The 288358-nt window shown below is 39.5% G+C and overlaps 16 protein-coding genes and 2 long non-coding RNA genes across 26 annotated transcripts in view; 12 read left to right on the top strand and 6 right to left on the bottom strand.

Moving 5' to 3' along the window:
- The window catches only part of greb1 (growth regulating estrogen receptor binding 1), a 19401-nt gene extending 431 nt beyond the window's left edge, over nt 1-18970 (top strand). Inside the window, exons 2-33 of the mRNA XM_029277161.2 lie at nt 1-4; nt 137-313; nt 530-712; nt 2103-2201; nt 2397-2537; nt 4306-4467; nt 4605-4727; nt 5567-5752; nt 5989-6125; nt 6378-6654; nt 6771-6899; nt 6999-7211; nt 7492-7689; nt 7850-8033; nt 8210-8393; nt 8484-8620; nt 8721-9072; nt 9703-9818; nt 10204-10409; nt 10554-11148; nt 11661-11817; nt 11921-12023; nt 12284-12439; nt 12607-12743; nt 12853-13014; nt 14185-14389; nt 14521-14683; nt 14804-14922; nt 15236-15468; nt 15800-16000; nt 16238-16376; nt 16724-18970. The exon at nt 1-4 is cut by the window's left edge and continues 104 nt beyond it. Of these exons, the coding sequence (XP_029132994.2) occupies nt 1-4; nt 137-313; nt 530-712; nt 2103-2201; nt 2397-2537; nt 4306-4467; nt 4605-4727; nt 5567-5752; nt 5989-6125; nt 6378-6654; nt 6771-6899; nt 6999-7211; nt 7492-7689; nt 7850-8033; nt 8210-8393; nt 8484-8620; nt 8721-9072; nt 9703-9818; nt 10204-10409; nt 10554-11148; nt 11661-11817; nt 11921-12023; nt 12284-12439; nt 12607-12743; nt 12853-13014; nt 14185-14389; nt 14521-14683; nt 14804-14922; nt 15236-15468; nt 15800-16000; nt 16238-16376; nt 16724-16887 (5742 nt within the window). The 3' untranslated portion in view covers nt 16888-18970. The remainder of the gene's footprint in view (nt 5-136; nt 314-529; nt 713-2102; nt 2202-2396; nt 2538-4305; nt 4468-4604; nt 4728-5566; nt 5753-5988; nt 6126-6377; nt 6655-6770; nt 6900-6998; nt 7212-7491; nt 7690-7849; nt 8034-8209; nt 8394-8483; nt 8621-8720; nt 9073-9702; nt 9819-10203; nt 10410-10553; nt 11149-11660; nt 11818-11920; nt 12024-12283; nt 12440-12606; nt 12744-12852; nt 13015-14184; nt 14390-14520; nt 14684-14803; nt 14923-15235; nt 15469-15799; nt 16001-16237; nt 16377-16723) is intronic.
- Nucleotides 18971-19354: 384 nt separating this feature from the next.
- Nucleotides 19355-42950, top strand: lpin1a (lipin 1a). Of its 4 annotated transcripts, none has more exons than XM_065953093.1 (24): nt 19355-19581; nt 27696-27896; nt 28318-28413; nt 31217-31313; nt 31429-31651; nt 32502-32576; nt 32808-32900; nt 33165-33279; nt 33432-33687; nt 33792-33944; nt 34324-34417; nt 34762-34961; nt 35107-35200; nt 35578-35647; nt 36741-36827; nt 37205-37297; nt 37416-37474; nt 37579-37717; nt 38100-38248; nt 38424-38510; nt 38684-38836; nt 39155-39269; nt 39462-39565; nt 39706-42950. In XM_065953093.1, the coding sequence occupies exons 1-24, from the start codon at nt 19492-19494 to the stop codon at nt 39848-39850; spliced, it is 2988 nt and encodes a 995-aa protein (XP_065809165.1). In that variant the 5' UTR covers nt 19355-19491; the 3' UTR covers nt 39851-42950. The 4 variants fall into 4 exon arrangements, with proteins under 4 accessions (XP_065809165.1, XP_065809166.1, XP_065809167.1 ...); XM_065953095.1 differs by lacking the exon at nt 19355-19581 and adding an exon at nt 24755-24905; XM_065953094.1 differs by lacking the exon at nt 36741-36827.
- A 3041-nt stretch (nt 42951-45991) lies between these two features.
- On the top strand, nt 45992-53804 carry LOC109996339 (uncharacterized). Of its 2 annotated transcripts, none has more exons than XM_065953092.1 (7): nt 45992-46104; nt 47907-48052; nt 48191-48313; nt 49016-49072; nt 51289-51446; nt 51915-52029; nt 52198-53804. In XM_065953092.1, the coding sequence occupies exons 2-7, from the start codon at nt 47939-47941 to the stop codon at nt 52288-52290; spliced, it is 660 nt and encodes a 219-aa protein (XP_065809164.1). In that variant the 5' UTR covers nt 45992-46104; nt 47907-47938; the 3' UTR covers nt 52291-53804. The 2 variants fall into 2 exon arrangements, with proteins under 2 accessions (XP_065809164.1, XP_020506105.2); XM_020650449.3 differs by having other exon boundaries at nt 51289-51450; nt 51916-52029.
- LOC136178601 (uncharacterized) lies at nt 53786-57856 on the bottom strand. Its single transcript, XR_010665982.1, has 2 exons — nt 57298-57856; nt 53786-57166 (listed from the first exon to the last, which is right to left on the bottom strand). It is a non-coding gene; the product is annotated as an uncharacterized lncRNA (long non-coding RNA).
- A 3968-nt stretch (nt 57857-61824) lies between these two features.
- ddias (DNA damage-induced apoptosis suppressor) lies at nt 61825-65640 on the bottom strand. The gene is made up of 5 exons (XM_020644586.3): nt 65302-65640; nt 65018-65179; nt 64738-64846; nt 64339-64649; nt 61825-64238 (listed from the first exon to the last, which is right to left on the bottom strand). The coding sequence occupies exons 1-5, from the start codon at nt 65421-65423 to the stop codon at nt 62411-62413; spliced, it is 2532 nt and encodes an 843-aa protein (XP_020500242.2). The 5' UTR covers nt 65424-65640; the 3' UTR covers nt 61825-62410.
- Nucleotides 65641-65945: 305 nt separating this feature from the next.
- On the top strand, nt 65946-86778 carry LOC109997947 (interferon regulatory factor 1). The gene is made up of 9 exons (XM_065953091.1): nt 65946-66495; nt 79021-79442; nt 80608-81118; nt 81224-81323; nt 84138-84317; nt 84428-84589; nt 84685-84737; nt 85270-85360; nt 85537-86778. The coding sequence occupies exons 3-9, from the start codon at nt 81029-81031 to the stop codon at nt 85653-85655; spliced, it is 795 nt and encodes a 264-aa protein (XP_065809163.1). The 5' UTR covers nt 65946-66495; nt 79021-79442; nt 80608-81028; the 3' UTR covers nt 85656-86778.
- On the top strand, nt 68137-70357 carry LOC109981193 (uncharacterized). Its single transcript, XM_020629915.3, has 6 exons — nt 68137-68306; nt 68390-68460; nt 68554-68662; nt 69201-69352; nt 69457-69605; nt 69759-70357. Exons 1-6 carry the CDS (start codon nt 68278-68280, stop codon nt 69927-69929), a joined length of 681 nt encoding a protein of 226 aa, XP_020485571.1. The 5' UTR covers nt 68137-68277; the 3' UTR covers nt 69930-70357.
- Nucleotides 74415-78738, top strand: LOC109981021 (uncharacterized). Of its 2 annotated transcripts, none has more exons than XM_065953089.1 (10): nt 74415-74595; nt 74679-74749; nt 74843-74945; nt 75490-75641; nt 75746-75894; nt 76048-76210; nt 76652-76745; nt 76877-76955; nt 77048-77118; nt 77206-78738. In XM_065953089.1, the coding sequence occupies exons 1-10, from the start codon at nt 74567-74569 to the stop codon at nt 78185-78187; spliced, it is 1893 nt and encodes a 630-aa protein (XP_065809161.1). In that variant the 5' UTR covers nt 74415-74566; the 3' UTR covers nt 78188-78738. The 2 variants fall into 2 exon arrangements, with proteins under 2 accessions (XP_065809161.1, XP_029134570.2); XM_029278737.2 differs by having other exon boundaries at nt 74417-74595; nt 74843-74951.
- A 989-nt stretch (nt 86779-87767) lies between the features above and the next one.
- On the bottom strand, nt 87768-93982 carry LOC109997071 (CDC42 small effector protein 2). The gene is made up of 5 exons (XM_020651476.3): nt 93875-93982; nt 91843-92096; nt 91198-91299; nt 91030-91108; nt 87768-90220 (listed from the first exon to the last, which is right to left on the bottom strand). The coding sequence occupies exons 2-4, from the start codon at nt 91894-91896 to the stop codon at nt 91034-91036; spliced, it is 231 nt and encodes a 76-aa protein (XP_020507132.1). The 5' UTR covers nt 91897-92096; nt 93875-93982; the 3' UTR covers nt 87768-90220; nt 91030-91033.
- Nucleotides 93982-96224, top strand: nip7 (NIP7 nucleolar pre-rRNA processing protein). The gene is made up of 5 exons (XM_020658021.3): nt 93982-94142; nt 94259-94345; nt 94430-94568; nt 95421-95561; nt 95807-96224. The coding sequence occupies exons 1-5, from the start codon at nt 94087-94089 to the stop codon at nt 95924-95926; spliced, it is 543 nt and encodes a 180-aa protein (XP_020513677.1). The 5' UTR covers nt 93982-94086; the 3' UTR covers nt 95927-96224.
- A 55-nt stretch (nt 96225-96279) lies between these two features.
- terfa (telomeric repeat binding factor a) lies at nt 96280-104309 on the bottom strand. Of its 2 annotated transcripts, XM_065953090.1 has the most exons (14): nt 104161-104309; nt 103856-104027; nt 102874-102969; nt 102348-102478; nt 102154-102240; nt 101496-101636; nt 101041-101165; nt 99628-100119; nt 99040-99117; nt 98667-98777; nt 98447-98584; nt 97276-97358; nt 97136-97182; nt 96280-96834 (listed from the first exon to the last, which is right to left on the bottom strand). In XM_065953090.1, the coding sequence occupies exons 2-14, from the start codon at nt 104004-104006 to the stop codon at nt 96676-96678; spliced, it is 1839 nt and encodes a 612-aa protein (XP_065809162.1). In that variant the 5' UTR covers nt 104007-104027; nt 104161-104309; the 3' UTR covers nt 96280-96675. The 2 variants fall into 2 exon arrangements, with proteins under 2 accessions (XP_065809162.1, XP_029134605.2); XM_029278772.2 differs by having other exon boundaries at nt 103856-104279.
- Nucleotides 104310-105285: 976 nt separating this feature from the next.
- On the bottom strand, nt 105286-118215 carry zdhhc7 (zinc finger DHHC-type palmitoyltransferase 7). The gene is made up of 8 exons (XM_020651135.3): nt 118062-118215; nt 116794-116892; nt 111904-112251; nt 110703-110827; nt 110473-110569; nt 109663-109744; nt 108844-108974; nt 105286-108585 (listed from the first exon to the last, which is right to left on the bottom strand). Exons 3-8 carry the CDS (start codon nt 112243-112245, stop codon nt 108403-108405), a joined length of 960 nt encoding a protein of 319 aa, XP_020506791.1. The 5' UTR covers nt 112246-112251; nt 116794-116892; nt 118062-118215; the 3' UTR covers nt 105286-108402.
- An 11176-nt stretch (nt 118216-129391) lies between these two features.
- si:ch73-167i17.6 (regulator of G protein signaling 9 binding protein) lies at nt 129392-130952 on the top strand. The gene has a single exon (XM_020647673.3). It carries the CDS (start codon nt 129967-129969, stop codon nt 130705-130707), a length of 741 nt encoding a protein of 246 aa, XP_020503329.1. The 5' UTR covers nt 129392-129966; the 3' UTR covers nt 130708-130952.
- A 3185-nt stretch (nt 130953-134137) lies between these two features.
- On the bottom strand, nt 134138-140315 carry nudt19 (nudix (nucleoside diphosphate linked moiety X)-type motif 19). Its single transcript, XM_020647565.3, has 3 exons — nt 139198-140315; nt 136841-137048; nt 134138-136115 (listed from the first exon to the last, which is right to left on the bottom strand). Exons 1-3 carry the CDS (start codon nt 140014-140016, stop codon nt 135898-135900), a joined length of 1245 nt encoding a protein of 414 aa, XP_020503221.1. The 5' UTR covers nt 140017-140315; the 3' UTR covers nt 134138-135897.
- Nucleotides 140316-141933: 1618 nt separating this feature from the next.
- Nucleotides 141934-156663, top strand: slc7a9 (solute carrier family 7 member 9). The gene is made up of 13 exons (XM_029278915.2): nt 141934-142064; nt 145631-145750; nt 146665-146812; nt 149371-149613; nt 150722-150847; nt 150939-151038; nt 151776-151820; nt 152019-152142; nt 152376-152479; nt 152705-152801; nt 152929-153078; nt 154154-154328; nt 154457-156663. The coding sequence occupies exons 1-13, from the start codon at nt 141960-141962 to the stop codon at nt 154507-154509; spliced, it is 1590 nt and encodes a 529-aa protein (XP_029134748.1). The 5' UTR covers nt 141934-141959; the 3' UTR covers nt 154510-156663.
- LOC136178600 (uncharacterized) lies at nt 146819-148799 on the top strand. Its single transcript, XR_010665979.1, has 2 exons — nt 146819-148051; nt 148163-148799. It is a non-coding gene; the product is annotated as an uncharacterized lncRNA (long non-coding RNA).
- A 9793-nt stretch (nt 156664-166456) lies between the features above and the next one.
- Nucleotides 166457-179726, top strand: zfand3 (zinc finger, AN1-type domain 3). The gene is made up of 6 exons (XM_020649444.3): nt 166457-166816; nt 171613-171653; nt 172322-172510; nt 173979-174044; nt 175415-175639; nt 177648-179726. The coding sequence occupies exons 1-6, from the start codon at nt 166734-166736 to the stop codon at nt 177800-177802; spliced, it is 759 nt and encodes a 252-aa protein (XP_020505100.1). The 5' UTR covers nt 166457-166733; the 3' UTR covers nt 177803-179726.
- A 26293-nt stretch (nt 179727-206019) lies between these two features.
- LOC109996603 (MAM domain-containing glycosylphosphatidylinositol anchor protein 1) overlaps nt 206020-288358 on the top strand; it is a 175243-nt gene continuing 92904 nt past the window's right edge. For 2 of the 3 annotated variants that reach the window (XM_065953088.1, XM_065953086.1), the window contains exons 1-4: nt 206020-206737; nt 207952-208041; nt 254703-254842; nt 274586-274760. In XM_065953088.1, the coding sequence (XP_065809160.1) occupies nt 206731-206737; nt 207952-208041; nt 254703-254842; nt 274586-274760 (412 nt within the window). In that variant the 5' untranslated portion in view covers nt 206020-206730. The remainder of the gene's footprint in view (nt 206738-207951; nt 208042-254702; nt 254843-274585; nt 274761-288358) is intronic. The other variant, XM_020651018.2, reaches the window with a different exon arrangement.

Genomic DNA, 288358 nt, shown 5'->3' with positions numbered 1-288358 from the left:
GATGGTTTGTTCATGAACACATATAAAAGCTCTCAAAATCTTTCATGCGTTTAGTGGTCAGGTTTAAAAGAGGATGCTGCAACCAATGATCACATGTGAAATACAGTGTTTTATCCTCTCTTTGCTTCCCCCACAGGCTTCTGTCAGGCAGGCCGAGACCTGCGCCTGTCTACACTGGCATCAGATCCCTTTGATGTGCCCACTGGGTTCATGTTGGTTGGGGTGAAGTCCCCCTCCCTCCCTGAGAGCCTGCTGGTCTGTGCCGTGGATCACCGCTTCCTGCCAGATGAACGTGGTCACAATGCACTGCTGGGTGAGAGGCTGTAGACTTGAAGGAGCACACACATGTCATTAGTGTTTGTTAAAAAGTGAAAAACTTTCAAAATGACAATTTAGGCCTCTTTCAAAGAATAAGCCTTGAAAGTTGTTCTCATTTGTGTCTTGAGTAGACATGAGTTAGGACATGATAAGCCAAGCTAGGCATCAAGACAGGAGGTGAAAATATATCTTCTGTATGTGCTCCCTCCAGGTTTTTCAGGGAATTGCATGGGCTGTGGAGAGAAAGGCTTTCGTTATTTCACAGAGTTCTCCAACCACATAAATCTGAAGCTCAGCACGCAGCCCAAAAAACAAAAGCACTTGAAGTACCTTCTCTACAGAAACAACCAGGGCCTGCTGGTCCAAGGAGCTCCCGTCTTCTGGAGGGGACACGGTAAGAGATGTACATGTATTGTATTTGGCAACTGAGGTCACACTTCAATTTAAATCTGGGCCCAATTTTGTTCTGAAAGCATTTTAGTATAACTGAGAAACATGTGGCCTAGAGTTTCAATTGTTGTCCAGTTGTTCTTCATCTCAAGCATCCAGTTGATTGTTGAGTAAGTGAAGGCATACGCTGAGGATCTGCTTTTGGTTATCGCTCTTTTGAATTGCATTTTGCATGGAAACAGCTGGACTAGTAGTGAATCCTTAAGGGCATGTGAAAGGTGACACGACAGAGTGTACAAAGACGCCACAGCTTTGCGGCAACACATCAAATGAAAATAATGTGCAATGATTTTCCTGAGTAAAAGGTCTGGTAGATGTAGCGTTCTATCTAAGCTGGTCTCTCAAGGTCCTGTTGTTCCTGTTGTTCCTGTTGTTCGTGAGGGAAAGCTATGGGAGAACTATGGGAATATCAGTGTTAGACACTAATGTACCTCTAAGGTAATCCCTTTAGATTTGAAGTGTGAAAATGTTTTTTTAAGGTTTTATTCACATGTTTACAAAGTTAAGTCATTTCCCTGGGTTGTGCCATGCAGCAATAACAAATTATTTGCAAACCCTGTGCTTAATAGAATCTTAAATCCTTCTGTAGTCAGGATGTACTGACGCTGATATTGGTCCAATACTAACCACAATAGTTAGAGATGTAATGACAACGGGGGCTTTCCTGAGCCGAGTAATTCTATTAAATGCTATAGCTTCTTTCATGTTTATGATCATTTTGCTCTGAGGAATAATGAGGGAGCTTCTTCATCTACTTTGAGAGATAGAGTTTAAGCTTTGTGGAATTTGAAGTGACTTGTAATCTACCTTTTTAATATATATATATCCCTAACCGGCATATTGTTCTCCTCTGATGTAGTTGTTGTGTTTTATTCTGGCATTTTACCTCATGCTATTGTTGCTGCATTTAACGGTATACACCTGAATGATGATTCTTGATACTGACCTACTGTAGTTGCTGTTGCAGGGGTATTTCTTGTTTTGATTAGAACAATCTGTACATTTGTTTTATATATTTGTTATATTTTATGTGTCAGTTATTCAAATAATTCAAAGCCTGGCAGTCAGAGCAGATTTAGTTTGTTTCTAGAAACAGCTTTACTGAGTTATTTGTATAACTTTGTTTAACAGGTTCTACGACTCAGTAAACCAGGTAGTTCATTTATTATTCAGAGTGGCCTCTCTCATTTCTCCAGAGCCCACACATATGAGGTCATATGAATGCCCACACACAGACACGTACACAACAAAAACTTATAACAATAACTGAGCCACTGTGAACTACATCACAGTGTATCAGATTAGTTATTTTTGTGTGAATGTTTGGGTTTCAGAATGCAGGATTAGACGGATTGCATCCACCCTTGCAGAAGGTCATGTGACATCGGATGGACAGCCACCAAACATTAACCCGACTCACCCATCACACACAGGTAACACACCAAACAGATATATGGAGACGGTTGAAGATGACATCTCAGTGGTCAAGATGAAACCTTTATTACTCTCATTGTCAATTGTTGTCGTGTTGGTTTTTTGTTTTCTCATTCTTACAGCGCAAAAATGATTAAATGATGTCTGGTTGTAATGTAGTTGTATTTATTCATTTTTTTCTTTTTTGTAAACAGCAGGAGCACATGTGGACCCACCCGTTCTGCCACAAATAGCTGACGTTCCCCCCTCGCCGGCAAATGGCAATCATGCTGTTCCCTCCGCCATCACACAGCCACCTTTAAATCAGTCAGGGCCGGGAAGACCCTCAGCTACAGGTACACCCTACAGTACACACTATCATCCTCCTCATATATGGACAACACAGGAATTGTCTTTTTTCAGATTGAAACATTTTGAAGTTACTTCTTTTAAGTTGTGCTTAAATTCTTATCACAACACCAATGTGTGTGACACAACCTTGAGGAAGGTATTTACTGTACATGTTGATATGTACAATTGATTATTTATTGAGTAATCTTCTTGAACTGTCAATGAATACAATTTGAATGTTGACTGACATAGCTAATACTTGTGTTAACTATTCAAAAAGTAAATTAACAGTTTTTGACTCAAACTAAATGTTGTAAATTCTTGTTAATTTTGCGAAGCGTCCTCATTGCAAAAAATTCAAATTTGAAACTTGAGCCTCTTTTTGAACAGTTTTCACATTTTTTTTTAATCAAACTATATATATGAAGCTATTTTATATCTACGTTTGTAGCTTTTGTAAGTGTTACATATTATCTAACACATTTTTAATTAAATTTTTTGCTGTAACCTCCTTTCTGACCATTAGCTGGCTTCTTGAGTTCATGCTAACGTGGTCAGTTTGTGTCTGTTGTCAATAAGCCCCTCCCCTGGGTGTCTTCACACCTCTGAAAGGGAGAACTCCTACCGCAAGTAGCCCAGTGTGTGTGTGTGTGTATGTGTGTGTGTGTGTGTGTGTGTGTGTGTGTGTGTGTGTGTGTGTGTGTGTGCGCGCGCGTGTGTGTTATTCATCCCTGCTGCAAGAGCCTGCCAGCTGCATTGTGGGTTGGGGGTTGTCCTTTGTCTTTCTGTCTCTCTCCCTCCCTTTTCTCTTGTCTGTCACCTTTATTAAACTGGGTTGTAAAATGCTCTCTCTGTCTCGTCTTTTTCCCTGTCTTCTCACAGGATGAAAAGCTTCCTTCCTGTTAATGTTGTTTTTTTCATGGCCCTATTAACAAGTGGACCTTTTATGTGTCTCCTTATGAGCGCACTTTAACACAGCATTGAGGGGAAAAGGAAGAGTCGGGTTAATGTGTGACCTAAAAACACAGCTGCCTTCCAATAATGTTTTACCAGAAGTCCATCATAAAACATGTAGTGTAGCTTCTGTTGATTTTGGGGTTCTTAAAACTCGATTATAATTCAAAGAAATGAATTGTAGAAAAGTGCTGTAACTAAGCTCAGCCATCATCACGTCTTTGTATATTGATATTGATTCTGCGATGGGGCAATATTAGTTTCCCAGTCTGTGAATACACTTTGCATTTCGGTATTGTGGAAGCACGGCATAGTGGGAGCTCCATATACTCACACAGTCAGACATGCTCCTCCACACAGTGCTGGACTCCAGCCTGGCACAGCTGATCCCATCTTGCCTCTGTAACGCCTCTGTTACTACCTCTAAAGACGGTACAGAGCGGGGATCACTTAGTCCCCCTAATACGCCTCTGCAACATTTAGATTGAACATGAAACGTCACGTATTTCATTTTGAAACACCTGTCTGAATACACCGTTGTAAATACATCAGTCTGAATACACCAAGTGAAACTACTATAGTTAAAATCAACAAAATGAACAGCAGTGATTCATTTAAGAGAATCTCTTAACTGGGAAAAAGCCGGCAAATCATCACATAGTAGCAGTGTTTATAGATAAAATATTAGTGTACCAATGATTTACCATTATTTTTCAAATGTATTTATTCGTATTACTAGTGGTTCGAGGGATGAGAGGGTGTCTGGGCAAAATGCATTTCATTGCTGACTTACTTCTAATCTTATTTTCTATTCTGCAGGTCCACCTGCAAATGCTGGACCTCCAAAAAAGAGGCACAAGGGCTGGTCCCCTGAGTCCTCTGCCAACAGTCTGCCAGAGAGCGCTGTGAAGACACCTCCATCTTCATCCACCTCAACAACAATACCAGTTTCTTCTGTTATAAGTAGTGGAGCCAGGCCAGGTACAAAGGGGGGAATAAGAGTAATCATGTTGTTAAAGTTATTTATTCAGTGTAACATGTTTACACAAGACAGTAGAGTTACCTGAAGAGTACTGTTTTTACTTTTAAACGTAAATATGTTCATGTGCTTTCTCCAGAGACAGCCGTTCCACTGAGCTCACCGCAGGGTTCCTCAACCCCAATTTCTCCCCCAGAGCTGTCTGTAACCATCCCTGATCAGCTGCTACACACCTGCAGACTGCAACCTGTCATCTTTAAAGGTCAGCTCTATCATCATTCTATCAGTTATTTATGTTGATAGAATACACCTCCAAGTTTCTCAAGCTTATTCATGCTCTTGACAGGGTTGGGTAACATTTTGAAACCCTCTACCAAGCAGGTGAACAGATAGAGTTTTCAGTAACCACCTACCAGATGGTCAATTAGCTCCCTATTTCTCTCAGGTTAGAGGTCAGCCAACACCCCAGTCTGTTTCTCAGCCTGTTTGCCTTCCGTCATCCCCTCCACCCTTTCAATCCTTTGTATCACCTGTCAAGTCGTCCACCTTTCCTCCCACACCTCTTAGCCCTGAAACACTTCCTATGTTCGTTGTTGTGTTCATTTTCATTACCTCACATGTTTGGTGCCGCCATCCAATAAACATATTACAAGCAATGAGCTCAAACACAGGTTATTAGCAAATATATGAATAATTTGCATCTAATGAAAGAGGAGCTGATAGTCTTAAAGACTCAGACTATGATGTCTGTGTTCTTTTTCTTTTTTGTTGTTTTTAAAGGCTACATTTAACATGTACATCTATTTTAAATTGTTCTGCTCCATCATTTTTTTTGAGTGTAAAACCATTTTGCCATCTAGCCATCAGTAAGGCAAGCACCTTTTCCAACCCTTTATTACCTGATATTATTTGGCACATCCTATGTCCCAAAGATGAAGTGATAGAACTTGGATTCAAGTTTCTTAACCATGTATAACGGAAATAAAAATATGTGGAAAGGATGTGGGGATTTGCAAAGAATCCATAATGAAAATGGCTGAAAGTAATCTTAGCCACCTCTCCATGTTCATCCTTGTTTCTGCCTGCCTCCCACTGACACAGGTCACGGCCCTCTCCCTCAGTTAACTGGCAATGTCAGTGAAGTGCTCGTCAGTTCTTTGCTCCAGAGCTGTTATCTGAGCTCCCAGACGCTCCCCAGAGTCTACCAGCACTACGGACCATCACCCATCCAGCCGTTGTCAACTGAGATGCAGATTCTACTCACGGTGTACTACCTCGTTCAGCTAGGTCAGTGAAAATCCTTTTTCCAAAATACATGCTGTGATTACACACAGTTCAGTGGGACTGAAATTCAGTTAATATTAATTTTCTTTCCACGATACTATTGCTATGCCTTATAATGGCCACCAGGTGGCAGAAAAGAAACAAACATCAAGTTCCTTTGAATTGAGTTTTAGTGACTTTCTTTTTTTGTTTTACATATTTCATATCATTTCTTTATCCTCCCAATAAAACCATCCAAGGTCCAGACCAGGTGCCCCTCATTGAGGACTTGGAGCAGATTTTCATGAGGTCATGGAGGGAGTCCCACCTCAGCGAGATCAGACAGTACCAGCAGCCTCAAACAGCTGCCACCCAAGGGAGACTATATGGCATAGAGGTGAGACAGGGTGCCTCACAGGTGTCTTACAGTCTTGTAGGTATTTCTTCTAAGGGAATAAAAGAACTAAAGAAATAATTTTTTTGAAAAGTTTAATATTTAGATTCAATGCTCTAAACTTTCCCAATTTTTTTCTTTTTTTCCATGTCCTTTTGTATCCATCTTATAATGCTATCCTTTACCTGTACTCTATGCATACGGTAATTCACAATTAATGAAAAAGCTGCTCTTCTTTTTCTACCATTTTACCAGACCCTGTCCACCCTGCCTGGCTTCCCACAGCATCTCTCATTACCGCCCCAGAGCCAGCAACCTCTGACCCCTAGCCAGCTCCCTTGGCTGGCCCAGCTGGCTGCGTCATCCTGTGGAGAAGGCGTGGTGGTTGTAGGCGAGCAGGTTGGATCTTTGGCTCAAGGCATCCAGCAAACGTTCAGCAGGCTGAAGGAAGGACGGCTCGAAAACACCAACTATGTAGTAATTATTGTCACTGCACCAGGACAGGAAACACAATCCTGTGTGATTGTCACAGGTAGGGGTTGTGTTTTTTATTTCCTTTTGTATGCGAATGTAATAAAGTTTCTTGAAAATGAATCTAGAAGCATATATGCAATTTTATTGGTGTGTTTTTTGATGTACATTTTGCAGGTAAACACCAGTGTCGGGCTTTGGCAGAGAGCATGTACTCTCCCAGTGAGGGACTCAAAGAAATAAACCAGCAACTTTCCACTGGTGTTGCCCAGGAACTCATCCACTACTGCAACTGCCTCGGACAAGGTTTGTCTGACTGTCTGCTTTCAATTACACGCTGAAAGGCTGCTAATGTGTATATTTATAATAATTTACCAACATAAAGTGCATCTTTCTGTTTATCAGATGGTGATTTGGACTCCCTGCTGGACAGTGCCACCGTGGACAGTAACGAGCAGTCTCCCATGTCCAGTAGTCAGGAGTCAGCTGAAGATAAGAGTCTAAAATCCAGGCACAGTCCAAAAGATGTTCAGAGACCAAAAGAGTCACAAACACAGGGTTCAAAAGACTCACCGAGCACTAAAGAGGGAGCTTCAAGTCCCAAAGACACCTGTTCAGGTGAGACACAGTGTGAAAGTGATCTTTGAAAAAGTGTGTGTCTGACATGATTGACTGTAGCTCAGGCTGGGATTTGGTTTTTAATAACTTTTGTCTTCTTATAGACTCACAGAGAGCCATTGATTTTCTGTTGATCATGGAAAAACTGTTAAGATTCCACTAAGAATGTGTTTTCATATGCCCTCCTTCTTTTGCCAGCAAGTGTGCACTCTTTATACTAGCTCCATTATAGTATTTTTTTAAGAGTTTGTTGATATGAATTTGTGGCTTGTGTGTGTAGAATACTCTGTAGATTGGCGTGAGGTTCGTCCCATCCAGCTTGCAGTTGCCAGAAAGCTCCTGTCCCATGTTTGTGCGATAGCCGACTCCAGCACTCAGAACCTGGACCTCGGCTCGTTTGACAGGGTCAGCTTCCTCATCCTAGTCCCGCCCTCTGAGGTCACATTTCAGCAGACAGTTCTTCACCTCTGGAGCTCTGGTTTGTAGTATGACTCGTTTCTTGTCAGCAATTGTTTCTATCCATTATTGTCTTTAATGAAGAGTGATTAGAAACATATTTGGTTTTATGTTTGCACCTCTTACATGATCTGTTTTTATATTAAATTGTACAACAATTGTTTTTTCTTTGTTTAACTCAGGTGTCCTTCAGGAGCGGGGGGGTTTAGACCAGGAGTGTTTGTCTCAACAGGAGGCTGAGCGTTATGTGGTCAAGATGGATCAGAGCGCTCAGACACGAATTGACAACCTCATTCAGGAAGCACATAGGAACTCCTACACGCTTTACATCCTGGTCCATGACCATGCCCACCGGGACATTAACATGTGTGTGTGAGAAAAAGAAAGAGGAAAAAGAAATCAAATGTGATGCAAAATAATTAGTGTGTTCACTTTGTATGTTACACCAGTGAAATATTGTGGTCTAATGAGAGCAGTGGCAGAGAAGTAAAGTGTGTTTGATCTTTCTTTCTACTTTGTCTTTATCTGTTTCTCTCATTCAGTGAATCCTGCAGTAGCTCAGACAGTAGTTTGGGTCTGGTGGACCAGTTGTTAAACTCCAGACAGGTCCGAGATGCTCCAAACATCCTTATCCTCCACGTCACTTCTTTCCCCTTCGCCCTGCAGACGCAGTATACTCGCATCAGCCCTTACAACGAGATCCACTGGCCCTCTGCGTTCAGTAATGTAAGACCGTACACACTTTGTATTAAACTTACACTCATTGCTATTGAAATGAAGTTCACACTCGATTCAATTGCTTGTATCTGTGTGTAGGATGTGGACTTGTACCATGAGAGGACGAGGTACTTTGGTGTGTCAGAGCTTTTAGAGTCAACGCGTTCAGGCAGCAGCCTGCCTCTGATGCGTTGTGATTCCTCCTTTGAAAGTATGGCATCTGCTCTGGAAGAGAGGTAACTCTAATGCACACATGCTTAATCCTTGCTTCTAAATCAAGTTTGCATTTTTTGCAAGCTTACAGAGAAATGAGAGCTGCATATCTCTTTCCCCCAGGTTCCCAAAGCTGCACAGTGCTGTGATCCGGACTACAGTATTGATCCAACACTACTGTGTAGCTCTGATGGCTGTATCTGGCAGAATCAGCGGCTCCCACAATCTCCACAAACACACGTCTGTAGAGACCCTAGAGATTGTACAATCACTGCTCACTGCTGCCCAGCAATGTCCCGCCCACCATGGCCACATGGTCCTGCTGCGGATCCCCTCGCTGGCTCTGGCAGCGTGGGCCCACAGACGGCTGTCCAGGGTTAGGAGGCAGCTTGGTCTGGAGGAGAGTTTTGAAATCATCATGGGGAATCCAAACCAAGCTCTGACTATTGGACAGAACTTCACTGACCAGATCAAGGTGGGATAGAGGTGTATTCTAGCATGGAGTACTGGATAGACATAGATAGACTGTGTGTATGAAATAGATGTATGCGTCATGACATTGCCCATTAGTAAACCCCTTTTTTGAAGCCTTGATTTTAGTATTTTTCTGCCACCCTCTTGGTTTTTGCTTGAGGTGACCATATTATGATGGCAGAGTGGATATGCATTGTTGTCAATTTCATCTTGCCATGCCCTATAATAAACATGACTTTTTGCTAGTTTCATTTGGAAAAGGACCATTATTTATAAAATAAAGAATGCTGTATTGAGGAAGATTTAACCCTAGCAAATCACAGACTCACAAGTTTTTTTTAACAAGCTTATGAATCAGATAAGAAGCAGGATCATTATCTCATCGGTTTTCTTACTATCCTACTTCCTTTTCCAACCAGGGAGTCTTCCCCTGCTGGATATTAGAAAGAATGCGGGTCTTTTGCATTTCTGCATATATTTCTCTATTGGAACCAAGAGGCTCAGTCCAATTTGTGCTTATAGTTTGTGAGGATACATTGTTTTTAAGATAGATGCGCTAACAAGTAGATGACAATAATGACAGTGAAAACTTTGGGGTTTCTGAGCTTGCGTTTGTGTTTATATCCTGCAGACATGGCTGAAGATCCAGGAGGCTGACTGGGTTCCTCGGACCTACCTAGAACTGGAGGCCCTCCCCTGCATACTTATCTTGTCAGGAGCTGAGCCTCTGGGAGAATCCCTGCCCAGGTACACACAGTAGCCCCTTTTATATTGCCTGTCCAAGATGGCACTGTTACACCTCTGTTACCCCTCGCCATCAATATAAATACCACAGAGATGAAGTGGGGGGACAAAATAAGTAGTTCACTAATCTGGCATCAGAGGTAGTAGCAGAGGTGTAAAAAAATGAAAAAACTGTGTCACTTTAAAAATATTTGGGCTGGCAGAACAGCTCTGTGTCTGTGTGCGTGTGTGTATCTGATTATTATTTGTTACCAACATCTGTGTACTCTCGTTTTATAACCAATTGTTAACCCCTGATATGTGAAAACAGGTTTGATGTGTAGCAACAGTGAATTCAAAAGAATAATATTATTTTTTCTTCATTTTTTCTAATCCATTGTGTTAACAGATCACTGAAGTACTGTGATCTCAGAGTGATAAGCTGCTCCTACCTCCAGAGGACCACACTTGAACAAGAGCTAGGACTGGCTGCTTATCTAGTGAAGGCAGAGTCCCGACCTCCACACAACCCAGGACCAGGAAGTGACCAGCTGGAGAGTGATGCAGAGAAACTCAGCAGTACTGACAATGAGGAGGAGGAGGGACAAGAGAATGGTGAAGTTATATGCAATTTAACTTTTTTATGTGCTTATGAAATGTAATGTAATATTTAGTATTGCAATTTAGATTGATATCTCAACTAATTTGGAACCTAATTAATTGTTTTTTTTGTTTGTTTTTTCCTCCTGCCTTATCTAGGGGACTCCCCTCTGTCATCCAGTCAGCAGCTTCGGTCAGGCCCAGACAGTGGAGGTTCAGATCCCTTCCCTGCACAAAGCACCAGCTCTCCAAATGTTCAGAAAAGGACCCCTGATACCATAAAGTCTCCCTCACCATCACAGACTCAAAATCAACCCCAGCCCCTGTCTCAATCTCTTCTGTGTCCTCAACCTGCGCTACACCACCAAACCCTCCCTCAAGTGCAGGGTCACTCCCAGCCCCAATTTCAGAGTCAAAATCAGTCACTATCTCAACCAAATTCCCAACATTACAATCAAACATCTTCCCAGCACCAGTCGCTCTCCAACATGCAAGTACCTCATACTCAGCCACAAATACTTCCCCCTGCACAGTCTCGCCGCCAACACTCCAAGTCCACCTCCTCTGGCTCCTTGTCCCCCCGAGCCTCCTCTCCTCATCTGAGCTGCTCCTGGGCTCGAGGAGTGAGTCGACCGCCCTCTGTGCTCCTCCCTCGTGCCCTCTACGATATCATCACAGCTAGCGACAGCAGCGGGCTTCCACGATGTACTACATTCCTGCCACACATGTCCGTCGCATGGGCCAGCAGCTTTAGGTAAAATATGACTCTTACTCTTTTTTTACACACCACTACTTTAAGACTGATGGTACTGATACAAAAGCTGAGTAATCATAAACCAAGCACTACTCTATCTGTGGGACGTTATCACTGTTATGAACTTTGATGAACTGCTGGTTACCATAATTTGAAAAATAACGGTAAGTATAATCAGTAAAGGTAGATCCGCCCTTTTTGATCATTCTAATACAAACTTATATGTCTACAAACATGACGGTCTGATGGCCTCCTTCATCTACATTTAAGGCAAATAAGGCAGTCCAACATTGTGATATATCTTAAGTTAAAAAATGTTTCATTGGCTTATTTAGTTACTTTTTTTTATAGGAAATTACTTCATTACTCCTTCATTGTCAAAATGAGTTTTGAGTCTTGTTTTGAAGATATGTTACAAATGTGTAGAAAGCATAGTTATATAAAGGTTTGTATGTGAATGTTACAGGTCTCACTTGGAGAAATCCAGCTGTTCACTTTTCTTCTGTGTGCAGGCCCTTGCTGAGTAAGATGATGACGTGCACAGAGCAGTCACTGTACTATCGCCAGTGGACCGTGCCTCGCTCCTACCACATGGACTGCAGCAACCGCACTGAAGGACGAAGTGACAACTTTCACCCTCGCAGACTGCTGCTCAGTGGACCTCCACAGGTACCTGCTGACCTATTTTATTTCCTTTGTTCAAACTAAAGCTCATTCTTTGCTGTTCATTTTCATGTACTTTTCATGTTCTTTTGTATTTTCCGTGGGTCAGGTGGGTAAGACAGGAGCGTACCTACACTTCTTAGGTACTTTGTCTCGGATGCTGATCAGGCTGATGGAGGTGGATATCTACGATGAAGAAGACATCAACTACAGTGAGTATACTCCCAGTATTAGTCACCAATTACCTCCTACATTAGAGTAATAATGGTGGCTAGCCTTATCGCACAACTTCTGCTCACTTTTGATTTTTTTCCAGTTTTCCTTACCTTTTCTATATTTCAATGCAATGCTTTTGCTAAGATCATATGATTGTTTCTATGATTTGCTGGGTCAATCCAGTTTTAATTTTGACTATCAATATTTTTAGTACTTGTATGTAATGCACACATTTTTAAATGTGTTGTGTGTCTAGGTGCTCAGGCAGAGGGAGTGCAGTACCACCTACCCAACTCTCGCTGGCCCAACCCAGATATCATGAAGACTATACACTTCAACTACACCATCCATGATCCCAAATATGATGACATCAGCTCTGTCTATTGCCCTGAATACAAACCCAGTGCTAAGGGTAGGTGCGCGCACACACACACACACACACAGACAATATCAGTATAAAAGCACTATATTGACACAACATTCATCTTTATGTCTGCTGCTTTTAAAAACAAATTCTCAGAAGCTACCTGTAAATGTGCTATTCTCCTAATCCATCCTCGCTCCTGTTGTCTTTTCAAGGAAACCCGATGCGCCAGGAGGATGTGTACATTAGACGGCGGACATCTAGGATCAAGCTGTCTAAATATGCAGCCTACAACACCTACCACCACTGTGAACAGTGTCACCAGTACCTGGGCTTCAATCCAAGATACCAGGTCAGCAGAACACAACAACACAACATGAAAAGTGACACTCTCACTTCTTTTGAATGATAAATGTCAACATGTACAGTATGTTGCATCTCTTTTCCATTCTTATATCCAGATGTATGAGTCAACACTGCATGCCTTCACATTCACCCATCTACTGCTCGGGGAAGAGATCCAACTCTACTTCATCATCCCAAAGTCTAAAGAGCACTACTTCAGCTTCAGCAATCCTGGAGGCCAGCTGGAGAGCATGAGGCTGCCTCTCACCTCTGACTGGGTAAGTCCCTTCTTTGTTGAAGCTTAGCTATGAACCCTGAAATATTAGCGTTTCCTTTTTTTGCCAGATATGTGCAGAGTAAAAACAACAACTGGAAAAATTGTATGAAAAATGTATGCCGTACACATGTAGTTCGATTGGTACTGTGCACAACAGCCTCTAGCGAGGACTTGAAAATGTCTTGTCGGTGATAAACTTGTTTGTACATTTTAGATTACTTAAACAAAGGGGGAAAATAAAAGATCTTTCAAGAGAACTAAACGCACAGCTACATTTCTTAACCCCACACAAACGGCTTACTGCTTGAAACTGTTTTATTATCCAACATTCACTTTCAGTGAAGTCTAATGGTAGCTTAGACTGAAGATCATTGCCAACAGTTTGAATGTCAGCTGTTTGTGAGGGTTATTTACAACACAATGAAAGTGAATGTGCCGAGCTGTCCTGTTTAAAACTTGGTCAAAGTCGGAGTTGTAGCAAATCCTTTTCAAGTAAATGCACTTATCTCAACACGTTACCCTTGCCTTTAAATATATATGCAGATCAATGCAGCATGCTTGCACTCCACTAGGTGGTGCTACATGTTAGACTATGGCTAAGAGGCCACTAGTGGAGATCCAGGTCTTGCCTGTTACTGGGTTGAAGTTAAAGCTTAAAAAATCCCTTTTGGTGGTACTCAGATGGCCTAGTGGTTAGTTTGTGTGCCTTGTGTACAGAGACTTCAGTCCTCAAAAGCTGGATACTCAGGTTTGAATCCAACCTGTGGCTCCTCTACAGCCTGTCAATACCCACTAAGTAAGAGGGAGGACATTTTGTTAATCGAGTGCTTTTAAACACCTTTTTTTACAACTTCTGACCAGAAAATGTATGAATCTATCTTTATTCTCTGGTTAACTTTTTTTCATACTGATCATTAGAGACCAACACGTCCCAAGATCCCTCATCCAGTACACAGATCATAGCATCTAGAAATTAACAACTCATGAGATATTGTGATTGCAGTAGAAATGAGTATTCAGTTTGTAATGTAAAAACTGAATGACAGTAATATCTTACTTTTTACTCTCTGCCTGTTTCAGATTCTCTTTTATTCTCTTATGTATGTAAGATATTTGACACATTTTGTCAGGGGTTAAACTTAAAAGTATGTTTTCTTTTATACTTTTCCAGAGCCCAGACTGCATCAAGAGTCCAATCTTCACCCCGACCACTGGCCGTCATGAGCATGGGCTCTTTAACCTGTACCATGCTATGGACGGAGCCTCTCATCTACACATCCTGGTGGTCAAAGAATACGAGATGGCTGTGTATAAGAAATACTGGCCCAACCACATCATGCTGGTCCTGCCCACTGTCTTCAATGGAGCTGGAATAGGTATGTCATTACTGCTGTTAAATATGTAGAGAATCCTTAATTTCATACATTTTTAATAAAGGCAAATTAAGCAATTACTAAAATGTGATTGTCTGTTTACTACTAGATAACTCATTCTCTTTCTACTTCAGGTGCTGCTCATTTCCTGATTAAAGAGCTCTCATATCACAACTTAGAGCTGGAGCGCAGTCGACGTTTGGAGGGAGGGGGCCCAGCAGGTGATGTCTGGCCTTTCATCATACTGGCTGATGACTCCTGTGTTATGTGGAACGCAGTGGATCTGGACACTCGAAGGTACATACAGGCATGTTGTTTAAACGAGTAATCGTGTTGGACAATAAATCTGTTGTTTCTCGTGAAACTAAAATGTTTTGATATAATTGTTTATGAGTTGCTGCTGTTTGTTGTTGTTAGTGGTGCAGTGGAGCAGGCTGTGTCACTGAAGCAGGTCCTACAGCACATGGAGGCATGTCCAGACCTGGTCCAATATGGACTCTGCGGGATCAGGAAGTGGAGCAGCCGTGGACTCACAGGTTAGAGTCATGATGTCACATACCTTTAAAAAACGGCAAATATTTGGACAAAATTGCAATATTTTCAAATAATATACACATTTACTTGATGTATTTTCTCCCAAGAGTCAAAAGTAAATTCTTATGGCAATTCTCATCCTTAAGAATTACAATTAATTACAAATAAATAAATGAACATGTAACTCTATGAACTTCACTATTAGAAGGATGCACAGGACACCTCTAGAAAATGACCAGCATCAATTTAAGGCGTATCAGGGTTCTTTTCTTAAGTGAATTAAAAAGTTGAAATATATGTTTTTTTTTAATCCAGGCAATCCAAGGAGAGAGCCGTTCTCCAGGGGTCACCTTCACGACTTCCTCCTACTCAATGTCGACCGCAGTCAGAACGTGCAGTACGACCAGAACCGCTTCACCTGTCACGATGTAGACTTCACCCTGAGGCTGCACAGTGCAGGACTGCTCGTCTGCCGGTTCAATAGCTTCAGCGTCATGAAGAAGCAGATCGCCATCGGAGGATACAGGACATTCATCATCAAGACCAAGGTAGAAGCTCAACACACATAAAGACAAAACCAAATGTTACTCAGGAGCAGAGCAGAGAAACAGATTTAACTTCAATAAGACAAAAAGCAATGCAGTTGTTTTCGTGCCAGGCTAAAAAAAAAGTGCAAATATTAATCAAAAAGAAAATATGTCGACCAGATGTTGTCAGAGAGCACATAATTGTATCTTTTAACCTGATTGCTTTTGGATTAGAAATCCGTCAGTTAACATGATTTGAATCTGTGTTTGCATGTAATGGTAAGTCATCAATATTAAGTTACAAAATCACATGTTGGTAACATTTATTAACGTCAATTTGAAATTTCTCCAGATGACAGATGTTCCCACCTCAGTTGGGCCATCGCAGTACGTTTGTGCCCCAGACAGCAAGCACCTTTTCTTGGCTACACCTGCTCAGTTGCTCCTGGAGAAATACCTCCAACACACCAGCCAGAAGCTGTTTCCCCTCAGCACCAAGAACTACGCACACCCTGTACTGTCTGTGGACTGCTACCTCAACCTGGGGCCTGAGGTAGACAGCACACACACACACACACACACACACACACACACACACACACACACACACACACACACACACACACACACACACACACACACACACACACACACACACACACACACACACAATGACACACATGGAAACATACATTTCGCCCTTAATAAGGACATTAATAAAAACATAAAGAGATGGACATTGTGAAGTTTTGCCTATAAATAAAGGTCTTACTCTTCTCTCCTCTTGCAGGTGACGGTGTGTTTTGTGAGTTCCAGACCTCACTCTGTCAACATCAGCACTGCAGGGCTACTTTTCAGCGGCCTCCTCCTCTGTTTTGCTGACTCCTTTGTGACTGCTGGGTTCCTCAAGAAGTTCACCTTCCTCCAAGGTAATAAGGCAGATACAGGGTAGCGTTGGCCCAGATGCAATGACGCATTTTTGGGTAGCGGTACTTTATTGAGAGCCTACAAGTTGTAAATGGCCTCTTTGATTTCATTTGAAAACTTATCTGTGCTTCATGTCAGACGATTAAAATAATAAAAAACATGGCCACATGGGGGGGAAGAGCACGCACAGCACACATTAGCCCAAAGTTTCTGCTTGACTTCCAGCTGGGGATCTTTGTTCCATAGCATACCCCCTTAAAGTGTCATTAATACATGAGGTTGAAAGAGGTTGATTTCCACAGCATATTTAAAGTCTGTGTCCCTCTTCCTCCTGTTTGCTTCCCTGTAGGTGCGACTCTGTGTGTCATTGGTGCAGATCGTAGCTCCTTGAGGCAAACGGTGGGCAGGCTGGAGCTAGAGGAGGAGTGGAGGTTCAGGCTCAGTGACGAATTCCAGACTGCCAACGCCAAAGAGGACCGACCACTCTTCTTTTTGACTGGAAAACATATATGACTGAAACACTAATAAAAAGTTGACTACAAAGAATTGGATAAGGACTGATATCAGTTCAACTACCAAAGAAGAAATGTACCAGAGTGTTTTTTCGAGCATGACAGTAGGCACTGACCCTACACTTAACGTTCACCTGTTTCTGTGCAGAAACTCTGTTCAGAGTGGAGTCCACAGCGTCGACCAAAAACTCAGTAGAGGGATGTTGTGTCTTATCTAGGATGGGATTGCTCTGGGATCTGCCAGGAGGAACTGAAAAACATTTCTCTAGAGAGGCATGACTGGAAATTCTTGATGCCACAGCAACCGAGCCCTGGATAAGTTGAAGACAGACAAAGGATTGACCCGTGAGACTCACTTGAAAAGGAGTGTTTTGGAAATAAAACTTTATGATTATTGAATGCACTAACACCAACACACAAAAAGGATTTGGAGGGATGAGGTCCTCTTCTTGGCTGCAAACGTAAAGACTGACAGCTGTGTCCAGTGAGGTCATGGTCTTCAAAAATATGAACATGTTTTTGCCAAGAAATCAAGAGGTAATCATTTTGTGTCATGTGTTTTTCTTTGACTTTTATTAGGCCATGTGAGTTAGGAGAATAATGTACAGGAAACATCGAAACATTTCAGAAGAAATTGTTATTTACCTTGAGGGTCGTCCATAAATCATCCAATATGTCATGACCACGATAGCTTTGTAAGAGAATATTTTTTGATTGAATAGAATTGTTACTTATTCCTCTATAACAAACAAAGAAATTGTACTGTGTTGATAAAGTTGATTCAAATTATTTTGATAGATACATACACTATCTTTAATAATAATAATAACACTATATTTAAAGGAATAGGGAAATTATCCTATCAAACAGGCTCGCTCGACTTAGTTATTTTAAGCTTCTACTTTTCTATTTCTCATCTTTTCTTTGCATGTTAACCTATGTGGAAGTTTTACAGCAGTGTAACAGGGTTTTGAACACTTTATGATGCACACGATATGAGAAGCTTTATTAAAGAGTGGATACAATCATCTATGCTATGGTAGCCATTTTTTTTTGGCTGTTAGTGTGTTTTTCGTGTCATTTTTTTTAAATGAGTATTATCTTGAATATATTTTCTCCTATTTGCATAATGTTAAAGTTATTAAATGTGTGAATTAGAGGAAAAAGGATTGTACGTAGAATGGTTTAGTGTTATGCTCTGTAGTTTGTACGAGGTAGGTTGTATTTGTAACTCTTCAAGAAACAGGAGTCCACTGCATGTTGGCAGTATTTACACTTTTGTATGCCTTTAATTGTGTATATAAATGTACATATTTTTTTTTACATTTGTTTTGTATGTTCCTTTAATGATTCAATCATATTCATTCTCAATACCCAGATTAAACATTTTTACTTTACAGTTTATAGTCTAGCATGGATCTTTTTTGCACACTTGTTGTCAATCACTTCAAATAAAAAACATGGCAGAAGCACATATTTATTTGCTAATCTTTAAGATCTTATGTTTACCTCACTCAGACTGCCAGGTATAGCCTGTTTACTTCACTTTGTATGACTTACATATGCAATATAAAAAAACACTACATTTCTTAATTGCCAAAGCTTCTTCAGTCTGCGCCATAAAAAAATGTAGACTGGATGAAACAATCTGAAAGGTACACAAAAAAAATATTGTCCCCATATTTCCTGCAGTACCTGTACTAGTTTTCAGTAGATATCTGACATTCAAGTGGAGCAAACAAAGTCTAAATGGCTGTTAGCACGAGTATCACAGGGGGAGAAAGTCAAGTGGCAAACATTACGCTTCGATGACAGAACACGCTGCTGCTCTCAGATGCACCCTGTGTCCTCACGTGGAGGTTCAGTGAGTGCATTTGTGTGTTGGGCAAGGTGATTTCAAAACTTGTGGGTTACATACAACTTTTTTTTCTTTTTACTTTTTTTCCCAACAATCTGCCAGAAAAACGTATAGGTCATTCAAAATGTTACAGCGTGTTGAAAGTAATTAATTTGCATAGAGAATGTATGTCTCCTGGACTGTGTGTGTGTGTGTGTGTGTGTGTGTGTGTGTATGTGTATGTATGTGTGTTTATGGGTGTGTGTGTGTGTGGGGGGACTGCAGTTTCAAGCAGTGGGTACAGTTCAGCCACTCTGGACCCTCTCACATTTCCTCTAAGAAGTCCATTCCCAGAACGTGATAAATTTAGTTTAAACCGTTCACTCAAACAGTCTCACTGATTGAAGAGTCAAAGGACTCAACCAGAACCACCAAAAGCTTTCACACCATCTTGAACAGATGCTTATTTAAATTAGTAGTGTACGCTCTCAGAGTTAGGCACAGTGCATTTAACAAGAAAAGATCTCAAACTGTGTTGAACTAAAATATCAAGATTTGAGAGAAAGCTGACCAGGGAAGAAGTGACAGGAACAGATTTTTGACATCCACCTCGAGTACTGACCACCTCCTGTTTCAGTCTTGACTGCTGCAACTTTTTTTTTTAAATATATCTACTTGGACAAGTAAGAAGGACCCCCACAGATTATCCTGCAATGTTCTGAAACTTTTCACAACAAGAGTCTGCTCAGCAGCTCAGGATTGTGAACAATGCGAGATGAAGCGACCCACGTGGAGGATGGAGAGCAAGACTTCAGCAGCCACAGTGAAGATGACAGTCCCAATTACAGCTGGTCCTTGGTAACAATTTTTTAAATATATTGTTTTTTTAAATATAAGCAAATAAGAAAAAGTTGTCTTTAAAAAAAAAGTCTTTAAAGCAGCAGTTATTCACAGTAGAGAAGCTGACCAGCTTTCTCAATACTTTGCATTTAGCTTTTTGTCTGTTGTAAACATTCAGGACAAACTTCTCATTCCTGGTCTTTATCGTTAAGCTACATAGAAAGTAGACCAGTGGGTCCAACACTAACATTTAACTTTTGAATTAAACAAGTTAAAACAAGTTAAAACAAGAATGAAAACAAAAAAAAAACAGTTTTAGGTACTGAAATAAAATATATATTTAGGAAGTGTTGCTATTACCAATTAACAGAATCATGGGCGATGAAGTGAGGCGTGAGGAAAGAGGGACCACTTGGCCAGTCAGAAGAGAGCTTGTGTCTTTAAAAACACAATGATCAGCTAACTTGCTCATCCTGTGTCCTTTTGTTCTATGACCATGCACATGTTCTCAGTGTTGATGCAGGTTTCTGCAGTCAGAGCATGTGAGCTTTTTTCTGTTAGTGTGCAGTGCAACCATGTGCTCTATCAACAGCTCATATCGCCACGCATGACCTCAAGCCCACTCAGGTACTTATAAAGGCATATTACACCACAGTCAGTGCACCTATTACATAATAGCCCAACCATGCAGAGGCCTGTGAGTGGCTATGTGGGCTCAGGCAGCACCTCCACATTCCCTCTTCCTCCTTTAGATCATATCGGACTGAAGTTTATCTTTAGCTGAGGTTCAGTAGACATTATTTGTCTTGCTGTTTACTCTCTGTGAATGTTGGTGTGTATGCTCCTTTCATATTCAGATCTTTAAAGCATTTATAGTCCTGATTTTCTCCTATTCAATACATTTACCTAAGATCCTCTAACACACATTCTGATGTTCATACATCATGCTTCATCCTTTATGCTGCCATCAATAACTTTATCTATTAAGGGACGAAATACCAGAGTACTAAAAGTCCCCAAGTCCAGTCTTCAAATGTAAAATTGTTAAAAGACATTTTAACAGAATGCGTTAAAAGAATCAAGTTTGTATCAATACAAACATGCATAGTTTGGAAGCCTTTCGGGTTCACAGCCTCTGTTAAATGCCACCCTATCTTGAAAATTCCAGTCTGTTGTATCTTACAAAACATTACCCCTATAGGCAATATGCATGGCATGCACAAAAAGAGTATGATGCTAATAAACCATGGAACCTGACAGTGACTGCTCATTATCTAAGAGAGGCTTTGCTAGTTCTGCCCTCTCCTCTAAGTCAGCCTGTGGTCGCACTGACTGCATTCTCTGAAGGTGAATTTGTTGGTTTGGTTTGTCCTGATGGAACACTTGGGGTTTAGTGGTAGCAGTAAGAAAATCTATTATTGGTCATACCTGGTCCTTGGAAGCAAACTAATCAGATATTTCTAAAGCCAAGCAGCATGTCTGCTATAGGACACAGGGGCGGGTTGAACAATACAGTTGAAATGTGCTCAGGCAACCCTCTGATTGGCTCGTGAAGCCCATCCCCCCAAAACACCCCTGTCGCCGTGGTGATGAAATGAATGTATTCTTGACCTCAGAGAGAGTTCCTGGGAGAGATCAGGCTTTCCCTGTCCCTGCAAATCACATCTTCCTCTCTCTCTCTCTCTCTCTCTCTCTCTTCTCACATGTTTGCTATAAAGCAACACCTCAGGCTGATAGTTGGAGAGATAGAGAGCAGTTTACAGCCAGCACATACACACACACACACACACACACACATATATATATTGTACACATACTGCTCATGCATGCAGAGAGCAAACATTAACCCACTCACATAAACAAACAGAGCACATGGTCACATGTACTGTAGTGAATGACATTCCTGAAATTACACACAACCTAAGCCTGTGTTTACAGTTTCATTTTCTTCACACTTGAACACGCTTCTGGTAAATTTAATGATAACTCTGTTAAATCCAACAGAGAACAAATAATTTGAAATTTGAGGAACAGTCCTTTGGGCTTTCTTGCCAAAAGCAACAAGAGAAAATTTACTCCGCTGTCTGTTGGTTTTCTAGCTACGGCATGTTAGCTTAACTTAGCCTAAATACTAAAACGAGGGAAACAGTTTCCCTTACTTAAATTGTTTACAGGTGAGCTTTGGTAGGTAGACTTTGTTACTTTTGGAAAGGGCAAGAGTGCTGTTTTCTTTTTACTCTTAATGCTAAGCTAACTGTTTGCTTAGCTTAGCTTCATTTTAACTTCAACATACACATTACAGTAGTATCAATCTCTGGAAATAAACTCAAATACATTTCAGTTTCTGAAAATAAAAAGTGAAGAGTAAAAGGCATAAACCAAAGCCTGAGTAAATCCACCTAATCAAACAATCTTCCTGCACAGTGGAGTAAATAAACCAGTTCTTCTCCTCTGTTGCCCTTCAAACTTAAAGGAACGTTATTATTCTGCACACTCCCTCGCCTACTTTTCAATCTCCATATTCTCTCTGTCTGTCACGCCCCTCTCCCCTCTCCCTTCCCTCCCCCCTCCCCCCTCCCCTCGTTGGCTTCTTGTTGCTCCCTGATGAATGACTCAGTTCTTGGAAGTCCCAACACGTGTTTCTCTGTTCCCTGTCCCGCTGCCTAGTGCTGATAGTGTGTCTGAGAGTGTGTGTTTCTATCAGAAACTATGAGGAAGTGAGTAATCACATGGTACTGAGTTACACAGCACAATTATGTGCACATGCTGATTAACAGCAGAATGATTGACATGTTTTGGTGGAAGTGTTATGCATACAAACACAAGAAAACACATTCTCTTGCTCTCTGTATGCTAATATTCCTTGAGAGACGCCTTTTCTATTCCTCTTTCATTGCTCATGTGTTGAGAAAACCTAATTTACACTCTGTGGGTCCCAGTGTTGTATCACAACTTTCTAATAAAGCAGCAACAGTTGGATATGAGTGTGACTCGGAGGTCCAGTTCTTAGAAACATTGAGTAACAACAAAAGCCATGAGACCCTGGTCAGGGGAGACTCTGCGGGGAGGCAACTTTTGTGTTTGTTTCTTTAAAGTGGGAACTCTGTGTCCAGACTTGACTCTGAGGTCAGCCAATATCTCCTTATATAACCTTGCTATAATCTGATTACAGACATAAGGAACACACTGCAGTTAGGAAAAACAATCAAATGGGTATCATCATTTTCTGCCATGGTCAGCCGCAATTCTTTCGTTTCTTAAATTAGGAAAATGCCTTTTTTTTCCTTGCTTGTAACTGTTATGTTATTCTCATCCTGAGGATAATTTGATAAGTAGTCTTGCGTTTGATCTATAAATAGAAGTAGGCTAGTAGTAGAAAAAAATAACATACTTCTTGAAACATTCTTTACAGCAAATATGTATTTGAACATTTACACATTTCACCGAGCAGCTGTCAGCATCTGGAAGTGTTAGGCCTGAAATGCCATCACTGTTTTTATTCAACTTTACAATCAAAAGCTAAAGTCAGCAAGCAGCTAGCTTAAATGATTGTATGGTAACCTCAGAATCAAGAAAATACTTTTTACACTCACTGCTTCTGTGCAATGCCATACTGATGTACACATTATACTACAGTTACTAATTGGTGAGCTTCAGAGGTGGTCGTATGCAGATTTGGGTATTTACAGACAATACAAAACAATACAAAGCAAGCTGTTCATCCCTGCTTGCAGTCATCATGCTAAGCTTAGCTAGCTTCCATTATCAATACAGGCACAAGAATGGCATTAAATCTTCTCATGCAACACTTTGCAAAGGGAACATTTTTCGCTATTATCTTAACAAAGATCAGTTAGTGTTGCAGTTTAATGCTTTTCAACATCAGAACAGTTCAATGTGACAGTTTTACATTGCTATGGTTTGTATAATATTAAGTAGGTCCTTTTGGAATCAAAATGCACCAAAGAAAATGAATACACTGACAATGTCTTGGTCTGGCATTGAGTGTCAGAGCAGGTGGGTAGATTTACATTCTGAAAACTGAGAAGCATGGCACAAATGCAGAGGCCTTGGAGCCTCCTGAATGTCACTGCTATTCCTGTCTGCTCAGCTCCATATTACACATGTATTTCTTGGGAATATGAACCTGTTTACTCGTGCTCTTCTGTCATGCAGGAGAAATATATGCCAAAACCTTTGCTGTTCTGTATTCAGTTGTGTTAAATCGCCAACATCAAGTGAATTTATCCATTCAAGTAATTACGTTTGTTGGTTCCACACATTATTTTTTTTACTCATACAATGACAACAGATAGGAAGGCATTTTCAGACCATTCACATTTATTGGAATGTGATGATTTAATTAAAACTTCTCAGTAGAACACTTCAGTAAACCTCAATCACAGGCAAATTTCCTACTGGGACAATAAAGTGAATCTTATCTTATCTTTAAATGAAACATCAGAGAAGCTGTTTAACCTGCAGCTATATACCTGCATCATACATAAATAAATCCAGAGCCACTTTTACTAAACATGACCTATATAATCCTTGAAGGATTACAAGTCGATCATAAAAACTTTAGTGTGAAAAGTTTCAAGTTGTTTAGGGAAATCAAAGTTTTTGAACAAGCAGTTAAAGCATTGTATCATTACTGCTGATACCATTTAAAACATTCATTTAAATCAATATATTTTTAATATTCAAATTTGGTCAAGATGCCCTGCAGCTCGTATTCCCCCCAGAAGGTCAGAGGTCGAATAGTCAATTTTAAGGGGTTGTTCTGGTAAGTTTAAACTTATTCAAAAAAGAAGATAAGTTTCATTCTTAATGAGCATAAACAGAGAAGACATTACATGCAGCCAAAAGTGTTCACTGTAGGGTCCATGTATGATTTAAAAAGCTACTATAGAAGACTTTATAATAGGCTAATTAGGCTATTTGATGGAGCCATTAATTACCATACACATCATTACAAAAGGCTTTATAACCTAGGTCGAAGTGATAGTAAAAGCACGGAGCCACGAAAGTACAATCATAAACAAAACTCACTTTTAAGTGGGAAGATTTCAGTCAACAGTGTGACGTCAGCGCTGACTCAGCCAATCGGGTGTCTCTCTCCCTGCAGTCCGGTGGTGGTGGGAGGAATAATTCAACCGTGGTTTAAATAACGAAGCACCCTTCAGAGGATTCAAGATCAGATGTGAGGAATCTACCGACAATGTCTGAATTGAGGATTTGACACTTAGAGGACTTAACTGTACACAGGACGGTTGGTGTGAAAACAAAAAAAATTGGATGGCGGAAAAATCCCGGAGGGAAAAGCGAAATCAATAAATAATGTAAGTAGGAAGGCTGGATTGTGCAGTGACCTACTGTTGGCTAAATATAACAGATCCCAACATAGCCTACTGCAACATTCAAGTAATATTATGTTGATATTGAGGCTTCTTCCTTCATGCTTGTTGTTGCGTGTTGTGGTTTGCGGCTGTTTGAATGAAGGCAGAGCTGCGGCGCACACCGCAGAGCCTCACCCCGTGTGCAGATGTTTACACACAGGCCACGCAGAATACTACGAGCAAATCAACAACCTCACATTGTTTTTATTTCACATTACCTTTCGTATTTATTAAGTCCTATTTCCTATCCAGCATTGACATAGATTTAGATGTTTCTCATTTATAAATAATATGGTAATAGACGATAGCCTATTAAAAATATAGTTTTAATGTTAATCAGAATAAGATAGGCTACTGAAAATGAGCTATGTCCTTGTAACCATACAGCTGTATCGGTCAATAATCACAGAGTGTCAGACTGCTGCTTTTGTCACATAAAGTTTAATTGGATAATCCTTCACATCATCATCTGTCTAGTCTGTTAACCCCTCAACCTGCCCCTCACCTCTGTCTGCCTCTCTGTTTGTATCTTCGGGTCTCACTTTATGTGCTGCACTGAGAATGAAATTGAAGGTTTATTTTCACTGAGTTTTACTAAAGAAGCATCTGTGGAATTTGCTGGTTCTCGCCATAGACTCCAGGATTCACACTTGACTCTGGCTCAGTGTTGCTGACAATGAAACAGCATTTTTTTTTCTTTTTAAAGAATAAGCGTCCTTTAACATCATCGTGTTGTTTATTTAGCTATCATTTGCAGCATTGGCGTTGAATGACAATGAATGACCCAGAGTCGACCCAGGATTCAGGGTCGGTTATATTACATAATGGAGACATTGTGATTGGCTGTTAAACTGAAGTTTCTCAGAAGAGTGGGCAAGGCTTTGTGAGTGCATGAAATGGTCCTCTCTGTTTGCACGTGGTCTGTGTTGACAATGCGGTCAGGTCAGTAATAAGTGGAGAATGAGTGCATGAGTTTGTTTGTGAGAAGAAGAAAAAAAAACAGGAGGTAAGTTAAACTAAAGGGTCAAATAATGATGTAAGTATGTAAATTAGCAGTCAACTCAGAGGTTAAAATGTAATTTCAACCAAATGACATTAATATGTTCTAACATCAGCAGTGTTCAGTTAGACATAACTTTTTATATCCTTTCACTCAGGTTTTGAGGTGTCTTGGTTTCCACAAGTCAAATACTCTTTCACTTGAAACAATGTCATTTAAAACACTCTGCTATGTTGTAATTAGACATATAGGAGTTTGTCCTCAGCAAAGTTTTATCAATTTGATGTATGACTTTACTTAGAAAACCGATATATTGTCGTTTGACTGATTGACTTGTAAAACACAGTCCAATGTATCAGGCACCACTGTTAGTTTAATGCACATGTGACATTTTGTGTAAACATGATTTAAGCAGTGGTATCAGGTGGGCAGTCTGGACACAATGACACTGTTGTTGTTGTTGCCGTTGTTGTTGCGTACTGTGTTGGTGTAGATGACCGGTTAGAACAAGTCTCACATGGGTGTGATGCCGGGTCATTAGAGCGGAGGCACCTGAATTCTTGCTTCATCATCTTCTACTTTAGAGGTTCTTTTGTGCCCTGCCTAAAAATGAAGCCATCTGTTTGGCAGGCTGTGTGCGTGTGTGTGTGTGTGTGTGTGTGTATGTGTATGCGTGCATGTTTGTGTACCAATATCTGAGTCAGCCGAAAACAGGTGGAGATGTTATAGGACATTTTGTGTCGCAGACAGGGCAGTCGTTTCTCATATTTCGTGTTTCCTGTTATCTGCGTCCTTTATATCTTTTGTCTCATCATCAGTTTCTCCCCTGATATTCTGTTCTTTCCTTTACCTTTGAATGGGTTTCAATCCTAGTGCAAGACAAATTCCAAATCCCCTCTCTATTGTCAAATCCAGTAGTTTGTAAAGTATATTATCACACATGTTTGGTGTTTTAGGGTACATAGAGAGAAAGATGGAGTACCTGTGTATCACATACTCTGACTGATGCTGCAGTTGCTTCAATGAGAAAGGCATCTCTAGGGGCTCTGAGGCCAGTAGCCTTCTCATATAGTCTATGTTCTTTTATTTGCATAAAACCATTAAATATCAACTATTCTTTATCAAGAAGTTGTTATGAATTCATTTTCCCATTCTGTCTCTCTGCCCATGGAATCAAATCACCATTATGCACATCAGTAAATGTTTAGAGGCTGTTTGTATCAGAGAGACTGGCAGAGCATCACATGATTACTCTCATCTCTACTCCTATGGGATGGATTTGCTTTACAAAGGGGAAAAATCACCTTTGGGTATCTCATTTGATTTTTGATATCTTCATACAACATAAGCAACAAAACTAACTGATTAACAGCCATAAACACACCCAATGCTCAGCACACCTCATACTCAGAGAAGATCTAATAGTGCCACTTTTATGATTTCAAAAACCTGCTTGTTGTCTGAGATGGCAAAGTTGTGGGCACCTATTGATTTCAGTGAATTGATATTGTGGTTTAAAAATGAAAGAAAGACAGCATGGCCTTGCTTTTAAACAAACTGTCTCATTTGTAAGTAGGTAGGTTCATCAAATGTGATTTTCCTCCTTGTGTGTGATGTTCTGTACATAGGAAAATCCTACTAGAAAAAAACAAAAAGAACAAAAAACAAAAAGTTAGATGTTTAGGAGTAAGTAATAAACAACTGTCCTCCTCTCCTCTCCTGTGTGTTTCCAGTTACAGACCATGAACTATGTGGGTCAGCTGGCGGGTCAGGTGTTTGTGCAGGTCAAGGAGCTGTACAGGGGACTCAACCCTGCAACACTGTCTGGATGTATAGATGTCATTGTGGTACGGCAGCCCGATGGCTCCCTGCAGTGCTCCCCCTTCCACGTCCGCTTTGGCAAGATGGGTGTCCTGCGGTCCCGTGAGAAAGTGGTGAGATTATAGGGTGTCACAGTCCCCATACATTCACTCTTTTTATTGCTCTATAATCCCTGTCATGAGTTTTTGTATGAAGGTGATTTGACAGTTTAGAGAATGCTGCTCACTGACAACAGCAGAAAACCAAAGGCAAAGTCATGATGAAGTGAGATGATGCTAAAAATCATTGATAGTAGAGGTGGAAAGAGTAGCTGTTCAAAAATGTTCAAAAAAGAGACTTTGACAAGTGAAAAATTTGCATTCAAATTTTTTATAAATATTTTTCCCCTTTGAGGTTAAATTTCAATACAAAATGACACACAAAAATACTTTCACAGACATTCCTGCCCATTTTTTATTTTAAATCCGTATGTTTATATTTGTTGAAGGACAATCCATGTTTAACTTGTTAAAAAATCTGAATTGTGTGCTTCAGGTGGACATAGAGATTAATGGAGAGCCGGTGAGATTGCACATGAAGCTTGGGGAAAATGGTGAAGCCTTTTTCGTTGAAGAGACTGAGAACACTCTGGTGAGTAAGGAGTCATTACTCAGAGTTTGTGAACACTCGCAAATATAGGACAGAACTTACACGAAGGTCATGCAGGACCAATGAATCCTCATGTCAGCGAGTGCTTGATGTGTGCACATTTCATTTTTGCCACCTTGAATCGTTCTGAAAGATTTCACCAGTCTCTACAAATATGTGACGTTATAATAGTTTTCATGCTGAGACAAGCCCAGAGGATACAGAAACGTGCCCCTCTTCAATGGTAGTCTAAAATGCAACATGAGACTAACACGATCAAGTTCTGCTGGAGGAGCCTGCTGTAAAATCTTTTGACAGTTAATTGCCTGTTATTACAGTACAGTAACAGTGTGACGCTTGGCAACATTCAAAAATATGGTGATCCTAAAAAAACAACCTTTTCTATGAAGTCAATTAGTCTACATTCAAGTTATAGACAAGTGATGTCAGACAGATAGCATCGGATATTTGTTTGTAAATTAGATGTTATTATTTAGGTCTGACGTTAATTTGAGAAGATGACATTTGAAACAGAAAATTCAGTTTGAAAGATCATAAAAATAAATATAGGCTGGAGATTGCAACTCTGTAGTAGTAAAAATGACTCGTACTACAAATAGATACAACAACACTTAAATATTTCCCAGAATCTGTATGCTTAGACTATATGTATGCATTTGCTGTAACACAAGGCATTCTGAATAAGTATCTGTCATGTGATTTTTATTTTTTAGTTCTTTGAGATGTGCATCCAGCAAACTGCAGAACAGAAAAGAAAAAAAAAAGGACATCATTTAGGCAAATTTTGCCCAGTGAATGAAACTCCAAAAAATGAAGTGCAGAGAGGCAGTATGATTAATCCCACGGCTTTATTCTGGAGTCTTATTGTGACACTGTCATGTCAATGTAAATAGTACTTTAGTTATGTATGAGCTGATAGGAGTTGGAATAAAGTACTTCATACCATTCAATCTGCTCCTGTAGAAGCTATCTTCCAAATGTGAAGAGTCATTTGCTGTTTAAAAAAGTATGGAAGTCCTGCTTAAAGATCTTGTAATACTGGATCATGTCACATGGAAGTTGTTCAGCACAAAGGCAAAGAGCAGAAAATGATCTGACCTGGGAACATTTTCTGTTGTTTTGACTACAGATTCTGAAATGTGATAGCTATGATTTCATGGGAAGTTAGAGGAGTGATAGAGGGGGACGAGGGAAGTTTGCTTAGGAGAACGACAAGAATGAGTGGCAGATGGATTAAGAGTTGATTTTGTTTCCAAGTCAGGAATTAAGAGGGAATATCCTAATTTTACTCATTACTCTAAATCCTAATCTGAAGGATTACATTGGGCTATTTTTGCTTTCATTATTCAACCTCTGTCTTCCTCAGTTTTGGGAACCTTTTCAGATCAAAAGCTTGCCTGTCCTCTTTAGAGCAGATCCTAAAACAATATGTTTATGGGAAATAAATAATTCGGAAAGGCTTAATCAAGTTCAAACAAAAACTCTGATTCTGTTTTACTCATGACTGTCTTTTATGCCTTGTTTCAAATCTTCTCCTTGACCTAACTGTTCCTCTGCAGAGTGGAAGACCACCACGGGGCTATTTATAGCTCTGCCAAATTCATCTTCATCTACAGTCTGTCGCACACAGGCTGCAAACAGAAATTGGCTGGCACTGTGTGCTGCCTGTACAGACATGAACATAGAAAGATGGTCACACAGACGTACATGGTGAAGGAGGAGTAGGACCAGTAAAGCATACAGACAGATAGACAAAAAGCTAGACACTTAGTTTACAGCAGTAAAGCCCAGCGTGGGTTCCTCACAAATAAACACATAAAATGATGAAACAACAGATACTGTAGCTTGAGGATTGACATACAGTGGTCTGTTTAGTTTGAAGATTGTTTCTCTTCCCTAAGGGTTTTTTTTATGCCACATTGATGTGATTGTAGAAAAAGATTAACAACAGCGTTTTAAGTCAGTATTTGGCACTGAGCCAGGTCTTCTGTGCCTCTCTTAGCCTTTTTTTTCTCTCCTGCACTGTTCTCATGGCTGTAATGTTAAATATGAGGATTGGTTGGGACTTGCTTGGAGGGATATAATATGCAAATGCAACATTGAGGAATTGACAAAGCAGAAAATAACCTGCAGGCCATAAAAGAACAGGAATTTCTGAAGTGTGGTTAGATAAAAAACAAACATGGTGTAATTCATTTTAATGTGGTTATGATGAAGTGCTTTCTAAGAAGAAAAAAAACAGCAACATAAGATTCCTGGTTTATCTCATCTTTTGCTAAAAATAATTTTCAGTTTAGGGTTTAGCTGTGAGTAGATAAGCAGTGACCTGCCAGTGTGAGCTCTGTCCCCTTCTCTACCTGTAAGATGAATGGGGCTGTGTTGGATTGTGTAAGGACATGCGCAGTGCGTGTACTCTTAAAATCATCTCTTCATCTTCTTTCTGTCTCTGTGTGTTTCTCTCTGCAATATTTCTCCTTCTGAGTCTTCATACAGAGACTGACAGGCTGATCTGTGTGATTTTGCTAATCTGATTTCAAGCCTAAATTCTCACCAGATTAAACACACACACACACACACACACACACACACACACACACACACACACACACACACACACACACACACACACACACACACACACACAGTTTAGTTGGAAGTTAATGACAGATTTTGAACGTTTGTTTTTGTAATTGCACTCTTGACATCATTGAAAATTATTTTTCAAAGTTACAGTAAATAAAAGTTGAGGACCTCACATGATCATGCCATGTTCCTCCCCTGACAGGAAGTAGTTCCGTCCTACCTCGCCACCTCTCCCATCATGTCCATCGGGGAGCAGTTAATGGAGTCCCAGCTGGGCCGGGGCAGTGCTCGTCACCATGGTAGGACCTGTTGTAAAAATGTATTTTGGAAATGTTGCGTGTGTACTTTTTTTTTTTTTTTTTTTTTTTTTTTTTTTTACAAACTGTTGTCATACTATTCTCTCTCATCACATAGACACAATCCCATGCAGCTCACTCCCTGTCCTGAACTTGGGACCACAGCAAAGTGACAGTGGCATTTCCAAGAAGAGGAGGAGGAGGAGGAGGAAGGCACGGCAAGATGCAGGAGGTGGAGGAGGAGGGAGAAGAGAGGAGAGCGGGGAAGAGTTCTCAGATGAAGAAGATATGTTTACTATCGACTTGAGCTCAGATGAGGAGAAAGAGGGGGACGGCAGCAGGTGTGTGCCAGATTGATTGTTTAATTTTGTGTATCAGATTGAAATTAGATTTTTGCTTTCAGAAATGAAGGAATAAGTAAAAATACCTGAGTAAATATTGGTTCTGCAAAATGAATTTCCCTCCCACTAGCCTCACTTGTACCGTCTTTTGCCCCAAGTATCAAACATTAGGATACCAACTTGCAGAATGTAATGTTAACATGCTGAACACTGTATATATTGTATGTAGCATCCACTTTGAGATCATGTCAGCATGTCTACTTAGAAAGCCCTGAACACCATCACCGAGCATCTAGCATGGCTATAGATGAACTTTGTTCTGTTTTTTTTGCTTTGGTTATAATATGGTAAGGATTAGGCTTGTAGAGTTCAGGAAATCATTCAATCAAGTTCTTTAAAAGCAAATCTGTTTTTGGGACACTCTCCAGGGATATGTCCTATTCCCACAGTGTTCCCTCACTTTAAAAATAATAGCTCACAGTGCATCCTTACTGCAGGAGTTCAGAGCCTCCTTTAGGAAGTATGCCCACATGGCCGAGTGGGAAAATTCCTTAAACCCTGAAAGACAGGGAAGAATGTGTGTCTGCCTTAGGTCAAGCTGCTGTGCTTATTTATAGGATGGTTATGACGTGTGGTTACAGTCAAACAGGCTGCAAAGGTCTCGTAAGGGTTTTATTCAACGTAAGGTGGAGATCAACAGACTGTCATTGGTTTATTTAAAGCACTTGAGAACATTTTTATGAGAATGAATAAATCACCTACAGAGAATTTAATATGGTATGTGCACACAGTTTGAGAAATAATTAGTCTGTGTTCATGACTTTTTTTCTTGCATGTGTGTGTTTAACAGACCTGTATTTGGGGATCAGGGGTCCACAGCCAACCCTCACGCCCGCCCCGGCACTGATTGGATCCATTCACAGAGGTATTATTTTGATATAGAGATAAATCTGCTAGGATGAACTAGTTTTCTACTTATTGAAATGTCTTGTAAACTCTTCTTATCCTCCATTCAGTTCTGTTTTATTCTGTTCAAATTGTGCTTTGCATTTTATCTTATGATAACTAGATAATAATCACATTCACCGACTCTCTCCATTTGCCTCTCCACCCCTCCTGCTTAATGTCTTTTCTGTGTCTTTTTCTCTTCCTGTAGTAAAGGGATTCAGGAGACTCTCTCCATCCCTCCACAGTGTGGTCTGTCCTTCTCTTGTCCTCAGCAGACCTCTCACTTCTCTTCCCATGTTAGGTATTACCTTCAATTTGAGCATCTCTGAATCACTGAAAAATGCAACTATTTGAAGGAATCAGTCGCAATATCTGAAATGATTAGAATGTTTTTATTGTGATTTCAGCTCCATGCGTTTAGACTTCATGTTGTTGTTAAGCCTTTTCTCATGTTCTTATTCCATTACGTTCAAGTGTATTGTAGATATGTAAAACTAATTTGTGGTATTTGGGTGTTGAATATGGATTACTAACTTATCTAAATCAAGATTCTGTCACATCCCAGCATTCCTGATGAGTCACGGTCATCAACTCCGAAGAGCGACTCAGAGCTAAACAATCAGAACAAAGATAACCCTGAGATGCTTTGGACCTGGGGGGAACTGCCACAGGCTGCCCAGGTAGGTTATAAACACAAACGTGTTACATATTGTAGCATAAGCAGGGTAGTGGAATTTAGAGTTGTATTAAGAAGTGAATGATTGTAAGTCTTTCTGACAACAACACAAAAAACAACTGAAAGAGCTGATCTCTGTCTGCTTCTTTATTACAGCCAGCCTTCCTCACTTCCCATCTAAAGCAGGACCCTGTCACAGCAGTCTCCATCCCGGTGTCTGCCTGCACTCACTTCAGAGCCATTAATGACACTGGACCTCCCTCCCTCAATCTCTATGCTACTGAGTCAGGAGAGACGGCTGCTCACAGTGAGGACAAGGACAGTATGACCGGGGACAGGGTCGGAGGAGAGCAAGGTAGTCACATTGAGGACAGATCAACAAATCAACAGCCTTATCAGAGTGGTGACTATAGTAAGTGTAGTATTGCAGAATCCTTGAAGAAAGTCTAAAGTGAACCTAATATGTATCCTATTGACCCATGACTTTGTTTTTATCATAATCGATTTAATCTGTAGGAAGAGCAGTGGAAAGTGTTGGACCATTGTGTGCAGAGATGGAGGGGTTAACAGCCAGTTTAGCATCTCCTAGGATGCTCCTTGATCATCTTGATGAGGGGGGTAACAGAGGAAGCCCCAACAGAAGAACAGATTCACCATCCAAAAAGAAAGGTATCATTGCTTTACCTCAATGTAAAGGCTTTTTCTTGAATTAGTTTATGTATGCCCTGTGATTGTATTTGAATAATATTCTTTACATTGTGTTTTTTTTCCAACTGGGGTGATTTGCATGTTTGACCACACCCACCATCATAATAAGATCTATGCCTATTAGTGTGTAAATCTATTTTTAGATGCGTGGCCCCCATTTTACAAAACTATCACATGACTGGGATCATTTGGTCGAAACATTTTGGTTATTAAAACTTTTTTGGCACTAAGTAAGTGTGCGGGCATGTCCTTCTTTTCTTGCTGCTGTTATTTAAAAGATCTGTACCTGTGTGATGTGCATATAACCACCCCCTATCTGCATGATTTTGTCTCTCTTTAGAAAAGAGAAGCCAACACTTGGGTGCTGATGGCATGTACCTGGATGATATAACAGAGCTGGAGCCTGAAGTTGCTGCTCTCTACTTCCCTAAAAGGTTCATTATAGAACATATACACTACATATGCCAAACATGATTGTGTATGCCTTTACATGAGAGTACAATAGAGGGCTTTTATTGGCTGTAATTTACTGTGTGGTGGCGATCACGGAGGCCCCTCAGAATAATTGAACAGAATTGAAGACACTTTCATTGTAATATTTTGCCCACACTTTGTTCATGTGAAAATGTTAGATTTTCCATATTAGCTGCTACTTCTGAGATTATTTGGACATTTTAGACTTGCATTTCTTTGATGATATCATAAAACTGTCCAACATCATCACAACAGTGGTTCATTTCTGTGATGGGGTCTCTCTCTCTCTCTCTCTCTCTCTCAGTGATGGAGGCAGCAGCTCTATGAAGATGGACTCAGAGATGATGATGATGGGAGTGCGGAGTGCTAACCAATCCCCACAGTCAGTAGGCAGCAGTGGGATGGACAGTGGTGTAGACAGTTTGTCCGACCAAATGGGGGACCTGGCTCATGTTGCTATCTCTTTGTGCGGAGGACTCTCAGACAACAAAGAGATCACAAGAGGTAGGAGCAGGACAGTAAACAACAAAGGGACTAATATGATCAAATGAAACAAGTTTGAAACACGCATGAGAAATTATGTTTTAATACTACTTTCTGAATCTGTGTGTCACTGTTTTTTTTTACTTGTGCTTGTTTCATGCAACAGAAGAGTTCCAGGAAAAGGCAATTTCATACCAGCAGTTTTCTGAAAACCCTTCAATGATCGATGACCCTAACCTGGTTGTCAAGATAGGAAACAAGTATGTACTGCCAAACTTTATTCATTATGTTTGATACACATTTAGAGAAACTTGAGAAAGCGTTCTCTTACAATAAAATTCTAAGCTAGTTTTTCTTCTACTGCCTGAAAACATGAAGACACAATCTTTTGTTTACAGTTTTTTGGTTTATCTGTATTAAGAATTTTAGCAAATCATCTTCAGATGTATGCTGTGCTATATCTCAAAGGTATATTAACATCTCAGACAGTAATGATCTGATCATTTAATCTAACCTACAGCAGAAAACAAACAAGTGTCCTAGCTGTCTTAAGAATCAAATAGCTCAGCTGTGTTGTGTGAGACAGAAGTGTGAGGTGTAGAGAAGTGCTTATAGCGCCCTCTGTCATCTGTTGTAGGTACTACAACTGGAATACAGCAGCTCCAGTCATGTTGGCCATGCAGGTCTACCAGAAACCTCTGCCGCAGGTAAGACCACCACAGTGATAAACAAAAGTATAATCTCATTTGTTGTCAGTTTATTGTAAGGTTTACACATCTGCATGAGCAGGTGACTAATACAAATCTTGAATCTTTATGTTTTTTTCCCTAACATCAGTGGTGGAAAAGGGCTCTGATTTATTAAAGCTAAAACAGCCAGTGCTAATTGGCAAAGTGTCTTCAAAGTACGGAAAGTTAAACAGAGTGGCCCCTCATAGTTTGATGTTATAATGTATCATATAACCAAATAAATATTATCAATGCTATGTGGGCAGCATTTCATAATATAATTTAATAACCTTTTTTATGTTTGTATCAAAAATCCCAATCATCAGAAAGTGTATCTGACAGTGTCAGGTAAAAGCAGTAAAATGTACAATTCTTGTCTCTGAAAGAACACGGAGTAGTCTGTAATATGATACATTTTGTAGTATTGTTGAGATACACTATATCATAAGACTGTCGTTTTTAAATAATATGTTCAATGCTCAGTATCATTAGAGTCATTTTGTGTGGTGGCACACCTAGCCTTAAATAAAGTAGCAAATTGAAAACAACATTATGATTCAGAAGTATGTTTCGTTGTAGAAATCATAATAGCTTTATCATGATTTGACATGACTTTCATTTGAGTATGTTTTAAATATATATTTGTTAGGTGGTGTTTTCTGTCTGTTAGTGTTCTGCTGTACCCCTGCATCACTTTCTCCTGTGCACTCCCAGAAAATGACTGACTTTGATCTGATGTTTCACTCTGGTTTAGTGTTCATCATGAGAGTCCTCCGAATAATTCATTAAAAATAATACAAGATAATGTGTGTTTAAATATTTTTGTGACACTCTTGTCATTGATATCCCCCCAAAAAACGGCATACAATAAACATTTTTTTGACAGCATTGTCACTGATGCTCAGTGACAGATATGTTTGTGAACATGGAGAAACTCTTTGGTCTTAGACCACAGTGAAATATGGCTTTACATCTCTTTTCCTAACACTTTAATAATGTCTTTATCCCCCTCCTTATTGTTTCCTTTACACTTTCTCCTCCCTACATCCATTCCATGTTTGCGTGTACTAAGTGTTGGTGTTTGAGTTATGTGTTTTCTGCTTTTGGCCTCTTCTCATACTGCCTCCCTGGTCTTTTCGGCTCCAACCCTGCCCAGCCTGTATGACATTTTAATGCTTTTCTTGGACATTGCTCACCTGGCATGTCTGTCATTTCGTTGTGGTGTGTCTTTTTACAAATGTCCCACAGTTTTCATACTACTATCCTGTCTATGTATTCGAAAGGCTCTTCCTTTTAGTTTTTCTTTTTTTTATCTTTTGCTCTTTCATATCTTGCCATTACACTTTCACTTGAGTCCTTGTAATTCAGCGTGGTGTGAATGTGCCCTGTTATGTTTTGCCTTTTGTATTCTTATTTTTCTGTTCATTTCTCACTTTTATACTTGCGTTCCCTACCTCAATTTGATTTGAGTTTATTTCATCAGCTTTGAGTTACATTTCAGTCAGTTTTGAGTTGTATGTGAATGGTTGTCTCCAGGCCTCAGTGGAGAACATCATGAAGGAAAAGATGCCAAAGAAAGGAGGACGCTGGTGGTTCTCATGGAGGAGCAGGAACAGCGACTCCAAATCAGTAAGTGCAAAGAAATGCACATTTCTGTTGATTTTTAATTTAAATAAACATTATTATCTTCTTCGATTATAAGTGATGCTCTGTTTATTGACGTGACCCCTAACCTTGTACACAACAGGAATCAGTGGAGGCCGGAGACAGAGAAGAAAGCTCAATCCCCATGCCTTCAGTGAACAGGTAACTTTAGACCAACATCTGCCTTTATTTATATGTCACAGCCCTTCAGTCATATGCCATCATATACTTCTCCTGAACCAAACTGTTTGTCTTTGATTAACCAGAGTGAAAGATGAATCATCCTCAAGTGATGAGGATCACAGATCGTCCAATCAGGCGTCAGGGTCCTGCCTGGCTGATCCCCTCACGAGTTCAAGCAGTGTTTATTATAAGAAGACTCTTCGGCTCACCTCAGAGCAGCTGGTACGTGTATCTACCGCTTTATTCCCCTTAATGGGAATAGACACTTTTGGAGTATCCAAAGCCCAGTGCCCACATATTGCACATAAGGTTGCTTATTGCAACATGAATACATTGGGTTCCCTTCGGCCAGACTCAGGCTATATATATTCTTAAATAATAATCAACAATAGAAACATGTGGTGTTATGGATTATATTCTCTGTTACTGCAGAAAACACAGAGATAAAAGATGATTGGCAAGATTAAATGTATCTTTATTAAATGCATCTCTGAAAGCTATGTATAATGAACTTCATTTTGCTTCATGTTACAAATGTTAGGCTACATTTTGCTACAGTAGAGGAATAGCCCTTAAAATGTTGTGTGTGTGGTCGTGTTTGCAGGCCAGTCTGCAGCTAAAGGAGGGTCCTAATGAGGTGGTGTTCAGTGTGACCACGCAGTATCAGGGCACCTGCCGTTGCAATGGCACTATCTATTTTTGGAGCTGGGATGACAAGATTGTGATCTCAGATATAGATGGGACAATCACCAGGTATGACAAAAGCAAAGTCTTCCTTTCACGTCTATAAGCCAATAGGTGAAATTTCCCTGCAACGACAAAGCAGCTCATGATAGAGAGCAGTATATATTTTCACCACTAGGTGTCAGAGTTTACCTTCAGTGTAAAGATAAAATCCATCTGTACTGACTGTGGGGTGTTCCTCCAGGTCAGACACACTGGGTCACATCCTTCCAACTCTGGGCAAAGACTGGACACACCAGGGTATCGCACGTCTCTACCACAAAGTCAGCCAGTAAGTGCTATTCTGTTCAGGATACAGATGTAAAGCAGCTCTCATAGTCCAAACTTAACATTATTTTGTTTTCTTCACTGTTTGATTTTCTTTTTGAAGTTGGGTCATTATTCTAAACCTTTCTTGTTTAAACCAGTGTGCATGACTAAGTTGAAGCTCTCTTTCTGTCATAGAAATGGATATAAATTCATGTACTGCTCAGCAAGGGCTATAGGCATGGCTGATATGACGCGAGGCTACCTGCACTGGGTCAATGAGAGAGGAACCATGCTGCCAATGGGCCCTGTGCTGCTCAGCCCCAGCAGCCTTTTCTCTGCCTTGCACAGGTCGGACACACAACATTTACTGAAGTGCCTCATTTTAATAATAGGAATTCAAAAACAGTCATCATAACTAAACTAGAAACATTTCACAATCCTGAATAACAGTATTCATGAATGTTAGTCATTCACATCTGCCCAGCAGCTGACAAATATAATGAATCACAGTTTTTTATGGCATTATTGACCTTTTATGTCGTTGCACTGTGAAAGAAATCTCTAAACATGTTGATTTTTTCTTTTGTAAATATTAGAACTATACTTTGAGGGAGCCTGGGAACAGATAGCAAAAAAAAAAATCATTAAAACTGTGATGTTTTGTAGGGAGGTGATTGAGAAGAAACCAGAGAAGTTCAAGATCCAGTGTCTCACAGACATAAAGAACCTTTTCTACCCGAACACTGAACCTTTCTACGCTGCTTTTGGCAACAGAGCGACGGTGAGACTTCCGCAACAAACACGCATGTTCTTATTCAGTAACAAATGGCCTTGTACTGTGATATGTGATGTGATAAAGAGTCATTATCTGCATACATTTTGTGAAATAATATCTTCTGTCAGTATTGTCATGATTGTATAATATTGTTCATCTTGTTTTTGTTGGTAACGCTGAGTGTGATTGTGATTTCAGGATGTGTATTCCTATAAGGAGGTGGGCGTCCCTCTGAACAGGATTTTCACTGTCAATCCCAAGGGGGAGCTGACCCAGGAGCACGCCAAAACCAACATCTCCTCGTAAGCTTTATTCTGGGTTTCACATGCTTTTGATTGATGTAGTCTGACTCTGGACACAGCTGTATAAAGATGTTTGATTGTCTTAATTCCTTTTTGTGCAGTTCAATTCAATTATCTTTGTTTCTTTGTGTCCCTCTTAGCTTTGGTGGTCTGTGCGAGGTGGTCGATCATGTTTTCCCTGTCCTCCCCCGTGCTTACACCTTTGATCAATGCAACTATTGGAGCGACCAGCTTCCTGATGGCACCAGCCGGGATGAAGATCCACAGCCTCTCGAAACAAGCTGAAGAAAAGCCCATCAGATCCAGCACTGAGGACGCAGCTTTTCTCCACAACGCAGTCAGGCACGATGCGGTGGTCAGTGGTTTTGTGATACACTGGTACGCCTGGTGCCCAGATCAAGACTAAATATGCTGATTATTTCACATTTAAAAACTAACACTAGAGATCTGTCGGAAACAGCCATCAAGCCAACCTTTACTCTTTACTATGGAGCTTTGGGGCTCATCCAAGTTTTAGAGATGTCATTTAAGATTAGTTTTTGAGACTACTGAATCAAAGAAAACAAATGTGTTTCAGTGTCTCACCTTCACATCATGCCATCATTCAATAGTTACATCACAAGCAGCAGATATGGGGGTCACTGAAAATAGAGCTGCTGGATCAGAAAAATCTTTTTTACAGAGAAATCTCAGATGAATCTCAGCAGCAGCTGCTTCAGGTCGAGCAACAGGGATTTTACTGACACAAACACATAGACACAAGGTATTCCATAAAAAGTACACCACAAGAATAATTTGCCTCGCTTCATGCTTTTCACCTTCCCAAGAGATCTTTCAACCACATCATTTATTGTTTACTTGTGGATAGAAAGCTTGCATACAAAATGCACAAGGAGTGAAAAATCATTTTCATTCTTACACCACTATGACTTTAAGATACTGGTGTACCGATATGGGTTTATACCCACTGTTCACCTGTTACCTTTATTTGTCTTTATTATTATTTCAGACATGCCTGTCTTTAAATGATCCACTAACCTACGTTGAGGTTAGCATCAAGGGAAGTTCATGAAAACATCAAGCCTAATAGGTGAATGAACTAAGGAATGATTTACTTAACAAGTCAAAGTCTCATTTCAAATCAGCCTGTTGTTTCATCATGTATCTTTATCTTTTTTTTCTGTTACAAGCAGTACTTTCAGCTAATAGTAGAGACTCTTGGTTAAGGTGTTAGCAGACACAGGGATGTTTCTGTTGTATTCTTCAGGTACAGCAGATACAGCACAAAACTGTTATAACAGAAGCATCACTTCACATCACATTGCACCTAAACCATTCAGAACTTGCAAAAATAGCACAGAAAATGTATCCAGTCATCCTCTGTGCCCAATGTGTGGGGTCCTCTGACCGTGCTACTGTGAAAAAATGTGACCCTTGCACATTTTCTTACCAGGGTACAGTGACAATACTCAAGGTAAATGCAGTACAATGCAATTAACTTCTATGTTCAGTCTGTTTTTTTTTAATTAACTCCAGTGATATGCGAATGTAGTGTATAAATCACTCAGTGTTTGTTGTTTTAATGACTAATGCTCATCAATGCAATAACTGTATAGCTCTTACAGGACATACAGTCATTTCTTTTCTGTTTTGGCATGTGGTGTCCACACACAGAAATATACTTTTACAGCACTTATCAGTTCTGCCTTGGACACTTGCGTGCATTCAGACAAAAGAAATCTCTACACAAACAGTTTTATGGTTGTTGTTTGTATATATTTTTCATTATCAGTTATCTCATGTTTTTTATAAATTTAAAATCTACTGTACTGCATTTCTGTGAGATGGAAACCTGTTTATTTTAACCACATGTATCACTTTTAATAGGGAAACCACTATAAATAATAATTCACATCCTGTTTTTTTTTAAACCATATGAAGTCAACTTAAAAAAAAAAAAACTCCGCTCATCTTCTGAGGGGTTTCCAGTATTTAAAAAAACAATGTTACTGGTGCTCATTCTAATGCACTTAAACCAGCGGCCTCCTATCTTACTTTGAAGTGGCAGTTCCACAACTTGACCACTAAAGCAGGAGGTAAAGTTGCAGTGATTTAGAGAAGCCAGAGGATGGATTACCTATTATCAACCCTTGCATTTTGTTGAATTCCTTTCGAAGTGGTATGTTTGATGACACTTGTAACTCTTGCAACAAACAGACAGTGAATGAACGCACATGTTCATCTAAATGCAAAAGTAAATCATCGTGAGCAACTTTGAATACAAGACTGTTTCAGGAAAAGGAACAAAAACTACAAGAAAAAATGAAACAAACAACATGTTTAAGTAAATCACATGAGTTCAGTAAGAATGTATGAGAATAATTGAACTCTGATATGAATATATCCCATATTGATCAAATCAGAAAAGCTGAATACTTTAAATGCGCCTTCTAATTGGTTGTGACTGAGTCTGTTCTACTGTTATATACTCTTTGTGCATAGGATAGATATGTCTGAATCTGTTCTGTGATATACTTTGCCTAAAGGAAAAACAATAGTTTTAAATGCAAATCAGGTTGATTCCTGATTTGCATTTAAAACTATTGACGCGAACAAGCTTTGAGTGAGTCTAATGTAGTGAGGAAAAATACAACGGACGCATGCTGTTGTAATGTGCAGGTGCAGATTAATGTGGATGTTATGATCACTGTCCAGTCACTACATCTGTGTAAGGAAGAACCTCCCTTTAACAAAGGAGAAAAAAAAGGAGATTTAAGAAACAATGGCTTCCAAATTTCACATAAAAAGAATAATTTCCCAACATTAGGAGATGAATCTGTCATTCTGACTTCATAGCCTTGGCCTCATTTCTTGGTATTTTAAGTATATCATATAGCACATGTTGGAATATTTCAGTCCAAAAGCACATTTTGATCTGTGTGAAGACAGTACAGAGTTCAAGAAGATCTTTTGAACTATAAAATATGGAAGTCAAAAGTAAGATGCATTCTCCTTTTAATGAACACCATACTCATCTGATTATTTTGTGTAATCATCTTTTAGATGTTTAGCTCCTAATTCTTTCTATGAAAGATTTATTTAAGCTCTGGACCAGTTATCCAGTCTGTCTGTGGGTTGTCATGGATGTGGAGCCTTCCCTCCCATGTAAAGCAGCAGCCTACAGAACAGTGTGCAGTGTAAGCTATTATGAACAACATGGTGTGAATGAAATTGTACATTGGACACATTTTTCAATAAACTCAAAGATGATTGCTACTTGTTACCTCAGACTCTTCTTCAGCCATTGTTGTTTGTGTCTTGCACCCACCATTTCACACATACAGACGTATCTGAACAGAAATAAAATGTGGTCCTATGTTGCTGTCTTCTCATTTTTAATTTGTATTCATGGTCTCATTTTACTCTCTGAGGTTAGGGAAAAGTTTATCACTGCAGAACTAACCAACTCCTAACCATTGCATAATTTAATCCAATTTACTTTTATTGGCATGAGAGAGAGAACTGTATTTTACTGTGTTTGTGTACCACAATATTTAAAGCTCCTGTGATTAGTTTTAAGTGACATACAAAAGCAAAACAAGCCTGCTGTATGACTGATGATTTAAAAAAAAAAAAAAAAAAAAAATTCAGGGGAGCCTATAGCCTAGCAGTTAGTGGGCGCGCCCCCATGTACTTTACAGAGGCTGGAGGAGGAAGCCCTCGAGAGCAAGTGGCCTGAGTTCAAATATGACCTGTGGCTCTCTCTCTTCCAGGTCTCTGACTCTATCCACTGTCCTATCTCTAAAACAAAGGCATAAATAGCCCCAAAATAAATCTTGTAAAACATAACCAGGCCTCCATGTAGGTTTTAGACGAAGTGAGTTGTTTCAAACCACTTTTTTTACATTTCCACAGTATAGATTCAAACTGAGTGATACGTTTGAGTGTTGGAAAACAACCTACATGTACAAGATAACACCAGTAAAGAAGATAGAGGTATTGCCTCATCCATAGTGGGCGCTAAACTTGATACAAACCAAAGGTTCCCTACAAGATCTTTAAATATATATAAATTTAAACAATCCAACTGTGTGTATGTGTGAGTGTGATAGAGTGGGTGTGTGTGTGTCTACGGAGGGGACATTAACAGTACTGGATAGTCATTGTTCATAGAACAATTTTTCTTCTTGCCCAGTGGCGGGTCAAGTTTTCCTGTGAGCTCTATGTCCACCTTTGGCTCTCCGGATTCCAGAAACACCTCAACAGACATCTTTACATGCAGAGTGGAGGCTCTTTATAAAGTTCCCTCCAGATTTCTCTTTACCCTATTTCTTGCCCTCTGTGTCAGCTCTCTCTTTACAAGGATGGTTCGGTACAACACGTGCAATATTGTCGATGGCCCATGTTACCCTCACTTTGGAACAATACCAAGGGAAGGACTTCACTTCCCTAAATTGAAGCAGAAAGTCACTCACCAACCGGAGGAAGTTACCCAACAAAGAACCATTGCCTCAGACTTAGAAGTGCTGACTTTTATCCCCATTGCCTCACACTCAGCTGCCTCCAGCCCCCAGTGTCTGACTTTTTTCCCCCTTTTTTTATGTAAGATTTAACATGATTGAGAATGATACACTGACCACTTACAACATTAAAGTAGAAGAGTACGACATCAAATATCCTGAGAGTCATTCTTGATATTATATGCATTTGCACTACTGTACAACTGTATGTTGTTTTGTGATTACTTTTTAACACTTATAAGGACATTCAGTTGTATTCAAGCATTTTCAGACTGTTGTCTGGCCCCTCGTATACTTAAGTAAAGGATCTGAATACTTGTCCCTGCCTGGGAGAAGTAGTGCCTGAATGCTATGTTGTTGTTTCAACCAGAATGCATTTGACTCTGCTTGTCTATTCACTTGAAGATAGAATATATAGGTAGGCCATGTCATATTGTCAATTTGTATTTTTAGATCTTTCCTTCTTTGAAAAGTCGCTAGTGAAAACGACTCAAACTAAAAGAAAAGGGGAGTACATATCCATTATTGTGGGGGTCATCCATACCCTGTGAACAAGGAGAAGGATTTTATGTTACACTTCTGGACACAACAGGGAGGGGGAAATGGAGTCTACCCTTTACTGTTTTGTTTAAATTATAGCAGCTGTTTCATATTTAACAGCTAAGCCCAACCTTTCTTCATCTGTTTCTGCTGTCTTCTTTCCCTCTTGTCCACTTTCTTCTCACGCTCCTTTTCTTTTTTTCTCTGCCCTTTTAATGTCAGCTCTTGATGGCGCAACACAGAACCATGCTACTCTAAGGCAAGCCAATACAATTGTCAGTGATCCACCACATGTTCTACATACAGACTATGAGTTTCTGCCCTCTGGTTAGAGGTTCAGAGTTCCCCTTGTGGACCGAACAGGTTTAAAAATGTATTCATCCCTGTGTCTCTAAGGCTTTTGAATAGTGACAAATAAGACAGGATAGGCACTGGACTATAACTGTCTTCTGTGTTTTTGCACTGGTATTCTAAGAACCTGATGCAATTTATGTTCTTGTTTTTTATTCTGGACATTATTTAATTATGTTTCCTGTTTTTTGTTTAATGTGAATGAATATCAATGGTTGTCTTTTTATGGCTGCAGCATGGGTGAGGAGGCCAAGAAAAAGACTCTAACTTTGTAGGACAATAAAACTAATCTTGAATCTTGACTCTTGAACACAAAAGCACACAGCTGTGTCAATTTTGGTTGAAACAGGAACTCTTACCTCTCTCTCTCAAAATATTTCATCACATTCCTTCTACTTCTCCATTTCACCCACCCCTTGCAACCCTGTGTGCATGGAACTAGCTCACCACATACACTCACACATATACACTCATACTCCCTCCTCCCCTCCACTGTTTTTTTTTTTGCTAGAGTGAAGGAAAGTTTGACTCTCCTTTAAGAGTCCACCATTTTGGACAGTTAAATCCAGAATGTGTGTTATTGGCTCTTTGTTTTTTTAAAAGAGCTTCATGGCTAATTTGGACTATTATGTAAAGCTTCTTTTAATCCAACATCTGAGCCTAATGTAACAATCACAGATATGAACTCCTTTGAGGAATAGATGTAAACATTCATCGGAATAGGAGACAAAAGCTATAGACAACTAATAGGACAGACATGTTGAATACGTCCCTTAACTTGTAGTTAATGATTCTGCCAGGCTCATCAATTACTAACAGTCAGTTTTTGGACAGTAACTTTTACATCAATAGACTACAAGTCATTTAACATTTTTGATATACTAAGAGAAAAAAGAGGGAAATTTAGTAGGCCTAAAGAAAATAAAAAACAAAAATAAAATGTCCTAATGTCTAGTGGGATCATTGAACAATTAATACTTGCTCTCAAGAGTTATCCTGCTTACATCATAACCGGGTTTAAGTTGTGTTTCAAATGAACTGATCGTCCACAAATCGCCCTTCAGGCTGTTCCAGATGTTGCCCGTGATGTCAGTCATTTCAAAAGGAAACACTACAGGACTACACAAGGTCTGCCCCTCCTTTTGTTTTCTTAAATGTATTACTTTTGAATAGTTCTGAAGAAAATAAGCCTTTATTATAATTACATGACAGCAGTCATTTGAAAATCATCGTGTTACTTCTCAGCAGTGTTTTTTTTTATTTACTTTAGCGGAGTGGAGAAAAAAAACAAGTGTCTCAAAAAATAAGCGAGAGTCATCTTTTGATTCTTCTCTGGTGATGATTTACATGATTTGATCGACATAGCCTCATAGCCTAATCTAATGTCGGACTTTTAAAGTCCCAAATCGTCTGAAGTTGCTTGTCTGTGATGTTACGTTTGTAAATCCGTTTTTTCACACTAATTCTTAGAGTAGGCTATCACATTTTGACCTTGTTTCAACAAATAGTAGGCTATATTTTCCTGCAAACTACTGTGAACAGTTAGCCTACATTTAAATGAAGTGTTATGAAGTGAAGAATAACTATTAGTGTGTTAACACAGAGCTACGTCTGTTGATGTCTCAGCCATTGGCTCGCTGCCAGGACTAACTGTACAGTAAGGTTTTAACCCTGTAATGTAGGCTACAAGTGACCAGTGCGATATTGATGTTACTTTATATCTTTGCAGGTTTTGCTATTTTTTTATTTATTTTTACTAAATATTGTAATCATTTCTCTATTCTGTTGTTGTTAACAACGCATCCTATTAAGATTTTTGCACAAAAACCAAGAGAAATAATTGAATGTAAAAAGCGTCCAAAATGACAATTAAAGCATTCTCAATTAATTGTTGTGAAATTTATGATTTACACGTCATTCAGAAAAAATATCAACATCATGTTCTAGACATCATTCTGTACATTTGTATGCTGAAATATAGTGGTTACATAGATACCAACAAGGCATGTCTAAAAGTGTAAAAGCTGCCTTCTGGTGGCCTACACATCCACCTCATGACCTGCTGGTGTGAGTATGATTTTCCACACTGGGTTTTCAAGCTACAGCTACATAAATCTGTTCAGAAGTCATGCAAGGCAACTATCACTCTCACACCCCTTTTGATAATTGGCTTGAACATTTCAACTGCTGTCCTTTGGGCCCATGACCAATAATATCATCAAACTCTTGTACTTGTCTGTGGATCATTTTTCAAAGGTATGGTGGGCAACTCTTACACACTAGGTTTCTCATTGGAAACATTGGGCCATTATAGAGTGCATTGTGTTACATTATGTTTGAATGGTCAGATTTCCCTCTAAAGCTATTAGTTTAAATCAAGTACGGTTATGAATAATCTTTGTTAAAAAGAAGAAAATGTTCTTTTGAATTTTATTCTGAAGAGTCATATAGATGTATATAGATATACATGTCTCATGACATCCCTCACACTGATTAACACTATAGTGAATCTATATTGAAAATGAATACGGGTCAGTTTTAACCCATATTGAGCATGAATAGGTTTTGAATGTTGTGTATCAGAGGGTTCGGATAATCAGTTAGGACCTTTCATCATTACATTTAGGGGATTCCTGCTCTTTCATCTATTTGAGGTTTTATGTTTTAAATCCCTATAGTAGTCAACAAAGGCAACGACCTGTCACAGCAAAAAACAACATACATTAGGAAGAACAACAACAAAATTAATTAAAAAAAAAAAAGCAAATTCACAAACAATGCAATTCAATAGCACATGCAAAAGTAGAATTCAATAAAAACATGAATCCATTTGCAGGATTAGAGTACAGGTATAATAGGTATAAAAATGACTTGTAGCTTGAATTTCTTCATTGAAACATGCAAGTGAATGTCTCTGTTTGATATTTTAGGTCTCCTTCTGTCCTGTCTGTTCGCCCTTAAGATGTCTGTTGCGCTTTACTCTGCGAGTGGGAATAATGCAAGTCTTCACGGCACCACAGTGGGGGGAAGCAAACCTTTACATCGCTTCATCAAGGGACAACCCAAGATAATTGGCGTGAGACAGAAACACACACACACACACACACACACACACACACACATATTCAGTTATATGTATTATGGTATTTTCCAAGGTCACAAATAAGGGGCCTATTTCCAACCACATCAAATACTTTCATTTTTTTTCTCTTAGGTCATAGTGCTGATCCTGGGCTCATCTAACTTCATCCTTTCCTTTTCCACATCGCTCACCAACTCTCCTCATTTTAATCACATCTGGGGGGTCATCCCGCCCGGCATTGTGATTGGATTTCTGGTTAGTAGCACGACGAGGCAGTTAATAATCTAAAATATGCAGTGGAATATAAATTTTTGCTTTTGATTTGTATATATTAAATTGACAAATTAAAACTGAGAAACCTCCATTATTCAAAATTTCACTAGCAAGGAACACGCCACAACAATACGTGTTAGATATTTAATGATAGATCATGTGAATGATGAGCCAGATGAATGAATGTTAAGATGGGGATTATAATGGAAGAGGATGTTGTCAGTTGGCTGGTCTGGGAGGATGGACTGATGGGGCAGGACAGAGGGAGACTCTTGATGGGGGTTCCCTCTCGTGCATAATTCTAGCCCGAGCTGATCACGGCCCAGACTGTTCCCAGAATTAAACAAACAAGTGGATGGGATAAGGAAGGAGGGTGAATGGATGAGAGGAAGGGAAGGGAGGTTGGGTCGAAGAACTGAGACAAACTGGGTGGAGTGGGATGGCTCGATATAATTAGGCTTGTCAGGTGATTGAAGGTTTGGTTTGTCCTGCTCCCAAACCTGAGTTCATTTATTAACGTTATGTGTTAAGGGCTGATTACAATGTGTGCTTTTAGTAAATAATCACTTTAAAAAGTCTGTGTTTCTGCTGTCTTGGTGTTTGTTTCAGTGTTATTCAGCAAAGTGTTCACAAAACATCCACAGAGAGTAATAATTTAACATCTTCCTCCTCTTTCTCTTGTAGTTTAACACAACTGGGATTCTGTTTATTTTGACTGAACACAATCCAACCAAGAAAACAGTAAGTTCTGTTATAATGTTTTGTAGCAAAAGTGGTCACTTTTCCAAGAACTATTGTTATTTCTGAGGACCAAGAAAGCCATGCACATTAAATATTTTTATTTAAGCCCCACCCAGAAACATGTTTCAAAGTAACAGTTTGTGTGTTGTGTTTTTTCCCAACCTGAACTCCAATAAAAAATGTAACTTGAACAAGGTGTTGATTAAGCCATCCTTTACAATAAACACAAATATTGTCAGTATAAGATAAGATAAGATAAACTTTATTGATCCCCCGTGGGGGAAATTTTTGCATTACAGCAGCTCAAGAAAACAAGGGACGGGAATATAATTATTAAAAATAAAAATAGAAGTTAAAAATCAAACATATTTACATCAGTTAAATAAAAAAAAATACAATAATGTAAAATTACACAGTAACTAAGAGATTGTTTCTAGAAAAACACACACAGTGTGTAGCATGAGGTGGTGATGCTGTTAAAGAGTCTGATTAAACAGTCTGATGGCAGATGGGATGAACGACCTGCGGTAGCGCTCTGTCTTGCAGGGTGGGTGTCTCAGTCTGCTGCTGAAGGAGCTGCTCAGGGCCCCCACAGTGTCATGTAGGGAGTGAGAGGGGTTGTCCATGATGGATGTCAGCTTCACTAACATCCTCCTCTCACCCACCTCCTCTACAGAGTGCAGAGGACAGTCCAAGACAGAACTGGCCCTCCTGACCAGTCTGTTCAGTCTCTTCCTGTCTCTCTCTGTGCTCCCTCCTCCCCAGCAGACCACTGCATAGAAAAGTGCAGACGCCACCACCGTGTCAAAAAAGTCCGTAGCAGAGTCCTGCACACTCCAAAGGACCTCAGTCGTCTCAGCAGGTGAAGTCGACATTGACCCTTCTTGTACAGAATGTCGGTGTTGTGTGACCAGTCCAGTTTATTGTTGAGGTGAACACCCAGATATTTGTACGTCTCCACCCTCTCGATGTCCAAGCCCTCGATGTTCACCGGTGCAGTCCTGCGCAAGTCAATCACCATCTCCTTTGTCTTGCTGGCGTTGAGCTGAAGGTGGTTGAGCTCACTCCAGTCGACAAAGTCCATGATGACCTGCCTGTACTCCTGTTCGCTCCCCTTAGACACACACCCCACGATGGCTGTGTCAACGGAGAACTTCTGCAGGTGGCAGCTCCCAGAGTTGTAGCAGAAGTCCGGGGTGTACAGGGTGAAGAGAAAAGGGGAGAGAATTGTCCCCTGCGGAGCCCCTGTACTGCAGACCACTATGTCAGACTCACAGTCCTGAAGCCTCACGTACTGTGGTCTGTTGGTGAGGTAGTCCATTGTCCATGCAGCCAGGTGACAGTCTACTCCCGCCCTTTCTAGCTTCCCCCAGAGCTGGTCTGCACAGTCCTTCAGGAGTCTGGAGCTGATGCCGTCGGGACCTGTGGCCTTCCTTGCCTTGACCTTCCTCAGCTGACTTCTCACCTGATCAGCTGTTATGGAGAGGCCGTCGGTTGAGGAGGAAGAGGAGGAGGAGAGGGTTGTTGAGGGGGCGTCTGAGATGTTATTCAGTTCTCTCCAGACTCATCTTTGCCCGGCTGCTGGCTTTCCCCTCCTTGATTTTTTTTCTTGTGCTCCTTCTGCACCCTCCTCAGCTCCTCTCTATCTCCAGCTCTAAAAACCCTCTTCTTTTCTTTAAGCAGGGTTTTCAGCTCAGGGGTCACCCAGGGTTGGTGGTGGAGAAACACTGTACTTTTTTGGTGGGTACAGTGTTCTCAACACAAAAGTTTATGTAGTCTGTGATGCAGTAGGTTAAGCCGTCGATGTCCTCCCCATGTGGGCTGCACAGCACCTCCCAGTCAGTGGTGTTGAAGCAGTCCTGCAGCGCCTCAGTGGCCTCCTTAGACCACTTCTTCACATACCTGGTTGTGGGGGGTTGTTTTTTCACCATAGGTATGTAAATGGGCTGCAGTCTCACCATGTTGGGGTCTGAGCGCCCCAGTGGGGGAGGGGTGATGATCTGTATGCATCCTTGGTATTTGCATACAGTAAGTCCAAAGTTTTATTTTCCCTGGTATGGCAGTCAACATAGTGAGTGAAAGTAGGGAGAGTGGCAGACAGGGAAGCGTGGTTAAAGTCTTCTGAGATGAGAATAAGAGATATATAGTAAGGAGTTGACTTTAGTAAGGTTCTTTCTGTGTTTACATGATCTGTGTCTGTCTGTGCCTGCATGTAGGTAACCATTTCACTGGCTCTGAGTATTGTGACTGTACTTGGGATATGTTGGACTGTCCTGCACATCATCCCGAACTTAACACAGTACCATTACTACGTAGATGAATACAATGTAGATAATACCACAGATGAGGAGGAGGCTAAATGGACACCATATAACGAGGTAATTTATTTTCTTACTTTTATTTTCTTAGTTATTTTCAGTGTCATGTATAATATTTATTTAAAAAAACCATTTGTAGGTAATTATGAAGGTATTTATAAAAAGAAAGCTGTATGTAGAAAATTGAGTGAGTGATAAGAAGAGTCTTTATTTATCCCACAAGGGAGACCATTCTTGTGTTTACTGCAGCAAAGAAACAAACAAAGAACGAAGAATAACTCTCAGTGCACAAATACACATTAAATAGTTACCAAACTGTAATTGATGCCTGTGCATTGTTGCACATTCACGGAAAAATATTGACAGAAAATGATAATGCACACACAAAAATGTTTTTGTTTTTTTAACGTTATTGCACATGTACATGACAGTATGTGTATGTTAAAATGTCATAGATATCACTGGTTTCTTTGTTTGTTTTTCATGTGTTTTTTTGTTATATATGTGTGAACATGTGTTTTCCAGGCCATGGAACGATCATTTGAAGCGATCTTCTTGCTCTACACCTTGATGGGTGGAATTATTTTTGTTGTAATGTCAGTTATGGCTGGGGCTGCCCTACGTTCAACAAAGAGCCAGGTAAAAGACATCAAAACTCTCCCCAATGCTTTACAAACTGTTCTGAGAGCTGTACATGGTCCAGGAGCTCAGACATTGTCTCACAGTATCTGCTCCGCTTGAATTAAAGTGACATTTTAGTAAGGAGCTAACAAAGATTTGAACGGCTCTTTGTTCTCTTCTCTTTAGACCATGATAGTGATGACCACTCCAACAAGTGAAACACAAGTTGACCAACGAGGACAAGAGGACGGTCTAAATTGTGAAAGAATGAGCAACTAGAAGTAAACAGAACCATTCAATGAAATGTAAAAATGATTCCCAAGTATTAACTCCTTCTCACTATTTCTCACTTTTTAAGCATTACCACCAAAACCACTTAATATGTACTTAAATGCCACTTACTGTGTGCTAACTGTGCACACATGATGTTTACACTACTGCATCAGGGACAAAGGTTGGTGTAGAACAAATGCCTTCTGAGATAGTTGAAAATAAAGAGTACATATCTCAAAACCCAACAAATTTTTTTTTTTTTTTTGTTGTGCCATTTTTCATTTAGGAACCATGTGGAATAAAATGTATATGATTTACATTTAAAGGTAATTGACAAGACATGATTTTGGGTTGCGACTGTTACCATGCCAACATGATTATTGACTTCCTTTTTTCTAGCTCATATTTGATAGAAATCTCCAAATGAACTTTGACCAGCTTGGTATCAAATTGTTGTCAGTGTGTACATATAACGTTTTTCCAGCAAGTCAAATATTGCATTTTAAAAAAAAAGAAAAAGAAGAAGCAGTCTGCTCAATCAGATTTGACCACTCATCCATTGCAATGTTATATAGGATGTGCTGTAGAATTTTCTGGACCACAATTGATCAATGAGATGACCAGTGTGCTGACAGAAGAGAAGTTGTTTGTTTATTAAAACTATTAAACATTAACCATCTCTGATATAATCGCAGCTAAAACTCTCAAAGAGTAACAAAAATAATGCTCATTGTGAGTATTTATTGTTTGAATGTAGAGTTGCATTATTACCAACAGGATACAAAAAGCCATGTCAGATATAAAATGTTTTATGAGGAGAGAGAGAGTTGTTTCTATTTAAAAACATCTGTTAGATGTTACATTCAGAATGTTGTTTTAACAAGTCCAACCATGAACAGTTTAACTGGTCTCTCGATATGATATGATTTATTTTCCTTTTTGTCCCGTCCAGAATTCTATCAGAACAAAACAGAACATGCACAAAGTCTTGTGGCTGCCCTTGATACTTTTTTTTCTTGTCATGGCAGCTCAAGTTTCAGCTGCAGGAATATGAAGTACACACTCTAGGGCTCACAAAGTGCTGCCAACATACAGAGGACAGCATATAATGTTCTCGGTCTGAGAGAACATACACTGAAATGTTAAACACCATGGCATGGCAGTTCCCTTGTGAAACCACAATCATAAAGTTTGCAGTTTTAGTTAAGAAATGTTATAAATCAACTGAACAATTGAACATGTCAGTCCTAAATGTAACGAGGGACAGGGGAAGGAACATTTTTAGATAATTTTCAATCTAAACATCAATGAAATACACATGAAGTTTATGCTTTTTTCCGTTGATTCAGACTATAATTATCAACAAAATGTTGCTTGCCTTTTAAGTAATTAAAGAATATATCAATATGTATAATATTGACAAGTGTTGTCAAGAAGATAAAAAAAACAAAAAATGTGTCTAAATCCATGAAAGAAGAAACACAATGACATGTAAATAAAATATTTTGTTATTCACTGTTTATTTTGAGTTTGTATCAGATATTTTTACAACACAAAAAAGTTGAATTGACCTCCCATAAAAAAGTTTGAACAGGGAATAGATGTGACGATTTTGAAACATTTCGTTTTATGTGTCTGTTAACACATTTATGATTTGCATTTTCTTTCACAAGATTCTTGTTAAAATGTTCAAAATGGATTGAAAGTACTAAGGGAAGTCGGGTATCATCACTTAAAGTTCAGTTACTATAAACTAACACTTTCAAATAAAGGTAGTCCTGTGTTCCATAATTAATACCAAAAACATGCTTATAAATGATTTAAATCACTAATGCACTTTTTTCTGTAAGCCCCTTTCTTCATATTTGGAGGGGCTGATTTCTATGGCACTGCAGTGTTATCAGGTTATTTCACATTGTTGGCATCCGGAAGACCAAGACACCCTTCAATGTAAAAACATTTCTCAGACTTTATCCCAAAATGCCCTAGTTGTCTTCCTTGCAAAAATATGGGAGAAATGTCCTTCAATATTTCTTTCCCAAAATCTGTCCATCAAAAACAGGACAATACATTTTGGTTTTGTGCCCTCTCTTCAGTGTCTCATGTTAGAGAAGCAGGCGGCTTTTGAAAGTCAGTCCCAAGGGCACAGCGCTGGTGAACTCGCATGTGTTCTGTGACACGGTACTGTCGTGAAAAGGTCATAGGGCAGCTGGGGCAAGGGAAGGGTCGAACACCAAGGTGGCTTCGTACATGTCTATTGAGAGAGCCTCTCTGGCTGAAGGAACGGTCGCAGAGATAACACTGGAAAAGGTGGCGAACAGGAGTCGACAGAGGAGACGATTTATTTGTTGGCATGATGCCTGAAACAATTGAAGGTATGGAGTCAGACAAGGTAGAGGCCATGGAGCCTTGAACAAATACTGGATCAGTGGGTGGTGTACAGACTGTCAAGTTTAAGGCATGGCTCCTAATCTCTACAGTCCTTTCCTCATGTAGAACCTCAGCGCCGAGACTGCTTCGGTCTTGTCCAACAGATTGTCTTTTTGCAACATTTACATCTCGAACCCAAGATTTAGTCTCAGCCCTGTCAAAACTCTCATCCCCAAGATTTGTCCTAGTTGCCGTCTTTCTCTCATCAACCACCTGTATAGGTGGCACTTCATCCCATTGCTCTCCATCATTATTCTCAAACACACTTGTAAATGTGTCTTTCTGGTCACATGCAACCCAGTTCTCCCCTACCACAGATCTGTGTTTGTAGGACACTAGCAATTCAGCAGGTTTGGTGCTAATATCCAGCAGTAGAACCCTCTCTGTCATCCCACTGGCAAAGTGCTGCCTCAGAGTCTTGTAATCAGGATTGGCAAATGTACCAACTTCCTTGTCATCTCTGGACTGGTCAGATGGGTGAGGGCTGGAGTATAAACTATCAGAGTCGCTGTGTGATATTTGAGTGTCTTCTTGAGGTAGGCAGTGATAATGAAGCTGTGCATGGTATGACTGCCCCACAATACTTGATGTTGATTCAGAAGTGCTGTTGTCCACAGGAATTTGGCTTGACATATTTTCAAGTTCCAGAGATGTGGAGCTCTCAAAGGCAGAAAGACTCACAGAGACGTTACCCAAACTTAATTCTGGTGTGGTGGGGACAGACGGGCAAACAACACAGTTCATTTGGTCTGTCATGTTTCCATTGTCACAGTCATCTTTTGGGCTTGTCTCAGCTCTCTGCAAGGCTTGGTACCAATCAGTCTTAGGTCCACAGATGTTACTGTTGCTGTCCTGTGGAAACCGTTTTGAACATGTATGTTTCTCTTGCACTTCTCCCTCAGGACTAAAGTGTTCACATTGACAATCACATCCTGCGTCAGTTTCCAGCAAGTAGTGGGGAACCTTATCTTGCTGGTGATGTGAGTGAATGGACGGCCCCTTTGCTGTTGTTGCCATTGGGATATCGTGGCTATCGGAACAATCAAGACGCTTATGTTTGAGGGGGAAATCTTCAAAACTGAGATGAGGCCAATATTTTAACTCTCTGATTGGACTCCTGCCAAGCCTTTTCTGTGGTACTAAATTGCCTCTAAGATCTTTTAATTGATTCTGAAATGAATCACAATAAGCATTGTTGTCAATCGGGTTAACAATGTGGGGGAATGCATTGCCACTATTCTGTCTTGTAAAATGATCTGTGTTGCTGCAGTTTGATTTGCAACATACATCTTGGTTTTGAGCCCCATTAAAATCTTTGCGGCTGATGGTAGTTCCCTCAACAATGTTGTCAATGTCTGTGCTTTCCGACTGAGAGCAGGCGTTGACTGAAGCCTTGGGTATTGAAGGGTAAGGAGGCATTGTAGACAATTCTGCCTGCTGGGGCATAGAAGCTGTGCTGCTGTGACAGATGACAGAAACTGCCTTACAGCATGGATGTGGTGATGAGGAAGATGAGGAGGATGAGGAGGCACACTGTGAGGGAGAAACATTGTCCTTAAGAGTGGAGGTTGAGAGACATGAAAGGGGAGAGGGGCCAATCTGATTTTCGTCTTCTTCTATTCTTTTCATTTGCTCCCCTTTAAAATTGCTTTTTACTTCTAAACATGATTGCTGAGTATTTTCTTCCCTTGTAGTTTCTTCCTCTTGCTGCTCTGCTGTGCAAGTTGAGAACAAGTCTCTCCTGTCCGCAACTGTCCTCACCACCTTCTTCGTTGTGTTCTCCTGACAAGTCTCTGAATATGCAATGACAACTGAGCGAGACTTTAGCACCTCTGTAAACACCCCATGAGTTTCAATATCCTGAGATGTCAGGTGACTTACTTGTGTGCAGTTACCTGAATTTGCACTACTTCCAGTGTTTCCAGATAAACAACAAATGGTGCTTGCATTTCTTGAAGGGCTGTTATCCTTTCTGCTACAAGAGTTTGTACCATTTTCTTTGCTACTTCTGCATGGGTATATTTCATTGCATGTGTCCACATTAGCTGCACATGTATGATCCTTTCTGTGCATTGAGTTTTCACTACAAGTGTGAGACAAAGGCGGATGCTTACTAAAGCTGTTCACATTGGTACTAACAGCATCCTTCAAGTCCTTATAAGGATGATAGTCTGCTCCACTGCAACCATCTGATTTATCTGCAGCATCAACCTTAGTCTGCTGCAAAGCCGTCAGGGTGTCCTGCAGTTCATCCATCTGCAGGTAGGTGGCAGCAGTGAGCAGATTATAATATTCTTCCTTGCTCTGAGTATATTGCATAGATCCAGTGTAAATATAATCCAAAAGCATTGGCAGTACAGAGTCAGACAGACATGGATCCTGTAGTTCAACCAGAGCACCAGTTGAGGACAAGATTGATGCCAACACTGGACTAGAAGCTGATAGCACACATCTGGGGGAGCAGGAAAAGAAATCAGCTAGATTTTAGAGCTTAAGACATCATGTTTACAGAAAACAATAAAAAAAAATGCAGATATTTTGCCAGAGGATACTTTGTGTTATTTCCTGTTTGATGTTGCTCACCTGTGGGCAGGGAAGACGCGGCCAGGGTTCAGTCTCTGTATGACCACGCAGTCACAAAGCTGAGCTCGTTCTCTTTGGAGGTTCAGATGTGCCAACAGTTGTACTGCATAACTGCTGACTTGCTGGACAAAATCTGCCATCTGAATGAAAAAAGCTCAGTCAATAGCAGTTTAACTGAAAGGCAGGTTTAAACAGAAGCATGACACTGACTGTTTTTCAGTGGTTTTTCTGATGCATTTAAAGCCTCTACATGCACCATAAGTGTTTAGAATGAGCATGAAAAAGAATGCCACTGCCCATATGAGGCATCTTATATTAGCACGAGTAGCTTCTCTTTCATGGTATTTGATTCATGTAGAGTAATTGACTGAAAAGGCTTATCAATTTCATATAGAACTTTAGTACGTTAATCACTTTAGCTAGACAGTAAATGTATGATATTCAAAAAACAGGCCAATATACAAATAAAAAAGCCTTGACCGAGTTGATAAATAAACTGACTTGACTTTACTCATAAAATAATGACTGTTTCAACATGCACATAAGAAAAAATATATCCTATAAATATTATCTTACCTCTGTTTTATAGAAAATCTATAAACCCCTTCAAATCCTGTTGGCTTCACTGTGACGTCTCCTAGCACGGCTTGCTTGCAGTGAAATGGGGAAAAGAACCTCAATGAAGTCTATATAGTCACAGTCTACTATCTACGCACACTGTCTCATGCGGAAAACAATCACACGCTTTTCGTATTGGGGGCCTGGTGTGACGTGAAACGACAGGTGCTTATAAGGAACCCTGGCATCCAACGTCAGACTTTCCATGGCCTGTTTTGGAGTGGGAACTGAGACCTGCCCACAGAGGATCCACACAAGACTACAGACATAAAGCAAATAGAGACAATATTTCCATTCACTTTTCAAAGGATATTATTAAGGGAGGCATTTTTTTACTCACACAAACATGCATGGATAACATACATAGGTTCTCGTTGCAGAAGAAACACACAGACCACGTGGCTCATCCATATTTATAGCATACTAACATAGTCGAAATTCTCAAAAAGAAGCTCCTTCTTTACAAAACAATCTTTCTCCTGCACCTGTTGGGAGCTCATGGGTTGATAAAGCTAAGTAACTTGGGGCAGCAGTACCTCAGCTTATAGGTGGGTTGCTGATTCAATCCGGTATGGAACAAGTGCAGAATTGAGACTGGATGCTGGAGAGATATTTAAATTTCCCTTGCCTGGCAATGTCTAGGTCTTCTTGAACAAAGTACCAAAAAAAACAACTGCTAAGGTGCTCTTTAGTGTGCCGCCCCTCATCCTGATATCCTCCTTTAGTGCATCCTGTTTGTGCGTGTGTTTCTGACCTATATGTGTATGTAAAATGTTCAATAACATAACTCTTCTCCTTCTTATTGAATCAAATGTACGTTGGTCATAAAGAGCTGTTATTAAGCATCATTAGGTACAGTGTGCCACCCATGAGTCTACACTGTAGTCCTATACTGCACTGTTAAGAGTTTCTCACAAGCATTCTACATGCTCTAAAGAAATGAGGGCTGTAAATCTCAACATTTCTGTCTGTTCTATTTCTACAAATGGGAGCTTGCCTGGTGTTACTGACTACGAGACGCCCCCTGTCTGACGCTTTGTTGACAACTCCATACTGAGCTATTTCTCCACCCTCACACACCATGTGCTTGTCACGCCTCACAATCTCGACAGCACTGTGACAGCTGCCCACAGCGGTACAATTGCACTGGAAACTCTGCAATGGAAATACCACTGCTACACACACTAGCACATAATGAACCATTTCAAAGGACTCTTTTGGATAGAGGAATCATGCTCCAAGACAGAAATGATTGCATAGCTTCATTTTGAGGTATACAAAAAGTAAAACATATTTATGCTACATATCTTTTTTTATTTTCTCCAAAATATGTTTATAAAGCATTTGATAGTTAACGTTTGTGCAGGGGGCATACTATCCCTTAAAAAATGTAACTTGTTCATTTAAAACTGCAGACAAAATGCATTTATTTGGATGTGGATTGTTGGATTTGTATAATACACAAATGAATAGAGCTGAATAACAGTATCAATAATAGTATCCTTGTCTCTACTAAGCTTCTCCATATAAATGAGTGGGTTATATGGGAACAACCCTAAAAAAATGAATTCTGTCCAGAAGATCACTAAGACATACTCCCCTGTCTCTCTCACTGTTTCTCACCCGTCTGTCACATTGTTTTCCTCAAATTTTGACTTCACACAAAAACAATCCAAGAAAACAAACTATGAATTATTATCAATTGTGCTTTAACTTAAGCAGTCATGACACTCACGTACAGACATTTAGACACACACACAAAGTAGCATGTGCTGGAAAGATGTACGTGTATAGTATTTCCATTCACTGGGTGCTTGGCGACATAGCTCACGTATTGTACTGGCTGCATGCAAATTAGGGAGGGTCTCACTGAGCACCATGCAGCTGTAGCTGCTGGAAATATATCATGTAGTATAACTGAATCACTAAAGCATATAAAAGATAAGCTGAAAAACTTACAGAAAAAGGAAATAGATTATTTGCCATTTAAATATTTACAACTAACACTACCTATTGATAGAGATGATATACTTGATCAAGTGTACTAAAGCTGTTATTGAGTTGTTTAGACACTTTTTTTTTTATTTGAGCTGAAAGTCGAAATATTTCTTGCAAAGCTTTGAGGTGTGTTTGTGTCATAAAATCCTGCTGCAGTATGAATTCTTCTGCACACTTTTTGAAAACTTTTCATCAGCCCTATCAACACTTTTGGACACAACTGACCCAGTTTCTGCTTCATGTTCCATGTTCCATGCACTGTCCCCTCAGGAATTGCAACCAAACCATGATATGAAGCTGAAAAGCTCAAGCTTTGCCAATAATAACAATTTGACACAGTCCTGCTTAGTAAAGTTACTTGAACGAGGCACTGATGAACAGATAAAAAAGTGTCATCTGAATTCTGGATTCAATGGAGGGGATACGACTAAAGGGAATCGTTTACACGAAGTTCAACTGGTTTGTTAGAAAGATATTAAGGTTATGCTGTCAAAAGTTATAGATACTAAATTAAAAAGTAAGAAAAGCCAAGCTTAACATCTGGCCTTAATTGAGGCCGCTGGTGGCGCAATGGTCAGTGCGCCTTGTATGGAAGTTGTAGTCCTCCAAGCGGGCGGTTCAAATCCGACCTGTGGCTCCTTTCCTGCATGTCATTCCCCACTCTCTGTCTCCCTGATTTTCAACTCTATCCACTGTCCTATCTCTCAAATAAAGGCAAATTATTTTCTTAAAATAAATAACTATTTCTTTACATCATTGGCCTAATCAACATCATCAAAACACACGGCTGTACTTTGAATTTCAAAAGTGCATGAGCAGACACTTGGGGTTATATCTGCTGACACTTAGGGTTATATTTACTCTTTAATTTTTTAGACAACTGAAGCCAGAAATTCTCTGGCGCAGTCACAGCAAACATCAAAACGACTGCAATGCTTCAGGCGCACAGCCTGGAGTTGTTGAGTACAGCCATAACTAATGTGCTGTACAACAGTCCAGTACATTCCAACACAATGCACAGTACACGGCCTCTCTTCTCAGGGAAGACTTTGGACTTTGTGTCCAAACACATCATAATTAGGATGCTCATTTGCTTTTAAATATACCACCATATATATATATATAGAGAGAGAGAGAGAGAGAGAGAGATAGAGAGAGAGAGAGATATTTAACCTGTAGTTGTAATTTTTGGGAAACGTTTACATGGATAAACCTGAATGAGAGTGTATAGCCCTCTAATGGTTGGTAGGCTGTAATTCTCATGATAGAAAAATATTTTGTGGATAAACCAGAGTGCTGGACAGACTGAAATTCTACACAAAGGGGGTCAGAGTTAGTCTGCACCAAAATGTAATGCCAATATATCATGCATATAGGATATGTTATCAGTAAAGTCATTGTTTTGACCAATACCTCATGCACACACATACACATCATGCCCAGCTTACAACATGATGTGCCAACCCTGCTTCTGCAACACAAACAGAACAAAGCTCCAGCTGTGTACTTCTTGTCCCAGTTCCATTTTTACACATGTAACATCATCTTCATCTTGCTCTCCTGTACTCACACTTCCAAAACATTGTAGTCATGATATCTGGTGACTGCTATTCTGAGCTCATGAGCATGACACTTTGAGCACTCATCCTTATATTAACACCTCTGGGAAGACATACGGGAGCAGGTCAGAAATATTAGGACTGCTGCCAACAGTAGTACCAGGCAGCATTCAAGAGTCACATAGCGTCTTGTTGGCCTTAAAGTTGTGAAGGTGCAATAACTGTTATAATTTCCAGCTAGAGACCTTGGTCCAAACCTCTTCTTCTCTAACAGCAGAAGTCTTCATTTTCTATCAGGGAAAGACAAAATGCAGAATTTGTGAATTTTAAGAAGAATGAGAGAAGATGAGTATGCCATTAGGATTGCTTTTATTAAAAACTCACAGCAGCTAATTTAACATTGATATCATCATTTGACTATGTAGAAGTTCATCAGAAGGAATTGAATTACTGAAATGTTTTCAATCAAAGCTTTAATTATTTAAAAGTTGAAAGGAGCATGTCTTCTGTTTTTTTTTAAATCTATAAAAAATATGAAGACATTAAGCCTCTCAGTGACAGAGATTTGCATTTTAATGAATTAGTTAATGTACAGATGTTGGAGCCGTAGTATGACAATTTATTTTGGTCCTTGTTTTTTCAGTGTTTAATATACTGTATGTGCTCTTACTTTTTTATCTTGAATTGTATACTTTCCTGAGGGGAAATTTTGATTTTACACTGTTATTGAGAGACATGCTACTCACACACACAGGTCCTGTTCTGATCCAGCAGAACTGAACTAAAAGGACCAACAGCAATGCTGAAGAAAAGTTAGAAGTTAAAATTAGTATAATGACTCTGAAAATAAATAGAGACCTTTTTCACGGTTTCCAGCCGTGAATACATTCATAAAGTAGAATTCTTGGATTAAAAAAGTCCATGTGCAGCAGAGCCTCTCAGACAGAGTCAGAGAACAAATCTCTCGACCAATCACATGCCTCATTCTCCCCATCAACAAGGTAACAAATAGATCCATCCAATGCTGCCTTTTCAAAAGTCTCAGTGTCAGAGCTTCCTGCATGCACCACACCTTTCTGTGAGGATTTGACAGTTTGATCCAACACAGAACTCTGACAATTCACTCCATGCCTCTGCTGCTCTTCAACAATCTTTCCGAAATCACTGCTGCTGCACTCAGTCTGACTTCTGTCTCGTAGCTTCACACTCAGCAGTTTTTTAACAGCAGGTGTAGGAGGGACAAAAAGTGCACTGTCGTCTTTATCACACACAGTCACATCAAAGTGCCTTGAGTCGCACGTGTGTTTCTGCCTTCTTGGAGTCCCTGTGTTTGGAGCCCCTCTCTGGACACTCTGGGGTTCCTGAGCAAGAAGATGATTTTGATCTTTCCAAAATCTCCTTTTTGAGTTCAACCTGTGTCTGTTTAATTTTGTCCTCCACATCAAGTTTTCTTTGGCGGACTCTTTACAACACCAGGGCCGCTGATTCAAACGGACACATTTTGAATTGGAAGATGGGATTTTGGCTGTTTTCTTACCGTACAGTTGGGGCAGATTTCTGGAACAAGAAGAAGAATCTGGACTGTGAATTTGAGAAGTGGACTCATCAAATGTCGAGGTTATGTATGAGCAGTCAGGTGACCTTGTCAAAGCAGTTGATTTCACAATGGGGGTGGACTGAGAGGGAGGGACAAAGTGAAGATCGAACATGCCAGATGGAGTTAAATTGTCTTCATAAGTGCATTTGTTACTTGTCACTTTTTGCTTGTCAGGGGTTAATTGTGATGAGTTGGTCATTTCCCTCCTTGGGTGTTGTTTGTTTGGCACGGAAAGCAAGACACAAGCTTCTGTGGTTGTCCTGACAGTTTCTACTTGTGTTTTTATCGTGTTTGTGCTCATATCGATCATCAGTGAGCTACTGAATAGGTCTGCAGAACAATCGTAAGTGTGTATTTGAAGCTGCTCTTCTTCTGTGTTTTCAAAAGAGGCAGAAAAAGACTTCTCATCCACCCGGTTACATTTGTTTTTGGTCTGACTCCTATTAAAAAATCCAGCTGGTTTCTTACATACCAGGTCAGGTAAATCACGTCCGTCAGCTTCATTCGGTGCTGCTGTATCTTTGTTACCCAAAAATATCTGTGAGTGACTGTTTTTAATGTCTTTGAAACTTGAATGAACAGACTCTGATTCAGTCGAGAAGTTCTTGTCTTGTGATTTGTCTTGCAGGATGCTCCTTGAGATTTCTTTTCGGTTTTGAACATTCAGATCTGGCTTTGACTCACCAGCGATGATAAAGTCTTTGTTTTTGTCACCCAAAAAATGTGTTAGACTCTCAGAGAGTGGCAAGTCCTCCCAAGCCAAGGAGTCTGATAAATATGTTTGGGTTAGTTTTCTGGGAGACAACTTCTTCCCGGAGCTGTTGTTGTCAGTGGGAGAAAGACTGAACCAAGGTTCTGTGATGGAGGTGTCTCCAACAGCTTCATCAACACATGAGAATGAGTATTTGGCAAATGACTGAGTGCTGCACAAGCTGCGCTGTAACGGAAGAAGAGGTGAGACTCCTCTCTCCTCGGTGACTTCAGGGTTCTTTAGGTTGTCTGTCCGTGTATTATGATTTTGTGTTTTGCTTTTTTCTGTCTGTCTGCTTTTCACATCATCACTTTCCTGAATGCTGCAGCCTTCCTCCTGCTCTGCTGATGATGTAACCAGTCCCAGAGATTGCTGCCATGGAGGGGTGGGAGTAAGTGTGCAGTCTTGGAACTGGGATCTAGGATCAAGACAATACCCACAAAATATAACATGAAATCTTAGCAGATTTACACTGGAATTCACTGGAAACTTTATTGGTAACTTTTGAATCTCATCACCTTTGCAGTGGTTGACTTAGAAGACCTGATGTAGAAAGTGAAGCACTGTTAAAGCTGCTGGCTGGAGAATGATGAGGAAGCAGCAGGGGTGTTTCGGGGTTTCTGGAGGGTTTTCTTAGATCAGCAGATCCCAGCTCAGATTCTGCGGCTTTCTGCAGAAGGATCCGAAAATAACTGACCACCGTGCAGCCCCCCAGGCCTAAAGCTTTGGGGAGAATCATCTGGCTGGCAATTAACTGGACTGTGTCTTCATTTCTGGAGCAATTTGTGACAGTCTGTCGTAACCACGGCTCACGTTCTGTTTCAGTCACCTGATGGATACAAACAGGTTCAATTCAATTTGTTAGTTATCTGGGTAGCATGCTGCATATTTATCGGCATTCACAAGAGCAGTTGTACCTTTATACCAAAGATGAAATGTCTGCCAATAAAACAATCTTTGACAGCCTTAACCAACAATGTACATCTGGTTGATGTTTCCACTGGTCCATCTGCGTGCTCCACCAACCTGCAACAGAAATATATGCAACATTTAACTTCAACAGCGAAGAAGGAAGCACAAATAATACGTTTACCTTTTTAAACATGCAACATTTAACAATGGGGACATTCAGTTAACATATATGACCTCTGGCCTACACGAGAAATACTTTGATAAAAGCTCATTTCCCAACCTCACCTCTGTAAACCAGATGCAGGAATGCCAAAAAATGCATTTAAGCTGGTCCCAAAAACTGTGACTCCAAAGATGCATTTGTCCCGGATCACCTTCAGCGAGAGACGATATCTGTGATCAACATTTCCCCTCAGACAGATGTAACCACACTTGGCACATCGACACCTGTGGAGGATAGGCAGAAAGATACAAATAACCTCAATGTTGGAATAGGTCAAATATTCTACTTATTCTGAGTTTCTCTAACTAGATTGATAACTTTTTTGTCTGGCAATTTGCGTTGTTACCTTTTAGCGTCCTGTAGTTCCACTTGAATCTTAGAGAAACAGTCTTTACAGCATGGATAAAACACACAGGCATCTTGCAGAGACAACACGACACAATCCACCAGAGCTGCTCTAGCAGACATACGTCTGCGAGCTAGCAGCTAGCAGGGGCTAGCTGACAAACTCTTAAACCTCTCACAAAACGAACGAGGGTAGTATTAACTTCATCCATACAGCAGAAACTTCTATTTTCACTGACTACATGTTTTTCAGATACAAATCCTACTAAAGTGGTCATAGAAACATCTAAACGTTACTACGAAGTACGAACTGTTTCTTCTTCGCGTTGTTGTGATTAATTTGCGGTTGACAAACCAGCTCGCAGCTACTTTACTGCCCCCTTCTGGACTGAGTGTATAACAGGAGGAATGACAGCGACATTACAAATTGTTATTATGGAAACAATCGAACATACTTTTATTATCTTTCTTGAGAAGATACTAGATTTTTAATTAGTTTACATGGGATTAGAATGTAGAAAACGTATTTCTATTTATTCTATTGATTATTTCACTTTGACTTAAAATGTTCTCTTTTCACAACTTCAGAAGTTCAACACTTTTTTATTTTTTATATTCAGGTCTAATTACAGATTTTTTTCATCAATTTATGAACAGATTTTTAGTTGACATACTTCTCTCAACTCAATCAGTCTGTTTTAAAGGTTGTACATGTTTTTCCTGCTACGCTGATTTAAAGAATCAGCTGCACATCTTTGAATTTTAAATACATTTAAATTGTTAAATTGAATACCGCTTTGCCACTGTGTATAACTGCCTGTTATGTTTGTATATAAAAGTTTAAAGTAAAACTCCTTAAATGTTGCATGAAGCTGAGACACTGTTTGAGTATATGAAGTCACAGCCATTCCTGCACCAAATGTGGTCATTAATAGTTGGCCTTGTGAAGAAAATACATGAGAATTGATGAAATGCTGTTTCTTTCACCAGCCAATCGGCTTCGCTGTTGCTACCCAGTGTTGTGTAATTACTTCCTCATTTCTTTTCTCTGGAACTGGTGATGCAATTCCATATAAATACGTAAGCATTGCTCAGCAGACTGTAGCTGTGGAACGAAACTCAGGTAGAGGTATTTGTTTATAAACAGGTAGAGGTATTTGTTTATAAACAGGTAGAGGTATTTGTTTATAAACAGGTAGAGGGATTTGTTTGAATGGGTAAAAAAGATGTAACCGTGCATCTTTCTGTAGAAAACAGTTAAATCAGATATTTCTCATGTTTTAGCCTGTGGAGTATCCTGAGGTGTGTGTGAATTCAAAGAACGTAGGGTGGGTGGATACAGAATATACTTGTTTGTGAAATGAATTAGTTGTACCTTATTTAATTAAATGTATGTGTCCCTATACCATGTCTTATGAAACACACAACATAAACCAAAACAGCTTCTTATGATATGACTTTGTAAAAGGTCCTCTGGAAAGACTAACAGATATGTCCTTCCTCCACTGTCTGTTGAAGCTGTGTGTGACTTGACAAGACTTTGTGTTGGGAGTGATATAACTGAAGCAGGTTGCTAAATGCAAAGCAGCTCCTTTATGACGCACAAAGTTACCTCTGCTTCCACCTGGTGGCCTAACACGAGTTTATTAATATGCAACCCCATAAAAAAACGAAGGATCAGCAATCACCACTTTATTATCAATGACTCTCAAATGGAAGATGAACGATGACAGAAGTAATTGCAACACACCTTTATATAAATTCAGTGAATGTTTGACTTTACAGAGCTGTGCTGCCAGACACCTACAGCTACAGGAAAACTGCAGTGTCTTTCAGGAGTGTAGGAGCCAAAATGCTTATTTTTATTGATCCTTGTAAGAAACCCAACACAGCACTGTGAATTTGTATTTGAGAGTGACTCCTACACTGAACACTGGGTGAAGTCTTGAATTATGCTGTGCATGAAGTCAAGGCTCCAGGTAATTGGATTCAGTGTGTGTTTGGAAGCATATCGTTTTTTGACCGTGTCAGTACTATGTCAGCGTGTCAGGCTGACTTGAATGTAACAAACCCCAAGTTACAATGAAAGTAATCAAGGTAAAATCAAACTACAAAAAACTTACCTTTACGTAAAATACGTAAAATACGTAAAATGCGTCTCCAAGAGTTGCTGGGACAGAATGAAAACAATTTTCATCTTGCTTGCAGGTTAAAGCATTTTCCCTGAAGTGTTTGTCAGACTCAGAAGAAAACAGTGAGTTCAACTGACACACCTGCCATCTTAAGATGAGTAGGCTACAGCTAAGTTATGATGGGCTGTAAAGCACATCTTCACCTCTTTAACATTTTGTTTATTTACGCTGTTAAAAATACTTAATTGTATCGATGTAAAACCAAATATTGCCTATGGATTAATGAACCCGGACAATCCAATTTCACTAAACAATAGACCGCATAGAGCTGGATATATGATGCCTTCAAAAAGATTTAGAATAAAAAAATGGTAGATATAGGAAAGCGTAGAGCTGCCTCCTATAACATTTTACTTTCAAATCACTTCTCAAAACTCACCTCTTTAAACAAGCTTTTAATGTATGATTGTGATGTATTTTCTGTTCCTTTATTGTTGTTGTCTTTATGATTTGTGTGTAATGTTGCAATGTCTATTAGTCTGTCCTTACTGTGCTGTTCTTTCTGTTTTTAACTATTGTAAAGTGTCTAAATAAAATGCATCATTATTATTATTATTTCAATAAAAGCTGTCGTCGGCTAAAGTCTCTTTGTATTGTGCTCTGTGCTGGGACTGAAACGCCCTCTTCTTCTTCTTCGGAGTTAGTGGAGCGACATTTCCAGTAAACGTGAGCTTCCCATATCAGGAAGAGAGACTCTGAGGACGCAGTGAATTCTAGCTTCACTTTCACACACAATGGGTCAAGAGGACTGAGCTGGATTTTAGTTTTCGAAGGACCTAAGGCAAATGAATCGTTTCACCATGGGATTAAAAAGGTAATCTTGGTAATCCTGGATATCGTGGGACCATAATTGTAAATATTGAAGTAGCCTTTAACTTGTTGTTTTTCTGCTTTCAGTCGAGTTGGCGTTCGGAACACTTTTGTCCTGCTGATTTTAGGAAATATTGCGACTGTAATATCTCTTCATGGTACGTACAGTGGACACGTAGACAGCTTTGAAATCAATAAATGCAATAAATCATGTCCAAATCCATCTCATCTGTAAATTCTGTTTCCTGTAGGCCAAAGTCTTGACTGTACCAACGACTTCGAGGAGTTTATGTTTTGCAGCTTTGGAGGGGAAAACTGTACTGAATACAATATGACTCTAAAGTGGGACAAGTGGTACGGGTGAGTTGTTGTTTTTATATTTTTCAATTCAAAGCGTGTGGATACCAGAGTTAAAATAGTAGGCCTACGTTTTGGATTAGCCTTCTGAATTGTTCAGAAACCGTGAATTCACTTGAGTTGTCGACCACAAACAACATTAAACATTTAGATATATTATTTAACAATTCCAGTTGTGAATGAAATTATCTTAAATTTATATTCAAAAAAACTAAATACAACAAAGTTGACTAATATTTCTCTAATGTGAATACATTTTTTTTTAGGAATGTTTTAGGACTAAATGTGTAGAAATGTTGCTGTTATTTGTAGTGTGCGCAACTTTATTCGGTGTCCCATAGATAACACAGTAGCCTACGTTTTGAATTATTATGGTTGTGAAATTAAACAAAGGCTTAATTCTAAAAAATATATATAAATTGTTCAGAAACCGTGAATTCACTTGAGTTGTCGACCACATCATATGTTTTATTGTTAATAAAGCCAAGGGACTCGGTCTGAGAAGCTAAAAATAAGTGTTATGATTTCTTGTGTCCCACAGGGAGAAGGGTTGCATTTTCAGCCAGTGCGACGTTGGACAGTGTTGTTGCTCCGTCCAGATGGATTACTTTGTAATAAACAATAAGCATACAGCAACAGTTTGGAAAAATGGCGAAAGCATAGAGACCAAAACCATCAGCGTCACAGACAGCAGTGAGTTGACTTGTTTTGAGTCAGAGTCCATCTGCATATGCCAGAATTAGACTGAACAGTCACAGTGTATTTAATTTACCTTTTTATTTTCTGCTTCTCTGCAGTAAAGCCAAAAACCCCAACAATAATTTCAGTTGATGAATCCAACGGGAACTATCAAGTTGTGTGGTTGACAAACACGGAGCAGGAGAGAAGTTTCACTCAGCACCTGACTGCTGAAGTGACTTACTATGAAAAAGGATGCACAGATAAGGTAGGAGAATAGTATTGTGCTCTGTCTAACACTGAAACTATTCATTCTTGCAGATTTAGACATAGACCTTTCTTTTTATGTCCAGTTACTGCTAGGTAAAATAAACTATGAGTGCCATGACTCTCCTTTTTCATTCATGTTTCTCCTTCCTAGGTTTCTGTAAAGGTCAACCAAACTGCTGATGGTGGAAGGAACTACTATGAAATTCAAGGCCGACTCTTGAACTCAAGCACAACTTATGTGGTCAGTGTGAAAAGCTTCATCGATTGGAGCGGAAAATACAGTGACAGTAGTAATGAGTGGGAATTTACAACCCGTGAGTGAATTCTTTACCTCTTCTATTATTAGCATTCTACTCTGCATATTTGTTTGAATCATAGCGAGGATGTGCCACTTATTTCCCGAACACATGCACATGTTTTATTGTCTGATAGGCCTTGAAGTGTCTGATGTAACTAGGACAGAGATAATATAAGTTTACAACGGGTGCGTCTTGTGATAGTATCTGAAGGAGATTTAGGAGTCCCCTCAGGTGGAATGTTTAAATTGAGGTATTGTATAGGAGTATTGCCACATGTGGTTGTGTAACGTGATGTTTTATGACCCATGACGAAAAGCGGATGTTTGGATGCATATAAGCAATTGTCTCTGTGTGTTCGAGAGAGATCATTATTGGCTTCTTGATCCTCCTGGTCAGACGTGACCAGTGATTCTGTTTCTTGCTTAAATAAAATTATACTCTTTGAAAGCAAGTCAGTCTCAACGGCGAATTTCTTCATCATCAAACATATCAACAACAAGGAAATCCACATCAATTTTGGCGTCACGGAACAGGATCAGTTGGGGCCTTCTGCAGGGGACCACAGCTTGTTTATTATTTCCATCACTTCGTAAGTGTTTTCTTTCTTTTTTCTGCACATATTGCGGAACTGTTTCTGTCGTCTATCGGCAATTTTGGCCGCACTGTCAAAGAACTGAAGTGCAATGATGTGTTGATGTTGGAGTAATTCTCCGTCTAAATTGGGGTTTATTGAGTTAAAAAGTAAATAAAATAAAGGGGAATAAAATAAAGAAGAGATAAATAAGAGAAGAAGAGATAAAAAGTTGAAAGGTAATGATAGCATAAGCGCAACTAGTAACGAGACCAGTTAGCTAAACACAAGGACAGGGCCCGTATCCTCTTAACAGTAAGTCATGTGTAAATTAGACACTGAAGTGAAAGTTGGCTTTAAGAAGTAGTCAAATTTGAGTAAAAATAAAACAAAGGGGATCCCTGGCCAGGGTATTTGGATAGATGATAAACGTATAATGTAGGTAAATAAAAGAGAAGAAATAAAGATGAGAAGTGTAAAGATGAGAAGTAAAAAGATGAAAAGTGAAGATAAGGAATAAAGATAAGAGTTTTGAGAAAAGTGGAAAAAAAGTGCTGAGTAAAGGAAAAAGTGTGCATTGAAGCATGCAGTGTGAAGTAATTTGTTAAAAGACAATTTGTTAAAAGTTTGACAGAAGTAAAAATTTGATAGAGGAAAATTATAAATGAGTCGACTTCAAAATCTGAACTGAAATGTGTGTGTGCTCGCTGAGGGGCGGCTGTTCTTGGAATGTGTGTGGCTGCTGGATGGTCTCTGTCTCTGTCTCTGTCTCTGTCTCTGTCTCTGTCTCTGTCTCTGTCTCTGTCTCTGTCTTGTCTCTTGTGTTGTGATTTGGATGGTTTTGAGAGGTCTGTGTGGTGTGAAGATGTGTATTTGATCCGGAAATGTTCTTGTATATGTGTGATTGATAAATAGAATAGATGTATTAATAAATAGGCATATATAGCAGGTGATTGGTTAAAAGGCGATTTAGTAACTTATAAGAGGGGACATTTTTGCTTCATCAGTGATAAAAAATATGAGCCTTTGTTTCAGAGGACTTTTACTTATCTGATCTTCATCAGTGTTAAAAACCTATGAGCCCTTTGTTTCAGGGGACTTTATATATTCAATTTGATAAAAATCTATGAGCCCCTCAGAGGATGTTTGTAATAAAGGACGTTTATACATAGCATAAGTGTATATAGTATCTGTTTTTAAGAAGTGGAGAGACCAGCGAGGATAGTCTGTGCCCATTCAGGTAGCAAGATTCGAGAAAAGAACAGAAAAATTCCTGATAAAGTTTAGAACTGCCGGCTGATTGGAGTGTGAACTTCTCTTTCTGTCTGTTTGTGCGTATGTGTGTGACCACATTATGCTGTGAATTTTGTCTGTTCAAAAGAACATATAGTTTGGTTTAAAATAGGTGGAGAGAATACATTTTCTATTTGGCTGTTGACTGGGAGGATACTGTGCTGATTTCTGTGTGTGCATAGACTCTGTGCACAGGGGTGGAGCAGTGATCTTAAAAGTGTGTGTGTTCTAGTGCTAGTATATTACCACCCTCTAGGAAATCAACACAATTCTGTTTCATTTTATGTCCAATAACTAAGTTTAGCTGAAACATCATATAACAAGACAAAGTTACAAAAGATAATTAGACACTAACTTTATGAACATCCATTGTGAGTAACCCAGTCAGCTCTAGAAACCAGATTCAAAACGGTTCTTTGTGATGCCATTATTTTGCTTTTCTTATTGCCCTACGCCTCAGTCTCTTTATTTCCGGTCTTCACATAAAATGTGCTTTTATTTAGAAAAACTGCAAAGGGGACTTCTGCTACATCGTAAAGTGATAAGTTTTCTTTTAATGACTCCACTAGTAAAAAGTGCACATTTCAGTGAAAGTATGGGTGCCACAACACCCACGGGTGAGATGCGCCTGTCTGTGCATTAAATGCACTAGGTTTGGACCATAGGGTTTGAAGAAACACATTTTTTTGTATTTAGGTTAAAGGATTCACTGAAGGACTTTAGCAGTGGCAGCAATCAGCAAAGTAGTGGAATCAGCACTGGCTCCTCTTGTCTCAGCTACGCTAACACAGAACCAGCTGACATCATAGCCGAAGTCCAGGATGCCCTCAGGAAAACTTTCGCCAACATCTGCCTAATATCACCTATGACCACCAGCCTTCTTACAGACTCTAACACAAACAACGGTCTGCTGTGTGGTCCACACAGCCCCTGTGATGTCAGAGCTGAAGACGGGAGCTCAGGATCGTCTGCATTTCTTAATCAAACCTATGGGCCAGAATTAGTATCTACCCAGTACACTACCCAGTATTGTGTAAGTACTTCCTCATTTCTGACATGTAGAGGAATTTGAGTGAATTGGTAAATAAGCTGTGTATCTTTCTGTAGAAAACAGTTCAGTCAGATATTTCTCATGTTTTAGCCTGTGGAGTATCCTGAGGTGTGTGTGAATTCAAAGAACGTAGGGTGGGTGGATACAGAAAATGCTTGTTTGTGAAATGAATTAGTTGTACCTTATTTAATTAAATGTATGTGTCCCTATACCATGTCTTATGAAACACACAACATAAACCAAAACAGCTTCTTATGATATGACTTTGTAAAAGATCCTCTGGAAAGACTAACAGATATGTCCTTCCTCCACTGTCTGTTGAAGCTGTGTGTGACTTGACAAGACTTTGTGTTGGGAGTGATATAACTGAAGCAGGTTGCTAAATGCAAAGCAGCTCCTGTATGACGCACAAAGTTACCTCTGCTTCCACCTGGTGGCCTAACACGAGTTTATTAATATGCAACCCCATAAAAAACCGAAGGACCACCAATCACCATTTTATTATCAATGACTCTCAAATGGAAGATGAACGATGACAGAAGTAATTGCAACACACCTTTATATAAATTCAGTGAATGTTTGACTTTACAGAGCTGTGCTGCCAGACACCTACAGCTACAGGAAAACTGCAGTGTCTTTCAGGAGTGTAGGAGCCAAAATGCTTATTTTTATTGATCCTTGTAAGAAACCCAACACAGCACTGTGAATTTGTATTTGAGAGTGACTCCTACACTGAACACTGGGTGAAGTCTTGAATTATGCTGTGCATGAAGTCAAGGCTCCAGGTAATTGGATTCAGTGTGTGTTTGGAAGCATATCATAGCGTGTCAGGCTGACTTGAATGTAACAAAACCCAAGTTACAATGAAAGTAATCAAGGTAAAATCAAACTACAAAAAACTTACCTTTACGTAAAAAATACGTAAAATGCGTCTCCAAGAGTTGCTGGGACAGAATGAAAACAATTTTCATCTTGCTTGCAGGTTAAAGCATTTTCCCTGAAGTGTTTTTCAGACTCAGAAGAAAACAGTGAGTTCAACTGACACACCTGCCATCTTAAGATGAGTAGGCTACAGCTAAGTTATGATGGGCTGTAAAGCACATCTTCACCTCTTTAACATTTTGTTTATTTACGCTGTTAAAAATACTTAATTGTATCGATGTAAAACCAAATATTGCCTATGGATTAATGAACCCGGACAATCCAATTTCACTAAACAATAGACCGCATAGAGCTGGATATATGATGCCTTCAAAAAGATTTAGAATAAAAAAATGGTAGATATAGGAAAGCGTAGAGCTGCCTCCTATAACATTTTACTTTCAAATCACTTCTCAAAACTCACCTCTTTAAACAAGCTTTTAATGTATGATTGTGATGTATTTTCTGTTCCTTTATTGTTGTTGTCTTTATGATTTGTGTGTAATGTTGCAATGTCTATTAGTCTGTCCTTACTGTGCTGTTCTTTCTGTTTTTAACTATTGTAAAGTGTCTAAATAAAATGCATCATTATTATTTCAATAAAAGCTGTCGTCGGCTAAAGTCTCTTTGTATTGTGCTCTGTGCTGGGACTGAAACGCCCTCTTCTTCTTCTTCGGAGTTAGTGGAGCGACATTTCCAGTAAACGTGAGCTTCCCATATCAGGAAGAGAGACTCTGAGGACGCAGTGAATTCTAGCTTCACTTTCACACACAATGGGTCAAGAGGACTGAGCTGGATTTTAGTTTTCGAAGGACCTAAGGCAAATGAATCGTTTCACCATGGGATTAAAAAGGTAATCTTGGTAATCCTGGATATCGTGGGACCATAATTGTAAATATTGAAGTAGCCTTTAACTTGTTGTTTTTCTGCTTTCAGTCGAGTTGGCGTTCGGAACACTTTTGTCCTGCTGATTTTAGGAAATATTGCGACTGTAATATCTCTTCATGGTACGTACAGTGGACACGTAGACAGCTTTGAAATCAATAAATGCAATAAATCATGTCCAAATCCATCTCATCTGTAAATTCTGTTTCCTGTAGGCCAAAGTCTTGACTGTACCAACGACTTCGAGGAGTTTATGTTTTGCAGCTTTGGAGGGGAAAACTGTACTGAATACAATATGACTCTAAAGTGGGACAAGTGGTACGGGTGAGTTGTTGTTTTTATATTTTTCAATTCAAAGCGTGTGGATACCAGAGTTAAAATAGTAGGCCTACGTTTTGGATTAGCCTTCTGAATTGTTCAGAAACCGTGAATTCACTTGAGTTGTCGACCACAAACAACATTAAACATTTAGATATATTATTTAACAATTCCAGTTGTGAATGAAATTATCTTAAATTTATATTCAAAAAAACTAAATACAACAAAGTTGACTAATATTTCTCTAATGTGAATACATTTTTTTTTAGGAATGTTTTAGGACTAAATGTGTAGAAATGTTGCTGTTATTTGTAGTGTGCGCAACTTTATTCGGTGTCCCATAGATAACACAGTAGCCTACGTTTTGAATTATTATGGTTGTGAAATTAAACAAAGGCTTAATTCTAAAAAATATATATAAATTGTTCAGAAACCGTGAATTCACTTGAGTTGTCGACCACATCATATGTTTTATTATTAATAAAGCCAAGGGACTCGGTCTGAGAAGCTAAAAATAAGTGTTATGATTTCTTGTGTCCCACAGGGAGAAGGGTTGCATTTTCAGCCAGTGCGACGTTGGACAGTGTTGTTGCTCCGTCCAGATGAATTACTTTGTAATAAACAATAAGCATACAGCAACAGTTTGGAAAAATGGCGAAAGCATAGAGACCAAAACCATCAGCGTCACAGACAGCAGTGAGTTGACTTGTTTTGAGTCAGAGTCCATCTGCATATGCCAGAATTAGACTGAACAGTCACAGTGTATTTAATTTACCTTTTTATTTTCTGCTTCTCTGCAGTAAAGCCAAAAACCCCAACAATAATTTCAGTTGATGAATCCAACGGGAACTATCAAGTTGTGTGGTTGACAAACACGGAGCAGGAGAGCTATTTAACTAAGAGCCTGACTGCTGAAGTGACTTACTATGAAAAAGGATGCACAGATAAGGTAGGAGAATAGTATTGTGCTCTGTCTAACACTGAAACTATTCATTCTTGCAGATTTAGACATAGACCTTTCTTTTTATGTCCAGTTACTGCTAGGTAAAATAAACTATGAGTGCCATGACTCTCCTTTTTCATTCATGTTTCTCCTTCCTAGGTTTCTGTAAAGGTCAACCAAACTGCTGATGGTGGAAGGAACTACTATGAAATTCAAGGCCGACTCTTGAACTCAAGCACAACTTATGTGGTCAGTGTGAAAAGCTTCATCGATTGGAGCGGAAAATACAGTGACAGTAGTAATGAGTGGGAATTTACAACCCGTGAGTGAATTCTTTACCTCTTCTATTATTAGCATTCTACTCTGCATATTTGTTTGAATCATAGCGAGGATGTGCCACTTATTTCCCAAACACATGCACATGTTTTATTGTCTGATAGGCCTCTAAACTCATATAATCTATTAGCTAAAGTGGACTCTCCTCTCTATCATCTCCTGTCTTGCTTCACTATTATGGGCACACTCTTTCCGGTATCCTAAAAACCTCCCTCCTCACCCACTGTATTTGTAACTGAACCATTGTCCCGGTCTGTTCATCTTATTTCAGGAAAACCGTCTTAAATGTTTTTTTAGTAATTCCTTTTGGTGAGGGTATAGATGTTGAATACAGGGTGTAGTCATTTGATGTAGCCTTTCTTTGGGTCACTCTACTGTTTCTTATTTGTTGCAAAACTAAACTAACCTTCTACATGTTTCCTCACAGCTGTGTCCTCAAATACTCTGTTTTTGGCCATCGTCATCGGGCTCAGTGTGGCTGCAGTCCTCATCAGTGGAGTTATATATGGCTGTTATGCAAAGTAAGTCATGCCAATAAAAGTTATTTCTTCTTGTTCTGTGTAAGTGAACTATATGTAAGGCTTTTATCCTAACTCTAAGTCAAGGTTGATGTTGTGAAATTGTCGTCATTGATTTCTGCTTTTGTTTCCAGGCTCAAAAATAAGTGGTTGGACACAGTTGCCAAATGTCCGAATCCGAAACTTCTTGATATGCATTCAAGCGAGCAAGAGGTGAGTCTAATGTGACATAAACTTGATGTTGTCCAGAAATCAGAAACCTGCAGCATAGGTTGTTATTTAACCTCTTACCGTCTTTGTGTCAGGTCTTGAAGCCTGTGCGGCCCATCATCTCCTCTGTCTGTGTTGAGCCTTTCTCAGATGACAGCAAAACGTGGTAAGCAACAACAAAACAACGTTTTTTGTAAAGGATTTCCATGTCATTGTAATGGAAGTTTGAAGAAACACATTTTTTTGTATTTAGGTTAAAGGATTCACTGAAGGACTTTAGCAGTGGCAGCAATCAGCAAAGTAGTGGAATCAGCACTGGCTCCTCTTGTCTCAGCTACGCTAACACAGAACCAGCTGACATCATAGCCGAAGTCCAGGATGCCCTCAGGAAAACTTTCGCCAACATCTGCCCAATATCACCTATGACCACCAGCCTTCTTACAGACTCTAACACAAACAGCGGTCTGCTGTGTGATCCACACAGCCCCTGTGATGTCAGAGCTGAAGACGGGAGCTCAGGATCGTCTGCATTTCTTAATCAAACCTACTCCCTCCTCATTCCCAACTGTCCTGCTCAGATTAAGACGGACATCTCTGATGTCCCGAAACAGAATGAAATGTTCTGTGAATCTGCATACTGTCCTAGTGAGGGTATCACTGTGATCTCTTACCAACAGGCACCAGCATGTCCACTCATCAACTTAACTCCAGAGGTTTCGTCCTTGTTGCCCCCAGACATGTCATATCAGCCTTGCAATGCAGATTCTGGGAGATTTTCATCCGCTGAAGACTCCGGTTCATCCGCCTTCTCTAGTGGAAGGGATACAGCTGCGTCGTGTGATCCTGGTTCCAGAGTTAAAGCTGCATGTGAGATCTTGGAAAATGAAAACCCTGAACAGGTCACTGTATGTGATGAAAATCCCTGCTACGGCTCCATGCCTGCAGGCTCCCAGAGCTTTCCTCCAGTGGATTGCGACTATCAGCCGTTTCAAAATCTAGTGGAGCAGCCGTGTATTTTGCTTTCAGAGAAGAGGAGTGATGAAAACGAGAAACATTTGGCCAAACAGCCACAAGAATTCTTCATAACGATGCCTCAAACACTCTTAAACCCAGTTGTAGCGTGTCCCACTTCCAATGGCCGGTGTCTGTCTGAGCTGCAGAGACCTTTTCTGTCCCTGAGCTCAGCTGACCAGTTCTCACCAGTCATCACAGACAGCGGCTATCACTGTGTTTAGAGCTACATTTTATGCCCACAAAATGTATTTATTTTTGTTTGAGTATCAAACATTTTTCGGCAATGTAAAGCATGAAAGGGAGTGGCAACACTGTGAATGTTGTTCACATCTTTAGCATCACTCTGGTTTCCGCTTGATTGAACTTGAAAACAGTCGAAGACAAAGAGACCTCAACTCAAGGTCTTTCAAGAAGCTGTTCATAATCTCATCAGGATCAGGATCTTTCTCGTCACAATGAGTTTTCACTGTTGTCATATAAATACACAACTTATGGTATAGTTTATTTTTATTCTCATCATCAGCATTTTTTTACATTTCCATGACATCATCAGTTTATGAACAGATTTTTAGTTGACATACTTCTCTCAACTCAATCAGTCTGTTTTAAAGGTTGTACATGTTTTTCCTGCTACGCTGATTTAAAGAATCAGCTGCACATCTTTGAATTTTAAATACATTTAAATTGTTAAATTGAATACCGCTTTGCCACTGTGTATAACTGCCTGTTATGTTTGTATATAAAAGTTTAAAGTAAAACTCCTTAAATGTTGCATGAAGCTGAGACACTGTTTGACTATATGAAGTCACAGCCATTCCTACACCAAATGTGGTCATTAATAGTTGGCGTTGTGAAGAAAATACATGAGAATTGATGAAATGCTGTTTCTTTCACCAGCCAATCGGCTTCGCTGTTGCTACCCAGTGTTGTGTAATTACTTCCTCATTTCTTTTCTCTGGAACTGGTGATGCAATTCCATATAAATACGTAAGCATTGCTCAGCAGACTGTAGCTGTGGAACGAAACTCAGGTAGAGGTATTTGTTTATAAACAGGTAGAGGTATTTGTTTATAAACAGGTAGAGGTATTTATTTATAAACAGGTAGAGGGATTTGTTTGAATGGGTAAAAAAGATGTAACCGTGCATCTTTCTGTAGAAAACAGTTAAATCAGATATTTCTCATGTTTTAGCCTGTGGAGTATCCTGAGGTGTGTGTGAATTCAAAGAACGTAGGGTGGGTGGATACAGAAAATGCTTGTTTGTGAAATGAATTAGTTGTACCTTATTTAATTAAATGTATGTGTCCCTATACCATGTCTTATGAAACACACAACATAAACCAAAACAGCTTCTTATGATATGACTTTGTAAAAGATCCTCTGGAAAGACTAACAGATATGTCCTTCCTCCACTGTCTGTTGAAGCTGTGTGTGACTTGACAAGACTTTGTGTTGGGAGTGATATAACTGAAGCAGGTTGCATAAATGCTCCTTTATGTTAAAGTTACCTCTGCTTCTACCTCGTGGCCTAACATGAGTTGACCCATGCAACCAGCTAAGAGTGAAAATATTTATAATCAAAGCTAAATATTCGGATTTCTAAAAATTTAGCTTTAAAATTTAAAATTTTTAGATACAACATTAAACATTTAGATATATTATTTAACAATTCCAGTTGTTAATTAAATTATCTTAATTAATTTTGTATTCACAAAAACTAAATACAACAAAGTTGACTAATATTTCTCTAATGTGAATACATTTTTTTTAGGAATGTTTTAGGACTAAATGTGTAGAAATGTTGCTGTTATTTGTAGTGTGCGCAACTTTATTCGGTGTCCCATAGATAACACAGTAGCCTACGTTTTGAATTATTATGGTTGTGAAATTAAACAAAGGCCTAATTCTAAACAAATATGAATTGTTCAGAAACCGTGAATTCACTTGAGTTGTCGACCACATCATATGTTTTATTATTAATAAAGCCAAGGGACTCGGTCTGAGAAGCTAAAAATAAGTGTTATGATTTCTTGTGTCCCACAGGGAGAAGGGTTGCATTTTCAGCCAGTGCGACGTTGGACAGTGTTGTTGCTCCGTCCAGATGAATTACTTTGTAATAAACAATACGCATACAGCAACAGTTTGGAAAAATGGCGAAAGCATAGAGACCAAAACCATCAGCGTCACAGACAGCAGTGAGTTGACTTGTTTTGAGTCAGAGTCCATCTGCATATGCCAAATCTACCCAGTACACTACCCAGTATTGTGTAAGTACTTCCTCATTTCTGACATGTAGAGGAATTTGAGTGAATTGGTAAATAAGCTGTGTATCTTTCTGTAGAAAACAGTTCAGTCAGATATTTCTCATGTTTTAGCCTGTGGAGTATCCTGAGGTGTGTGTGAATTCAAAGAACGTAGGGTGGGTGGATACAGAATATACTTGTTTGTGAAATGAATTAGTTGTACCTTATTTAATTAAATGTATGTGTCCCTATACCATGTCTTATGAAACACACAACATAAACCAAAACAGCTTCTTATGATATGACTTTGTAAAAGATCCTCTGGAAAGACTAACAGATATGTCCTTCTGTGTGTGACTTGACAAGACTTTGTGTTGGGAGTGATATAACTGAAGCAGGTTGCTAAATGCAAAGCAGCTCCTTTATGACGCACAAAGTTACCTCTGCTTCCACCTGGTGGCCTAACACGAGTTTATTAATATGCAACCCCATAAAAAACCGAAGGACCACCAATCACCACTTTATTATCAATGACTCTCAAATGGAAGATGAACGATGACAGAAGCAATTGCAACACACCTTTATATGTATTCAACCAATGTTTGACTTTGAGGGACTTGAAAGACTGCTGTAACTGGAGAAGCCTCTGAGGTAGTGAGGAGGACACTCATACCTGTGAAGTCTTTGATTGGAAGAATTCAGCAGAGGAGGAACCTCTGATTATATCTCAACTCCTGAGAAACTCACGCTTACTGCTGAAACTCCTGTGAAGCATCTGAACAGAACACCTTCCTGCATACCTGAAGTTCAAACTGCAGCATGCAACAGCAGGGCAGGCAGAGGCTGAGGCCGTGGCTGGAGGAGCAGATTCAGTCTGGGAGGTATCCAGGAGTCAGCTGGCTGGACCAGGTAGACTCCCTCCATCTCATCCTCTTCCCATACTCCTACATACATTCATGCAGGTGAACACACATGTCGACACTTTAATCTCTTCAATGATATTTTGTTCTTTAGTCAGCACAAATCTTCCAAATCCCGTGGAAGCATGCCGCTCGACATGGCTGGAGTATTGACCGAGATGCAACACTCTTCAGGAGCTGGGCCATGCACACTGGTAGGGGTCTAGCATGCATATACATGTGATTTGTTCGTCTTGATTGGTCAACTATAAATCTTTTGTTTAAAAAAATCTATTTTATACTTACTTATCTTTTCCTATCAGCTACAGCAACTCTTCTTCACACCTTGCGTTAGGTTCTTATATTTACACTAACATCCTGATGCTTTGGTTCTGATATAAAGTGAGCAACATAACAATAGACTAGCCTTTTTGTTCTTCTTTTTTACAAGTTATTAAAAGATGGATTGCTTGGATGAGGGCTTCTCCACAACATATTGGAAATGTTCTATTTTTATCGTGTCAAAATCCATCACAACTTGCCTAATTTAAGAATCTTCAGTGTGTTTAGCATTGTTTCATATTGTGTAAAACAAAAACCGGAGCAACTCCTTCTTAATTATGCAATTCCAATGTGCATGTAAAATACATATATTTTCTCATTGTGGGCACAATATTGGTTTATCCTATCTTATAAACAACAACAGCATAAATATTACAATGTTAAAAATGTCACTCTTTGTGATACTCACAGGGTTGTGCAGTTCAACAACAACAGCAGAGTTTTTTTTTTTTAATACAAGTGTCTTTGTCACTCACTCTGTCCCCAGTATAAGTCTGGCAAGGGGGCCTGTCAGTGGAGGAAAAATATCCTTATTGGGTGGCTTAAAGAATGACAAAAATGATCTTTATTTAAATGTTAGTTAGATGAGTATTTCTTTAACTAACAGAGATTCGGAGGATAAAAAGATCAAACATGTAACTTTAGTTTTAATGTCCCTACACCTCAGTTATTAAGTGTTGGATGCCTTTTTTCATATCATATACTGTTTCCTGCTCAGTAAAAGTATTTAAAAGCAAATGTTAGGTTGTTGTTCAGTCCTTGTTTTCCCCGGTGTACCGCTAACTGATTAAAATAGTCCAGCAGGCTTTAATACCAACAATGAATGCTTAACAAATCAATGTGTGATATAATAATTCTGACAGACCAGTCCATGCAACTCTCCCACAACAATGACTCAATTTAGAAATCAATCCAGAAAAACAAATGTTGACTTAAATGTTGGTTCATTTTTTAACCTGTACTACTTTCCCCCAATGCTTCATTTGTACGAACACACACACACACGCACGCACGCACGCACACACACACACACACACACGCACACACACACACACACAAAGCATCACATCACTTGAGTGTTGGGAAAGTCATGCTTGGTGACTGTACCTGTAGCTGCATCACATCATGGGAAAGCTCCAGTTCACTTGCTATCAATGTTAAGGGGGATCGTATTCCTGTGAAAGTACAACAGGAAAGCCCTTCTCATATATATAACTTAAGAAATCACTGTGTATGTTGTGTGAAATTACCAGTCTCTACAATGTCGTCCAATATGAAGTAGCAATAAATAAAAACCATTAGAAATATAGCAGTGAAATATCTTGACATTTCAGAGGGTCTTTGAAACAGCTCTAAAACTGCCTAAAGGGTTCATAAATCTGCTGCTTCTACTGCTAACTGCTCTTCTTTTCTTCTTGTTAGGCCTTGTCTGCTGTTAATGATCCGTAGTGGATCTTTCTAAGCTCCAATGATTTTATCACTGAGGTTGCAATTATATTCAGAAGACTGGCTGAGATCCAAATCACACTGAGATGCTTAATACAATGAGCATTAATATTTATGTATGAATAGAGTCCATACACTTGGTGAAGTCACTTTCCCGTGCACAAGTAGAATACAGACCCATTTCTTTTTCAGATACCTTTCATGCTGATATATTACAGTTAATGTTATGTAAACTGCTGATGCTGATATATAAACTATTAAGTGCTTCTTAATTGACTTGAAATATGCTAGATTTTGAGATACGGAAATGTTTCTTTAAGCAGAGCTGTTGCCCCCCTGTGGTTTACCTTCCGATAGCGACCTACAGCAACACACCAGGAAAAGGTGACATCAATGTTAGATGTGGTTACAGGTGAAACACAGCCTGTTTCTTACCAGACCCTACTACTGCAGGCAGGTTTCCCTTTATACGGCCTGTCATGTTGTTACAAATATCTCATCATTAATGTAAACAAAAAAGAAATACAGACCAATGCCATTCCCCCGACCGTGGATTTGGTTACAGAGTTAGACTGAGGTCTGTGTGAATAGGTGACAGGACATGATGGGACAAGAGTCTTCATCAAATACATGATTCTCACTGTGAGGAAAAAAGAAACACACAAGTAAACTTGTAATAACTTATTAACTTGATGTAATAAGGGCCGTCATTCCTACTTCTGTGCCTGGTGCTACTGTAAGTTAGAAATTAAATTAATTAATTTATTTGTTTGTTTATTTAACATGGACATACAGTAACATTGGTGCTGTAACATTTAACCATGCACAAGTTCCAGATGCACTGCTCTTAGCGTTTATAGCAAAATGCTAATTTGCAACACCTGTCCACGGGAGGCTTTTAGAAACAACAGAGATAAAGATAAAAAGGGTAAGAAAAAGAAAACAGTTCAGTTATATTGACAAGAAGTATCTAATATTTATACTCAGCTACTTAACTTACCTTTCCAACCAGGTATAGCACAAAGCTGCCACTTGGCCACAGCAGCTTGAGGTTTTTCAATTCAAGATTTTCAATCTGTATTTCAGTTTCGTGATAACTTGTTTCCTTAACTGTGTAAATCAAATGAGCAAACCCTGCATCAGGTATTCCAGCTTAGAAAACTAACAGTAAAAGGGAGAACAACAAAGACACAGAACAACAACAAACAGACAGATACGCACATACATATTTTTCTCTTCAGGACGGTATCGCCCAGGCAAAGATAAGCCAGATCCAAAGACATGGAAGGCCAACTTTCGCTGTGCTTTGAATTCTCTGCCCGACATCTGTGAGCTGCAGGAGCACAGCAGGAAGAGAGGCAGCAACGCCTACAGAGTGTACAGGATGCTGCCCAGCACGCACACACCCAGACGCAGGAGAGGTAGCAGCTCGTAGTAAACATACACTTACACGCTGCCAGACAGACCTCATTTGACTGTACTATCCTCCTTTCATCCTCTCTCTCTCTCTCTCTCTCTCTCTCTCTCTCAGGGCTGCGTTTGTTCAGCAGACCCCGAGAAAGACAGGCCGGTTTAGGTGATGATACACACATCACACACACTTGGCAACCCACAACAGCAAGACCTGTTCCAGACACACCGCAGAAGGTGGAGCCCCCTACTGAAGACATCTTTGCCAACACTCAAACACACGGTGAGGCACTTGTTGGCAAAAAAAAATTGTTGTTGTTCTGACAGTCACATTTGTGGCCTTGTGCTGTAACGATGGTTGTTACTGTTGTGTTGCAGGCATGTGGGAGACAAAACCAGAGGACCAGGAGCAAAATGAGGCTGTATACAAGGTACCAAACAAACTCTCACTTGCAGAATGACTGACCCCTGAACAGCTTTCGGATTTGACTTTACTGATTTTAACTCAGTTGCGTATTCTTGGGATGCAGTCAGTGGCAATTCTAGTCTGTTGTGGCCTCTGCAAGAATTCCCTGGGGGCCCCCTCCAACCGCCATTAAGTCTGCCAGCGTTCCGGCTCTCTTCCTCTTTCTTCTTTCAATCCCAGACAGACAATTCCTCTCCATTTTCCTTGAGTGGTTTAATTGTACTGAAGGAATAATACATGAGATGCTAGAAGCAGGGCAACAAGAGTGAGTGCTGTCATATGGGGCCCTTTTCGGGAGGTTTCCTACTGTAATTGCAAGATTTGCACATTTTGAGCTACTGCTGTGGTTTTAGGGACGTCAGCCTTGGGGGGGGGGGGGGGGCCCTTTACTGGCCTGGGGCCCCAAGCAGTTGCCTCCCTTGCCTGTTGACGAGCAGCGCCTCTGGATGCAGTTTGGGCTCTGTAGGTGTCTGACTGATTAATTCTGGTTCCTGCAGTTGATGGACCACCTAAGCAGCAGTGACCACTGGAACCAGATCGAGGAGCAGAAAGGATGGAGGACACACACACTGTGGGACCACTGGCATGGTATGACAATATGACGATATAGTTTGTCCATGAGAAACATCAAATAAAAGTACTTTTGTTCATGTGTGGTGAGTCAGATGCTAAAGTTGTAAACCAACAGAAAATATGTAATATGTTAAATTGGTGTAGAGTCTGTTTCAGTCTTTAAAGTGTTACTTTATGTGTTTTGCCGTCAGGCGCTGGGGATGAATATGCGTATTCTCTGCACACAAACACCTATGGTGATCTGTTTGGTCCAAACTACATCAAGGAACTCTCTGATTGGTCCATACATCAGCAAACACTGATGCTCTAGCTGTTCACAAACAGCTCACATTTGGTTAAAGCTGTGTTTGCTTCTCGCTAACCTTCGGCTGTGTTCCGCCCTGCTGTCTGTCTGACTCAGCTGACCACTGCAGAAGAGAAACAAGAGAGGGGAGAGCGGACGGAGATTATTGCTCTGTCAGTCAGCGCATTGGTCATCTCTCTGCTGAGCATGCTGAGATGAAGATCATGTTCCAAGCCAAGCTTTTCTTCTGTCATCATCACCTGGGTTCATTCTGGTTCAGAGGCTAAAACTCACTGAAGTGACACCATGCTTACACCACAGTGCACAGAGTAAGCAGATCTCATTTCTCTTCAGTGCAGGATCGGTTGTGCTTTTTTGTCAATATATATGCGTTTGATACTGTCATGCAAATGTCTCTAAATATGACACTTATAAAAATCTGTATTAAGTGATAATTGGTGCATTTTGTTGTTAGACTATGTTAAATGTTTTGGTTGTGTCTGTTTTGTGTATTTTTTTGATTAGTTCAACATCTCAAACAGTTTAAAATTAACTGATGCACATGACCGTGTCAGGAGTCTTTTAGTTGTAGGTATATCTATTCAGTTATTTTAAAAAACAACTACATTGATGATGTGGCTTTATTTTGAATCATCTTTTAAAGTTTTGTGTTTATATTTTTTAAATAATTTTCAAGAAACATATTGACAGCAGCTAAAAACACTCAGCAGCACAGATAAAATATGATGTGTGACAAGTTCCGCCCTTAAAAATGATTTACCATAAAAAGAAAACCACGTGTAGATCGAGTGTTGTGCAACCACAAGTAAAGCCCACTCACACCTCCAGGTGAACAGTAATCTACTGAAATCTAATCTCTTCAACGAGACAGTAGAAAACTGTTTTCAAAAGGCTTCAGAGAGCTAGACATGGGGAATGTGAGGTTAATATGAGGAAATGTCAACTTAAATGGAACTTCATTTCTTATTTAAAAAAATGTTTACTTGATTAATAATTGCCTTAAAGGGACAGGTGTTGCAAATTAGCATCCACTATAAACACTCTGATATTGCTGTTTTCAGTTTGTCTATGTACTGTATCTGAAATAAAACACAAGATAAATAATAATAAAAAAAAGCTTTTAATGGTATGAAGACCACTGTTATCTGTCTTTGCCGTTTTCAGGCCCAGCTCAGTGCAGATATTTGGACTTGTTACAGCAGGAGAAACATGTGTTTAAGATAAATATACTGTGGTTCTGTTCCTTTGAAAAGTGTCACCATCCTACTCCAGTGCTTCATCATGCAATGACACATCCTTGAGTAATCCATTCATATATATCTATTTATACGGCTTTTCCCGTTTTGGAGTCGTGGAGGGCTGTAGGCAATCCCAGCTGTCACTGGGCGAGAGGCAGGGTACACCCTGGACTGTGCACCAGTCAATTACAGGGCTGACACCATACTCACATTCACACCTAGGTGCAATTTAGAGTCACCAATTGACCTAATGAGCATCTTATTGGACTGTGGGAGGAAGCCGGAGAGAACCCATGCATGCAGAGGGAGAACACGAAAACTCCACAGAAGGACACTGTCCGACGGGAATCGAACAAGGAACATCCCTGCTGTGAGGTAACAGCACTAACCACTACACCAACGGGCAGACGTCTAGAAGTAATGCATTATGTTAATAATTCTAATGTGTCCTTGCTTGGCACAACTTAATGTCTAATAAAAGGATATTAACAGATACACTGACATCCATATCAAGAATTACCTGTACTGTTATTAGTGAGCACATTCAATATTTTAGAGTGCTTGATTCAGTACATTAAGTACAGTGTTGAGTGTCTTTTATTCTTTTATATCCATGTCTTGTTGCTTTCTTTTAGGATACTTATATTCAGAGATAAATATTATACTTTGTACTCTACTAGTACCGTAAGTGTACAACATCTAGACGTGTGTTTACAAACCATTTGCTTGAGAGCCTCTATAGAATCTCCCTGTAATGATATCAACTCTGAGTTTAAGCTTAAAAACTATACTTTAGTTATATATGATCCTCTTAAACAAGCTCAATCCCTTCCTTTGTAAGCCCTGAAGTGAAAACATGAAGCACACATTTGGTCAAACATCAACATTGAACATTTATTTCTTATTTTTTATTCTGAAAAACGCAGAAAAAAAGACAAATGAATTTCCCTTAAAGTGGGAACTACATAACAGGCAGTTCCTGAGAAAAAACAACAATGACAACAGAACACTGCGCCAACACCTTCCCAAAACTCTTACACAGAAAAGTAACCAAAAATAGGTACGATCCCAATGACATAGAAGCATGGATCCATTACTTTATGTTTGGTATTTACATTTCATCATAAAATATTGTCTTATAATATCGGGAGGATTAATCTATGTTTTTTTTAAAGTCACATTCAACCAGTCCACTAGCACAGCCTGCTGGTCACTTTACATACGGCCATCCCAGTTTGTCTGCACGTACTGCAGCATTGAACTCCAAGCTGGAGAACGAAGAACAAACTACACAGACTGCATGTGGATCTCTTTTCACACTGAAAATACTACAGAAACATTTAAAGAGGAACAGATGTGCTCTGCGACAACATTAAAGCCTGATGAATCACATGATGTAATCTGTTTGTGAATGTTGGACAGTCACCGTCAGCTTTAAGGCTGTAAATGAAAACATATTACAATGTGGCTATAGGATATTTAACATCGCCTGATACAAACACCAAGAATTCATTCATGTATCATATCATGACATTCACTCATTTAACACCAAATTGTTTGACACAATTATACATCCACTTTCTGTTATTTGAAAAGTAAAGCATTTGATGTACATGGAGAAGAAATAATCACGTGTATTAAGATCCAGACCTGCTGGTTGGCTCTACACCTGTAACCTTTAGGTTAATAAGTCACTGTTCATATGAATGAGCAGTGTGTACATACGGAGTACCAGAGACCCTGAGTAGAGGGGCCCAGGAATTGAATATCAATCTGAAACTATTTCATCAAGGTTTCTCCAATTCAGCTGTGTTCAGAAATGTGAACTGCATGCGACAATACTAAGGGTAGAAAATGTACCAGCCTGTCTGTATTAGGGAGAACAGCGACAGTGATCACTAACACGACTGACAATCTTTGTAATCAGGCCATAAGAGCTGCCGTTTTTTTTTAATGTAAATTCAAATATCATATTCTTGAAAAAGTGGATAACAGAGCAAGAAGCTGAGAAAAGCATTTAGTCCTCTAAAGGTGGAACGTAGGGGATTCATTACACTTTACATTTTAAATGTTTGTCTTTTTACAAAAGTATTATTAACGCCACATGAATACATGCTTTTACAACAAAGCTACAAACACTGCTACAAAAGGTGGGTCACATACATTTGAATGCCGTTAAGAAGCATTTATATATACGTTTTCAAAGACACGTTAAACGACTACAACAATCCCCTCCCCCCCACCAGAGGGATGAAACCTCCTCAGACCAAATTGTGCGTGTATCAGCCAAAGAAACTGAAAAATGACTTATACTAAAGACTAAGACTCCTTAAAAATGCGATACACAAAACTGTGCCGGGACAGCAGGGAAACGAAAGATGATGGAAAAGCAGAAGATAAACTATAGGTTTGACAATACTGCATCAGACCAGACCCACATATGCAGCAGTGTTTGCAGTGCTGATTTGGTTACTTCCAAGTTTAATTCTTGGGTTCAATGTTGGTACAAAAGTCTTGAAAAAAATAAAATACATGTTAAAGAAAAAAAAAAAGAGGAACAAAACATTTGAATTCGCTAAGCTCAGTATTTGCAGCATCAAGCTGCCAAAGGAAGCTAGTTAAAAAAAGATGAGCATGACTTCAGAAGGCAGATTATGAAGGTCATAGTTTATTAAAATTCTATATGGTTTGATCTAAACGAGTATAAAAAAAAAAAAAACAGTTGAAATAAATCAATGCGGAATTCCTAAGCAAGTGTAAGTGTACAATGCATGGTCCAGTGTACTCTACTCATTCAAGTTTTAAACAAGACAGCAATTGTAAACCCTGAAAGCAACTCAGAGAATGGTGAGCATTTCTCAGAATAAAACAATGAACATGTGGCGTTATGCTTCGCTACCTCTACCTGTCCTTTGATAAACCTCTGAGGACAAAGAAGGAAACTGAATGACCAAAATCTCCAATGTGGCCCAGCCACCATGAGGTCCGTTTTACAAATCAGGTAATAAATACAGGCATCCAAATGGGCTACAACAGCAAATCATTTTGAAACTTATCTTCCTCATGCATACACACAAGCATTCTTGGCTGACATTATGAGCTTACTAAACCCTCCTATCTACTCCTAACAGCGACTCTTTACAGTGCAACAGTATGGCAGCAAATGGATAAGCAGTGCTTTCATTAAAAAAAGGAATGGAAATAAAAATATATACAACATTATGCAAAAGCAGTAGTTTCATCTTTTGGTCCTGCGTCCATTACAGACAGCACTGCTTTTTGAAAATGGTTCCTCAAATCAACAACAGTAGTTTCCACAACACTGTGAAGGGGCTGCAAGGAGAAAAAAATGGAAATCAAAGTTAGGATGTCAGATGCTACTGATGGCTGGGACGTGGCTGGAGTCTTAACAACATTAATATACCATCAAATATGAACCTCTCTGTTGTTTTCATTTTGAGAGTGAACAGACTTTGGAGTGCTGACCCGACCCCAACCAGTTAATCATTTTTCAAGACTTGTTTTCTTTATAACATGTTATGTAATAGTGGTCTGAATTTATACAGCTGTCTCAAAGAGACATGTGCCAAATATAAAAAGTGAAAGTGACCACATCTACCAAGACAGATGAGTGAACAGTTAACAAGTTTCCTACTTTCAAACCAGTCCTCTTGAAGAACAAAAACCTAAAATAAATGTCACTAATAAAAAAAATACTGACAGCTGTGTATCATCACAAGGAACATGCTCATTTCTACTGTCACAACAGAGCTAATCAAATGGAAAATACTTTGATTACTTAATGCAAGAATTCCCAGAACAAAAATGACAAACATAATGCTCAGCATAGTATAAACATTGTATGTGCTGTGTGCTATTTGACCAGATCATGAAAGTTAACATGATCTGTCATCTTTTTGTTACCAAATAGCATGAGAGGAGTCAAGTCTGCATCTCTTGCTGGAGATGTTAACCAGAAATGAGAATATAAACTATGCATGTACTGGTGAATTCTCTCAAAAGGAACCTTGACCTTTAGCCATAAACAAGGAGCTATTTGCATCCAACATGTCTCAGGTGTGCTTGCAGGGCTGAGAGGTCATGAAACTTTTTCCCATGAAATAAAGAAAAGTATCTCTCACCTTGTTACAACTGAGAACCTTCAGACCCTCCATGTGAGTAGCCTCCTTTAGATTTCATCTGGGCCTGGACAAGGTCCACCTACAATCATCAAGGTGGAAAGGTTTTACATACTGTCAAAAAAAAGACTCTGTTGGTGGCATATTAATTACAGAAGACTAGAAACCTACCGATGCCAATCCCAGACCCATGTCCCCTGAGCCTACATGTGTGGTGTGAACAAAGTTTGTTGGCTCGCCAATCATGGAGCGATCGATCCGTCGCCGCCGTTTCTGTGAACAAGGAGCAGAAACAGAAACTTTAGTAAAGATCATCGGCCCTCTTATCCTAAATATAATCACAGGTACAACTTCTAATCAAATAGAAAGGAGAATAGATAAACACCAGCCAAAACAGAAACCCATTGTCCTTTTCCTATTTGTCATTGAAACTTGTGTATGCAGGACGACTGGTTGACTTTAAGGAGTCACAACAGCTGCTTGTTAGCCACTCTAATGAATTTTATTCAATCTAAGTTAGTCTCTGGCAGGCAGACGGATGTGGTTAGCCTGTTGCTTTTTGAATCTTTAATAAAAAAGAGGATGTGATGTATATTTTGTCATGAGATTGTTTTTCATGAAACTACTGAATATTCCCAACTTGTTCAAACTGAAAGTAAAAGGAACAACACATTCCTTCACACTAGCCAATACTGCTTTGTTTCTAAACCTATATTCATGCTTAAACGTTCTTCTGACCAACTTCCACGTTAAACAGGCGGCTAAATGAAAAATCCAGGCCAATGAATTAGTCTTCCAAGTGAATGTCATACTCACAGGTTGTGGCTGCTCTGCAATGCAGCAGCTGAAACAAACCCAGAACTCAGTCATTCTGAGGCTGAAGAAGAAGCCGCAGCAGTTTCCTCTTTCAGTTCAGACGTCTCTCTCCGCCTGTCTTCCTGTTCAGAGTCACCAGAGCCACAGACACGCAACCAAAACTGATGACAAACACAGACTGCTGGTTTATCCTGGGTTAACTGTTGGCACCAGAACTGTTCTCCCAACACAGGACAGTTCACTCCTGTCAGCACCTGAAAGTGGAAGGAGAATAAAAAGAGTTAGACACAGGCATTATGTCAAGACTCTGTTTTTTTTTATTGTCAAATAATTATGCATTTGATGGTTTCTTGCAGGTCATGGTGTTCATTTCTAGAAGAAGAGTTATTTCATTATACCCATTATCACCATGAGTGTTATCATGTGGTTGTTTTAGTTGCTGGGCCTGTGCCAAGTGTGCCGCTGCCTTCATTTAAGTAGGTTTCTCCTCTGGCAACACCCACAGATAATGAGGTCACAACAGGGGGACACTGGTGGGTATACACTCTCAATGAAAATTGTACTAAAGATCTCTTTGATATTGATTTGAAATACAGTTACGTTATTTTCAGGAACGGGGTAAATTGTACATCTTGAGATCTAAAGAGGTTGGCTACACAAATGAATGTGTGAATACTGCATGTTTGTACAAATCTCAAAATCAATATTAGTAGCAGGCAGCATGGAATTTGGGTTACAATACAGGACCCGGAGCAATCACCTAATAACACACAAACGTTTCAAGTGATCAACATTAAGTCATTCTTATAGCACGTTGTCTACAACAGGATCTGACCAAAGTGCTTTATAGACAAAGACAACAGGAAACAACGTGCTAAAGGCAGTCAAAACATAAAGATCCCCAGTTAAAGATCAAAACCCGCAAATAATTAGAAACTAGTAAACGTATACGACTGTACCATTGTTGCTGGTCAGACTATGTTTCAGTGTTTTTTCTATAACTTGAATCAAAATCTCCCTGAGGCTGAACTAAACGAGTCATGTTTTACATTCAGGAATCACAAGATACTGTAGAAAAGAAAATATTGTGAAAAGTCTCACATAATGGATTGAAAAGCCAGTGCTGTGACTACTGTTCATATTGCATTCACACATTATAAATAGGAAAGAAACGCTTTTAGGAGTATGGGCTCTTGTAATGGTAACTCGTGATAACTCTTATTTTAAGTTATGAGTCTTGGTGAGTAAGTGACACACAAAGAAGAGTTTCAATAAGGAGGTTTAGGGACAAGAGGGACTTTCAGTACTTCTAGTAATGCCGTGCTTGAAAGTGAGTGGATTTAACTGTGTATAGTACCTCCAAGCAGTATCGGTAAAACAGGATAAGGCACTTTTCCCAACCATTATTGCCGTGAGACGAGGTGTGACAGGTGGATCAAATGATCAAATGATTCCGCTGACAGAGCAGATTTCACAGCTTGTACCTCTGGCTGACATTGCACCTCACCGTTACCAAACACTTCAAACACCTGAGTCATACTGTGACAAGTGTCACCTAATCAGAGTTTAGTGTAGATCTTAATGACTGTTAAAATGTTTAAAGGATTGCTTACTCTGCTCCTGATCTTGGATTACACGTAATCGGTATTTACAAACAAATTCAGGTTATGTAACTTCACAGCGCTGCGGCAGAGACTCTCCTCTTCACACGGCATGTCCGAGATAAACTCAAATGCAGAGGAGGTTTTAATTTAACCCCAGAGTTTCACACATTATCTGATTGAAATCACCCCGGTAGAGTGGGGTCTTCTTTACATGCAGCGAGCCAGAGTTAGCTCACAAGCTAACGCTGTTTTTTTCTTCCACTGACAGCTAGCTAACCAGGCTAACTCAGCCCGTCTTCGGAATCCTGACGACAATGTTTCACACAATGACCCTGAAAAACACCTGAATGTTCGCGTAACTGTTCAGCAGGCGTATAGTAGATCCCTTTTCCCGAAGAATTCCAATAATGTTCAGTGAATAAACTTACCAAATGACGACCGGTTTGACGAAGTAAAGGCGTACGATCGACTGAAAGCTAAAGAATGTGAAAAAAAAAACACACCAGGAAGTGAGCGCGACGATTACGTCAGAGGACTTCCGTTTCAGAGAGTGACGCATTTCCGTGTTGACCCCACGTTGTCACGTTTCCACGGCAGATTCAGCTATTCGCAGATAGAAAATTGTATTAAAGTACTCAAAATGAGGCCACTGACAGAAGAAGAGACGAAAACGATGTTTGAGAAACTTTCGAAATAGTAAGTGAACTCTCGACGAATGTTTTGATTGCCTATTTAAAGATTCAGATTTTACCAGAAATGTTAGCATCCACGTTAGCCCATGTGTGTGATATGTGTAATTTCTCCCACTGCAGCATTGGTGAAAACATCAAACTCTTAGTGGACCGACCCGACGGTACCTTCTGTTTCAGACTGCACAATGACCGCGTCTACTACATGAGGTCATTAAATTACAATCAAACTCAAAAGATTTTGGTGTTTTGCACACATGAATTAATAAATCCATCGTCGTGTTCTGTCCACAGTGAGAAAATCCTGAAGTTGGCCACAAACATCTCCCGTGACAAGCTCGTGTCAGTGGGGACATGTTTCGGAAAGTTCACGAAGACAATTAAGTTCCGACTGCACATCACAGCTCTGGATTTCCTTGCTCCTTATGCAAAGGTGACTTAAACTGTGCATGTCTTTATTATTTGTGTCTTCACGCTCCTCATGTGCATCCCTTCCTCTGTCTCCTGACCTCTTGTGTTGAAGGAAAGGATGCTATCTGAATGAAGGCAGGCTCATCTTTAGTGAAGTGATCAGTCCCTTTTAAATTATGGAGTCTATTTCGTGATGGGAGTGAATGTTTTTATGTTGATCTACCAGTGACCAAGTACATTTTTATTATATATTCTGCCACAGATTTGACCCTTATTGTCAAAGGCCAAAATGTGTTTTCAGTACTGACTAAATGAGATCCATCACAACTCCGAAGTACTATGGCAAGCCGTTCAGGAAATTAATATATTGAATTAAACTTTAAATATATATATATATATATGAATGGAAGTCTGTAGTGTTATTTCAGCTAACAACTCAGAGACTAAAACAATCTCTAAAGATGGATGTACAAAGTGCGCTCAGCAATGTTTTGTTGAGCATTACTACTCATAAGCAGTAAAAGTGTTCCAATCATTGAACTATGATCTTCAAGGTGACGCTTTCTACATCCCATATTATTCATGTAGTTTTGAATACGACCAGCAACTTCTCAAAAAAGTTTTGGAAGAAAGTATTGGTATATTTCAGCTGATGTCATTTTGTAAAACCAGCATATTCAGCAGGGTGTCTTTTTGATGACAACAATGAAACGGGTGGATTTAGAGAATTGAAATCTGCTTCAATTCCATATATTCAGACTTTGTTCAATATATTCAAAGTTTCATTCAATATATTAATTTCCTGAACAGCTTGCCATAACGTATTATTAAGCATAACATATGAATGATGTGAGGTTTTTTTGTTTGTGTACAGTTCAAAGTGTGGGTGAAACCTGGAGCAGAGCAGTCTTTCCTCTATGGGAACCATGTGCTGAAGTCTGGACTGGGGAGGATCACTGAGAACACTCAACAGTATCAAGGTGTTGTGGTCTACTCCATGGCTGATGTGCCCCTGGTAAGTTTCAAAACCAAGATGCTGTTTTGCTAACATACTGGAGGACACTGCTCAATTTAAAGTGCTTGTATTCCTGCATGGGCAACCGATTCAGCATGTGAAAATGTATAAGGGAAGGACTGATATGTTGTGGCCTTTAGATGTATCATTTCGCCCTGGCAGCATTTATTCTCGTATGCCAAACATAATTTCTGTCCATGCTCATCAAAGGGCTTTCTGAACCAGTCATGTGTCTAACTCTCCAGGGTTTTGGAGTAGCAGCCAAGAACACCCAGGAGTGTCGGCGAGTGGACCCCATGTCCATTGTAGTGTTCCACCAGGCAGATGTGGGAGAGTTCATCAGGAATGAAGACACTTTAACATAAAGATGCAGCAACAACTGGACTGAATTTTCATCTAGAACAGCAGCTGTTCTTTTGTAAATGTTTGATTGCTGGATTTAAGTGCCTGCTTTGATGGCACAGTTATAGCAGATGTTACAACTGGCCCAAAGGTCTAAGGACTGCAATGAAGACCCATCTTCTGGCTCACCCTTGGATAAAGGTCTGCGTGATCTGCAGGGTTCCTTTGTCCCTAAAGCTCCTGATATTCCATCACTCTTACGCATTTCTTGTCAAAATGAAAGTGTATATTTTTGTTTTTCAATAAATATGTTGTCTTGCATTTCATTTGGTGACTTTGCTAGTGTGTAAAGGGCTGCATTAACCATGTGTTAAGACACCTTTGTAGTTTTTATTACAACAAAGGGACAAACAATCCCGCACATGAAACCACTAACATATCAAAATTGATTCCAGAAAGAAATATTTTTGTAAGGTTTATAAAGTCTGTGAGGAAACCTTGTTCTCTCACTTGAACCTCTCAAACAAGCTTTAACTTCTTCATTGTTCTCCATCTGTCCTTGAGCTGGACATTTGTTCGATCGTTGAAGGAGTAGTAATCCTTGATTTTACTCCAGTTTCAACAATGGGACAAACAAACCCGCACATGAACCCGTTAACATTTACCAAACTACAAAATGTAGCGGACTTGAGGGGAAAAAATTATTCCAAAAAGAAATATTTTTGTAAGGTTTATAAAGTCAGAAGAAACCTTGTTCTCTCACTTGAACCTCTCAAACAAGCTTTAACTTCCTCATTGTTCTCCATCTGTCCTTGAGCTGGACATTTGTTCGATCGTTGAAGGAGTAGTAATCCTTGATCTTACTCCAGTTTCCCTCTCCAAATTTTTTGACCCCTTCTCTTAACTTGTCTGTCTCAGCCACGGTCCACATCTGAAACAAAACAAAGAAATACAGGTTACTCAGTTACCTTTTTTGGTTATTGCTGCTGCATGATAATGAGGCTAGATAGAAATCATCAGCAGGTGAAACCAACCAGGATCAGAAAATTAAGAAGCATGGATGTTTGAATTCATCAGTTTTTTCCTCTATACAACCAATATCTCCCAAATTACTGTCATTTTAGATTTACATTCTTTGAATCTCTAAAATGATGTGAACTTGTAATAATGAACCACAGGTATCTATGTATGTATAATGCAGAGATGTATAAAATACAACTCGTTATACTTGCCTTCCTCTTCTGGCCTGTGTTTGAATTATTGCTCTCATCTTGTGTTTCTTTAGGGGAAAAACAGATCCATTAGTGCGTGAACAAAGGTTTTCACTGTTTGATTAATTACAGGATTAATCAGAAGAAATAGATGATGTTACTGCTGTTCTTTCGGCTGTCGAAATATGTCTCCTCATCGCTCCATGTATCCCTACTCTCCTTTGCATTATGGTAAAGCTTTGTCCTGTAAACGAGAGCAGAAACACACATAATCAGCTGTGAAAGATTCAAAAAGGGCAGCACCTCATGTTTTTTGCTGTTGTGCAAATAGGTGGGGTAGAATTTGTTTGTTATGTGGTGAAGCAAGTTCATTTATTTAAACTGACATTGTTTTTGAAAAAGGGAATGAATCATTTAAAAAAAAAAAAAAAAAAAAAACTTTAGTTAATCCTCCTAGTCCTGTATTCACCAACATCCTGAGAATCCTCTCAGAGAGCTCCAAATGTAGCTTAATAATTTTCCTAGCCAGGACTTTTAGCCTAGGAGTGATTTTATGAACATTCCCAGAGCAAGAAAGAGACAGAAACTTTTATTTTAGTGGGGAGGCGGGGTTCAACCCATGCTAGGTGTGACACATTTTTTTTTTTCACAAGCTGTGATTGGTTAATCTAAAAAAAATCTTAGACAAAAAAGTCAGTCATAGAACGTAGTCAGACATTGTGTAATAATGAACACCATGAAATTAGCATCCGTGTGATAACATGTAAGACGTACTTGAAAAGTATATAACCTACAGACTGTTTGAAATCACATGCTCACTTGTGCAGCAGCTTCTTCACATGCTGATCGTTATAGCAGCATGTGAAGAGCCTTAATTAGTGATTGGATGCACCTGTGGGGGTAACCACATGTAGAGAAACTCAACATGCATGTCTCAATTTGCTCTGTAAAAAAAAAAAAAAAAAGAATGGATGGAAATGTCTGCACAGATCATTTTTGTCTGTTCGGCCCGACTATGAGACCAAAAGATTATTCCTCATGTAGTGTTTGGAGAACATTTCTCTGTTTTCTCTTCAGCTTGAGAAACTCTTAAGACTGTTAAAAGTCCTCCTCACTACTCTTAACGGTTTTACACCTTAGGAGCTCTCTTAAGGGCCAAGACACTTTGTGAATAACTTTTATCTTTATAAGGGTCTAGTAGTCTTAACTTTTAGGGGAAATTCTTGGAAAATGTCATGGTTCTAAGAATTTTCTTCGAATGTTGTCACTAGGAGCAACTCTTAGTACTTAAGAGGCTTCGTGAATACGGTCCCAGATGTTCTCATCACTAACCATTTTGAATGTGAAGAACCTTCATCTTTCATCTGAGGGGTGGAGCTCGTTCGAGGGACGGGGCGAAGAGGAAACCGAATGGGTGGGCTGTCCAGTGAAGAGTCTGTGATCATGATGTCACTTGCATTTGCGTGATCTCTGCATAAAAACAACATTAAGTTAAGCAAATGTCAAATTCATAAACATATTGACATCAAATGAGTGTTTTATTTGGACTTGCTTGTTGAGAGGATCCCTGGCCAGTCGTTTACCAGGTGTTTTACAGGGTGACGATGATTCCTGTGGGTCTTCAGAAGAGTCTGATGATATCCTCTTTGACTTGTTAGAGCTTCTATAGACGAGAGTTGAGACTTAAAGCAATGTCAAAAAATGTGATCTGTTTTGGGAAAAAACATTCTTCAAAAACTGTATTTTCTATCAGTCGTGTTGAGAAAACGGTGAAAATCTTTATATTTCTGATAACAAACATCTCCTTGTACCATTCCAAAAAATATTTAGAGAAGTTAAAGTAAACAACAAGATAGTTTCAGATTGAAAAAAACAAGTTTCCTTATGTGGGAAAGTTGTGCGAAGTATTTGACACTTCGACTTACGTCAGTGATCTGTTTGTCTCTTCATGGAGTTCGTCAGATGAGTCATTCTCAATTTCCTTGGCCAAATTTGTTGCGGCTCTGCGTGACAAAACAACAGTGTTAGTTCTGAGCACTCACCGAGCGCCACAGGACCACAAGCAAGCCTCAGAAAACCAGAGAATGACACGTGCTATACAAAGACAGGAGTTATTAGTATTTTTGTAAGAGTCATGTGATAATGACCAGTTACTACTACTCGTTATCAAACTTTATTCCTTTATTCTCTCTGATACCCGCCCAGTACTTCTGCAATAGCTCGTCGGCTTTTAGTATTTTCTAAAAGTCTCTCAGCCATTGGGTGACAAAAGCCCAAAGCTACTGGCCAACAGACTACGCCTTAAAACATCACTACAGTTAAAAACTTCGTCTTTACTTATTGTTATGTTTGACAGGATCTGGCTTTAATGGTAGAGATAAAGAAACTTTGGTCAGTGGGAACACTAAAAATATGGATTCTTTTGTGCGAAAAAATATTACAACCAATCCATAACTTGACAAAGAGAATGTTGATTACAGTGACCCCTAATGTTTCTTAAAAAAAATAGATACCTGTTCCAATTTCTTTTCTTGGCTTTAGCTGCTGACCGTGGCCGCTCTTCTGTTCTTAAATCAGCCAGCTGGTCTTGAAGAGCTGGCGTGCTCTGCGTGCTCTGCGTGCTCTGCGTGCTCCCCTGGCTGTCCGGCTCCACCACTAGACGTGCCAGATTGTAAGGGGGCCGTCTGGTCCTCTTCACCTCTGGTGTCTTTGAGAGTGAACCTGCCTGTTCTTGTAGAACAGCGTCTGTCTGTGGAGTTTGGTCTGCTGGGGACGCCTCCATGGGGCTGCCTGAGTCCCTCTGAAATATTAGTTCCTGCTCTGAGTCCTGATTGGTGCTGTTCTCTGGAGCAAGTGAGCAGTGGAGGGAATGACATGTCCTTTTTTTTTCCTGTTCCTCTCTCTCCACTTCTGCCTCCAGCTGAGCGAATGGTCTCTCATCTGAATCGTTAGACAAAGCTATGTAAGCTGCCTCCAGCCTGGTCCTTATTATAACTGAATGTTGACTGGGAGAAAACAAAGACACAATAAATAAATAGAGTCTGAGAGGGACTGCAAGTCAATATATTAGAATGGAAAAAGTTTCCAACATGGTTTTAATGAAAACAAAAACATCATTGAAAACAAATGACCCTGAACACACCTGTGGTAACGATCTGCTGATAGAAGTTTTAAAACCAAATACTGTGACAGCTAAGTTCATACTCTTTTATACTTTTTTCTCTAATTCCTCCCACTAACAGCAGACATGTGATCTCATATTGACATTCAGTGTTGCCACGGCCCTCAAAAAAAAAAAGAGATCAATCAAAACTGAGAAACTCTAATCATCTGGCGAGAAGCAAAGAGAGAATGTTAGTCTAAGATCTGGAAACTCTAAACAAAATGGTAATATCTGTGTAAGGTTTACAAACTGTTCTCTGTCGCTTGTACCACTGCTATTTTTCAGTCCAATAGTTATAGGGGATGAGTGTGTCATATGATGCTCATGATTTAAAGCTGGCATAGTTATTTTGGCATCACTGAGAGAAAATGTCAAATTGCCTACTGTATATATTTTCTTTATTGAGGAGCATTAAGAGAAAACTTAAAGTCTGCACATCCTCTCATTGTGCTTCACACCGACTGTGCTGTTACAACCCTTTAGATGTTGAATTTCTTTGCCTGATTCAATGTCAGTAAGGGCTAATTCTCCAGCATTGGCATTTACTGCCTACACTGTAACCTACTGGAAAGTAGGAAGTTCAACATCCTGAAAAGAGAGTGGCGATTAACACCATAACAAAACTAGCTAAAATCACAGAGATAGAGACAATTGCACGAGTCTCGAATAGCCTTCAGAGCTTACCGATCTTAAAAGAGACCATACTGCACTTTACCAGTAAAAAAGGGCTCATTTTACATTAGCAGGGAAGGTGAGAGCTTACCATGGTATGAAATGGATGATGTTCACAGGAAGCTGAGAGGATGGGCCAGGTTCCTCTTGCTCAACAGCTTCGGCTGCCTTGCCATCTTCCTTTTCTTTTCTTTCATCAAGAAGCCTTTTTGCAGCCTGTAACAGAGATAAAATGAGTCTGTGGACGGGCTGAACAAAAGTCTCGTGATCACTAACAACACTAATGTTAAAATGGAAACCAACTCTTGACGGAACTCAGAGATGGTTAACAAAGAATTCTGCTTCTCAAAATGATAGTAGTCATCAACAAAAAGTTGACAAACAATCAGCATCTCAAGAAAAGAACATCTCAAATCCAACATTTGTATAACTCATTTTGCCTATCCTCAGTCAAAATACCTCACCAATTCAAAAAGTCACCTTGAATGTCATTAAATGTGTCAAAACAACAAGCCTTTATCGTGGGCTTTGATCACAGCTACATACCCGGTGGAGAAAGGGAACGCCGACTGGGCAAAGCCTCTCACAGAAGGCCAACATCTCCTGCTTGAACTGTCGGAAGTTGAGTTTCTCGATGACTTCATGTCTCGTACTCTTCTGTCTGATAAGGCCTGTGAATATAGCTTTCTATGAACAACACACAAACAGGAAATGAAAAAAATTTAGATAAGTTAAATCTGATTGAAATTGTTACCATGTTTAACTACAGATTGATTCAGCATCATCTTCTTAAATGTGTCAAAAAGCTCAATTATTCAACTGGATTTTAATGCAAGAAGGAAGACTACAACACCTTAAACAATGAACACTAGACCCATGTACAGTAGTAGCTACTAGCTGCATCCAAACAACAAGGGTCTGGTGTGACTGAACAAGGTCAACAAAAAAGTCCTCATCAATCACAGAATATAACAGGAGGCATGGCTGACAAATAGCACACAGATGATGAAAGAAAGTCGAACAAGCTAAATTGTAACATTGCCTGTTTATTTTGATAACAAGGTCAACTTTAAATACATGGCCTCCTCCTGAAATGTTGGATGGATGCAGTAATGGGGAGGTTATTTTAAGGTAAAATTCTGATGAGACTTCTTGAATTTATGGAGAATCCCAAAGGCCAAACTGTTATAGTAACAGAACTCACCTTGCCAACCATTTTCTTGGGGAAGTGTTTGTTCAGCACCTCTTTTGCTTTGTCAAACTCTTTGTTTTTAATGAGAATCCCAACAAGCTAAAATAAGAAAACAAAACGTGTTGGTAATCTGATGAAACGTTGTATACAACACATGCTCAGATATGAGAATTGTGAGGGGGAAACAAGAATTCAAAAATACGTACCATCTCTTTCAGTGAAGTGCTGACCTCCTGGAAATCCTGCGGTAAAATAAGGTTTTCACTGGTCATAAGTTCCAGAACGGCTAAGGCTGATTCCAGAGGAGTTATTGACTGGTCCAACTCAAATGTCAAGTCTGCAGGTAAAGACAAATAAAGTCATCACAGTGTTTAAAGACTTAATATGTCACTAAACTAATGATCTACTCATGAATGTACCTACAACTCTCTTAAACGTGGAACTACATTTATGTTGTAGCAGTACTCTTGGAAATGAATATCAGTTTTTAATAATAAAAGTTGTGAAATGTTGGTGAATCAAGTGGCCAAACCTCCGTTTTATTTCTGTAGAATAGCTGCATTAGTGACTTACAGATCTGCATTTTGGAAACGGTGTTGATGTTTTATACTACTCACAGCTGGATATTTATAATAACAATAATAATAACAAGATGCAGCTTAATAAAATCCACAACATTACACACAGTTGCTAACAGGATGTGCAATGTAAATGTATTGATGTTTCTCTTACCAAGTTTTTCGCCTTCATTTATCCGGGAGAGAAACTGCAATACTCTGACCTTTGTTGGCGTGGCATCAGTGGACTGCACAGGACGGACCAACACACCTGTAACAAGCCAAACAAACAAGGTTGTGTTTTTCTACAAATACGTGCCCAGGTGGAAAGTAAATAACAGCAGACACACTGGTCATCGCTCCTTGACAGATGGATAATACAGAAAACAATCTTATCAGCACACATTCATTGGACTTTGCCCACAGTTCCCCTGCATGTACAATTTTAGGATTTCATTTACTTGCAGTGTAAAACTAGGAATGCTTTTCACATTCACACATAACACCGTGCAGCAGACTTAAAACACAGGATTTGACATTTTAATTCCTGTAATGAAGGAAAAGTGCACAGAAAAGTCACACACACAGACACGAGCAATGACGTGGTCTCTCTCCCCATCACTGAACTTTACCCCTTTTTGCAGTTTCGTCACACAAGTGTCTGCATGCATCATTTATTAGAGTCATTAATTTCATAAATATTATTTTTAATTCTTGCATTAGAGGGGGATCTTCATATTTGATAATACTGGATCATTACTCTTCATTCCCCGCTGAATATTAGGTGAATTGTCTGTCAGACAAATGGCCTCTCCTAACACATCGGATCATAAGAAAGTAAGTAGGAAGATATTCTAATGATGTTGAAGATTTTTTTTTACATATTATCCCTATGAAGAGAACAGACTTGGTAGAGTAGTCTAAGCTGATTGGTTAGTCTGATTAACGCAGACGCGTACGAGGCTAAAGCTAATTGCTAATTGCTTCCCACAGTGACGAGCATAAAGCACGAGTTAAAAATGGACAGTAGGACAGTATATATGCAGTGAACATAAACAGTTTTTTATCAATTATTTATTATTTGTCAAACACAATAAGAAAGCAAAGCCCTGCACAACTTTGAGTTCAAGAAGGGGGTAGCTTAATCCGTCACTTACTTTCAACAACACCTCTAAAGCCACAGAAGTCATCGTAGTGGTCCTTTTTAAACACTTCTAATAAACAACAATAATAGTAGTCCACCAACCAGCGGTTGATAATAACTTCAACTTCGTTTTGAGGAATATTTACAGTTTCCTTTGCCGCCATATCCAAGCGAGTCCGCGGAAGCTGTAGGAATAATAAAGAATATGAAGGCGGGTGAAAGATGGAGACAGGGTTTTTACTTCCCTGTCTTTAGTCTTCCGGCAATGCTTCGCCGATGTCGTCGCCTCAAATGTACACGTTAAATCATGGACTTTACCTTTACGTTTATCAAGTCTAAGGGTTAAACTTGAAAGTACGAACGACGAGTGTCAGCAAATCAAGCTGGAGGAGTAAAACCTTTAAAATTTGAAAACAGTGGTGCCTGAAAGAAATAGCTCAGGGAATATTTTAACCCTGTTTACTCTTCTTTTGTAAGTGTACTGTAGGACATCGGAAAAAGTTATAGTGCCGCCAACTGGACTACAGAGAGTATTGCTACACTATGAAATATATTTTTATTTTTTTCTAAAAGGATTGTTGCGGTTTATTTCCAATTAACAGTTACTTATTTGAAAATAATAATTTAAAAAAAGTTAGATAAAAGTAATTTTCATTATAAGACTTACCTATAATTTTTTTATCTTTCATTTTTTTTTCTTCATTTGACAATACCAACTCAGCATTTATGGCTAGAAAATGTTTAATGTTAACGTCCCAGTGCCAAAACTGTTGCCTTTGTGTACAATTCTACAATTCACTTAGCAGGCGCTTTTATCCAAAGCGATGTACATCAGAGAAGTACAACATTAATCCATTCATACACCGCCACCGAAGCAGTGGGAGCAAATCAGGGTTAAGTCTCTTGCCCAAGGACACATCGGATATGTTGCTCAGCTGGGGATCAAACCCTCAACCTTCCAGTTGAGAGGTAACGACTCCACCAACTGAGCCACAGCCGCCCTATGTTTACACTTTTATTTACTTGTTAAGATTCCCTCAATGTCCCATAACAACATATCTGTGTCTGTTGTTTATTCTGGGATGATGGTTGCATTTAAAAAGTGGCCATATAAATGTATAGACTACAGTAATGTGTGTATTTTGTTACTGATTTGCTGAAGTGTGTGCCTGCTTCACTTTTAGCTTACAAGATGTTTACTTGATTTTCCTGTGATGCTGCAGCAATGTATCCCCCTCTTTTCAATTAATCTTTACTGCATCTTGAATCTGTTTCTAGAAATTAACAGCCATGAGCCCATGTAACGTAACAGAAACATATACCAAACTCCTGATTAGCATATCATGAAAACATTTTCCGTTGCATTTTCCGACTATGGGAAGCACAACACCTATAAAAAAAGGAAAAGGAAATAGCATTTGATAGAAAACCAATCACAATATACAGCTTTAATGTAACCAACTTTATTATGTAAAAGAATGACATTAAAGATATGACATAAGATCATGACACAATTTAAAAACTTGAATAAAACATTCCATTTATATACTGTTAATAGTAACCTTTATACTTTGTTATAAATTTGATGGACTTTCTCCTAAAGGAAAAATTCTCTCAGGAGAGTAGCAAATAAAAGCTTTGTCGACTGTATATGAAGATGTTAATGTAAGTCTGTAGTCACATCACCATAGTGCTCAGAGTCATAACTATACATCACAAAATGTTCTTTATCCTACATTTTCTGCTTTGGGAGAAAAGCCTTTGACAGAATAGTTTGCATTGTTTTACACCACTTTGCACACTGTCAAACAATCCTCTCCAATGGTGATTGTATTAGCTTAGGACAAACAGCAGGTAGGGATGAACACACAATAATGGGTACCACTCTTTAAATGAAGAGTTTGTTTATTCAATAACTAAGGATGAATGTCAAACTACATACCCTGTAAAAAAAAAAAAAAAAAAAATCCTAAATCAATTCTTTAAACGTACAGCATCAGAGAGGGGATATGAATCAAGAAATCCTATGTCGAAGTACTTGTTTACATGAATCAAGCCCAATTTATTGCACAAAACACACCATTCACCATTGAATATTGACATCCATTCAACGCAGCAATGTCCTTCAATTCAAAAAGGCCCATGATCTGCTACTTCCTACAAATACATGTAAGAGTTAAGTGTTTGAGTTTTTTGTTAGTACTGCCACTGTTACTATTATTGGACTCAGAGAACTCTTGCTGGCTCTGGATGTTTTGTTTGCCACCAATACCTGCAAAGTATTTTTTTAATAGAAACAAAGTATGTGTGAAACTGTCAAACAGACAGACATTTCCTATGTATAATTGAAACTGACAGCTTGTATGGGAATTTTCTTTGTGTATGGTAAGTGTACATTTACTCTGCTGTATTACACACAAAATCAAAATCAAGGTTAATTCAAACAAAGGGCTACTGAATTGAGAAAAAGAAACGGTTATTGACCAAACTATACCGATAGAAAAAAACAAGAAAGGTGTTGGTTGGTAAAGTGATGCAGTCCTGCAGAATACAATTAGACATGTGAGGACAGCTTTAAATAAATCCCCTGATATCAGTTGGCTGAAGTGCTGTGTCACTTAGCCCCACAAAAAGATCTTTTACATTCTAAGTACATGTTGTAGTCATACAGCAACAGATATGATCATTTAGTGTAAACAGTGGAGACTGAGTTCCTTCTCCTGACAACCACAGATGAGAACAAAAAGCGGTATGCAGTAAAAAAAATAAAAAGTGACACTTGGATAATCTAGATTTGTCAATACTTTGATAATAAGAGCCTGCCATTCAAGCATGAGGTTAAACCCTGAACTTTAGATTCAACAAGTCTCATCCTTTCAGTGCAAACAGGCCAATTGATTATGTCAAAAATGGGAGACAAGCTGTCAAATAGTGTGGGAACACTTTCATAAATATGGCAATACAAAAGCTGATCATTTCACTTCAATTTAAAGGCAAGAATACATTTAAATAATCTGCTAGATGTAACAGGACTGACATTTCTGGAGTGAAGTAGGAAAGGCCTCTGAAGCATTCGCCGGGCTCCTTAAGACTTTGTTCAGAGTTAAAGATTGTATCGAGCCAGCTACCTCAGCCTCTTTCTGCAAAGCAGCTCCTTTGTAATTCTACAGGCAGGCTGCACAATGGAGGCTGGCCCTTGAGACCAAAATGAGCTCACGAGAGCCAAAAAGGGATTGTGCTAATGTCTCCAGTTCTGCTATTCAAAATGTGGCACCAGATCCTCGCAGAGGAGCATGCAAAGCCAGCATAGCTGCGGCTTGGCTATGTCTGCGACTTGGCCATATCTGCGACTTGGCTATGTCTCAGGGCATTTGTGTCGCTGTTTCTAGGAGTTTAAATGCTGTGAATTTTTATCCAACTGTTACTCTTACATATGGACGCTGACTATAAACAGAAGTTCTTTACATTAGGAAAAACGGTGTGCAAGTAAATTCAAACTGAGTAACATTCAGTTTTTTCAGCAGGCAATGTTGTTCAACCTATATTGCTCTGATATGAAAACCCAAGGAGGCATATGAGTGGATCAAGTGATAGATCATTTGCTGAAAATAGGATTTGGAGCAGCATGAAGGAGGGGAGGAATAGCACATGTACAGACACTGAACAAGTAATACAAAACTGTGATTCTTCCCCCCCCACAAATAAGGATTTGAAACAAAAGTATTTATTTCCAGAGAATCACAACAGTCAACTGTTGAGTTGTGGTCACTGTGATGATAAAGAGGCTTCGGCAGTTGTTAACAGAGGAAACAAATATTTCTACTGGCCCAAGTAGCCGAAAGAGAAAGAATCAACAATTTCAGCTTGAGGAGACAAACATGACAAAGAAGATGAGCAGATAAGAGAAGACACTCAGTCCTGTCAAATAACAATGAGGTGTTCACAGTTTCCTGTTCATTCATCCGAACATAGTGAAAGGCTCATTTTCAGGCTGAGATACCGACTGATCCAGCTGTTACACATGCAAATCGAGGCAGCACAGTTCTTTTAGTGAAGTCCTCTCTGCGCACTATCCAATCTTTCTCCTCAAGTGCCATTTAAGTAATGCATGTCCTTGACTCATCTGGCTTCATGAAACAGTTTCAAGCTTTCGGCCATTTAACTTGACTTGTCTTGGTCTAGTGATGATCTAACTCCTGCAGCAGTCTTCTCAAGGTGCATGAGTTGAGCTCAAACGACACCTTGGAAGGTCTCACCAGGAATAAAAACTGCATGCTTTACCTAAAAACACACACTGAAACCAAAAAAGCTGCTCATGTTAAAACCAATATTCCAGTTGTACTCGTGCAGACCAAAGGTGTTGGGTCACTTTCAGCATGTGCAAGTGATAAGACAAACTTTCAGTGGTGGTAGTGTTGCACTGGAGCAGCCAGTCAGTTGTGTCACCCACACATGAAGAACAGCCTCAGGGAGCAGAGGCTCATCTCTGCTCCCCCGGAAACAAATAAATATCGCTCAAGAGGCGGACTAAGTGTTTAGCGGCATGAGTCTGCCCTGCTCTCAGACAGAAAACTCAGATCCGCCCCGGCGACCTTGTGTCAACAGCAACAAGCGCCTCAGACGCAGGCCTGTGAATGGATTACACCATAGCACGGAGGGTGGACTCCCAAACACAGCTTTCATCCCGTCCCATCTCATGCGACGCTCCCAAGTAGGCTTCTCATTTTTAAGACGTTCAATCTCCTGCAAGACATTCAAAGAGGTCTGTGAATCAAAGGATTTCTCACCAGGTTGTCTGTTTGCTCTGCCTTATTTGCAGGCTTACATAAACAATTACATCTAAAAGGGTAAAACACATTTGGGACAAAAGAAGAAAGGAACTTATATATATAAATATACACGTCACCCCACGACCCTGAAGACATCTTCTTGCTGTGACCCTCCCCAACACACACAAGTTGTCAAAAGAAACAAAGCTTTCAGGGTGCAGCGGACACTCACCGTCTCATCATTGCAGATGGAGTGGATCTGTGTACCAAACATTACAGCTGTGAAAGTGAGGAAGAGGATGGCTTCAAGACAGAGGAAGATCAGCAGCAGCACAGATACCCCCGGAGAAAAGTCGCTGCACTCTGATCAAAGGAAAATGGCAAATGGAAATGGAGTTTTAGTTTTATTACTATTTGACTGGGATGTTAAACAAACACCAGCTAATTTAATGCATTCAAAAAAAGGAGAAACTCCACAGGCCTTTATTCTTGACTGAGCAAAATCCTGCTAAATAGACCCTTAAAGACAACATAGAAATGTTTCTTGGTTTAGTCCAATGAAGTTGTGAAAGTGATAATGTGGTCTGTAGAAGCTGTCATTTGTCTAACTGATGCAATCCCGCACCTTACCTGACCTATAATCAGACTGAAACTTGAAAGCATTCTCCCCAAACACTTCTAACAAGCTGTAAATCATTCACAAAAAAGGTTTTCATCTAAGTATTAGCTGTTGTGTGAAATTGGCTGCCATTTTCTGCCAATCACAGCAGCCTTACATATTATTACATCACATTTGCATGTAAAACAAACTGGTTGAGAATATTTCCTTGATAACCAGAGTATCATCTTGTGCAGTAAAAACTGAAAATTCTTAGAATTAAATGTGTTCATCTCTACAAAGAGACACACAAAGGGGGTGGGAAAGATCAATGGCATCTCTTTGATGACTGTGCTGAACAACTTCATTGACCTGTGGAGAGCAGCTGTTCTTTTCAACAGAAGAAAAGCCTCTACATGCCATAGTTGATACTGAAAAACAGAGAAGCCTTACCGTTCCACTGGACTTTAATACAGCTGAAGAAGTGCATACCGCTGAGGGCCAGGGCGTGGGCCGAAATCAAGGCTATGTACATCTGCAGGAAGACGAACAGAAGAGGAAGGAAGAGAGATGGTAAGTGACCGGTGCAAAAAAAGGCAATTGTGCCATTATCCCACTAGGCTGGCTTAGTCATAATTTCCCTATACTTATAACACATTTGTACATTAATAAAATATAATAAACAATGCACAGTGCTGTAATTAACAATTAAACTCTATATTGATGTAAATATGTTAGCAGAGCAAAAATGTCATCTCACAGGTAACCTTGTACTGCACAGCCATATATAAGAGCTTTATGTTTCTGTGTCAAAAAAGTTCCAGTCAGCACATAAAAGCCATATAAAAAAAGTGCTGATGTTGTGAAAGTCATAAATGGCTGTGAGTACATTTCATGTAGGCTTGTGTCTGATGTGAGTGACATCACTTCTGAGCAGTGAACCTCAGCTGAAAGAAACGATCCAGGGACAATTTTTCCTGGAAACATTTTCTCTTTTTTTTAAATATTATAATTATTTGCATTTTTTATTATGGGCAGATATTAAGTCCTATAACTCAACAAATGTTGAAATAAAAAACGAATTAAAGGCAAATGGCGTACTCAATTTCAAAAAGAACTGAGGCAATGCAAACATGTTCGATTATTAGTTTAAATTAGTCTTATGTGATATCAAAGAAGTGATGAATGTACATAATGAATCTAATCAACCACACCCTTGTTCAAAATGAATGTACCACACCATGAGTACTTGAATGTACTTACAGTGAAAAGTACAAAGAACCTCTGATTCTTTTCTCCCACACAGTTGTTGACCCAGGGACAGTGGTGATCCATCTTCCTGATACATCTTTTACAAATACTGCAGGCAGGGGAGAGAAGACACAAAGGTATGAAAAACACACCTACACAGCTTTCAAGGGGCAGCTAAGATGATACAAGAAGCACATCACTACCTCATTCAGTGTAGAATTGGCCCCTACGCTGTGACTGACCTGCAGTGGTGTGCCCTCTCAGGCTTGATGCTGCAGCACTTTGGGCACTTGTAGATGACCTCACCGGGCTTCAGCTGTAAGCTCTCCATGTACTCCTTGGTTGCATTTCCCTTAGGAACTGCACCCTGTAAGATGGAGGATGATAGATATCAACTATAAATGTCCAAACAAATACATTATGACATGATGGCTAAGTGAATTCAAGCTGGGTGTCTCAAATCAACAGGTGTTTTACTTTCCAAGCAAAGGGCTCCAAACACACAAGGGCTCGGTCGGACATTAAAGAGAGCGGGACTCGGGTGTCACACTCATTGTAAGTCATGACTCACATAGTTATTTTCAGAGGATATACTTGATTTCTGCTATATTTATGTGTAAAAAAATGCACATTTAGCCTTTAACTAATCCAATCTCATTAGTTTGTGAGTCTACATTATACCTGCTGAGTGAGTCACAATGAGCTGTAGCTACCACTTTAAGTGAAATCATCAAACAATGTAAGACCTTTAAGTTCAGTCAAAAGCCCAATCGGACACTTTCCAGCACAGCTGACTGTGTACTATTTTGGGCTTTTAAATGGAGCAACTGTGAAGGCCAGGCTGTTGTGGGCTAGAAAGCACAAGTGAAGCTGTCATCAGTCATCAAGTTTCTCAGAGTAAGAATGAGTCAACGTTGCAGCACTACTGATAATATTTGACCTGCACTCCCTGCAGCATGACAAGAGGATCAGTGACAAAGCCAAAACTTTACAACAGCAACAAACAACAACAATCCTGAACAAATGATATCTATCAATATCTGAAATTATGACTCACCACAAAGACATTTAGGTGCATGCAACCCCCCCCACTCAGTGTGTGCCAGATCAGAGAGCTACAACAAGTATCAGACCCTGACAGAGCATGTTACTTGTGATATACATAAAAATTGAAGGAATTCCTTTCATTCTATAAAACTCCTCATTTTACCGCAATAAAGACTGAGAGCACCATATTACAACTGTATTTAATTCAGAGGTGGCCCTTTAGTTACCCTTCTTTTTTTGAGGAGCCTGTATACATTTTGTCTTAAGCACTGACTCGAGCCATATTTTCTCTGCCCGATTTCTTTTTTTTTTTTTTTTTTAACCCTGCCTACTGTCTCTTTCACTCTTTAGACTTTCACTCCATCTATATCCTCCACCTCTCCTTCACATGCTTACCGGGTCAGTCAGCATGGTACGCAGATGTGAGGCCAATGCAAGCACAGCCAGAGAGTTGAATGCGGCCCCGTTCAGCAGGGAGTACCAGAAGTTCTTGCTCGGCAGCAGCATGACAAAGTTCACCACAAATTCAGCGTAGAGCACCAGGAACCAGGTGATGGATGCACACACCATCCCACAGCTGTCCTGAATAAACCACAGTGTGCGGTTTCCTGCTGCATGGGCATGGGGACCCCCGACCATGACATCGGCCGACAGGCTCCCTGACTCCACATCGGAACCTGCCGACAGCAGCGGGTGGTGCTGCTCCATATCTCGCAGTCGGTGGTTTGAAGACTGCATCCTACCCTAGAGAGAGAGAGATGGGGGGGGTTACATTTAGGGCTTCTGTCACACAATCTTTACATTAACTATTATAATGTTATCAAGGTTAAAACATGAATAAGAAGCAGCCTTCTAAAAGAAACTTAACATGTACATATGTGAGTAACTGTATCTCGGACTCAACTGTTCTGGGCCCTTTGAGCGCAGCAACATTTATTACAAGGGACATGAGTGGTTGTGTGTTTCTTGCTCTGTGTTCATGTCAAGGTCACATGAGAGTGTTCAGAACAGGCCCCCGAGACAATGTCGGCTACTTTAAGATCAATCAATGAATACTCTGATCACTTTAGAAAACCGATCCTGCAGCCAGAGAGCATGTGAGGAATACAGGCTAATAATAATCTGTACAACCTTCTGTTGGTAGACATAATGGGACTTACTGACACAGAGTCAACCAATTAGATAATATATAATAATTTCATTAGGTTTATTTTGAGTCAAAACCATTTAAGTATCTTGATGGTATAATGATTAATCAGGGGTTAGATCAAAACAACATTGAGCAGCATGGGTGGAAAAAACATTCACCATTCTTCATATAAGAACCTCTTGAGACCTAAATATAAACAACTATAAGAAATACTTTTTCATTAGAGGGGATTTGTGTGACAATGTATATTAGCTCAGTAAGTTAGACAGACCCTGGACCCTGTTACCAAACTGGGGAAAGTTAGTCTTGACCTCCTTTATGCAAAACAGCCAGAAAAAAGGTTTTGAAGACGTACAAATCCAAAGATTTTCATTTAATGACAATAACATCTGGATTGCTACAGAGGTGGCTTCAGTAGACACACCAGTGTATTACACTGTAAAATGATTGTCTGCAAACTTGAGAGAAGGAGTGTTTAAATGAAGTGAGTGTTGGCATGGCAGTAAGAGTCTTTTCTGACAACTAAAGTGTGTCTTTATCGCAAACAGGAAATGAATAATAGACCTGCTATGATGTGCTGAGCACACAACTGTGGCTTCCTCTTGGATACGGTCATTGACAACCACTCAAACACATGCTCTTTCATTCATAAATAAAAAGGAACATCCCTAAGAAGTCTTTTATCATGCTTTTCCAGTTTTCCAGTCAGTAACTGGTAGTCAATTTGAAGGCAGAATAGACTTTTCGTATTTGTTGATGATGGGGTGCTCTGGTACTTTCTACTATATTGCTTTGACAGATGTCACTGCTTCTATTTGCTGAGTGTATGAATGAGACATTTCCAGTGAGTCAGTGGGTGCAAAGCTAAGCAGGACAGTCTTCAGCTAACTAGCCAACCCAGCTGCTTTTCTTAACACCAGACTGTGCGGTTTGTTTCTGCATCCATCCAAAAACTATCTGTGTCAGTGGGTGTCATTTCTATTGCTTTCAAAAAGGATATACAGAGATGAGAGTTTTTGTCCCTCAGTGCTTAAAACCAGAAATCAGCAAACATGTCCTTCTGACAGAAGCAGCAAATACACTCCAGTTAGAGGAATCTGGTTCCAATTCGGCACAGTGAATTTGTAGAGATTATTGTGAATATTATCATAACTCAAAAAGTACACAATAATACAATTTATCCCGTCAGTTAAACGTTTCTACAAACACAGAAAAAGAGCGGCTTTTCTGTGGGCTATTGAAGGTCTCTCAGACAACATAATTGATAGTGATAGAAGTTAGCCTGAGGATACTCTGCACAAACACGATGTGGCTTTAAATTAAGATGACAACATTTGACAACAAAACACAACGCACATTGAGAATTTGAACAGTGAAAGTGAAAAATAAATGACACAAAGACAGAGACGTCCTAACAGCTAATAATAATATATTATAATAATAATACAAAAAGTAATAATGCTGGTCTAATATTGCGATTGAAATTCATTTTCATGCATTTGGACATTTGTGTGTTACTGCGTCATAACTAAGAGCGATATGGCTTCACCTTTATGTAAACCAAATTTCTTAAGGTCAGTGGGACAAAGTTAAGGACACGCCTCCATTTCAAAGAGGGGCCAATTGGAGCCTGTTGGTGTTCTAGGGATAAGAACTGGACTTATTTAAACTTTAACTGATATGTTTCGAGCTGCATTAAAGAAATCGGCATGCAATCTGGACAGACTATTGACTTTTATTTCTCATCTAGTTTTTTTCTTTATTAAGAAAGTAATAGAATAATACAGATTAATGGGGACAGTAGGGATGGTATGAAATGGAACAAAAGTCTCCAGCAGTGACATAACTGCATCGCCATTCAAAAGTAGGAAAGTGTTACACACTTAGCAAACGGATACCCTTTAAGAGATTTACTACATGATCAGCTTTATTGTAAATGTTGTTATATCTGTTGTCTATGTGCAAAGCTCCACCACTTCCCCCTGATTAGAGGCCTAATTGGATCATTAAAAACAATTGTGTGGGCAAGCAGAGGTCTTTACCAACTGCCCTCCTGACAGATTAAAACGGTTGATGACACTGAACTCTGTCAGTTCTATCCTCATATTACACTGTTTTAATACCAAACACAGTGAGTCTATGTGAGATAACATACAGAATGAGGAAGGTCTGAAGCTGATTGGAATCAGTGCTGATCCAGACTCATTCGATGAGTTGGTGATGGATCTACTCTGTCAAAATTGCACCATAACTCAAGCCAATACACGGGCAACAAAAACAAAGTTTGTCAGCAGCTTAGTAGTGTGGGTCAGGGAAGGAAGAAAAACTGCAACCACAGTTTGAATTAACGACAACCGAACATGATTGGAGAGCAGCTGAATGCACAGAAGAAACATTCCTTGAATGTCAAAGCTAAAAAAGCTTGGACTTAAAGGATAGCACCATTTTAAATATCAAACAACCGACAAACAACAACAACAAACAATAAAGTCTAGTGAATAAATGAGTCAAAAAAAGAAAAAAGATTCAGAATATATTGAATGTGTCAGATCACATCTCATCAGATGACATCTCTCCATTAGTGCACATCAGATCCGCACACATGTATTTCTGTCGATGTGTGTATTATCATGTCTCAATAACTGTGTGAGTAGTCAAGCAATTTCTCCTTGTTGGATAAATGAAGCATATCTTCTTCTTCTTCTTCTTCAGAAAGTGACTGCACGAAGTAGTGTATACTTTTTGTAATTGATTAGTGCAGCATGTGAGTGACCGTAGAAAATGCTAATAGTTTCAGTTTTTGGATGGGATATATTGGACACAAGGAGTTCAATCCATAAACTCAAGTACTGTAAAATAAGTGCAACATGTGTCAAGATTAAGTTTGATATTTACAAAGCCAACACCTGCTGTCACCATAGAAGCTAAAGAAAGGCAATAATTGTTAGCAATCCCAGTAAAAAAAAATGTATAGAAAGTGATGTGCAGAAAAACAGACCTGACTACATGGGGCATCCAGTTCAACAACGGTGTTTGTTAAAAGCTTTAAAAGAATCTTTCATAGAAAGCATCTGTCAGTACGACCTGTAACCAGTGTGTTTATCTCCAAATCACACATCACCAGCCTTGTTGGACAGCATGTTTTTTTTCTGTTAAACAAAGAAAACCAGCATCATCTTTAACAAGGAAGAAAATGCTCCTGGCCAGTTTAGAGCGTATTGATTTTTTTCTGAGGTCAATGAGAGGGAGGTCCATTAAGCCACACCAGCTGCCTGCCCTTCCCAGTCAGAGGGCACAACACAAGACTCCCTCTCTCCTTATCTCACTGCCTCTCTTCTCTCTTACATCCATAACCAGCAGTCACTTCAGTGTCATCCTGCTCACATAACTTTACAAGACCATCACATACTAAGTCACAGCAAGGGGAAGTGTCAATGCTAAAGAAAATGAGATGAAACAAGAGCTAAAGCCAAAAAATATTCCAGAAAGAAATTGGTTTCAATTTACGGACTGATACAACTCATGCTATTTATATTAAAGTGAAGGGTTTTAACAGCCAATGAATTTACTGACACAGCAAAGATATAATGGCTGGTTGTTTAGTCACTGTGTAATTGGACAACCTACATTATCCAATAGCAAATAAAAACATTTACATCAAATATTCCATAATGGCTTCTCCATAACTTGTTATTTCATTAGTCACAAAAGATTGAACAACATTGTGCTATTCCACAGCTTTATTCTCATCCAAACGGTTGAAGGCTTCTATCCATGAATGTATGAATGTTTACAGTTTGAGCCCTAATACAGAATTGCACTCCTATGCGTTCTAATTTTTACTCCTCATCTTAATACTCTGTTGCAAATGACTTCTCAAGTCACTGCTCTCTGGTACTAACAGCTTAGATGAACAAAAAAGTGAACAACTTTTTTTTTTTTTTTGCTTAGTGAACAGCTCCATAAAAAACCACTCCTATGAACAAGTAAAAGCCAAAACGAGGAATGTCACTCTTCCAGCTTTTTCTCTAACAGACAACATGAGCTTAGCCGATTTGCTCTGTTTGCACTTGTAACACATGATAATCTGTCAAACAAAAAGCATGCAAATTGAGAAAAAAAGTGGGGCAACGTACCAAATATGTTCTCTCTTCACAACAACATGCTTATGTGTTGATTTCCTGGACCAGCATTCAGGATGAAGTAAATATGTAGACTGACAGGTAGGCTGATACCTGAAATAGATAAACATGCACAGGGAAGAAGTGATTAACCTCGGGATCAAGAAACAAATAGCCAGTTAACTGCACATATAGATCACTTTTTTTTTTGTTCAAACTGAAACTATCAATGTTGACAAAACACCATACACATCTTTCACTAAAATGCAATACTTTTCACCACTAACTACAGCCTCTGAAATGTCAATACATGCAATCAACTACTTTCAAAGACAGTTATTCCCTATTGCAACCTTTACAAAAAATATATAATTATGGGACTACTGTAGGCTGCATTGAATTTGACCTGCTGAGTGTATATGAATGAGAAAATGAGGGAGGTCTGAAGCTGATTGGAATTAGTGATGATCCAGACTCATTCGATGAGTTGGTGATGGATCTACTAGTATGACATACTCAAACAATAGGTGGTTTTTTCCTCTTTGGATGAACCTTGTGCTATTCACAAGTTGACAAGTGTTCCTTTTTTAATTCCAGAAACACACACCTATCATGATGGATATTCATACCAATGTGGTGACATTGCAAGTGTTTCCCGTTTTTTAGTCCGGGAAGTAATGACAGACCGTCTTGACTCTGAATCCTGCCCTGAGGATCGACCACCTAAATGTAGCAAACTAAAGTGTCAAAGCCACCAAATGACGTCAGCGGTCACACTGACAGTCAAACAGCAGTCTCTAAGAACAAGAACATAACACGAATAACAAAACGACGTTCACACCTTTACACATGTTTGTACTATTATGGATAAGACATGCAATTGAAATGTATCATGCATTTTTTTTTTGAATGATAGTAAAAGAAAGCAAAAACAACATAAATACTTTGATTTAAATAAACAGACAAACCACAAAGTCACGTAAATCAACAGATTACTAAAGGAGGTGTGACTGAGATTAGAGCCTCTGCTGCACCGCTTACAGTAAGGGTCGTGACTGAAAGACAGCCCTATCAACACACACAAACAACTACACACTCACCCACACACACTGTACACATCAGCTCCAACAGCTTGACACTTATCATGCATATAAACTGAAAGGTAAATCAGGCTGGCTAACTATTTAGCCACAAACAGAAGCTAACACGGCTAGCATGCTAACACTGTGTGTACACGACAGGCGCAAAAGCAGAGCCTCCAATACGGACGACAAATTACATACCTTAATAGTCGTTTTTTAATTTGTTGGGGACTCCTTTTTAATACATTTTGAGCTCCTGTTTTGAGCTAAACAACAGCTCCGGCGCAGCCGTGCCCGCAGCAGCGGCAACACATCGCTTTAACAACGAGCTGGTAGTGACCAGTAACGACGGTGCTTCCGGGGTTCACCTCGGGTTCCTCCGTTCGCATTCGGAAATGTCCGGAGAAGTTGTATTATAGCGCCATCCCGTGTATTTGTAAAGAATTGCAACATTAAATGTGCGATAAACTCAATTCTCCACTTGTAGGTGCTATTGGCTAAATACAGTGGATGACATTGACCCCGTAAACTTAGAAAACAGTACTGCATTGAAATGCTGCAGTTATTATGCCTTCATATAGGCCTGGTGAGTTAGGCCTATAATAAACAGTTTATTATAGAGAATGTCACAAGGAGATCTTCTAGCTGTATATTTATGTTGCCTTCAACTAAAGGCTATATGTGAATGCTTGCATGATCACTCCTAGTCTAAGTTCAGTACAATTATTTAAAAAAAAAAACTGGCCTACAGAAAAGTAATGTATTCTGCCTCAATTAATTGTTTCTTTTGGCCCTGAATTAGCCTAAATATAGCTAAATGTTTGAACTTACTGGGGCCACCTAACCATAGAATATGCTTTACAAATACAATTTTCAAAAGTAATGCCATTTATTGCATGTAGGCTATATATCCCCATCAAGCAAATGGCAATTTATCAAAATATATTAACTTTTTGTCGACGTCCACATGGAACTCTGAGTCACCTAGATACAAGGTGCCTGGATACTATTGAATAGACCTGCACTTGAACTGCACTTGCAGTCCCAACCTTGGTCATGACAAGTAGGTATAGAAAGGTTTGAATATTTTATTATAAGTTATACAGAACCCTCAATAACTGTCCAGCATGAGACATTTGAGTAATGTTACTAAAGGCATTTTCTGGGACACACCTACCCCTGACTAGGGGCTGACCTGACCAGGGTGTCTTGTGGTCAGATGGGGACAGATGCCCACTTGTGGCGTCATGTCCCCAGCAGGGAGCAGCAGGAGCTTCCTTGCAGCAGTCTCTGCATATCACGTGTCTCCCAAGAGTGAATAATAAAGACAAGACAAAGCAGCTTGGCCCTTCCCTGGCCTGTGGCTGCAGCTGCGCAGTGAAAGCTCAGGGTTTCTGCCCTGCCTGTTCTAGTTCAGAGCTGATATCAGCGGTCTGCTTTAGGGGGAGGTAGAAAAAAAACCCCAGCAATCCACTAAAGCAGCTTAGCGGCTGGGGACTGAAGCCATTTCCATTTCTGCCTCTCTCTCTCTCTCTCTCTCTCTCTCTCTCTCTCCATTATGGCTGGATAAGCAGCTGACTGACTGCTAAAAGAGCAGCCACAGTAGCTACATTTAACCTGAAGTTTTCTAAAGGCTCCCCCAACCTGATAAACATCCTTTGAAACATTACTTACTTGGTTGTATTAGAAAGGGTGTAGGAGACTGTAACTACCATCTGGGACAAGCAGGTATTTGATTTTAACTCTTGATGCAATCAGGAGACTTTTATGTGATTTAATAATGAATGGTAAGTGCTCATGCAACAAATAAAATCTACAACAGGAGGCCTTGGGTTCCCATGTGCATTACAATTTTGGAGGAGCCCCTGCACTCAAATTTTCCACAAGAACCAACATTTGTTGACATGCCGCATGCCGGCTTTTTGGAGCTAAGTGCTGCAAAGTAAAGTTAAGAACAGAGTGTTTTGGAGGAAGTGTGGCTGTAGCTGGTCCCCCTTCTTTAACCCTTTCAGAAGTGAAAGGGTTAAAGATGTGTAGCTCGGCTTATATCAGAGAGAGGGAGAAGAGAGGAGATAAAAATACCCTTGGTGAATGAGAGTGAAAGAAAACACAAGCAAAAGAAGAGTTCCTGTGAGGATAGCTCAATTCAGGATCAATTTTACTATCATTAGCCATTTCTGTGTCAAGGGAGACTGCCTTATTTTAATTTTTGGCAAAATCACAGCAAAGCAGTATACCTTGTTGTCTGTCTTTCAAATGTAATATGTAAAGTATGCACAGACTCATTTAAAAATAGCTCTACCTGCTTTCAGACACAGCTGTACCTTGCAACATAGTTGCTGCTGTACAGCTGTAGGCCTACTCTAATTTGTATAGGTATTATATGTTTTAAATTGTACATTGTTTCTATTTGTATTCCTACTGGGTTATGTATTTTTTCTTGGAATAGGTCATATTTAAATTGTAGGGGTTTAAGCTTGATCGATGTGGGGCTACTTTGTTTTCCAATTAAGACCTCCTGGTTCAAAAATAGTGTCAAAATAATAATTCAATATGATATGATATGATAATAATTCAATATTTAAAAAGGCTAATCCAACATTCTGCTTGACTTTGATTTCTGTTACAAAATTAGGCTGATACAAATATTCTAAATAATATTCCAAGAACAATGTATTGTAGTTTATGCATTAACCTTAATTACATTTTTACACATACACAAACTTCTGAAAGTTTCCCCAAATTTTTGGGGATCAGCTGCCTGTGTGAATGCAAATGCCCTAACTGTTCAACCCGACTTTACCAGGATCTGCCAGCCAGCACCCTAGTGAATTTTCTGTGTGAAGTCATGGTGATGTGCGAAAGCAGCAGGAGATAGTCATGAAAATTCAACGCAAGCAGTTGGTAGGGGGTGGTGACAGTTATATCCGACCAGTGTGATCTTCATGCACATATTGAACTGCTTCATTATGTTTTCCTGTTTGTCACTATGTTCTTCTTCACTCTTTTACTGATAAGGTGAATGTATCGAACTACACTAATCATTGATATAAAACAAAAATTGTCATCAAAGCGGCGGACTCTGTAGCTTCATCCGCCTTTTCTCCCATCGGAAATACTTGTGTTTTAGCTAATTATTGTATAAAACTAACTAAATCCACTGGAAAATACTTTTGTCTTACAAAAAAAAGAGTCATGACATTTGATCAAAACATTTTATTTTTTATACAGATTTTTTAACAGCAACAAAATGTGGGCCTACCTAAAAACAAACACGCACTGTTTAATGATCAACATGTTTTAGAATGTCAATCATGAAGTTCAATTTCTTTTCAAAAAACATACTTTTATGCCCACCAACACTAGAGCTCAGGAGCTCCACTCCACGTTAAGAAAGAGAACATTTACATCTTAATAACTTTTCAGACAAAGAGTAAAAGCAGAAATAGCTTGTGCTAGCTTCAAATCAACAGCTCATGGGCCTTTAACTTTTGTTGCTAATGTGTTAGCTGCTGTTGGCAAAAAAAAACACTGGATTGTAGAAAGGTACACTGTGAAAGCTGGCATTGAGTTCAAACATCACATGACCCTAAAGGGCTAATTGATGTTGACTGGATCGGTTTACTGTTCACTTCTATCAATCAGTGCTGTAAATATCCATGACACTGTGCGTGCAAACTTCATAAATGATTACAATAGCAGACTGAAGGTAAATTAGAGCAGATGTATCCAACTATTGAGAAGTGGGAGTATTTCTCTCTCTACAGAGGCATTACGGATAACACTGACCAGGCCATGATGGGATGGCCTCTAACCTTCAGGCTTATCTCCACTCCATCCACCTTTCGCCTCGCCGGCACAAATCCAACCTAGAAGCCTTTTAGAAGGGATTTTCTGAGAAGGGCAATCTGTTGGCTGTTCTGTAACTGCAAGAGTCAAACAGACAAAGGCCAAGACCATATGCCACCCAGTCCACCCCGGGATACCCTTGTTTATTTGAATGCAGTTTCCCAAATACAGATTGAGGCTGAAAATTGTTGCTAGTTTTCCTCCCTTTCTTAGCTATGAAGGCTCATAAAGAGTTTCATAAAGGGTTTCATAAAGGGTTTCATAAAGGGTTTCATAAAGAGTTTCATAAAGAGTTTCATAAAGAGTTTCATGAAGAGTTTCATGAAGAGATCTTGCGAGAGTCAGCAGAGGGATATCTTTTTAATCCATTTATTTTTTCCTACTTTCACTTGGCTGTTCTATTTTCTGCATCAAGGGACAGGTATAATGGATTACTCGGAGGTTTATGTGAGAGGAGCCAACAAAAAAGCAAGTACCTTCTTGACAGACACAACTGAGGACATTGAGGAGCAGACTTCTTTTGAAAGAAAAGTTTTAATTAAAAATTCAAACCAAAGAGTCTCAACAAAAAGCTGAGACTGCAACTTTCAATATAACGAGTTGACATAAGACATTTGTTAACTTGAACTTTCAACTCCATACCTGTCTTTGGTTGTCCAGGCCTTGCCTTGATGTGATTGGATTAGAAGTAAGCCCTTACCCTGCAGGTGCCCAGGTCATCTCAGGTTGACATAGTGTGCTATATACTGTAGCACACTTATTCTTCACTCGACTCTTTAAAATACAAGTCATTTTTACAAGTCAAGCTAGTTTAAGTCCACTGAATACAACTGAGTATACAACATGAGTAACTGAATAGTGTAGTTAAGCTTAATTTTGCACAGAGACTAGAAGAGGTGGATGCAGCTAGCCTTGCTCTGTCAAATAGCAATCATCTTGTATATGCCTACAAGCAACTTTAAAAATCATTATTTAGTCCACACAAATATAACAAAATGCAAACAAGACCATTTTCAGAGGGAATTTTGTGCCAGAGGTGCCCATAAAGTATATATTGGACAAAGTCTGAGTGACGTCACCCATCTGTTACTGCAGGGAGCTTTGAAATCCCATTGATGGCGGTCGCCATGCTGGAAATGCTGTCTCACTGAACTTGCAGTCAACCTAACATCGGGCTAAGAGCTGGAGCTGAGGCAGGTTTGAAGCCTCTTGATAAACCCCTTACACCGTGTCCGCCTGATAATCAGGTCAGCTACGCACCTAGTGAATAACGCTTATCCTTCATGAAATCAAAACAGATGAGTTAGCAAAAAATCCACCCCCAATACAATGTGTGCTGATCGATACATGAGCTAATATTAAAAGCTACATGATACAAGATTGGGTATTTCTCTGCCTTTAAAAAGAAGCATTATGCATTCAATCAGAGCCAGGCTACGTCTTTGTCCCCTTTCCCGTCCCTCTAAGCTATGCTGTCAGCTGTCTGAAGCTTTCCAATCTATACCTAAGTATCTGCAAAAGACATGGGTGAAGTCTAAAATAAAGATGCCAATGACTCTGTCGAAGTCATCTTCAAAGAAAAGTGGTGGCTTTTTATTAAAGGATAAAAGGAGGAAACTATCTCTCTCTCTCTCTATCTCTCTCTCTCTCACACACACACACACACACACACACCATTTTAGAGTACTGCATCATATTTGCTAAGATCGATAGAAAGTTCATGTGAGGGCTTCTAAAGTAAGCTCTGGTTTCCTTTCATATGGAGTTGGGAGAGGAGTATTATTGTGTGTGTGTGAGTGTGCGTGTGTGTGTGTTTTAGTAATGGTTCAGTGGAGACCAGCTTAAGTCTGGACCTTCATGGAGTTGAGGCGTGACTCACGGTCTACCCCGCTTCTGCATGCTGCGCTGTGAAAGAGACCACATTGTGGATGAGGTCCATCAATTATTCAACAAAGACAGACTTCCTCTCTCTCTCTCTCTCTCTCTCTCTCTCTCTCTCTCTCTCTTTCTCTCACACACTCAGTGTTCAGGTTCGGTTTTCTAACTGACTGAATCTTCTTTATACTACCACAAAACAGCTTCTATCTCTGGCTTGCTCTCTTCTCTGCTTCTCTGCTAACCTGGCTGTCCTAAACCACTTAAAACAAGATGCATCCAAATTGAAATCTGAGGCCCACCCTAGTAATCTTTGGCTTTAAAGGGATTTTTTCACTCCAAAACAAGACATCAAGTAATATGTCCGTGATCGTGTAAGATTAAGGCTACACAGAGTGCTAATCCTGTTCAGAGCTATGTATCTCAGATGTGGGCATCGCTAAGTAAGATGCCAATCTGGGTAGAGTCAAAAGGGGATGTTTTCAGAGGATTTCCGGAGATGATATTACAACCACACAGGGGTTAGCAGTTTCTAATGCCTCACTGTAAGAAGGTGCAGGACCTCACTGACTAAAAGTGGTCCAACAAAAGCATCAAAGCTGTTCGTTTTAAATTTTAGGAACATCTAACCCAACTATAGCGATATTTACAGTCGCTATAACTGTATTTGGTTATTGATGGGTGTGAAATAGTTACAGAGTCACATGCTTTAGCCTATTCAAATAAAGTATACTTAATACCATTTCTGGCTATTTTCCCAAAGTGTTCTCAGTTTTGTTTGTCAGAGGAATAAAGTTGCTGCGTGGGATGTTTAGGTGATGCAACAACATTCACATCAAGCATGCTACACAGTATCTTAGCACCAATGATATGTCCAATCCTATGATCTCGAGATGGAGTCAAGCCTCTGCAAATTGATTTCATGCTCTATCAAAAGTCTGCATGGTTGGGTATATAACAGCTCAAATATAAAGGGCGAAGGTAATCAGCAATAGATAATATTTACAGTATAGGCCTTATTTAATATAAGAAAAAGATAGTAGGAATATGGGTTGACCCCACCCCTTAACCTTTATCCTAAAAACAGAACAAATGTAAGAAAACATCTATCTGCTGTCCTTTGAGACTGTCTAAGAGAAGCAATAATAATCAAACATGCTGTTCTCACTTTTTTTTAGAAGCCACATATTGCAGCACCAGCCAAAGCATGGGCCGCATCTTGAAAGCAACCCTCAAGTAAGGAAAGGAGGAGTCAGTGCAGGAGCTTTCTACTGGAAGCATCATTAAACCTGACAAATGTTATTCAAAATATTTCTAATGTGTTTGGCTGGGGCATTATTGTTATCTGACAGAAACATATTTGTGTGTTTCCCCTTTTGACTGTTATCTCACAGAAAGTGTAGTAAATGCCAGCAGGCTCCCATTTCTGCCTAAACTATTCCATATGATGAAAGTGCACAAGAGACAGACGAAAAGCCTCCATTAAAAGATACATTAGTGGGTATTATACTGCTAATCCCAGGACCTTCAGGGACCTGTTTATCTGGATTATTCTGTTTGTAGATCATTTTATAGCATCATTTGACAGCTGCCCTATATCAATCCTTTGGTTTCCTTTTCCTTTAAACCCTTCAAACCAAGGGACACTTTATCTTTGCTTGATTACTTTACACATTGGGTATTTCCACGACATGTCACAACACGGTCGATCAAATATTCTTAGTTTTTCGATAGTTAAGGCTCTGTATGCTTAATAAAAATTGCATGTGAGAGGTTTCATATTCTTTAATCTGGATGATTTTTTATCATTTAGACACCATTTCTACCATGCAATTTTTAATTTGGCTTCAATAAGCTTCCAGACTAATGTTCCGTTAGCAGTGTTTTTTTTAAGAGTCAACGTGTAGTGGATCTTTGTCTTCATTATAGGTTTATTAGTGTTTGTGTTATATGTTTTAAATCAAAATATCCATTGCTTCAGAAAAATTGTTTCAGAAAAAAATGTATAAAATATTGATATACTGTAAATAGCCAAACGTTTAACTTCAACATAAGTGGTAGTTAAAATGCTAAAACCACTGAATTTGTTTTATTTTATGTATTTCTTGTTAATGTGTAAACTGTGGCTGGCAAGTTTGTATAGAAACAAAATGCCCTGAAAAAAACATCTTTGCTTTTCACTATAAAGAGTCATGTTGCCAAATGGTTGTAGGTCCAGAGGATACATTGTTAAGATGTTAAAGGCTTCAAGGGCTGACTGCAACATTAACTGGATGAGTTTGACATGTGGTTTAAAGTGGATATTGTTCTCACATAAGGACATCTTTATAGTGTAATTAAGCTATATACATTAAGGGCAATTACAGAGTAGTTTCATGATTGTTCAGTCTGTGATTATGAAGAATTTGATGTGAACTACAATTTTTAACGATACAATGATGTGTGAGACAGACAGAACATAAAGACCATTTTAAAATATTATTTTATAATGTTATTCTATATAGAGCTACTACTTGTATTCTGTCAAAAATAGCTGAATTGGCCTTTAAGGTGTGCTATATTTGGATGTTGTTACAACATCCAAGAAGAACATGCTGCTGATGGCCAGTTAAAGTATTGGATGTTGCTTGGCAACTGTTTTTGAAACACAATGGGGTGTCTTGATTGGATGTTGGAATGAAAGTCAATTAACGCCTCAACGATTGCAAGTAATACATTTAATGGGTTTGCTGAGGGAATTTTCCCATTATAATCATTCTACTGATAAAGCTGTCTGTACTCTTTAAGGTTATCTGTTTTAGCTGTATCCATATTATGAACCACAATCTAAAGGCACCATCACAATGTAGAACATTTGTAGGGATGTTTTGGTGTACTATGCAACATACCTTATTATTATAGCAATAAGTATGTGCCCTTAACAGAGTATTGATGATTAATGTTGTCTGTTGTCTGAATCGACTTTGTGTTTAGCCTTTTTTTCTTGACCAAAGCATTGCTTATAGTCAAATGTCTTAATCCCAGACCACAGTTTCAGAAATCGATGGATCATCTATAATATTCTTTATCTTGGGTAAAATGGTAAATAGTCTTTCCAGGGAAAAAAATATTGATAAGTGAAAATATTATTATCATGATGTACTGAACAGAGATGCAAAATCCCAATAAAACTGGAATTCTAAAAAAAATATGCCATTAAAAAATATGGCTTTTTAAAAATTGCAACTTTTCGTTAATAACCAAATGTTTATTGCAAAAACTCAAAAAGTGAGTCACTGATGCTGACCCTGCCTCCCCAGCTTCTTCTCCTTCCTATCTTGTTACCCTCCATGTAACAGCAAACCACAGAGAGCCTCAGTACGGGAAATCACATTGAGTTTTCCATGATGTGTTCACTCTTGAGAGCAATCAGACCACAGCATGTCTGACTCATCCTAACACTTAAATGTAGCAGACCAGCTTATCAGCAATCTTATTATGGGAATGCAGCTGGAGCGATGGAAATCAGAGCCAGTTCTACTATGTAATCCTGTAATTCTGGCTCTACAGACAACAATTCCACGTAAAGGTGATAAAGAAGAGATTGAAGTGATATAAATTCCCAAGTTTGTAGCAACCAGTGGGCAACGTATCGTGTTTGTGTTTTGGACTTCGGCTGTGTTTACATATTTGTAAATCATGGATTGAAAAATCTCACTGTAATGCTGAGACAGTGAAATTTCATGAAATGTGCTTTCACGTGTCAAAATGTTTTTATGCTGAAATACACCAAACTACACAACACCAAAAAATAAATCAATTTATTGCTCAAATTTTCCAAAAAGGTGTGATAGATTCATGACATTCAATTCATATTTTAAACAAATACATTTCCATTGTATAAAGAAGCTAAATTAGCTCTCAGAGGGCATTCAAACATTGTGCTCTTCTTCCAATGGATGGCTACAGCTGAACCGTAGCTTTAAAGACCACAGACAATCTATGAAAAACTAGATGTTTTCCATCCAGTGCAATGTTAGTAAGTGCACACCTTGTGAGAAAAGTGACTGAAGAGTACTTGCAAAGAGGTGAGAGGTTGCCATGGAAACATATTACCAAGGAAAGAAGCTCCATTCGCCAATATCTTAACAAAACATCTGACTCAGCCAATATATCTGTTATTAGTCAGACATAACTGGCATGGCTGCAGGCGGTGTAAACAAAGCATAGGCCATGTGTAGAGTACACAGAGTATAATTTATCACATTTGATCATAAAAGATATAAACAAAGAAATCATATTATATCTTGTAGTGTTGCAGGATTTAAATCACATAAAAGTTGTAAATCTGTCAAATTGCATCATTTATCTTCCTCGTAATTTATCATCCACTTAAGAGATAATGGAAAGAGAATATCTGAAGAGACTTGAGGCCATACAAGAACATTGAACATATTTAACAACCCATTGGCTGCCCTCGGACGCTGGCTACAGATAACATTCAACCATTTTATGGCCAACTTTACAGTTTGCTTGGATTCATGACTGTCCTCTATGCCTACCATCACTTTTTCACATAATAATGGTAGCACTCAGTGAATTCATAGCTAATATCAGATAGCAATGGCTAAATCCTAACTTGAGTTGTTCTCTGAGCTTGTAAAGCACTTTTCTAGTCTTCTGACTTTCAAAACACTTTTTTACACCGCAGGTCACACCCACTCATTCACACACTGATGGCAGAGGCTGCGATGTAAATTGACCATCAGTATGAACTAATCCTGTGGTCTACATAACCATTCACACGCCATCAACAAAGCAGAGGCAGAAATTTGGGATTAGGTGTTTTGCACAAGGACACATCAGATGTAGGCTACCTGCAGGAGCTGGGGATCGAACCCCGAACATTCCGGTTGAGGAACGACCAACTCTACCACTTAGCCCCAACCCAAATACACATCCATATGGGTTAAGTCTTATATTTTAACATTAACAGTATTTGAGCTTGAGCCTCCCACCCGGGCATGATGTCAAAGGAGCACTTTTGACTAGGCTATGATATTAATGCTAATATGATGGATTTTTTTGAGTGAGAGAAACGGAATTAACCCCAAAAAAATAACACTTTTTTTTTCATACTCTAAAGAAAATAAATTCCAGTGTCATAAAAAAATAATTTCATGTGAAGCAAACCACAGGCCTGTCTGTTGGTTGCAGCATCCTCTGCTCTTCAGTCCATTAGCTTTACACTTCAGTCAATGGATCATTAAGCTGCATCCGCTTCAATAATGCAAAAAGAGCAAAGTGGGCTAACGCCACACAATCATACCTCTCACCTTTCAACACAGCAGGAGGTAAACAACACATTAGCCACCCAATACTGTGTGTGCACCAACTGTCCTCCTTGGCTGTAAACTGTGTTATGAACAAAGTTATAAAGTTAATAATTTTCTACAACCCTGTAAATGTAAATTTAGGAGTATTTCAATAATACAAATCATAGGAAAAATTGAAAAATAGCCACCGTTTTACTTGTCCTCTCCTGATGACTAATCGCAGGTAGAGGCAGGTAGGTTAGTGCTTTGTGATTTGACACATAGCCTTTCACAGCCCTGCCCACGTTGGGGACAGATCAGCCAATGGTTGGACTTGATGTCTGTGTGACAGAACCAATGGGAGCGGAGCTGCTTTGTTTCCCTGCCTGCATGGCTCTGTTTAGTGCGCACATGTGACCACAGAAGGCGCTTACCGTTATTTAAACATCATCGATTGGATGCAGAAGTGTACAGCACCCCATACAGATAAACAAAGTATTACTCAATGGACAATTCAGCTCCATGTCATGGATGCTCTGAAGCCCTCACGTCTTTTTAACTCTGAGTGAAGATCTCCATTTTCCCAGCCGCGCGTCAAAACATCAATGGACTTGTTTTAAGCTGCGGACGAGAAACGCATCGTGTCCTTTTAACAGCAGACAGTCACAGGCGGATGCTGTGACACTTGTAGCTGAATCTGGATGTCCACCTAATTGTCTAAAAACAAAGAGGAGGTTGAATTGTTTCACACCCATCAAGCGTCCGCGCCAGAAGTGTGGAGCTCCGGAGCTGTTTGATCTCGAGTGGGGAAGCGCAAAGGTAGCCTAAAGCCATTTACGGACGCATTAATTTCTAAGCCGCTCTCGGTGCCTGCTAGCAGACAGGAAGGAGCATGGATAGAGAGGAATTTGCTGTGACTAGAGCGTTGAGGGGATTTGTAGAGCTGGGGGTGTGCGCCTGTGGAAACTAAACTAAGGACAGCTGGCTAACGCGCCGACACTGTCAGCTCGCCATCGCTCTCCGAGCCATCTTTTTCTTTCTTTTTCATATTTTTGACGAGGGGACGGGTACCTTTTTTTAAAACGGCCATGGGGAAAGAGGAGTGCAAAACAATGCTGGACGCTTTGAACAAAGTGACAGCCTGCTACAGGCATTTGGTCATCGCATTGGGAAGCACCTCGGACTCGCAGAACCTGCGTGAGGAGCTGAAGCGGACCCGCAAAAAGGCCCAGGAGCTGGCCGTGGCCAACAGGACTAAACTGACCTCACTGCTCAAAGACAAGAGCATCAGTAAAGAGGACCGGGCCGAGTACGAGCGTCTATGGGTTCTCTTTTCGAGCAGCATGGATCTCCTGGAGGTGGACATGAAACGGTCCCTGGAGATAGGGCAGGATTTCCCCCTCAAGGTGCCCACCAGGCACCTCATCCAGACCGGTATGACCGGTAGCACCACCACCGTGGCGGCCCGTGCCATGAGCGTGCAGAACATGAAGTACGAGGCGGATAGCAACATCGACACGGCCGACCTACGGGACCTGCAGACCGAGATCACCCAGGTGAGCCAGATGATGGAGGAGATGGAGATGAAGGTGCAGGTAGCGCCGTGGGCCGTGGAGGCGAAGCAGGAGGCGGGCGCTGAGCTTAAGTCCAACATGAGTGTAGGAAATTCCTCTGTGGGTGTCATCTCCATCTGCGAAGAGGAGCCCAAAGACGAAGAAGGAGGTGGAAGCAGGAATACTGGCTCTGCCTCGATCTGCGCCGTGTTAGTGTTCCTTGTCATCGTGGGGGTCGCTCTTGTTTTGGGATATCTGGTCATCAATATGTCTTGAACTGTCTGATCCCGAAGCCCACACAGATGGACACGCTGCGCGGCTTCCCCCGGAACCCAGGAAGCAGGCAGCTCCACAAAAGAGGGAGAAAGAGGTTTAAACATTTTACGCACGAAGATTTAATCTCTCTCGGATTTGTGAATGTATTCGGTGGAAATTGAAGAGTTGCACTAGAGATAATATAGAAGAATAGAGTCAGAGAGTGGACGATCAGTGGGCACAATTTGAAATATTTGAGAAGCCAAGAGGGTCGTGTTAATTTTCTGAACAGTGGGGAGGGAGGGGGGGGGGGGTGAAAGTCGTGAAATTACGTGACAGTGTCTGGCCATCAGGATGATACAAACAACACGTAATCCAAATGGATTAGTGGAAAAGATCAAGCGTAAATGTAGCCTATTGTTAAGTATTCCCCCCTTGATGTTCTGCTGATTGTTGCTTTCAATTTATGAATACAATCCAGCAAAGTCAGCTGTGATGGACCATGTAGTCAGAGCAGTATAGAGCTCAAGTAGTATGGACACTAATAGAGGCAGTGTTACAGCTAAACTCCTCACATCACACAGGTTGGATGTGATCAAATCTGCACTGTCCCACACTCCTGTTACAACACTTCTAATACAAATCTGTACAACCAGGTTGTAGTGTAGGTCTGGAACTTGACTTTATAACATTAAATCACAATGTGCTTAATGAGAGCCTTGGGACCTAAGAGACACCCACTGTCTTTGAATAATGCACCCATTCACTGTAAGCCTGTTCATGTTCCTTTACTTCAGGGTTTCTTCTTGCAAACAGTGTTGAATGTATACATTGCAACATGTGAATATAGAGGGTTATTTGTACATACAGACTGCTGTGTCAGATAGTGTACATACATAATTATATTTAATATAATAAAATTTTCAAACACACTTGAAAACTGAACAAAGCTGTTTACATAAGTTAGATGTGATTTATTCTTTTTTAAGAGTGAAATGTTTGAGTCAAAGCTGACAAGTTAGATTAGCCCAGTTCATGTAGGCCTGCACCAGATGCACACAGAGGTATTTTCAGCAGAGGATTAGTATCCTAATGCCTTGGCGTTAAAATAGTGTTTGGTTTAAAATGGAAAACAGACTAACATAGATGCTTTAAATCCCTAATGGTTTTAGATGTAAGAGCCTTTGAAGGTATTCCTGGTATTCCTGGTAGAGAAGCCTATGTAGGTGAACTGAAGCCTGCTGCTGTCAGAGCCAAAGCCTCTGTAAAGTTGGCTGTTGGTGCACGGGCTGGTGGTGCATAAACTCAGGGTACTTTAAAAGACACTTTCGGGTCATCTCAGAAATACTTCAGATATCTTAATTAAATGTTATCAGAGACCAAGCTGAAGAAAACCTTAGCTGCTGGTTGTTAGTTTACACACATTATTGTTAAAAGTGAATGCAACATCAGTCAGTAACTTAGTCTTTTGTGAGTTTAATGAAATAAGGAACACAAACAAGAAATGCTATTGGAGATCTACATTCCCCTCTATTATCAGGTTTTTTTAAAAGGTTCAACTTTGGGAGGCTTTTCCATAAGGAGATATGTGTATTTTATTTAATCAGATAAGCACAGCAGTATTATTTTGAGTCAGTAAATACTGAAACATTACATTGCAGTATTTTTTTACAAGACCATTTGGGCTGAATCAAAAAGTAGATGTATACTACACCTTGTTTAGTGACTAACAGATCAAATATGAAAGTTGGGTTCAAAGAGACAAAACATGGAAAGTGTTTCAAACAAATCCTGTTAAGGAAAAGTATTTGATGACCAATGCTCAAATGTGGATCTGTGTCTCTGTTTCTATCTTTCACATAAGCTTGTTTGTCATTTGCTGCTGGTGCTTTCAGATAGCGAAGAGTTACCTTAGGATGCACGGACCTATCTTCAGCTGTTCTTATTGGTCATAATCACATTACAGACATATTAACTGGGTTATTGCTTCAGTGTGACTAATATTGAAAGGTTTGTAATTGGTTGCAGATTAACAGTTGGAGATAATTAATGCTGTACACAGACCCCTGGCATTTCAAGGGCTCTCAAATTCATTTGCAGGCCGTTTAAGTATGTGGCCTATGAAGGAATGAATTTAAGCACAGATACTCTCCCATAGAGGGCAGAAACCCGCCTGACTCCCAACATACAAGATGCAGAATTAAACAAGCAACGCCTGGGACGTTAAAAGATTATTCAGCAGACTGTGAATATGCATTTTCCTGTTTTATACTGTTTTACTTCCCAATTGATCTTTTTCAAAGCCTTTCTGGGTTATAAACCTGTGGATAAACATGAATAGAAGACAGGAGAAGAGACAGGGCTGAGACAATCATTTGACAGGACTTTGATGAATGAAAATGAGCGGCATGCTAAGCTCACACCTGATTCACTGTCGGCTTTGTGACATCTTGTTTATCCGTGTTGTCCTCTCAAGCAGGCACTAAGCTGTGCTCACAGTGAGTCCGGAACTTCTTGAAAATCACCACAGAGTCACATTGTCATCCGGTGATCCAAAAATATAAAGCCAATTAATTAAACATGGGTAAGAAAAGGAAGAGGACTTAAATAGAGACGGAATAAAGCCTCCTAAAACGCTGCACTTTCTTTGTCCCTCGCGTTTCACAAGGAGGAGGAAGGCGCTTGCAAAGTCTCCTTTGATGCAACTTTCTAAGACCTTTTTAGGTCTGCTGGGACAATTTTGTTGCAGTCTTGTTACGTAAGCTGCTTCTCAAAATAGCCGCAGCATCAAAGTTTTAGAGTATCTGCTTCATTAGGTATAAAAAGTAACAAGCAAAAGGTGAGTAAAAATTCTCTGCAGTCACCTGCAGGTGTTTCATTTCATTGGAACATTTTATTTATTTATCTGCGTCGCTTGGAAACAAATAAAGTAAGCAGACCGGTTCACAGAGAGGAGCGCTCACAGCTTGGCAGAGACAGACCACTGCATCATCACCTCATCTGGACGAAGATGGTGGGTTTCCAAGGCTGTAGGTTGCCATAGAAACCCCTCAACGGACTCTAAACGGCAAAACAGCACAGAAGGTTGAGCGGTGTTATTTCAACTCCCCTTTCAGCCGTCACCATCCTACACATGTAGCACTCTGAGGCAGAAGGAGATGTGGTGTGAGGACAGAGAGGGGGCAGTGCTAAAACCAGGGACTAAACCTAAGCTTCCTCCCCCCATGCGGAGAGATCAAATGTGTCGAGAAGATGAAAATGAGATTGAGAGGTGCTGACCTGTTCTGGTGTGGTGCTTTATAGAAGAAAATGTTTTCAATCAGGTTAATGTGATTTAAGGGGACCCTTTTTTTTCAAATTACACGGAGCAACATTAAAGTGCAAATATTTATCTTCACAAAATGACATAATAAAATCCCCTGCTCTCTTTTATAGGGAAAAAAACAACAACTTTCATGACACTGTTTATTCAGCTTAATTCCTGATTCAGACACTTCCTGCTTAAGAGTTTCTGTGCCAAAAAAGGGCACAAATGTCCTGAAAGTATCCTTCAATATTCTATAAGTTTCATCTGCATTTCTCCATCTTACTGTTTCACAATGTGATTGTATGTCTTCGCAGATTTCTTGTCTTTGCACACAAAAGGTAGAAAATAAAGTATTTTCTATTCTGTGAACATTAGGGCCACATAGAAAAACAAATAAAAGTCTGGTTTAGAGAGCCATACTGTGACTGCACCCACACAGTAACTTAAAAATGATATCTTAATTGATTATATAATTTGACCATTAAGAGCATGCATTAGACAGATTGTCAGGAACTCTAAATTCGATCTTGTTCTTATTATGCATTACAAGCAATCATTAGTGAATTAACTAAATGCAGTGATGACCAAATTAATAATGAATAAATTGATCAGTTTAATTATAAATGAACTCATAAATGGCAGACACATGGGTACAACCCATTTGGCAGAGATGATTCCTTATGAGTTATCAATTTGCTTTAAAGGGCACCGCTGTGAGCAAGGAAGACACCCAAAGGAGACACTGTGGGACCCCTGCAGAGCCTCCATCACTGACATATGCACTCCAACTGAGAGGCACCAGCATAACACTCTGAACACACACACACACAGGCCTATAAGCTGCTGTAGGCGTCATCTCGAAATTCTTTTGACATTTTAGGACAGAACAAATAGTACTAAAAAAAAATCTATATATTTATATATACACACAGTATATATATGAATATATTTTCAGATAGCACTGACAATCTGAGTTAAACACAATAAGGCCAAAGCAATCACTTCAGTCTCTTTGTGTTTGCTGATAAAAAAACGTTTTACCTAAAAACAAAAAGTCCTTCAAACCGCCGGGAGAAGACCGGACTACTGTCATTGGCAAGGTCACAAGAACAGTAAACATTCAAATGAATAATGACTGAGTTTCAATGAACTGCTTCAATGTCACAATAATAATGATTAACTTAATCAGTAGTTATTGTAGTATAACTAAATTGATGTAGAACATTTAAAAACAAGTCTACAAGGTGCATGTACAAAAACAGCATGCACTTTAAGGGTCCTGGATTTGAGCAGGCTGCCTCACTGCCAGCATAAGGCCTGGATACATGTGGATTTAAAGAGGTCAAATTGTGAGGTAAAATCAATGCTTGTGGAATCGCTGTGATCAGATGATTTCCGTGCCACAATGTTTTCATCATTGGTAAACTTAGACACATAAATGTGTTCAAGGTACTGATAGCGTGCTGCCTGGCAGTGCTGCTGTAAGTGGGAGCCGAGATCCAGGGAATCAAAAATGAAAATCATGGCAGCATATCAGAAGGTTTCAATGCTCATTTCTTTTTAACCTCCTCCGTCAGAGTAAAATCAAAACAGTTGTGATTTACAGGTTCAATGATGGAAGAGGTAAAGCTACAAATACATCTTAAAAATAAATTGTGTGAGTGAGAACATGTGTTGGTTGACTGATTTGTTTTCCTTTTTCCCCTCTCCCTTCTCTCCTTGTTTTGATTTGTGTGTGACTGGAGCTCCATGCTACATACCAATGTTTTCTCAACACCATGTGTAAATTAGTCCATCTGATATTATCATCAGCAGTGCTATAGTCTGTTTCTGCAAGTAAAAAATGTTCCCATGAATTGGCCTTACTGGTTCAGTACATGTGCACAGAGAAGTCATGAGGGGAGTCACAACTGACTTTTTGAGTCCAGGGGGGCAGCTTCCTCCAGAACAGGGAGCAGGTGGTTGTATTTTGGTGGGATGGTGATCTGTACATTTATAGTGTATGGATCTACGATCACACTTCGGTGCAGAGCAGGAGCATCCTGTGGAGATTCAAGGTCTGACTCTGTGCATGTATCCACCTGAGCCTCTTCTGAAGTGTCCAACGGGTAACTTTTGTCACCTGGAAATGGTGGAGCCCAGGAAAGCAAGGGATAGAAGCAGACAGAGATGAAAAACAAGAAAAGGTTAATCCACCATAAACTGGTATTGTTCCATCACTCACATTACAATCAGAACAAGAGAACATATTTGATTAAGTGCCAGGAAGCAGATGTGCTGTCAGCCGTTACGTCTGGGTAAGTCAGGATGCACCACAAAACAAAATCAGCAGCAGGTGGAATCCAGCCCCCACCACTAAACATAGAGACATAACTGTATACTGTACAGTCGAGTTGTAGTTTGACTTCAACTGGAGTAAAACATGTATGTTTGGAGACTATTTTCAGAAACTTATTTGAAGTGATTGTTTGTATGAAGGATAGAATATGTGGGATTGACCCACAACACACAACAACACCTGTGTTTATTATAATGAAGGATTGTGTCACCAACTATGTGTGGTTAAGAAGTGTGTCTTGTTTTGTGTTTTGACAACACAATAAGGCTTAAAAGATGAAGATAAAAAAAGGCTCCGACTACACAACACAGCTCCGACTGTAACTATGATCATTTCATTGTTGGTGCTGTGTTTGCTAAGAATACGGGAAATCATTTTAACATAAACTCACTTTCATTCCTGATGGTAATATAAAGCTGCATTAAATCAATTATTTTACCAATGGAAAAATAATGAGGCTACTTCACTGCAGGTCTGTATGAGGATACGTCAATGTAGACAATCAGCACCTGGCAGCAGTGATATAAAGGCTCCATCTTTAGTGAAAACAACAGGCAGCCATTGCTCCAAGCCCTCTGTGGCACGCTGGCTGGAGAATTTGTGGAGGTCATTCAGCAGAGGAAGACGACACATGCGGCTGAGCTCGTAAAACTGTGGGGGGGCGATCCAAAACTCCTGAGCCTGGTAACTTTGCAGGACCTCGGAGGGTGTGGACCACTGAAACATACAGAGAGGAAGGCTTCTTTCAGTTTGGTACATTAAATGATACAGCGGTATCTGTGAACTTGATCAGTAGCTGTCATTAAAAGGACTCCAGCCAGAGTCAATGTTGTTAAAACTTCTGTAGTGATTCATATAAAGCAGTGCTGAGGAACTTGCATTTTGTGTGTAAAGAGGCAGTGTGCCTGGTGTGGTGAAGATGTTGATCAGTCTAGCATTGCAATCATAGTTGAAATTAATTATGCAAAGATATATCCCTTTAAACAGTGCCGTTTGTAGGACAAAGAGCTATGAGTAAAGTTATCTTATTTGTAGCTATGTAAGGTTAACAATTGTAAAATGATGGCGTTTAAACTTTTTTTTTTTATTTTGTTGACAATGTTTACAGTTATTGGTGTTTCCTAGTTATGTTTTGTTTTCATTATAAGATTGGTTGCAAAGCCAACAAAAAATAATACGTTATAAGAGAGACTTTTCTTTAGACAGCAACACCTACTGTAACCTTCATTGACTGGACCATGTCTTCAAGAGTAATATATTAATTCAATAGATGTAATAGATGTTTAGGAGGAGGACGGACACGGGCTGAGTTCTGATTTTTTCTTCATTGTTTGCATGACCAAACAAGGTCACCTCACCTTTTACCTTTTCTTCATCACTGTCCATTTAAAACATTTTACCACACAATTCTTTCAACAATAAAAATTGTGCAAGAAAAAAACAATCTGTACTTGTTTTTACCTAGCTAATTTACAACTTAAAGGTGCACTATGGAGTTTTTGTAATGACATTTGAAAGTTGGGGAAGTGAAACAATTCTTTGCTATATTTTCTGAACTGAATACACAAACTTTATTCAAAGTAAAAAATGGATCCCTGGAACAACGTTTGGAGCTAAAAAGCTACCAGGAGAGTTACAGTTTCACTGTTGCGGGCCCTCCACCATAACGTCTTGTGTATCATTTTATCTTCAGACAGTGTGTGTATAGAGTTATGAACATATGCCACAGAATCTGTACACTTCTCCAACTTTCACATTTCATAGTCCACCTTTAAGTTACTACCAAACTATTTTTGTGAAAACACAAGAACAGGCTCATCCAGTGTACCTGCTATGAAGACTATTGTCTGATTTCAAGGATCAGTGACAGGCTTCAAGAACTACAGTATGTAGAAACAACCTATGTTCTCTGTATGTTTTGATTACATGCAGAGGCCTGAGACAGTTTCATAAGTATAAGCATTAGAAGTAGTACCGTATTTAGAAAATCTTGTGGTCTGCTTTCAAAGTCAATAAGCGATTATTTTCCCAACAGTCACATACTCTCTGCTTATACGATTTAAACAGAGCAGTTTCATGCCCATCTGAGTTAATAACAGAGATCAGGACCAGTAGGCCAACGTTATACCTAACTAGGATCTGGTATCTGTTAGAGGAACACCACCCTGAATGTACAACAATAACACTCATGTCTTGTCTGCAAATTGCAATATATCATGATTAAATATGCTTGACGTGGGATTGATTATTTTGGGAATCTGCTTCATGTTTTCATTTTAAAAACTTGCTACTACTATGTTTGAATCCGTAATCACAAGGATTAGCAAGAACAGGTGTGTCTGAGCTTTATCTGTCCTCTATGCACTGAACATTGGACGACTGTTGATCTTTAACAAGAGCTGTTTTTTTTTTACAACTGATTTAAAGTGCCCTCAGTTATCTGAAAACAGGGCTGCAATAAAGTATCATGGTCATCATTGCTTGATCCTGCGCTTTAAAGCAACATAGTATAAACAAATGTTTTAACTGGATCGTGCTGTTTTTTTGTAAACTACATTATAATACATGACGGCTGAATCATACGTTTAACAAATGACTGTGTGACGTGAAGGCACTAATTCTAAATGGTATTAATCCTGGTTTAGTATTTGTTCTCTATACAACTAGACATACATAATTAGATTTAAAAAAAACATTAATTTCAGCAACAACAAAAAAATGAGCAGCCCATAGTAACAACATTAACTTTTTTGTCAATATACTCCAGTCATTAGTTTTATAATTAATTACATTTTTACATCACTTGGTCAAAATGTGACATTTCTAAATGTGGTCTTTAAATACAAAGATTTGATTCATGCTTTACCTTAAAGTGTACTATTTCTTTTTCATCTTGCAGTGTTAATGGGATTTCCTGCAGGCAGCAGATGAAGAAAACTGTGTCAAATCTAGCCCCACGTCGCCCTGTAGGGGTGAGCCAGTTGCTCCACTCATGTAAAGCCCAGATGTTGGGCAACACCTCCAGCTCTCTGCACATCCTGATGAAGTTGGAGGGGTTTTCATTCACCAAGGCCCTCCATTTAGTGACTTCACTACTGTTTAGCTCGCTCGCTTTGTTATGGAGTACTTTATCAGAGTCACACCTGCCATCAATGTTTTTCAGCAGACTTTTCTCCTCCAGTTTAGACACGACCAGGAGCACGCCGGACTCCTCAAACGTCTCCCTCAGGGCGCATATCCTGAAGGCGACCTCCCCGGGGATAGGAGAGCCCAGTTTCAGCCGGTCTGTAGCGAACATTGGAGGTCTGGTCTCCGGGGGCTGTTTGACCCTTCTCAAACCAAAATTAGGAGAGTTGCTAAAAGATTTAAAAATGTCCAGCCATTCACTGGAAAAGTCCGAGGCGTCCACCATACCTCCTGGAAACACGTAAGCATTTGGCATGAATCTGCTTTTACTGCTTCGTTTGAGCAGTAACACGTCGTAGTCATAGAAGGACTTGTGCGGCAAGTGTGACCGTCCATCGATGCTGCCCGGCGGTGCACCCGGAGCAGCGGTCAGCGGTGCACCCGGTCCCGGAGCAGCGGTCAGCGGCGTCCTCGACGGTAAACTGCCCGGACCAAGCCTGTGGCCGGCGGCTAAGATAAGAGTTGCCGCCTCCTTCCAGTGCCTCAGTGTGGTGTTCATGTTGTCTTTAGTATACCAGCGGGGTTTCTTAATTCACTCAATGCCTCTGAAAAGTTGCAGACCCAGGTTGGTCTGACATTTGTTTTGGCGGAAGTGACGTGGTGCGGGTAGGATACGCGCTCATCGGTCTCCAGCTTCTATCGCCACCTACAGGCATTTCATTCCTCTGCACCTTTCTCTGGAGATTTTAGGAAATTGATGCATTTTACTTTACAAGTTGATAGCTATGGAGGACGAGACCTGACAAAAGTATAAATAAATAAATGTATAAATAAATACTGGAATAAATAAATAAAAGAATGAATAAATAAATAAATAATTAAATGCGTGAATAAATAAATAAAAACTGGTAAATAAATGGGACATAAATAATTAAATGTCTTGAATTTATTTCTACATTTATTTATTTCCACATTTATTTATTTCTACATTTATTTATTTCCACATTTATTTATTTATACATTTATTCATTTATTTATTTATACTTTTGTCAGGTCTCATCCTCCATAGAAACCTCCCACATTCTGAAAATACTTATTACTGTATTTAATAAGAAAAGCTAACTGAAGGAAACATTATAGCTCAACTTCGATAAACCTAAGACCAGATAAAAACGGTGTGCAATTTCTGATAAAGAATAATAAACAAGTTAACAAGTGAACAAATGTATTTGTCCATATTTTTAACAAGATTTGTATTTATATACACACCCTGCCTTTCAAATCTATGTCACTGATTATGATATGGCAAAAATTCATTAATATGTTTTGCATGCATATGTAACAGATGTGGTCAGGGGAGTGAAGAAAACCAGATTTTGACTGTTTTCCAGTTTTTATTTTCTCCTGCAGAAGACAAAAGAACATCCAATTTGCCTTCTGGACATTCGTTTTCTGCACATTCGTTTTCTGCACCTCTGCTCCCTCAGCAATGCAAAACGGCACTGTCAGAGCTCATAACACATTTATATTACATATAAATACATTACAATCATCATTACAGTATTTTAACTACATGTACATATTTATAACCAAGAGCTGCTACAAATGGCTGAAACACTTCGGTTTTACAGTGTATATTAACAATAAATCTTAGTAAAAACCATGAGAAACAGTTTTACCAAATGGTAAAACAGTGACACCTAGTGGACAAAATAAGCGACAACATGCGGCTGTAAAACCAAATAGAAAGTATGAAAATACAACAAAAAAACATACCTGCAGAAGACAAAAGAACATTCAATTTGCTTTCTGGACATAAGTTTTCTGCACCTCTGCTCCTACACATGCAAAATAAATATTATTTCAACTAAGAATATCTGCGGCGCTACGTCACTCACGTGACACAGGCGCTGTAGGATACCACACAATTCAAAAATAACAAAAATACTTAACAGAAATAAATTATAAATGAAACCTCAAATATAAATTGTAAACTGTACTCAAAAATAAAGTGCATTTTAGCTCCGTTACACATGTATGATCCACGCCAATCTATGTTTTTTCTTGGTATAATTTCAAACATTTCTCCAAGTCTCTCTTCTCAAAGATTGTTTTGCTTTAAAACTTTTATTTAAAAAAACGAAAGTTATATAGCGATTTTCTTAACAAGGTTACAAATTGTTTAAGATCAAAAAAATACAGAGGGATGAAGAGGAAAGAAGATTAAAAAAATAACAGATAAAGTAGTTGTAGGGCCTGTCTTTTAAGACCGACCCTGGTTTGAAGAAGTTGCAGGATTGAAGGAACAAGAGTGTGTTGGGCCGCACGCAGGCTGAAGACAGGCAAACAATGGACTTGGGCCTGCATCTCTGTGATTATAGATGGACTCTTACTCCCAGAATCCCCTGCAATACTTCACACCTACGTATGAAGAAAGGGGGAGGACCGGAACCGCTCTCTTCTCATTGGAGGGGACCTGAGGTAGACCCCCCCCCCCACTCCATGGAGGACACATTGGAGCCTCTCTTGCCGAAAGGGACCCTCGCTGCCATCAAACGCCTCTGCACCAGGACGGACACAAGATCTGCACCATCACCGGACTCACAAGTGAGGCTTCATTAGGTCTGGGCAGAATTGGCTTTACAGAGTGTTTTTATTTTTATTTTTATTTTTTTAACAATTGTTTGATTGATGCGAAAACTGTAATTTTTCTCTGTGTTGGACCGCCGCGTCCCGAGTTTTATCTGTTTAAAACTCTTATTATTGTTTCAGACCGCTGCGTCCAATATGTGTTTAGCGTTGAATTCGGCTATTGGGTTGTTTCTGTGAATGAAGGGATTTACTCCGAGTTGGGGCGCGCGGGATTCGAACTGTGATCCGGACTCTTCAGGCACGCATGTCTCTCCTTCTTTTCTCCTCCTCTAATTAACACACACACACACACACACACACACACACACACACACACACACACACACACACACACACACACACACACACACACACACACACACACACACACACACACACACACACACACACACACACACACATTCCCGTGTAGACGCACATCTGGAGACTAACTCCACCACTGCGCTAGTACACACATAGGCTGCACACTCACACATAGAGATCTGTACACTCGCAGATCGTGTAGGGCCGAACTTAACTCAGCCTCAGCCACTCCAGGTCTTTGTTAGGTGTGTGCCATCTCAAGGGCGACCACGTGGGTACGAAGCCATCTCCCCCCTCTCTCCCCCTCCTCTCTCTCTTTCATCCACACACACACACACACACACACACCCATACAAGCAATTTCTGCACATTTTAGAAATTTGTTGTCACCTTTAGGGTTTGATGCCAAGAATGTGGCATAAGAATATCATAACTGTTTGCTCTTTCATAACAGTGTGAAACTGTGTTTAAACTTTCTAATGCTTTGACAGTATCAAAAATAGTGCAAACATTTGGCCTCCTACTAAACAATTAAACCAAAGTTCATTTTTTTGTTATAATTCATTTTGCTGGTTTTCCGACAGAAGACATTGACAATAATTCACATTAAAGTGTAGAGTTGCACATTGTAGTGTATATGTTTCTATTATTGGTCCTTACAAAAGCACAAATTCTTTTCATATTTCTCTCAAACCCCCTCTCATTTCAGGGGAAACAATAGTCTGCAACTTAAGCTGGAGCTTAAATTCATGCAGACCCAGGGGGGATAAAGGGGGCCAACTCAGACGATGCTTGACTTTAGACCTCTCTTATATGTCTGATCAAAGCTACCAACAAAGGAAAGTGAAACAGGTCATTAGTATGGATCTGGTGACAGAAAAAATATGTAGGCTACAACAAAAATTATATACAACACTTGCAACAGGTTTTTCTTTTCTTTTTAAAGTTCCTTTTTGGGCATTTGTTTCCTTTATTGGCTAGGACAGCTGAAGAGAGACATGAAAAGTTGAGAGGAGAGAGTAGGGGATGACATGCAGAAATGGGCCTAGGTTGGATTTAAACCCACAGCTGTTGCGACGGGGACTACAGCCTCTGTACATGGGGTGCGTGACAGGTTTATTCTTGTTGCAAAAATTTCCAATTGAGTAGTATGTAGTATATAACATAATATTGTATCTTATTGCACTATATTATATTATACAATGTTAGATTATTATTTTTTTTTAATTGCACTGTTATTATTATACTGTCATATACACTGCTGTTTACTTAACTTGAAGCTTTTGATCACATTAGTCACTTTAAATTATCACTGGTCACTTTAACTTGCACATAACTAATTGTCCAGTACAGTTCACCTCAATATTTATATTCTTCTATATATACCTCCCATCATTATTTTTTACTTGTATTTATCTTACCTATTCTGTGAATTTTGTTACCTACTTCTCTGTCTTGCTGCTGCAATGCCCAAATTTCCCCCCTGGGGATCAATAAAGTATTATCCTACCCTCTATATTTAAGAAAAACAAGGTCACACGGAGCGCATGCACATCTCTTCTCAGCGATCATGTCTTCTGCAAGCACTGCACTTTGCAAGTGTGATAATATTTCTGTCATTAAACCACATAGCGAGAAGTAGACTGCGTAAGACAAGAGAACGGCAGAGAAGGGAAAACACACTCATGCTGGGGTGTCATGTATCCTTATCAAAGAGGCATTGTGAAGGAAATCAGGCAAGCTAAGGTCAATAAAGGGGGGAAAGTGTTTCACAGTTTTTCTGTTGAAAATGAATAATTTGTATATCAGATCAGACACATTCAACTTTGTGAGGCTGCACACTATCTTCATGGGATCAGAATGTTGCCTTAGCAACAAAAGAAGTGACTGATCAGGACAGTTGCTAAAAAATAAAACTCATTAACCTCAGTCATATTCTATAACTCTATGTAATACTGTTTAAGTCAAATAATATAAGTTTGTTATTATTATTAGTCATTTTCCATATTCATGAACCCATCACGAAGAGTGCTTCAAATTTGTTTAAAAAAAATAGTAATCACATTTCTATTTTCTTCTACTATCAGGTTAACTCCACGTCTCTTTAGCTCAGATTGTGTTAACTTTAAAAGTGAACAACTGTACACAATCTGCCTCCCTGTCATTACTCACCTCCCTCTCTTCCTGTGCTGTCCACAATATCCAATCAGATGAAGGAACCTCCCACTGGGGGAGTGTGATCAGTCTTGGGGAGCCCATGGTTTTCTTTTGCATCAGACATTCCTGCTCTCCCCCATTAAACTTGTCTCAGTATCTTCTGTTGCTTCATATCACTGTGCTGGAAAAAACAACAACATTCAAAGATCATGGCGCAGCACTGAGGGTCTTTTGGTCAGTCATATGTAAGTGAACATTTGTGGCGATATTATGTCTATATATTTTAATTTCTTAATTTATGAATCACAGGACAGCCAGCTGTAAAAGTAATTTTCCACTCAGGCATATGTATTGCATTGGAATGTCAGTTGTTTAATACTCTTTATTACCAGCATTAACACCATTGGATTTGGTATAAACACACACTTTTAAAGTTCAGAATGATCATGTGTACTGATCTGTCTGTCTGTCTGTCTGTCTGAAAAAGGTCCGTGTTCTTGAGTTAGAATTTGAAGGGAATTGAATTGATGTTTTTTTCTCCCAACAATGATTCATACAAGTTGCATCACTGGAATTTATGGTTTTCCCATCTAACTTGAAAAAAATCCTCCCAGAATACACTTACATTTTACATTCTTGTACATGGTTTAAGAAATAAGTTGAACACTTTTTCTTTGCAAAATTACTAATTACAAATTCTTGGCTGTGTGTAAACAGCTGATTTGACGCAATAATAGTGTAGTAGTGAAATCATTAACAAAAGTCAAACTCTGAGTGCAGAAGATCTGGAGCAATACCACAATCAGTAAATTCACAGGATTAAAAATTAACTGTTGTTTTACTAGTGCGAGCCTCATGATTAGATCAGAAGGAAGCGCTGGTAGCATTTTACGGGGTTTCCTGTTCCTGGCCTTTAAACTTTATTATGACTTGTGTGCTGTGATGAACTTTGAAAGATACATCTACGAAGATGAGATAAGATAAGTCGACAACGTAAAATGAAACTAAAATCAGAGTAAATACAACATGAAATATGTGATTGTGTTTTCTCATCCACCCAGCCGCCTGAAATGGATGAAGGCAGCATCAGGAAGGAGTCGCAGAACGGCTCCTGCAGTCATATCAGGGATGTTCTGACTGAAGAGCAACAGCCTGCCAAGGCTACTGTGCTTCAAAAAGATGTGTGTATAATGTGGGAAGGTGTGCATGTGTACCTGTTTAACTGACCTTGTTCATTGTAGGTTCTGTGAGAAAAACTCACATTAGATGTTCACACCAGTAGGATCCCACCAGCTGTACCTTTTCATGCTAACGGGGGCTATAACTGAGTACCAGGTTGTACCACTCCAACTGTCTCTTCTTGTTAACTCTACAGTGATCCTCTGAGTGATGTCCAGGCCCCCTAAGCCCCCTAAGCCTCTAATTGAGTTTAGATGGACTGAAACAGTTTCCCTGGATTAGTTAGGATTATTATTTTAAGCAATTAATAACAATTAATAACCAGCACCCGTACATAGATTCCTCTCAAAAAGTATTCTATACTTCTGGAGTCATATCAGGTTAGCTATGACGACTTTTCATTATCAAATCCATGGTAAATATGCATTGCTTTAGGGACATATTTCAGACGTCTCCAGAGGACCCTTGTAAGTAAAAAATGGCCAAGTATCACATGAAAGGGATCATTCAGTTTCTAGGGTTATTGGATACAACAAGACCCTAAGAGCCAAAAGCCATGCTAGCAGCTCTGGTTCAATTAGTCAGGCAGTATATACAAAGTACTGCCAGGCCTGATAACTAGTTTTGTATGTTTTTGGTCAAAAAAGTATTTGTTGTATGAGGTCATATTGACATGATGTTGGTGATTGGGGTAAAATCAAAGGGAGAGCCAAGAATCAGTTTATTACATCCTCTTAGTGAACATGGATATGTGACCCTCACAGAACTCTGAACCAATCAATGAAGATGTTGAAATGAGTCACTGGATGTACAACACTTCTCCTAGTGTTTCACAATAGTTCAGTAGACAAAAATCAACAAAGTTCAGATGTTACCTTTGAAATAACATATTTTTTCCTTTCCTTTTTGTGCTCAGGTGGGTCTGTTCAGTGGCATCTGTCTGATTGTGGGGACAATGATCGGCTCAGGAATCTTCATTTCTCCTAAATCTGTTCTGCTGTACTCTGGAGCTGTGGGACCCTGCCTCGTCATCTGGGCGGCATGTGGTGTGTTAGCCACTCTGGGTGAGAACAAGTGCAGGATTCAGCATTGTGTCTCGCCATGTGTATTGTGTCTTTTGATAAAGACTTAAAAACATACAGTACACACAGATTGGGCTGGTATGGACACAAATATAACCGCAGGATTTATGTCTGTGTTGATTTGTTTATGGGTCAAATATTGCTATCCTGTTATTTAGTCTTTAAAATAATCTTACTGACATCAATGTAAGTCATTGGAATCAAATGAACAGCACATTTCCTGAGCATTACCATTTCTGTCCATGTTCACAAACTAATTCAGTTGATTTGTCAAAGTATTGCTGGTGGGGAACAAGTTTCATCCTCTGATGTTGAAAAAATGAAGCAAAAATAGAAGTGCAAAGAATTACAGTTCCTAAAGGGTCCACTTGAGGCTGGCTCCAAAAGCCCCTGAGGTCACATACACAACCCAAGTTCAAACGTATATTTTGCTAAAAACAACTTTTTAGGTCTGCATAGCTCATGCCTTTATTGTCACACACTGTACTCTGTTTCGAAGATATTAAGGCTAAGAGTTATTCATAAAAGAGGCGTGGCTGATCTGCGCGTTGTAGCTGTAGGAGACTTAAGGCTCGCCTTGGTTCCAGCTCTTTGTCTGTTACTAGGTTCATGGAAAGTAAGTTGGAGTTAGTATTTCCAACGTAGTCGCCGCATTCGTTTAGCTTCAAAAGTGAGCTTCAAGAACCAATCGCTGACGTCACTGAGATGGAGACAAACTTGTTTCATGCAAATTTTAAGTTGATCAATGAACAAAGAACTTTTAAATTTTAAATTTTAAACAAGTTACAATCATTAAGTTAAAACCCTGGCCAGTACTATTCGGATAACATGAGTAGTTGAAACGATTTTGCACTTAAAAAGATTTTAACCAGAGAATTTAGTTAATTTTAATTTTTCTGTCCATCATCAAAGGTTATGAGGCATCATTGTAAGGTCCACAGAAGGACTTTATAGAGTGCAGCATGTCTGCTGTAGTATGTATACAGTAAGACTTGAGATAACAAGGATAAGATTTATGCATTGACCGACATGCACAACACTAGTGCTGTTTATAAAACATGTTTAACCTGAATCTGTCTCACAGGCTGCTTCAGCGGAGAGAAGTTGACAAGAATTGTTTTTTTAATTCAAGTTCAGACACAGTCTTCTTGTGCTGCAGTGTCTCTGAAAACGAGCTGGCAGCCTTCACTGGCATATTTTTGTCCTATTCAACAAAGAAAGGTTCATCACTCATTTGAAATCCCTCACTCATCACTGTTTGTTGTATGCATGTGTTGGATGAACTTCTTTGACCATATGCAGACTCAAACACTGGTGTATTCTTAATCTTAGGTCTACTTCCTTCATGCATTCTGACCTTCATCAGTCAGAAGAGTACAGGGACTACACTCTTCAATCCCAGGACCTCTCTTAATTTCTGTTCCAAAAGTCTGAGCTGAACTGGGGAAAAAGGTTTATTATTAACGAGCTGATTTTGTTGGATGCTTTTAAAAGAATGTTAAATGATTTGGATGCCAATACATCTGGCTGTAGATGTTCTCCATGATATGTTTTGGGATTTTGTTCGTCTATGTTTGGCTGCTCATTGTTTGTTTGAAACTAAGTTAATTGTGCTGCTGCCTGTCTTGGCCAGGACACTCTTGAAAAATTGATGTTCCATCTCAATGGGTTTGGTGGTTAAATAAAAGAAAATGTAAAAAAAATAAAAATAAACATACTGACTAGTCCAGAGTTTAACCAAAAGGGTTGCTCATGGATGAACTTGATTCTTAAACAAAAGATACATTTCTTTCTATATAATACTTTATTCTAAACCTAACCCTAACATATTTAACACTTTTGTAAATTCTCATGTATATGTGCTCATCTCGTCCAGGGAGAACATCAGAAACTAGCACAGATTGTCACAGATTGATGTGTGTGCTTAGTCTTCTCTGTCCATGTGAATAAATTGTAAACTTCCATGTAATGCTTTGACTCAAGTGCCACATTGTGCAGAGTTACAACACTCAAAGTACCAGTGGAGAAACCAGCGCCCTAACAAGAGCAGAAAGTTATGGTTTTCTATCATTCAGTGACTGTTTTACTGTTCAATGTGTTTAATATTAACAACAACATGATAAAATGTTCCAGCAGAACACTGGACAACATGCCATGCAAAGAAGACAAGCTGCTCTTCAGGGGGTCAGGGTGTGATACTCAGGTCTTTAATATGAGGGTGGTAAATGTTAATGTTTGTCAGCTGTGTGAAAGATAAGTGTACTAACTGCCGCATACTCTCCCCAACACATGACAAAGTTTTGATTATTCAGAATAATGAGCTGCAATTTGTCTTTGAATTAAAAACTGCTCAATATAAGATTTTACAGAAAATCTTCCTTTAAGTATTCAACAGTCTAATGGTGTGCTCTGATTTTAGAGCTTCATTATTTTTGCATTAATTTTGGTTTAGGTTAAAATTTAATATTAAGAAAAATGTAGAGCAGCTCTTCATTTATCTCTGTGTGTTTTTGTACATGTTTGTACGTTTGTCTACACAGGAGCACTGTGCTATGCTGAGCTTGGCACCATGATCACCAAATCGGGGGCAGAGTATTCGTATTTGATGGCGGCTTATGGCCCAGTTGTGGCCTACCTTTTCTCCTGGACCACGGTCATGGTGCTGAAGCCCTCCGCCTTTGCCATCATCACGCTGAGCTTTGCAGAATACGCCTCCACTCCTTTCTACCATGGCTGTACTCCTCCTGTTATTGTCACCAAGTGTCTGTCAGCAGCAGCAATATGTAAGTGTAACTGTCATCTTTAAGCAGTAACATAGTCATTGCCTTGTAGAAGGTTTGGATCAAAACTCTGTATTAAAATAGGACTGACCACTGAACTCTTTCTTTCCTGTCTGTGAGTGAGAACAGTAACAATGCTGTTTGTTCTGGATCTGGAAAATAAGTGGATACAAGGTTTAAGAGCCATAAACCATCTAAGGCTATAATTTATCAAACTGTTATTTTATCAATCATTTATTTTAATGTGGATGTTTATTTAACTGAGATAGGGAACAAAGAGAAGCATTCAGCAGCTAAAGAGACAGACACTGTCCTGAGGAGTGGATGCAGGCCAAAACAGAGCCACATTGCGCCACAATTCCTGGATGTGTAAATAAGCAACAGTTAGCTAACAAATTAAAGTCAGGGTATGAGATTAAAATACGTTTGCATCTATAGCAAGTATCTCAAGGTCAGCTAGCTATCTGCTATGTGTGCTTGCTTTAAATAAATCCGGCGATTGTACACTCCAGCACTTAACACAAAGTTAATAATACAACATGACACAAACAAGTTAGAAACTGATGGCATTCATGCAATGCCCCCCAACTTTTGCCTCTGCTAGCTTCTCTCCCTCTTCCTCTTCTTTGCTAATGATGAACAAAGATACACCATCAGTAGCTGCCTCCCCTTATTGAGCTAGCTTACCCTTACACATGAGGTGCTTTGCATTTCACCACATTATGTTCTATGAAGGAAATGCACAGTCATGAATTGTAGGAGATAGTGGGTTATGGTTAGGATTTAAGTATTGCCTACTTGCAAAACCATTGGCTAACTGTTTTGACTTCAAATGTGCAGATTTGAGGATATGTCAATTACAACTGAAGTTATAAAGATAAAAAAAAGTTTGTCCGAGGCCCCAGTAATAACAGGCCATTTAAATCACTAATGTATCAGAAGGGTTATGCTAAAACTAATTATATAACTGATCACAACATGTCAGCATGACAGAGGATAAACAAATATCAATTAAAAGACGTTTATGCTGACAGGGGGAAGGACAGTTCTGAGTTCAGTAATTGTCTGAATATGGACTGTATATTATGATAACGCTTTTGTGTCTTTGCAGTGTTGATCGTAGCTGTTAATTGTTTGAGTGTGAAACTGGCGAGCTATGTGCAGAACTTCTTCACTGCAGCCAAGCTCTTCATCATTTTAGTCATAGTGGTTGCTGGCATCGTTGTGCTGGCACAAGGTAGGCATCCTTGAACTAATGGTAGTCCTTTCCTACAACATTAAATCATAACAACTTATTTACTATTTTATATTTTCTTTTTTTTTTCCAGGAAAAACTGAGAATCTGTCGAATGCATTTGATGGCACACCTTTATCTGTGGGAGCGATCGGGCTTGCATTTTATAATGGGCTTTTTGCGTATGATGGATGGTAACAGTTTACCTTCACTTTAATTTTTATTGTTATATGATACGATTGGCTTTTTCTTCTTTCTGGTGTTTATAGTTTTATTTATTGGATTTATTTAGTGGGGGGCCATGAGTGGCACTAACTCCACCTTAATGTTCCCTCAGGTCTTGTGCATGTTAGATGCATTCTTGTGCCTGGATTTGAGCGTATAAGAAGCTTGTGTCTCATGTGCTTTATCAGCCTGGAGTTGATACCTCATTAAACTTCTTCAAGTTTTGGAGATTGTGCAAGAACATTGTTGCATTATTGAGGTTTCTTTTTTTATTTATCTAATCTCTCAAGTGGAGGTTTACAATCTCCCTGCCAGTTACTTTTTTCAGGCAGATGTGAAACCTGTAGAGGTGGCCTGATGTGATCCGTTCAATTTTAAAGTCATGTTATGATCACAGCTGAAGGCATAAGTCTCAGGCTGTTTGAAGGTCAAAGAGGCCAGTTGGATGGCAAAGAGACTGAGGTACCACGTAAGTCGGACAACTTATGGTGATCGCACTGAGATAAACTAAGCTAAATGTCTGGTGACTGTGATTTCAGTGTGTTTCCTTTGCAAAGGACAGTGATCAAGCTTTGAGATTCTTTAGATACTATTGTCTATGATAAAATAAACTGAGTTGTCTGTATTTCTTATTTCATGGCAGTATTCTACATGTGTTTCTTGTTTCCTTATTTCCCTGTTGTTTTTTTTGTTTTCTTTTTATCAGGAATCAACTAAATTTTATTACAGAAGAGCTGAAAGACCCATACAGGTATGGCAATGTCATTTTGCAATTGGTCCAACTAAACTGGGTTGAAAATTTGGCATTTTACAGTGTTATAACAAAAAGTCCTTTACATGTGTTTAGATAGATGATATGTGTCGGATAAATGAGGCAGAGCATAGACGTTTACAATATTCAATATTCAAGCTTTTCCCTTGAACATATTTTTTTGTCTATTAATCTCAGGAACTTGCCTCTGGCCATCATCATTGGGATCCCTTTGGTGTCTGTGTGTTATGTGCTGGTCAACATCGCTTACTTCAGTGTCATGACCCCCACTGAACTCCTGCAGTCTCCGGCCGTTGCTGTGGTAAGTAAAAAAAGGTTGTCATGGTAATCGAGAAGATGAGAGCCATCAATCTTTGTGTTGATATAAAAAAATAAATGAACAAAAGTTGCCATGCAGGAACCAGTTATTATCTCCCACATGCATACATAATGTTTCTTGGTAAATCCAGGGAAATAAAGATGAAACCTAGTGAACAGCTCAGTATTGATTAACTCTGCTGACTCGTCTTTTCTGGATTATTTGTACTTCTTTAGACTTTTGGTGACAGAGTCCTTTACCCTCTTTCCTGGGTTGTTCCTCTCTTTGTCGTCTTCTCTACATTTGGAGCTGCCAATGGAAGCTGCTTCACTGCTGGCAGGTAACAGAGACAACATTTACACAATATATTAAAAACAAGCACTTACCAATACACTTCTTTTCTGTCTGTACATGTAAAACTTTCTGCTGACAATACATTGAGAAGGGAAGCCCCTCGAGAGACAGCACTAAAGAATTATGACTAGAAATATTATCAATAAGTACAACTAATAATACAGTACAAGAATACCAAAACGACCATATTACTGTCTTTCTTTCCTCACAGGCTGGCCTATGTGTCTGGCAGAGAGGGTCACATGGTGAAAATCTTATCCTACATTAGTCTAAAGCACTACACCCCATCCCCTGCTCTCATATTCAATGTGAGTTTCTGAATATTTAACAAGTCACCAATTGTTTCCCCTCTCTAAATGAATGACTGCAAGTCTTTTTTTATTAAATTATTTGAAAAATAAATGACCATCTCTCTTTGGTTTCTTTCTGTTTTAGGGTATGTTGGCTATTTGCTACATTATCCCAGCAGACATCAACACTCTCATAAACTACTTCAGCTTTGCTACATGGGGGTTTTATGGACTGGCAGCACTGGCTCTCATAGTCATGCGCTTCACCAGGAAGGATCTCCACAGACCAGTGAAGGTGAGGCTTGTGAATTGGATTAATTTAATCTAAGAGTGTTTCGACCAAACAGATCTATGAACTCTGATACTTTGTTTACTGAGCCTTATCTTTACACACTGTTAGGTGGGGGTTGTTTCTGTAGTAGATGGACAATTATGAAATCGTGAAACAGACTGTTGATCATCATAGATTTATTCAGCCGTGGTCAGACAACACAGAAACATAACACATATAGCTGACAAAGCGCGGACCATCGCTGACCCATGCCAACCAACATCTCACAATCATTGACAAACATTGGCAAAGTGGCAGAATGGCCAAGTCTTCATCTTCACAGTGTTGCTTGTATTCTGCTAGAAGGTACATCCCACAAATTCTTGGCTACTTTGGTACATCTCTATAAGGCAAGAAGGAAGACCTCAGCTTGACTCGTAAATGTCAAACATATACATTTCATTCTTAGCAAACCTTTGCTTACAACAGACAGTTGGCTCCAAACCAAATGTAACTCTGCTGCCATGAAATGTTTTACATAGATATGGTTACACCTTGAACCTGAGAGAAGAGTTACTCTTAGATGGTAGACAGATTTAAAGATATATCCACAAAATTATCAAGATGAATCAATTCATGAAAATACGTACTCACACACACATTTAGAGAACTAGTTTGACAGACACAAGTTTAGTCATTCCAGTGACTAAATATTCACCCTTGAGTGAATATGGCCTACAATGCTAAGATTTACTAAAATGATTCATCTCAACATCATTGTCAATGTCCAGGCAGAATCAGATTAATCCCCTTAAAGGCTAATTTTAGTCTTCAACTTTTTGACTTTTTCTTCCAATTCTGCTTTTATTGCTCTCAAATAAAGAAAAAGAAAGTTCCACTCTTAATCTTTTCTTGCAGCTTCAGATCTTGTGAAAGTGACTATTACTCAGAGAACAGGAGAACCTTTCAACTGTCTGACATTAATATTGAACTATTTTAAAGGGGTTCTGTTTGGGTTTGTGTATGCCTGAGCAGAATTATGCTACAAGTTTGTATTCCACAGTGGTCCCTGTTTAACTGTGTGTTTCCATACATGAAGGTACCGATTGTGATACCCGGCCTGATAGTCCTTGTGTCCTGCTACTTAGTCTTGGCTCCTATTATTGATAAGCCAGAACTGGAGTACCTCTACTGTGCTATCTTCATCTTCAGTGGACTACTCCTCTACTACCCTCTCATCCATCTAAAGGTCAAATGGGCAAGAAAAATCATGCGTGAGTTTACCTTTCTGTCTTTACTTGGAGTTTCTCTCTTCGAGTTTTTTAAGAAATAAGAGTCCTCTGTTGTGTTGAGCTGTCTGTGAATTCTACTAATGTGGCTGTTGACCTCCATGCCCTTCTAGGTCCCATCACCATGCATCTCCAGCTGCTGCTGGAGGTAGTTCCTCCGGATTAAACCGAATGAGAAGCCACCGTTCTGACAACCAGGTCTTGTTTTAAAAAAAGGGGGTTAGAAATTTGGTGCCCAGACTGGATCAAGCCAAACATCAGAGCTCTACTCTGTTGAAAAGCTGCATATATAAAAGTTAAACGTGATGCACTGGGTTGTTGAGCCCCTGTACAGGTGGTGGATGAAATCATTTGTCTTGTGGGTTCACAGAAGAAGAAGAAAGGATGAGTGTTTTCAGAGTGTGCCCTATAGGAGCAGCTCTGCTGTTTATAAAATGAACATAGGAGTGTGAATGTAAGGTTTAGAAGATGTCTTTCCTTCAAAAAGAAATAAATTGCTTACTTATCAAAACCCTTCCTGTGATGTGAAGGTACCAAAATAAAACACAGAATGTTAGGTAGGCCTTTTTTGAGATACACTTTTTTTATTGATCTAACCAGCATGTTTGCATTAGACACACTAGACACATTAGATTACTATATTTAGTTTTGTGAAATATACTTTATCCAAAGATCATGGGATGTGGTTGGTCTAGAGGACTTGGATATGCATGCATCTGCATGTGAGCTAGGGGAAATGGTTAGCATTTTAAATGCAACATAAGACATGAGCAGATTCTGCAGCATCATGTGGAAACATGTTTATTTATGTGCTCCTGTGGCTGTAAACAGAAATACTGACAAACATTGACAACACGTTTCTTTAAACTGTGTGCCTGCACATTTGTAATGTTCTCACTCCTGTCTTTCACACTGGAATATACTTGGTCGGTGCTACATTGTGTTTGATGGTGTTGAACATATCTAGATATTAAATATATCATGTATTTTAGGTCGTGTGGGCGATTTCCTTTTTTAAAAATAATGAATTTATGGACTCTGTGTGATGTCTACATCAAAGAACTTCTAGACATTTGTAATGAAAAAAGATGCCGATTTTGATTGTGTTCATTATTATATTAAAATTAGTGTTTGTCTTTCCCTTTTACCCCAAATGTCCACCAGATGGCAGTACAGAGCTGTTAGATAGACTGGAATGGCATTGACAGACTGCTGTAAATATCCTGTCTTACCATTAATACTTTTACTATATTATGTAGTAATGGATGTATTTTCACCAACCCAATAGATTCCTTATTGTTATTGTAATCAATATCCTTTGAGGTCGTTGTAATATTAGACTGAAAGAAAAGATAGGGTGCATGTGCTTTTGTCAAAATGATGTGCTGTTAACCACCTTAGCTTGCATGGTTAAAGGAGTATACATATGCATAAAGAACATAGGACTGTATTACAAATGCATTTGTTCTTGTTTGTCGCCCTCTAGTGGTATGGTTTCTCCATACAGAGTGTTACTGTGCCAAGGAGGAGGCAGCAGTAAATCAGCACTGGCTGCACTGAAAAGACATTTGTAGAGAAGATGCTCAGTAGCCTCTGCCAAATGAGGCTGGAACTGTGCAGAGATTCAGCATGTTGGTTGTGAAGTCTGTTGTGTTTGGCTCTGTCTAGATTTGCTTGGTGCTTTTGTCAAAAAGATGGTGTGAGTCTGCAGAATCAACTGAACAGAAAGACGGAATACATGTTGAAATAATGCAGGACTTCTCCGCCAGTGGCCGACCTGAAGACTGAGTTATGATTCAGCACACATAACTGTAACATAACATAATGCCCTCGCTTACATCAGAACGCCTACTACTATATTTTGTCGATTTCTGAAATTTAGAGTAGAGACGAGCAGTTACATTCTGTTTCATCACTCTTTAATGAAAGAAACAACATTTTTCATTTCAGTCCTGCAAAGAAAGAAGTAAAGCTGCTCAGGACTTTCAAAAAGAAGTTGTGTCTCTGTGCTGAAGTGCTTTTGAGATGATGCAAGACCATCCCTCAATTTAGTGTCATTACTGTTCTGGGATTTATTAGCATTGCATAAAAGAGTCAAGTGAATTTTTTTGTAGTTGTAAATTACATGTCTTCATGTGCAGAGGTCCAAAGTAAAACCAATGACATAGCAGACAAAAGTGATGTGTTTTATTTTTCACCTATGTGTGTATTTTATAAATAAGTGTGCTTGACAGTGAGGCATCATTTATCTGCTGCTGATGTATCAGGCTGATAAACAGTTTACTTCAATGTCACGATGAATAAAAGCCTGCTAAGTTGATCAGCTGCATACAAACTGTGTTACATTGACCGACATTGTCATCTGTCCAATGTACACAAATCTTTCTCGACATTTTCTTTTAAATTTGAATCAGTTTTAGAGTGCAACATGTAAAAATACAACATTGTAAAAATGCAGAGTAATGTAAAATGTACCAACGTTCTGCAGTTAAATCATCTATTGATCATTATGTGAAGGATTACTATATGAATGCTACAGTGAGTTTAACAGCAGTTCACCCTGGCAGCTTGTTGAGATAAAGTTACTATATGGATCAGTGGTTCTCACCTGGTGGGTCGGGACCCAAAAGTGGGCCTCAGAGCTGTTTTCTGTGGGTCGTGAATGTGTGCCTGGAGAAAAAAATGGTGTCAAAAAGACTTTGAAGTGCTTTATAAACATGCTTGTTTTGTTCCCCCCCCCCCCCCCTGCTTTGATAACATAAAGATCTATAATACTTGTGTATTAAAACTGCAGCAGAAATTAATAAAAGATTTAGAAAAGTACAAGTGCATAAAATAAGCAAAAAAAAACAGGGCATGTAAGATTGTTTTGGATCCCTGCTGATCTTCCAGCAGTTACTGCTCTCTCCGGACTCTTTAGTGCTTTTGGGTCAACCAATTAACCAGCATATTTTGGTAGAGGGAAGAGAAACCGCAGCACCCATAGGAAACAAACTCATCCTCCCCACAGGACAATAGGAGATTAAAAATTGACTCTAATCACTCTGCCAGAGAGACATAATCAAAAGTGCATTAGGTACCTAGATGCTTTACCTGCGTCACACTCCTAACAAACAAAAGATCATAGAATCATGATCATGCATCAGTTTTTTTAAATGTATGTCCAAAATATATTCGTTTCCTGAAAGACGATAAAATCAGTGTGTGACATATAATCAAGTGCAGATGCCTCGGTCTGTTTATTACCAATGTAACATGTCTTAATCAAACTTTGCACAAGTGCATTGGTGGATTGATTGAACATTAATATGCTAAATATTCCGATGAAAGCAAATGTGAGCTCTAACATTCACACATGCACTTTGTTCAATTGTATAAGGCGCACACACTCAGGCATGTACAGTACGCTCAAATATCATCTCATTAATGAAGACGACTCTGATGAGAACTCATCTGCATATCATTATCATCATATTACTCCAATTTTCCAATCAGTCACTGAATTAGCATTTGGATTAGAACCTCGCAATCATTCAGCGACCTTTACAAAAATTGCATGTAAGGTTTCACTAATGAACACATGCTACAAATCAAAACCACGCCTGTTCTGATTGTTTTTGAGTTATCAGAAATAATGTTACAACAAAGAACACAAGGTGATATGTGATTTCAATCAGAAAAGGTTTTGCTTTACATGACATCATTGACATTTGACTTACCTTTTATCTGGTTTGCCTGAATGAATATTTTTGATATTAAACCAGATTAAATGGTCGGAAGTGAGCGTAATCAAACGTTAAATGCACTCAGCTCACTGATTATGGCATCCAGGGGCAGACAAAATTAAATCACGGCAACATTTTTTTTTACATTTTCCAAACACAGGTGGGAGTAAGTAGCACTTCAATATCCAGCAGAGGAGACTGTTTTGTCAACATGACCCGTTTTCCTCCATTGGAGGGCACACTTGAACAAGCAGAGAGGGTGAAGTGAGCCTGAGCCATTTTCACGTTCACTGTGATCCTTTTACAGTAGAGCATCCACATCCATTTTTAACAGACATGTTCCCCAGATTTGTGGCTCACCCACACCTGGCATCACTCCCAGAAATGTCCAAGCATTGCCTTGAGTGTTAAGAACATAATGAAAAAATGCTCCTAGTTTGAATGATTATGTTTCAAATGACTGTTCTCTCACAAGTAGTGTCTCTTTATTCAACGATTTTTGACAGCCTTTCAGCCATCATGAATGCTTGTTTGTCTTTCTATGTGTGCTGCCAGAAGTTAGATCTTGTGCTTATTTACTGAAAGTTAAAATAAAACGTTTTTTTAAATCAGTCCCGAATCAGTATTTTTGGTAATATTGAATACTCAGGATTTGAGTTTGTTCAGGTGCCTCTCCTCCAATCGTCTCCATCGTTGTGTGCCAGGGGCAGGTAACTAACTTAGATTGTAACACCAGGAAGGTTGCCCGAGTAACTGGGGGAAACATCAAACAACAAATGAATTAAAGTTATTCATTGTTTTAGAACGGGGCATTTTCTTTTCTAATCACAGTAATGATGTGGAAAAATAGCAGTGGTGGTCTTGATTTAAAATCTGGAGTCCACCCAGCCTGAGACAGAGACAAGACCAAAATTGCTTTTGATTCTGAGACGAATCCTTTAAAAGTGGTCATGAGACTGAGACCGATCCTGAGTAGCCTACTACAACACTATATGCTATCTTTAAAGACTGAGTGACTTCATGTGCAGGTGAGTTGCAGAGAAAGAGAGAGGGAGAGAGAGAGCCGCACTAGGGAGGGAATCAATTTGGCTGTTTTTAAAACTGTCTACTAGTAGTATGTCAAAATACCTATATGTAGTATTTACTTGGAAAACATTTACAGTATGCATCAGACCAGTCTTAGTACCGTTTCCAACAATTCAAAGCACCAGGTCAGAGAATCGAAATGACCAACGTAGTAACAGGGGAAATAATCACAATCAGACCACACCACACAAAGATATCACCAGTGATGGTGTTTTGATTCTGAAAAATACAAATGGAGCACTTGTCAGATTTTTTCACATTGTAAGAGGGTGCTACACTCTAGCAGTGTTTGTCAGCTGCAGGCTGTTGTAAATTTTGCATTCCAAAACCAGAAACCAGCCTGGCATACTGCAAAAATAACCATAGACTGCTAGTCATACTACTGTCGAAGGCAGTATGCAGTACTACATTCACCAGTAGTATGCAGTAGGCAGTTTCAAAAACAGCCATAGTTTTTCTACCCTGTGATGATGTAATCAACAACTTTTACAATTAAACCTGTTTAACCTGGATTACATCTCCTGTCTTTAGCATCAGACTTATGTTACTCCACAACTTTCTGAAGCAATGCCTCTACATTATCTTGAAATTAAACCTTAACATGTGTGGAAAAGTACTTCAGTTCAGTATCTGAAGTTTGCAAATGTTAGCAAACATTATCAACTTTAAACTATACAGGCATGTCAAGACAAGGGTGTGTTTTTAATTCATGAATTGAAATGTTCATGTGTGAGACGGTAAATGTTGTCTATCATGTTGCAAAAACGGACATAACCTTGCTCTAAATCTAAAGACCACATATCCTTCAGCCCTTCTAAACTTTATTACAATGAAATACATAAAATGACATTGACGAAACATCAGGTAGGCCTGCTAGTTCTTTACTAGCCAAGTTTTTATTTTTTACAGATGAGCTCCATGTTTTATTTGTTTCTCATTTTGGTTATGATAATGTGATTCTGTAAACGCAGAAAAGACTAGCCAGCAAAGTGTATTTCACAATAAATTTGAAAACCTGCAAGTCTGCAACCGCGTACAGTGTGCTTCTCAAGGAGCCCGAATCTCTTTCTTAAAGTCTAACCATTTGGTACCTTGAGATATCTTTTCTTTTACTGTCTCTCTTCCACATCACATACATAATGCACACACACAAACACAGTTCTGCTAGAAAAGTGGATTTGTTTGTTTGCTTCATGTTTCAACCTTTTCCAGGTGTAGACGAGCCATGCCCAAGACGTTAGATACCGCCGCTGATAAATTCTTAATGACATGATTTGACCTTTGTTCTCTGACAAACTCTGCCAGCTTACGAGGGGTTTACAACAAAAATGACTTCTGCAGTGACTTCTAAATTACTTATTGTTGAGGCAATTAATTATACCAGAAACCTGAACATCAGGGTGACTTTTTGTCTTTTTGCCATCCCGTCCATTTCTCATGAAGTGTTCAGTTTCTCTTCTCGTTTAACTTCTTCCTTGCCATTCACTCCCACCCTCTCACACATACACATACTCCCCCTTCCTCTGCCTCCTCCTGCCAGGATTTTCTCTGTATTCCCTTTGATCTCCTTCCTCCTCCCCTCTCCTCCTCGCCCTGTTGAGGCGCTTTACTAACTTTAATTGAGCAACTTAAAGATCAGGGGCTGATGGCATTGTGAACAGTCACTCACAGGTGAAACTAAAGTTCATTTTAATTTACATATATATACCTGTATTTGTGTGTGTGTGTGTGTGTGTGTGTTTGTGTTTGTGTTGTGTGTGTGTGTGTGTGTGTGTGTGTGTGTGTGTGTGTGTGTGTGTGTGTGTGTGTGTGTGTGTGTGTATTTTTTAATACTATACTATATATTATTTGCATTTTTATGTTTGCACTTTTCAAATTTGTATGCACATACTCATGCAGTGTTTGTCTGTGAAAATGTCAGGGATCGGGGTTGGAATTAAAAATATACACACACACACATATATATATATATATATAAATAAAAAGCAGAGCCTGCTAATTGTGTTGCTGTGCATGCACCAGCATTTCGACTAGCTGTAGTTTCTGGCTGTTTAGCGGCTCTTTGATCAGCAGATAGTGAGATGGCGGAGAAGCTGGTAGTGCTGGCTTCCCCAGCCTAATGCTAGGTTGGCTCCACTTCACATTCTCCAAACTGTGTGTGGAATAAAAAAGAAAAGAAAAGGAAAGGCAGAAAAAGAGGGAGGACGAGGCACAAAAGAAAAGATTGGCAAATTTAGAAATTGTGTTTGGTGAAAGAGAGGAAGGCATGGAAAGAGAATGAGGTTACAGATAGGTTAGGTAGAGAATGAGCCAGATTTGAAGGAGTAATGAAGGAGTGCAAACAGCTTTCATTGGATGCCTGGCAGGCTTCTCTCTGATGTTTGTCCTGTGAGTGTGTACTTCTAACAAACATTACCACCAACCAACCAGTGCTGTTCCACAGACAAGTTATCATCCTGCAGCTCTTTGTCAAAGATTGTTTCCACATCTGTCAATGAGTCTGTACAGTAGAAAACAACATCAAAAAAAACATTTGCACTTAGCTTAAGTGTTTTGCCGGTGAATGTCAGAGGACTCATCTTGAAAAAATACTCAAAGGACTGTATCAGCTGTCTTCTACAACATTTGTTTTGTATCTTGTATGATTGTTAATATCATTGTTTTGTCCCAAAGAAGAACCAAAACCATCATTCAAATAGTACTCTTATACCATCACACCTATTTGACAAACCTTGGTAATCTATTTTATTTTCTATTCCCCTCAGAGCAAAACTACAAGCTGTGTTGCTTGTCCTTCAGTCAATAACATTCAGCATGCCTATCAGGGGATGACATTAATAGATAAGAGACACTCTCGTTCATGGACAGATGTGTTCACATAGATTTCCCATACAATCCATCTATGGCATGCTGTTGAAAGCCTGCCTCTCATATTAGCGTCCATGAATCAACTCTCTTTATCGACACATGGAGTAATACAAGTGTAGCTAGGTAATCATTGTGTACAGTACAGGCTGTGATTTGTATCTGTGCCTATAAATAAAGATGTTAGAATGCTGCATTGGAGCTTCTGAGATTTTTTTGGCAGGGTCTGTATTCATCCCAAGGAAATTTACCAAACAAGACAAGGAAAACATCACTGAGAAAGATGGGGAAAAATTCAGAGAGCAATGGTAGAATGGTGATGTAACACACTCATAAACAAAAATAAGGCAATGGTGGTAGAAAAATACTGTGCTGAGATGTTAAGTTATAAAGCAAAATGCTGTAAGAAAACAGAAAAAAATCAGACGAATGCACAAGACAGCACAAAAGAAGGTAAGAGACATTAAAAGGCAAGGGTTTTTTCATAAAGATGTGTTTTAAGCCTGTATGTGTATTTTTCCATGTGTTTCAGGGACGTATAGTAGTTAAACAATAGTGTATTTAAACACTGATAGGAAGGGTTAATGCTTTTCCACTCAAAGTGAGAATATCTTGTAAAAATAATTACAAGATTAACAATAGCTGAAATGTTTCCATTCAATTTGTCCATTAAATAGACAATTTCATGTAAATTATGGTACGTTTTAAAAGTTTGTTTTGAAGACAGCTAGCTGTAGACATCACATCAACACAACTCAGAGTATGAAAGTAGGGTTTCCACCTCTGAGAAACAGAAGATGCAATTTAATTTTTTTGTGTAAAAAAAAAAAAAAAAATCACTAACAGAGTAAACTGCAAACACAATTTTCAAATGTGTTTTCTTGACTTAAGGAGCGACATGACATGAAAGATAAGAAAGCGTGTGAGATTGCAGTATGTAGAAGTAACACCTTGGATATTGATTAAACCATATTGAATTACCCCAAACATAAATGAAATTTACTGCAAAACTATTCCACCTTTCCACCTATAACATAAACAAGATTCTCGGATGTTTCTCAGAGTTTCCTCTTCTTTGATGTGAGCCATGAGCAAATTAATTTGGGAGGCGCCCTCATGGCAGAAACACTCTTTAAAGAACAGGCCTCAGAGGAGCGGTTGCTGTGTTAAGCTAATTTCTCCTTGCACTTTCACAGGGCTACAGCCCTGTCCCTCTGTGTAAAGGGGCAAATCCAGCTAAATATCCCTGCCCATATCTCTCAGTGAATCAGACAAGGTCAGACGACTGCCAATGGAAGCTGTCATGTTGGATCAGAAAGGAAATAGCAGCTTCTGCATACATATCAAAGTTACCCCACATGATAAGGGATACAACACTCAACATGTGATGACACCATTCCTGGTTTCTTCTGTGAGCTGAATTTACTAACCCGTGTTTGATCCAGTGTCTAATTAATTCCTTAAGTTCTTGTGTTTATAGCAGGGGAGGGGGCGAGGGTGTACGGTATGTAAGGAGAGTGGATCTGTCTTTGAAGTGCTGTTCTGCAAATCTCTAGAGGACAACCAAGCCTGAGGCTGGACTCAGGCTGTGGGGAGAGAAGCAACAACTACTTAACCACTGCAGGGGGCTGGGCATGACCATGCTTTTTTACACTAAATTATCTGTTTATCTGAAACATTGTACCAAATCAGAAATGTAATCTATAGACAGCAATAGATCAACAGCAAAATACTGATAGTTTGCTTTGATTGAGGCTGTGAGGCATAACAGCACTTTCTCTAGCATTGTTTGCCCCTGCACACAAACATGGGCAGCACTGAATAACGAGATTCTGCAATCCTCTGTGGTATACTGTGCCTAACTAGCTAATGAACTATCAGCTATCCATCTTCATGCCACCCAGGGCCCACTTGTCCTTCCCTGCAGACAGAAGCAACTTCTTGGCAGGTCTTGCTTTAGGGAATCAAAACCTCTTGGCACTAAAGTAAAGTGTTGCATTCTTCTGAAAGTCATGTTGAGGTGGAAAAACAGATTTCAGTGATGCTACTTCTCTGGTAGTAGACAACACTATCCATATTTGTGAACATGAAACAACCCCAATGTGAAGCCAGTGCAAACAGCAAAATATTAAATCTCTTGTCACTTCAGTCAGAACAAGTAGCAGACTGGTTTTGTGGATGAAATGCTTAAAGATAAACCCCCCAAATTAAATTGACCAATCGATATGTATAATTTTGGACCAGCAGAATCTCTAAACATGCAGTACCAGCAAGATATACAATATGTTTAGGCATCATTTTCTAATTCCCAAACAAAATAATATTTTCACTAGCTCTATAGCACTAGCAGACATTAGCAGCACATACTTTTTGTTGAATGAATTTCAGTATGCTTGTAATTCCAATAGTTGACATGTTAGGCCCATGGTTAAGAACTAACATTTGACAAGTAGATTTATAAAAGCAGGGAAAGTGAAGACTTTTAAAATCATCAAAATTGTTTATATTTACTTCATTAATCCTTAAGGGGGAAATTGGGTGTACACTGTGTTACTGAGAAACATGCCACTCACACACATAGCCCCCGAATTACACACATGCACAAACAGGACCTGTAGACATTTATTAATGGAGAGATGTCAGAGTGGGTGCTACACAGGGAGTGTGCCAGAGCTGTTGGTTCGGTGGCTTCCTCAAAGACACCTCCGTAGTACTACGTAAAGTGACCTGGCATCTCTCCAGCAACCAGTCCAACATCCATACTTTGGGCCGTAGAGGGACTTGAACCGGCGACCCTTCAGTTCACAACCCAAGTCCCTACAGGCTGAGCCTCTACTGCCCAAAATATGATGATGCCTCACTTCTCCTGAGATGTATAAAGGCTGTCCAGTGAGCAGGTATACAGGCCCAAGAACTAGCATCTATCTATGAGTGCAGCCAAAATGTAATTCATTTATTACACCACTGTCTGATGAGGCAAAATAAAGAAGGCCTATGTGTATGCTGAAAGTTGAAGTTTAGCATCACCATGTTGGCAGGCTTTTAGAATTATTATCAACTATGGCTGAAGTGAATTTGACCGTTAGTTTGAGATATTTGTAAAATGAAATTCTGTCAGGGGTCAACACTACTTAAACGTCTTCAACTTGGGACTCAATAGTAAGTAGTCCAATTTCAAGGCCATTCATCCAACAGTTGTCAAGTTATTTGGTTCAGAAGTGTACAAGTGTTGGACAACTAGACTGAAGGACATACTGACAGCCAGCCTACAATGAAAAAGCGAAAAGGATAAAAACTGGTAATACATATTTCTCTCAGCAGTAATCTTGACATCAATTAAAGTTTGAATTGCCACATTCCATATACTTGTGTATCTTTTCACCATGAGAACAAATTGTGCAAAAAGTAACAACAGGCTCTATTCACAGTTAGAATTGTTCTTGTCCTTTGACTCGTTAAAACACAGGAACTGTACACAATATACGCTTGGCGTTCCAGCGATTAGGCTGTTGTTACAACACCCCTGTCAGAAAACAGCAGCATGCTAGAAAGCAGGAAGACCAACTTAATGCAGGAAGTGCAACATCATGACAGAGGAACATCACGGAGCGTATGGGGATAACAGTTCCTCAGTGAAGATAAAAATACTAAGAAACAATATGACTAAAACAAGTGGGTGTTCTTATTGGTTATTATCATGAGCACAGAAAACACAAACCCATTTCAAGGTACCCATTTTGACTTGTGGAAGTATGACAGCACAGGGGTTATTATAATCAATCATCATTAGTATTACAGCACTCAAAGTAAGCCACAACTCACTCTTGAAAGTGAGCCAGGCAGCACACAATATTTTGGCCTGAAACCTGAAGTAAATAAGAATTCCACCATAATTTATTTTATAATCCTGGCTATACGGATGCTATAGTCTGACCTGCTGGCGAATTCAATCATTCTTCATACAAAGAATGAACATTAGTATGCATGAATGATTGCATTTCTTCACGGTAATTCTGCTTTTTAAAAAAAACAAACAAAAAAAAACAAAACCCAGAAATACCTAAATTTGAATGTTTTTAAATCTGAACATGTGCACAACTGCAGACTTTAGCAAACGCATTTAGCTGTGAAAAGCAGAGGAAAAATAGACCCACTTATTCTTTTAGGCCCACCAACAGCAACCGGTGAAAATACTTAACAGTGTTGTAGGAAGATACTTTGGTACGGAACATACCATGTTGACTCCTCTCAATCAAACATTTAAAACGAGCCATTTACGGAGTTTGAATTGCATTATGGTATTCAAAAGATAACATAACTTTGTATGTGTTTTTGTATCTTTTTATCCAGAACAAAAAAACACCGGTTTAACTTTTGGGCTGACCAGGGTTACTCACACATCCCCCCCCCCCCCCCCCCCTCTCTGGAAGTGGTATGCTCCGCACTCTCCAGCTGATCGGCCCAGGATTCCCCGGTGCCTCCGTCCGTCGTGGGCTGCTTCGACGGCTTAAATGTCTCCACGTAACTTTGAACTGTTTTAATTTCATGGAGTCTGGGGCCGCTCGTGTCGGCAAAAAGCCTCTTTTCTAGTGAAATAGTCACAGGCAGAAGTCTGTCCGGGATATTGACTGTATACTTGTCAAAGCCAGTACGAGGCCCTCTGTCCATCCCCGGATTCACCTGCTACGAGGAGAGCCTCACACCGAAGACCGACATGGGGGACACGGGGAGCGAGGGCAGCAAGCCTCCGAGTAACGTTAACGTGGTTCCCCCGCGCTGCCCCTGTGGCTTCTGGGGGTAAGGCAACAAAAAACAAACAAAAAAAACAACATCCTCAAATGTGTTGCTTTCAATTGCTTCCTTTATCTGACAAAAGCTAGCTAAGTCGTTAGCCACTAGCTTTAGCAGCTCAAACAGGGATGAGCTGCTTTTCTTGTTATTACCCCCTCCCCATTGTTTTGTAGCGTTAGCTGCGAGCTAACACCAGCTGGCCTCGGTAACCTTCTCATGTAGAAGTAAAGAGCAGGATAACATGTGACAGGTGTGACAGCGTTAATTTCCTGGCTAGTTTTAAAGTATTAAGTTAATTTACAGACAACAACACAGACAGGTCGTTAAACACAAACTGGAGCAATGGTTAGTTTTATCAATTCAAACTGGTGTTAAGCAGGAAATGCTAATGACACACTGCTGCACACACTGTGACACTTTGTATTAGTTTTTTCATCTTCATGAGTATGATTTATTTATCCTTAAGTGTTTGTACTTCACAGCTCATCTTAGGCTGAAATACTACAACTACTACTACTACTATTATTATTATTATTAATACACGTTTTGATATAGCAAGTTATTAAATTAACCTTGTAGCCTATATCGTGAGCTTGTCGACAATTCTACACATGCACTCAATTTGAATGGACAGGGCCGGTATTTCTTTAAACAATTCATTCTCACCTTGTTGCCCTTATATATTATTATTATTAGATATTAAGAATAAGCTAATAATAATAACATAGGCCTTGTGGTTATGGGTGTATTTGGGGTGCTAAAAAATATTCAAAGGATCCAAGTTAAGTACTGAGGTGACACTGTAGATTGTTGTCAAATTTACTGAAGTTGTAAAGGTGCATAAGCTGTGTTGGACCCTACCAGGCCAGTGAGATCAATATACCAGAGGTCACCTGGGTTTCATCTTTGCCTTCTTAGTGTGGAACCAATTTGTTTTTGTTAAGAGATGTAAAAAAAAAAAAAATGAAGCTGTGGTCCCACCTCACTAATGTGTTTCTTTAGATGTATGTCACATTTCCAGCAGACTACACCTACACATTTTGCCCGAGTTTTGCACCTTTTAATTGCAAGTTCACAACTTTGATGTGGAGTCAATTATGTCCTGTCTACTCTAATCTTCCTACTCTCACATCAATCAACCTCCCCTTCTCATTTTCTTCTCTGCATTTAGCCAGACACTTGGCACATTTAATGTTATATGAAAATGTTACTTAAATCAGTTGTTTGTTGTGTTTGATAGACATCATTGATGTCAGACATAAGGACATGGCAGATATTGATATCATTATCATTTTTTTCGCCCAGGCCTCATTATAATGTGATAATTATCGTATTATCGGTCAGGCCTATCTAGAGTCCAGCCCCATAATTAATTTCATCTGCTTTCAGGCTTTGTTGTGAATAGTGTGGGGGACCTTGGACTTTATTACATTTTGTCATTGGGTTTGGGTTAAAAAAAAAAGACTTGGTAGGAGTCACCTGTAAGTTGTTTTGTATGCTGCAGACTTGTCAGCATGATGTATGACAACACTTACTCATACTTCCTTCAGGTGTTTGTAAAGTGTCAGGGCACTCGCTTGTCATGTGTCTCTTTCTTCTGATGTGACTTCCACATTCGTCTTTCTGCCTCAAACTTTGTTCTGAAGACAAATTCAGGGGCACCATGTAGGATTGTGATTGCTGCTGTGTGGCTCGTGAACCATAATTTTAACTGGCATTTTGAAAGCGATTGATGCGTTTACTTCCTTTTGTCATTTCTCCCTGAGAGCAGAGGCCTTGATTGTCTCAAAGTGATCTTTGACAGGAGGCTGCAAAAATCCTTCCTGTCACTTTTTCTAAATCTGGTATCAAGAGATCTCCCTGCATTTGTTAAAGCTGATCTTGCTGCAAAGTTGGTAATACAGAACTGTACTGAAGATTTCATTAAGGATAATCCTGATTTAGGTTTTGGTGATCAAAATGTGTTTTTGTTGTACTTTTTGTACTTTTTAAATCCAGTAAAGGTTTCTGTTTATACAGGAGCTTATTTTCATCGTGTTGTAACAGATTCCAGGCTAGTTATTCTTTTGCATGTAGCATTCCTTTTCCTTGCAGGTGTGGATTGTTTGTCTTGGTCTTTGTTAGTTGTGTGCACGTGCAGCTTGATTTGGACTTGTCTGCCATGTCCCATCGATGTATTTGTTAAAGAAAATGGCCTTAGTTTCCTTTTATGTTACAGATATTTTATGACATAAATGTGACTATAGCTGCGATTTCCTTTACAATGTGTAGTAAAGTCTGTTCCTATATACCATTATCTCGATGCATTCATTATATCTGCCTAGCCTGACATGACTAGTGTTATTTAACGTAAACCTGTGAAAACTCCCTTATACTAATAACAGTGTTTTGTGTTTCCTTCAAGTTAAGGCTCCAGACTAATACAGTGCCAACCTATTGTAATTATGTATTTTCTAATAGCACAATAGAAAACTGTAAAGAAATCAAGATGAATCCCAGAATCCCTGCAATAAATAACCAAGAAATTACATTAGCAAGCGTGCTGCTCCCAATTATTTTAATTCTAGAATTTCTGCTTTTCACTGGGAAAATGCCAAACCCATGAGTTCATTGTCTGGTTTAGTACTAATGAAGTACACTTACACTGTGTTGCACTCTGTAACAGCTTTGTAAGAGACACACTTAATTTTCTTTACTTCTGACAACTGCAAAGCATTATCTGTCTTTTGTCTGTGTAGGTTCTCAGTCTAATAGGTCATGGTAAATTCAAAGCTTGATCCAAAGGCAACTGGACTCTTCAACCAGTCCAGTTGCCTTTGGATCGAACTTCCAATTGATTTGTCTTATCTGCTAACTTGTGTGTTATGACATTGTTCAGCTCAATGTTCTGCTTCGGCTTTTCTTGCAAGTTGAAAACAAAATAGTAACCTGCATGTTCATATTCAATGTTAACTTAGCTGTATGTGTTTGAACACAATGTGAATCCTTGGTGGACAAACTGAACAGTCTCATGATGCTCTTATAGTGTAGTTCCATCTGACACACCTGTAAAGATAGAAGTGGAACTACTGAACATGTTCAGGTGCAAAGACATAATTATATTCTCATCATTGAAATCATTAACCCCAGCTGAACTCTTCTCTGTTGCTTTCCTCCTCATTGATAAACCATTGTCGTACAACTAATTCAACAGCATTTGTGGCTGACCAAGTTTCTGTGAAAGTATCTACTGTTGAAAGACTTCTGACTCTCTGTGAAGTCATTTTTAATTTAACTGCTCATGTCCCTAAAAATGCATCACTAAGGCGATGGAGCCTATCTTCCTGTCTGTTCTAATCAGATGTTCTCATTAGTAACAGCAGTGGGCAAGCTATGAAATAGACTGATTGTGTCTTTTCAGAAGTCACCCGCCTGAACAAGCATGCACTTTCTTTCCTGCATGTATTTTTCTCACCCTTCCTCACCCCTTTTAGTTCCTTAATTAATCAGTGATTTGATTACTTCTGAAATAAGGCTGACAACAGGATATGACCGGTTGTTTACCCAGTATCAGCTTCCCTCCCTGCCTGTGTCTGATGATGTGCTTTCTCCTCTGTCTTACTTCCCTCTTCCTCCTTGCTCTTTTGATGCCCTCGAGCACACAGCAGCAGACTGACAGACACTCCTCAGGTTGACTGCAGCTGACCCTACATTTAGAAATGAGGACAAAGGTGTGCAACCAAGCACCCAAAATAAATAGAATGTGACTGATAGCAACGACCGTCACGCTCGATGCACAGACAGTAAGGACGAAGAGTGGAGAGGAAATGAGAGGAGCCCTCAGAGGAAAGCTAGAGCCATCTGTTGTGAAATAGTTGTGCTGCTGAAATAAGTAAGGCCTCATCCCTTTAACAACAGCTATATTACATCAAAGATAGTTATCCACTGTTAGGTAGGGGAAGTATATAGAGGTAACAGTGGGATTTTTTTTACCATTGCAATACATGAATGATTCAGCTTGTAGCAGCTTCTGTAGCTGGCAGAGAGGGCAAGTTAATGAGGTCTGTCATTTTCTCCATTTCTTCCTCTTGCTCACATGTCAGCGGTGTGTAGTGCCAACACACAGGATGGAGGCTTTACATTTTTGAGCAAAATCAACCTAGCAGCATTTTAAACTCTGCTCCACAATCAATGCTAGTGACAGAAGAAGTGAACATTCACCCCTTACCTCATCTCGTAGGCCTAACTGTGTCTATTGTTTTGTTTCTAAACTACTAAAATAACCAAAGTATAGGTAAAACAATGACAGATGTAATAAGCATGTACAAGAAAATCACCGACTTAAGAACAAACTCAAACAGTAAGGCCTTCTCTTCATTTTGTAGAATACAAATAGCATTCAGCTCCTTTGAAAGCTATATTAAGCAATTGTTGATGTTCACAAGTAAGCAAGTTGAGTTTATCCAAGTTCCTGCTGACACATTTCATGGACTTGCAACACGAGTAATGTTCCTGGAAACCTTGTTATTAAAAGAACAATTCTATACCTGTGTTTGCTTTAAGATTGTTAACATACTTAAATTGGAAGTTTGATACTTCATATTCCTGTGTCAAAGGATACAAAAGTTACAACCCAGTAGAGTTGATTCCTTGTTCGTCTGCTCCTCAGACCTTGACATACTCGTTGCACTACAGCTCTGAATTCAGTGAATATTACTGTTATTTTTTCTCTATCAAGACTGAAAATGAGAAATAAGTACTCAACCTGGAACTTGGACTATTTGATTTACACACTCACTTTCCCTCTCTGCTCTTTTCCTCAGGTCCAGCAAAACTATGAATCTCTGCTCAAAATGTTTTGCAGGTAAGATTTAATTTTTTCCCCTCAGTGTGGGGATCTCCTGTCTAACATAGAGCGCTGCTGGTTGGGGTGCTAAAAGACTTGTTTTGAAAAGGCCTCAGAGTGAGAAAAGGCAGACAAACAAGTTTGAGAAAGAATCTCAGGGGTAGCAGGCATTGTTTACAGTACAGATGGTTCTGAACTAGTTTTAAGGACAGGGCATTTCAAACTGTAACAATCCATTTCCTCAACAACAACTTGTTTAACCGTGTCTTCATCCAACTGGATATTGACTTACATTTTTTAGGTATTTCCTGGAAAACAATAAAGCAGTTGATGTCTCTCTATTTGCTAACTCTTTTCACAGATGATTTGAGGTATTTGTTATATCTAGTTCACTATTTTTTCTTAAACACTTTTAGTGCAGAACTTTAGTTCCAGTTTCATAATAATATTTTTCCCCTCACTCCAGCTTAAGCTTGTCCTCTCCTAGAATCAGTGTCTGGGATATAAGTAGAGAACTTTGTCCATTAACATAAGATTTGAATTGAACTGTGTCAGTGTACCAGTTTAAATTAAATTGTGCCTCTTATTGACACACTTGTTTGGTTAACAACAGTTCATTACTACAAAGCTGATTTCTAACATGTACACAAAGACACATATGTCACACCATTTGACTTTTTTCATAGACATTCAGAAGAAACAGCCGGACAGTGATTGCACTCCAAAGGCCATGCCGAGCTCCAGCAGCAGCCAAACAGACATCTTCTGTAACGAAACAAGCAGCAGCATCAGTCAGGCGCTGATATCGATGCCTAACACATCAGAAGAACCTTCATCAGGAGAGGCGGGAGCGATACCTCTACCTGCTCAGGACGGTAAGACAGCAGTGAATACATAACTCATCGAGTTTCCTTCCTAGCTCAAATTGTGCAGGGGCAAGAGCTTCTTTGGTATTTCTGCAAATTTAACAGTGTGTTTTAATGTACAACATATTGGAGGTCAAAACCTTTTCAGAGTGTTGTAGCTTTTCATCCATGACACGTTTCCAAAGACAACTTTAACTAGATTCTGCAAACAGAAGCAGCTGCAGTGCCTCTGTCCTGGCTATATTTGTCCTCATGGCACAGATAGAAAGAATAATAGCAAAGGGTATCCATTCAGAAGTGAAGGTTTTAAAGGGACACCTACAATTGCCAGGGCATCGGTCATTGCTGTACAGTGACAAGGTTATTTGTGGAGGCTGATTCAGGACAGGACAACACAGTGGATAGCAAATGCATGTGCAGGAGACTTATGCACACAAGAACCTGCTCCTCTGTTTGAGAAGAATTCAGATGTGCTCACAAGAAATCTATTAGTTCTTGTTTTTCATTAAAAAAAGCACCTTAAGGAACAAAGACATTTGACGACATGACCAAGAGCTTGACACAGTTTCTCATGATGTTTTCTTGACATTTTGGAGGAACAAAAGTTACCTATAATCAATAAAATAAATGGCAGGTTAATGGATAAAGAATGTTATTTGTTGTTGCAGCCCTACATTATTTCTCTCTGACTCAAAAGTGCGTCTTTGCATGCTGTGGTTCATTTTGGTCAAACAGGTCACTGTCAGAGCAGAAAGTTTAAATACAGCACTTCACGTTGAATTTTGTGTAGCGGCATGATATTAATGTCAGATTTTAGAAGTTGCAGAATTAACTTGCATCTTTAGAATGGTTAAATGTGTAATATTCCCAACTTTAACTCACTTTAAAAACAGTAAAAGGTTCAGGTGTGTGATACTTTCTTTTCCAACCACCCACAGACAGATGTCTCCTGGCTAACTGCAGTTCGCACACATGCACACTGTGGTCTATCCCTTATAGAAATCTTACATAGTCTCTGTGAAAACCAAAAAAAGTTTACAGGATAGAATGGATTCAGTACACCCCTGGCACAGCCTTTTTATTCTGCTACTGTGTGGAAACAAGTACAACTGTATCTGGGCAACCAGCTGAGGACTCATGAATAACTTCTGTTCTCAGGATGTTAGTATTATAAACCATGTTCCTTTTCAGGCAACCCAACATATTCACTTTAGTGTCAATCCATTGAAGTTAATCAGCTTTTTTTTTTTTACATGTATTTTGTTTGAATATATTCCTTATTACAGTTTTTTAGAAACTTAATTGCAGAATTATTTATTGGTTTTAATTTTGTATTGGTCGGTCTTAATCAATATCTAGGGGCTTCTGATGTTTTTTTTTTTTACTTGTATAACAGCAATTATTACAAGTTAGAACCTAGTGTCCTTGTGTGCTCTCCTTTCTTCAATCCCATCTTCTCTCTCTCTCTCTTTTTCAGAAGTATCCAGCACAGACACAGTCTTCAGTTCACTCTCCACTCCCACAAAACGCTCCTTTGAATCAGGTGTGCCTCAGCTGTTCCTCCACCTTTTTCCAGTGTTGTCTTTTGCACTTTGCCATTATCATGTCCACTTAAAGCATTGGACTGAAGGACCCAGTAGCTTTTACGACATTGCATTGATCCAACGTGGCCAAATTAATTTCACATCCAGTGGAAACAACAGAAGGGAGGGTACTTGGGACGCAATACAGCATTTCTGCCAGAGGGTGGAATTTCAAAGCCAATCAAGCAGTTACTAGAATAAATGCATGAATGAATGAATACTTTTCCAAAGTTAAAACCTAAGCATATTATACACAAAAGAACTATAGACGGAAGAACTATTGGACACATTGCATCAGTTTTTAGTACGCACACATTTACAAAGAATATGCTGTGTTTCATTATAGACATTTAAGAAAAAAATATAATTAGCATTGTTGTTTAGAATAAGTAGAACTGGGCAGACTTTTAGTTTTCTAGCATGTATTTTCCTTATTTGTGCTGTCAGCCTTATGTGACACAGAGTAGGCAAGGCTCAGAGATGGTGTGTGAACATGTTGATCCTGAGTCTTATGTGACTGGATCATGTGAGCACACACACATGTAGAAGCTGGCCTCATTTAAACTGTGTGCTGTGGCTGAAAACGTTTCACTTCTCACCATCTCTACAAATGAGGTCCTGTCATTTTTCTAATTTTTTAGTCTTTATACATTGAAGCTTTACCAGTTCTGACACATTTCACTCCGAGATCAGTTGGAAATGTAATTATCTTCCGATGTGTTTTTTTGTTGTTGTTGTTGTTGTTGTTGATGGTGAGTCGCATCTGACTTCGACTTCTTAGCGAGTGTAAATTGGCTAGAGAGATTTACCGGGATAACAAAAGGAAGGCAAGGGTGCAACATTTTTTCCACAACATGCACTTCTACATGTACAGACACACTCTCACATATATATAGGGATCAATGTGGCAGGCTTGGGGGATCTGGCTGCACAGCCTGGCCTAGTTCTCAGAGATTTATTGAGCACTGATCAGCATTCGGCCGGGCCAGAGAAAAAGTCTGCAGGATTGATGAGAAAAGCTGAGTTAAAATTCAAGGCGACAACTAGAACTGTCTACACGCTCTTCTTGTGTCAGGTGCTGGTTTGAATGTAATCTAATGTAGGAGAACCATTAATCTCAAAGGATGTGTTTCATTTAGTGGGCTTTTTATGTTCGAGCTATCATCAGTTCTATCCAAGATGCAGACATGACCAAATGTGAGGGATGTTTGTGTGAATTAGTTAAGTGAAACCCTCCCCCAACATATTGTAGTGTTGCATATAGAATACATCAAATGAAGCCTTTATTTAAACTTAATTTTTGTGTGCATGTACTTTTGTTTGTCTGCAGCCTCGGAGTCAGAAAGCGATGTTTCACCCGAAAAGCGAGCTAGAGTGGGCGAGGTGCCAGAGGGTGAGGAGTCTTCATCATCGTCATCATCTTTGTCTGCGTCATCATCATCATCCTCCTCCTCCTCGTCTCGCAGTGGCTCTAAACAGCGCAACCGCAAACGCTGCCATAGCTGCCAAACCAAACTGGAGCTGGTTCAGCAAGAGCTGGGTTCTTGTCGCTGTGGTATGATGATACAACTCTACACACTCACACAGTTTGATACACAACATGCATTTGACCAAATACAGATATCCTTTTATACTCCTTTAACTGGCTGTTGAAATACGAACCCTCAGTGGTGTGCATTAGGTTATAAATGATAGTTTAAATTTGAATATACGTAAAAACATGCTGGTTAACTTGGTTATAGTTGGGTGAACTAAATCTAGTGCAGTGAAATGCATTAAGCCTCTGTGTATGTGTTGGTGTGTTGACAGAAACGTCGATGACCAGAGTGCTTTTGTTAGCCTTGGGGGACCCTTTCAGAGAGTTTGAATGTTTCACATAGCACATAAAACATAAGCCAATTACCACAAACACTAATGCAGTTTAAACCAATACTTGGCTTGCTAATCAACTTGTTTGCATACAAATTAAAGTACTTAAAAAGTCACAGCTCTTCACTGCTTAAAGACCATCTGCTTAAACCCACACAATCATTTCTAAATTGGAAATTGACTTGCCTTATTTTCCAACAGGCGCTGCTTAATGCAAGGGCCATCCATCCTTAATAGTCCAATGCTTACTATGAAAACATGCTTTTTTTCACACTGAAGGGGAAATGGTGGCAATTACAGTGATTTCTGACTATTGCAGTAATTGCAGTTTTCTTTTCTAATGGTTCTGCAGAATGTCTCAGTGTAAGCCAAGAAGGTCTGATAATGACTTGAAAGCATGACAGCTTTCACATGGTAAATTGAGGAGAAATGATAGCTCCGGCAAATGTCTGTTCCATTGTTGTCTCAATTCTGTAACACAAAGACTGTAATACATTTATATGAATAGTTGTAATAAAGACATAAAGTAAAGGCACAGGAACTTAAAAAGCCAATTATATCTAACGGTTTCTCCTCTGATGTGGAGGGTATTCTTGCCTGTTACTTCACCTCAGTCAAACGCCACTTACCACTTTTCACAAAGCATTGTGGGATACAATGAGTGGACTACCATATAGAGGATATGATAATGCTAACTTCGGACACCACTGCAAAACAGCATATTCACCATATAGTGAATAGTGTGTGATTTCGGTCACAGACGTTGTGTCCTCTTATCCGCTGCTTGTGTCCTCACCTCAGATGAGCATCAGCAGTTACACATGTTGTGCCCTGTGTGGGTGTTAACATGTATATGGACATTAGTCCTCATAAACTGCAGAGTATCAAATGAATTAGTAACATTTTGTATATTTAAGGAATTGAAAAGTATAGTGCAGTATTTCTAGGCAGCTTAACACTTGGTACTTAAAGTATATGCTATTTTAAACAGTCTTACCTTTTACAATTTTATGAAGACTTTTTTTCTTATTGTTGTCGGTTACTGGAGGTATTTTAAATACCCCCCATGGTTTTTCAAGCTGTGTCTCAGAAGTCAATCCCTTTTTAAACGACTCAAATATTCCACAACTTCCTCCTCTCCACTCCAAACATGAGCAGAGTTATCATAGAGGTTTTAATTGCGTAGCAACCAGCTGTCACACTGGGCATTTAATCACTGCGCATTGAAAGCCAGAAGTGTTATTATGTGTATTAATGAAGGAATTTAAGACGATGAGAGCTAACGAGCTTCTCTGAGCTTATCGTGCCTCCTACAGTGGCAGGGCCTTTTGTTGAGAGCGCTCCAGCAGAGACGGAGAGTCAATGAGAGGGATGAGGGCTGTCTGCTTTGGTTGAATGGAGTCAAAAGAGGGAGCTGTCTACTCCAGCAGAATCTTCTCTGCTGACAAGACCTTTTTACAAAGGCATGGCTGCAAAGCAATACATATTATCATCATATAATATGGCCGTTTGAAAAGACATGTATATGTTAGGAGATGTTTATTCATCTTAAATTACACATATGATATGATGCTTTTTTACATACATTTAAGTTGTTACAAAAATGCTCAAATAATTCTCATATTTAACCAGAGCTGCTGTAAAATGTCTATTTAACCAAACTAACAAAATGAATCATCCCTTTCTCCCAATAGGTTATGTCTTTTGTATGCTCCATCGGCTCCCGGAGCAGCATGACTGTCTGTTTGACCACCTTGGCCGCGGTCGCCAGGAGGCCGTCCTGAAGATGGTTAAGCTGGACCGCAAGGTGGGCCGCTCGTGTCAGCGCATCGGAGAAGAGTGCTCCTGAGCAGCTGTTTCCTAAGAAGAATCTCCATGTTTAAACGGTGTCTCAGCACTTACAGGGATTTGATATTTTTCCCCTTTGGTTTGTTTTTCGAGATTTCTGCAGGTTTTTTGGATACAAGCCCGGCATAAAACATTTCTTTAGAATATTACTCGCTCTCTTAAATCCCACTGTTACCTGTTTCCCTTTCTTTCTTTTTTTATCGCTCTCTGATGGCTTGAACAGATCCCTGCTGCTAAGATGCCTTTTGGAAAATCCAAAACCAGGAATGAACGAACAATAAAGAGTAAAAGAAATGTACATTTTCTTCACTTTTTTGGAACCTCCTGACTACACAAGTGTGAGAAGTGAAAGGGGGAAAAGGACAAAGATAAAAAATACAATGCTTTGTTAAGGTATTTGTCCCAGAAGCCAGTTTAAGACCTGAGTCTTTACCTCAAAAAAGAAAGAAAAACAACAAATGACAAAGAGGAAGGGGAGGATGGAATGCTTACCCTTTGTGTGTACACTTCTGCTTTGGCGCTCTTTATAGACTGTGCTCTTTACCTCAAAATCAGACAGAGCTGCTTTGTATTCGGCGCCCAGCATGGACTTTGTGAAGCAAACCGAGCTAGTCAGCCTCAGTTTAAGTCAGTGTCTTACCCCTAGGTTGTCCACTACCCCTAATCCTAAACTTTTAGACACCTGTTCATCATCCACCTCAGGTTATCAGGATATCAAACTCCAACCCACCTTCCTCCAACACAGAACCTTCAATTTTACTCAACAGGAAATCTTTTACTCTTTTGTTTTACTCTTGTAAGGGTGTTCCCTCTTTGCTGAACAGGACAAATGAAACTGGGGAGACAACATAAATCCAAATTAAGGACTTTTGGTGCAAGTCTGACTGAAAGACTTTATGCTGGTTGGATTAAGCTGGGAGTCTAAGGTTTGCACACAGATCTGTCTTCAAAATTGTGATGTGATTTGTTGCAGATTTTCTCTGTCTTCCTCTTTTTGTCTTAGTCTTTATCTCCTAAATCTCTACAGCCCACCCATGGAAGAGGAGTCCGCGTCTCTTTTCCGGCAACATGTGGATTATTTGTGCTGGACAAGTACTAATTTACAGGACCTGCAGTCCATTGAAGGGGGCATATGAGTCATGGCCTGAGATGTCTACATTGTACATTTCTGCAGATCACTATAGTTGTGTATAAACACACTTTCTCAAACCTTTCTGTTGTTTTGTGTGCTCAGCTGTTGTTTACATTGAGCATAAGCAGGCGAAATCAAACATTGTTGTACACGCTGAGTTTGGACTGAAGCAGAGATGAATGATGGTCTTTATAGTTCAGGTTTCTCATAATGTCTTAGTTGTGTTTGCAAGGTATTTTTTTGCCACCGGCTTTGATGCAAGATGTCACTGTTTGACTTTCACTCCTTTTCTTGTCCGTTAATGCTCCTCCTTCCTTCAGTTCCCCATCTTTTCATTTCCAGCTATAACGATGAGCTCACGTGCATTCTCCTCCTTTACACTCTCTCTCTCATCTTTCCCCTTATTGATTGCTCTATTTTTCCTCGTGTCACCCTCTCTGCCCCCCTCTTCCCCCTCTCTCTCTCTTTCTCTGTGGATGGGGGGAGGAGGAGCTGAAAGTTAAGATAAGCAAATAAAGACTTTCCAAACGTTTTTCTGATGAACTGTGGAAGGAATGAAAGGATCATGTATAATGAATGAATATTCTGTATCTTAAAGAAAACCTTATTTAACCCAGTTTAAGTTTCACTTACACTTTAGTATAGAGTTGATTTTTTTGGTTGTAATGTGGTCATAAATTAGGAAGATGAACGTGGAAAATTCTATATTTTTGTTTCCATTCTTTAACTTTTTCCTTCCCCTTTCCAATTATTTTTCTTTATCTGAGAAAGAATAAACTGGATTAGACAAAGAGTGAACATCTCTAGTGTACTTATTGATATGCTGGATGGAAAGATGACAGATTGCTCTGAAGGATGTTGGGAGTTGGAGCTAGAGAAGTACTCTAGTCACTCTGCAGTATGAAGTATGGGAATGAGATGAATACATGTATTTTGCATGATTTCAAACGAATACATGGGTGAGGTAAGCGTGGTTACGAGGCCCAGCCTATTTGCAACACACTGCTGGCTCACTGCCATGTCCGAACATCCTGCCAGTTTTTTTATAGCGATGTAAACGTCTGTTTACTGCTCACAGAGGGCCGCTATAAAGCTACTCTCATTTATTTAACAAATCTGTTGGAGCATGTTTGTGTGTGCGAACATGTCTGCACGCTAATGGAGAGTTTTAACCAAAGAGGCTACTGATGGCAGCCATGAGTCTTCTGGGCCTGGCTGCGCTAATTAATGTTGTGAAGGAAAAAAAACACATGTAGCCTTGATCAAAAGACGTCTTCAAACACTGAAGCTGGCCAGACGCCAGCCTGAGCGTAATCCCTCAGCCTCCACCTCTCCCAAACCGAGCCAAAACTACGGAAGTAAGGAGCTAAATGTGAGGTCATTGTCATTGAAGTTTCTCCTTGGTGAAGGTGGTTGAAACTTTAAACAACCCTGCTGGTTTACAGATGGCATTTCGCTCTCTTAAAACTTGCCCTGTGTGTCCTTGTCTAAGTCTTATTTTACATTTGTGGTTGAGTTTTCTGTCTGTTTCTATGCACTGGTGTCAGTCTGTACATCATCTCACACGTAGAGAGCATTGTAGAGGATCTCCAAGAGAGTAATTTTTTTTTTTGATATTTAAAAAGAATATTGGGACATTCATAATATCTATTTTATCCATTTGTGTCTGATTCTATCTTCCATGGCATACTTTGACATACTTCATACAGTTTTGAGTTTGAAGTGGGGGAATCAGGTCTTTCTGTAGCAAACTGAGGTTGCTTTCACATATGAAGTCCGGTGGACTCGGTGGGATTCAGGGGTGAAGTTTTTCATTGTTGCCAATTTCATTTGGTTCGGTTTGCTTACAAACTGCACTTAGTCAAGCGCACTAAAGCCTGTCCAATGTTTTGTGAGGTAGCCACTAGTTGGGGCTGTAGCTCCGGTCAGTGGCTTCTGCCATCCAGCCTAATGCTGCACTATGACCAGAGAGTAAACAACAGGACAGTGAAATAATGTCATCCTGTCGTGCAGCACAGTTTGGCAGTATTTTCATCTTTAAAATGGAAATAAAGTAATATGTCGGAGAAACTGTAACGATCAAATTTCCCTCTGGGATTAATAAAGTATTTCTGATTCTGATTCTGAAATAGAGGACCTTAGTGGGAGTGGCCTGCGGTGCTGTGCATTCTGGGATTTGGTGTCTTTCATCCACATGAGCCAAAAATACACTTTCTGCATTTTCTCTGCCAAGAAGACACCAACTTCAAAATGTAGTTCACATTTCTACTACATACATGACCCAATGTCAATACAGATTCATGTTTCAACGGATGAAGTATCCCTTTAAACTGGCAAATCGACCGGCGCAATGAGTAACCACACTAACCTGTAAGGAGGACTGAAGGTTGGTGTTTTTAGCAATGCTTAGCCTTGCTCGTCTAACCTATGTGACATTATTTACAGATGGATAAATTCAACCCACAATGCACTGCATTTTGGTTGCTTCCCTTGTTTTGTCCATAATGTGTTCTCACCTACAGCAGACTGAACTCTGGTCCATTTGGAAATGAACTGAGACCTGTTTTTTTAGCAGACCAGATTTTGGTTCTTTGGTCCGCACCAGAGTTCATTTGAACATTCACACCACCCCAAACCTGACAAACTATCCGACAATTCGTACCAGACGTTGGTTTCAAACGGACCACACAGCTTAGGTGTGAATGCATCTGAAAATGTATTCCAAGGATCAGAACATGTTTTTGGTATTTTCATTATTTTCAATAGAGATGGTATAGATTGGATTTACTCGTGCTTTTTGGAGCCCTTTGTTTTTGTCACAGTGGTGTCTATACTTCGTTTTGCTTTTTGTTGTCTTGATTGTATTCCGGCGCACAGGATGAAGCACAGTGCAAGGATTAGGTGGCAACAAGCAGCATGAGGTCTGTATTTGCTGAAGGCTGCCCGGTGTTAGAGAGGGATTTGGAGGATGAGATGTTATGGTGGCAGGGGGTAAGTAATATCCTTCCAGCTCAACAAAGAAGCCTGCCTTTCTCACTGACTTGATTGCCTAACATCAGTTATGTACACCGTCCTTGTATTGGATTTTCCTTTGTTAAATATTTTGTCTTTCTTCATACTCTATCCAAGCCTTCTTGTGTCGACTATCCTTGTTTATATCTCTTTTTGGACATAATGTGGAAAACATTAACTTGTCCCGGTTAAGTGTAAGTGCTGGATCAAAAATCCCAAATTGAATCCCACATTATAGAAAGAGCGATCTCCGATGTACAGTAAATTCAATGTAAGGTAACAATATCCAATGTAATCACAGGATCAGGTTCACAGTCTCGTGCGTCACAGTCTGGTTTCCAGGCAGCACTGGTGTTACTCAGTGTTATGTTGCTGTCCCTTATTAGTCTAATTAAATTTGATGAGCACTCGTCAGTATGATAGCGTGTGAAATTGCATCAGATGCATTACAACCACAGATGATACAGGTGATATTTCTTCTAAATGTATTTTTCAAAGAAATGGCATAGACATAAGAAATATCTGTGAGATCTTTATAACACAGAATATGTATTTGATTATGAGTGTTGCTCTTTATTGACAGTCCCAATGGCTGGAATTTCCACTGTAAGATAGCAGTCTCAGATAATATCATGACCTTTGGAGTCATACAAAAACACAAAATATTCCACAGCACAATACAATATACGATATATTGTGAATATAAATCAATCCGTTATCTATACCGCTTCCTGTTCGGGAGGGCTGGAGCCGATTCCTTCTGTCATTGGGCAGGATTGTTCACCAGTCAATCACAGGGCTGACAGACAACCACACACACTCACATTCTCACCTACGGCCAATTTAGAGTCACCAATTGACACCAATTGAAATACTGGTTATTGTTCAATTACAGTATAAAACACTACATAAATAGTGTTTATTAAACTTAGACTGTTAAGTATCTAGAAAAAATGTCATCTCAATCACAAAAGGTAAAAATGTTATATGTTAGAAAATGTATTTTTCTAACAAAGCATGTAAGAAGTTTGTTGGCTGTCATCGTCCCAGCTCATCAATCAGTTGTGTTCATATGCTGCCTTCTTGTGCTGCTCGGAAGTATGGTACATCCGGTGTGCAGTTGTAATGATGACATACATGCAGTCAAGTGCAAACATGGACGCTAGAAGTAAAGTAGTTTTGTTCGTGGCTGATGTTTAATCACCAGAAACAAGCAACACAAAGCTCTTTTATGCTTCAGCGGCAGAGAGAAGAACATAGAATGGGCATCAGGTATGTAGTTGACGTTTTCATTTTTTTACAAGCTGAAATAACATTATAATTAGCTAATATCTGCTTAGCTAGTTAGCTTTATTGCTAAAATTGTCTTGTTAGCATACTTTGTGACAGTGTTTCCCTTTCCCCCATTTTTATGGCCATAAACATCACTCAAACTCCACAACTTGGGTATCAACGAAATTTCCTACTCGTTTACAACTTTGGAGGGCCATTCATGTTAATACAACATTTCCGAGGAGCACTTGAAGGCTGTCTGTGGTTGAGACTGTCAACTGTTAGCTTTTCATTGCTGTTAACAGCTTAAAACTGAGTGTTGTAAGAGAGAATAAAATAAGATAACCAGCTTTATAACAAAATTTGAATACTTTAAATACCATGCCTTCCTGACAATGTTGTCATTGTTATTGGCATGCATAGCGTAACTCCACACCTAGAGACTCATACAGTATAATCCCCTATCATACCATAGCTAATTTTCAGGCACCATTCATTAACACAAACTGACACAGTGCTGTAGGAGCCTCAAACAGGCTCCTAAGCTGCTGACATTTGGTCGGGTTGAAGAGGAAATTAGCAGCACTACTGGGAGATCCAATCCCAGTGTAGCCATTACTGTCAGTCGCACATTTTTTTTTTACAAGCGACCTTTAAAGAAGGAGCTGAGTGCACACTTCTTTTCATTCACTGGGTGGTTTCAGCAGAGTGGGATAAACTAGTGGAAAGGATGAGACTTAAATGACTGGTGATATAGAAATCTATATTTCAGTGTGAGCATCTAATGGATGTGAAGATAAAGTTTCATGTTTCAAATTCCAAAAATAAGGAGCTCAATTTCTCAAAACTATTACTCGTCTTAAAAGTGCAAGTTATAGTATCATCTATCAGGACAGTATTTACTTATTAACGAAACTCTTGCTTTAAATTTGAGGCCAAGGCTTAAGGAAACTGATGGTAAACAATCCACACAGTCAACAAATTCTGAAGGAATTCCATCAGATAACTCTAATTTCACCCTCAATGAAATGGTTTGAAGCTGGACTAAAAAGTCCAAACTAATAGAGACTGTGACCTCACTACTTGGCTGCAGAGGTCTTCATAGGGCGAGCAAGTGGCTGGTGAATGAAAAAAATGGGGTTTCTTAAAATAATCTGTCCTCGGTATTTCTCCTGATGTCCTCTCAGCAGTGAAAGCTACATCAATCCTGATATAAATAGGGAAGTATAAAAACTATGAATTGGGAAGCTATAGAGTCCAAAACCATTTTTTGTATCAGCCTTTTAATGGGTTTATTTCTGCCATAAGATTGGGTATTTAACTTTCTCTAAAGGTGTTGGCTCGTCTTTAGGGGCAGCCTCAAGTGGCCGTTTATGGAGCTGCAGTTTTTGACACTTCTGTATTGGCTTGATATTCCAAGTTCAGGAAGATGCTAAGTTGCTTTTCATATTTTTGCCCAACCATTCCATCTATCCTTCCAACACCTGGTCAATGCATACAAAATGTCCTGTTTTCCTTCCTTTAGTGAAGTAATCTTTGCTCTGTAAGATCGCCATTATTTGGCTGCCTGGGTCACTATTGATTCTCTGTTTTGTGATTCTCTTGACTGAAGCCAAACATGGCAGCTTGTATGACTCTCTCTCTGTCTGTCTCGGTCTACTCCACTGGTTTCTCTCACCATATCCTTTATCTTCTTAACCTTTATCTCTTCCCAGTCTTAGCTTCCCCCTCATTCCTACCCGTTGTTCTGCTCTACTGCTGTTGCTGGTATGTTTGAACTGTGTCCAAGGTCCTGAGGTTAAAGACGTTGAATACAGTTATGACTGAAGAAGGAGCTTTGACAGCTGCAGCATGGGCTGCAAAAACATCCTGTCAACTTTGTACTTCTGTAAAAGATCACTTTGGAATTCTTTGTACAAAGTATCTCCTTTTATTGACTTTCTGATGTCTGATTGGATGATAAAATAAAATAAATCAAAATAAATCAATAAATAAAATAAATCATCATTATAAGGTTGGTTTTAAATTGAGACTTGATTTTTCCAATAGAAATGCTTCATTTCAATCTGGGATGACGAGTTTAAAGGAGGCAGGCCTTCACAAGCTAAAGACGGTCAAACAGACGATGTCATTATGCTGCATTATCAGAAAGTGTTTTTTTTTTTAGAGCTTGAATCATGATCGATATTCAGGGTGTATTCACACCTACCTTGTTTAGTTTGCTTGAAACGAACTAAATCCCTCGTGCAGATCTTTTGGGCAGATGTGAATACAAACCATCGAACTCGGGTGCACAGCAAACAACTGAAGTGAGACCCAGCCGAAGACGTGGTCTCGGTTCGCTTCTAAACAAACCCTGGTACGGTTCGTTTGAGATGAGAAAGCGACCGGACCTCAGTCCGACCCAGTTCTAATTTCTTACGCCTTTTTTAACGTAACAGGCTCCCGTTGCAAAGCGCATTATGGGAAATAATTGTTTGGTAAACAGCACAGTGTAGTTGTTAGATGCATTAGAGCTCTCCTCCGCAGCCTTCTTGCAGCACGTCTTCGTCGTTGCAAAATGATAAGCATCACATCATAAAACCGACGTTGTATCAAAAACTCTTGCTGCTCAAAATGTTCTTCAAATGTTTGTAACTGTATGAACCAAATCAATAGGACAACGAGTGCAGCACGCAAGATCTCCATGTTTGTTTACTTTCATTTTGCAATTACCGCTTAACCCCCCCAGACCTTTTTGGCCAATGATTGAACGATCTTTGCACACATGTGGTTTAGTTTACAAATTCTGGGCCTCTTGCCAAAAGTGCAATGTGAAAACGAACCGCACCAAACCTAAAAATAAAAATGTTATTCAGTCCGGACCAAAGAGAGTGACCTAAAGGACTTTCCTGGTGTGAATACACCCTCAGTGTAATTTTTGGCTCTTATTAAAAAGCTTTTCCATCCTTTTAAAAATATTTCTTCTTCAGAATGGTGCAAGGCTTATTTGACAGAATATGTCTTTAACAGTGACCGATACAAAATGAAACACTGTTGAATTTGAAAAATGTTCTTGTGTTAAATCAACTAATTGGCTGAAATGTGTTTATTTTATTTTATGCATAAGTAGTGTAAAAAAAAATCCAGTTTTCCATTTTGTAGTTTAAAATAACATTTAAAATAAATTCTGCATATATATTTATTTAATAAAAAACGAATTTACCACTATTGAACCTATTTTAATTTCTGGATGTTTGGGTAACACCACATATAAAGCCCATAACTGCACTGCAAAGTAAAGTACTACTAAATGGGATGAAATGCATTTGATTGGATTGTGAAAGTGGCTCTAGTATTGCATTGTGATGTCAAGCCTGATCAGACTTGAATATATGATGATGGTCTCTGGTGACACAATTTCCCAACCACTTAATCTTATCTAAATCTTTTGTAAACATAATGGATGAAGACTGGGGTCATGACCACTCATATTTTGCTTCAAGTTACAGAAGGCTGTATTGGTTCAATTTCTGGAGAGCTCACTGCTGAAGGGCTCCGACTTTGGAAACATTCAACTGGAATGCTGTTTTTTTTAATCCAACCCCTAAGTCTACGTTCACAACTTTGAGAGAGCCTGACAGACATTCAAAGTGGAAGTGTGTGGAGGAGCAAGTACAGCTACTGCCTCGTTAAAAAAACATCACCCACTGAGTAAGAAAACTGACTCTGCTCGACCCTCAGACCTCAGAAATAATATCAGAAAAAAGTTCATGAATGTCTTGTCCTGCAGCTGGATTTTTTATCTTTCTCTGTTTTTTCAGCTGAAGATAATTCATTTTAATAAGGTTGTGTGCATGTGCTTAATGTTGTGCCAGTGAAGACATTCTTTCAATGATTTAGTTGTTCCTTAATTTCTTTTCGCGGATGTACCTTGTACCAACTGTTTAGTCTCCATCTGTGATTTTCAGTCAGTGCAAATCACAAGATGTAAGTACAGACACACTGGTGTCATTTCTTAATGTGTTTTTTGACAGTTTCCTGATAATAGAACAATCCATTACTTCTGTTGGGGTGAGCCAACATTAGCATGGGGAAACATGCAAACTCTGACTGATAGATTCCAACCAGGAACCTGCTGAATTGCTGTGGCCAGTTATGCTCAGCGATGTCCTATATTTTTTTTCAGGCTGATTCACAAGATTGAGATTTATCCCTGTATGGGGAAATTTTCAGTTTATTACACTCTGTAAGTCATGCAACACACACATAGGCTGAAATATACACATACACATGCACATGCACTGTAGAGATGCCACAGCAGGTGCTCTTGAGCTGATGGTGGGGGTGGGGGGAGATCAGTGCCTTACTCAAGGACACCTCGGCAGTACTCAGGAAGTGATCTGGCACCTCTCAAGCTACCAGACCAACTTCCAGATTTGGACCGCACCAGGACTTGAACCAGCGACCCTCCGGTTCCCAACCCAAGTCCCTACAGACTGAGCTACTGCCACCCCAAACCTTCACTTTTAGCACTTGGTCAAAGTAGCTTGAGATGCTGATTTTCAGGTCACCAACAGCTGGTGAAGTACGAGTTGATGTTCCGGTCAATGTCCCTGCTCACTGCAAGATACTAGTGTCAATGACTTCATTCGTTCCACCCCCAGACACAGCGAAGTCTCACAACATGTTTCCCCACACATGTTCAATAATACAAAGTAAATATTGAGCTTATGTACACAAGGTTGCTTTAAAACATCTGATGAATCAATAAATGTTAATTGTGACAACAGAAAACCACTGGTGTCTAATGAATTATAAACAGCTTGTGTGTGTGTGTGCAAAATACCTGCAGCTGAAGTATCCTGTGTCCTCCTGAATTACACTGCATTTCTAATAGGGCCAAACCAAAAATACATTTTCTGACTTCTGTCTGACTGTAAGAGTTTGTGTGTCTTTAATCAATCTGTTGTGTGCCAATAAAATTGTGTCTCACCATGTTTATACAGTCATTTCACAGACTGTTTCTTGTGATCCAATCCCATAAATGTCAAGATTTTCAAGATCCAGACTCTTCCCACAGGCCATTACATCTTTCTTTCGTTCTCTTTTCTTTAATGTTGGTGCCTACTTTTGAGAATCCAGCTGGGAGGAAAAGAAGCCTTTTCAAGAGCGAATAGACAAGTCTTTTGACTCTATATGACATCTATGTCTATGACACACACACACACGCACACACATGCACACACACACACACACACACACACACACACACACACACACACACACACAACTCAATCATGTCAAGAGTCCATCAGTATCAGCTGGCTCTAATAGACTTTCATTTGCAGTCATCTTACCTTTGTTGGCACATAAACACACACACACACACACACACAAACACACACACACTCACACACACACACTCACACACACTCACACACACACACACACACACACACACACACACACACACACACATATACACACACATATACACACACATATACACATGGGGTTGACTCAGGAAGCCACAAACATGGTTTATCAATCAGAATGTAGCTCTGTAATGCATCTCCTTCCTTGTTTCTCTCCCAAGATGGACAGCACTTCAAGCAGAAATCATCTCCCCTGAAATGGGAATTTGGATAAGCCAGCATCAACTAGGGTGTGTGTGTATGAGCGTCAACATGTTTGTTTGAAACTGTGTCTGAATGTAGGTTAGCACATCTCCTCTTACTGTATATCTGTGTGGTAAATGTCAGCATGGGTGCCATTCGTCTACTTTTTCCCTTGCATTGGTTTTGACTTTCATTTTATGATGACGGTTGTTAAAACTTATTAAAAATAATAATTTTAAACACTTCAGAGGTATTTCATTATCTTATCTTAAACATTCGCATCAAGAAGCACACGTGATGTTTCTGTGTGTTTCAGATCACATTCACAGTTAAGGATGCACCTTTGAAAACCAAATTACACATTTTCTTCTTCTCCACATAAGATAAGAGCCAAAAAAACAGAGTTTTCAAGAGCCTCTTGAAAAAGCAGTCGTTAAAAAAAACATGACGTATGTCTTAAGTTTTTGCATCCAGGTGACGTTAAGAAACCATCTTTCTGTAAGATTTTATACTTAGTAATGGTTTTCTTTAGCTAATCAGACAATACAGTTCATGGCAGTGACGTTTTTGTTTGTTAGCTGATGCCTACACAAGTATAAGAATAATGATAACACAGTTATCACCAATAATTACTCAGTTGGGTTGAGCATGAAACATTTATGACCATGGATTATATCAGACTCAAAATATGTGCCTTAGCTAAAGTCTTATCGTGTCAGATTTCCGGGCAAGGAAGTCCTATTGCTTATGTCTCTGATGTGGGGACTGATGCAGATGTTGGCAATATTAATCTTAAAACACATTCTCACAGACCTTTTGACCAGTGGAAGAGTCTCAGAGAAAACTTGCCTGTTTGGATTCTTTGCAGAGCCAAAGTGACATTTGCATTCATAAAATTAAATACTACAGAAAATGTACTGTATCTGACCCATCGTCAGACCAATTTTAAATTCAAAACCTCCTCAAAAATAAAACCAGCCAGTGCCCTGCAGGAGAAGAAGAACTCAGATAGAACCATTTGATCAACATATATCTGTCTCTGTTCTGTTATACAAACACACACACACTCTCACACACAGCTTAATCATTATCTAAATCATATGTCAATTGTATATAATTGCCTTGCTGATATTATTTGTGAACTTAAGCTAATTAAATTGAAAGTGAAGAGAAAGAACTAGAGTGAGGGGAGTGGGAGATATGATTGGGAAAGGTCTGCGAGGGGAATCTCCGATCGTCTGTCAGGAAACCCTGACAACACAATCTCTCAGACCCCATCCCCTCCTCCTCCCTGATTCTATTACCTAAGCAGTGATAAAATTTCCCAATGACACCCGGCACCATTGCATCTGCAAGAGGCGCAGACAGAAACATAAATTTAATGCAGCAATGCTGTATGGTGTCTAATTGCTAATTGTTGTAATATTACATTACAGGCAGCGGGTGCTAACAATTTGCACAGGCCTGTGGTGTGTATGAGTGTGTATGAGTGTGTGGGGACAGGACTGAGGGGGGGAAGGAAGTAGGAAAGCAAATTTATTTATCCAGGATATTGGATCACTGTATCCAGCAATGGTTTGAGAGGAGAGGCATTTGCCTAGGTGTAAGTGTGTGTGTATTTGTGTGTATTTGAGAGAAAGACCCCCCCCATCCCCACAAAAAGACTGCAGAATCCAAAATAAATTCAAAAATCCAAAATGTAAGTTCTCTATTATTTGAAACTAAAACCTAGAAAAGTTTATAGGATGTTTTTTTTACCCAGATTGAACGATACACTTTCAAAACCTTTATTAAACCTGGAGAAGTGGCAAAGCATACATGCTTGATTTACTTCCAAACTTAAGAGCCAGGCTATTATCTGTCACAATGCAGCCTTCTGTTGTTTATACTGCAGCACTGCCTCTCTATTCTCTTTACTCATGGGAACGATAGCTACACTGAAATCTAATGCAATTTCAAAGCTAATTTCAGGTGTTATACACAAAAGGTGCTTTCTGACAACGCAGCTGCTATACAGCATTTTGCCTTGAAGGAACTGTGTGTGCAGGAAGCTGACTTTACAGTCAGTTTATCAAGCCAGCTGTTTGGAATTAGGGCAAATCTGAATTTCTTCTGTGATCTCAAGACCTGCCAATGTAATTGTTTAAGTTTTACATTGTTATATAAATGTGATGAAGTCATTTACAATGCAGACACGGGAAACAATACAAAACTGAGAAATGGAATTAGCAGCAAAGGCTAAATTGTAAATGGAATTCATTGCTTAAAGCACTTTCCAGTATTCCCAGCACTAAATCACTTCACACTGCATGCCAATTTCACCCCCATACACTATTAAAGGCAACATGATGAGCTTATTCATTCACATACATCACATCAATGGCTATGTTTTCACAAGCAGTTTTGCCTGTGGATTTTTTTCTGTGGATAGTCATGCTGATCGAAGGCGCTTTGGATCAAACAACAGATCTAATGCAGGATGACCTGCTCTACCTCTAATCCACAGATGCCCCACTGCTGACGATCAGGTAATGCAGGAAGTTACTTACTTTTAAAAGGGTCTCTTTGATAAACTTTTTAATAGAGCTTGCAAGATCTGTTTACAGCAGAACACAGCATCTGGAACTGGCTACTTCTTAATTTGAGTTGACCCCAAGACTCTCCACTTCTACTACAGGTGAAGTTTTTGCTTTCAGTTGTACCTCTGACATCGTATCCCTTACAGGCCCTTTCATCTGTTCTATTTTAGCAACAGAAAAACATCTTTATTACTGAATGCTCAGCCTGGCTGAACCTGTTCAATGTCACTGTTAAATCTCCTTTTACTAGACTGATCACCATTTGTGTTACAATTCATGGACCGTGACAAACTCTGCTTGTGTGTTTATTTTGACAAATCTTGTCATGAATGCTTAAACAGCTAGAAACATATACAAAACTGACAATTCTTAATCAAATAATCAGATAAAGGATTATTTATTTTGATTCCATTTCATCTCTTTTCAATCTTGTGTTTATTGGTGGCACATTATAAAGGAAAGTCATGTACCATTTGAACAAGGGACTTAGGTAGTTTTCTGTTAGCTAATTGTGAGATCTAGGAGGAATAATCATCTCCACTACCTATTGAGGCCTTTTTGGAAGATGGCCACTAGATTTTTTTTAGAAAGTGTAACATCTCCAAGAAACAAAACATTATTTCTTCCAGCAGCTGTGACCTGCATTATTCTTCGTTAGTTTTATGACATACACAGTTACATAAAAACAATACACACACTTGTGCGTCCTTAAACGACTATAGAGAGAAACTGAGTTTAAAAAAAGAGTTTTACAGCCTACCATTCAGTGATATACATGTTGAGCTTTCATCGCAAAGGGCTCATCTGACTCCGATATTTAAATAGTCTGTGTCAGTACAGGTAGATTGTTGACAGTGCATGACATCTCCTATTTCATTGTAGCCTAGCTTAAAACGGAGGAAGCTTTTCAGAGAAAAAAGCGGCGTTCTTGTGAGGCGAATGAACCCGCTAAAAAAGTTGCATGTAAACTGGTGACTTTGAGCTGAATGCGTTTGTGGTTGTCGCAGTGTCGGAAATGCTCATCAGATGTGTCTTTAATGAAAAGTAAAGAAAAAGATACTCGTTGGGATGGCTTCCATGGGAATGAACAGTAGACTTTGTGCTATCCGTAGTCTGGTTAGCTGAGTTGTCTTTGCTAACACTCTCGGGATCAATGTATTTTAAAAATGAAACTCTTTGTTTTCTGATTCTTGTCTTCATCAATCATATTTTTTTTATACTCACATCCAGATCATTCTGGCTGTTTAAACATGCAGCGTTATCAACGTATCCTCACATGGCTTTTGTTTACTCTCTGAGACACACTAAATCAGTGTCAGTAGACTTGGCTGCCATTGGCTCCTAAAAGCTGTGGGTGGGAGGCGGGGATGCAGCTGTAGGAGCGGATTGATTTTCATATTTCTCACCAAGTCATTTAGCCTATACCGTACTGTGCAGGAGGAACTGCAATTTGTTACTTTGCAATTTCCATCATGCAGAGCTGGTCCACTTTTTGCCACCATGACCACAGTGCTGCTCTAGGTAATCGCCTAGTTCGCCTTTACGGACCCACCGGCCCTGAGGTTACCCTGAATACATGAAGCAAGTTTTATCAAAATACATCAAATAATTCATAACTGCACGTTAATGGAATATACAGTATATGTCATGTTTTCATGCAGTCAAACACACAACTATCTTCTTTTATTATATGTCGCTTGCAAGTCATTTCTAAACACACTGCTTCCTTTTATTGTCAGAACACATTGAAGTTTCATGGATGGCTTCTACTCATGAAGCATAATAGTTAGAAGTCAAGCAAATAAATGAGTTGTTTGAAAGTAACATGTGGTATGCAATTTACCCAGCAGTGGACACTAGCTGCTTCCAAGATGTATTTGTGAGCTTTTAAGTGTCTGTATCATTCACAGGTCAGAGAAGGAAAGAAATAAACTATTTAAGCAGACAACAACTTATTCAAAGCAACAGCAGTTCCCTCTGGATTCATCCCTCCTTCTCGACAGTCCTAATTAGAGAAAGCGACGTCACACTGTGATTGCTATTGGAAATTGAGACTCTCAGTCGATTCTCATCACTCTCCCACAGCTGATCAACGCCTGAATGGAGAGGGTCTCATCTGATGCGTGCTTATTTATTGTAGTGCTCAATTAACACATGCTAGCTACAATCTCCTGGGTGGTTTTAGATGAGATGTATTCATATTGTTTCACTTGCACTCTCTTTTATCGAGCTTATTATAATTTTTTTGAAGGCCTGTCTATTTTGTCCATTTCAAAAAATCTCTCAAAGAACGACATTTGATTATCATTACTTTGTATCCACAGTGTTATAGTCTCTAAGAAGAATCATTTCTTTTTAATTGAATTAACTAAGTTAATTAATTGACTATGGTTGTGATGACGTGAACACAAACTAGATCAACAAACAAGGGATCCCCAAATGGGAGCATAGATCAAATGACCCAGTAAATGAAAAAGCTCACAACCTTGCAAAGAGTGCAACACTATAAAGTGTATAAGGGGTGAGATAGACTGTCTTACAGGTAATAGAACATGAAAAAGATCAGCTATTGCTTCATGTTTCAGGAGACGTTTATGGTTACCTGTGGGTTAGAATTGCCAGAAGGGTTTGGACAAGGGTTGCAAAAAAGCCAATTCAGTTTTTATTTTTAAAAAGGGGCCTTGATAGACTAGTACGACAATTTACGTTGTAAAATTCACAACATCAGTTCTTGGTTATATAGATCTATTGTACTCACTTGTGGAGCTATCACTTTTTGGACACTTGGTCAGCACTGTTTAATCGATGGCAATGTTTGTTGGTCAGTCAACCACTCTGGTCCATATCGCTACAAGTTAAGACAGATTTACATGACTTTTTGCAAGTATCCATAGAGATCAAATACCCCAATTTAGATGTCTTTGGCATGTACTTGACTATTCCCCCCCCAATTGCTATAGGTTTTACTCCATCCAGTGAAATATCTCAACATCAATCAATCAATCTGACTGGCAAACGATTTTGTACACACATCTATGGTTCAAAGATGATACATCTAGCTTTGAGAAAAATGCTTGACCCACTGTTGGATAGACTCAAGTGGATTCTGACAGACATTCATGCGACCCCAGCAATCAATGAAACAATTCACTGATTGATGATGATGATGATGACTGATCATGCAATATGCTGATATGATGGTCATGCATCTCAGGTTTAAATGCTTGGAGATAAAAAGTGATGTAAAGTTAGTGGCACCAGTTTAACACCAATGGATACATCTTGCAATCCATGTGCACAGGCTATAGTCTTCATCATGGCCATCCTTGGTTAGAGGTTGATCCCCTGCATTTGCCGGAATTCAAACCCATCACTCTTTTCTCCCACGATTCCTGTTTCTTTTTAATGTGTAATACAATAAAAAGGCACAAATGGCCCAGAAATATCTTCAAAAGGAAAAAAAGGTCACTCTGCAGATTGCTTTGTGATGTAATGAAAGACCATTTATTCCATGGAGTATGTTTTTTTTGGTAACTCATCAAGTGTAGCAGAAACGCAAGCTTTGGTGTGTGTGAAAAAAGAGGAAATTCCTTGAAACACATAAGTTAATAATCTGTGTTATCCCCACATCATAATATGTCCAGAGCATTAAATGACATTCAAAGTATGACGAGCCCTCAGATATATCATCAACTTGAAAACATTACAGCAAGGAACACAGCAACTACTTGTATGTTCAAATTTACTCAACTAAAACTTCAGATTATATCTCATCTGGATAATCGAAGGTAAATTATTGTAATCAAACTGAAGATGTGAAGTTAGGTTTGGATTTTATCTGGAAAAACGATTTTTTTTTCTACTGCCTTGACCTCAGTTTCTCAGCTCATTCCATTGCAGACTGACCCAATATTTGAATTCCTATTATTTCCCCAAAAGGAGCTCATTCAGGACTGACAGTCATGCCTCACAGACACTCTGGGCTCCCTGCCAGCTGCAGCTCAGACTATCTCTGAGATAACCCCCCTTTCTGTGAGATAATTGACTGTGGATGACTACTGCAAGGATGCCATTGACTTGACTACCATCAATAGAGGCATTTTGTGGAACGTCTCCACTGGTAACCACACAAACACTGAGGGGGTAATGGAGACTGCACATCTAAGAGATGGGAATGCAAAGACTTAGACCCTTTGTGGAAAATAACTATTTATCAAAGTTAACATCGTATTCACCCACAGTATGGTGTTTAAGCAGTGTTGTGGCTTCAGGGCCATGATGGCTTTTCAGGACGTGGCTGAGTTGATGGTTTATCTGTAAGGTCAGGAGACGAGGAGTGACATGTCAGTCTGCAGATGATTTTCTGTGTGCGTTCTGCTTTGTGGACACTCTGCCCTTTAGCTGGCTTATCTCAGGATCTGATGGGTGGCTGGTTCAGGCTTTATGTGAGAGTGTGTGTGTGTGAGAGTGAGAGTGTGTGTGTGCATGGCAAGCCTTGCATTGGATTATTAGATGGATAGAAGAATGCATAGCTAATCAGAATAATCACTCTCTCTTTTCTCTCCTTCTCATGCTATGCTCGTTACCATACAGGATGCAAAGAGTTGACCCTCAACACACTGCTGAACAAGGATTATCCCCTCCGGGCTCGACCTCTTCAATTTACTCTGCCTTTTCTCCTCCTCCTCTGCCCCGTTAACAGGCCTGTATAGGGGATACTGAGTGTAAGAAAGGACCAATAATTGAAAGGGAGAGGGAAGTGACGACTGATTGTTTGCTGTCAGGGAACAAGGCCAGAGTCTGAGGGCATCAGAGAGAAACCCAGGGTGACTGCAAGAGTAGGGGGATAACTGACTCCTCTGCTGTCAGTGAGGGAGGAAGAAAGGCAAAAATAAAAAAAAGCTGGAGCTGATGTGGTACTTTTTAGAATATATTTTATCCAGGCAAAAACACACATCATAATATTCTGAAAAGAAAATCTAATTGGAAAGCTTCAATTAACTCGTTTCATCTGCCGTTATGAATATCAATAGATGTTATGCCAACATCAGCCTGTTGGATGAACTGCTGAGTTTTTCCCTGTGCTTTCACTTCGTCTTGGTTACACAGCCAGTGCAGAATAATTGATCTGATGCATAATGAGGGACTTCCACAGTGACTAGTTATGAGTTAGAAAAATGAAAGAGTGAAAAGAGAGAGAGAGAGAGAGAGAGAGAGAAGCCTGAAGAACATTCATATTCAGGCACAGATTTGAAATGATACATTCACTTTAAAAAGTCCCCTGATAAATTCACATGGTAGGGACCATATTGATGACAGATAATCATTAAGTGAACTGTAACATTTACAGGCTGGTCATTTTTGATTCGTTGAGAAGGTGGGTCTTACATAAAATGTAAGATGTAAGAGGGAATGTGCTGCTGTTAGATGGGACTTCTGTTTAAGACTGTAAGCTGGACAATAAATGATAACCATCAATGTAGAAAAACATTGAACTATTGTCTGTCTACACCTGTTTGTTTACTGGACTGAATATACACACATTGTTTACAGCACAGGAAAGGAACATCACATGCTCACTAACTGACATGGTAACACTGCTGCTGGACATTGATGGTTATATACCTGCATGGGGCGACACTAAAGGCACTAAAGACACTGAAATTTTCAAAAAATGTTCAGGACTTCATGGGTGTTAAGGATTTTGGGTTTTCCCCTCCTTTTCTTTTATGTGGCATTACAGTAATGAAAATGTGCTATTTTGAATGCTGAAGATAATAAAAGCCATAAGTTTTACAAGGGACACGTGTTAGCAAAGGGCTAACATGTCTGCTTTCAAGCTTCAGGCAAATGGAAAAACGTCATATCTATGTTAATGATTGGCCCAGAGGCATTTTAGTAAGGGCAGGAAATGACTTGGTGATAGCATTTGATGAGGATTTCATCCTGTGTTTTAAAAAGAAAATCTTTAATCTCCGTACCCATTAAACAAACCCATCACACACATCTCAACAGTATTTTGATGGACAAACAGAACTCAGCACTAACAAGGAAATAAGTATAAAAATACAAGAATCATTGAATACTAGAACATACAGGCTGTGAAATAAATAAAATATTTGATCCCCTAGTTGTGAGTTTTGAGCAATTTGAGCTGGCAATTACCTCCCTCTAATAAAAGCTTAAATTTGGAGGGATTTAAGGAGAGAGTAAGGAGAGAGGGAGGGGGAGCGAGAGAGAGACATACACACACACACACACACACACACACACACACACACACACACACACACACTTATTGGAGCTGGGCTTATGCCACTGTTGCAGTAATGATAGTGTTTGCCCATGGCCAATTGCGCAGAGAGGGAGTTGCGCGTTAGCAGCAAAGGAAGATAATAGCAAAGAGAATTATTGGACAGATCCTTGCAGTTTATGTTTGAGTCAATTCTTTAGCCTTGTTACACACTGCAGGGGATGGAGGAGGAGATTTAAACAAGTAATACTGCATTACACGCATTAAAGCGTGATGGTAATTACTTATACCACTCAAACTAAAGGCATTAAGACAGCACAACACAAGCTGTGCTCCCACTTTCTTTCACAGATTTTTTTCCTCCTGTCTCTATTTTTACTCCTTACTCAGACTCCTCTTTGCTCTCCTCTTCCTTCCTCCTCCTTCCTCCTTCCTCCTTTCCCCTGCCATTGCTGTCTTTTCCTCTTCCCTTTCCTCTCACTTCTTCCCTTTCCTCTCTCTTCCTTTTTAGGGTGGTGGCGGCTGCCTTGGTAATGAGGATCAGTGTTGTTTTAAACATGAAATGGTGAGGGGGCCTGGCAGGGCTAAATCAATAAGAGCCATTACCTCTCCTCTCTAATGATGCTGCCCCCCCACCCCCATCCCCCCGTTCACACCACCCCTTGTCTCAGCCCATTTCTACTCGGTATCCGATATCGGATGGGAGGAGGTTATGAATTATCGAATCCCAAGGGCAATGTGCCTCACCGCCAATTACCCAGTGAAAAATGACCCTTTCGGACGCAAGTGTGTGTGTTTGCCTGCAGATCTGTGTGTTTGTTGGGTGGAAAGAAAAGGTTGGTATGGATCAGCTGGTGCCACACACTCCTGGACAGGTTGAGCTTCCTCTATATGTCCTAAACAAAAACACTCACATATACTTACTTTGTGAGGCAGTAATGGTGTAACACATTATCCATCAACAGAGAAATACAACAGGGTTTTTGTTTCCAAAAGCCTTTTTTGTCTGCTGGCTGTGGTCAGCTTTGGCCAAATCCATCAATACTTTTTGAGGGTAAGATGTTGCATCAAAACAAAAGAGCACATTTTTATGACAGTCACCAGTTATAAGACATCTAATATGTTAGTTTACCAACTTTCTTAGATACTGCACGCAATATGTTGTTGTTTTCTGCACTTATATTTTGCCAATTTTGTTGTTTTTGTCAAAAGAACATTTTCTTCACAACGTTTTTTCTTCAAATCTGTCAGTAACACTAATTTGCCAATTTGATAATTTGCCCTTCATGGAAGATGAGGTTGTTGATGTAAGAATGTAAGCTGTCAATAAAATTTGTTCAAAATGAGACATTTTTCACCAAGTGATTTGCACTAAACTAAAAACCATCAATTAGTTCCACTGACTGGTCCAGTGTGAATATTAGCTCAGTATAGAAGGAACCTTCACATTTTGTATGCATTACTGTGTGGCCATGATGAGATGCATACATGCAAAATGTTGGTCTTCTGATAATTAACCTATTTCATTTTATAATAATTTGAAAAAGAATACATGTTCAACTGCATAATAATAAGAACACTTGGTTCTATAAAATTATGTCTTTAGACTGTATTTAGTTCTTTGGGAAAAATGTTTAACAGTTTTGGGGACTTAAAGTGCACCCATCACCTGTAACACGGGTCTCAAAGAGTTAACAGCCCGGAAGTGAATTAGCCAATCAAAACACAGTAACAGGTCGTCGGCAAATAGGCAGGAGACACTGAATAGTAAACATTAAACTTAAACATACAGAGGCAGAACAAAATAACAAGGTAAAAGCTTGTAGTTTTTGTAAGTTTGTAAATGAGTGTGTAACAGCCAGCTCCCTGAAACCTGCAGACAAACTCTGAACAGGTGAGTTTTTTCCCCAGGAGGTGCTACAGTTCAAGCTCTACCATATTTAGCTCAGTTTATCTAACAAAATTAGCATTAAGTAACTTAAATTTACAGTAGCCAAATGTTTTAGGGCTTTGCTAGAGTAAAACTAAACTGTGGAGGAATATAAAACGAACACGTTTTAAAAACAGAGCAGGCTAACTTAGTAATTATTTAACGCTGAAGTAGGTATCTCCACTTTATTGGTAAAGTTAATCCATGACAATTTAACATTTTTTGATTATCTTGTTACATTTATTTATAATAGCCTAACAGTATTCAATTTATTGTTTATAATTCACATAGAAAATGTGTTTCTTTTAACTTCTGAAACAGTCACACTATATAATGCATTTTGCTTCTATGACCTACAAACTAAAACCAGACCATCAGCATCAGGTTTACAATATGGACTGTTATTTTTTATGCCTGTCAATCCCGTCAGTGATTTAGAGATCTAAAGAGCCTTGTTTACTTTTTCAGTATGATTGACATTGACAGTAAAAGGGAGAATGATACACATTTACAGTTCATGTACAGCAAACAGATATAAGAGGATGTTTGTCTACAGATGCTGCCAATATAACCTACAAAAAATGTTAGTTTCTCTACTGAAGTTATTATTTTACTTAAGAGGTAGGTAATTTGAAATGTGTTACACTTATGATATATATACAGTATATTGGAAGTTGAAGAAATCAAAAAATCAATTCTGGCCATGTTGGTTAGGGTGAGTTAGGTTGAACTTTTTCATACCTCTTCATCTGTGTATATTTTGTAACATTCAACCAATTCATCATCTGTATATCTATATTTTTGATCCCCTTTCTTTGAAGTCCAGAGTCATCCGACACTCTTTGTCCCACCTGTGACAGCCCAATCAATAAGTCCAGCACAAGGTACTGACTCTGAGGAATTTTACTGGCTTGCACATTCCTTTTTTGGAAAGGTCTAACAATACATGAAATGTGCAATAGTCACCATTTCATTTAATAACTAATACGTTTTGTAAATGTGTTTCAGTAAATATTTAATGCTAAAAAAAAGAAAAGAAAGATAGAAAAAACATCCAAAGTTTGTATTACAAAACAGGAAAAAAGAGATTGCCATTATATCATAACCTAGCATCAATTCAAACTCAGCAGTGAGAACATGTTCTTTGCGTCCTAGTGTTGAGTTGTCAAGTTCAGATGTCTGTTCACACATCTCTGTTAAACAGTTCTATTGTTTTTTTATTGCAGTTGCAGTTGCACATACACACACACACACACACACACACAGAAAATAAAATTATCGACGGTCTCTAGTGCATCTTTTCTGTCCATTTAGCTGTTTCTATGTGGGGAAGTGCTTGGTGCTGATATGCAGCACTTTGAGCTCCGATTGAATTACACTGATGGGAACATCAATTACAGAGAATAGCAGCTGAAAAAAATAACCAAGCACCTCAGATTACTTTACAGTTTGAAATGCTCTGATAGGCTGCAGAAATAAGAGTCAGAGAAGGAGACAAAGTTCATTTAGAGACACCAGAAGGGATTTTCTAGTCATCATGCTTGTTAGCTGCAGGATAATTATTCACAAGTATAAAAGTTCAATGTAATACGATAAAAATAAAACCGCTCGACTTCTACTTTTCAGAGTTAAGTTTTTGAGAACACTGGAAAGGTTATAGCTCTACTTCATGTTTGTTATCGATATTTTTGTGACCAGTGTAGCTCTACTGTACTGAAATGATTTAGTTTAAAGGCATTTCAAATATTCTGCTCCTTTCACGTATGCAAATGGAATTGACAAAATATTCACATACATCACTCAATAAAATGAACTCACCATAACCTAATTCAATGCCTTTAGAATCAACAAATAAAGATATTGTTATATGACTACATTTTCTGACTGATTTCCTCAGTAATGATAACTATAAAACTTTAAAAACAGAATTTACAAGTACAACTAATGAATGATGCAGGATTGTATTAAGTGTGTCCACTTTTTGTTTTTTAATTCTGACTGATTGAGGGATTGCATTGTGTACCTGCCTGTCAAAGTTCCTACCCACCTAACTGCTTGGAAGTTGCCCGTCCACTTAATGCACATTTGCCAAGTGTTTACAAAAGCTTATGTTTTTGTATTTGTTGCCTAAGAATGTCAGAGAAAGGTGATTTAACATGGTTAATGTTGCCATCAATGCTTTGTCAAATTGGCTCGCTGTAGTGTTATCAATATATTTGTTCTGCTTTCCAGCTGTCTATGACTAATGCTTCCCCAGAGTATACGAGAGAAAACACACTGCTGCTCAGACCCAGGTATTCTAACAAAACCAATTTGTTTTCTTAAGACAATACTTTTCTCATGTCTTCCAATTAAATAAAGTAGCCAAGCTAAAGTACACACTCACGGAGAGTGTTGGATTTTTCTTAGAATGTCTTTTGTTATTCTTCTCATGACTGATTTTGTGTTTTTTTTTCAAAGATAAACAGATTGCAGTTAAATGCCAAGAAGTGCAGCAATGTGCCAGCAAAGTCGGAGAGGAAGAGGACAGCTAGATGATTGACCTTGGAGGTAAACAATGTCAAGTTAAAAACAGCTTTACAAAGTGCTTTGGAGAAGGAAAATGCATCAATGCATTGTTTCCTAGCAGTAGTCCTCAGCACCTTAAAGGTACACAAGACTTAATTAAGTACCTTGTAAGTCACCTGTAATACATGAAGGGATCATGTCCTTGTCACAGTGATTGTGCGGCTCCTACAATTCAGTGTGTGTGTGTGTGTGTGTGTGTGTGTGTGTGTGTGTGTGTGTGTGTGTGTGTGTGTGTGTGTGTGTGTGTGTGTGTGTGTGTGTGTGTGGTGTGTGTGTGTGTGGTGTGTGTGTGTGTGGTGTGTGGTGTGTGTGTGTGTGTGTGTGTGTGTGTGCGCATAGTGCAGTAGAGTCCAAATAGGGAGTTTGGCAAGTGTAGTATTTTGTTGTTGTCTGTGCTCACTTCTTTGTTGGCCCACTACACCCACTACAATTATTGCTTTGCTCAGAAGCCTTCTACAGTTCTTTGAAAAAACATGGTTTCATGTAGTAGGCTCAGTGTGTGTGTGTGTGTGTGTGTGTGTGTGTGTGTGTGTGTGTGTGTGTGTGTGTGGCTAGCACCCAAGGTTGTTCGTACAACATGTTGTCTTTTGAGATTCATTGCCTTAAGCAGTGATGATGTGCTCTCAGCAAGACATGCCAAGACTGCTGGCTGCAGCCCAGGACGAGGCGCAAAAAGGAAAGGAAAGGAAGGAAGGAGAGAGACAGATTCTTGAGTCAGATCCCATGATTTTGTTTACTCCGAATGAAAGATTCATTTGGATCCAGGGAGCTAAGTAATTGCTGAGTGTCTTGATTCTGTTGAGGAATGCCAGATGAAAACCCTGAATGTTTACCGCCCGATTTGCCCAGAATTGATTGAAGTGTACAAATGTTAGGCAATGTCATTCACAGGAAGATCTAGGTTTTAATGTGTGCCCTTTAAAAACCTTTCTTCTCAGTGATCATCATTTTAATTAAGATGGATAACAAAAAAGTCCAGTCAAGTTTCTTTAAATTATCTCTTTATCATGACAAGAATGAAGGGGAAATTTACTGATGGTAGCAACATGGAAAGGAAAGCTGAGGCAAAATGAATGATTAGTAAAAGTGTACATCTAGAAAGTGTATTTCAAGCTGTCATGTGGGATTATTTACATCAGCTGTCTCAGCAGAATGAAGAAGTCAGTGAAGAAGGCATTCAGAGTACAGCAGCACAGACCACTTTGAAGTTTAACATCAGAGGCTTCGATAGCCTGCCTGTAGACAGATGTACGTTTGACTGGTTGCTGGTTCTAATCCCAGACTATTTGTGGGAAATGTTGGCAGCTGAACGAAATGAAGAAAAAAAAAGGTACTACATGTTTAATGCGTCAGCTACTTCAGTTCCTTTCAGCAAAGCACAGAATCTGCAGTTGCAGCTGTGGAGCAGGTCAACAGCTGGAGGGCACAGGCGGCTTATAACACAATAGGACCCTGGCCACATATCTGTTGACAGGCTTGCAGTTGTGTTGTTTGTAAGTCTTTTGTGCCCTTGTGCTGTTGTTTCACTTGAACTACTTGTAATAATAATGATGCCTCTTTGTGGCAGGTTTCTGTAGTTGTTATGAGATTCTGTTGTTTTGTGTCACTTTGTAGTTGTTTCTTTTTCTGTCCTTTCGTCAGGTTTGTTTCTCTACTTGTCAGTTTATTTATTTGTTTTGCATCTTTCTTAAAGGTCCAATCTGTGCAGAACGGTTTGTTTCTAATTTTGACCAGAGAAGGAAGGCGGTCTTAAAGCGCCCCCAGCACAGCCATTTTGGACACTCCCACTCCCAAACGGCAAACCAAAAGGTGTTGCAGCGATGAAAGTGGGCAAGTAAAGTGGCTCAGGTATAACTGACTCTATCCGACATAAAAAAAAAAACATCTGCATTTTTCTAATAAGCTCCACGACCAGAAACTTGGTAAATTCTAGGATAAATATTGGAGATTATTTAGAAAAATTTAGGCTTAAAACACAGAAAGGTTGTCATGGCATGGCAACCTGCATGCACCTCGAGTCTAGGGTGGAGGAGGACGAGGAAGATGGCTCCAACGTTTTGAATTTGGACTGCAGTACCCAATGTAAACACCAGGTTTCAGAATCACATGTTGGTCCTTTAAGTTTTTTTTTTTCATTGTTTGTTGACTCTTAATTCCTTTGGGCTCTGCAGTGCCCAGTAGGTGAGTTGATTAATCCATCCTGTCTGACACTACCTAGACTCTATTTGCTAAGTTCCACAAATCAATCAGACACTGACTGTAGGTGATTATGATTTCTGCAGATCTCCAGTCAAGTTAGATACAAGTCACCCAATTATTTTATTCTTACGTTGGAAAAAAATAATAAACCATGACAAGTGAAGTGATTCACAGGCAGAGGTGAAAGGTCTGTGAGCTTTATTTTAGGTTGCATTATGTGCTGAGATTGTGATGTAAAGTGGGATACATATAACCACATGGTGTTATCATATGCAACATGACCACCCACTCAGTACTTCAGACTAAACATTTGTCACACAGATATTCATCTGCATTAGATACTCAAGGTTAAAAAATTTGATTTATTTCACTGTTGCACAGTTTTTAAATGGGAGAAGAACCATCATTAAAAAAAACCCAGATCAATACAACCCGTTCTTATAGACGTACATATAAATTAATCTAAGCCATCCATCAGTCTGACTGATGTCAATTAGGGATGATGTAATAAAATACAGAGCATGAAACAGATAATTTAAAGCTTTTTCTAGCTTTCAACTCTTATCCCTTGATTAGCTTTAAATATAGATGTCTCCTGTTCTTCCTCTGCTTTTTCTTCTTTCTCTACTTCCCCTTATCACTTAAAACCGTTAGCGGAGGAAAAAGTCAAGAAAACATCAATAACCAACACCTCTTACAATTTTTGAAATATTAAAATCGGGAGGACATTTTGTGTGACTGCTTTATTACATGAATGAGATTACATTTAAATACACACTTTTTTCAGATTTCTTGCTTTACTCTGATTAGCTGCTCTTTGATGTCTCATTCAGTCCAGCTGCGCACAGAGAAACCAACATCTCGATTGCGAGGCCAGAAATACAAGAGCCCTTTACACAGGAGGCTGATTTTAAACCTCATCACCTAACAGTCAGACACACACACACACACACACACACACACACACACACACACACACACACACACACACACACACACACACACACACACACACACACACACACACACACACACACCAATCCTCCATTCCAAAAGTGGTAATGACCCTAATATCGCCCCCTTGTGGCAACGCTTAGAAACTCAGAAGCGCGCAGGCACAACTCTGATGCATGTGAGTGAGGAGCACGGAGGGGGATAGAGGGAGGGGAGCCGCTGTTAGTTTGTGTGGGCTATCTGGGTAGGAGAGAGAGAGAGAGTGTGTGTGTGGGAATGGGTTTGTTCAACAGTCAGTCTTTTTTCCCTGTCATAAATAATTGGTCCACGGGGAGGGGGTGGGGGTGATGGAATCTCATCCATTAGGCCAAAAACTTTCGGAGCGCCTTTCAGTTCTAATTGGCACAGACGAGTGGTGGCACCGCAGCTGGCGAACTCCGCCAGAGAGTAAAAAAAACCCCAAATAAAATAAAAACACCGCTGCTGCACCAACTTTCTCTCAAAGACATCCTGTGGCCCCAAACACGTTGATATTTCATGGTGCATTTGGAGAAAGGGAGAGGGCAGAGATGCTCTTCTTCTGACAACCTGTTCGCCGTGGATCTATGAGGCACGAGCGCATCTATGTGTAAGCCTCTGTCCTCCCCTCTCTCCCTCTCTCTCCCCCTCTCTCTCTCTCTCTCTCTTTCTCTTCACAGACAGGGGCGGTCGTTCTCAGTCAGCGCACATATTCCACTTGGCCAGCATCACTTGGAGTCCACAGACACAGCGCTGATTGAAGGAGCTGAGGGGAGCTCATTTTCAGAGCGCGTGATTGTGTTACAGGGGCTTCACTTTATTTAGACTGTCACCGGTCAGATAGAGAGAGAGAGAGAAAGAGAGAGAGGGACTGACAGTAAAAAGCATCTCTACACGCCTTTAAAAGTAGACAGTACAAACGAGAAGAAACGGGGCATAGGATTTTTGGCAAACTGACCTTGCTTGAGTGTAAGGGAAAGTGTATTTTACTCCCAGGAGTAAGGACTCTCTTGTGGATCCTAGCGGCATTTTTTTTTCCCGTGCGTAAAATAAAAGTTTAACAGCAAGGAGATCATTGGAGAGGAGTGGAGGCTCTGCAAACTCTCCGATTACTCTCCGGGATTGTTGTAAAGCTCTTATCGGACGCCCACTGGAGGAGAATATATAACTTTTGAGGACATTTTTTGGAGAGACACGGACGGAGGCGGGTTGGTTTAACGGAGAGCGGAGTGATCCTCTTCGCTGAGCTGAGAGAAGTGCGCGCTGCGCCGGGTAGCAGACTGACCCAAAGGACGGCAACCTCGGAGACAAGGTAGAGCCGCTGCAGAGATTCCGTACCTGTACCCAGACATCTATTTTTTTTTTCTTTTTCGAAACAGTGATGTTCATCATCTCTTTGTGGATTTTTTAGAATGCAATGTGAGTTTCGCGAACCACTTAACACAGAAATACTATTCCATTTTATTCCTTCATCAGAAAAAAAACGCACTCGGGCTCTGATCTGCTTGACTGGTGTTATCCGTCTGTTTGGTCTACATTCTCGCCCTCCTGTAATGAGCATCACCTCTTTTAGGACCGTTCTACTACACAACACGTCCGTTTAAACAAGTGTCATGCAGCGCATCCTGACATTTAATGCAGCGTGTTAACTCTGATGCTCCATATAATAAAACTTTGATCACAGCGCGCTGTATAATACAAGCTGTCAATACAGCCGGCTTACAGTCAGCCTAGAAATGTGAGGGCCAGTCGGCGGAGGAAATCCTCATGTTCTGTCAGAGGAGTCACGTCAGAGGGTTCATTAGCTCCTGACTCCTGAAGCTTTTAACATTTTCAAAGGTCTTCACAGGTTATAAAAAAGTGCAGAGAAATAACACCAACCTTTATGCCGAGATATACATAAAAAAATCTACCCAAAGTGATTTTTTTTTAACAGACCTATCACACTCAGAAACACTGATAGTGGTTCTATTGATCTGAATCAAACGGAGGTGTGTGTATGTGTGGGTGGGGTCTTAAGAGCATGACCCTACTTGTTGTTGGTAATCCTCCATGAATTCTTCTTTGTAATCCTTTGATTTCTCCTGTCCTTACCACACCTTCATAACACCCCCCCCCCCCTTCAGCACATCACCCACCCTCATCTCCCCCTTGAGTGAGAAGAGGGATGAAGAGTTTAGTCACGCTAAACTGTAGACAATCCTGTCAATCTCCAATTTCCAACACACGCGCACACACACGCGCACACACACACATACACACACACACACACACAAACACACACACACACACACACACACACACACACACACACACACACACACACACACACACACACACAGATGGACTTTTACATTTCTTTAATCTACCAAAATTGTGATTCAATTACACGTCCTTTAAGTTGAGTCAAATAATGTAGTCTGTGGCAGCTGCGGCCAAATTGCTTTGTAATATTATTTCCACGGCTTAAGAGGGTAAAGGGGACATTTCTGAACACGAGAAAAACAATTGAAAGAGCCGCTTCTTCCTTTTTGATAACTACCACTCAGCTGTCACCTCTTGTTTCTCACACAGATTTACAGGCTGCGTCCTTCTCTGTTTTCACCCTGTGTGTGTATGTGTTTGTTCCTCAGGTTATGACGGAACTGAGCTGAACATGGAGCTTTTCTGGATTTTGTTATTTTCTAGTGTCTGTCCTCTTGCCTGGGGCCAAGGAGTTTACGGTAAGACTGCTATTTATGAATGTATTCCCATTATTACAATAATGCATACATAATTGGTGCAGCCTTACTGAGCTCAGTCGCAGCAGGAGAAATGTTAATTTGTTCAATTATTAGCCCATAACCTTAATTAAGGGCTTCTCCGTGCCACATATTGTACGCCTTTTCAGTGCGACGAGCAAATGGGAGGCATTGTAATAACTGGTGTTTAAACCACTGCACGAACAGCTTCAGGGAGATCGACAGCAAATTAACTTGAAAGGGAGATATTACTTCTTAGAAGTCACAGGAGGCGGCTGGGAAAACATCCAGCAATGTGGTGGAGGGGAAACCCACCTACTGTAAATCCAATCTAATTCCTTTTTTTAGGTTGATATAAATCTTCATGGTCAATTTCCATTAGGCCCACGGATTAGTTCTTCATTACACAAAGTGTAATCAAACTCAAAATTATTCTTTAAGTATTATGGTTATTGCTGAAGGGAGGTCAGAGTTTGGCCAGTATTTAACTTAAGCACACACACACACACAAGCTGGTTAAACCTGGCAGAGCTCTCATAGAAGAGGCTCGTCCTGATTGGGGTTTTGAGGATGAAGCGCACATCTATCCCCTCTTAAGAGTCTTCTCACTGTACTTTAGAGGCTCAGTTTCTTCTGCAACAGACGCCTGTTGGCCAGGTATGCATCCTCCTCCTGCTGTCCCTTCGGGCAAGTCAAACACACAAACTGATCTGTCAGCTCTGATACTTTGATTTTGATGTTTTAAGGCATGTGGCAGCCATTGAAAACAAGGTCTGTTTAGTCATAGTAGCATGGAGTGCTGTTGTCATAAGCAATCCCGCAGACAGCTGTCACACAGTGACGTGCAGACAATCTATCATGCGCTGAAGCATGTAGACCCATGTAGACTCGTACTGCAGGTGGCTTGTCAATATTATTGTAAATTACAACCAATTTACATGGATCATTTTAATATTGGTTTTCTTGGCATCCATGCATATTTTTTTAACCACCAATTTGCACATTTTCAAGCGTTGAAACAGTACTGGGTGAGATCTCAAGAGGTCAATTGTTTCTGTTTTAAAAAAGAAATACAAATACAAAGAATGTCTAGGTTTTCACATTTTCTTCTCCAAGATATATTTTTTCGTGCAGGTGTAGCTTTACCTGCTTTGATCAAGAAAGGATTAAGACACTGTCATGTCCTTTACTTTAAATATCACATAAGGACTTGCATGTTGTCCAGATTTGAACTATGCTCAACGCCAGCAATCATTTTATAGGAATGTTTGTCTATTTTTGTCATCAGTTGTATCCTCATGCATAAACCCCTCTGATCTAGTTATGCTGTCCTGCAGAAGGCTCACATTTCCAGTTTGCCCTTGTGCATTCTTGTCCTCGTTTATTTTTCTTTATAATAAAACTGTATGAAACAGTTTCGGGCTGTCTATGGGGTGATACACTGATTGTCATGAAGAATTTGTGCATCCCTGCCTCATGGGCTCTGTCACAAATATGCAGTGGGTTGAGCGAGAAAGGTACACATTCAGTGCCAGCAGTGGGGACTGCAGTGATATTTTGTTGTTTTTCCCCACAGTGTTATAGGTTATTTTTCTTATGTGCAACAGCTGCCTTTCAGTCGCTGCTAAGGGAACAAAAGTCCCAAAGCTTTGTGGAAATCATACTGCCAAGCTTTTCGCAGGCCCCTAGATTCCCAGATGGCTTCTGTGGGGGTGTTTATCTGCTGCGTGTACCTATGTTGCGACTTTTTCATGTAGGTAAATAAGCAGTAAAAAGAGTAATTCAATAAGGACAAATTATTTCACAATTTTCACAAGCGCTGTAAACAGAATGAGTAGGGGCGATTTGGAGGAGAGCCAACGAGTTTGGCTGGCTTGCTAGCTCCCTGCATATGCAGAAATGCAGAAAATGGCTTGCTTCTCTTTGGAATTGTTTAGCACTTGCTCTTGCAGACAGATGCGACTCACTGTCCGTCGGGAGCCAAACAGTGTAAGCGTGCCTGATTGATGTCAGCACTTTGGATGGCTGTGAGGTTCATTTACTGTAGCCTTCTCAGGGGTGTGTTTGGATGCGTGCACTTTTGTCAGCTAAAGCCTGTGAGTCCGTGCGTGCAGGTGTTTGTGCTCCAGTATGTGAGTGTGAGTCCATGTGCTGACTGAATGCACGAATAGGAGATGTGTGTGTATCTGTAAACCTGTGAGACTTTGCGAGAGTGTGTGTTTGAGTGGGACGTGTTTGTGCAGCAGACACACTTTCCTTGCCATTGCAACAGTTTGCTGGCTCAGCAGGGACATGTGGATCAGTCAGTTTCTCTTGCAACAGTGTAGTATTGATTGTACTTCTGTGAATTCTGATAGGCTGTCAGTAATCTCATAACACCTGTCCATCAAATAGCAATTGGACGGACATGTGTGCCCAGAAAAGCAATGCTGTTTTCAAAAGAGAAAGGAGAAGCTGCACGACATGTTTTCCCCCAATTAGGGATTAGTGATGACAACTCTAAGGTGTTTTCATAGATGCCTGCCCTTTTCTCTTCTTTCCTCTTTACTCTGTGTTATTTTATGGAAGAGGAGGCTTTGTTACAAACATCCATGCACACTTCTATAGTGTTATCTAAGTTTCATATAATATGGATAAACTGCAATTTCCTGGATGGTGTGTCACTCTCAACACAAGGATTAGTTGAGATTTAGAAAAGTCTTGCAGGATGTGACTCCTCATCTGAAGGCCACAGTCGGGAAATCAGTACTGACAAAGTGTACCAGGAACAACTGTCTCCCCATCAGTGGTGGTGCCGCATCACATCAAACTCTGTGAAGCAACAGAGTTCACATGGGGCACCAAATTATTGATTGCTCGACAAAGTCACACGAAACCATTAGCGGGAACCGTAGATGGAATCCAGACTGCATTAGATTGCAATATGATGCTTAATTTTGTACTTGTTAACAGGCAATTTAATGAACTCCAATCAATGATTTAGCTCAACGTTGTTCTCGCTTTAGATTTGAACGAGATTTTTTGCCACCGGCCTGAGAACAAAGCACCACAAGAGATGCAGAAAGGAGCAAAAGTTTGATATGCCTACAAAGTGCACACAATTTTCATCTCTGACGCTGCTGTCCATAATAATAATGAAAGACCAGGAATGCATTACCAGTTTTTATTTGCAGTCTGTGTGGTTTAGAGAAGCAACCAACATTTGAACAGCATCTTACTGTAATGTGGAGCTGAACTCGCTGCGGTACATTAGCCTGCCATGGCACATGGGTGGAGAGCCGGTGACCTAGAAAGAGATCTCTCCAGGTTTCACTGGCCTGTATGGCCACAAGCTCCCCTGTGACTTTAGCTCTCCCTCTTCCCTCATCAGCACTTTTTGTTTGTGTCTCTTTTATGTGTCTTGCTGCTGCGTTTATTCTGTATGCCGAATATTGCCCTTTTCTAATAAGCATCCATAATTTATCGCTGGCTCTTAGGCAATGTTGGAGGGGCACAGAGGATGGTCATAGGAGGAGACTGAAGCATTATTTTAGGGGTTGATTATAATCTTTCAACTCCCCGAATCAGGCACGTACTATCCTCCCCCTACTCTATATCACTTTGCTTTATTTTTTTGTTCACTGCAGTCACAGGTGCATGTAGACACGCATGCACGCGCACACACACGCACACACACACACACACACACACACACACACACACACACACACACACACACACACACACACACACACACACACACACACACACACACACCCTTTACTGAATACATTGTGTGGTCCTCACATGACAGAGATCAGTAATGTCAGCAATAGTTGAATGACCTTTCCCTCTTCATTACACATAATTAAAGTCCTTGGAATTTAATTAAAACTGCTCACACTGCTTTTTCATGCTTTTTTAACTAGTTGGATAGATATAAAGATAGATGTTTATATAGATAGGTTGCATAAGAAACGGGTCAATATTTAGACAGAGGAATTCCATTATTTGCTGCAAAGGAAGCTTGATTATGGTGTAGAGTGCCCGGCGATTAGCAGATCTGTTCTCTGCAATGAACAGACAGGAGATAATGGGTTGGCAGGGTTGGAGAGCTGATGAATTTTGGCAAGTGCCTTTATTGGTTGTACGGTATATCAGATTTTCTTTGTTCACCACTACTATTCAAACAGAATTGAAAATTCAGATGTGAACTACGAGAGGAGAATGGTGCTATCTGCCTGCTCCCCCTCATTGTCTGCTGTCTTGCCTTATTTTTTGTCTGTCTCGACTTGTCTCTGCCAGTCTTCAGGATCTACTCCCTTCTGCTGAAATAATTTTGCACATGGTGCTTTCATTATCTATTATTGCTCCTGCTTTTTTCTTACGCTAACCAGGTTCATTGTGCAGCAGTGCTGCCTTAATATAAGGGTCATATCTTGGAAAAATTCTCTAACACAGTACAGTACAGTACAGTACCAAAACCTCCTTATTTTGATGCTTACTCAGCTCATTCATTGCTACTTTAATGTCCTTGATCCTCTCCTCTCCTCTCCTCTCCTCTCCTCTCCTCTCCTCTCCTCTCCTCTCCTCTCCTCTCTCTTTTCTCTTATCCCTTATGGCTGACTGGATATTAGAGCCTGACAACATTTCTATTAACCCACAGGTCAGCACCAGTGCCATAGGCCTTTGTCCAAAGTCATATGTTGACTGTGGTTTACACTTGCATTACTACCTGGGGCTAAAGGATAAGAGCGTTAAGACAACGTCCTGGGAGGTCTGATTTATCACCCTACCTCCCACTAGTTACACTCTGAGCCGGGAGTAGGTGCACAGCAGCAGGTAGTTGTGGGCGGTCTGGCACACTGGGTCCCCTCATAAGGTAATATATCTCCTTAGAAAACGTAGTCTTGCAACCTCTGCTGTAATCTATGTTTACTTAATGTATGTGTTTACTTTGAAGTTAACCCCCTCTGAACAGGAATGGTACAGGAGATTTTCTTCTTCTTATAGTTGCTCAAATACTGATCCAGATTGCCTCTCATAACCTTAAAAAGGCAGGATTGGGTATTCTATTAAACCTGCCACCAGCAAGCTTTGAAACAACGAAGAAGAGCTCATTTCAGGTCATTTGTCATGTGACTATGGCAAACAACAGTGAATAATAAGATAATGTGATGCTCTAAAGAATGCTCTAAGGTTTCAGAGCGGCACTAAATAAGGCAGTTTCAGGTTTTCTAGTTTGACAGTCAGTCTGTAAAAGATTATTGCTCTAATATCGGAACTGAATAAGGTATTGGAAGATTACTAATTTCAGGAATTTCAGGTATTGGTATTGGGAAAGAAAACTTACAATTTAAACATGTCTAGTTTTTTTGACTAGTGAATTCCACTTTTATGGTTAAAGAACGAAGAGGAAGAGAAAAGCAAAGGTGTGAGGGAACAGGACACAGTAAAGGTGAGGTGTAAAAAACATTGACCTTAAATTTTAATAAACTCTTTGTTTCCACGGATGTTTTAAATAATCCTCCGCAGGTCCACACAGCGAAGCAACTTGAATCCATATCCTCTGCATTGAGTGTGTATGAATGAATACAGATTCAGATTTAATTGAATATGATCTATATTTCTTGAACATATTTCAGTTTTTCCCAACTCAGGCATGAAGAAATCAAAGACTGAGGATTGAAATGTTGAGAATGGCTTCAGGCTCCTGCAGCATGTCTGCTTATGAAGAGCTCAGAATTATTATAATTTATTTTTTTTAATAATTCACTCTCTGGGATGATGATGTTCTTGTTCATACAGATCACTTCCACGCTTCAAAACCACGCGCGTGAGAGAGCCCACACACAAATTATACATGCACCTGCAGACCTGCACGTGAGCTAACATCTCTCACTGCATTTACCTTTAGCTGAACTCAAAGATCATTACCTCACTCTCACCCACTCTCCTCTCTTTTGTAGCGGGGAAGTTAGTCAGTGTCACGCACGAACGTGGTAAAAACGAACGGGCCTACACACGCACACTTACATGTTTGGATGAGATGGTCCAGAGCAGGATGACGTGGTTGCCCTGTGAGTAGGAAAAACTGTCAGAGAGGTTTCACTTTTCTTCTCCGTTCCCCTGTCACTCTGTCAGACATTATCAAGCACCTCTCATTGGCTCTGCTTCAGGAGGGAAAGTAAGAATGATTTTGGAGAGCAGAACAAGTTAAAATTGAATACACTGAGGTATAGAGGCTGGATGACAAAAGCCGTTCGAGCATAGGTGTGTTTTGTCATGTCTGTTTTTATTTTTTTGGCATGCAAGGGCCCTGATCTCGCGCCTTGAGAGTGAAAGAACAAGGGTCACAGTGAGTGTGTGTGTGTGTGTGTGTGTGTGTGTGTGTGTGTGTGTGTGTGTGATTCTGCATGCGTGGACATGAGAGGGAGGGAACATTTGGCATCTAACTTATTCATAAAGGCGACAGGACGGTCGCGAACAGCGGTGAAAACATAGCTTACATCAGAGACCGTCTGCCTCCTCCTGCACTTCTCTCACACTGTCACTCCCTTTCTTCTTCACTGTCTCCTCTGTCACCTCCCTGTCCTTTGTCTTCAGCACTTACTTCTTTCTTTAGCCCCGTTCTTTTGAAGAAACTTTATTTTTGAATGGTTAGCAAAGTTCAATTTTGAAAATCAAACAGTGCCACGGTGTCTTTTATTTGACAACTTCTGGGGGGTTTCAAAGTTGGAACTATTGAAATCTTTCAGACGGTGACTTTAAAATCCGCTCATCATATTTGAAGACTTATACAGTATATATTTATTATATAATCACATTATATTTCTTTCAGCTAGAATTGATTCCTTTTTTCAATGTAAAAGTTCAACAACCCCCTTAATGAGTGAATCGATCTCAAAGTACAGTATGTGCACTGGAGGCTTCTAAGTTTTCACATTACACCGGAGTCAGCTGCACACTGACACATAACTGGATCCAAAACTGGTTCTAATGTCACAAAATCATGCTCAGGCATTCAAGGCTTAATTCAGGGTAGCAGACAACAATAGTTTCAAATACTGTACAAAGAAATTCTGTTTTTCAGTAAAGTAGGTAACTATAGGGGTTAACGCACGAGAACAAAAAGTTTGCCTGACTACATTCTGTATCTTTTGACAATGCTGATCTCTTGGCATCAGCATACTGTGCCAGTCTTTACAGCAGGTGTAATTCTCCTCAGGGAGCGTTAAAATATTTGTTATATTCTCGGCTCACACTGAGAAAATGGTGGGGTTTCATAGCCTGCGGAGTGCGGAGTGCTATACATGCAGGCAGCCCCTCTCGCTGCCTGTCACACCTTGAGCACATCCGTATATCGATCTGTCACTTCATAAAACCTGCACATATAGCTACAGACGGCCTGGAGAAACCCTATCATAAGGATATATTCAGACCAAAAGTGGAGCAGGAAGCGCACACTCGGCACGAACAGCGCTTTTTGAGGCCGATCCTCCCACATGTGTTCTGCTTTTCCCCGCGGTGTGCGCTGAAACCCCCGAACAATAACAACAACCTCAACAGCAGTAGTTGATTGTGTCCAACTAAACTTTGTGACAGCAGGAAGGGATCAACACTGGAAATCTATCTGCTGCTCCTACACGTCTGGCCTCAATAATTCAGCGATGCGTGCTGCTCAGAGATCTCACCCTCTTTACGTACACTCTCTGATACTCGCTTGCCCTCAACAGCTCCCCCTCCCCCCACCCACAACACACTTGGTAAAAATTTCTGAGGCCTAAAATGTTTGAAATTTAAGCTTGCTGCTCCCACACCTTCACTTTTTTTTTCTATGAATCTCAGCTGGCTCAGAGGAGACGGGGTATAATCTACCGGATATGTTAAAAAGTCTCCATGTTGTCGATGTAGCAATTTACCTGCCACCAGCCACACGTCCTGATTCCTCTCCATTTCTTCCTCCTCCTTCTTTCTGTCCTTGCCCATCCTCAAAACTTGTACCTGTCAAGAAAGATGTTTCTGTCATCTTTCTCTCTTTTCTTTAACAGATCCTGCTTTCCTTCCCAGCCTACACTACAGCTGCCCTTTCATTAAAAAAAGGGGACAAAATGTACCAAATTCTCTGCTTCACATCTTCATCCACATTCAAATTCTCCCCCCTTCATCCAAACCCTTTCAACCTTTTAACTCTCCTCCACACTTTTCTTCATCCCCTCCTTCCCCTCTCCCTTCTCTCCTCACCATCCTTCCTTTTCTTTCTAACCAACATTTCTCTCCTCCAAAGCCCTGTCATCTTCTTGCTATCATCCCCCGATTCAGAGGCAAGAATCCACCCACCTCTCCACTTACTGCATATATAGGACATAGCCACACTGTCATTGAGAGCTGCAGACAGGTTTTGGGAAGTTGGGTGGAGGGCTGACACTAGGGAGCAAGAAGACAGGCGGGCTGTGCAGCTAACTCAGGAAACAAGGCCAGAGGGAAAGGTGCATTGTGAGGGAAGGGCGGTTTGATTTTGTGAGAAAGTGGGTGAGAACAAACACAAGACTTAACTTGAACAATTATTTTAATTTTGGATTAATTAATATTCTAGTTAAAAAAATCAGAAAACATTTACAGAGCAGAGAAAGCAGAATTTACTCATCCACTCATCTATTTTTTTGGAGTGACACCCCATACAAAAAAGTTCAAATAGCCCTTCATCCAAAACCCTTCTGTCATCCACATGAGTTCATTTGAAGCATTTCAAACATAACATTGTTCATCAGTCTATGAGTTGTTTTCAGAATAAAAAAAATGAGTTTGTTATTTTATGTATTGTGAAGTAATTTTTCTTAGATTGAATCATCTGTGAAAAGCCTTTTTGTCTCCAGAGAGAGTTGTGGGATTTCTGATGAATTGCCTTGAATGATGTCACGTGAGTCAGTGCTGGAAAATTTAATTAGCATGGTTGTGGCTACCAGCTACTTAGCGGCTTCCTAACCTAACACACTAGAAATATGTGTTCAGTATGGGGAAATGGCATCTATTGATTCATTGATCTTGAAATTTTGTGCCATGACAAAGCTGATTCAAAACTGGCTAATTATGGTGCATGTAGTTTGTGATTCCCGAAAAAAACAACCCTTAGGTGTATTTAAAAAAAAAAAAAACAATTACAGTATAGTCATTTCTGTTTATGTTATTTATGATGGCTACTCCAGAATCTTGACTTCTTATTTTGGTTAAGATCACTCACAGTGTTACTCCTTGTTGTGAATCAACATATGGGAATCACTCACACCCACTCACAATTTGTTGGCAAAATCTGTGGCATTATTTTTCCACCAAATTGGCGTACAGAAGAGCTGTTCAAATCACAATCTTGGATAAGATGGATAAGGTCCAATTCTTAATTTTTTAATGTGTCAAAAATACTTTACTACTGTAGCGAGCGTGAGGAAACCTGTTCTTCGAGGAACTTAAAGAAACAGATGAGAGATTCTATATTCAGGTGTCTAAATGAGAAGATCGCTTCTAACTCAATCATTAGGAGGCCTGAGGCTCAGAAAGGACATGTTGTACCACAAGAAAAAATCATTTCTTCAGACATCTGTCATTTGAGGAGATGGAGCTCTTCAGCAAGTTAATGTGGCTGGTAGATTTCACACTTTCCTCCAAAGAAACCAGAGACACTCAACATGTTCTGATGCGTCAGCTGACCCAATGACTTCACAGCAGTAGAGCAGACAGAAGCAACAGGAGTTCCCCTGAGCAGCAGGGATGTGCTCGGAATATAGATATCAGAGCATTTGAGGTGATATTTAAAGAAAGTTACATCATAATTTAGATGTGAAACTGAGTTGACATATTAACCCCATAAAATGCAGTACCTTATATAGATATGAGCAGTCATTTCAATGCAAAGCTGATGTTGTCTAATGTAATTGTTTCATTCAATAGAAGGCAGTGGATCTGGCTTACCAAGAAGAGAAAAGGCACATATGGCAGAGAGAGAGCTCATATTAAAAAAAGGAAGAGACACAGTGAGAGTGACATTGGAAAGGGCAGGGCCAGATACAGAGCAGCTAAAAGAAGAAAGGCTTCCCTAGAGACAGAGAGCGAGACCGACAAGGGGCCCGGAAAATGAGAAAGAAAGAAGAGGAATGACTCAGTGTGAGAGAGCAAGAGAAAGTGAAACAAGGGAATGACCCAAACTCCTTTTTTTCTCTGCGAGGGCTCAAACCCTGTTGAAAACGTTTGCTTAAGGGTATTTTAACATTTGGTTTCCTTCATGAATCACTATGTTCAGGTACAAGAGCACATCTATCAAAATCTCACTGACTCACACAGCTTGTTGAAATCTTTGAAGTTTTGGCAATGAAACAAATCTATTTAATCAATTTCAAAAGAAACACTATTACCCAAAAGTTATGTTTGCAAAGGTCTACTTCATTTTCAAGGACAGTTTTTCACTTAAATATAATGTAATAATGTGAGCCAACAGCCATTTTTAAGACCTTTGTGTTTAGAAAACATCTGGAACCTTGAACGTTAACTTATGATAAATGGTTGTTGGTGAATGGTTGCAGCTCTTATTTTAATCATAGGGATTTGTAATTTTATCATTTGTTACTAGCTTTATTGAACAACAGGTTAGCCTGACACAAATGCATTTTTTAGGTTGTTACTGTTCAAAGTAATTAAAAAAGATACTTTTTTAGAACAAATTGCAGCCTGTTGTCCAGTGAGGTGAATCAGGCTGATTACATTTTGAATTCATTGGTCTCATCTGAAACCAAGCTTATAGGGCTCAACAGTGTGGTGCCAGAAGTAAAAATCCCATTCATTTTCTCAATAGTGGATTTGATTATTAGCCATAATGTCATAATTATCCAAGTTAGACTTACCACAAGCTACTCGAGTATAAAACAATAGTATATGCTATATACAGATAAGTTTCGCTAGCAGGCTAGGTAGTTAGTTAGCGAACATGAAATGTACTCATGCTGCTCTGAATGTAGTTTATATTTTCCACAACACAAACTACAAGATGGTACAACACTTGTATTGACAGTATAAACACTACAACAGCGACAAAAGTTACTTTTAAGAAGAAACGATCTAATTTGCAATGGATTGTGGAATTGGTAGTTCCTTGACTCTGGACGAAAATTATGTACACACTCTTGTACCTTTGCCTTTTCTTCCGTTTATTAATGCCGTTTTGGTGCCAAATTAAATGTAATATAGTCACGAGTATTGGGGTAGCTGGCTGTCTTGGTTCCAGGCGCCAATCATGGGAGGATTTGAATGGGGAAATTTACTCCGGAACCAGAGCAGCAGAAAAAGTGGGCGGTCACTGTTGAGCCCTAATGATTAAACCATACACTGTATAAAACATGGACCTAGTCTTAGTGACTTCAACCATTGGTCTCTGAGGGGCTGTTGTGAAGCCCAATGATGGCGGTCACCAAATTGGAAATTCCATCTCCAATTTTTATTTCATTCTAGATGAAGTTGTGGCGCGCCTCCTGACAAAAGCTATATTGCACCCACCTAACAGTCAACTATGCCACGCCCCTAATTATGAATAACTCTTGGGCTAACTACATTTCAAATGTACGAGTTATATAATAATTCACCCGAGGTAAAGTCTTTAAAGAAATGAGCTATTAATGAAACTGTATTTTCTTCTGTGTAAATAAGCGGACACTCTTGGAAATGTGTTTTTAAGCACTCCTGCATCGGCTTCATTTTTCAACATTGTAGGGTGCTGCTGGGATTACACTTGAACTGCTTCAAACATTGCAGACTTGATGAACCACTGACTGTCTGAAATAATGTGTTGCAAAGACTGAACTTTGTACACTTAGTTTCTGTTTGTGATGGATTCACAGCTATCAGAAGGCAAATGTTTTAGTCATAGGTGTATACTATGTGCTGCTGCATTTTTAACAGACTCTAACCATCCTTATCTCCTCGCTTCACGGGAAGTCTTTCTCAATATGTTCTCTGATCGAACGCCATTTCTCCTCTCGCTTTCATTACTTTCTCGCCTTTCAGGACATTCACGAGAGACTATATAGTTCTGGCTTTTACCACTTTAAACTATTTTTAAAAAGTCTCTTGTTTTTCCACATCATGATTTCTCACAACAGGCTCTCTCGCCTGCTATATTTTTTCCTTCCACTTTTATCCTGTCTCCCTATTCAAAGTCTTAATCCATTTCGACTTCATTCTTCATTCCTCCTTGTTTTTAATCTTTCTTCTTCGCCCTCTCTATTCTCGCCTGCAGCGCCCTGCAATGCAAACACAACCTGTTCTGAGGGGAAGTGAATAATTGAAGCCGCCGCTGCCATTCCCTCTGTGCAGAAGTGGGCCGCAGAGGAAGGCAGAAAGGATGGGAGGATAGGTTTTTAAGGGCAAAGAGAGGAGAAGTTCAGGGTGCAAATGATCAGATCTGTTGTTTTGTTAACATTCCTACAACGTTTGGAACGGGATGTTTACTTTGTGACGGTGCAATGAACTATGTAGCCGTTTGCATACTTTATATTCGTTTGGAATTATTTCAAATATAAAGCTTTAACGAATTATGCTAAGGCGGCTCATCATATATTCAAAATGTAGTTTTCGGAAACTTGACTTGAAACAGTTGGGTCATGGAAGAGTTGTCTTTAAAGGTTTTACAGTTTCTGTCAGTCTTATTCTGACAATCTTTCTTTCAGTTTCTTTAGTTGTCTATACCCCCCCCTCTGTTGAGCAGACTCTCTTTATCTTGCTCTCTTTCCTGTCTTAAATTCATGCCAATGTCGTCCATATTTCTTCAGTGTCTTAGACAGAAAGTTCTTGTTAAAATAATATTGCAAAATGAAATTGACACACATTGACTCTCTGCACCAGGCAAACAAGTTTGTAAAGAAAACACAATTTCTTAGTTAGCACGTTAAGACTGCAACTGGTCAATTAAAATCCAAGCTGTTGCTTTGGTTTCAGAAGTAGAAGGTACAAATGAAGTAAATGAGAAAACATTTTACTTACATAAACACTTGAATTAATCTGCTATTCTCCTGATTCTCTTCTGGATCTTTAGTCACAGTTGCAATTAAATCAAGTTCACAAAAAAAAAACTTCATTCACACATATAATTAATGCACAACTAAACAAAACTAAAATGGAAAATAATATTTCATGTGAACCATCTGTTGACCCAGGGTTACTTTCTTTTTTGCAGTAAAATGAAAATGTTATATAAAAGATATTAAAAATTTATATATTAAAAATATAATTTTTCTCCGGCTTCGTCCTCCTGCACTGAAACCAGTTTTCAGTTTGCCTTCAGACCTTCATGACACTACTGAGGCTCCATCAGTCAAAATGGACAATGACAAAATACAATTCAATCAGGAGAGACTTAATTGAGAATGAACAATTATTTATTTAACAATAAATGTGCAACAATTTAGATTTGAATGTGCAAAGTCTTTGGGGGATTAGACTCCATCGTGACGACTTCATGTACTCGGAAGGGTAATGAGGCCGACAGCAGGATAGGATACCCCCCCTATGGAGTCTAGACACTGGTGGTGGTGAAGAGGATGTAGGCTATGATGAGCCTGGATCTGGACTCTGCTGAGCTGGAATGGAGGTGGGTTGCAGCGGTTGCCCTGAAATGACGGAATGACTGTGGAAGAGAGAGAACTGTTTTGGCATTTTGCCGCAGCAGGATGATTGGTTGAGAGAGGTTGTGCCCAAATCTGGTTGGTTAATTACATAAATGCTCATTATCAGCTGATCACCAGAGCAGGTAGACAGAAGAAGTAGTTTAGGTTGAAGTGAAAGGATGAATGAATTTGTGACAGTATATAACCAGTCTTTCTGTCTGAACTTACGCTGAGCTCCATCACATAAGGAAAACCTAGAACAGGTGTTCATTTGTCATTGGATAAGTGGTTGAAAATGATTTCTGAACCTTTTAAAAGAAATACCAGGGTATCGCCATGTTGAAAAGCTACCCTTCAATGTTCTGCACCATGAACAAAAGAAAAGAAAAATCCTAATAAACCTCTCCACAAAGTAGTGACATAATCTTTTAACCTAAAGAGAAGGTTTTGCTATTCCCCAGACCCTTACCAAAGCTGCAGAGCCATGGTTAGCCTTTGCATAATATCGAGCAATAGAAAAAGAATAGATTAGGTTGTTACTTCAGCTCAATGAACACATTCCAGTCCTACATCTCAACATATTCGTCCTCTCTGTAAAGTAATTCACTCAGACAAAAGCAGCCATGAAGCTATATTGAATAAAACTGTTGAGCTTAATATCCCAGCTGTGACGCACACACAAATCCTGTTGCACATTTACCGTTTTACCTTATCCTGTTCTGCAGCAGGTACCTGAGTTGTTATATTCATCATTCATCATCCAGCAGTGATGCTAATTGTATGGTTGTCATTGGCATGCAGATGAGAGCCACAGTGTTACATTTCACCACTGTGCATCACTGTAACTTCTGCATAGGAGGCTTGGGTGGAAAATAGACTTTCTGAGATTTCACTACTGTAAATGATCTACTGTGAAGAAGACGTTTCTACTGTAGTTACTCTTAAAGGAAAACAATTGTGTCACCCCCCCCCCCCAAAAAAAATAATAAAAGAGAGAGAGCTTGTTAGAGTTGAGATAATACAAATGTAATCAAAATGAGATTTTATGTACATTAATTTTTTAGATGTTTTAATATTTTGATTCAATAACAAGCTATACTGAATATACTTTAACTGCTACTATAAATACAAAACATTCATCCACAGGATTATGTTGGCCTGCTTGTGAACTTCCAGTTCACTGAAATGAAGAGAGATGTCTGACCTGTAGCTCTTTTCCCGCATGTCATTCCCCACGCTCTCTCTTCCCGATTTCTGACTCTATTCACTGTCCTGTCTCTTAAATTAAAGCCCAAAAATAAACCTTTAAACCCTTAACCCCTAACAAACAATTTAAAAATAATTAAACTAAAAATAAACTTGCACGTAATGCAGTATATAAATGTTTTGCATTAAACACAGAAATAACAAACACATTTACATGCTTGTTTTGTTACTAAAAAGACCCTGAGCAGACAGAGAATTCCTCTCCCATGAGACACACTGAATGAATGCTGTGATGGGTAACTAGAGGATTTCATGCACTTTCATCTTCCTTTAAGATGCCCACTTCTCTAATTGCTGCTTTTTGTTTGGCAGTGACAGCTTTGAATCCATGCCCAGGAAAATATGTTTTTTATTGGTGCCAAATTGAATTGAAAATTGTTGATGCAATATAAATGTGCCTCACCATGATATCGGCTCCCAGCCAGAGTGTTGATGAATGTACTCTGGCTGGGTTTTAGAGCAGATCTCACCTCTTCAGATGTCTGCAAGCATCTGAGGTTCACTTCAAAGTATAGCTGTTGTCCTTGAGCTTGTCAAGTGATTTTAAATTAACTATTTTATTAGAGTTAATAAAGTCAAGGGGAGTGTTTTTAAGGTATGTGGGTTTTCAATATATGTCATTGGTCATCTTTTATACGTTAAAGTTAGTTATTTCTTCCAACATTTGGCAAATTTTAATTCATCAGGTCGATGAGGAGTGTAGAGTTTGTCCTTGAAAAGACCCTGAAATGCTGTTTGTTGAATAGAACATTTAATGTTACCTTGTGTTAATAGATAAGAATAACTAAAGAGAAGTCAGGGTGGCTTGTCTGTTTAGAACTGATTTAAACATGTATTTTATCTTCCTATCATTTATTCAAGGTCTTTGATGAGTGTTTGCGTGTGTGTGTTTGGGGTGGGGGTGGTGGGTGGACATCTGTAAGTGAAGGTAATTGGTGAAAAGAGAGACAACGCAATCCTCGTGTTTGTGGCTTTGTATACCTCGGAATATTATGTCCTACTTCTTGTCCTCGGACTTTAACCTTCCCTCCTCTGTTCTTATTCTTATCTCTCTGCTGCTGTCCGTTACCATCTCCTTGGAGTTTTAATGAACTCAGACTCTTTCATTGTCGATTTCCATCTGACCTTGAAATAATAAACCATGTACAGATTCAGAAGCATTGCACTGTTTACATTTCTTTTGTGTAATTTCTCAGTGTTGTGCAGATGGATTTAGGTTTGACTCAGCAGAGCAAACATTGCATGAAGGGAGTGATGGATGACGGCTGAGCAGTTTTGAGGCTTGTTACCCCAACAACTTCTCCAGCTATTGGCAATATCTGGAAGTCTAATGTTTCAAGGCATGTTAGAGTTTCACTTCAAAGTGGTATTTAAACATTCTCCACGTGCATATTTACACCTCAAGATATTCAGATGGAGATGAAAATGTCTGTTAAATGTCTGCAAAAAGACGGCAAAACAGTTGAAATAGAGTTGAATGGTAATTTTAATCATAGAAAATAATTCATCATGTGTACTGTAAAATCCAGTGTATAAGATGCACTTTAAATATCTATTTTTTAATCTAAAGAGTTGGCTGTGTCTTATACACCGGTGCAACCAATATACCAGTATAAAATGCTGACTCACACGCCTTCATTACCCAGAGGGCAGCTGCCACAATTGCGCACTGCACGTGAGGTGACGCGATAGCCACGCTCTAAAACACACCCTGTTCATTTACTGGTGTGTCTGCACTAGCTGCACATGCAGCGGGTGTGATTCAGACCAACCACATGGGGAGATTTTGTGATGAACTCTTATTTCAGTTGTAGAAGGGAACACAGGGCTAGGGATATCTTACTGCTAAGTTTACTGCTGCAGTGTACAGCCGGCCATAACGCTAATGACATAAAGTTTCCAATATATGTCATATGCAGCCGCCAGCTGATACATGCTCGATAACTATGGACACGATGAGAATAAACAGAGAAAAGTTAAGGCCGGGTTTCAATCAAAGTAAACATTGTTCACACATCACATTGTTTTCCTTTGACACTGGTGCTTTGTTAGTGATTCTTGTGAGACCATCTTGTTAATTGTTTCTACAGCATTAACCTTTCCTAAACCCCTGCATGCATTTGGTGTAATATTTGAAAGGCAGCTGCCACCAACAGCTCAACTGCTGTCACTCTGCTGTGAACAAAAGTCATCAAAAGTACCTGAGCCAGTGATTACAATGGTGGCGCCAGTGATCTTGAAAAGCCACTGGCCCAGAGGGCCCAGCAGAGGTTGACATTAATTTGACCTTATCACAATCCCTGCAGATACACTCTAGCACTGTGATAACTCTAGACCTAAGAACTTAAAATGCTAATTCATCTAATTTCTCTTTGAAATATTTTTCCATTTGAAAAGGAAATAAAAGTAGAACTGACAAATTTTTCTAAATTAAATTTTCAACTAATTTCTTTACTTCTGCAGCTGTGGTCATGGTTACTAGATTTGTTATCAGAATTCAATATGCTCACTTTTCTTCCCTCAGTAACATTGGCCTGAAATAAAGAAAAGAACATTCAAAAAGCACTGCAGCTGAAGAGAAAACCAAAAGCCCCTGAATGAAAATCACAGTAAATTGTCTTTGAGGGTGGGTTTTCCTTTCTTTGCTCTTCACACTAGTGCTCAGAGTTATGCTGGGACAGATGTAAAGCCTACCACAGGAGAAGGGCAGTGGTGTCTTTACACAGGGGAACTGATCACAGAGCAGCTGTTATCAGAAGCTGCAGGAGGTGACAAGGTCAGGGAGGGATGTGCTGTCTGCTCCACTGGCTGTCTGAAACACAAACACTTCACGTCTTTGACTGAGGGAGTTGTTTTCTAAAACACATCAGTAAAAAGAAAGTAAAACTGTAAATGATAATTTAATTTAATATGATTCCTGTTTAAAATGACAGTCATAAACTTGTCTCTTCTTTTATTATGTGTCCAGAAATGTTCCTATCATTTATCAGTGAGGGCTTTTACTTACCAGGGGTCTCACTTATAAAACTAGAAGCCAGACTTTTAGTGTACATACAGTAAGCACAAAACCTTGAAATGGCATGTGCCAAAATAATTCAGGTTCATAAAACTGTGCACACCCACATCTGGAATGTTCCCTTTAAATGCATAAAATGTGTGAGCCAGCAGGTCAAATGTTTTTTAACAGTAAATCATTGCAACAGAGAAATTGAGGTGTCTGTGAATGAAGTGGAGGTTAGATAGCACATGTTGTTTGTTTGTTTCAGAAGTAGAGTCACAAACAGAAATAAAATCAGACAGTGACACCATGTTGCTGCTTCATTCACTCTGTCCTCCAGCAGTGTGAAAACATCCGTCATCCACCATTACTCATGTTTCATATGTTTACAGGACCAACACTGATTTCTTCACATTATGCCAGAGTTCTAGCATCAGTTAGTTCTATAACTCTAGGACAAAAGTTTGATCATTGAACCTTTTTTTCTTTAATTTTTTTTTTTTTTTAAAACCTATATATTCATTTCATTTAGTTGAGTGTTTTCTTGTAATGCTACTTATTTCAAACACACATTTTATATTTTGGGTATTTTAATTTGTTCCTTTCATATTAATTGTATAATTATGTATGTATTTAGAATGTGTTAAGGAAGTAACACAAGGATTTAAGAAACGATTGGTATCAGTATTTAAAAAAATTGAAACAAAGTGTATCTGTATCTATCAAACTTTTAAATCAAATTTGGTATCAACCATCCTTAACCAATATACAACTTGGCATCAATTCAACTTCTCACCATCGGCGTCACACATTTCACTACCCTCCAACAATGTGTGAACCCATGGGTCAGTGTTGGCTTAGTGGTGAGCACATTTGCTTGTCAAGTTAGTTTTTAGATAAACTTCATGTGAGAAGCGGCGTACGTTCATAAATGAGACCCCAGGAAGCGCAATGAGCTATACTCTAAGGTGCTTTTTAATTTATTATTTTTAGCACAAGTCATGCACACTCAAACACAAAAGTTTCACAATTCTCCACAGGACTCGTTCCATAAAGTGAATATTGAATTAGCTGGGATGCTTCAGCAGGAGTGTTTCTTAGAGAATGTAGAGCACAGGTCCAAGAGTATTGAGTGAAAGCACGTGGTGCCTTGTGGTCTGCTGTGGTTGTAATAGCCTCATTATTCATCTGTGTGCTGCAGCTTATACACTCAGCAGAGCCTGAAGGAGTCAAAGCAGAACCCATTATACACACATTCAAAAAGCACACATACAATACAAACTCAAAATCACATATTTTTCTAGAGCCCTCCGTATCATCCACCGACACCATTTTACCAAATCGTCCATGAAACTGCAACTGATTTTGGAAAACAACACAACTTCCAATTATCTTTTAAAGCGTTTTTTTATTATTATTTACTGATCTGCCAAAATAAAATTTAAGAGTGATGACGGTGAGTTAAAAATTTTTGGGCTGCTTACCAAAGTAATGAGCTGAAACTGCCAATGAGAGCTGCAGATTCAGGAGATTATTCTCTATAGGTTGAACTACGTATAACCGCCTCTTCATATTTTCACATTAGTGTGTGTTTATATATATATTTATTTTTAAATTAAATGTCAATTATAACCATGAAAACATCCAAAAATGCTGAAAATGCTGGCATAGAATTCATATTGGTCCTCAAAAAGGTAGAAACACACACACACACATACACACACACACACACACACACACACACACACACACACACACACACACATTTTGCACAGAAACAAGAAAGCTGATGGGAAGAGCTGTATAAAATTTGGAGTTTTGGTGAGGAGCCTTTGTTTGCCCAGGAAATAATACAATAACAGCTTCCAGGCTAAAAGTAAGCCTGAGCTTTAATTAATCCATTTGTCAGCTGAGTGATCTCTCTGTGTGAAAGTCATAAGCCTCTTGTCTCTGTGACTTTGATATTCACAAGTCTTGTTATTTGCCATGGCAACGCGGGCCACTGTTACAGCCGAGTGTTGGTGGTAAGGCTAAAAGAGAAACTAGGCTGAAATAGAGGTGTAAAAAAAGTAATGTGGAGGCAAAAAGCGTGTGTTGACTCATATAAACAGTGAACCCTTTGACTCTCTTATTCTACTGTCGATAATCAAATTCTTCTAATTGACATTGCTAATGAACTCTTTTGTTGTAACAACCTTCATGTATTTGGTCTTGTTTGAATTGGGTTTTTCTTCTCTCAGAATGTTGACAGAAAACACCTGACTGTTGCATTCAGTGCAGTAGGAGAGACTAATGCTGAATTCACACAGCAGAGAGCTTTCCAAGTATAAAAAGGTGATATAATAAAGCTGTGCAGCATTTAACTCTGAGGCAGCAAGGGAAAAAATACTGTCATTTTAACCACTTTACCAAGATTTTGTAGAGTAATTGCTGAAAATCTTCGCAAGATGTAGTTAAAAAAGTTGCTATGTATCTTGAAGGGATGACACCAGAGCAGTTCATATGTGCTTTGCATAAATAAAATAGCTTTTATACAACATTTTCAGCTGGTATAAAGCATGGCAACCCAGATGCACTGGCAAAGTCCTCAATGCATTTGCTGCAGGTTTGATTCCTGGCCCATTGATGCGTGTCTGCCCTACTATTTTTTCTCCTCCACATTTCATGTATCTCCTCAGCTCTCCTATCAACTAAGGCCAAAAAATAACTTTAAAAGACATGAGAAAGGTTTATGGACCCCACTTGTAGAGTCCCTTTCTTGCCTTCACTTAAAGCCAAATTAGTCAACATTCTGCTCTATCTTCTGAACCATAGCAGCCTTCCTATGTATCTCCACTAAGTCAGCTAAATCTGCCATGTTTTGGCCACCAGAATGAGATTAATCGGTCCCAACTCAAGAAGATTGTTGAAGGACGAGCCAGAAGGTTCCTTCAGTTTAGCAAAACAAAATGACATCAGTTTTTTGAAGGAGCCAGATCATGAGGTTTTTGTGGTCACTTATTTCATAATCCGTAGGGTCATCATCAGGCAGGTCTGAGTAATGTTGTCATGATTTGAAGACTTGGGAGCCATAGTGGGCCATGGTCTGTCACGTTAAGAGGACAGACTTCTGCTGGGTCATTTGATTGGATTGCACCCCATTGGGGTCACAATCAATCAGCAAGGGTGCAGCATTTGTCATGCCGCGTTTTCCACCTGATCAGAGCCTTAAACTTTAACGTTGTGCTGAGAGAAAGTAATGTAGCAGGACACTTCAATATCATTGAAGAGTTTGAAAAAACAGTCTTTGCAGTTGTTCCAGTGAGGACCGTCTTGTTTGAGCAGTTCTTGAACCTCAGTTTGAATTCAATTGTTTTTGTTGACTATTTCATTCTGCTGCCACTCACCCTGGAATCAAAAGATCACAGGAAAAATGGGCTTGCTTTGTCACAGTCAGTGAACATTTGAGTCACTCTTGAAGAAACCTGATGGTTTTGTCATTGTTGTGCTGACCTTATTCAGTGTATAGGCAGCTGCAGCAGAGCAGCTCAGCTAATTAACACTCCAAAAGGGACTTAATCAGATGCCAAGTTCACTAATAGAAATGAAAGTCATTGGGAAAGAGGAAGGCTCCACAGGGGGATTGGAACAGAGATTTGAAGACGCATGGACCAATGCAAGTCGTGTGTGTTAGTGTAAAAAGGATTAGGCCCTGAAATACATTTGTTTTAGTCACAGCAATGTATAGAAATCTGTCTGACCACACAGCTGAACTGTTGTTTCTAGCTTCCCGTGTTGATTTTTCATGTTTTGTGAAATATTCAGTTTGAATATCTCTTTGTTGCACCTCGAATGCATTGCCACAGTGCAGCTCATTACTAGATGTTGACAGATTGTTTTTTAACTATAGAGGCATTAGGCTTCACCACTGAGTATTTGAATTCTACCATGACCCGTTCAAATCGCTAAAGGCATGCAACTAATGGACAAGCTTGTTGTAGCCTCGGGCAGTGCTCTGAAGTGCATTTTATAATGACCATCCAATGAGAGACAATCACCTCAATGATGGGTGTGTTTTCCAGATGAGGTTTGAGAGGAACGGCACCAGCAAACGAGCTGATTATGGGACAGTGAGAGAGAGAGAGAGAGAATGTGAGCGAGTGAGGGAGATAATTTGTAGGTGTAATAACTCTGTAGTCCATGGCTCAGTGCCTGTAAGGACTCACGGCAAACTAGATAATATATGAGTAAGTAGATTGTGCGTGCATGTGATTATCTCCCCCATCTTCCTTTGTGTGTGAATATTTCATCATTTCATGGCATGTTAAGTACATGTGTGTTTAAGAAGTAAAGCAATGAGGTGTGTGTGCTATGTTTTGTGTTTCCTACCTTCCTTTCAGAACCCCTTGTCTGTTAGCTCAACATGCAATTAGCTTCATTATAAAGGCAAAATTAAAGGTTTTACTTAAAAAAACAAGATTTTTAAGATTTGATTTTTCATTTAATAATTGGTAAAGAAAACGGTAAAAGAAAGCAGATAAGTAAAATTACATTCACTTGATAGTTTTTTTTTCCCCAATGAGAGCAGAGAGCAGTTTTTGTGATTTTAGCTCTTAAATTTACTACATTTCACATACATTTAGAGTCTCCCTTCTTCTGTTTTACTCCAGCCTCTCACCTCTCTTCTTCTTCTCTGCCCCATCACATCTTAATATCCTCACCTTTTCATTCTCTCTGCGTCCTTTTGGCTCCATCTCTACCTCATGTTTAAATCTCTAGCAGCATCCTCCCCCTCCTCTTCCCCTCCTGCTTTCACTCCATCTCCTCCTCTTTTCTATGCTCGTAGCTGTTTGTACCTGTAATATTCACTACCAGCCACGAGTAATGCATATTTATTGACTTCAGCGGTCTTACCTCATCCAGCATGTGCAGCGTGAGAGTAAATCTTTTCCCTCAGCTTACACACGGCCTTCTCTAATGTCGGGAGCAGCACAAACACCTATTATTTACTGTGTGATTTATTTATGAATTAACTCTTTTAACTTTTTGCTTACATCCATTTCCCAGGGAGAGGAGTTTGGCAGGGCTGATTAATTGAGGGTTGCCTTGTTCTGCAGAAGCACCTTTCTGGGTTTATACACACACAGGCCCCTCAAAGACATTTGCATAGACACTCACACGTGTATGCGTGCACAAGGCTATATTACCTGAGGGAAGCACACAGACAAACACAATGTGAACACAAAAACAGACTGACTGGAAACACAACGCCACTATGCTTCAACCTTTTTCCAGAGAGCAGAGTTCCATGGCACGCATCCACATGTTTAAAATTTTAATATTAAACAGAGCAGCTGACATGCAACTCAGTCCACTATATAGTCTACATTTATGTTTGTGAGTCTATACATGTTTGAAAAAGTATATTGTGTTTTTATCAAGGAGCTGTTTTAAGCTATGTAACTTAATTTATAGGGGTGTGCATCTTTCCTGATGATTTGCTCCGATTCTCTTGAGCTACAATCCGATTCAAGAATTAGTGCGATTTTGTACGATCCATCTGAGCTTGTACAAATTGATAATTATTTTCTTTTCAAAGGTTTAATTCAGGGCTTTTTATGTCTTTATATGGATAGGACAGGGGACAGAGTCAGAAACTGGGGAGAGAGAGTGGGGATTGAGGAATGACGTGCAGAAAGAGAGCCACAGGTCAGATTCGAACCTGGGCCAGCCGGTTGGAGGACTATAGCCTCTTTACAGGGGGCCCACGTACTAACCACTAGGCTACCGGCTCCCCTATTGTTTTCTTTTAAATATATTTTAGTTGAAGAAAGTTCAGAGGTACAACGCAATTGAGACGTACAGTAAACATTTTCTTACAAATGGATTATTAAATCAAAAAGATTTATTTTATTTCATGGGACTGATGATAAAATAATTAATTGTCATTTCAAATAATGGAAACACTTCAAGTCATAATTTTTTTCCTTTCAGTATCTCTTTGATTATAACATATGAGTTCCTTCTAATGGTCACTTTCAGGCACTGGTTGTGATTGACACTTGCTCTGCATTGGATGGTTCTTGTTTAAACTTAATAAATAAAGATAAACATTCCTGGTATGTTAAAATGCTAAATGCTAAAAATGCTAAAAAGCCATCATCCCCCAACTGCACAGTTAGTTTGTAAACCTTAGCTATACGTTGATCTATAGACGCCGGGATTTTGTCTGGAGTTGGCCCGCTGAAGAAAGTGTTTATTATTCGGGTCTGCTTGGACTGCTGCTTGCTCATGTTAGCATCCTAGTACAGGTTTTCCATCTCAACAGGTCAGATTCTTCATTCTGTTGTATTTAATCGCTTTCCTGCAAAGTGTACAGCCCGGCAGGCAATTGGAAAGTTTCTATTTCTTCATAGTGAGTCCACATCACTTCATTTCTGAGTATGAAAATTGCTGCAGTGATTTTGGAAATTCTTTTTTCTCTCCTTGTGAGCTAACTTACGTTAATAACTGCAAGCTCCCTAAGCTCACGTCACTCTCTCGCTTTTACTGGGAGGTCAAAGGTCAAACTCAAACTTTTTGCGGGATTACAGATGCTAAACACAGTATGCAGAATAGGAGGCAAAACCTCAGTGAACCGGTTCATATCTTTGAAACTGAACAATTGTCCATTTCGTAGTTACTTTTTATCGATTCCAGGCCTCTGCGGACTGATTCGTTCAGATCTTTAACAATAAAATCAGTTTAAGTTTATATTTACACCTCTATTAATTTATCTTTGTCATGTCTGCGAAGCTGTTAAGCCTAATTTGTTGAATATTGTTGTGTTAAGTTTAACAATATAGGAGCCATTATGAACTATTTAATGGGTGTCAGGTATTGCTCAAGACTCTTAAAGGGATACTTCACCCGTTGAAACATGAATCTGTACTGACATTGGGTCATATATGTCATAGAAATGTGAAATACATTTTGAAGTTGATGCCTTCATGACCGAGAAAAGGCAGAAAGTGTCTTTTTGGCTCGTGTATGAAAGACAACAACTCCCAGAATGCACAGCTCCGCCCCAGCTCGAGCCGGCCCGGGCTCCTCCTCCTCACCGCCACCGACGGGCAGGTCTTGTGCGGCTCCTGTTCCTCCATCAAGCATCAACTGCTCGTTGCTATATTGAGGCTCGTAGAGATAGCCATGAACATCCGATTTGAGCATAAAACCTTCAAAATCCTTCAAATCAGTTTGAAGTTGAAACATAATTTCCGCCTTTGTCATTGTTCTTCTCAGCTTTCTCCACAGAGCCTGTTAGCATAGCTTCCAAGCAAGATGGCCGACGTTGCTTTTAGATTCTGGGAGTGAGGTCCCACCACCTATGGGCGGGTTGAAAACATGAGGAACAAGCGATGTAGGCTTTAAAACCAAAACAGCCTCTGATGACGCAAAATGACGATTTTTTGTGTCATGGGAGGCTCCTTTTCAGACAAAAAATACAGAGCTTTCAGTCTCAGGGGAAAATGAGGGCGGGATGAACGACCATTCAAAAATACTACCTGGTTTCTAATGATACAAAGCTTAATGCAAATGGGTGAAGTATCCCTTTAATTGTTAAATCTGAGAGCCTAAAAAAAGCTCAGTATTGAGACGTCAAAGTACATCTTTTCAGCTTACAACCACAGCTTGCATGTCCCAGCGGATTAAACCTCATTGATGTAGGCCAGGTGGAGCCAGGGGAATTACACCTATTGTACATTTATCATGGGCTGTATGTGATGAGTGGGTAAGTTTGAAAGCATGGGCACTGCTTTTTTTCTGTGTTATCCTCAATGTGTCCATGGATCTCATGCACTTACTGATGGAAAGTCACTCTGCTAGGATGGAGCTATACTTCAGCAAATCTAAGAGAGGAAGATGTTTCACTCTTTTTATTCAATTTGAATTGCTTTATATAATTTCATTGGGTATTCATTTATAGTACCCTTTTGGTCAAAAAAATACATGAAGGTGACATAATTATTTGGGCCCCACTGATATTGGTATGTTGAAGAGAAAAATCTGATAACGATAAATCACATCTTTCTTTGATCTATGTCCGATCTTTAGAGATAGTTAAATATAGATATACACTTTTTTTCGCATCTATCCCTGAAATGTAGTTATTAAACTCTTGTGGAAAAGATTTACAGTATAACAAAGACAAGACGGTCACCAAACCACTTGACACTCTGGAGAGTGATAATGCTTGATGTAATAGCAGCACACTCTGCTGGTGATAGAGAACTGCGAATGTAATACAACGAAAGTTAAATGAAATGCTTCTTGACTGGTGAAAAATCTAGTAGTATCGTCGCATATCTGCGATAAAATCAGCCGATACCGATCGTCACTTAATATGCTAATATCTGCTGATATTATTGGCTGGCTGATAAATCAGTTGGGCTCTAATGTTAAGTTCCATGGTTTCTGGAGTTTAAAAACTGATCCCCAGCCTAACTTCCAACTACCCTCTGTGATAGATCTTGCTAAGTCCTCCAAAATGAAAAGAAACATATCAAATGTCTATGTCCCTTAAGAGTGATACACAAATGTGTTTTCTGATCCAGCACTCATACTGTCAGGAGGACAGGTATTTTATTGTTCATTATTAAAAACAGTAAGAAATCAATCTTGCAAAACACTGTTTTTTGTTTTGATTTTACATTGCTATGGGGAAGGTTGGTTAGGTTTAGACACACAAAGAGAACTTTAGGTAAACAACCGAGGGCCAGAAGATTGCTATGCTTTCAAAACATATTTTTCTGGGGTTTGTTGTAGCAATCAATGCTGTAGTTCTTGGGAGAACAGGAGAACAGAATAGGAATAGTTTAGACTGTGGTTGTGTAAACTCTGTGAGTGTGTATTCTATATGTTCACAGCAGTGCAGCTACCCTGGATAAATTATGAAAAACACATCAGTCACTTGTGTAAGTAACACTAACTTGCATAAACCTAACAGCAGGTCTCTTGACCAGTTGCTGGGAGCTTCACTTTGCCTTGGGCGGTTTTATAATGTTGAACACTCAACTGAGATAGTACTTTGTTTAAAATGTATAAAATGCCTTGAACGGGTGTTCCACTCAATGTTGATCTGGCATCATAAATACAACAATTTGGATAAAAAAGAGACAAGATTATTAATAGATCTTCATTAGATCTTTTTTTTTTCCTGCTAAGCATTTTTTCATCCAATAGGAAAACTTTTAAAGGCGTACATGAAGTTCCTCACCTTGAAGCTTATATTAGTACATATCTACTACACACTGTTTCCTCAAAGGACTCTATTCTATAGTGCATAGAGCACAGAAGTAAATAAACACACTAACAGACAGCGACACACTCTCATGGTCAACTGGATGGGCTCTAAGTCTTCGTGCAGGTAAACTCAACTTTCCTCCTTGAGCTTCCCTTTGGAATTTCATTACCTGTACTCGCTGCTTATCGATCCTGTTATATACACTAGGCCAAGCAGCTGCTAAATTATTCACTCTGGTTAAATAGGGCTGTTTCATTATTCAGAAGCGTGGCACAGTGTAATTAATATTGTAGAGATATGTGACAGGCTGGGTGGCATTTCACTCAGTGACAGCACATAGCCCGCTCCCCTCTCTCGCTTTCCTCCTCATGTCTTTTCTTGTGAGCTTTATCTTTCTCACTTTTGTTTCCCTTTTGAAGCCTTTCCTTCACTTTGTCTCTACCTCTTGTTCATTCTTTCATTTCTCCTCCTGCTCCTTTTCTTTCTCACTTCTCAATTCACTTTCTTTCTCTCCTCCTTATTTTTCTCTTAAAGTCTCTTTTTTTCCCCCTTTTTCTATCTTTATCTCTTTATCTGCACTTCCTCCTCTCTCCCCGGCTTCTAATGAAAAGTTGGTTGCGAGATTCAAACAGCACCAGGGGATTTTCTGCTCGAGTTGTTGTGTGGATGAATGTGTGTTTGAGTGTATGGGTGCGCGATTATAGATTGTCTTGTCTTTTTATTGTTACATATATTTCTCAGCTCCTTCCTCAATGTCTCATATTGTGGTTCTGCTGTGAAGATGTGACAGAATACTCAATTTGACAGAATATCGAGAACACATCACGCTGTACACATAATATGAGCGAAGCAGAAAAGGTTTTGTTGCTACTGTATCTCATACCAACAATGGTTGTCCTTGAGCAAGATCTCTCCATTGGAACAATCTATATGTGTAAGGCCATGATAACAAATCCCCCATCCTACCTCTACCCTCATCACACTATCACAGGAAAGCACTGTATTATTAGTGCAATGAAATGCTGTGCTCCAGCACCCTTTTTCAGACAGTGTTAACTGATAACGTGCAGTCTTTGTGCAAAAACGCCGACTGACAAAAACAGAAATGTTCATTTTCTGACTTTTCAGTTTTTTTGCCTTCTTTTACATCCTGTGGCATCCTTATGGTTTTCTAAAGATGGGGCTGATAAACAGATACTCTTTAAGTCAACCTGTATGATGAATAAAACCTTTATCATAATCAATGTTATAGACATCTTTCTGTGCAACTTCGCTAAATTTGTTACAACAAACGGTCAGCGTCACCATGACAACATGGCTAGTCTGTTGACTGCTGACTACAGCTGATTATTGCAGCTTGCTAACTTTGAATTTACAAGCCAGTATGGTAGAACTATCTTCTATGTGCTAAACTATCAGCTCCCAGGCCCCTTAGCAAAGTTGCTTATAGAAAACTTCACATGCATTCTTTTTAAAATATGTTTCTTGAACTGTTGACTTTTGTCTCATAACCATCTGCAAACTATTTTATTATTATTTTTTTTTTACAAATTTGTAGTTGAGTGGAGGTTGAATAAAAGTGAATGGTGCAACACAGATAGTAGGCTGCATTAGTGTCCTGCACTCTGAACTTTCTGGTTCCCTGTGTCATCGTACATCAGAACTGGCACAATCCCCTCCTGCTGGTGGAAAAGTCAGAGTTCACAAAAGTTTATTACAAACTGTCACTGTTTTATACTAAATGGATTGAGGTATTTTAAATGGAACATATTATGAAAAATCCACTTTTACAGTGTTTTTGAGCACATATTCGGGTAACCTGAGTGTCTACTGACCCATAAAATATGAAATCCATCCAGTCCTTTGTTTGTAGTCTGCATGAGTCTTACAACACAGAGAAAAGTGCTCTGTTTCAAATTTTCTGTTTGGGATGTCAGAAGCTGGATTCTGGTAAAAAAAGATTCTCCCCTCACCCGATATATCTACCCACTCCACCCCCAGCCTAGAACAAAAGTTTTGGTCTACCATTTTTAACCTTGCTACAGAGAATTGATGTCTACCGGGAAAACTCAGGGGGGGGGGGTCATTAGATTTAAAGAGACACACACACCAAAATGGAGCGTTCTGAGAGAGCTGGTTTGTACAGGGTCACAAACCTCCTCTGGTGCTTGATTCATGTTATATTTTGACCAAAGCACAGCACAGATATTTCATTTAGACCACAGGGGACTGTTTGAAAAGGAGGAAAGAGGTATGATATGTCCTCTTTAAAGATTTAGTAACTATGACATTTTGCCATTTGAAAATCTCAATACTCAATGGAGTATTATTGTGTTGTCACTGTACACGCACACACACACTGTCACAGTACACACACATGTTGTCACAGTACACACACACACACACACACACACACACACACACACACACACACGTTTTCCCTCACAGCTAACAATTTTCTATCTAGATTCTTCCTCGGCCTTGTCCTCCTCCTCTTCATGCAGCCAATTAGGAGCCATCTCCTTTTATTTTCATCAACGCTCCTCCTCCACTCTTGTCAAAGTTCTTTGACAAAACAGGAGAAAGAAACTTCAAAAGGCTCTGTTGTCTTGTTTCCCCCCTCCACTTTTCTCCGTCTGAGGCCCAGAGTGAAACTACAGTGGTGCAAAGATGACAACACAAAGAGCTCAAAGGGCCCGATGTTTGTGTGTCTGTGTGCAAAGAAATGCAGAATTAATGTGGTTTGTGTGTTTGTCGTGTTTCTGTATTTAATTGTGTGTGACTGACTTCCTTTTATACACCTTCACACTAATTGTTTCTCAGATTTGTTCCACCACAGTCTGAAACTTGCTCTCTTTTTTGTGTTGAAGTGTGCCAATACAGCAATTTTCTTTCATCAAAGTACAACATTACTTGCCCAATTTTACACTATCTTAAAATCCATTAGTGCTCTATTTAAATATCTATTTGGCACTCTGAATTTGATTTTTCCCACCTCCTTTTAAAGAGTTGTTTAACATATCACACAGTATGATGATTGCTTCCACGAAGTTGGCTAAGTTAAAGTTGCCACAATTATTATCAATTCATTCCCTGTTCAATTTTGATCAATAACCTTAACTTTTTACAAAAATGTGTCCAATCCCCCTACTTCCACTTGAGTGACTCAAGACTGAAGTATGGCTTAAGTAGTCAGAGAGAAGTCTCTGTGTGACTATTTGCAGTTAAAATAAGAAGAAACAGTGGATGTTATAAACCATGCATTTATTTTGAAGACATCTGTTGCTAATTGGACTGTTAACAATGCAGCGCTCAGAAAAGGAAGTCTTTTATGGCTTATCTCTGGCTATGAATGTATCAGTGCTGGTGTCATGATTTATACTACTTAATTCAGCAAAGTTTGACTTTGTTTAAATGTAAACCGCTTCTCGACAGGAATTTGACCAGAGTTGATGTCAGAAGGCCAACTCACTCGGCTGGATGACTTTAGTGGAACGTTAGTCCACGTCTCCAATAGTTAATATGTATTGAGTTACACACACACACAAAAGCCTTTAATATTGCAACTTGGGGCGTTGGAGACCGAGTGGCAGTCTTCGAAGCGGGCGGCCTGGGTTCGAATCCCAACAGTGGCTACGTTACCTCATTTTGTTCCTCTCTGTCCAAATTCCTGCTCTATCTACTGTCCTGTCACTCCAAAAAATGCATAAAAAGCCCCAAAATAAATCCAGGCCCCTAAAACACTAGGCTGCAACAATCAGAAGAGCCCAATAAATGGTGGAGGGACTTTTTTATCTCTCATGATGGCATGGTTTTTAACTAATGAAAGTCTTTAGTAATGATTTTGGGTGTTGTGAAAGACAGGTTTAGGCTCTAGGCTCTTGCCAATAGGTGTTGTTCACTACATAAGCATGTCCATACAGGATCTGTTAAAGTATGCATTGACATTTTAACACTTGTGAATTTCTCCTTGTAGCCCCTCTCTCTGTCTTTGTTGTTATCACTCCCTCTTTGTTTCTCTCCTCGTCAATCTGTTATCGTCTTGCAATCCGCCCTCCTCAGGGGTTTTCAGTCCAACTGTTCACTGCTAGTTAATATTTAATCTACTGTTAAATAACACAGTGTAGAAGAGTCTCTGTCTGTCTTTCAAACACATTAAGTCCCATGGTGTGTTTGTCTTTAGTGGCTTACACAGCAAATCAGGGAAATTCTGTCTCTCATCCTGTGAAAAATGGCTCGGAAAAAAACATGTCAGCCGTCTTTGCAAACCATCGGGACCCCTCAGGCACAGTTTCCCTACTCTGGCTGGGCCACATTAAAAAAAAACACACACTAAAAACACTAGTACTGCTGCAATATATGTGGCTTCACTTTTTTTACTTATCTTTTGTAATGGATAAACTGTTCTTCAGGTTTGGCAAAGTTAAGAGACAAGAATAAAAGAAAGTTGGAGACCTTCAAAGATGTGATTGAAAGAGGGCAAAGAATGCTACAGTATTGCTTGGAGTTTCTCAAGTTTTCAGTTTCCTCAGAGAGCAAATAATCAAACATGTTGTCATGAAGAGCAAGGCTGTCAGCATCAATTAATATGCACAGATGTCCACATTGTGTTTCAACATGCTGCATGTCTTGAGTGTAAACTCTGGAAAACTGAACTGAAGTCTTGCTCTTGTGATGAATTTTGGGACTTACTTCTCGTTCTTGTTAGCAAAGACCAGATTTGATGCATCCTCAGTCAAAAAATAATCCTTTGGGATGTTCATCCACCCTCTGTTCTTCTCGATGTGTGAGATTGCAGTTTGGCTGATTTATATTACATCAAATATGTCACAGGGGACCGAGGCATTTTCATATATAAAGAGATCTACTAAACCGGCAGCAGACTGACAGGAAAGCCCTCAAAGACTGTGAAAATTTCAGTACAAGTTTTTCTTTCTTATTCTGTTCAGCTTCTTCTCTGTGTTGCACAACCTTTACTCTGTCTGAGGTAATTTTATCTCGTATCTCTGGCTAGACTTTTCCCCAGGCTGACTGAGTCAGAAAAATCTGAAAAAGTCTGAGTTAATGGATCTTTTTATTTAACCAATTTAATTGAGCCCATAAAAAAAAGTTCAATAAGAGGTAGGTGAAAAACTATGAGCAACACACAAGTTTACGCAATTCATTGAAATTATGAGCCTAAAAGAATTTAAAAAAGTAAAAGCAAAAGATTGAGTTCCACTAAGCCTCCATTCGTCATGACAGAAAAAAAGGTTATGAAGTAAGGAAGTAATCTTCAGAACTCTGAATTGAGTTGAATTTTTTTCATTATGTATTTTTCATGATCTCTTAATATGCATGGCAGTGTGATTGACAGCAAGTTGCTTTTGCTGGCTTCGTGGCCTGATGTCACACCAATTACAGTATGCAGTGTTTCTTGTCTTCATGAACTCTTACAACTAACCAAAGGCTCCTATAGATTCTCAAGGCCAATAGATCTGAGAATGTCTCTCCTCTGGTGGAATTTGGAAACCCAGGTTAGACTGTGCAGCCCTGCCAGGTTTGATAGGTTGCTAGGATACAGGTAAATAATAAAAAGTTAAAAACATTTTTAAATGATAAGAGCGATTTGGTATAATATTTTTTTACAGCTATACATTCACACTCTAGGATTTTTTTCATCAGGTCATAGTGGGAGATTGTGAGTTTAATCTCATTCAACAGTGGTGAAATTCTCTTAAATGTTATCCTTGTGTACTTGTGACAACACGTTTCCCAAACTAGGGCTCCAGATTGATCTGAGGGTGTAAATCTTTGGTGTAAATGCATTTGTTTACATGTTTTAGCACTTTCAAGCATATCCACTGCCTCTCACCCAATGCATGCTGGGATATAATCTAAACAGGATAAGCACTTGCATGCATGGTGAAAATAGTTTATCTTTCTCTCAACAAAGGCAGCACTTCAAGTAAAAAAAGAAAAGGTGTCTGCTCCTGAGTAGCCTTGCAGACCTTTTTTTTTTTTTTTGCATTGACCCATCTTTGGCTCTGAAGCTGTAGAGGCACATGAAGGTTATCTTCGGCCAGATGTCCCTGTCAGGTTTTAGCACAGCTCGCTGCTCCAATTTCATCTAAGGGCTCATCCAGGGCAGGCCTATAGCTCATAATCCATCACAGCTGATGGCATGGGTCACACGCACACACACGCACACACGCGCACGCACACGCACACGCACACGCACACACACACGCACACACACACACACACACACTCACACTTTTTAAGTAAATAATAACACACCATATTGAGCACAGCAATAGTGTTTCTAATGTGTGCATCTGTGTGTTAACTCTTCTGAAGTAAAGCAAATGAAAACTACATGTTTGTCTCTCACTTGCAGTTTTTATTTAAACTTTCCCTCTCTGTTTCTTTCCCTTCACAAACTCTCGTCATTGTTGTGAACCTAATACAAAACTGGTGGGATGACTTCATTTAAGAGTTGTGTTTTTTAACTTGACTTTGTAGGGTTTTCAGTTACAGCCAACAAATGTGTGAAGTTCAGTTCTTTTCAGATGAGACAGATTCACCAATTCACAAAACAGTTGTTAACATGCTTCCTGTCTTGTGTTTTTTCCCCTCCCTCCTCCTGCTGTTTACCCATCCTCAGCAGCTATGATTGTTATGGCTTGTTTTTCAAATGCACCAGATGTTAGCCTCCTCTACGCCTAATCAGTCTTTTTTTCACTCTGAATAATATAATGGTAGCAGATTGGCAGGGAAGGAAAAGTGTGTTACATCATCATGTCTCAAAATGAAAATACTCTTCATACCCATCAATAAGAACTGTTGGAGTTTGAAAGATTGAAACTTAACAGGGAGACACACAGTTTAGTCAGCAACATGCATGAGCCAGTAAGTGTTGTCTGACATTAAGATTTAGCCAAGTCATAAGATGCAGCGGAACCTCAATGTAAAAAGGCCGTTCGACCAAATCCATCCCACTACTGCCTTGTCTGTCTCCATTAACATGACAAAAAACTGTTCTAAATACCTGCCTTTAAGCAAATCATCAAGCAGCTGAAATGAGCCTTCATGAAACAAAGTGTGACTCATTGATGAAGTATCACTTATCAACCAGTCAAATAGATCCAGTTGTTTGACATTACACTTAAAATCCCAAGTCTGTCTTTTTTTTGACGGCTTGCAGGGAGTTCTATTGTCTCTCTTTCTCGAACTCTCACATGTGGTGTCACATCCTCGTCCGTTCTACAGCTCTTCCTCTCTTTTCTTTAAATGATTTCTACATTGTGCTTTTAACTGTTAAGGCATTTACCTTTTTGCCTCTGTCTGCAAATAAGACTCTCTGTCTGCTTCAGCAGTTCTGTGTCTGCGACTTTGTCCGCCTGTCTCTCTTTCCATTTTCCAATCTCACTCACTTTATTGGCATGATCATTAAATTGTGCTGCATACATAATACCTTGCCTCTTTTCCATATCTTGTCTCCACTGTAACACCCCCCCCCCCCACACACACACACACACACACTCACACACACACACACCTGCTCTGTCTGTTTCTTCAGCTCCAGCTCTGACCTTTAAGCGTTTCTTCTCGCTCTCCTCTTTTATCGACATCCTTTCTTACTGCCTCCTTCCTTCCTACCACTTCACCTGGACTGAACACTATGCATTGCCGGCTGCTTTGCTGCAGTTTCCTTGGAGATGCACACACACACACACACATACACACACACAGACACAGACACACACACTCTAAAACACACAAACTCTTAGGAATTCTTTCTGTTGTTCATTTGCCCAGCCTGTGTGTGTCAAGTGTGCGTTTTGTGATCTAGTGTGCTTGTGCTTAAATTTGCGCCTGTGTGTGTGTAGGTATGCAGTAACAAAGCCAGTTGGAGCATTATGGTTAAAAAGGAAAAGGTCCACGTCACGCTGCCTTGTTCTCAGCACTACTCTTACTTTTTCTCCTAAATACAGAGCTCTTCTCCTCTTCTTTCACTCCTCCCTGTCATCTGAGTGTTTTGTTTTCTGCCTTGTGGCTTTCTTTTATCTCAACACCGTATAATCACAGAAATAGGGAGCATGGATACTTTTTCCTTGTCTCTCCTCATCATGCACATCCTGCTCTAGAAAGCTTCATCGACTAGAATAACCATATGTTACACCTAAGGTGGTTTGTGTTGCCATACGCTGTGCACACACAAAAAGAAACCACACACACTCACAAACACACAATAAAAGAAGTAAAGCTTTTGCTGCAATTTCTCTGCTTCACCAGCTGTTACTGTCCTCTGTGGGTTTCTCTCCGTCTCTCTTTTTATTTACTGTCTTAACAGATGCTTGTGTTGCTCTGAGAGACCCAGAGGTTGGTGAGAAAGATGATGTAGGAAGTGTGAGGTGAGAATCTCAAACATCCCTTGCACTGTCAAGCTTTCCACAAAAAGGTGGGAATTGTGAATCTGCAGCTCCAAGTCATCATACTTCCTGTCCTGGTTTTTCATATAAATTATTTCTTGATGATATTAGCCTCAACAGAAACTTACAGGACGGTGGAAAAGATAGATAACCTGTGACACCAGTCAAGAGATGAGCTCAAAGGTCACATAGCAGGAGTTTATATTTTGCTCGCCAGGAACTTCCATTAGCTCAGTCGCAGACTTTTAAGGGATTTGAGTGATAATAACTTGTGGAAATCCCCAGGAGGAGGGCTGTGGTTAAAGAGTATCTGTGTCTGTAATAAAGGTTTGATTTAATTTAAGACCCTTTAAGTACTTTTTGTCTTTCTTAGCTCCTCTATCACACAGTCCACTCAGAAACACAGTAGTGTTTTTGTTCACAGTTCTAACTTTGTTCTGAATTAGATCAAAGAAGCTTAAAATGTAATAATGTGATCATCAAGCTTTGGGTTGTTTTCAGCAACATTAAGCTCGACTCAGAGCAATGATTGTCTGTGTGTGTGGATGGAGGGACTTTGTCTGAGCACTTTAAACTCCAATGAAGATATCAATACCCGCTTTTGTTACCCTGACTGCACTCACAATGTCAGAATGGAGGTAATTGAGGATCTTGTTACCTTTACTTACGACTGAAAAGCACCAACTAATCCACTAATCATTTTTCTTGCATAGATGTTTTTAATATGTCAAAATAATTGCACATCGACTTCTGAACTAATACCTTTGCTTTAATATTCCACTCTCACAGTTCTGGCCAATATATGCTCAGTAAGCAAAGCGCTGTTCTTACACTTAGCATTCAGACTTGGCACAGAGGTATACATGCTTACATGATGACCTTTGGACAAGAAAACAGGTCCATGAACAGGAAGTAGTTTTATTCAGTCCATCTAAGTGACTTCAAAATTGTTCTCTCCAGTAGCCTTATGTGCTGAAATGTTAACTTGAATTGATTTGCCATCAACAGTTACTCAACACATTTCTCGTAATTGATTTTATCACTGAGCTTTTTAAGAACAACACTCTCAGTCTTATAGAGGCTGCACTTTGGCACAGCAGTGCATTAAGCAAAAAAGATAACTCATCATGCTGCTAGGTTAACAATGACAATGTTAGTTTAACAGACTCAAATGTGCTTGTTACCATGAACAAAGTCATTTCATAAGTTTTGCAGGTATTTATTTTTGTGTTTTGTATTTTGGTATACCAGAACCTGTGGTGAAGTGTAATTAGACCCACTGATGGCACCAGAAATGTCAGACCACCACCAAATAGATTACAATTGTGTAGCCAAATTCATGGCAATGCAACACATACCATTCAACCTCTAACTATGAATGTCTACCTCATAATGGAACTTAACCAAAAGTCGAAGCATCAGTTAAGTCAGCAGGATACACCCTCAGGGCACTATGAATGTCGGTATGAAATGTGATGTAGATGTTGAGATATTTCATGAAGTAGATGTTGAGATATTTTGCTAGATAAGGTGAGGTTGAACCAAAGAAGTGAAAGATCACCAAAGTCATCAGTATTCATCAAGCTATGAATGTACTTCTAAAGTAATATTGTCGTTGACATGTTACACAATATAGGTGTCCTCTTTTGTTAAACACTTCCATCAAAAGTTTCAGAGGATCACCAAAGTCTGCTTGAGTCATCCTCTGCGGAACATGAATAAACTCTCTGTATAAGATTTCATAGAAACCATTTGAATATTGTTTATACATTTCAGCACTGTGGATCAAGGTGATCGCTGACTATCAGATTGTATGTGAGATGTTGCCATGATGCTAGTACAGCTTCAAATGTCATTATTTCTGAAAATTCATTGATTAAAAACTAATTTTCTTAAAAGCGAATAAACCAAGAGGTCAATCAGAGCTTGAAAAAAGAGAAAAAACCATTCACGTTGTCTACTAACTACATCTATCATTAACCAGCAAATCCACATCATTAACCAGCCAATAAAGCATTAACCTAAGGCCAAGCTCAGGTAAACATGAAAGTCAAGTCAGCAGGTACCAAAAAATAAAATCATTTTTAACTCTGCACAAGAGCTGCAACACTACTTGTAAGTTGAGTTGGTGGTGGTGGTGGTGGTGGGGGGACGCACCTAAAAACAGCTTGTTAGCTGGTGTGAAATAAACCGTCTACATTTTCACTTCTCTCCTGTCTCTCTGCCTGTCAGTTCCAACACTGTACACAGGACACGACAGGCTTTGTGAATGGTGAATGCCAGTCATACATTCCTTTCCTTTTTATTTTCTCCTCTTCAGCCCACCCCCCTCCCGCTCCTTGCTCTTCTCTCGTCTCCCCCTCTGTCCGTCTCTGCCAAAGATCTAAGCGGTTTTCATCTCTTTGTTGGAACGCTCTCTCTCTCTCTCTCTCTCCTCTCGTTACCTTTTCATCCCGAGAAAGCTCAAGTGTGGAAAACACACTCTCATGGAGGGGAACGAGCCATGTTTGACCGCGCTCAACAAACCCCCCCATCACTTCCCATCACTTCAGCCCTCACAACAGACGCAACCCCACATCTCCCAGCCCTGACTTGTTGTCTTTTCTGTTTATCTTGTTTTTCACCTCTTTCTGTCAACTTTCCTCCCTGCTACTGTCATTTATACACAAATAAATACATGTTTTTGTGGCACTGGCCTTGTATACCCTCTGTATGTTTTTGAATATTAACTCAGGGATTCCATTCCTATATCTTGCTTTTGCTAATCTTTGTCAAATTTCTGCTTTTTTAAAATTTTATTTTATTTTTTTCACCTTTTTGCTATATCTTCACCAAAATGGCAAAGGAGCAAAAACAGTATTCTAGGTTTTTTCATTGTGATTTCATCAGGAAGGTATGCTTGACATGGAAAATAAAAATATCTCTCATGACTTTAAAAGAATCTTGGTTTGGTCTTGGTTTTCATCTTTCCCCGCTCTCCTCAAGGATTGTATGTTCTACGCCTGCCAATAATCTACAGTGAACAATATTTCAAAGAGAAGTTTCCCTGTCCCTGGATATGAAGCCGGCAGTACTGCAAAGAATCTGCTGCTATCCTTCCCTCTCCTTTTTCCCATTACAGTTTTTTTTGTTTCTCCAACACCTTGCTCTTCCAATCTCCCCTCTGCTCTCCCATGATCCCCCTTTATTAGCTTCTGCTGTCATCTGACACTTTTGTGGATTGCACGATCTCTTTCTCCTCTTCCAGTCATAGCGGTGGAAAACACACAGTTAATCACTGTCGAACACAGAATCAAACACATAACTTTCATGATATAGGTTCATGTTTCTGAAGTATAAGGGAAGATTTAGATACATGTTGAATCAAAGCTCTAGTTGTTGGCTTTATTTTTGCATGTGCTGTCTATGTGCTATACTCATGTACTTTACCTGAGTATTATTATTTTGGGGAAACATTTTAATTTTACTCCAAAACATTTGAAAGACAAATACTCTACTTTTGACTTCACTCGCTACTTTTGCTCTGAAGTCAGCCGATGATTTTTCTGTTCTTTTCTTAAATCTGACCTGAAAGACATTTAACCTTGTTTGTGTAGTTCTGCATGTGTTTTGTAAGTGGTGTTGCCGTACCTGTGTGCCACACACTATTTTGCCAACTCTCATGGCTCCCCTCTTATAATTAATGTGGAAAAAATTTTGAAAAAACAGTAAGATGGCTTGGCCTCTTATTGATTGGCATTAAGAAAGAACTACAGTAACAACAAAACTCTTGGGTCTCTATAGTGACCACATGTGTGTGTTTATTTGATTGTGTAAGACACACAACAGTGGTGTCCAGTTTATTGAAAGGTGACTGAAGGTTAATCATTTCATTTATAACGTCCGTGTATCAGGTAGGTCAAAAGCTAAATCAATGTCCCAGGCTCGATTTGATATCTAGAGCTCCAATCGAGCCAAAATGAAAAGGATGGGGTCATGACATCAACCATTTGATCTCTCTTCATCCTGTCTGCAGGAAAAAAAAGCCTGATAAAATGCTGCTTTTTTGGTGTGTGTGTGTGTGTGTGTGTGTGAGTGAGTGTGTGAGTGTGTGATGAGTGTTTGTTTGGGTGAGATGGACGCTTCCCTTATTTCCAGTTAATCGATAAAGTCTGTGACTTTTCTCCTGGGCACCAACTCTCTACCACTCATCTTGCCTTTCTCTTTTCCTTTCCTTTCCTTTTGTTTTCTTTATTCTTGGAATGGCAGGGAAATGGCCAAAGCATTTAAATAGTCTTAGTGAATGAAGTGAATTGAGACAGAGCTCATCGGCATGCATGAGCAGCGCATGTAACTATGCGTATCAGTCATGCTCTGTGTGTCTTCATGTTCGACCAGGATTCAGTACATTCTTTAGGATTCCTCCAGAAATATACAGTATAACTGAGAAGTCGGACACACACACACATGCCTTTACATGGACACGTGCATGTTCATAGGCTCTTATTTTACAGTGCTCCCACACAAAGACACATACGTATTTACTTATTCAGCCACACACATACACACACACACATGCTGCTTGGCACTCTGTCAAGCTGTCAGTGCGGTCTGACACCAGCTCTCCCGTCTCATCATTAGTTTTAGTGAGAGATGTCCTGTCCCCTCAACAAAAACAAACATGGCAGGCGGTGACGAATCAATTAATCAGGCCAGGCATTTGCCGATAGTTATGTTTCACTTACAACTAATGTGCATTGAATGTCTCAGAAAGTTTCCAATAATGCATGGACAACACTTTCAATCAGCATCCCGCGGAACACTTTTGATCGATGAATCGTCCGAGTCGGATAGATCGCTGTCAAAACAGCAGCGCTCTATGACTGATGATCATCTTCTGCACTAACTGAATTGATGCACCTCTGAGCTGGCCACAACATTAGTGTTAATATCTTGCACTTTTCCCCTTTCTGCCAATGCATTTAGATTGATTACGGCCATTGATTGGGCTGTGTCAGATAAAAGTATGAAACGCAGATCTTTTAGTTGAAAATCTTCAGATGTCCTAAAGGTAAAATAGAAGAACATTTAAAAAATCATTAAGAGCTGTTATATGATTCCTGTGTTTCTAAAGTCTGTCTCCATTTTCCTACATGAAAACAATGCATTGTGGGGCGGTTTAGTATAGTCTTGCATACACAAATTGCATTCTGTGATTCAGGACCGCATTAAAGTACATACTCTATGTGACTTCATAGTCAGGATAGTATGAAAGTCTGCGGTTTTGGACTCAGTCATTGGGACACTGTTTGAGATGTATATTCAGACAGTCAGATTTGCTTTGTATTGGTTCTTTTTTTGGAGCTCACATGCTCACTCTCCCCATTGAGAAACCTCTCTCGATCCTCCATCTGACCAAGTTGTCAGTCTAAATTCACTTTCTTCTTTCACTGGCTTGTGATTATTACAATCAAATAACCCTTGCCACAGATCTCTTTAAATTGCCTTAAAAAATCCCTGATTAAAATAAATCATCTCTCAGGACTTCCAGTTCTTCCTCTCAGTCTGTCTCCCTCTCTCCTTGTCACTACTGTTCAGCTCTGCTACCACAGTGTTTTTTTCTTGTGTCTCTTTTGAATTCTCTTCTCTTTTAGCTCCTTCTGTGTTTCTGTACTTTTCTTCTGTTTTCTATCTTCCGTTTGCTCTTCCGCTCTCCCTCTCCTCCTGGCTCTCTCTCTCTTCCTCTTTTCTCGCTTGCCTTTATTTCTTCCTCCTCTCTCTCAGCCTCTAGTCGATCAGACAGTTGAAGCAGCCAAGCTGCCGGAGGCGAGAGCAGACAGAGGAGCCGCTCTGTCCGACCTCCCTCCCTCTCTGGAGAGGCAAACTAATGTCGACACGCCAATAAGCTGTAAGGAGACAATTATTCACCATTTATATCAGCTCTCTGTCTTTCTGTGTTAGCACGGCCCACCTCTGGAGCCCAGCTCTGTTACCCCACGTAACTTTTATCCTGTGGTGGTTACGTTTCCATTGATTGACAGAGACTTACACCAGGAAAACTGTAAAAACTGCCTAGAGGTTACAGTTTGCTTTTTACTGGAATAGCAATGGTCAATACTGAGCTGTAAAATACAAAAGAGGGGAACATAAATGAAACATGATCTCTTATCACACATAAATACTTTTAATGTGCCTTTCAGCAAGGCACTTAACCCCCCACTGCCGTGTGCTGAGGGGCCAGCAGATAAAGACTGGGATTATACTGGGTAGCCCTGCTGCTTGTAACTGTGTGAATCGTTATCTCAAAGTTAAATTCTCGAGTAAACTAGTTAAAATCTCTTCTTTTCTTTATGTTTGAAAGTCTTATTTACATCAAACATATTTACAGCTTTGGGAGTCACTCTAGGTTTTTGCACTATTGAACATTATCTCCTCAGTTTTTTTCATGAACAGCACCTCTGTTAATATGAACACACAGAGGGACAGCTGTCTTACATGAACGATTCTCTGCAGTTTGGAGAGGCATCGTGGGATCCCCTATACTGTTTTATTAGGAGCGAGCAGAAAATAAAGATTTGATAAAAATCTTCAGCTATCATTGTACCTGGACAGATGTGGTGTATAAAGGTAATCCACTGATTTGTTGATTCATCAGGCATGTACACTTCATCTGTGCACTTACATGCAATTCTTCTTTTGTTCAACTATTTTGCTTAAATTATAGAGCCTGAGTACACGGACACACTGATTGGTGAACACACACGGACAGACATTCATCTAATGCTCGTATATTGATTTGAAACGGAGGCACGTGCTTCTTAAATATACAGGAAAAGCAAGCTGAAACCTGAAAATCCGAACTATTTTATGAGTCTCAACAATAGAAGAAAAGAAGCCCACTGAAGTAGCATAGTCTGCTGTTTTGCTGACAGCCGGCACTCATTGAAAGTCCTGAATTAAATATGAGGGACTGTTAAGTTAAATACCGATAGGAGCATTGTTTTTCCATGAGCTTAACGATACTCTTGGTACTGGCCAATCACGTACAAGTAATGAAAATTACTAGTTTTTGATACTCATCCGTACACAAAGCAACAAGAAGAACAAAAAGCCTGCTAAACGCAATAATCTGTTGCAAGAGACGATAATCATCTATCTATCTATCAATCACAGTTATCTCAGGACACTTGATGACATTTATAGACTGTTCTCTGTTAGATTTTTTAGAGTGACTCTAAGCACGTACTTTGCAATGTTTTGCAACACTAGCAAGGAAAAGCCTCTTAAGTGTTCAAATGTTTGTGCGTTGTGCTATGTGTGCATGTTTTGCGACATAGAGTTTTGAAAAATGTGTGGTGGGATACTTAACCAGTCTTTTGAAAAACACTAAATGATTGACTGCTTTGTTGATGATCTCATCCGTGCATCAAGAACATTAAGTCTCAAATTCAAACAGTGCATGATTCATCCATCATACCCTCAAGTCACACTCGCACAAACAGAGGGAGGCGTATGTGCGGTATTTGGGGTGTGTACCATAAACACTCTTGCTCCTTTGTTCTCCTAAAATAGGCACTTTTAGATGACAAGAATAAAGCAATGGAAAATGACTGTTTTTGGATTGTAAAATCTTTGTTGTCCACGAGGGGCATTTCGGATGTCAGATAGTCAGTGATGCTGATTTTCAACAGGAGGATAATGTTTCTTGCAACATGATGGTGTTCGGGACCGTGTGAGACTGATGTGTGATCCCTTTAATACTCACTTCATCAGGTTCGCTTACTACTATATAGTTTGTTGTTAAAGCCTTTGATATGTGATAAACATAACCATGCTGTAACATGAACACATCGTTGATTATCACCCTGGTCAGTAACCATGACACTGTTCTCCTGTAACGCCACAACTCAACTCCTCTCTTGTGGCCGTCATTTCTCCTAATCCTGGCTCCTAGTTCATCTCTTTGATGCCCAACAGGGTCTTAATTATAAGCATGTGGTCCTTTATATGCACATGAATTATTATTTTCCTCCTCTATATTGATTCCACTTTCAATTATATTCATATTTATTAACATTACACATAACCTTAATCAGAGAGACTTCCCCTTCTTAATCACATCTTGTTGTCTGTTTTTAACAAGTAGAAGAAAACATACAAGAATGCCCACAGGAGTCACTGTAGTGTATTCATTTCATTGAAAATATTCTTTCGAAGTTATTTTCCTACTGAACCTGCGAGGTGGTCTTTAACGTGAACATGCCGCCCACTTCCTTGCTGTCTATTCAGTGATAACAGTTGTAGTGCAGAACGAAGATTTGCTCTCCCTGCGAATCAATGCTAATTACATCATTATGCTCCCCCGTCCCCTCTCTCCTCTCTCTGGGGTTTCACACTCCTCTCTGGCCTTTTTCTCCTCACCCGCTGCTTCCCTCGCTCTGTCTGCGTCCCTCCCTTTTCCCCCTCCTGTCTCCACTCATCACAGACGAGGTGAAGCCATCTGAGGCTACTTGCACGCAAGCCAGACCTCCTCATGGGTCAGCGCTGCGCCCACTCAGAGATCTCCCGTCATGCATCTCTCATCCCAGATTATTGCATGTGCCACCACATCCTGTTGTTTCTTCAGTGCTGTAAACAAGACCTGAATATGGAACTTTTGGCAAAATGCTTAGCCACTCTCAATTGGATAAGTAAGACAAGGAATCGCCTGGGAGTTCGATTTTTACAAAACCTGAATATTACCATATGATCTACCTGAGTCAAGGCCGAATGATTGGTGTCTTTTTGGTTGGAAGTCTTGACTGGTTTATATGTGGTTTTGTTACAAACATAAGAAAAAACTTCACACACAGTCATCTCTCTAATCTCAAACATAAGCACAGTACAGGGTGTAAAAATAATACTGCATCACTCACTACAGAGTATTATCAAAATACCATGTGTGCCAGAGGCAGCAACTTGTCACCTCAGGTGGTTTTGTATGATCTCATGTGATCGCACAGAGACGCAGACGTAAACAAAAGCACAGACAGACTTCGATACAGCATCACTCTCAGTGTAGTGATGCTATGCAGTGAGGGGAAAAAAGCAGAAGACTTAACAAGCCTGGTTGAGAAAATGTTTATTCTTCGGTAAAAACTGGAGTTGAGATTGTAACAGTGAGTTTTGTCAGCAGTAGCATGCTAGACAATTTTAGCCTCAAGACCTAGAATGTTTACCATTTCTTGGAACCATTATCACCTCTATCCAGATTTAAATGCTTAATATCAAACGTGTTTGAAATGTAAGTCTCTGAGCTGTTCTGGAGGTTAAGGATTTGATCTAAAACGTCCTCACACTCCCAGATAATCTGCTCCAAACATAAGTACTGACAAAGGGCACAAGCCAGGCTACCTCCCTTGGTTCACGGTTGGACTGACTCTGATAATAACTCTCCTTTCCTCCTGTTGTCTGCATGTTTTCTCCATGTAGGCCTTCTGCAAAACACTGTTTGGGCTACTATACTAAAGCTTAAGCCGGGAAATATCTAGATCATTTTGGGAGGAATACTTCGGAGATTCTCCCGACCTGGCATGCTCCTCACAGCTGGAGACTAATTATCCCTGTCAGACGGGAGTTTGGTCTCCTGAGCTAAGTCGTAATGTAAAAAAACAACGTGGAAGTAGTGGACAAAGCAACAGTCCGCTACATTTCACTATTATGAGAATATTTGCCTTTATAGCAATACTATGTGTAGTCCAACGGAATATATAAACAAAAGAACGGAGAACAACATATAGTATAGAAGTGTAGAAACGTCACTCCCCCTCCTATTGGCTCGAGGTGAATTCTCTGCAGAATATCCTGCTGCGTTATCACATCAGCCCACTCAGACTTGCTGTGGAAAAAATACGAGGGGTCTGGCAGGAGAAACTCCGGGTGAAGTCTGAGCGAAAAATGTGGCTGTTTGCGTTCACATATGCAGCTCCTCTGGGAAATATCCTGAGTTTTTCAGGAGATTTCTGCTAGTGTGAAAGCCCTATTACTGTTAAACTCTGGTTGCAGTTGGCTTCACAAGAACATCATCCTCCTTCTTTGAGGTTCCCAGTATTTTAACTGGAAATCCTTCAGCCATTGTCAAACATGCGAGAGCTGCATATAGATGATATGAGCTGATGTCATGTCTCTTCTTGGCTCTTTTCCTCTTACTGCAATAATTTATCATCCATTTAATCGCTCTATCTGACATGCCTCCCAACAGATTTCATAGTACGATGATTTCTACAAAGATATCTTTGAATCCATTTTGTCCTGTGTAACATGCAGATACCTTGTAAGAGTGTACTGCATACAATAAAAACATGAAATCTGTTTTAATAAAGAGTAAGAGATTGTCAGCGTAGTAACGGTACAGTAGTTTGTCCTAATGATGATAACAGACACGATAACTGAGTCTGTGAGCACAAATACATGAGTTTAGGAGTAAAAATACATTTCATTCTTTATTAAAAAATCTAAATTTGTATTTTTCCATTATGTATAAGTGGTTTTTGAAAACACTGAGTATCATATTAGTTCTCGCTGATATTATTATTGATATTATTTATTATTGATCCTCGGCCGGACTTAAGCTGCACATTTCAGTTGTTCGACAACAATGACGTCACTGTCAGCGGCCGAGCGAGTAGTGTCCAAAATGTTTTTTTAATTTTACCAAATGAGTGCACTATATAGTCCACTACATATAACTTACTATATAGTGAATAGGGAGTAGGGAATGAGTGAGTGATTTCAGACACAGTATCTGTTTTGACCTTCCAATGGAACCCAGTGTTTCAAAGTCAACACTTAAGCATTTTTGCAAAAGGCTCTGTTTATGCAGATTCAGGACTAAAGCGATATTTTTATTTACCTGAGTCATCGATATGAGCACTTGTATTACACATACACCCACAAGACAATGACCTTTATCTCTGCTGCAGAAATGTTACTAAATATGTACTTTTTTTTTCTCTCCCTCTCTTTGTTGTGTTGGGGTGTGTGTATGTAAATGTATATGTGTGCGCGGCTACATGCCTGTCTTTGCGTGTGTGTGCGTGTGTGTGCCCATGTGTTTACAGCTCCAGCCAACGCTCAGATTGTGCATTCAGGCGCTGCATGTAACGTCAAGGATGATAACATCAGTGAGAGGATCTACACCATCAAAGAAGGAGACACACTTGTGCTTCAGTGTATTGTTAAAGGACACCCACGACCACAGGTAAGCTCCAAAAACACCTGCTGAGCATGTGTGTGTGTGTGCATGTCTGTGTCAGAATATTTGTTGACCGACTGTTTTACATACATGTTAAAGCTGATCCTGCTATGTGGAGTGATTTTACTTGACTGAGTAGGTAGTTTTAGAGACTCACTGCTCAAGGACAACTTGAACAATAGTGTCACTTGTGGCTCTGTCAGCAGACCAGCATGCTGCACTCTCTCTAATCACTCCACACACAAAGAAAACGTGGACACTGGTGGGTGGATGGATGAATGTTAGGATGTATGAAGCTTTTCCAGAGCTTAGTAAGAAAACCCCCAGGGATTTGAAATGCTTTATTTTGAAAACTTGTTTTTAGAAACGGTTTGGCTCTGTGATATAAAAATCTAAATCTTAACAACTTAATGGCATAAAATGTTGCATATACGGTAGTTGATCAATCTTCAAAATCAGTGCCTGGAATTTTTAAAACAAATACATCTAACATCTAATCCCCCAGCCAATCAGAGTTTAGTACAGTGTGTTGCAAATTTATTTTGCAGACCTTACTCCTCAAGTTCATTCGATCTTGCACATTTTTTCTACTTCTTCAGATTGTTAATAAATGTTTCAGATTCCATCTTTTAAATAAACAACAACACAATTTTCCTGCACAAATATATGAAAGCCCAAAGTCTAATCACGCTGTTGATGCAGATAGAAGGCATTACAGCCTCTTTCAATCAGTCAAACACTTTGTTTACATAATGAAAGAATGAACCACATGCATCATGGACACATTCTGTGATCAGCATCAGTTACCAAACCTGAGCTGCAACGATTAGCATTAATAATATGATACATGTAAAACTACGTGTGTGCTTTTGTTGGTGCTGAGTTGCACACTCGCCCTTTTTTTTTACTGTCCAGTGGCACTAAGTTCAAACACATGGCCGGCTTCAGTGTCCTCCCGTGGACACTGATACAAGTTGACTCTTACCTGAGTCCTCTGTGTTGTCAGTGACACATTCAGTATAACTGGTTCTAACATTGTACACACTGTTTTGATGAATAAATGCAGCAGTGGCTCTGGATTTACAGTAAATGCTTGTGACTTAAAGGTCACGGGTTTAATTCCCCAAAATAGCTTGTGGCTAAATGTTCTCAGCCTGCTGTGAGCCGTGCCTACAAATTTAGTTAGCCTTTTAGCGAGGCTTACTGTTCAACTATGACGCATAAAAATAAAGTACAAGACTTAGTAACCATGATTTCAGTGCAGATAATTATATTTTTCAAAATGTAATAAATCAAAGAAAAGATTGATGGTCAAATTCAGTCTGCTGCTGAATGTCCCAAAGTCCTGTTTGGCTGCACTGTCAACAAGTACAGAATAACAAAAGCTGTTATACAAGAGCTGAACATGCTGTGTTTGGAGTGCAGCTGATTATTGGCTTAAAGAGACCATGGCCTTTACACTTTTATGATGTTCTATGTATGACAGTACTTAAGCACTGAATACACACACAAACACAGAGCAGCAGAAACAGCCAAAAATGGACACATCTGGTTTCCTGGGTTGAACTTAAGCAAAACATATTTAGACAAGGATCTGTCTCTCTCTGTCTGTGTGTCTCTCTCTCGCTCTTTCTTTCTCTGCGTGTGTATAAGTTGACGTAGATAGATGCAGACTGAACTAAGGTGACTGCCGTGGGATTGTGTGTTTTGTATATATTTATGTGGGAGTGTGTGAGGTGAGAAAAGCAGTGTTCCTCACGGGTGCATGTCCACTGGCATCACATCATCATGAATAAAACAGTGCCTGTGTAGAGGGCTTGTTTTTTTTTTTTTTTTTTACTTTTTGTGTTTTCGTGTGTATGCAGTCTGTGTGTGCGTGTGTGTATGTTTGTAAGAGGCATATGTTTGTGTGTCTCTTTAAGTGCATCTTATTCATTTACACAATGCTGCTATATCTGATCACAAACGGAACAGTTGATCAGACCAGCCCATACTAACTGGCTGTCATATCACTCTCATTAAAGCAGTCTGCCCCTCCACCCCTTCTTCTTTCTTTGTCTCTCTCGCTCATGCACACACACACACACACACTGATGCACAACAAAATTTTCAGGCCGGGTTCCCTTAAACCAAAGCAGACCAAGTTTATATAAAAAAAAATGTCCAACGTCATAGTAATGATAATCATTATAAAAATGTTCTCTGAAAAACACATACTGCACAAGTTTATTCCCCTGGAGCTGTTCAAAGATGTAGGAAATTGCGTCAGTGATTGCTTGTTCTTTGGGTCGGAGGTGGAAGTCTATTTTGAATAATGATCACGCCGGCCACATTGGCAGAATATAAAATGTATATAATGTGTGCACAAACAAGACTTGAACTGCCCCTGGCAAAGAGACAACGGTTGAGTTAGTGTGTGTCTGTGAATACAAATGTGTGTATTTTTCTGCTTCTTTGCCTGTGTGGAAATGTGGATACACAATAACAAAGAAAGATAGGCTAATACAAAGAAACAGACCGCACTTTGAGACGGAGAGTTTTAGCAATGGAAACATTTAAGAAGGTCAATCATCCTCTGGTTTGAAAACAGAGGTTTATATCTTTAATTAAAAGTGTAGAGGTCAGTTCATAATTATTGCATGATTCAAGAAAAGTTTCCATTGTGGTTTGATAATAGCAGACCTTTGATGATATGTTCATAATGTTTGATCAGACTTGTAGGAAACAAAGTAACACTTAATATCTGACAGTAAGAGTGCACCATGTAACTCGCCATGCCAGCAGGCGGCTGTAGTCCGTTGTTGTGAAACGACGAGACCATTTTCATACCGCTGTCAAGCACCACTCGTTATATATGTAGCCTACTTATCAAGAATAATGTCTGATTAAAAGTTGAAAATGGCAATGCCGCTGTCAGGCCTTGGTCTTAGTGGAAAAAGAAAAAAAGAAGCGGAGGCGACAAATAAGGAGAAACCGCTCCTAATGGGTGAGAGCATGGACTACAGTGGCATGCTCAAGGGGCTTTCCCAAACCTGTGTCGAGAGCTGGAGATAAATGAAACCTCTGAACAGCCAATCAGAGACATTCCTCTCACCGACCGCAGACATCAATTCAACATGTCAAATTGGCCAAAAAAAGGTCGATGGGTAGCGATGGAGCCGGACACACCGCAAAAACTATGGCAACGACCGCTCAACGACGGTCCAACTAAGACGATCTCCTTGGTGTGCTAGGGCCTTAAGGGGACGGCCCCTGGTCCAAATCTGACCTGTGGCTCCTTTCCCACTCTCTTCACGATTTATGACTCTATTCAATGTTCTTTTCTCGTTAATAAAAACATAAAAAGCCCCAAAATAAATCTTTAATTAAAATAGAAGATTTGCGGGAACTTTTTTAAAAGCATGTCGCGGATATATTTTACACATTGGAGCAGATTCTTTCCTTTGAATGAATTGGAGAAGAAAATCTTCAGTAAAGGTCCCGTAGCCTTAAAAGTCATCAAGCAAGACATCATTATGAAGTATATCACTTGAGCTGAGATTCTTTTTTTGTTTTGCTGATGAACACAGCAAAGTTGTTGAAATGTGTTGTGTGTATGTTGAGATGTGGATGTTAAAGTTCCCATGAAAAGGCTTGCAGGGTGCTATTTCCTTCCACCTATTTTCTATGGAGGGGCTTGGACCTGTCAGATACATTAAATAACGTTTACAAAGGACAACAACAGCAAGTGAATAGAAGTGAGTTACCAACCCCCCACCCCAATACGCCATTCCATATCTTAAACAAACTCACAGAGATGACATCCATCATCATCAGATTGGAAACACTGTACTGACCCTCTGCTCTTTTCTAATTAATGAACAAAAGTGTTGAGAGTGGAATGAAAAATAAAGAAGCGTGGGATTTTTCTAGGAATTGCCAAACCTTCAGAAATCATGAAGAAATACCCAAAAGATATTTCCATCCACGTGATGATGAACTGTAGACATATGATGTAAAAATACAATTTTACCTCAGACTTCCAAAGATTATATTTCATTATTCCCTATTCCAAAGTCCCTTTTTTTTTTCTACCTTACATCTGCTGTGCATCATATTTGAAACTAGTGAGGGTCAACCACTGGAAATTCTTCCTGTTAATGAAACACTTAGAGTAATTTACTTTTCAGCACGTGTCAATAAAGGTGTAAACAACATCAGAATTCAGCTCATAAACTGGCAACAACATGTTTCAACGAGAAAAAAAAAACATGCAGTAAATAGCTGTTAAGAAGATGGTGGCATTTCTAGACATCATATGCAGTTAGAGAGAGATGAAGGCGTAGAGATTAGATACTTGCAACATGATGAAACCATGTAAGGACAATAAAAGAGAAATTGAGTGATGAAAGATTATGATAACAAACAGGAATGAAGATACAGTGATAAGAGATACGAGAAAAATTGGTGATTCTTAGTGTGATAAAGAGGAAAGAACAATTCAAAGTCAAGATAATCATGTCTATATTTGTGTGTGTGTGTGTGTGTGTGTGTGTGTGTGTGTGTGTGTGTGTGTGTGTGTGTGTGTGTGTGTATGTGTGTGTGTGTGTGTGTTTGTATGTGTGTGTGTATTTATCTCCACCAACACGATGCATTACTACTTAACCCTCGCTGCACAGAAAATGTAGCACAGGACATCAGCATTAGAGAAGTCAAAAGCAAAGATTTCATTTCTAGGAAACTGTACATCCTAAAAGCTGCTGCACTCAGTAAGACATTTTGACTGCCTGACCTTTGTCACATGTCAGCCCATATGCCCCCCGCCCCTTTTTAGCTGTCATCCTCTCTGTGCTGGATGGTTAAATCTAAAAAGACTTTTAATGTCAAAATTTGACAAAAATCTCCCACATTAAGCAGGCTTGTCAGATAAGCGCCATGTTCTCAGGCTGTGAGCACAGAATAGATTAGAAATAAATAGAAGTAAACAGTTACCCTTGTCCCAGTGTGTTGTGCTGGGGCAGCACACTGCAGCATTCTGCAGTCAGTCCCATTGGGCTTACAGAGTTTCCACTGCACTCCATCGGCTGTATTGATAATCTGATCCATGTCACCCCAGCTCTCCTTCACCCATCCTTACAGCTTTCCATACCTCCTCTTCTTCAGAAAAAAATCCTGGGCTGTTCCATAACTACAAAAAGTTTTGGTTTTGCATGGATTCATCAGTTGGATTTTTCAGTGTGAGCAAAATGCCAACAAAAAGTCACACATTTTTTTTTTTTTTTTTTTACTTCTTTACTGCTATTTGCAAAACTTTCAGATAGAGAGAGAAAAATCACAAAAAAACACAAAGCTCAAGGTGCTTAATGGAAATAGACTGTGACATTGACCTATTGTAGAAGTGCTTCCAGCTATTGCTTCTCTAAAATATATTCATGACTCAGAATGAGGAAGTTGGTTTGTTCTGGCATGCTTTACATTCTTGTTTGCTGACTCTTGCATGTATTTTACATAAATGAAAGGTGATTCACTTTGCAGTATGAGAAGATTGTGGACATTTCCATGTTTAAGTCAATCAGCATTGCGCTTAGACAAATATGTTGGTGTACCTGAAAAGTATCATAGTTTAAAGCTTTATCAAGCACAGAAAGCAGTGTGGTAAAACGACTATTATTACCCTTGGCTTGTTGCCTTAAAGCAGGGGGATGTCTGAAGGTAACTGGGCAGCGACTAAATGTTTGGCAAAAGTGATCTGGTGGTTGACATCTTTAGCTATGGTAAGCTTTGGATATTTTTTTTACAAAGGAGCATTAAGCCTATAAAACACTGCAAATCTACTGCAAAGTATTGTATTATCTGCAAGTGAAAAGGTGAAAATCCTCTGCAAAACCAAAAACCTTCAGGGCACTAAGTCACGAGGAGTGCATACTCCAGTTATCCTAAAATGTTTACCAAAAAAGGTAGCATAACTCCAACTTCATAAATGGCATCCCAGCTACAAGCCAGACGTCACTGTGGCCCTGAAGAGCATGGAAAAGCACTGAATTTGGACCTGTGTTTTCACAGATTCTAATCATCTTAACCTATAAAGGAACATAGTGATTAAAGTGTGTGATAGGCAACTGTAGTGCATGCTTAACTATATTGTAAGATTTAAATAGGGAAGTTTTCTTAAGGATACAACTCAAACTGTCAGGAGGATCAAAAGCATATCGTTAAGTTTGTCCATATTGAGCAATATAAATACAATTTTGGCTTTTTTTTTTACATCCTTCACCAAAAGTTAAGTGCTGTTCACATTCATACAAGCACTGCTATGTAAGAGTAGATGTGATAGTTTTCAGCTTATTTCAGAGGCAGAATCCTTCGTCTGCATTCCTAAGTTCACCTCAGAAAGAAGAAAAAAGGACACACAGCAGTTAAGCAGCTCGTGAAGAGAACCATGTTTTTCTTTTCACGAGGGGAAAAAAAAAAACCTCACTGTGAAGTTTGTATTGGCCTCCAGGTTTCAACAGACACACAAAATATTCCAGAACTCTTCTGGCTGCTGTGTGATTATTTATTGATGTACTCCAGTTTAGCGTAAATGTCCTCCTAATGCTCTCTGTATTCATCCTTCAGAGAAACAATAGGCTAACAAATTTGCGCCGACAACATTTTAATACATTTCTTGATAAACACACTCACCACAAAGCCGACCGCACAGACTCTTTAAAAACATTAGAGCTTCATATTTTATTAATGTAGTTGAGCTGTTTCATAGTTCAGGATCTTTTATCTGTCTCTTTGCTTTCCAGCTTTGGGAGAGAGCGGCTCGTGTCCCACATTCGGAGGGCTCTACTTAAGATCATAAGAATATGATGTATGAGTTCTGATTGGCCGTGGATTTTTCCAGCTTTCTTCGGTACTACCAGGAAAGAACTACTATCCTGTGCATTATTTTTTAATGCAAAGGCCATTTTGTTTCGAAACTTTAATCCATGGCGGCTCTGACTGGGATGATGTAGACTCTCTATCTCTTTCTCTCCCCTCACCTCTGTCAAAAGAAGGAGGATCCAATTTGGCCATGTGAGGCCAGGCCAATAAATATCTGCTTTACTGAGAATGAGTCTGATTGAGGATTTATCCAATCCTTTATCAAGACTGATTGTTTACCTTTGCCAGAGCGTGATTGGATGGAAAAGAGAGCTCTTGCCCTGATCCATACGGAGGAGAGAGGAATCTAATCATTTCTCTCTCTGTCTCTCCTTCTTTGTCTATCTCTCTTTCTTCATCTCTTTGTTGCAGTCTTTCCCCCTCATACGGTCTCTTTCTGTACCAGCTCTTCTCTGTCTTTATACTTTCCCTTCTCTTCACATGTCTTTTCACTTTGTTCTCCCTGCGATTCTTTCATCCTTGTCTTATTTCCTCTTCTCCAAACTGATCTTTTCATCATTCCCTTCTCGTTGTAGATCGCCTATATGTTTTTATTTCTCTATTTCTTTAAGGCCATATCACGTCTTTATCTTCTCCAAACTTCAGACCCACTGTAACAAGCCCTACATCAAGTCAGAAACCGTTAAGCCACCTGAATGAGCTGCTTACTGTAGGAAAAGTGGATGTATGTGCATGTTTCTGCAGAAAGAAACATAGCAGCTGGAACTGTCTATCTTTCTCTTCTCAAACATGACCGTAAACTAGTTGAAAAAATTTAAAGAATAGTAGTTTTAAGTTCGGCGCCTGTAGGCCAGCTGAGGCAATGTTATGCAAAGATTTCATTCTTCTTCTTGAATGGGTTGCCTCATTAACAAGGCCCAGGACTCCTGCTGACAGTGACACTTAACCCTCCCTTTGGACACTTTGGGCTTCATTAATAACTATAACATTTAAAATAAAATTTTAATCCAAACTGTTTGGATTCATTAACAACTGTTCTTATCAGATTTATTCTTCATTTCTATTTCACATCAAAATCAAGTATCAAACTTTTATAGTTTCATTTTATTTTCTGTCATTCTTATGCACCAAAAGACAAAGGCTAATTTCTAAATGGTGAGAAACCCTTATTCTCATTCTACATTGTCTTCCTGTCAAGCACAGAGATTATTCCTCTGAATATTTTAAGACTCCTCAAAGAAAAACAGCAAGAAGAAGAGTCACACAAGAAAAAGCCAGTGTTAGGGGTCACCTAGAAGGTGCTTGTCGCATCGCTTAAGTTAACTCCAGGGACAGCGGGGCTTTTAGTTAACAAAGCACTGTAGTCCCACTCACAAAGCCTTACTTGTTAGGCACACACATACAGTATGCACACACACCCACACACACTCTCACACACATTCTCTCACACACACTCTCATGGCTTCTTCAAGAACACAATAGGAGAGTAAATGGTTTTTCTGAAAGTGATTCCTACCTCCTTATTATTTATTCATGGGTCTGCTGGTCATTGCAACCTTGAGACCGCTTGTGTGCGCGCGCGTGTGTGTGTGTGTGTATGATGAATTCTATAAGAGAGGAAAAAGGTAGAGAGAGCCATAGAAGGGGAAGAAGGGGAAGAAGAAAGAAGCTGGGAGGAGGGGAGGAGAGGGCTGCGGTCTGGAATATGGGTTTTGGATTTCCGTCCTTGAGGGGTGAGTGGAAGGCGATCGATAGTGAGGCTGAAAGCAAGGCTGATCGGGTGGCAGCACGAGGCTGCACAGGCACTCAGCAGGAACACGACCTAGACGCAAACAAGGTCACTGCCTGACCCCTAACTGGATGGGAGGATATAAAGAAAAAGGAAGAAAAGAGTAGAAAAAGAAAATCTCGAAGGATAGAAAAAGGATTTGGGGGTCTTGATTGGCAGTCGCAAAGACGAGGTTGTCAGATTCCTTTTTTTCATTTTTACTGGTTTTCTATGGGAATTATCAAACATGGCAGCAAGATATAGGATGTAGATTGGGAAGGTGCATGATAAAACAGACAAGATCGGGATATAGGAAAACAGGAAGAGCATGAAGCATCTGCAGACATGAGAATCTTAAAATCTTTAAAACACATTTCCACATGCAAAAGAAGACAATGAAACAGATCTTGACTCTATGAAATTTTAAATTCAACCAACCTTAAACAGAGACACTGTGTTAGTCCCACAACCTTACGCTCAAGGTAATGAAATTAGTGTGCTTTAGAGTATGAATGGTGAAACAAAGAACAGAACAATTGACAGATAGAATTATTGAAACAGCATAAAAAGTTGTTAAAATTTAGCAGCTAAATTGTGTCCGCAATACGTCTGAGCAGTGATGTCAATAAACTGTCACTGAAATGGATAAAACTTTTTCCACTTTCTGTGCCGTGCTTTAAGTAGATGAGATTTCTGCTTTGCCCCTGACTTAATGAAGAAGTGTTTGCATAAACTATGCAGGCTTATGAACCTTTTCACTGCAATCACTTATCTAACTCTTGATGAATACAACATTAAACTGAAGCTTCTATGCTGCGTCCTTGTATCCCTTTAGTCCACACTTCATTGTAGAAGAGAAATCTAGAAATAACACAAGACGAGATGCCTCTATGAGTGAGACTTTGCGTCAGTGTCCTTGACTACTTGAGGTGAGAGCATTCAGATTAGATATCTAAGCATAAATGAAAAAAAATATATAGCAGGTGATAAGTCTTGGAGTCCTCTATACCTCGTCTGTATGTTTGAGTATCTCTAACGTGTCTGCTGCCATGGTAACGCACTGTACTGTGCAGACAAGCCCCCCTCTGAGGCCAAAAGTAATAAAGACCATGTCTGTAGGTTCGAATGTCTGTCCTCTTTAAGTAATGAAGTTGTGGGACAACGTAGATTGCCTATACTGAGAAATGGCAAAGTGATAAAAGAAGGTTATTTCTTGGCATTATAACTTTCTTACACCTAAACAAAGTAAGCAGCTCTGAGGGGACCTACTTGATCTGGCAGGTGAACATAGTTAAGTCCACTTAAGCTTAAAAATGTACAGTTTCCTAAGTAATTAAAGGATACTTTATTGATACTGGCTGTTGTTGTGTTTTCAGTTTAGGTTTTGAATACTCTTTCAAAATGAGCTGATTGTGCAAAACCTTTGTTTGTGTTATCAGAATTTCAGTTTCACCTGAGAAACCGTTGTTTAGTTATACTAAGTGGTGAAGGGGTCCCCCTGGGGTTGCATTCGGGACCTTGATTTTTGTGCCATCTGATTCAAATGTAGATGTAAATGTTCTTAAATAAATTGTAAAATATAAGGAACCACCTGTATATTTTAGGATTACTGTCAAAACCAATCCATTAGTATGTTAATGTAATTGGATGGAGACAGGTATGAAGGTGGATAATTCAGCAAAGGAATGGGTTATACACAAAAGTTTTTGGTATAGGCATGAAGAATGTAAACACTACAGAAGCTCAGAAATATATATTTTTTTTATTCAAGGCAGTGTATTGTGGCTTATTGAAGCTATGTCTCTGTCTCTTCTGTCAGATGAACCTTTAGAGATATTCTAGAAAATATATCAGTCAGGTGTTTTCCTCAATTTCCCTCATTCCTATTTTATTTTCATTTCTCAACATTCTGGTATCATCATACCACTCAGCAATGACATCATCTGCTCCACACACACTCATACACAAACACACAAACACACGTACAAAACTGTTGGAGCTCAGATTTCGCTTGTGCCATTACATGCTTGTGCTAATCATCCATTACTCATTACAACTAACACATCCAATAGGGCAGAGCGTATACGGTGGCGGCTGACACTGCTGCTGACGGTTGTCGACACACACAAGCTTTTGGAGAGAGCCGCTTATGTCAGCTCAAACTGTCTGCCCCGGTTTGATCTGCTCTGAGTCAAGACATCTGATGGTCAAGGAATATTTGAGTGAGCTCTTGAAGTTACGCCATAAGGTTTGAAGTATTGCTTTTTTTTAATCAAATGGAAAAAAAAAACTAGTAGTGAGTTCATTTTCTTTATGAGCCTAACAATCAAATGTCCTTTGGGAAAATAAGCATATTCAGCTTCAGTGTCTCAGCTTTCCTTCAAACAAACACAAATTGTGCACCAACATTCTGACCTCGTGAACCCAGAAGCTAAATGTACAGTTTAGTATCATTTCAAAGACCATGATGTTATCCTATATATATGCTGATGATTCCTCTCTTTCCTGTAATTCCATCACAGCCACAGTCTCACATTACAGAGGCAGAAAAAGCGATAAAGGCATACATATTGTATGACAAGGTTAGGGGGGTGGGGGGGGTGGCGTGTTCAATATCAATGCGTCAGGTTTATTGAGCTTTTTGCTGTGTGCTCCTGGCTCTTAAGAGTGGAAGGTGTTTCGAACCAGCAGTGAAAAACAGACTGGAGACAACTGTTGCTGAGATTTATTCACACACAGCCACAATGTAGCATGACGTGTGATAATGTGTCATTGTTAATGCGAAATGGAATCATATTGGCAATCATTTAGTCATGATGTTTTCCTGTTAATGAGCTAGACCATTCATTAGACATAAAACAAGCAGTGGTTATTATACAGAAATTATATCAAAATCAATTAACCGCCAAAAAACCTAATCTAATCTAAAATAATATAAGTATATAATCTTTTTTTAAAATCTTATTATACATTTAAATGGGCTCAGTTACTTCGCGCCTTGTTGTTCTCACCTCTTCTTTTGTTAGTTTTTAGATCAAATTTGTGTGGCCCTTTTTATACAACAAAACTAAATCACTTTTCAGATTGAACAAAAGTAAAGAAAACTCCCTGTTCCCACACTCTTTGCTCTCATCGTCTTGTGCCTGATGCTATGAATCAGCGAAGTCAGTAGTACTTGAAAATCAATGATATATACTTACTCTAGTCTCTTTTAACCATCCATTTACTCTTCCTCTCGTCTCAGCTTTATCATTTCTAGCCCTTCATCCGTCATTACAGTGACAGATAATTAGAATGAATATCTCCGGCCAGGTTTACTCAGTCTTACACTGTATGTCATCCACACCTTGTCACTTTAAGTCACTCCATTTATCCGTTGTTTGTAAAGTGGGAGCAATTACCTCGCAGGTTCTGTTCAAGCTGCTATAATCTACCTGCTCTTCTCCCTTTTTTTGTCATTTTCTGCCTGTTTTCTTCCCTCCTCTTCAACACTTCCCTCAGACACTTCATCCTGTGTGTGTGCATATATGTGTGTGTTTGTGTATGTCTTAGTGATTCTGTGTGTGTGTGTGGGTCCACGTCCGTGCCAAGTAGTATTCCCCGATAACAGGATTACCATCTTAAGCCTATTCTCGGTAAGTGAGCCAGTTGGATGGATAAAGCACTGTATCGTCGACTCTGCTGGCGTTACATCAAGAAAAGAGTTAGAAAAATTGCAAAAGGCAGGCAGAAAGCGAGCTCTTGGTGTGTTTCTGAGAGGGAATATAAAGGATTCACACTCTGTAACACCCCAGGAAGAAGCAGCAGTGGAGAGGAGGGTAAGCCTTTGCAAGCTAAGCATTGCTTACAGTGATGTCAAACAAGGAAGGATTTAACTTTTCACTCAAAGGTTTTACTCCGTGTTTGATGGTTACTTACATCGAATGTGAACGCTGCAGAGACAGTCCACAATAAAGGAGATGAAGGGGTTACAGTTTATCGTGAGAATAGGTGGATTGTCATGAATCAATTAAAGGGTTGAACCTAATGAAGAAAAAGGAATGTATGAGCATTAACAGCTTCTAACAGGACTTATATGTAGAAATGCAGTGAAGAGGACAGGGCCATAAAACCATGTGTTGTAATCAACAAATCATTAGTTCTTAACAAACATGTGATTGATAAATGCGACATGAAATTAATGAATTAACAGTTAATTAAGCTGGCAGATGAACTATACTTACTTTTGTTTTTAGGGTGGCACAGTTGTTGAAGCGCACGCCCCATGTATGGAGGCTGTGGTCCTCCAAGCGGGCGGCCTGGGTTCGAATCCGACCTGTGGCTCCTTTATCGCATGCCATTCCCCACTCTCTCACTCCCTGATTTCCGACTCTATCCGCTGTCCTATCTCTCCAATAAAGGCACAAAAGCCCAAAAAACAAGCAGAGATTATATTTTGTCATCAACGTTGTAAACATGACATGTTTCTAACATGACACCATTCTAAAGAATGGCAGTGCATCTGTCCTTTTAGAACAGCGTTATAATAGAGTTGTGTTGTGTTTTGTCTTGCTCTTTAACCTTATGGCTGACAAGGATCAAAGACTCTATAAATAATAGACGAATATCACATTACCCACTGTTTTTTAACTATAGCTTCATAAAGCCTCCAGTTGTGAATCTTGGGCTTCACCATGTTTGTTTACTAAAGGAAGTAGTGAAAAAAAAAAGACGGTAGTGACTATAATTGGACAAGAGGGTGAAGCTGGAGAAGAGCGAGGGTTTTGCAGAACCCAAGTTATCAAGGCTAAGCAGTCATCCAATTGTCAGCTGAATAATATTTCACATTCAGATCCGATTTGTCTGTTTCTAGTTTGTGACAGCTATACTGTGATTACACATGAACACAACCTCTTTTATTCTGGGCTAAACGGTTATTTAATTTTAAGGCCATTGGTGTGAAGTGGTGACAGTTTGCAGATTAGACAGCAGGGCTAACGGCTCTGACGGTCATTGGACCATGTCTGCTGGATCCTGTTGCTGTCACTGTGAGGGGTGAAGTGAGAGGCTCACAGACAGGAGAGGGAGGGGAACTGCGTGCTTGTATGTTTGTGTGTGTATTTGTGAAGGAGAGGGCAAGCTGGATGAGAGGCGTTAAACAACAACTGGTAGACATAGAAGGGAAAGAGAAACACAGAGGGGGAGATACCGGCAGGCACACTGACAGAGACATGCTTGTATACAACAACGAGAGGAGGCAGAGAGTTATCTAGACAGACAGCTGCACACCACTGACCTGTCAGTGTGTTTGACACACTTTAGCCCTCTTCGCATCAACTAAAGAAAGTCACACCTTGTTTTCTTTGCTCTTTACTCTCTTTCGGTACCCATCAGTTTTAAAAAAGTGTTTTTCTTTCTTTCTTTCTTTCTTCTTTGTTGATGATTAGCCATAATGTAGCTTTGCCTGATTTGTCTCCAAGCATAAAAAGCTGTGTTTCTGAGGACTACATTGAACTTTGAAGCTGGAATCTGTTGCACAGTTTATCCGGCTCACACAGCAAAATTCAATTCACCCCATAACAAGTGCCCTTCAATAAATCCTACATTATGAAGCTCATAATGCTCACTTTTTGTGGACAGTATGTCAGAGAGGTGGTGATTATATCTGTTTGCAGGCAGGGCTTCAGAGGGTGTATACAATGTTTTGTCCACTCTGAGGAAAAAAAAAATCTTTATAAGCTTCATAAAGTTATTGTTTATTGCAGGACTGTTGTATTGGATTGTCGTAGTTTTAGAAAGGTGTATGAAGCTGGGTGTTTGTTAAAACACCTGTCTTTATGTGGCTGGAGATTCTGTGAGATTCTGCTAAGAAAATGTTGACTTGCTTTTCAGGTCGCAATGTGGATGAGGATGTCAATAAAGTCTGTTTATTTCAGTTACAGAAACAGTAAGAGTCCACAGTATGTTTCATAACAACTCATCTCTGCTGCAGTGTGACAAGCTGCTGCAGAGGACTGCCGCTAAATGTACAGAAGAGATGTTGTCTTCACTGAAGTTTTTTCAAATTGAAACTTCGAGGACGAAGGGACTGAATAACACCTCGTGAAACTTTAAATTGTATTTGAAATGAAGCCAATATCTGAATAAAGAGGGTTTACCTCTACATTATTCCTTTCAATTATCACAAAAATACAAAGAAAACTTTTCTTTTTCATTTCAACTAGACAACTAGAAATTAAAAGCACAGTGTATAAATTCCACCACCAGGGGGCTCTCAATCAAAACAAGAACAAAAGATGACGTTGAGGCTGCCAGGGAATCGTAGGAGTGATTCTCTAAGCTACTCCCCTCCCACCCCGGATGAAAACGAAGTCCGAGTTGACCGTAGTGAAGATGAACGGGTGAATCAGACCTGAGGAAGAGAATATGTTTACCAACGATGTATCCAAGAATAATTTACGTTTTTTTTGTCAGCAGCACACACAGCAACAGTACGGCAGCTTTCAGTAGCGATGTCCGCTTCGTTATGCAGTGGTCTTTGACGCAACATCCGGTGTTTCCACGGCAACGATAAACACGTGTCTGCATGGTGGCTCTGTCATGGGGCATGGCCACCATAAGACAAGTCCTGTAACAACTATAAAATGCCGGATTTATAAGGCTTACATAGCTATTTGAAATATTTGAAGTAATGTAAGTACTCGACAACCAAAAATATATAACATGGGTTCCGTTATTAATTTATGTGGATATTTTAGTGTAAAAATTCAACATATTGTACAGAAACCTCCATGAGTTGATGGGAGGCAAATGTTGTGTAAAATTACTGTAAATGATGATCAAACAGCATGTGATCACTAATGGAACATACTCGGCCACTTGTCTTTGGTCAGGTTCTTAAATAACCAAAGCCTAATACCAATAAAGCCTGATAGCACCCTCTCTCTAACTTCCTATAGAAAACCAACATAAAATAGTCCCGTACTTCCCTCCTGCTATACTCTTAAAAGACAGTTCCTCTTTCCTCTGCACTGTTTCTGTTCTCCTGTTGAAACATCTGTGTCCTAGACAGCATACAGCTCCCGACTGAATACAGAAACAGCGAACAAAACCTGCTGCATTTCATGTCGAGCTGGATCCCAGGGGAGTCAAACGCTTCCCTTCCACGTAAGAGACTTCTCACCAAATGTAAGAGTGATTATTACAAAAGCGTCTGACTCAACAAATGCATCTTCATCTCTCAGCATGTGTGGGGCACAGAGCGTAGAGGAAATGTGTGGTGGTTCTTTTTTTCTGTGTGTGAGTAAATGGATGTGCAAGATTTGATGACTAGTGAGTGTTTTGCTGTCTTGTACTTTGTAAAGAAATAAAAGGCAGGGAAGAGAAAAGTGCCTAGACTGAGATAAGATGATGGGAGAGAAAGAGGACTAACAGAGATATCTATGCCAATTCATCCAGACCTAAGGGGAAAAAATAGACCAGTATCACACATCTATTGAAAGGAGAGGGGAGAAAAGTCGTGGAGGGAGAGCGTAAAGGTCAAAGAAAGAATGCAAGTGAAGCTGCCGGTGTCACAGGCAGATATAGACTCATCTCCTGCCTGCCTGTCATCTGCATCGCACACAATATACCCTTTATTCGCAATATCACGTCTCTCCATTTCACTTCATTTGCCTCCCTGGTGTAGCGTCTCCCTGTGTGATCCACTTTTTCTCTCCCCCATCACACAGCTGCCAGCGATACTGTATATAAAATTTGCTCTCGTTCGCACTCACTGGAAAAAAAACCCCCATATCTCACTTACACATAAAGTCTTTTTATACCTCACACATACCCTCGCCTTACCTATTGTATTCCTTACTGACTCACAAAGTTTTTTTTTCTTTCGTCACACTTTCTTTCTCTTCAACTTGCGTAGTTTTCTTATGCTTTTCACCTCAGGATCTCCTTATATAACAATACTGGCAGCAGCATTATTGTAAGCTCGTGTGCCTCTTCCGTCCCCATTGACTTTCTGTAATCTTTTGAGTATAATACATCATCCTGGTTTTATGCTTAACCCATATTTTCCGCCTCAACTCCCCCCCCCAAAATAAAAAATCATGTCATCATGTGCTTACAAAGTAGCACACATCAGCAAGCAAACGGTAGCTGCTTACAACTGAAATATGTATTTATTTTACTTTCCATTTTTAACAAAACACCATCCAAAACATTGCTGTTTTAAATTCTTATAATTTAACCAGTCAGTTTTTTCAAACTTTAATCCCACGAATTACTTACGCACAAAATGTCTGTAATTTGTAAGATTTCACTCATCTTTTAATCCTTGAATAGAAAGGATAAAAGCAGGGGAACAGAAATGCACACTTAATGATCTCTGTGACTGTCTGTCACACAAAGGCCACACATATACACACAAAAACACGATACACAAACGCGGACACAGGAAACACACACACGCATGCAAACACGAGTCACCAAACCGTGGAGGGACAGGGTTCGGTTCATTGCTCACCTTGGCTTGGTTTGATCAATGGCAGTCAGCCTCTCGAAAATCCCTCCCTCAAACAGAGCTGAATAAACAGGCAGAAAGCATTTACACAGGCTCACATAATCTGCTAATCCATATAACCTGCTTTCTAACCCCCCCCCCCCCACACACACACACACACACACACACACACACACACACACACACACAGCATCATACAGTGGTTATGTCCAACAATACTGTGTACTTATCCAGGAACACAAGCAGAGGACTGGATATGAAGGCAGAAAATGACTACACATTATTCTATTCACATAAATTTGCATGCACACACACACACACACAGGCATGCCCACACACACAGTATCAGTGACTTTAAGCCATTATCCTGTCTGACCTCCTCGACAGGATATGGTTGATAGTCTTGTCGATGTTGATAACAGACACACGGGTTAATAGGGATTAATGGACTGTACACACACTGTTGCACAAACACATACACAAGAGAGCATGAATAACACTCCAGAGCTGATGCGTTTACAGGCTTTCATGTATCTCTGAAGTGTGTGTGTGTGTATGTTTGTGTGTCTGATTAACCAAGTGAAAATATCATGTTGCCGTTGGCCCGGCAGCATTCCCACAGTTTGAAGGGATAATTGAAGCGTGAAAAAGCCATATAGAGTTTGTCAAGTCTTAATGGTCTGAGTTTAGTATCTTGGCCACCATGAGTACCAGGCTTAGTGTCACCAATTTCAACTATTTGAAGCAGACACAGATTTTATCACAAAATACGTAACTTCATTTATAGTGTTGACAATTTGATGACCTTCCCAGTTAATAATTTTCTTTTGACCTGAAATATCACCAATAAAAAAAGAAAGACCAGGAGTCCAATTTAATAGATGCATGCAATAATAAGACAATCCTTTTTTTTTGGAAATAATATTTAGCAAGTATCAGAAGTCATCAGAAGTAGCTAATAAACTCTGATTATAAAGAAACTAAATACAATTCCAATGCACTGTATTAACCAAGTCCTGCTGTCATTTTTCCAGTGTGGACCTTCAAGTTTAACAGCTTACACCTTTGTGTAGTGATGTAAAAATATACTCCAGGTTGTGTCAGTACACAATGAGATCACTGGTGTGGTAACAGTGGAAGAATGATGAGTCAATATATTTTTGCTTGGTTTGGACAGAATGTTACTATTTCTTGTTGACAAGGTTATCAAGCCACAGAAAACTGAGGTTTAAAGTCCAAATTGGGCTTAAATGTTCCAAATCTCAGATACAAGAGTAACAATGGTTTGACAATCAGCTGGAGCCTCATTCCCCTTTGGTATCCATAAAGCCATGTTATGTTGATCAATCCAAGGTCCATATAACTGGAATTGAACTTGATTTTTTGTTGCAGTTCTATACCCTCGCAGGGCTTCTTGGGGGTGGGGGGCATGAGAGTTTGCACATCAAGTCTACATGTGTATTGTGGACCTGGAGAAGGCTTATGATTGTGTCTTATGGGGGTTATGTGTGGAGTATTGAAGGACTATAGTAGGGCTGTTGCAGCGTGCCATCAGGTCCATATATAACCAAAGTGAGAGCTATGTTAGCGTTCTCAGCACAAAGTCAGACAAGTTCCTTGTGTGTTTTGGCGCACTATTTGTGATTTTCATGGAGAGGATCTCAAGTCGCAGCCAGGGGAGGAGGCTTTCCGGATTGGAGACTTAAGAATTTCATCTCTGCTCTTTGCAGATGATGTTGTTTTATTGGGCCGGTTTGCAGCCGAGTGTGAAGCAGTCAGGAGGTGGGTCAGCATCTCCAAGTCCGAGGCCATGGTTCTCTACCAGAAGTGAAGGAGTTCAAGTATCTCTGGGTTTTGTTCACGATTGAGAGTAAAATGTGTTGTAGACCGTCATGGTCAAGACCCTATGGCTAACAAACCCAGTTGTTCACATACCAAAATAAGGGGAACATTTATGCATTTCCTGATTTTAAAAAAAAATAAGCATACAAAGGGGAGGACATCATACACAAATACTTAAACTTACTTAAAGTCACTCTGATCCCCTCATTGTCAGAGCACTTGGTTTGGTGCTTAACGTGAACATAGTTTCAAAAGCAGGCTCCACCCACTGCCCTTTGTTTTATCCTATCAGGAGGCATAATTCTACAACCACGTAACTCAAAAGCAGAGTTAGTTCACTTATTTTAAACAACAAAATGACAAAAAGAAACTTATTAAAATATTAAATAAATGGACTTCTCCAGGCAAACAGGACATTTTAAAAGATTCTAATAATCAAATTCTAAATTAAAAAAAATAAGTCTTTTGATTGTCCCAACATTCGACTTTATGTTGCTGTGGCTACATTTCCTCCTTTTTTAAATTGGTTTTAAAACTAATAGTGTCCATGGATATTAAGATTTGCTCGGTTAAAGAGATGTTGGAGTTTGTGTTTATTTGGGTTTTGCCAGTACTGAATGATGGAAGTTTTAAAAAAAATCAAATGTCAAAGTCTTTTTTCACACTTTCTCACTGTTGCCATATTAACTTTTTTTTCATTAAACATTGACTGATTCTATCTTCTGGTACACCGTCTTTTCACCGATGGCACCTTTGTCTATTCAACCCTGTTTCCTGTCCTTTCTCTCTCTAGATACGATGGACGAAGACGGCAGGCAGTGCATCAGACAAGTTCCAGGAAACATCCATCTACAACGAGACTCTGCGCATCGAGGGCATCCAGAGGGTGCAGGGGGGTCGCTACTACTGCAAGGCCGACAACGGGGTTGGGGTGGCTGCCATCAAGTCCATCCGCGTAGATGTGCAGTGTAAGTGGGCAGGGAGAAAGAGGAACAAACACTCCTTCCACTTTTTAGACCACAGCTCTATCACTTCAGCTATTCCCACCGCTAAAGCAGAGTGAGATGGGGAGAGATAGAAAGATTGGAGGGGGGAAAGATGAAAGACAGATTGGATGGATGATTAGATCTCTGGTGGGAATGGCTTCCAGGAGTATCTGAGGACTTGGTAAGGCTGAAAAGCATGGTACAAAGATTGGTTAGGGGATCAATCAAAGGCAAGTGTAGTATTAGAAAAAGTCTTGATTAGATACTCAGTTAAAACAACTATCTCAATTTTAAAGCTCCTTTCCCTTAAGTGTACCTTTGGTTTATTTCCCTGCTGGTGTGTGTGTGTAGTCCACCAGTGAGGGCAATATGAGAAAATACATTTTCAAAATCAGATACTCCTGGAAAAAAGTGAAGTCTGTGGATGTATCAAGAGTTTATAACAGTTAGTCCAGGTGGTACGGGCTCCCTGACCCACTGTTTCTCAACTGACCCTTTGCCTTTATGCTTTAAAAAAGGGGGGGAATTGAAAAAAACAAACACCGGGTATTAGCTTCCTAGACCAAGTCATCCACAATGTTTGTGGATTAAGCTGTTAAGCTATGTCGCCTATTCCAGTGTGACATATCCTATGACAGTATGTTGATAAATAATAGTGATAATGAGATCACCTCTCCTCTTCAGACCTTGCTATAGATCCCTTAAACTGTCCCTGAAGTCCAAGGCTCTATAAGATGTTTTTTTGTTGAGAAGCAGTGTTGTGTTCTAGGGGCCCCGTGCTGCTGCTTGTTTCACTGCCCCACTGTCCCCGTGAGTCAGGGGCCAGGTCATGGCGACAGGTTGACACACATGCAATCCTATATCCACCACATCAATAATATTATACAGTTTCATTTTCATTCCCAGCACCCTGAAATCCTTGTCCTTCTGTATCTGTTTATTGTAGAGATAGCTTCTTCCTTCATCGATTCAATCATTTTAATGGCTGGTTTATAGACTTATAGAAAAAGGCAGATTTTCAAAGGGCCCCATAACACTAAACATCAATTACCTGCCTTTCCTTTTCTTTATCCAGCTCTTCTCTTGCTCTCCTTTTGTCATAATAAAACACTATGCCACCCCTTTCTTTGGCACCAAATCTCCTATACCAATCTATGCAGCTGCAAACTTACGCACATAAACAGGCACATACACAGACACACACACACACATGCATACCCCATGCTTGTCACTGTAGGATTTGTCACTTTAACACCACCCTGCCTCTTAATGGGGCTCTCCCCTCTCTCTCGCTCTCCTCCTTCCTCTCTTCTGATACTGTTAGTTCTCCCCAGGCGCTAGCTCAGCCCCTGCTGGGAGGCTGGTAATTGCAGGGGGGCCTGGGTAGTAAACAGGTTGTTTTGTGTTTGTGTGTGTGTGTGTGTAGTTGTGACAGGAGCTCTGTGAAGCTAACGAGCTCTGACAGCCAATGCTTGTTCAATTCCCCATCCCCCATGCTGCGTTACACAGAGCGGCGGTCAGCCACGCTTCCTACACAGGGCGGCTTTAGAGCTCCACTACGATGTAACAATTAGGCTAGGCTACCGGGTAAAGAGAGAGAGAGAGGAAAGAGGGAGGGTGAGGGACATAAATGAAAGTGGAGAGTAAGTCAGGAAAGAGGGGTCAGGAGTGGGGAAGGAGGTAGATGGGAAACCATTGACTAAACAATTAGAAACAACCACATCTTATTTTTGCTGGAAATGCAGTCTGAACAGTAGTATAACTCTAAAGATCACACATTTTCCATATACTTACCAAAAAGTAATTTTATTTTAAGTGTATAAATGTGAGAACTACTGAGTGGGTTATCCTTTATTTAGTCAATCTTCTTAATATACATTTAGCTATAGTCACGGTAGCCACTTTAAGTCCTGTTATTTTTTCCGAATTGTAATTTTTGAAAAAAAAAAAAAAAAAAGATCCATGAATGACTCAAGGATTTGGTCTTGAGTTACTCAAGTGACAGATATTTTTCAAGCCAATACTTAGTTATTCATTTTGATTCAGATATATTCAGATATCCCTGGATTTGATTATTCTTGCTCTGCACTGAAAAGGGAGCAGGTTGTGGTAAAAACAAACTCTACACTAAGCCCTGTCAAAACCAGTAGGACAAAAATCACAAATGATTGTCCAGAAACAGATGATTATGTTAAGAAGAAATGTGAAGGAGAAAATAGTAAGAAAAGCAAACACAATGATCTGTATCTTGCTTTATACACCTGAGGAGTCGCACTTCTTTTTGAAAAACCTAACAGCTAGTATGTGACAATATTGAAATAGAAAAGAATGGCCATTGATTATAGCTGAATAGATTATTATGTTATGTTAGTTGTTATTTCCATCTTAAAGGGAAGAAAAGCTAGAGCAACATGAAATATAGAATAAGGCAAAAAGACATGACGACAGCAAGGAGAGAGAGAGAGAGAGAGAGAGAGAGAGAGAGAGAGAGAGAGAGAGATGCACATAATAAGGTAGAGGCACTCCTATTCTTTTCATTTCAGATGCATCCAACAGACCAGTTATTGGACTGTAGGGCAGAACATGATGTTACTCACACTGGGTACAAACAGGAGTGTTGCTCCCTCCATCATACATTTCTTTTTTGATGTCTCAGCTTTTTGCATTGAAGTGACAAAAAATCCACTTTTTATTCAAACTTAATTTTCCTCTCCTTCTTTCCTCATTCCTCTATATTTAATTCTGCCTGCTCATCTTCCTTGTTTTTTTCCTTCTTCCGTCCACCTTGAACCACACACACACACCAGTGCAGAAAGTACAAAAAGCACATATATTTGTAATGATGTACTTGCACACTGATGCATATAGTAATATAGACCCACTTTCAAGTATAAAGGTAAAGTAAAATCAAAAGCATAGCATACAAAAGCACACTCATGCACCAAAGCAGATAGATTCACATTGCAAAGTGTGATGTGTGTGAGCAAGAAGAATTACAGAGGAGAGGGAGTGAATGATAGATCGAAACTGAAAAGACAGCAGAGTAAATTAATAACAAGTTTCAGGATTAGGGCAAAAATGCATACTCGATATTCCCTTCTGAATAAAAGACACATGCAGGAAAAAAAAACATATATAAAACGTATATTATTGCTATAGCTGACAATCTGTGTCACGTTCTTTCAATCCTTCCTCTTTTTATTTTGTTACACCTCCTACCTCCTCCCTCTTTCTCTCGTTCTTGAAACTCTGAACAAGTTAATAATTCAACATGTATCCACACATTCAACAGAGGGCTATATGAATTAATAAGTTAGTTCAGAAATGTAAATGTTAGTCAGTATGTTTTCTTTTTTAATCATCCTGCACGGCCTTCATGTGCGATATTGTGAAGTCTACCTACTTAATGAGCAAATACATGTTAGGATAATCCTTCCCTCTGTCGAGCTTCCTGCTTAAAATTCCCAAAAAGTAGATGCAGCTAACTTTCCATAAATCTGCAGCCACTAAAACTGCCTTCACTAAAGCTTACCAAAAAGCAACACATCATCACACATTTCTGTAACACATCTGCCCCATCTTCCATCATGATCATTCACCTGTATCAAGCAGCTGACCTATGACCTGGCACTCTGACCACTGAGGCAGTGGGGCAGTGAGCTGGCGGGGTTTAACTTCGAGTAGCCTCTACTGATGGGATGGACTTGGTTCAGAAACCCAACAAATGAATAAAAAAAAAACTGGTTATGATAAAACAAGTTAACCCAGCTTAGTTCAGATCAGTTCTGTACTGTGAATTCAGAACTCTTCATGATACATCCAGGTAAGTGGCAATTTTTTTTTTCTTTTTTTGGGAGGGGGGAGGGGGGGTGTTAATGATGATGCTGATGATGATGCTGATTATGTTCTTGTTGACAGCAGTGTGTACCAGTGGGGGTGAAGATGATGATGATAGTCATGATGCTGATGAGTCTGCAGGGTTGTTATTTTTTATGGATTGAGTTGTTTGTCTTTTGTATGTGAAACAGTTTGACACAAAAGCAGCAAAACAAACGTATTACCTTACCCTGAAGTCTGACACTGTTGGCCCCACCGTAGACACAATTGAGATAACTTAACCTACCCACACTGCCACCAGCAGTTTGTTGTTTGTTTGTTTATTTTAATACTTATAGTTGATAAAGATGGTTAAAGGTCAGTATAGGTATCATATGAAAAAGCTGCGGCTTCATTAAAGAGTGCAATGTTGCAGAATAAGCTATGAGCATTTCCTGTTTGTGGATAATGAAGAAAACCTAATGATGTTATATGATGATTATCAGAGTTAGGTTATGGAGTTATGTGGAGTGTCCTTTGTGATAGGATCAATGGACATTTGTCATGATAGACTCAGAAAATCGAGATCCCGAAGTCAAACTGAATCTTCCCGGTCAGAGTTAACGGATTTGTTTGACTCCAAGAAGGACTGAAACTTTAGTGAAATTGCATTCAAATGTTACATTTGAACTAACCTGAACACAAAGATGCTTTTTTCTCAAGTTTCCACAGTCCTTGCTGTGTGCAGTTTTTATCTTCTGATTAAGGTCGTTCAATGAACTTTAAAAGCCTAATGGTGGCCAGAAAAGGCAACCAGTAAGTACAAAGTAAGTGTCAGTAGCTGTGTATAAGGATTTTCTGGACAGTTACTAAGGACAGATTGGAATACATACATCCTTGCAGGCCTGGTTAATTAAAGATAAATGCTATGTTGTTCTGATTTTCAAGCCAGGCTGACTTTTCCAAGGAAACTGGCACCAGCCTCTTGTGCCATTGTCAGTAACGACGGTATAAATCAATGGAGAATAAGACCATGTAACTCCAAATGTACACAAGCCCTTTCACAGCATTGGCAGTTATCACCCTTTCTGTCACTGGCAATTGGAGTCGAGAGAAGGATGCATTATCCATTATTCCAACACTCTCCCTTCAGAAATAGTCCCAGTGCAGTACTACAAGTGCTCTACTGTAGAATTGGTGTTTTTGACGATGGCACACACATTTATATGAAAACAATCAGCAGGCTAGGTGGCATTTAGTCTGTCTGTGTTGGACGGAGACTTCTGTCACCGTACATGCTGCTCTGTGCTTCAGGGTGACACCAGGCCTGGCTGGAGCAGTATGGGCACTGCTGCTCTTGGCTCTTAGTGGAAATATAGTATACACACACACACACACACACACACACACACACACACACACACACGCAGTTTGACGGATTATGCAGGACAGTGACCGTGTCAGAGAAAGAGAGTAGCAGTTACAGGTAGTTTTAAAGAAGCTCTGACCTTTCAGTAGAATTGGGGCTGAAGCCACAGGGTGAATCATTGGGACACCAAAATACCGCCTGAGTCACACAACGTGGCAAATTCTCAACTTTCTTCCCTTGGTTCACCATCACTTCAGAATCTTATTTTTGTCTACCTCTCTGTGGCACCCCATGCTCCTATGCCCCTTTTATGCGTGTGTGCGCTACCAATTTTAACTGTCTGTGGCACTGTCAATATATTTTTCTTTTTGGGCATGACTCTTGGTCTTGCTTGTGTTTTCTGCATATTCCATCGTTGTTTCTGTGCATACAGTCTGTGTCTTCTTTCTTATGTTATTTTCATCCTCGCTGTAATTCTCTCCTCCCTGCTGTGCCAAAGAAGAATTGGTCATTTTTATTTGAGCCAGATAAGTCATTGAAGATATGTATTATGAGCAGGATTTTTTTTATAGCGATCCATTTTTACTCTAAATTCACAGTTGTACTTTGGTTGTTCTGCAGCACATAATTAAAACGCATGCATTAGAAATAAACTAGACTCTTTCAAACTTCTGTTGATCTGGAAACTCCAGTTGCCATGGATAATCTGCAATATATTCTGTTAAGCAGAGGGAGTTGAAATGAGACTCTTGGGGATCTTTGTTATATGAATTTACTTAAATCAGCCTCAACATACCACAGTTTCAGAAAATGCTTCTAAGGACCCCTGCTTGTGTGCCAGGGGCATTTTTTGAAAGCTTTCTTTAATAACAGTTGTTTATGATGTACCAAAACTACAAAATAAAAGGGACCACTAAAGGTACAGTTTATAAAAGCCCTTCTTTCTCGAGGTTGATGTTTGCCATGGTAACAAGGACCAGATGTAAAAAAAAAAAAAAAACATGAAAGAAGTTGTTAGTCCATTGAAGTGAGTAAATTTAGGAGGGCCACTCGACAAGCTTCTCTGGTTTTATTTGGCTTCTCCAGCACATTTCTTTCAACATGTATATCTTTTAAATTAACTAATCATTATGTACTGTCTGTCTATTTTCATTTATCTATTATTGTCTTTCTGTTTTGTTTTTTGCAATAAAATAAAATAAAAATTAAAAAAGTGAGGCAATGGGCTAATAACTATCAATCAATCAATAAATCAATCATCAATCTTTAATTGTATAGCGCCAATTCATAACAAGTGTTATCTAGAGACACTTTACAAAAAGCAGGTAAAAATACCTCTCTCATTGCTGTATTACAAAGACCCAGCTTAATCCATCCAGCAACATTTTAGCAAAAGTTACAGTGGTAAGAAAAAACTTCCTTATGACAGGCAGAAATCTCAGCATAACCAGGATGCTTTGATTTAAACAGCTACAACTGAATGCAACCAATATAAGTTCCTCATTTTTGACAAAATAAATGACTGCTCTTATAGAGAATAAAAGCTGCAAAGCATTCAAATATTTTATTACTTTCTATAGGAAAAACTGTACAATATCTGCGTTTCTCCTTACACTTCCTTTGACATGATTTGCTCATTTGCCCCTAAGCACTGAGGGGCTTTGCTGATTGTCTGCTCTGTTCTGTAAAGACCAACCATTTTTCTTTCTGTTCAGTCGTGGTTGCCTCATTGATTCAGACATAGATTTTTTACGTTCTTAAAGGAAGAATATGCAACTTTCTGATCCAGCAGATGTCGCCCTTGAGCACCAGCATGAAACCAAAGCAACTCGCGCTGCATTGTTGTGTTAGCATGCTAATGCTCGTTAGTTTGCTCGTATCTTCACACTGCATGTAAATTTACACAAAATGACTGATCTAGAAACGCTTACGTCACATTCAAACAAGCAGTGAGTACAGTATGTTATTCTACTTTTCTCTAGTCCCTCAATTAAACAACTTTTATATGCAAGGGGATGAGCCAGCCGGCCATCCCGGAAAGTGTAGATACGGCTTGGAAAGCTCAGAAAGCGTCACAGACAGTGGGACTCAGGTGTCACACTCATTGTCGACAGTCATGACTCACAGAGTTATTTTCAGAGGATAGATTTGATTTCTGCTACATTTAAGTGTGAATAATCGTATATTCTTCCTTTAAGGAATGAGCTTCTTTTTTCAGCAGAAAATGCAGAAAACTTCAAGGAAATGTTTTTGTTGTAGTAACTATTCATGCAATTGGCATTAATGAAACGACTAACATGGAATGTTAGCTGACGGAGGAATGCAAAACAGATTAATCTCAAAATATTAGGTTGTACTTAAACATTTCAAACCATGCACTAGATGTGGTCTTTGATGAGGTTGAGTGGGCTCAGGTTTTTGTTTGAATTGACATGCTTGACTGAAAAAATCATAAAAAAATACATTTACTTTTAAGGCAAAAGATGTTCCATTGTTAAGAAAAGCACAGTGCTTTTCTTCAGTTTTATTGGTAAGATAAAGTGCTGTGACATTTGCCTTAAGCGGTGTCCCCTGTTTTTTTTCCAGCTGCTCTGCTTTGCCACACCATGTTCTTTTATGCCACTCCTAACTGCTGCCTGTGTTCGCGTGTCTGTGAACGGATTCGTGCGTGCAGATTGCACATGGACACAGTCCTCAGAATTGTAAAAAAGAGAAATATGTCTGGGAAGTGCAACTTTACATTAATTGCTATGTATCATTAGGTTGCAAGACTTCTTCCCTGCCTGTGTAGTATAGTGAGAGTAAAATTAAAAAATAAAATCATCTTATTTCAGAAAAAAAGAATACCCTTCCAGGGAATACAGTACTACCATACTGTTCTGTGATTTTAATTGTAAAACTGCTGCTTGAGTGATCTGAAGTATTGTTCCACATCAGAGGCATTATGAAACAATGCCTTTAATGAGAGGGGAACAAATCCTTTGCTGCATACCCCTTCCCCTGAAAAGTTTGTAAAATACATCTTCTATCTATGAATTATAAAAATGTATTGCTTTTGACAAGTAAGCTTAGAATAGAGAGCGTGATATCACTATCTGCATTTCTTTCCAACTTCCCATTGCCCTCAAGCCTCCATACCCTGGAAATCCAACGTGAAATAGAAGAGGAGAGAGCTGCTACATTGTAAAATGTAAATGTAAAAACAAACTCTCCCTAAAAGCTAAGATCCTTTTTTGTCACGATTCTTATTTGTCATTGATGGGAAACTATTAAAATTGCAATCACATTCTGAAAACCAACCCAGGAAGCAAGGTCTTACTTATAATGTGGAATGATTCATCATGACATCTGATTGAAGGCTTTATAAATGTCTTTCATGAAAAATGATGTGTCATGTTTTGGCACATTGACTTCCCCCAGACCAACTGAAAAGAAGAAAGAGATAAAAACTGAAAAAATTCTCTCAAACAGAGAATGAAAGGAAGGTGCTCACAAGGTGGGGGGTCAGTTGCCATGTATCTTTAGGTAGCCTGATCCTACATAAACACAATCTCATTGTTTTAAGACAGAGATCTTGAAAAGTTGCAGGAAGGGGTTTTTGCACTGACACCCTCTTGTCAATCTACTTCTTCCACTTTAGAACTAAAGCAGCTCACCATGTCCATCAGTTTACCAGTCAATATGCAGTATACTGAAACAACAGGTGGTAAATTAGCCATCTGGAATGCATAGCATCAACACACTTAAGAAGGTTAAATGCACATATCGACACATAAATGGCACGGTTACATTTGCATTTAAACTGCCACATAGATACATTTGCATACATACATAGCATTAGATAGAGAATACAGAGGTAGGTAAAACCTGGGGCTCACAGAGACAGTCAGTGGTTATGGTAGGTGTGGTGTGAACAGCAGTGACAGTACTGCTTGGGGCCTGTCGGAGGCTTTGTGCCCAAATCAGTGTAGAATCGGCCGCGACTAGTCTGGGAGAGAAATCACTCTGATTGGCTCAGCTGGCGTCATAGGGAACGAGAAGAGAAATGTAAGTGACGAAGCAAAACAAACAACAAGTCTAGATGGCACGCACAGAAGTCTCGTCTCATGTAATGCCAGTCTCATCTCCATAACTACAGACACTTTCTTTCTTTTCTCAAGTTGAACTAATTAGATCACTCAGGCACTGCAATCCTGAAAAGTTCTGGATATTGTCCAGGTAGAATTTGTACTAAACTGTTCACACTTGAGATACTCCCTGTCCTTCCAGCTCCTGTATACAATCTGTGCAAATCATTTTTTTTAATTGTGTGAATTAATGTGTGAGCACAGCAGGAAATAGTCTGAAACATTCACTGTGAGTGAGTGGGCAGAGTGATAATGTTGTTTACCTTGAGAGGTTTTTCTCTTCTGATTACTCTTTCCTGCTCACATCTGTTGTTGTCTGTCGATCATGTCCTACTTACTAATTCTAATTACAGATATGTCCAAGTACATATGTAATTCTCTTAACCCAGAAACAGTCACCATTAGGGAAGAGTCCTTCTCTTCCTTCACCTATGTACTCCACTCAGGCTAAGGACCATGCTTGAAAAACCAATGCTGACTGTGACAGAAGGAAAAGCTTAAAGCTCATGTGAAGAGTTTTGACTGCGTTTGAAACAGACTGAAATGAGTACTTGTGCCTCTAAGTGTGACCTTTAAAAACAAACAAGACCATCAGGAAGAAGAGTGATTACTTCTATATCGTTACTCCTAATGCCTAAAACTGCTGCTGGGGGTGAGGGTGTCAGATCAAGTGATTAGCATGCTGGAGAAACAAAAAAAAAAGTCTTACATTTTTCTTGGCAAAGATCTCAATGAATGCTACATGTGACTGTTAATTTAGCAATTTGATGAGTGGATTCCATGGATGGAATACTCAAAGAAAAAAAGAGAAATAGCAGAAACAGGAGAAGAGTTTGTATAAAATGACCTGGCTTCCAAATGACAAAATTGCCGAAATTAAGAGAGGTTTTGTTCTATTTTTCCCTTTAACTTTTTATCATATTCATTATTTATTTAAGCTTCTAATTGTGGACCACATTGTACGTACTGCCAGTACACAAAACATTGAAAAACAAGATGAGAAAATAACATAGACCAGGCCAGACCTTGTTTTCTTCAGAGGTACAAGCCTGAGAGCTTGAAGAATCCAGCAAATTCTGAAATGCACCAATTCAGGCCATGAATGAAATGAATGAATGAATGAATGAATTAATTAATAAATGAATGAAACCTTTATTGGAATTTGCCTTGCACAGAGAGCATAAAAAAACACAATTACAAACAGACATTTACAGGACAGCACATAAGAACACATAAAAACACACTAAAGCATCACGATTGAATTCAAGTTAAATAAAGTGCAGAGTGCCAAGTTCGTCCTGTATAATCAGCTCTTATTAAGCAGCTGAATACTGCGCAGTACAAAGGATGTAATGCCTCTTTTAGGCCTCATCCTGGGCATTCTGTACCTGCGCCCTGAATTCAAGAGTTCATACTCTGATCAGAGTATGAACCCTCGGTGCAGAGGGTCAGCTGTGATATTGATGGCTCAGTGTGTACTGGTCTGTCAGGAAAGAGATGCTGTACATTTGCTTCCCAGTTATCTTGCTGCCTAGTTTAACAACCTTGTCCATTTTGTTCTTATTTTGTAAGGACAGTGCTTCTCCCCAACACTGACTACAAAAGGTCAGCACACTTTCAATAAAAGTCTTGTAAAAAAATTTCAGCATAGTGCTGACAACATTAACATTTCTTAGTTTCCTCAAAAAATAGAGGCGCTGTTGAGCCTTTGCATACCTTGCTTTTGTGTTGGTGTTCCATGTCAGTTTGTTGTCAATTATTGTGCCAAGATACTAATACTCTGGTACAATTTCAATTTCTGTGTCCTTCATATTTACAGGGGAGAGAGATGACTGTCTTCTAAAATCGATAATAATTTATTTTGTTTTCTTTGTATTTAAAATCAATGAGTTATCAGAGCACCAGTTGTAAAAGTTGTCTAGCTCAGCTCTGTTATTGGTCTCATTGTCATTTAAAAGACCTATCAGAGCAACATCATCTGCATATTTAATTAATTTACAGTTGTCATGATGACTTGTACAGTCATTGGTATACAAAGTAAACAACAAAGGTGAGAGGACACACCCTTGTGGTACCCCACTGAGTGCTAATTACTGAAGAGTTTTTCCCATGGATGGTAACAAACTGCTGCCTTTCAGAAAGGAAGTTATGAATCCACCTAATAAGGGTGTGGTTAACTCCCATACTACACAGCTTCACAGCCAATAGTTGTATCTGGACAGTGTTAAAGGCAGATGAGAAATCAGCAAATAGTATACGCATATAGGATGATGGTGTTTCCAAGTGTTTATAAACTTGGTGAAGAAATGCTGCCGTTGCATCCTCAACACCTCTCTTTGCTCGATATGCAAATTGTAGGGGATCCATTTGACTGTTTGTTTCAGACCTTAAGTGAGATAAAACGATGCGCTCAAAACATTTCATGACAAGTGAGGTCAGGGCAATGGGTCTAAAATCATTGAATTCAGAGGGTCTTGTCTTTTTTGGTAATTTTTTAGATATTTTCCATGATTTTGGGATTAATTGTGAATTTAAGGAAAAGTTGTGTGAACACAGGAACTAACTGCTTACAGCATTTTTTAAGTGTATTACTGTCTAACCCATCTGGGCTGATGGATCTCCTCACTTGGAGAAGGCAAACTGCACTTCCTCAGTTGTTATTTGAATTGAAGTGCCATATTTTCTCCAGTCTGCCTCAGGCTCCAATGGGGATTGACTCTCAGTCTCATATCATGCAAAGAAGTTGTTCATGTCATTGGCAAATTCAATTGTATATGAAGCATTAATCTGTTGAGACTTCTGTAAGTAGTTGCTCAACTTTAGCTTTGTAGTCCCTTTTTGCTTTGTTAATTTTCATTTGTATATCTCTATGTATTAGTTTCCCTTTATGTCTGTCATTTATTCTAAAAGCTTGTTCTTTTTCAATTAAAAACTTTTTTGTCTCAGCAGTAACCCAGGGTTTAGTGTTTGCATATGTTTTTGTTTGTTTGGTAGGGATCACATTGTCTACACAGAAATTAATTTTAGATGTTACTACATCAGTATGTTAATTTATATCTGTGCATTCAAACACTTCCCAGTCGGTACATTCAAAACAGCCATTAAAGTCATGAATGACTCTCCGCTTGCTAAAAGTTTAAAAATAATCCTTAAAAACAGCACGTGTTTGCCATGTTAAAAATACATCAAGATAGACTGGAAAATGCTAAAACAAACCCTTACAATCAGACAAACACGGAGCTCTCGTGTGCGTGTCAGCCGCAGAGCAGCGCCACTCTCACCCATGACCTTACATGACTGTTTTTTATTTTTAAATATCGCAAGTACAGAGAGTTCACTTGGATACCTGGATGGAACATCCACGTTTTTCAGTTTTCAGCATAGCTGAAAATCTGGGACAGTCCATACCTAACCCTACAAGCTTTAAAGTAAAAATGTTTCACATTAGTGGCTATATGGCACCGTGGTACAGTATCTCAGTGGGTTCTATATAGTGTTAAGTCTGTCAAGGTTATGGCTAGAGCTCTGATTGCAGCAAGGTACTTCACACCATCCAGCAAACCATGTATACTGTTATACTGGAAATGATTCTGTTTTAATTTAAAGGAGAACTTACAGCAGGTAAACATCTTCTATACTGAATAATACATGCATGATTTTAACCATGGCTGTTGATGTCAAGCTGAGAAATGGAAATAAATTCTCAGCACTCACACCTCTGAACTTACAAATCCAGCAGTGGTCTGAGAACTGTGGTGAGATTTGATTGAAAGTAAGTGGTCTCTTAGGTTTTGTGTCAGTAAAGTTAAATAAACTGTACAAAAAGTAAGGAAATTTGTGTTTGTAGATTATTTCTTTGTTGTAACAATTCTTCTTGGCAATAAATCTTATACCGGAAAGCGTGTTTATTTCCATTATAAATGGTGCCACATTTGTAATAAATATACTTTTGTGCGATGAGCAGCAGAGCTGAGTATGTAGGTTGCGCAGATGAAAAACTTGCCAAGTCTTCTCAGCCAATGCCAAACAACTTATTCTGCTGTTGACTCTTGTTTGGTGTTGAAAGTCTGAAGAAACAAGACATATACCCTTTCCACACATACGGAAATATCCTGAAAAACTGAGGAGAGTACCCGGTGGGGCTTTTTCCCTCGGACTTTACTCGGAGTTTCTCCAGCCAGACCCCTAGTATGTTTTCCACATCAAGTGTAAGTGGCCTGATGTGATAACGCCACAGGATATTCTCCAGATAATTTACCTCGAGGCAT

Source organism: Labrus bergylta, chromosome 3 (assembly GCF_963930695.1).
Source record: "Labrus bergylta chromosome 3, fLabBer1.1, whole genome shotgun sequence".
In the NCBI taxonomy this organism is placed as follows: domain Eukaryota; kingdom Metazoa; phylum Chordata; class Actinopteri; order Labriformes; family Labridae; genus Labrus; species Labrus bergylta.
The sequence above is the reverse complement of the archived record's forward strand: the minus strand, read 5'-3'. Positions and strand labels throughout refer to the sequence as shown.

Excerpts from the sequence above, each read along its gene's own strand:
- nip7 (XM_020658021.3), top strand. The coding sequence starts at position 94,087 with ATGAGGCCACTGACAGAAGAAGAGACGAAAACGATGTTTGAGAAACTT. Across the intron at positions 94,143-94,258 it reads TTTGAGAAACTTTCGAAATA|CATTGGTGAAAACATCAAAC; the intron begins GTAAGTGAACTC and ends CTCCCACTGCAG. Across the intron at positions 94,569-95,420 it reads TCCTTGCTCCTTATGCAAAG|TTCAAAGTGTGGGTGAAACC; the intron begins GTGACTTAAACT and ends GTTTGTGTACAG.
- ddias (XM_020644586.3), bottom strand. The coding sequence starts at position 65,423 with ATGTCTGCTAGAGCAGCTCTGGTGGATTGTGTCGTGTTGTCTCTGCAA. Across the intron at positions 64,847-65,017 it reads CCTGCATCTGGTTTACAGAG|GTTGGTGGAGCACGCAGATG; the intron begins GTGAGGTTGGGA and ends TTTCTGTTGCAG. Across the intron at positions 64,650-64,737 it reads ATTTCATCTTTGGTATAAAG|GTGACTGAAACAGAACGTGA; the intron begins GTACAACTGCTC and ends TGTATCCATCAG.
- LOC109981193 (XM_020629915.3), top strand. The coding sequence starts at position 68,278 with ATGAATCGTTTCACCATGGGATTAAAAAG. Across the intron at positions 68,461-68,553 it reads GACTGTAATATCTCTTCATG|GCCAAAGTCTTGACTGTACC; the intron begins GTACGTACAGTG and ends TGTTTCCTGTAG. Across the intron at positions 69,606-69,758 it reads AAAAAGGATGCACAGATAAG|GTTTCTGTAAAGGTCAACCA; the intron begins GTAGGAGAATAG and ends TCTCCTTCCTAG.
- zfand3 (XM_020649444.3), top strand. The coding sequence starts at position 166,734 with ATGGGGGACACGGGGAGCGAGGGCAGCAAGCCTCCGAGTAACGTTAAC. Across the intron at positions 166,817-171,612 it reads TGCCCCTGTGGCTTCTGGGG|GTCCAGCAAAACTATGAATC; the intron begins GTAAGGCAACAA and ends TCTTTTCCTCAG. Across the intron at positions 171,654-172,321 it reads CTGCTCAAAATGTTTTGCAG|ACATTCAGAAGAAACAGCCG; the intron begins GTAAGATTTAAT and ends CTTTTTTCATAG.
- nudt19 (XM_020647565.3), bottom strand. The coding sequence starts at position 140,016 with ATGAACACCACACTGAGGCACTGGAAGGAGGCGGCAACTCTTATCTTA. Across the intron at positions 137,049-139,197 it reads AAGAAATAGTACACTTTAAG|TGGTCCACACCCTCCGAGGT; the intron begins GTAAAGCATGAA and ends TGTATGTTTCAG. Across the intron at positions 136,116-136,840 it reads CTTTATATCACTGCTGCCAG|GTGACAAAAGTTACCCGTTG; the intron begins GTGCTGATTGTC and ends CACCATTTCCAG.
- LOC109981021 (XM_029278737.2), top strand. The coding sequence starts at position 74,567 with ATGAATCGTTTCACCATGGGATTAAAAAG. Across the intron at positions 74,750-74,842 it reads GACTGTAATATCTCTTCATG|GCCAAAGTCTTGACTGTACC; the intron begins GTACGTACAGTG and ends TGTTTCCTGTAG. Across the intron at positions 76,211-76,651 it reads TGAGTGGGAATTTACAACCC|CTGTGTCCTCAAATACTCTG; the intron begins GTGAGTGAATTC and ends GTTTCCTCACAG.
- slc7a9 (XM_029278915.2), top strand. The coding sequence starts at position 141,960 with ATGGAGGACACATTGGAGCCTCTCTTGCCGAAAGGGACCCTCGCTGCC. Across the intron at positions 152,802-152,928 it reads CCCCTGCTCTCATATTCAAT|GGTATGTTGGCTATTTGCTA; the intron begins GTGAGTTTCTGA and ends TTTCTGTTTTAG. Across the intron at positions 153,079-154,153 it reads ATCTCCACAGACCAGTGAAG|GTACCGATTGTGATACCCGG; the intron begins GTGAGGCTTGTG and ends CCATACATGAAG.
- LOC109997071 (XM_020651476.3), bottom strand. The coding sequence starts at position 91,896 with ATGACTGAGTTCTGGGTTTGTTTCAGCTGCTGCATTGCAGAGCAGCCA. Across the intron at positions 91,300-91,842 it reads TTGCAGAGCAGCCACAACCT|AAACGGCGGCGACGGATCGA; the intron begins GTGAGTATGACA and ends CCTTGTTCACAG. Across the intron at positions 91,109-91,197 it reads TGGGTCTGGGATTGGCATCG|GTGGACCTTGTCCAGGCCCA; the intron begins GTAGGTTTCTAG and ends TGATGATTGTAG.
- LOC109997947 (XM_065953091.1), top strand. The coding sequence starts at position 81,029 with ATGCAACAGCAGGGCAGGCAGAGGCTGAGGCCGTGGCTGGAGGAGCAG. Across the intron at positions 81,324-84,137 it reads GAGCTGGGCCATGCACACTG|GACGGTATCGCCCAGGCAAA; the intron begins GTAGGGGTCTAG and ends TTTTCTCTTCAG. Across the intron at positions 84,318-84,427 it reads CACACCCAGACGCAGGAGAG|GGCTGCGTTTGTTCAGCAGA; the intron begins GTAGCAGCTCGT and ends TCTCTCTCTCAG.
- LOC109996339 (XM_020650449.3), top strand. The coding sequence starts at position 47,939 with ATGTCTGTTGCGCTTTACTCTGCGAGTGGGAATAATGCAAGTCTTCAC. Across the intron at positions 49,073-51,288 it reads ACAATCCAACCAAGAAAACA|GTAACCATTTCACTGGCTCT; the intron begins GTAAGTTCTGTT and ends GCCTGCATGTAG. Across the intron at positions 52,030-52,197 it reads TACGTTCAACAAAGAGCCAG|ACCATGATAGTGATGACCAC; the intron begins GTAAAAGACATC and ends TCTTCTCTTTAG.
- si:ch73-167i17.6 (XM_020647673.3), top strand. The coding sequence starts at position 129,967 with ATGGGGAAAGAGGAGTGCAAAACAATGCTGGACGCTTTGAACAAAGTG.
- zdhhc7 (XM_020651135.3), bottom strand. The coding sequence starts at position 112,245 with ATGCAGTCTTCAAACCACCGACTGCGAGATATGGAGCAGCACCACCCG. Across the intron at positions 110,828-111,903 it reads GTACCATGCTGACTGACCCG|GGTGCAGTTCCTAAGGGAAA; the intron begins GTAAGCATGTGA and ends TCCATCTTACAG. Across the intron at positions 108,975-109,662 it reads TATTAAAGTCCAGTGGAACG|AGTGCAGCGACTTTTCTCCG; the intron begins GTAAGGCTTCTC and ends TCCTTTGATCAG.
- terfa (XM_065953090.1), bottom strand. The coding sequence starts at position 104,006 with ATGGCGGCAAAGGAAACTGTAAATATTCCTCAAAACGAAGTTGAAGTT. Across the intron at positions 101,166-101,495 it reads GCGTTCCCTTTCTCCACCGG|GCTGCAAAAAGGCTTCTTGA; the intron begins GTATGTAGCTGT and ends TCTCTGTTACAG. Across the intron at positions 97,359-98,446 it reads GGTTCTTCACATTCAAAATG|GACAAAGCTTTACCATAATG; the intron begins GTTAGTGATGAG and ends TCTCGTTTACAG.
- lpin1a (XM_065953093.1), top strand. The coding sequence starts at position 19,492 with ATGCGAGATGAAGCGACCCACGTGGAGGATGGAGAGCAAGACTTCAGC. Across the intron at positions 33,688-33,791 it reads TTATCAGAGTGGTGACTATA|GAAGAGCAGTGGAAAGTGTT; the intron begins GTAAGTGTAGTA and ends TTTAATCTGTAG. Across the intron at positions 37,298-37,415 it reads GGAACAGCGACTCCAAATCA|GAATCAGTGGAGGCCGGAGA; the intron begins GTAAGTGCAAAG and ends TGTACACAACAG.